The 247599-nt window shown below is 27.5% G+C and overlaps 6 protein-coding genes and 1 long non-coding RNA gene across 24 annotated transcripts; 2 read left to right on the top strand and 5 right to left on the bottom strand.

Moving 5' to 3' along the window:
• Positions 1-20616: 20616 nt before the first annotated feature.
• LOC114127018 (afadin) lies at positions 20617-86679 on the bottom strand. Of its 7 annotated transcripts, none has more exons than XM_050202211.1 (32): positions 85921-86678; positions 72375-72500; positions 65423-65621; positions 65202-65311; positions 64919-65084; positions 62075-62358; positions 61843-61996; positions 36285-36452; positions 35285-35523; positions 34581-34699; positions 34237-34398; positions 33789-34077; positions 33546-33691; positions 33360-33459; positions 32937-33212; positions 32701-32850; positions 32325-32564; positions 32108-32236; positions 31972-32037; positions 31806-31879; positions 31632-31750; positions 29375-31060; positions 26203-26334; positions 25980-26112; positions 25582-25896; positions 25379-25523; positions 24620-25306; positions 24393-24541; positions 24221-24323; positions 22031-22459; positions 21807-21913; positions 20617-21730 (listed from the first exon to the last, which is right to left on the bottom strand). In XM_050202211.1, the coding sequence occupies exons 2-32, from the start codon at positions 72492-72494 to the stop codon at positions 21514-21516; spliced, it is 7413 nt and encodes a 2470-aa protein (XP_050058168.1). In that variant the 5' UTR covers positions 72495-72500; positions 85921-86678; the 3' UTR covers positions 20617-21513. The 7 variants fall into 7 exon arrangements, with proteins under 7 accessions (XP_050058168.1, XP_027846895.2, XP_050058169.1 ...); XM_027991094.2 differs by lacking the exon at positions 29375-31060 and adding an exon at positions 31083-31232 and having other exon boundaries at positions 85921-86638; XM_050202212.1 differs by lacking the exon at positions 34237-34398 and having other exon boundaries at positions 85921-86679.
• A 7139-nt stretch (positions 86680-93818) lies between these two features.
• Positions 93819-98339, bottom strand: LOC114127021 (mitochondrial ribonuclease P catalytic subunit). Its single transcript, XM_027991102.2, has 6 exons — positions 97571-98339; positions 97137-97509; positions 96817-97060; positions 94445-94581; positions 94171-94363; positions 93819-94042 (listed from the first exon to the last, which is right to left on the bottom strand). Exons 1-6 carry the CDS (start codon positions 98067-98069, stop codon positions 93905-93907), a joined length of 1584 nt encoding a protein of 527 aa, XP_027846903.2. The 5' UTR covers positions 98070-98339; the 3' UTR covers positions 93819-93904.
• A 4380-nt stretch (positions 98340-102719) lies between these two features.
• Positions 102720-141025, bottom strand: LOC114121056 (COP9 signalosome complex subunit 7b-like). 4 transcript variants are annotated; one of them, XM_050202232.1, is made up of 6 exons: positions 140807-141023; positions 140273-140738; positions 126054-126142; positions 122923-123067; positions 109006-109209; positions 107594-108476 (listed from the first exon to the last, which is right to left on the bottom strand). In XM_050202232.1, the coding sequence occupies exon 6, from the start codon at positions 108447-108449 to the stop codon at positions 107736-107738; it is 714 nt and encodes a 237-aa protein (XP_050058189.1). In that variant the 5' UTR covers positions 108450-108476; positions 109006-109209; positions 122923-123067; positions 126054-126142; positions 140273-140738; positions 140807-141023; the 3' UTR covers positions 107594-107735. The 4 variants fall into 4 exon arrangements, with proteins under 4 accessions (XP_027846902.1, XP_050058190.1, XP_050058189.1 ...); XM_050202234.1 differs by lacking the exon at positions 109006-109209 and having other exon boundaries at positions 140807-141025; XM_027991101.2 differs by lacking the exons at positions 122923-123067; positions 126054-126142; positions 140273-140738; positions 140807-141023 and adding an exon at positions 102720-102992 and having other exon boundaries at positions 107700-108476; positions 109006-110566.
• LOC114121055 (uncharacterized) lies at positions 131365-162803 on the top strand. Of its 5 annotated transcripts, none has more exons than XM_027983203.2 (24): positions 131365-132447; positions 145987-146244; positions 149996-150114; positions 150192-150250; positions 150352-150416; positions 150501-150872; positions 152388-152484; positions 153144-153217; positions 153280-153330; positions 153414-153753; positions 153813-153966; positions 154021-154248; positions 154307-154480; positions 156083-156259; positions 156320-156483; positions 158169-158227; positions 158291-158401; positions 158475-158687; positions 158762-158859; positions 159074-159171; positions 159260-159345; positions 159402-159627; positions 159681-160261; positions 161998-162803. In XM_027983203.2, exons 2-24 carry the CDS (start codon positions 146030-146032, stop codon positions 162347-162349), a joined length of 4113 nt encoding a protein of 1370 aa, XP_027839004.2. In that variant the 5' UTR covers positions 131365-132447; positions 145987-146029; the 3' UTR covers positions 162350-162803. The 5 variants fall into 5 exon arrangements, with proteins under 5 accessions (XP_027839004.2, XP_050058176.1, XP_050058175.1 ...); XM_050202219.1 differs by lacking the exon at positions 131365-132447 and adding an exon at positions 141468-141490; XM_050202218.1 differs by lacking the exon at positions 131365-132447 and adding an exon at positions 141675-141791.
• Positions 162804-166367: 3564 nt separating this feature from the next.
• Positions 166368-174448, bottom strand: LOC114121069 (probable ATP-dependent RNA helicase DDX4). The gene is made up of 6 exons (XM_027983222.2): positions 173567-174448; positions 170992-171087; positions 170505-170833; positions 169924-170142; positions 169670-169846; positions 166368-166560 (listed from the first exon to the last, which is right to left on the bottom strand). The coding sequence occupies exons 2-6, from the start codon at positions 171074-171076 to the stop codon at positions 166420-166422; spliced, it is 951 nt and encodes a 316-aa protein (XP_027839023.2). The 5' UTR covers positions 171077-171087; positions 173567-174448; the 3' UTR covers positions 166368-166419.
• An 18970-nt stretch (positions 174449-193418) lies between these two features.
• LOC114121061 (BTB/POZ domain-containing protein 9) lies at positions 193419-201810 on the top strand. Of its 5 annotated transcripts, none has more exons than XM_050202226.1 (13): positions 193419-193556; positions 193928-194149; positions 194585-194792; positions 195238-195321; positions 197346-197475; positions 197552-197782; positions 197847-198123; positions 198204-198420; positions 198485-198723; positions 199378-199567; positions 199778-199964; positions 200042-200146; positions 201318-201810. In XM_050202226.1, the coding sequence occupies exons 3-13, from the start codon at positions 194623-194625 to the stop codon at positions 201405-201407; spliced, it is 1920 nt and encodes a 639-aa protein (XP_050058183.1). In that variant the 5' UTR covers positions 193419-193556; positions 193928-194149; positions 194585-194622; the 3' UTR covers positions 201408-201810. The 5 variants fall into 5 exon arrangements, 4 of the variants coding, with proteins under 4 accessions (XP_050058183.1, XP_027839012.1, XP_027839013.1 ...); XM_027983211.2 differs by having other exon boundaries at positions 193431-193816; XR_007604623.1 differs by lacking the exons at positions 193419-193556; positions 193928-194149 and adding exons at positions 194203-194393; positions 200763-200888.
• Positions 201811-222195: 20385 nt separating this feature from the next.
• On the bottom strand, positions 222196-223044 carry LOC126550118 (uncharacterized). The gene is made up of 3 exons (XR_007604166.1): positions 222796-223044; positions 222568-222643; positions 222196-222489 (listed from the first exon to the last, which is right to left on the bottom strand). It is a non-coding gene; the product is annotated as an uncharacterized LOC126550118 (long non-coding RNA).
• Between the last annotated feature and the right edge of the window lie 24555 nt (positions 223045-247599).

Here is a 247599-nt window from a genome sequence, read left to right as displayed (position 1 = left end):
ATGTTAACACAATGGAAACATAAATTATTTGCTATGCATTAGTGTTATACTATTACAAAGCAAATTACTATACCTGCAATGGAATTAAAATTAATGTCTAATGAATACTTTTTGTGATGAGTGATTAGGTTTTAATAATTTAATGTTAAAGTTAAAGTCTAGTACCTAAATATTAATATCTTCACGCTTTTAAATAATATTATAAATGATATATTACAATCAAATGATTTTAAATACTAGATATTTAGATTTTATCGTTATTGCACGATATTTTAAATCTATTTTAATATCAATAATTTATTATAATATTATGCTATTTTATACAAAACCGATAAAACACCTCAATATATGTAACAGTCTCATATATTTGTAGTTAAAAAAAAAATATAAATAATAATAATAATAATATTTAAAGATTATTAAAAATTATCAGATTAGTGAAAAAACTATCTCTTATTTAAAAAAAAAACTAATAAACTACAGTTATACCTAATAATAATTTTAAAAACTAAATAATTAAGTTAATCTGATTTAAAACCATTTATATAAAATTATTTTACTCACCAAATTTGACAATATTTTAAGTGTTCAACATAAATATTGTTGAAAAAACAAACGATCGGCTCATTAAAAAAACAAAAATTAAATAACTGATCTTATGTCAAAATAAATCAAGTATGGTAAATTGTGTGACAAAACGGCTTTTACGAGCGATAATATTCTTTTTACACATTCATAAACATTTCTTTTTCGTTCATTATTTATTCCTTAATTATTATACTTTTTTTTAATCTGGCAGCACTCGAGCAAAATAATTATTATTGATTCACGTGAAATTATGTTTATGAATTTTAATCGTAGTTACATACTATGTTAACGTCTAATTACATTTATAAATAATATAATATAATGGTCATTATAATTTTAAATGATAATATACGTAATGTTTATTCATTATACTTTGATCATAATTATTGTTTCATCGAAAGTTTTATCTTTTTACTCTTATGAAAATGATTTTAGTTTTATTTTTGAATAAATATTGAACTACAATAAATACAAGCCCACATTAACATCAAAATAAATTTATTTTAGATTCTGAGCAGATAAATAAATTGATTTTATTATGATGTGTTATGTGTGTGTGTGTGTGTGAGTAGTATTCATGGAGTATATAATAAGTTGCCGATAAAAATATAAAATGCTTCGATTTTCAAAAACGAGAGAGGTTTTAAATATAAAATTAGATCTAGTTTGTACTTAGAGAAGGAACAATTTAAAATTCTCAGTACCTACTTATTTCTGTAATTTGAAATTACCAAAAATTTAACAAAAAAAACGGGAATTCTATTTTTGACAAAATCGATTTTAGTTTTTTTAATCTAACCCAAAAACCAATAACCGCCGATACTTGGAATTTTTACCAAGTATATAAATTATTATTTCCTACTTACAGTAAAAATATTTCAACTTTTTTTAAGTTATTTATAGACTATACTTATAATTTTTTTTTATATAAATGTAGTTTAAAAGTTGTTTGCTGAGTAAAAAAAAAATTCTTGAAAATTTAATACAATACTGCTTATTGATTAATCATTTTATTTCATAATTAAAAAATATCAAATTTCTGTACACTTTGTTTTTAATACGGTGTTTTAAATTAAAAATTTGAGAAAAAAATAAAAATTAGTACCTAAAGAATTATTTTATAATTAGAAATTTGTGTATAAGATTTAAAAATTTAATAAAAGATTCTTTATTATTTTTTCAACCTATTTGAGGAAAAAAATTTATCATTAAGAAAAATTAATTTTTATGAGCATTTTAATTTCAAATATTTACAGCATTCGATATTCATCTGTAAAATAACTATTTCTCCTCAACAATTTTTGGTACAATAAGTACCTATTTAAAAAAAAAAACAAAACAATAGATGTTTAAAAATTTTCCTCAACTGTTTGTATTATCGTTTTTTTTAAACGATAAAATTTTCAAAATTGTTTATTTTATTTGTCCTATAAATATCAATAAAGTATTATTCGCTAAGACAAAATTCTTGAAAAAGTAATACTAGACCTCACAACATATATTTTTATATCTGTATAAAATATTAAAAACACATATTTTTGTTATATGCAATTGAAATTAGAATTTTGAGAAATTTCGTTAAAATTGCCAAAAATTGAAAGCTATTTTTTATTAAAAAATGCATACAAACATTTCTTTTTGTATCCTAAATTAACCTACTGTAATACTAAAATGAAAATAAATGACATATCACTTACTAAAAACTAAAAAATTGTTTTCGTTTAAAATCGTTTTTGCTATACAATGATAAACCGTTGAATTCTAATTTAATAGATCTATAATAGTGACTCAGTTGGCACATAATTTTCAGCTGAGACTTATTCTACTTACCTACCTTTTTTCTTTCGCTTTGAATCAATTAATTAGTATGGATAATGGATATTCATTGATAGAGTTTTTGCAAAAACTTCTTCAAATAAAACGACTTTCAGATATTTTGAACAATAACTAGTCCAAAACAATTATAATGGCAGATGTAAATACTATTATTAATATTATTTTGAACGATGTAAAAATTTAACACTTGTAAATAACAATTTTTAAAATAATTTTCAATTTGTAGGTTATTAAGGTAATTATTCGTTTTTATAATTTTTATTTGTCATTATCTTGACAACAATTTTTAATTTATGTAATTCATGTAAATGTTTTTTTGTATTTGGTTACCTTTTTGTTATGGAAAAACACTTTTTATTTCATTCTATTGTAGTATTGTCTGTTGATGATTTTATTTATATTTTCTATTGTAATAGCTCTCATAAAAACTAATGAATTAAAAAAGTTTAACCTTTTTATTAATTTTGTTGGTACACCGACACAAAGATTGAACATTTTTCTTACTTTTTATGTACACAACTTTTAATTATTATACGGTAATAATTGCAGGCGAGCGAAACAAGACATATTATATTAATAGTCATTCTGGACGCAAACGAGTACATGCACGTTTTAAAAATACTTACGAACATTTATCTGTGAAAAATGAATTTTTAACTATAAAATTTTTAGGCAATATTACTTTATGAAATTAAGGGTACAAACTCAATATTGTTGAAATACTAAAGCTAATTATATTATGTCGATACTTCATATAGTTTATAATATCGACGTTAAGATAATATAGTGTCAATAATATATATATATGTTTCTTTAAATAATCAAATAAGATAATATTATGTCCATTAGTAAATTAGTTGTCTTGGACAACCACTAAATGAAGAAAATGTCTGTAAATAATTTGTTGAGGAGTAATAATAATATTATTAAACCTATCAATATTGAGTACAAATCCCGACAGGATTCAATTATCGCGTATTGGACATTAATCTTACTCGAGAACTCCACTCGATACAAAAGAGTGATTCATCATAATATTCGTATAATATGGTTGTATTATAATATACTCAATAATACAATGAAGTATCATACATAAGTTATGTAACGCAAGTCAAGTGATACAACCAACTGTAAAAAAATCGAAAAAATCGATACACATAAAAATGTAGAATATTTATTATTTAATAACGATTGCTATTTTTTAGTAAACGTGCGTAGGTATACATTTAAAAATTGTTGAAATATTTCAAGCCTATTAAACACTATGATACTTTGCATATGTCTGCAATAATATAAGGTATGCCGACTGTTATTAATATTATTTTTGTATTATTTTCACAGACACCGTTTGTCTAAAATATAAAACGAAAACTAATTATAATTGTAACGCTACCTAATTCTCTTTATTTAAAAATAAAAGAACGATTTATCGGTATCGACATAATCAGCAGCTCTCTTAGCGTATTTCACGATTTCTTATAAAACGTAGAATATAATATTAATATGTCGTGTATCGTTTCACAGTTTTCGCTCGATTTAAGAAAACGGAAAACCGCGATGACCTCCCCCGATCCAGAATACTATACTACGTAGTACATGATATATTGTAATATTAGGTTGTTCATACCCGTATTTTACGAATGTTTTATTCTGTCAATGACACGCATAATTCAATAGCGAGGTACGCATAAAAATAATATAATATAGGCACTCAATCGTATTATGATTTTGATACGCGAAATGATGACGGTCGTCGTTTTCTTTTACTATATAGTACGTTTAATAGTCATATTATAACGATTTATTTTCGGTCATCGCAGTCGTTCATTCGACTATTTCAACTGTATACTGCACTGTTCGGAAACGAATTGGGCACCATTACAATCAATACGACGAGTACAGAGTGCTATAATGTATATATATATATATTAACGATATGAGAATGGTTTATTATGTGGTGTTAAATTGAACAAATATTTCCGAAGACCGAATATCCACAATGATGTGGGTGTCAAGTGTCGCCGCTATCGATACGAAACAGACGAACGACGACGGCGATTATATGGTTGCGGGTCATCGCGATCGTCTGAACACTGCCGCCGAACTCGAAAACTTTCATGACAGAACAAAATTCCGGACAGTCCTTTAAAATTATTTCAAGTATCAAATCACTGCAGAAATACGAGCGCGCAGAAGGCGTACCTATCTCGTGCGAGCGGTCGTCAACTTTTCGGACCGAATTCGTAACTTTAAATCTCACGAATCATATTTTATAATAATAATAACGAAATTTGTATTAGTCGTTGTTTAATAATAATATTATGATTAATAACATACCTATTAACACCATTATACCTACCTACTGTAAAACAATGATTTTCCGATTTTCGGTCTATCAAATGAAAATGTTTTTTTATTAAACGGAAATTCAAATGTTAAATAAAAGTAGGTACCTATTAAAAGAAATACAGATTTATTATCGTCATATTTTGTACAGATCGATTGAAAGAAGTTTGTGAATTTTTAGCTCCGATGACGATAGTCTTGAATGAATAACAACTTATTTCAAGCAATTTTTTAATGGCCGTGACTTGTAAAAATATTTCGCACAAGTTTATTGTTGAAAATTGCATTGGAATTCGTATTATATTTTTTCACTTAGCGATGAGGATATATGTAAATATTTAGATGCAAAAAATATGATTTTTCAATAAAAATGATTTAAATTTATCTAAAAACCCATGATTTTTGGATGATGATAGATCGACAAGATTTTCTTTTTCATGTATACTAAATCACAAAACGAGGGCTAAAAACCAAAATGTGTGATCTCGAATTATCAAACTGTTATAGAGAACAATACTTTTTAATGATAATCAATTATAAAAATTGAAAAAATTATTCTGTATCAAGTTTTGTAGTTTGGGTTTGTTCAAATAAAACCTTGACATAAAAAAAAATAAACGATAACTAATGTAAACAATTTCAGTCAAGTACCAAAAAGTTCTGCAGATAGAACCTTTTAGATGTGAATATATTTTTTTTCTCTTAGTTAAAACTTTTTTTGTTCTGAATCAAATGTGTGTTTCCGGGGAAACAAAATTATATCGGTAAAGCACGATTGCGTACCTACCTACATTTTTTTTAACAAACAATGGACTGTCAAAATGACCCTAAAAACCACACGATTGCGTACAATTTTCTATGCAATTCTGCCGTTAATTAACACTATATTATTATGTTTATCACAAATAGGCAAATTATAATTAAACAATTATTAACTTGAGTTAACTTTCAGTTTTTCTAAATAATTACTTAACATTTTAAATTCTGAGAGGAGTATTGATTTTACATCGATGTGTGTGTTTTTTTTTTAGTGACCATCATCAACTTTCGAGGCAGTAAAATCTAAAAATGCTTTGATTTTCAACTTCGAAAATTTAGTTTCTGATAACAAATTAAATCTAGTTAGTATTTTCATGGAAGTCAAAAGTAAAAATTTTCTAATATATTTTCAATTTCGAAATATATTAAAAACAAAAACAAAAAATAAACTAAGAAAAATCATGAATTTCGTACAATATTAAATATATTTAGTAATATAGGCTGACAGTGTTCGTTCAAAATAGTTTTTCGTGTGGAATAATTTATCTTTGAATTCATATCCAACACGTCATACATTATAGTAACTAACTTAATGACGAAGTACACTTGACATTTAATGTACATCTAAACTATCAGATACCTATTTACCCCATTTTTGTTTTTGATACATTGTGCTGGAAGGAATTGAAATCTAAAAAAAAGACTTAACTATTTTCCTAACTTATCTTTGACCGATTTGCTAACCGGAATTATTTATTGCTTTACAAATTTTTAACTGTGTATTGTATTAGGTATATAATTAAATATTTTAAATAATGTGTTTTTATACAATCAATAATAATAATATGTATATATTTTTTAATGAAATCAATATTCATATAGAGAGAAATTATTATCAATATATTTAACATAGTTTCATTACAACACCCAAGTTTTATACTATTTTAAATTCTATCGTTTTGATTGAATTATAATTCAATATTATATTTTTATATTATATATTATAATTTATAATTATAATATTTATATAATATTTCAATTTTTATAACACTTCTTTGCATGCTTCATGTGCGCTTATCTCAAAATTTAAATGTAACTTTTGAATAATATATATATATATATATTATAATGTACGGTTCATTTAATTATTGAAGAAATAACTATAAGTCAATAAGTATTTTTTTGAATTTATCAAGAAATAAACCGCTGATGCACAACATCAATTATTTAATGAACCAGTTTTACAGAACTGAATACAGTATTTCGTTGTATGGTTAAAAGTATCCTAAGAAATCGGATGAATCGGTAAAAAATTTAACACATTGTTTTGCTGTTAGTTGTTACTATATAGTAACACAAATATACAACGATTTGTAATCAGATACATAAAACAAGTTTTTCACCTTTAAATATTTTATACACAGTTTTGATTTGTTCAATCAAGTAAATTACAGCTTTTGAAAGTTTTGAGTACATTTTTATCGTAGTTCATTATAAATGACTCATCTAATTGACCCACAGAATTGAATTTTTAATTATTCTAATGGATTTTATTTTAACTATTTTTTTAGAATCATCTTCTCGAGTATCAATATTTTTGGTGTGCATAGAAAGTTGATTTTGTTTTTCTGAAAAAATTAACTCTACCTATTCCATTTTTCATATTTTCAGTTTAACAATAGGTATAATACTTAATATATAATACTTACTTGCTGAAACTGAATTTTATAACGCATTGAATTGATCGTAGTTCACACTAAACGACATATAACGACTATAGGTAATGTTTATGACGTACAATTCGTACAACGATAACAATTTATGATGTACATTGTACATCAACATCAACAACCGTTTTATACAAAAAAAAAAAAAAAACTTACGCTATATGATAAATATTGAAAATTCCACTCCCTACATTTATTGGTTATGTACACAATATAAGAACCTATATATAATAAAGTCAAACATTTAATGTTACAGAAATCCGGAAAAATCGCGCGAAAGTGTGCGTTATTGCAGATTTCGGATAAATTTCGTTCGATTTATAGCGTATTAATGGTGACAATTTTACCGTAAAAAATAATATTCACTTAAACTTTTTTAACAGACAATAGCGTGTAATAATGTGGTTTAATAAATTAATGTATTATGAAATCAATAACATTTTTATCACTATTGTGCCAACTATTGTACCATTCCTTACCCTAAGGGCTAACTAATATAGATACGTTTAAATGTTTGTATGAATATGATTTGTAAATCATGTTAACTTGGAATACTTTAGCTAAGGTATAAATAACATAAGTTAATTTTTTTTACTTACATTAAATAAAATATAATTTTACTAATTATCTATTTAAAATGTGATTCATAAAATTCGTCACCACTTAAAATAATATAATGTTCATCTGATAATTCGTCATCTTCGTTTACAATCACATAAACATTTCCCATATTGTTGTCTGTCGACAACTTTCTTGCTAACTGGATATAGATTTTTGACACTAAATTGGTAAAACTGGCAGAAGTTGATGGTGCTATTTTATTGTTACTTTTATCTGATCTCAAAAAATCAATATTATTCGTATTCGGTTGAATAAATAGTGGTTTTGAGACATTTATTGTGAATGTGGAAATGAACACTAGAGGATCTTTTAGTTTCAGCTAAATTATATCCTATGTCAATATTATTAGGTATACGGTTTACGTATACGGTAGTCGGTATGTACCTAGGTAAACATTATTTCGCGGTTTCGTCAAACACGGACGATGTTAATTATCGCAATAAAAATGAAATCCCGGTTTTAACAATATATTCGTAATATCGACATATCTATTTCGTAAACATTGTAGTGTAAGTAGAACGGATGTACTCAAAAATATTAACACACATACTCATGTATCGCCTGTTTTACTTTACCTTTATAATATTAAGTTACAAGACAAAATTATAAATCGCCTCAAAATAGGCCACCTATCGACATCTAACCACAAAAGAGAAGTCGACCAAATTAAATACCTATGGTGTTCAAATGAAACCCAAGTACCTATATATTTTCACTGAATACCGTTATCATCAAAGATATCGCGAGAAAATTTTCTGTTCCGTAAAATTATAAGAAATTCTTAGTTCGGATCCAAATATAATTCATAATTTAATTAAAAATAAAAAAATAAAGCTAAGTAAAAAAAATAAAAGCGGTGGCACGACAGTGTATATTATCTCGAAGCAGGGTTTCCCATTAAAACCGTGTAAATTTCGGTGTTTTTTGTCAGATGATTATAAATTATGCCATAGGTTATACAATTTATTGTAATATTTACCTATCCAATATTATAATATAAGTTATTGTCAGACCAATTGCCACAAATTCTGAGATTTTTATTTCTTTAATAAAAAAATATTAATTTACACTTCTAAAATTACTTGTGAACCAAATATTATTAAAATATCGTTAGAGTGCACATGAAAATAATTTAAGTGATGGGGTTCCTCGATTTTATGAATAGTAAAAACATTTTATCAAGCTCCCATTTATATGAATGTTGTACTAATAATATGATTTTATAAATTTTTTTTTTTTATTTTATTAATAAATATGTATATTGTATATAATTGTATTTGGTCCTTAGATTTTAAGCTTACAATTCTTTTCGTTTCAAAACAATATTCGTCTTTTGTGAACCAAAAAATACCTGGGTGAGTTCTTTTACAATACAAAATTTAAAAAAATTAACTCTGAGATGAATTTCCTCGAATTTGAGATTATCTATATTTACCTAATTTCAGAACTGTGAATGCTATAGATTTGGATGTAGATCGCTTATTAATTATTATACGGGGAAAAAAACAATTTTGTTAAAGTTCTTCCACAGTTCTTCCATCAGTGTTAGTATATTGGAAATAAACATATTAAGGCGGTTTATAGTTTCATGGAGCTCATAAGATTAACAAATCGAAAATGAAATAGAATTTATTTTAGTTGAACGGGTAATCCAAAATTGAATGATAAAATTAAGTTTGGAAATTATTAGAGACATAATGTAATAACATTTATTATGTTGTGAAAATGTCCTTAAGTATACTGTTATGAGCATGTGATGAAGTTAAGCGAGGTGTCAAATGGTGGTTACGAATAATATTGTGGTATGTTATAAACCTATACTTCCATACTGAAATATATTAAACGTGACGTGCTTTATTGATCTCAAGATACCTTAAATAAGATCAATCGGCTAATAGTTATAAAGGATTTAAAATATTGTTTTTAAAAGTTGATAATAAAATATTGTTCGTTTACGAATGTTTTGAAGATTTTCTCGAATCAGATTAACAATATGGACAGCGTCAATAAATACAAATTGTATCCGTTAGGAATGTACCTACAAAATAAAACAAAGTTATATGCGGATTAAGATAGTACTAATAATATTTGTGGAAGGTTGAACGATAAATTTAAAACAGAAGTCAAAAAAAGACATCCTAATAATATTTATGTTTTCATAGAAGCATTGCAAATGAGTAATGCAAAGGTAACCTAACAAAAGTGAAACAATAAATAAGCTGAGTAAATTAAAAATTTAAAAATTAACTAGCCTCGTATAAAATAATTTTATTTTGCGCTACCTATAGATTTATTTAATGGAAAAATTCGAATGTTTTAAAAGCCGTTATAGTTAAATAAATAATAACGATGAGGTTAAAATATTTATCTGAAGAAAGTGCATTTTTTAAATTATTAGCTATGATATAATTAAGGCATAATGAGTGGTTGAAAGTATTGGATAGCGTCAAAACATAAACATTTCAAAAAGGTCATGTGTTTTATAAAACATGTATGGACGTAATCCTACACAGTTTTTAAATAAACCCTTTTCATTATTCTTTAAATTTTAAATATGAATGCGATAATAAATACGAACACAATATTTTTCCGGTTCGAGTTTAATGTCTGAATATTTAAAGAAAAAGGAAATTTTTTTCAGAAGTATATCTTACCTAACAATTCCCGAAAGTAATTTATAGTATATTATATGTTGGTTCTGTACTGTACACTCTACAGGTTTGATTTCAAATGCAAAACAAAATAAAAATACGATCTTCGTTGAATATATAGAGCAGAAGCGCAATTCAGCCATCGCCCATCATTTATATCTAAACCGTTCAAAATGTTTCATATTAAAAACAACTTAATATAAACAAGATATTAAATTTCCAGATTTTAGTGCATCTTATATAAAGGCATTCCATCGGACTGGCAAGTAGCGTAAACAAACGAAAGAGACCAAACATTTCTGGTGTAGGGATACATACTATAAAGTAATAATATACGTCTATAATATCGATAACATATTATGTACACACATGTCACAGAGTGATTCACCTAGCATGCTCACTCTTATTTCTTTCTTTTTTATCACTAATGAATCTGTTGAAATTCGGATTTTTAAAATTAAACTGGTATATTTTACATAAAGACCATATTTCCAAATTAATTTTATATTTTGTACTACTTTTAAGGAGTATTCTGTAGCAATATTAACTTATATTTTTCAAATAAAAATCCTCCTTTTCGCATTTTGAAAACAGGAGTCTGTATCTCTACAAAAAACAACTTCTTAAATAGTATACAAAAAAAATTTTAAATAATTGCATTATTGATGGAAAAAAGCCTAAGCTAACCTTGGAGCATGATGAACCATAATAAATATTATATTTTTTGAAATAATTATAGAATTCCTGTATTATATGGTGTAAAACAAAATAAGTGTAAGACTATTTTAATATAAAGTATTAACAAATGGGTGTTTGGCCGTCTTTATCCTCGTGCATACACTATTATCAGAGTCAGGTGCAAAAGTGGCCATGAAAGCTAAACCCTCTACCCCTTAGATACCATTTCAAAGATTCTTTCTCGTTTATATACAAAAATGACGTAACATTTTATTATAGACTATTTTCCTTCCCTGCCTACGTAATGTGTATATTAAAATATGTATACTCGCTATATACTCCTTTACTCACATTTTGCAGTCGCATTTGATATTACGTTACCAGAATAGTTAATATAATTATTGTAATCCTTAACGAAAATAAAAAAATAAACTTTTAAAATATTCCCAAAAGATAGCTGTACAAATCTTTTAATAAAATATAAAATCAAAAAAAAATTCTATAAAAATAACAACAACGGTACTGTGACTTTTCAAAATAGCTTAAATATACTTTATTAAAAAAAAAAATTATAAAAGTTTTGTTGACACAATCAAAGTTCATAACATTCAACCTTTCATTAATTATAATACACGGTGATATTTATACACCCATAATTTAGACTTTATTTATTAATATTAGAAGCAATAATTTATCAAAAATATTATTATTTATTATTATTATTATTATTATTTGAGTATACTAGACACTAGACATTAGTGAAGTTAGATTAGTGCTCTTGGATTGAGAAGACCAACATTCATCATAAAATTAATGATGGTAAGATGAAATCTTATATAGCATTTATGTATAACCATTAGTTACTAGGCATGAATAAATTATAGGAATTTAAGGAACGAGCTATCGAGAGAAATTAAAGGACAAGGTAGACGTCTAAACAATTATAATTGTTATATGAGTACCTAATACCTATGTAATATGAAGACAAGATATACACGATTTTAGGGAGAGGTGAAACTTGTAATTGGTATATTTCATATTATACTATTATAAAGGGTCGTTAATCGATTGTGTGTCCCAGACAAAGGCGGGGGTAGGAAGCGGAACTAAATGATTTCGGAGGGAGATCGAGACAACGGAAACGGTAAAAAATAGGAATAAAGAAGGAAACAAATAAACATACGACGAGTAAAAAAGTCAAAACAGTAAGAAGACAATAATTATTATATTAATTTTATTAAAAACTTATCATTCTCTGCCACGCTCTAAAGTCTATACACTAAATCACCGAAGATATCAACAACGAATGAAAATAAGTAATTATAAAAACTTTACGATATTTCATTAGTAATTAATGTTAATATATATAATATATATATATATATTAAATCACAGTTACCGAAAATACTGAAAATAAAAATTTAAAGCTACATTTTATTAAAATACTGAAAATTTATGAATAATATTATTCAAATTTCAAATGCTATTTATTGAAAATTGTGATCATTATAGAAAGGAACAAAAATATGTTTTTTGTGTATACCATATAGATTACAGTCGTTTTTACAACGGTTGGTTACAATTTCGCTTCTTCAGAAATTTAACAATTTATTGTGAAAAAACTGTCGAGTTATTATTAAACTTTAAGAATTCTAAGTTATAAGTTAATAGCCAAAACACAATATACTTGATTCAAAAAGTTTAAAGTTAATATATAGGGAAAAATATTAATTTAATTCAGTTAGAATGTGTTAATAAATTAACTTTTTCATTTGAGTCACGCATAACACGTGTAGTAATCTGACATTTTTCGTAAATAATAACTAACATTTTATTAAAAATAAATCTTACTTCCTGTTGAGCACTAGCTATTTGGATTTAGGAAATTACATATTAGTGACGTATTCATTAATGTTAATTAAATTGTTTAGTTTATACATACTTATATTTACTTATTTTTCAAATTAATATATAACTATATGAAGAACGACCGAACAAAAAATTATAAATTAATACATTTGCTTTAACTAAAACTACAAAACAATTATATATATATATATATAAGTATGTGTATGTGTGTAAACTTAACTTTAACTTCATGCATTACTTTTAAATCAAATGAAAAAGCGAAGATATTCTAATTAATAATTTAAAATGATGTAAAGTCAGCATACCTATTATGTGGTCTCCGAAGTTTGTCTTATAAAGTACAAATAGTACAATAATATAAAAGATTTTACGTTCACATAATAATCTATTTTAATCTGTTATTTTTTAAAATAATGATAGTGAATCAACAACCTTTTATGAAATGTAATTATAACATTATCTAGGACATCTCGAATACTTATATTAATATTTTAATTTGAAAGCAACTTATGAGCATTTTAAAGCTATTCGGTTATATAAATTTTAATATGATCATTGTAACTTGTTTCAAATCAAAAATATCAATAAAAAAAGGCTACGAAAGAGTCTAAATCTTACCTTTAAATTGTGTAAAAGATTAATCATTCACTTTAATTTTGAAAAACATCAGGGTAAAATATATTTTAGTGAATGTAAAATTTGCTACTTTGTAGCTGTAGCACACTCGTCCTCCTTTATAATAATAACAATAATAATATGTTTATAACGAATTACAAAACAAAACTATTTCGCTTGAATGAGTAGCGCCATCGTTGTATTATTTTAGTAGTCGGTCGTCGTTTACCGGGAACAAGAAACGGCTGCCATTGATGACAGATAGCGACACAACTCACAAGAGCAGTATTTTTTAAGTTCTAACTGATCCAAAATGTGGTAAACATTTGTATTGGGCCTATATTATGGTACTATGTATCTATTCGTATGTACCTAACTGCGACCTACCCACTTTTTACTTAGCCTATAATATGTGGCTATGGCTATTTATCTGCTATTGTTGTGGGGTTGACTGAATTTTGATGTAATTATAATATTATGTATTAATTTATATATATGTTATTATTCTATAGTTATATCAAACGGTGCTTACTGTGCTGAGTGTTTCGTGCATTAGATTAAAGTATACATAAATCTTTTTTTTTGTATAGTATAATAAAAAATAGTCATATTAAACGTATAATATTTTTTTTATATTAATACATTTATCATCGGAGAGCTGTATTTAAATGTGTAGAGACTTATTCAATAACGTACCGTGAAACTTGAGTGATACTATAGGGGATTAGCCTGGGGGGAGGCTCTCTTAAACACGAAAATTAAATTAATAAATAGTAATGCTAGAAGTGAATATAAAAAAAAAACATAATAAATAATATGATTGTTATCTTATTCTTAAGAATTTATTTAAAATAATAACATATATAATATATATATATATATAGTACATACAGTGTATATTAAAAATAAACTTTTTAAGCCTTTGTGTGATTAAAATAAAAATGATTTCTCTGTGGTTTTTTTATTCAATGTTATAATGAAAGTACTGCGATCGCCAAACTTAGACATACACCTCGGGGGCCCCGGCATAAATATTCCGCTGGGTATATAAGTTGTAATGAAAAAAAAAATTAAGAAAATTTTTGGAAATCTTAGCCATGATTGTTCTCGAGTGTACTGGTTAACTAGCCACTGGCCAAATGCTTAAATAATGCACCTAACAGACTAGTAATACAGGGTGCTCCAAATTTCACTTGACAGCAGATTTCAACATGACGTGCTTAAATTATAAAAAAAATGACCTATGTGAAAACCTTTTTAAATCACATAATCAATATTATACTTTGATGTTAATTTTTTTTTTTTAATTGGAATGGGGAAGTTCGACGGATAACTTAATATTTCAAACGAGATCCTATATTTTTGAAATATGATTCATATATGATTTATTTTTTAATAAATGTTGTTGTCTCACTCATAATTGTGCATCAATAACTTAAAAAGTTATTTACATTTGAATTTTGAATTTAATTTGTAAAATGCCATCGATTAATAATAATGATATATTTTTGTGCTTTTTGTTATACGCCGACGCATTGTTGTACAACCTTTATAATCTGTACAGATAATAAATTAAGGTTGTAACTATCAATTTATAATAGTAATAAAACGTGTGTTTGGTATCTTAATTTAATTTTATATAACATGGGTTAAATCACATGTTTGTATAAATTGATAAAAAAAAAAAACACCAATATATACTCCAATAAGTAAAATACGTATGTAGTTGCATTCTTACATACAAAATGTCAAGTTTTATATTATTATAAATACTATGGTTAGAGATTTTAAATTTGACTATAAAAACATCAAAGTCCTAATGAAGACATCAAACATAATTAGTAAGTATTTTAAATACGTTCAATTCCATCAGTAAAAAATTATCATAGTGACATAGTACGTTCTGAGTATATTAAATTAAGTGAGCTATCAATATATTATGTATGGTACCTAAACTAAATTTAAAATCAAATTCATTGTTTTAGAAAGACTATCCATTTTCATAACTTAATTTTCATAAATGTCAAGATATTTGAAATATGTTCAGTTTTAAATTCAAAAGCAAATTAATTAGCTTTAGTTATCAATTTTATATGTTTTAAATACAAATCGGTTTATTCACAAAACGCTTCTTATGTATGTATGGCTATGTGTAAGTATGTTAACTATATTTTTTTAGTTTTCACAACTCACTGGATGAAAGTTTTTATGTATAATGTACGAATAATGAGAATCGTAGCGTGGTATTCAGGTGATTAAAACAAATAAAACATGAACCATCTTTTTCACCACCCGCCGGAAAATATATCCTAGCAGGCAGACAAATCATCTCCGGTCAGAATCGTTTTTCGTATACAATGATACCTATCGTTGGAATACAATTTAACACATCGTTTACACCACACCTACCAATACTCTATGACAGAGGTCCGCTCGACACCTGCAGCAGTACAGCGTTACCCACTTGAAAGCGTTTTTTTTTTTCATTTTTATCGAGCACAAAATAAACTCCATTATACATATACTCAATATTGATTACAATATCATATCATAGGATTTATTTAGCCACACTCGAATTATTAATTGAGTACTATAATAGTCCAGTGTTAGATAGGTAGGTATCATATTATGATATGTCTATGGCAATAGCATTTTTTTTTCAAATATAATTATTTATATTACAGTATAATATATAGATCCTTTTTCTGATTTCGAACATCATACTACCTCGAACCATATAATATACAATTACCGAATTAAATACCACAACAAACACTCGATAGCGTTTTATACTCTCGACACAAGTAACTCGATATACACAATAGTAATCGTTTTTCGTTATCTCGAGTACGTTTACTGCGCAAATAACATTTTTACCGCGATAAGAACAGACAAATTGTGCAGTATGCATATTTTAATACATAGGTAGTGATTGTGCTCGCGCGTTATTCGTGTATTTACCTATACGCAGTACAAACCGCACGATAGAAAAAAACGTAAATTTAACGCGCTTACGATTTCCGACAAAGTCCGTTTGATATGCGTTCAGTTGAAAAGGGCGACCGTAAAAAAAGGGAAAATCGCTGAAGAATTCGACATTCCGCCAAAGAAGCACCCTATCGTCGATCGTAAGACGCGAAAAGATAAAATTCTGGCGTACAATAACAACGGAAACGTGAAAAAAGAAATGACGACGTATCCTTATGCGGACGTCGACAGTGCCGTATTCCAATGGTATAAGCGTGTATTCCTAACTACAAAGAAACCGGCGAGTTGGACGGCCGTACGGCAAAGGTCGATCACAAGTGCGCGAATCCTGGGATACACCGATTTTAAGGATAGCGACGATTGGCTCATGAATTGGAAGAGAAGATACGGCTTCTACGAAACGACGGACTGCAGGACACGTCCTTCGGAGGACACGCGAAACGATTCGAATCGGATTGAAAATCAGTGTGCACCGCCGCGGCGGACTTCGGCGGCGGTAGACAGTGACTACGCCTTATCGAAAACCGTCAAAAACGACGGTGAAGACGGACCTGCGCGGACGACTGCAGAGAAGGAAATCACTGCGATTCCAATCAAACGAGTCAAAGACGCTTTAAAAACGTTGAGACGTTTTTTTGAGACTACTGCTGCGGTGGCGGCGGCGGCGGCGGCGGCGGCGGTACGGATGACGATGGCGCTTTTTCGGCATTATCCAATTTAGAGCACATCGTCGAAGACAGAATCAATAACGATAAACAAACTCTGATCACGGATTTCTTCAAGAAGAAAACGACTCGTTAAACACCTACCGCGGTAGTTCATATCCCGCACCTGTAACATGTGTATTTAAAACGATTAAAATATATAAGACGTATTATTATATTCATATTACTCTTAGTGAGACTTGCAATTATTATTGTTCACAGTTAATATTACGATGTGTTCACCTCGACAGATTGTTCGGCGCGACGAGAGTTTACTGTCGTACGCCTACCGCCTATACATGTAATAATATTAATATTATATTTTTAATAAATTCCTTATTTTTCGTTTACTTCGCTCGGGCAGTATTAAAAATTAATTTACCGATAATTTTCAAACTCGTATTTTCCTCTGTATACTTCTGCACGACGACTGTAGCACACCCGTTTTCTTTTAATAGCGATTTACAGAACGATATTGGTCGTATTCAGGCACGGTGCCAAGGGGGGCAAGGTGGGGCTCTAACCCCCCCAGAAAACAGATCAGCCCCTTCGCCAGCCCCCCCATTAAAAAATATGTACGATAGATATTGTGTAAAATATCAATATTTAGCTTATATATAATATATTTGTCACAACTAAAAAAATTGAGGAATAAATTAAATTTATTATTTGTCTAATAAGGAAAAAATTTACTACAATTTCAATAAAATGTGTTTTGAAATTTGTAAAATAAGAAAAAATCTTTTATTTATTTTTTATTACCTTTATTGAGTACTAATTACTAGATGAAAATGAACAAATAAACGTATCCCAAATCATTGCATTAAAGATGATTGAACCAAATTGTTCATTACTAAACACAATTACTTTAATTTATATTTATGAAATGTAGGTAAGTAAAAGAAACATAATTATTCATTCACAAAGGTATGTAATATTAAAGTCATAAAGAACTTATCATTTTTGTATTGTATCATATCATCATTATGAATATAGTTGTTGAAGGTCTGTGATTAGACATTTATTACATAAGGTACAAAAAAAAAATATTTGACATTATTTTTAAAACATTTTTAACTATTCAAAAGTTTGTATATATTATCTGTTTAGACTCTCAGAGCATACAATATAAAACGTATGTACTATATAGATATAATAGCTATATTATGTTATATGATACGAAAATATTTATATTTCATTAAAATAACCTCAATATTTGTTGAAAAATTTTAGCTCACGTAAAAAAAATATTTGCCCCACTCTGCCTCCCCTGGAAAAAAATTCTAGTGCCGTGCCTGGTCGTATTGAAAGCCAGACGATCCTGCCCGAACGAAATCATACAACGCTTGTGCTTCTATAATGTATAGGCTTTCGGCAGGATGATTTCACTGGCGCAGGTGTCATGAAGATGTTATGATTGCCGTTTATCACATTGCGTTTTTTATAATTCACTCGCACAGTATTTAACTGTACACTGGAGTTTAATGTAAAAATTACGGTCGTTATCGATCTGATAAAGGCGAACAGGACGTGCGTATATCGCTTTGCTGCAGTGTACGCGATTATAGCCCGAGAGTGACACACCTATATAATATAAGTTAAGTACGTATATTTCATATTTTCGTGATATGTTTTATATTATATATTATATAATAACATTAAATCTTTCTTACATTTGAGAATTTTTTTTTTTTTACTCCCCTCCCTAAAATTTTACCTATATAGGCGCTCATGCATCCAGACCTACAATTTTTTCCGTGTAAATAACATAACTGACAATCGACAATTTTTATTCAGTATACAGGTAGGTGTTCACCCGCCACAGTTCACAAAAAATAATGTATGTTGTACGTCTCTGTGCAATAATTATAGTGTTGTGCTGTTATAAATGTTAATGTAACGTTGGTTTTTTTTATTAATGTCATGTATAGTACCTACTTGATTAAGATCAAAAGAGATAAAATAAGTCAATTAAGTTTTGCACTGGCTAAAAACATCAAACATTTCAGGTATGAAAAACTGAATTCGATTTAGTTGGTAAGATTTTGAAAAATGACTGAAGCATTTTATTTATCAAGCCAATTATCATACTCCCTTATAAAATATAAATTATTGATATTAATACCTTATATCTATTTTTCGTCATTGAACTTGAATTTATTTATTTTATTATCTGGATAATAAAGTTTTATATTTATCCTTATTATCTGTATCTAGAAAATAATTGTCGTGTTATTTGGACTCTACACTGGTCAATAGGTTCATGGTATAAATAAGTAATATCTTAAAATTAATCAACATCTTTTGTAAATGTCATTGAGTAAAGTAAAATGCATAATATAATTAACATTTTAATTAATCGTTTAAATATTTAATTTTTACCATATTTGTATTTTAAATGCATGTAAAAATAATAAATTTGATATTTGTGTACAGACATATTACACATTACGTTATGTAAGATCTTATAATAAATTGTTAAGCTTTATAGGCCAGCGTAATTTTTTCTTTACATTTAAAAAAAACTAAAAACATTAAAAAATCACAATTTTTTTGTTTTACCCGATTATTAAGAAAAATACTAAGAATTTTTACCTTTGACAGACCTAAGTATACCAACTAAATTTAATTTTAACCCTTAAACCCTCCGCAAAAAAATATAATAAGAAAATCAAAGCCTTTTTACTTCCCAAAAGGTAATAACATACACACAAAAACTCATCATTGTAAAATATATGCATTCATAGCTCCACTCAGAACTTAAAATTACAATTTTTAAAACTTAATAATAAAAAAATATATAGGTATATTAATATTTAAATTTAATTATTTAGTGAACAATTTTGTTATTAAAGATACTAAGGATGAGTTGCTTAAACAGTAACTAAAAATGTAATGAATCAATAGTAAATTAATGGTCTTTTAAATATGATCAATGGTCAACGTTTAGTTCATTACATTTTAGTAAATTATTTTTATCTAGCATAAGCATAATATAGTTATGTATAATAAAACTTAATAATATTATAATAAAACATATCAACATGGTAATTTACATACTGATATAGTGACTTCAAAATGCAGTATTTTATGATCTGATATACTTCAATATGAATATAATCTGATATTTGTATTGCTAATTAGTACTTAATTAAAGTATTTAATCAATACTTTATCAAAAGTATTGATTAGTTTTTATCTAATGCAGGAACAAGATTCACAAAATCAACAATAAACACTAAAAATTTATATATTTTAAAAAAAAGATACGATATTAACTATATTATGTAAATATATTTATATATATGTATATATAATTTTGTTGTATTTTTACATTTAATAATAATAATTACAATAGTATTGATAAAAATGAATAATAAATATTATAATGTAGTAATAATACAGTAATATTATAAAATACTTTTAGAAATCGAAATTATATTCGTTTTACACAAAAATGTACAAACAACATTTTATAATTAAATAATATAACTTTTTTTATTTAAATTTCTTTACTATTCTTTTCAACTCAAATAAATTTATTAAAACAAAATAAAAAAATTTAACTAAGAGTTTACAATAAGTTAAATGTATATATTTATAAAAAAAAATAGTAATAATAAAAATGATCATAATAATAATAATAATAATATGAAATGTTTGATTGTTTAGACAACAATATTGATCCTTAAATATATTGTATACAATGTATTGCTCTAAGTAGATCTTGAATAATTTGTGAACCAATTTAGTGATTGAAATTGTTCGAAACTCATGATCGAAAAAATATAGTGTGATACTTTATATAAAGTAGCAAAAATTAAATATAAAACACGATGGTACAACTATTCAACGATAATAATTTAAACGCTATTACTTTCAACAATATAACAATACAATATAATAGAAAATAAACTATAGTTTAATATTCAACTATAATAAATCACAAATTTAAGAATTGTACTTATTAAATATAATATGATGATGATTAAGAAAAAAAAATGAAATACTTAAATATAATTAATAATTAAGATTTCAGGAAATCTTTATGTAAAAAAAAAAAAATTTACTAAACTTTAATGGGATGTTGAAGTGCATTTCTAAAAAATATTGTTTAAATAATGATATTATTTAGTTAGTCAAAGGTGTACTTGATGCTCCTAAGTTATCAATCTCTCGTTGAGCTTTAGATATTTTTACTTTATCTTTAGGCGTACCGTCTTCTCCAGTTTCCATGGCAAACATTTTCATTTTCTCTTTAAAACTTAATTTTTCTGGTACAGTACTACCTGCTTTGTTAGACATTTGTTGTTTTTGTTGCTCAGCTAGTAAACGCTGTCTTGGATCTCTAAAATGCAATAAAATAATTTTTATTTTTCTGACTTAAACTTGAATATAATATATTTATTAATAGTCTTATTTACCTGTATACTTCTTGTGATCCGATCACGCCTGGCGTATTACCACTTGTAAACTGAATGTCTGGACTTCGCGGTGATGCTAACATTGTTTCTGCCTGATCAATGAAATTCTATAGAATATAATATAAAATGTTAATCAAATATACATTATTTGAATATAGTAAAATATAATGTATATTTTATAATATGTATACATATTATAATAGTAATAAATAATAAATTCTTACATCAGGATCTTCAATAATTTTCTCCAATGTTGGAGAAGGTGGTGAGGGTGGCATTGATGTTGGATCTTGGAATGATACACGTTTAGGTGTGGTGTTTGCATTTGGTGTAGTTACTACTCCATTTGGTGTTGATGTAAGAACTTGCGCTCTAGGTGGGGTTGCTTTAGTTTCCACTTGGCTCATGATAGCATATGAAGATCCACGCTCGGGTGGCTGTGGCGGATCATTGTTGTTGGGACCCCCCAGTAAATTGTCCAATCGTTGAGATGGCAAACTTCCTTGTGAAGTCAAACTATAACCATAACCAGAATTATCCAATGATAAGTTGTTAGGTGGATTCACAGAACGGTTAAGTCTATTAGGTGTATTGTTATTATATGATTGATTCATTAGCTGTTGCTGTTGTTGTTGATACTTGAGTTCTTCCTCCTGAAATATAAAAACCAAAAATGTGAAACCAGGTTAGTGTAACTGTCATGATATCAGCATTTAATATTTATTCTATGCTTGTACAATTATTATTAACATAATTTATGTTTAGTACTTGTCAATGTAAATGCTATATACCAAATTTTATTATATTTGTACATTTTTCAATTAAAACTTAATTGTTTTACAAGATAAGTCTGTAAGTAGTGTTTGTAATAGTAACATGTCATCAAATCTACATGGTTATACTGTGGTTTAAGTTAAACAACTATTTATGTTATTATATTATTATTATATATTTTTTTGATTATTAACATGAATGTTTGGACTATGAGTTATTTGTATCAACATATTATTATTCAAAATGAAGAAATGTGATTTATTGCCTAATAAATAACCATGTACTAATATTAAAAACCAAACAATTTTTGGTGTTAAATTAAAAGAATTTCTTGAAAATAACCTAGAAAGTAAAAATTCTGCATTTTTAAGGCTAGGCTATTTTCATTTATAGATAGCATATTAAACTAATATATAATTACAGTAAATCCCACAACAGGTGAGTATCTTATGTTCTATGTATAACTTATTTTAACCTCAAGGTATGGTTTTCAAGCTGCAATTAGTCATATATTTTAATTTATAATTCATCAAAAATGACTACTTCACTGTAGCAAAACTTTTTAGATTGGATAGTCTCCACGGTGACTATATTACTTGTGGGGCCGTAAAATTTTTATTTTATTTATGTGCTTATGGAAAAAAATCATAATTATTTTTGACTCAAAATTAAATAATTAATCATTATCAATTAAGTCTAACGTTAGATAACCATTAGTCAATAATAATACAATTTTTATTGTATCAGACAAGTTTATCATTAGATTAGAGTATTAGAGTATTAGATCGACGACAACAATGACAACATTAATGATATAAACCCATAACTTTTATAATGGAATACAGTCATGTTTCTTTGCTAGATATTGTGCATAAATTTATACATATGTATTTAACGTTTAATAATATTATAAAACTTTTTTAAAAAATATATTTAATTTTCAATACATTTTAATAATTTATCTTTGTGAAATTAGTATATATTGTTTTAGTATATAATTAAGAAAAAACAATTAATAATTTTTATTAAGGGGGCCTAGACAGTTTACATTAAACTTAGATTAAACTTATGAGGCCTCATAACAAAAAAGTATGAGAAACACTATGAAACAGCCTTTTTTTTTAATTTATGTTTCTAACAGTTGTACTGGACTAGTGCAACAAAAAAAAAAAAAAAACAACAACAAGAACTTTACTTCTATTTTTGGTTAGTTTTAAATTTAAAAAAAATATAATTATTATTATTGAATTAAAAATTATAATTATTGAGAAGCCGTTACATCCTCCTGAAATGTAAGCTGAAAACACATTCATTGCTAAACAATATAATAATCATTAATCATTTAAAACTCGTTTAAATCATGGTTTTACACCATTTAAGAGATCAGAACTTTTCCTTTTTTTACATTGATTATTTTCAAAAATTGATTATAGCTATTAAATATTTTATATTGAAAAATATAATATTAATTACTAGCAAACCCGACAACACTATTACACTATTTTTGTACCTAAATATTATTATTATTTTGAAATTTTAAATAATTAACCTATGATGTTTATCAAATAATATTAATAAATAATAAAATAATGATGTTATTAATATTATTATTATTAAATTATCTTAAGTTCTTAACAAACCTTTCTTTTAATTTTCAATTCTGCTTCTCTCATGGCTTCCATCTCCACTTGTTTTGTTTTCATTTCTTTTAGTCTTCTTAACCGTTCTTTTTCATCACTAATTCTTTTAACAATAATAAAAATTATGTTATTACTCAGCACTAATTAAAATTCACAGTAAATATAAACATACCCATTAGAAGGTACAGGTTGTGGACCTCTTTGTGAACCATTCATGTAACTAAAATTATTGTTTGGAGTCCGAACTATATTTGCAGGCGGTCTCCTATCACTTTGTTGTTGAGCACTTCGCATCAATTGTTGAACTCTTTCATTTGCCTCCTAAATCAAGATTTAATTGATTTTAATAAATTTATAAACCATCAAATTATATTATAAAATAAAAATTATTAATTTTACTTGATCATCATCATCATCATCTTCTCCTTCTTCTTGAGCCCTACGTTCAAATTCTTTCTCTAACCTTAAAGCCCGCAATTGTTCTTCTTGACTAACAGATCTGTTTTGTCCAAGTGCAACAAGTTCACTCATTTGTTGATCACGCCACATTCTAGCAGCTTCTCTCCTACGTTCTGCTTCTTTTTCTTTTTCTTCTCTTTGCCAAGGATTAGTTCCCTGATATGGATATTGCTTGGATGGCTCTGTTGGTGTCTGATAGAAACCACCTCTAGGAGGTTCACCACCACTGGCCATATATCGGTTAGGCTCATTACGTGGAGGACTTGTCTGGTACAGTGGGTGAGTTGAGGTTGGTGGTGGAGGAGGTGGTGGTGGTGATTCTCTGTATGCTGGTGGCATGGGCTCAGGAATAGTAGCTCTCATTGGCTGATTAAATTGTTGAGAACGAACAATATCTTGTTGTGATTTTATTTGATCTCCAAGATATGGGGTAGTAGGTTTGGCTTCCTGGTAACCGTGATAAGGCTGAGCACGATTATGTGGTGGTCTCTGTTGTGTAGCATATTGGTGAGGGGACATGACTCCACTAGACCTCATTTCACGTCTACGAACTTCTTCAGTCATCTCTTGCAATTTTGCATCCTGTCTCAACATATCCCGCGATGATTGAGAACGCATTGTCATTCCCTGTAACAACAAATATTAATTATATTTTTACCAGATACTGGTGAAACAAAATCACAAGAACACAATTCTTACTTGATTCTGTAAATTATAAGTGTCCTTATTAGATATATATGCCGATGTTGGTCTGTCTTTTAAATGTTGTGTAGTGTCTGAGCTTTGTCTGCTTTGCAACGATGATTGTGAACCTCTAAAACTCTTTTGCAATTGATTTGGAGTTCTAAAAATATTAACACATTAATTTTAATTTATAAATTTGTATCTTCAAACAAATATACCTTTCATCAGGTGGACTTGGCAATTTTCCAGGTGGTCCATATCCATTTTGATCTTGGTTTCTGTATATTTGATTAACGTTTTGATAAAAACGTTCACTAGTCGCTTCTGGAGTAGGACTATTATACTGTTGTTGCATCAACAGCTGTTGCTGTACATGCTGTTGGTATGCAGGATGCTGTTGTGGTTGATATACACTCGGGTGTACAGATGGTGATCTTTCTGGTTGATAGTTTCCGTTTAAGAGATTTGGATTAGATGGTTGACGGTTAGCCATTTGGGAGTGTGGACGAGGATCATTTAGATTATGGCTAGACCTAAAAACAAAATGATTTTTTATTAAAATTAAGTAGACAAGTTATTTCGTCATGCAATTAGATAAAATGGTACTTTTTTTTACCGAGATCTAAGTGTATTTTGTTGATGAAGATTATATGTAGTTGAAGTGCGATTATATCCAGGATTAAATACTTCGTGTTGAGTTGGTGGTCTACCGACTACGGGAGGTATGGATGTGCTGGCCCCTTCAACGCCTATAATGAGAATAGATATATTTAAAATATATCAACAACTTTTCAAGTATAAAACATAATATTTAAATTTAGATTAGAAAAAAAACTTACTGTGGAGAGAAGGGACGGATTTCGAACTTTGAATTTGTGACAGATGGTGAGGTGGTGGACCTCTGGAGTTGATGTTTTGTTGTTCGCTCAACACCCGAGACGGTAGGTCCCGTTCGCTCATACGACGAGGACCTAATTAAAAAATTATATAAATTATCATTGCATACTTACCATTAAAAGTATCATTTGACTAAGCATTCAACTAAATAAAATAAACATTCAATAAACAATAACAAATAACAATCCAGTCAAGACTACGATACATGCATTCAGCTTTTCTAATTTTATCAAATAAAAGCAAATCAATAATTGCACATATTATTTAAACACAAATGTTTAATAAATTAAAGTCAATTCTAAAGATTTCTAAACGTAAAAAATTAGAACCATCAAATAAAATTAAAATAGAAACTTGGTAATAGTTGTTAAAAATAATTATTATATTTAAAAAAAAAAAATCAAACATCATAAAATGCAATATAATTGGCGGTTTAATGTTATAACTTATAATTATTTTGATTTTTGAGTATAAGAATATTCAATTTGTATCACTGTAAAATACCTACCTAACATTAAATGAAATTAAATATTTTAATGTCAAACCTAATTGCAAATTTTCCATACCCAAAGATCATAACGATTAACGACTGATACATATTAGTCGTAAATATAAACCTAAAAAACAAGAAAAACTCAAAACTATTATTTAACCATAATACTTTGTAAAATATTTCATTCTTTGAAAATTAAAAAATTAACATATCAAAACTATGAATAAATTAATTTATAAGTTTATAATGTATTATATGATAAATAAATAAACATACAAGTCACGTAAAACTTTTATTAACATAACAGCCATCAAAAAATAATACGATGATAAAAAAATACATAATATAATTAACAAAAAGTGTACTGTGCGACATAAAATTGTGATTTGTGTTTTAATCATTCGACAAAACAATTATTTAAATGCAAAATGATGGAATTTTCTCTCCGTATAACAAAAAACAACGGCATACAATGCCCAGAATATTATTTTACATCGTGTAAATTTTAAATTCATTAAGATATTTTTTATTTTTGAAAATATCTATTGCATGTATAGATAGGTAGTATTAGATACTTAAAATATTTCGATTTATGTTTCAAACATTTTAAATAAATATATTTATTTTATTTAAATCATTTAATCAAACAAAATCATAATTAGGAAAATGTTGCATCGAGATTTTGAATGAACCTACTGTTCGATTAATTTTATTAATACCACTTATTAGTAGAGAATCACATTAAACATACAAAAATAATATATATATATTGAAATTGATTATATCTAATTTAATAGTAATTCCCCTGCTGTGTTATATAAACCCAACAACATTATTCACTTTCGCTTAATACAATTATAATAAGAGTAGAAAATGTCCAGTTCCCACAAAGGCGTATTTAAAAAAATGCAAAAAAAGAAGAAAAAATGTGAAGTTTTTAAACTTTTCAACAAAACCTTTTTTGATTTTAAAACTATATAATTACATGCAGGAGGTAAAGCTATTAATTATTATACCCAACAAATGCAATTAAACACGAAACAGTGAAAAAAAACAGTAATGATAAATTGATTAAATTATATACAATTATTCGCATCACCTGTTACATTTAGATTTTTGGCACTAAATGTTACAAATGAGTTTTAACTTTAACCATTCCAATCAAGATTACGAAACATAAAATATCATGTTCTTAAGAATAGTTAAATTGTTTGAGGGGGTTATTGTATGAGTAGAAATGTATTATACTAATATACAATTCACTTAGTTCGTCATAAGTACATACAAATACTAATGTAAAATAATATTATTGATCATTTTTATCTAAATAATCATTCCCGGGTTTAACCTAATTACTATGATTTATTAATTCATTTTCATGGTTTTACCAGGAATAAAAACTCAAGGTGATTATTTCTTCAAGGCAGTCGCAATAGTTTAAGATTCTTCGTTAAAACTTTACGTAACACAGAATTCGCTGTAATTTTTGTTTTTGTTTATAATCATAAATTTATTTATATTTGTCTTCTCCAACTTAAGAATAATTGTTTTTTTAATTACGATTGCGACATTTATAATTTTTTAGTTTTGTTTTGGATGGAAATGTTTTTGGTGCAACCATAATTCAAAATTCATCGTTTAGCGTTAAATATAACAGTAAAAAAAGTTACCCACGCAATAGAAAAACGTGAGACAATAAATATCTAGCAGTGGTTATCGTATTGTGGCGAGAAAAAATGAATACATTTGTTATGTAAACGATTTGAAATTTAAACATTTACAATTATACGGCACCATCGATATTTAACCAAAACATATTATTTTGTTATTATTAAGAAAACCAAATTTTTAAGTGAAAAATATAACATTAAACGCTTAAATATTTATAAACATAAAAATCAACGGATGTAAAAATTTTAATAACTAAAAAAATGCAGAAACGATTTTAACCATTAATTAATTAATAATATTTTCGTAAAATTTGCATCGACAATTTTATCTCGAAATTATTGAAATATAGATAAAGATTATACAGTAAGAACTTTAATATATAGTTTTCTTTTTTCAATTTGACAGTATGCGGAGTTGTACTTACGTTTTGACCTAGAAAGTCAATGAATATATACTAAGTAAATTCTTTCTTCGTATTTTTAATTTAACGACTACCCCTTTCCATGACTAACCCCACGGGAATCCTTTACTGCCTGTACGAAGGTAATTTAACAGTTCTACACTCGTTGTATACCGACTACGGTATTCTAAGACACGACTGCATATAAAACATAAAAATACAACAACGTAATACAAATGCTGCACACCAAACAAAGCTATATAGCCAACGTACTATAACTACAGAATAAGCAAAAGCTAGCGGATTTTTTTTCGTTCGTTCGTTCTTCTATATGTACAGTTTTTCGTTACAAGTGTGTATTTCAGTGCTCACAGCGAATTATTATGATTATCGGGTGGTTCTGCAGACGAACAACAACCTGCAGCACTGTGTCGTGACGATGACGACGACGGCGCCGGTACGTCTGTATTACCGACGACGCGCCAGAGGTCTGCCAACGCGAAGCCGCTACTTCTCGACTCTAACTTTCTTAACCTCCTAATCCGCCTGCCTTTTAATCCGGTGCGGAGGACTCGCCGTAGACCATCCTTGGGCGGCGGTGACGACGATGAAGATTCGGACGATCCGCCGTCCGAATCGTGCGACTGTGGCGGTTCCTCTTCATCCAAGAGCGTATCCTGATGCTCCTGGTTCCAACGCAGCACACCACCCACACTAGCCGACTTCATCTTCATCAGCAGTAGCTCCTTGTTGGCCATGTAATCTCGGATGGCTTCCCGGCGCCGGTTTTTTTCGGCTAACAGCCCGTCTCGAAACTCTTTTTCCGTTTTCTCCACGTCCAGGAACACATTTTTCACTTGGTCGTACACGTCTACGCTTGAGTATCGCCTATGAGACCGACAAAAGTTCGACACGGACACTGTGTCCGAGCTTTTGCTGTAATTGACGGTGGCGGCTCGGTGATCAGTCGCTGCCGGCTGCCAGTTAAGAGTTGTCTGGGGTTGCTGGCATCCGCCCTTCAGCTGATGGTAACGAGTCACTGTCGCATCGTCACCGCTTGCACAGTCGACACCGACACCGACACCATCATCGACTGAACTCAGGGAACTATCGAATGCAACGCTCTTCCTGAAAGACTGTCGCCTGTTTTGCGTCGCGTTCGATAAAGTTCGCTGCTGTTGCTGATGCACGTCAGCCTCGCCGTCGCTCGTCACTTCGGTCAAAACGACACCACCGCTCCTGTTGTTCAGTCGATCGTCACTAACGCTCATAGGCCGTATAAACACCATTCGAATGGGTTGACGGACCACTTCGTAATCATCACCACTGCTCGTAACATCAACACCACCAACACTATTTCCACCATCGAACGACGAGGACGAGGACAACGAAAAATCGTTTTCGCGGTGGTGATGATGATGGCGAAAATGATGATCAGAAGTCGCAGAGATGCCGAAGAAATCGGGTTCGGACCTGTAGTGTCGGGGCGTAATAACGCCGATCTCGCCCAACCTGGAGAACCTCTGGGTCAGCTCTGCCACTTTACCATAGTTGACGATCTCATCCGTATCCAATGAACTGGATCGTTTGCCACGTAGCCTAGACGTGGCTGCGGCGGAGGTTAGCTGTAAATGACTGGCACCACCAAAGCGATGGTCGTCATCAGCAGAAGAGTCTGAATGAACGTCTTGACTAAATCGCCGAACTTTGGTCAGAAAATTTCCTGTTACGATATCTTCAAGTTCACGGAGCACTTTGTTCCGTTCTTCAGCCGTAAGTTTGTTATTCTGGCTACTCGCGATTTCTTCCACGGCGCTATTATTACGGTCGTCTTTAGCACTTATGACAGAAGACAACGATGACGAAGATGACTTGAGCGATTTGCCTTCGTCGCAGTTATCGCCACCACTGCCGCCTTCACCACAACAACACTCATTATTGACCATACCGTCAAACACATTTTCATTGGAATCGAAGTCTGGGTCTTTGTATGACTCAACAGCGCTAGCGTCCTCCACGTCACAGTTGATCAGCTTGGCTTGGTGCTGTTGGAAGATGTCCTCACACAAGCACAGCTCATTTTCCGGTGGTATTTTATAGCATTTCTTACGGACGTCCGGCACTGACAGATAATCGGATGGGGGTTTGTAAGAAGGCATGTGCCCAAAGCGGGGTTGCGTAGGATCCCTGCAGCACGCTACGTTTGTTCTACCTGCAATACCACCACCACCAACACCTATAACCCACACACAATTCACCTGATAAAGATAGCACGTCCGTCATCCAAGTGGTTATCACCTCTTCATCGCTACATTCGTGTATGTCATGCATTGATAAACTGCCTTGCGGGATTTTTGCTTTCACGCGGGGCTGATAATCAGATATTGGCCTTTCCCTACGGACGGAATCTAACAACGGGTGATTTTTAGTTGTAAATATATATTACATGGTCGGCCTTTTAATGGTGTTTCAATATTTCGATCAAATAGAGGCTTTTCAGTTGAAAGATATGCGAGCCGAGTCATTTGCTTTTGCTGGACGCTTCACGAGAATGATTTATAGAAAGCGATCGACTCACGTTACCATGCGTCGATTTATATTAAGCGAGTTAGTCATAAATATGAAAAATAAATCATTAGTAGAAGTAAAATTAGTGGTTTTAATCGATTAAATCGTCTCGGCGGGTTTGTTCACAAATCACCAACAAAAGCACTTTTATCAACATCCCGGTTATACAACAACATTCTCGTGTTATACACAATATTATTAATGAAATTATATATATATAAGATCGTTTTATATCTTACCTCTAGTCATGACAGGAGATGGCTGAGAAAGTAACGTAGCCAGACCATGGTGTATAGCACCTTGTTTAGCTACTTCTAATGACACAATCGGTCCCGTACGTACCAAATATTCCGCTGCCCTAAATTAATAATTTAAAATAAAATAGAGAACTTTAGAAAAATTATGTGACTTACTTTTCTTGAGTGATGCCAACAAGACTTTGTCCGTCAACTTTTAACAGTTGATCGCCAGCTTGAAGTCTTCCGTCCTAATAAAAAAAAATAACATAATTTAATTAATTTAATTATTAATATTATCGATGAATCATTGTAATTCAATCAAAATAATTTTATTACTTACCGCGTCCGCAGCGCCTCCTTTCACTACAGATTTTATGTAAATACCTAGTCGTTCTTGGCCAGCACCCTGGAAAAAACGGATAATAAAAAATACTTAATATTATAAATCACTTAAAATCATACACACGGTAGCTTACCTTTGCCGCCACAATGCTCAAACCCATTCCGTTGTTGGACTTGTGCAACCGTATTGTTTGTACGTCCGGTTCAGGTGCTTGCATAGCACAACCACCACTCCTATTACTTAACGCGCTCGGACTTCGGGCCTGTTCAAAATTTAAAAAATCAATTAGGCTGCATTTAATATATATTATTATTGTTATTATTATAATTAACAAATAAATTAAAAATTACGTTAGGCAAAAAGTAGACGGTCCACAATCCAGACGCGTTTGAGTGAAGTGTCAAACGACACATACCAGCTTGTTGGAGAGGTTGAATAAATTCAATGAGACCCGGAGGTACGCCTCTAGCCACCTCGTAGCTGAACCCTTCTTCAGGTTGTACAAATGTGATCATGAGTTCGTCTTCTTCCTCCAGCCGTATCTCACGGCCATCTGACCGAGCAAGTTCATCCGCCAAATTTTCAGCAACCTAAAAATAAACGAAAACTGATTAATCGATAACGTTATAACTGTTTTATTTGATTACGATATTCGCTTTCAAAATTTGCGGAAAAATAGTAAATCGTTAAAATATAATTAAATATTTTATAATATTTAACCGTTACCCGAACAACGTTGTCTATGAGTTCATGAGGTAGTCTCGGTTCATCGGGCGCTGGTTGATATTTAACTAACAGGGCTTTGAGCTGCAGCGAATTAAGCTTGAAACACGTGGAAGTGATGCTTGCCAAATCTTCGCCGGTATATTTTGGAGCCTAAACAGTAACGACAAGTAGAAGAATATTATTAAATAAGCACGGGGTAATCACATGGCTTATTCAGCAAGTATGTTATCACTTACGTGCAGCAAGTCCGCAGCTTGAGAAATCAACGCCAACTGACAGTCGGCGGAAACTTCTAAGCCCTGTCTTTCGGCCCACGCCTGCAAACGACCAATACGTGACTTCAAACGCGCACCCCAAGCGCGCGTGTAGTAACTCGTATCAGCGGTGATTAGACGGTTAAACGCCCAAGCATTGATGAATCTAAATACTTGATTGTATACTTGAATTGTCAGAGACGCGTTCACGCGGCCTTCACGAAGTGTGGTCATCATTGTACCAAGCTTACTGACGATCTGTGCAAACGGAAAAACATCAAATTACTATATTGCACATTATACTTGTATAGATTGTATAGGTTAATTACAAATTTTAAGTTAAAAAACAAATACTGCGTCAGGCATCAAACGTCGAAATATGAATAAAAAATAAATATAACAAACCGAATTAGCGGGTAAGTGTTCGTTATCAGCATCCGTGTTATCTGCAAAAAGGTCAGGCAACACCGACATCAGTTCTTCCAGTATACACTCAACAATAAATCTGACAAACATTAAAACAATAAATAAATAATGAATACCAAAATGAAATTATATTACGGAATTAAATAAAAAAAAAATAATAAATACCGCATAGCCGCTTGCTGGGTGTCGTGGAGCATTTCAATGGTCTCCGTTAAAAAATTAGACAAATGGCGATCACTATGTAAAAATTGTCGTAATTCAGTGACGATTGCGAGCCAAAATGATAGTAAAGTCAAATCATTTTGTTTTCCCTAAAAAATAAAATTGACCCCATTATAATATTTAAACAATATTCTAACAATAAAAACCTAAAATAATAATATTTCGTACATAAGTATGGACACTTACCTGTATCATAGTATATAGTATAGTGGCGACTTTAGCAAAAGTTAATGATAAACGATTGGCTCGTTCCATCGGTGTGACGTCGGGTCGATACGAAGTCGATGCCCTATACCTAGCCAATAGGTACAGACAATAAGCGGGAGCATGTTTAAACGTTAGCGTCGACGGATCAACATCCATGGTAACCGCATGAATCCACGCTTCTTCAGTCTCTTCCCGTACTTCTAGGACGCAAGGTAAAATGTTGTCTGCAACCGGGGCAGTGCTGGTGCGACCATATACAGCAGACAATCTAAAATAATGTCAATAATAAAGACTTTATATACGTAGATGTTGGACGTCGCTGAACGCGGAAAATAATGTATAAGGTATACACGCATGGTATTATCAGCCAACATCGCTTCGGTTAATAATAATAAGTATAAATAGTGTGATTTAATAATTATAATACCGATTGCCATCACGGCTGCTTGTGATCGATCTCTGCGATCTAGTGTCATCCTTATTCCCTTGGCTAGAAGTGGAGCGCGTTTCAATATTACCGTCCACGTCAAAAGTTGTCTCAAAGTTTTGTTGCATAACGGCTGAGTGCTGGGTGTTGTCTACCGACCCACTAATTAAGTGTTAGAAAAAACAAAAACAAAAAAAAAAAAACAAATAATAACGACAAACTAAAAACCAAAAGCACGTGCAAAAATAAATATCAAGCAATTAAAGTAAATATAATAGTGAAGTATAATCGCAGTGTATCTGGCGATTGTGTCTGTGGATAAAATAATAAAAAGTATTATTTACCTGTCGTAGTAGTCTTGAACGTTTCTCAGGGAATTGTTACGAGGTCGCGGTCGTTCGTCGTAACATGGATCCAAGAACCTAAGATTGTTCAGTCGACCGAATTTCACTATTGAGCCGTTCTATACCCAACACACACACACAAACAATCATTTTTATTTACTTTAAACAACTTCAACAACTTCTCAAGTATATGTATCCATTGGTGGTAGTCAACGTATGGTTCGAAATCTTAGTATTTACGACTCGTAATCTCAATTCATAGAACAAAATTACCAATGTTCTATAGCATTATTGTTATACTATTATTATACCATTCCAAGTTAAAGAACATATTATCTCTAAATAGTTGTAGCCAGCTCTGTACTCTCATAATACCTTTCATAATAAATATAATTCGTTTTAATGTCTTTAATAACTATAATATTTTATTATGGTGCAAGACCATAGGACTAACTAAAGCTAAAACAAAATATTATAAAAAATTATGTTTATACTTTTTATTACTTTTATAGTTAAGTAAGTATAGTTACAGTTATATAGGAAGTGTTATATCATAGTAAATATATACGATAAGTTTTCTTTGTTTGGCTCCTGATACTCGCATTTAACATACGGTGATGTTCACTAAAATTATCTCCATGTCGCTGACCACCACTGCAAAGATATAGTATATACATTATAGGCAAATTATGCACGAAACTCACCTGAAGTATAGTGGTCTCGAATATCCGTTGCCCGCCGACATAAGTCTCCGCATCTCTGCTACAGGGCGTCACAGTGACAATGCCCTCTGTGTGCGCGATTACGCAATGTCGGGGTTGGATGTTGGGACCGTTGAGTTGAAGACATTGAGCATTACTTGGTTGATTCTGTCTCTCGCAACCCACTTCAGTCACATTGGGATGAATTCGGTACCGTTTGGGGTTCACCATTTCCATACCATCTGCGAGAAGATGAATATACGGTAAATACAAATAATTGAACCATAAACAAGATGATAAGTAAACACGATATTATTTTACCGCTAACTCTATTTACTGCACGATAATAATTTATTTTTTTAATTGTTCAAACAAATCATAAGCACTCGAAAATATATACTATTTACCGTTACAATAATTAGTACCATATATACCAATTCAACAACCATACATACGGTTACTAATATTAAATGATTACAAAAACATAAATTACATTACTAAATAAAGATAATATATGTATACTAATACGATTTTTAAATGGCAAACACAACATATACGATATTATTATTGATTAAAATTGTACAATGTACAAAACGATAATATTATTATAATAACAAAAATGGACACAAATACACGGAATTCGTTAAAAAAAATACAAAACTCGCCAATAATCAAATAACATTTCTCGTAAACAATATATTTAAAGCACTAAAATCCCATTCTCATTCAACTTCATGTAATACGCATTTCATTTTAGGCAAATGTTAAATTACCAATATTAATTTCAGTTAAAGTGACGGACGAGGTCACTTTTATAATAAACCGAAGTGTTTCATCCAGTTGACAGGTTCAGTTAACGAAGCAATTCATGGTAAAGCTTTCGCGATCGATGCGGAGAAAAAAATAATTTGAAAGGTTTTCTTTTTTTGTTAAATTTTATTTCTTAGAATTACAAAAATAAAATAACTATAACTATACATATTAAAATATACTGAATACTGACCAGCATTGAGCTCTAAAAAGAACGGCAATCTATCCAGACCGTCCTCGTATCGGTATTCCAACATTTCGCTAGTGCTGTTTTGCTGGTTCCACTTGTGTGTCGGTTTCTTTTTCCGTTTTCTAGGATGATAATCGGCCGGCCTCCGTCGCACATGGAACATGATCGAACCTATAACATATAAACGTTTTCATTTACCGATTTTATCTGAAAAATATGTTGATCTTTCTACGTAAATATTAGTTGAGACTATGCGAATAATAAATAATACTACGTTGTAAAAAACTAAAATTATTTTTTTTAATTCGGGTACCTACTTCATTATTAACAACTATAAAAATAATTAAGGGTTAAAAAAAATACCCTAGTAACCGTTGTTACTTTTATTTATTTTATACGTGTCTTAGTCTCTAAATAAAACCATTTTCTTATAAGTTATAATTTATTATCGATCTGAACGTGTGCTACTGTTAGAATATTACACCATGTTTTATGTTTGACGTAAATATCTTGGCAACAAATTTTATATTGAATATCAAATAACTTAAGTTAATGAAATATAAAAAGACTTAAGCATTTCGACGATTAAATAAGTATAATATTAATAAGAAGTTTAAAAAAAAAAGTCGGCACAAATACTGTGTCGGAGGGGATGATTATTAGTATAATATAATATGAAATCATTATCAATAAGATATGAAGTACTCATTAAATTAGGTTGATAATAATGACTTATAATTATGTATTATTCAGTTTATTAACTTATAATTTTCATATAATCTGTTAGTTATTACTACTAGTACCTACATATAGTCAAAATCCAAAAAAAAAAAATATGTTTATATATGAAATATTAAATTAAAATTAAAACTAATATTCTTAGCATCAAGACCTAATTTATATTTTTAGCAATATACTATTATTTATATGTCACTTAAAAAATTATAAACGAACAACAAAATGCGAACTTACAATTACTTTCAAATTTTCAATAATGACTATTATTATTATTAAATATTATTAGTAAATAGAAAATATGTCAGTAAAACGGTTATAGGTGGTAAAACCTAGTTATTTTATGATATAATAAAATTACAAAGATAATCAAGCACATGTGCACACGTGCATAATAGATATACTTTCGATGACACTACACAAAGGTCTCATTTTGGTAGTTAACATATACTCATATTAATTTTCGTTCGATAGATCACATACTAAACGAACTACTAGAAATGAACAAAACTGGCAAGTAGTAGTACATAATAAAATTATAATATAAAGTCCAAAACTCCAAATAATAATTTACGGTACCGAGTAACATAACTTGGAAAACAATAATTAACTAACCATAACCATATAAAACACACACTGTTTTATACAACACATTATAAATCATGCATTAAAATAGAGCTAACAATAATGCAATTTATACGATCCGTCTTTAGTATTGAACTAGCCAGGCGTGCATGACAATCGTCACACGTCGAGAGTCGAGCGATTGAATTAATACACAGGTTAGGATAAGATATATTATAAGAGATACGAGTAAAAAAAAAATTACTGTCAATGATTCAGGTAGACTCAAATAAAACTGCGCGGATTTACTTAACCTAAGACAGCGGTGATCGTTCACAAAGATAAACCACAACCATAAATTCGCACTGAGATATAAGTAAAAAAAAATGCTTCCGGACATACAAAGCCATATATATGGAATATACACCATTACATACCACGTAGAATTACGCAGTTTGTACACGTAACCCAATTTTAGACGAAAAAGCGAATTGTATTGTATGTGTGTGTGTGTGTGTGTGTGTGTGTGTGTGTGTGTGTGTGTGTGTGTGTGTGTGTGTGTGTGTGTGTGTGTGTGTGTGTGTGTGTGTGTGTGTGTGTGACAATGACGTCGAACCGACAAACCAAAAATAAAATATACAAAAACACTAGATATGTTCAAATGCCTGAAGCTAGGGGTCGACAGAGATCATAACACAACAACGATATTATAGTCGTTATCTCCTCCCTTCGGCCAGCAGCGCCAGCCGACCAGCAACACCCCTGACTAGAAACTATATATACATAATATATTCACCGTGCTACTACCACCACCGTTTATATAACAGTAAACAAAAAAATCGACTTGGCACATCGCAGACGTAAACTTCCGAAAAAAAAACTGTCGTAAACAGGACACGTATATATATAATAGCAGCCAAACAGCCAAAATACAATATAACCCCTACCACGTCAGTCGGGCAGTTAAACGACAGACATGGGTGGCGGAAGCAAAATACACATACATTTTTTGACCTATATAATATAACATTATTATTGTACTTTTATTTTCCATTTCAGAACATTGGAGGAATAAACGTACTACACAACCAAATATTACAACAAGACGTCACATCGAAAATACGAAACGTCTCATCGTCCGTCGACGTCACTACACATTGCATGGAAAGAAGATCTGAACTACGTACTCGGAAAATGATCACGGCGAACGACAAACATATAAATTATAATAATGTGTAATAATAACTATAACATCGTTAACATTTAAATGTGAATCATTTAAAATTCCACTAGCTCATAAAAATAAATAAGATATCAACTGATCAGTAAATATATTTATTTATTATAATTATTATATACATAATAATATATTATATAAACATGCAGCTTTAAAAATAATATAATATTTTTATAAAAACTTTAACTGTATATAAAATTAAGCGATTTGGATCATTTTGCTATAGACAAATTTGTGTTTTTTCTTATCTGTCTGCATTGTTATCATAGTATTAAACTCTATACTCATATGCGTTTATTATATTAACTAATAAGAAAAAATGTTTTGCCCGACATCATATTTTTGGATATTTAACCTACAATTATATTCTATTATGTCTAAGTGTGAATATTGTATTTATATAGGTACTTTTTAAAGTTTGCAACAGTTAATATATAAATATTATGAAGACTATAATAAGTGTATAGTCAAAACCTCTGTCTTAGAAATCACGAAGTTTACATATAGGTACTTATAAACGAAACGCGGAAGTTTTATTGCCGTGACTTGTTTTTTATTTAGTTTTATCACACCGAACAACTAAAACAACGATATATCCATCCACATATAAGTACTTTTTATTTAAGAACTTTTCGACGATAACAATGAAGAACTCACGGGACCAAAACAGATGGTGAAACGACTAGACATTTTGCGTTTGCAGTAAAATTATATGTACAACGATATGAATATATACATTATATAAATGTACACAATGATAAGTTATTACTTATTACGTTCGAGTGTGGTACCCTCGAGTAACTTTTGAAGAATAAATTCATAACGTAGGTACCACTAAAAGTATAATTTATCACCAAGGGACCAAGATGAGGACGAACAAAAAAAAAAAAAAAAAAAAAACAGAATTACCTACACACAGTTGTTGTAGTACAGACGGCCGATATGATACGACATTATATTCACGTATTATCTGTATCAAAAAATACCAGAACCAACAATACACCATACTTTATAATAAATATAATAATATACACAGAAAATATAAGCTCTAAGAGAAATATGTAAATGGGTGGAAAACTAAAATGACCATCGCACAAATTGAATTCGACCAAAATGTAATTAAACGTGTCATCAACGCGTCATATTAACGAACCTATTATTATTATTATTATTTAACACCGAAGGTTTTGAACGGATCTATGCCTTTAACCATACATATATAATATTAATACATCATAATAAATCCCAAAGTGTACACCACGGACTAAATAATTATGGCCGTTAATTGGGCAAAAAGGTCGGAAAGCATTTACATAACATTTGTTTCACGCTTCTGAGAGAGTGTTTCGTTATTAATTAATCGAATTTTTACGCGAGACGAATATTTACATTGTATACAGTATTCAAACTTTAAGTCGTTGAATAATTCATAAATCAAATCCATAACTATAATGTCTAAAATGTTTTCTGCCAAGAAAAATAACCGTGTTTTTAGATTACTTTTTAATTCCGTTTAAAAAATAAGAACCAATATAAAAAATTTGAATAATTAACTTATCTACCAATAAATATAGCCTATCGTCGTGTACTTGTATAAATCAAATAAATCGAGCGAATCATTAAAAAGTGTAAATACCTAAGTACGCAATTTATTTATATTTACAATACATTTTTGGAAATTAAATATTCAGAAATATTTCAGTCGAAAACCCTCAGTAGCCTTGACTATATACATTAAAATCAAAATGTACAACAGCAACGTAACTTAAGAACTACCATAGACAAGATGAATGTATTTTTATATTAAAAACACGAGTATAACAACATTTCATATATTATTTCATTGAAAACGCCATCCTTGGAAAAACTATATAATAGAGAACATAACAATGCTTTCAAATCTGACAGGAGACTATTTTTAAAAAGTATTCTAATGCTAATATATTAGTATTTTTTTTTTTTAACTAATAAACTTTGATAAATTTGATCAATAGATGATCGCTAATCAAATAATACATTTTTATTTAGCATATTTTCGTATTGAGTTCATAATGATTAATGACATATTATAAACTTATAATTAGATATTATAAAAATAGTATACTGTAAATTAACGAATTTAGTTTTGTGTAATTGTACATGAACGGGTTACTCAAACCCACTTGAGAATAGACATTAATTACATTTTAAAATATATTGTTATAGTACGATTTGTATAAAAGTAAATGTTTTGTTTCATCATTTTATCGATAAAATCCCAACAGTTTTATATTACAAAGATCGTGTATTTTCTATAAAATATAAATGTATAATATATTTAAAATCAAACAAACTTGATATACTACTTAATACAGATAAAAGAAAAACATAAACAAACTTTAATACACTTTTACGCTACTACCTTGATTATCAATATTATAGAAATATAATATACAAAAGTATTCATCATATAATATACAAACAACGTAACTGTACAAACACGACTGTCAAAACTAAAAACATATTTCCGGGACGCCTACTGCAAATCAATATCCATTTCATTTTTAGTTGAAAGAATATGTATAGAATACGGATATAATTTATATTATATAAACCACAGCGAAGTGAACGATGTACATTGTACACACATTATAATGTACACACGCACACATAAGTAGGTACTTTGTTCATTAAACCAACTGTACCTAAAGTAAGTATAACGCAACAGTGATGGTATACACAGCGCAACAGTGAAGTTTCCTGCCATGACAATGGGTGAACACACACGAGCACACATTTATCGAGAATAATATGTAAATTGTTAACACATTAGACTTGCCCATATACTCAACAAATGCATACACAAAATACTAACACAAAACGGATACGCGATTTTGCATTACGCGCAATATTACCAACGATGCGGAATGCGAAAAAAGTTTCACGTTATGGTTCCGTTCAAAATTTCCCTTTGCCACTGACACACCCTAAATATTATAGACACGCAATTCTCATATAGACCAATAACGAAATTATAATGTCGATTCTAATTATATTGCATAGTATATTGTATTGATATAATTACGAATGCGGTATAAGTATACAGGTATATTAATATATGGGGTAATTTGTTAGTTTTGTCGTGACTCACACTTCTCTGAGTGACATATTTAATAAAAAAAACAATGTTAGTCACATTATTTTTTTTTTTTTTGTATGTATATAATATATAAACATAGATGAATTAATAATAATTAAAAACGTAAAACACCGAGAGTAATAAAATTCAAAAACGATACACGTTATAAAATAGTGATCGTACGAGTTTGGGTAGATACTACAAAATAATAATATTATGTTCATCCTTCAACACCATCATATTTTTTTTAACATGTAAAACGAGTTCAATGATTTATGATGTAGAATTATATAGTTGTATGAAAGTACTTAGGTTACGTTTTTTTTTTCAGAACCATTACTTCACAGCGTGAACATACATGAAAGTTGGAACGGCTGATATATAGGTATATATATATTAAAAAACGAAGTTTTATAAGGAAACTTTGCCAACATGGTGGATATAAATTCTACGTGACGAGACATTGAAAATGGAAACAGTCTGGAAACAAAAACATGATAATCGACTTAAAACCTTGGTTGTTTTCAGACTGGTAGTAATAAAAACGAATCTTATTATAATAAAAGATTAGATGTAAAAAACAAAATAGAATTAATTGTTACCCTTACCCTACTGAAATATGTTTTAAATTAACTAAAGCTAGCTATCAATTTTATAATAATTCATTACATACCTAAGTTTAATTATTTTGAACATAAATATTGAACCACTTAAATAATTGATTTTTATAACAAATATTTAATATAATTAAAGTAATATTTAAAATTTTCATATATAAATTAAAAAACTTTTTTTTAAATCCCTAACTTTTAGTTCTTAATTATTCATCAGTTTTTTGCTTGATTTTAAATTTAGTTTTTTATAGTATCAAAATACATTAAAACATTACTTTTAATTGCTTATGTAATCTGGAAAATATCATTAAAAAATATTTATATATAAAAAATAATATAATAATATAACATCTTCGTTGATCATGTGCAGATATTAAATTTATTGAATATGGTTAGAGGCTAAAAGAAGAATAACATAAATTGAATCAAAAGTTAAAAGAAAAAACTTCTACCACATATAGTACATTTATAGGTACATTTACCTACAATCCCATGCGATTTTTCCATTGCCTTATACCTATCATATCACAAAGATTCCCCCTAATATATAGCCATTATTAGATTTCGTTTGTACTGCAACATTATATGTATTTTATTCGATTAATCGAACAATAGGACTCCAAAAAGCTATTTTGATTGCAAGCCAAAAAATAGAAACTCAATAGAAACGAAAATGCCATTAACGATATAATGTTACGCGGGTCTCATGACTTTACGCAATATTCTTGTTATCAAATATTGAAATATACATTTGGTAACATTACTCACCATTAAAATATATCTTTTAAAAACAGTACTATACATTATATATATATTTATAATCATAATTATATTTTCAGTACATCAATAGTTATTTACATAGTGTTCGTGTGAAAACACTCCAAAAATGTTATAGTTCATTACTGCACAATTTTCACCAATGTAATAGTAAGTAAATAAATATACTTAGCAATACTATATTCTACAAGGTGATATTATTTATATAAAATGCTCATACCTCCAAACAATTATTTTGTTCCTAATTCATCGATGATAAACAAATTTCTATAGGCACACTCGTTTTTTCTGATATTTACTCAAATCTTTGAATTCATATTCTTAGAAAAAAATACTAATACTCAATAATAACGTATAATGAACAATATTTAAAATATTTTATTATTTTATTAAAGATATTTAAAGTTTAATGGAGCGATATAATCCTATTATCCCTTCCTACCACCCCATTTCCTTCCCACATGAACAATTAGTTATAATTTAAAAATAAAAGCAACATTGATTCAACGTTCTAAACTGATATAATATATATAATACATAGCCTGGGTTCATGGGTTTCTTGTAAATGTTTTTATTTAGTTTAAATGATATTTAAGATTTAGGTTTCCGGTTAAAATCATCATTAAAAATTTATAATAAATATTACAAAAACAAATAGTAAAAGTTTAATATTTGTTATGATCTTTGCACTTCAAACTAAATTCAAATAAATTCAAAATTAACTAAGAAACCGAACGTCCTACTTTTAATAGTGTATTATACACCTAATGTAAATTATAATCTATAATTATATAAAAACATACAGGATTTGTATTCTTCATCAAACAATATAAATCTTGAGTCACAAAATAAATGTATTATGATATTTTAATGACATTAGAAACTAAAAAAATGTAAAACTAAATGTTTTACTTTCAGCAGATAGGTATACTAAATACAGGTAGGTAGATATAATAATGTTAATATCATGTAAAACATATTATTTATCATTTTTTCACCCTACACTAATTACGAAATTTTATTATGTTACATCAAGTTTATAAGTATAAAATGATGTATCATATAATTTTGTCTAAAACGTGAAAGTTTGGGCTAACACGTAAATAATATTATGAACATTCTAGTAAATAATATAACTAAAAAATTTAAATTAAAATAGTGTTAATATAAAATATTGGTTCTAACGTGATTCAATTTACAAAAATAATTTCTTTTAAAAATATATTTGAAATAATTAAATAAATTGATTATTTCAGAATTCCTTTATTAGCAATAGGTACATCATTCGAAAAACCAATTTTTCCGCTTTTGATTTATTAGTCAACCATTATATTGTATAACTAATACAATAGCTTACAATAGTTTTTTCTACCTTTTCGTATCATGTCTACATGCGATACCTCAATAAGTTTTAAATTGCAATAAATGTGTTTACCGTTACATGATGTTTTCATATCTTATGAACAATATTGGAATACTGAATTACACGAACACTCAAACTTTAAGCTTATTAGTGACAAATAAGTAGATATTAAAATGCTTTATAATTAAGCTGATTCTAAATTAATTAAATAATCCATATTCTTCACACTGAAATAAACTGTTTTTATAAAATACGATTAAATAATTTGGAGATATTGCATAAATAATAAATATTATTATAAATTGATACATAATTCCTGGATTTAAAAATAAATACATTATATGAATAAAACGTCTATCTAAGTTACCTAAAAGAATCGCAATTTATTGTATAACTTTAAAATATACTATATCATCAAGTGTAAGTAAATTGAAAACACGATTATCGTACATTTATAAAAAATAATTTTAATTTATTATGTCTTAAGAAATAAATAACAACAATTCTGATAAAAGTATTAACTTTTTGAGATAAGGATTTATTCATACAGTATTTTCTTTATTACTTTACAATATCCAGATTTAACAAAAATTTAAATTTAAAATACTACAGCTATGCATTTTTAGACCCTCAAACAAGTACATTGAAGTTAATGAAATCGTCATGATAAAAATAATGGTTAAAAACAAATTCAACGTTCCTCGGAATTTAACCTGATGGTAATTTTAGCGCATAATTTACTACTTCTTGCAAGTCCGAATAGAACACATATTTTTTCGATTTTAAATAACACACAACGAATTATTGAATCGAACGATGATTAAATTGAATATAATATTTTATTTTATCATTTAAATAAATTATATATTGTATTAAGATTTAAAGACATTTAAAAGAAATATTATGTAAAATGACTACGTTTTATTATTTTTTTTTATACATATTTATAGTAAAGACAAAAATATATCAATACTATTTTCACGGACATATACTCAACTTAAATCCCGTAGTTCTCAAAAAAATAAAATGAAATTCAATAACAGGAAAAAAATTCCACTCGTCTTCTTAAGGCAAAACAGTACTTAGGTTTTTAAAGTCTCTTTACAGAGATGAATTGTTTTTGTAAAATACAATTTAAAAAATAAAAATAAAAATATAGAGAATTGTTTTCTCTTTAAATTTGTTTCATACACAGTTCACGTTTATTTTCCATATTACACAAACTCTATCTGTAGTAGACCCTCGAGTCTAAACGAGTTAAACCTAGTACATGCTCAGTCCCGAAGTTTCATTGTAGAATAATATACTACTCGGGTTTCGTCAATTAAATTACAATTAAAGCTACGACGTGATCAATCTAAATTGCGAGACATTTGCAACGGTAAATTAAAATACACCGAGAAAATGATATTTAAGATAGCATGATATAGATTTCAATGAAAATCATATTACACAAATAGTTACACTTACTTCATTAACGCAAATGAGTTTAACATATGAATCGTAAAGATATTACATAGTTATGAATTATGATAGTAAAAAATAAACAACTCGAATAGTCAAAAAAATATTTCGGAAAAATAAGTATTTGTAAGTATACAAAACACATATACATGGATTTGGCGAGATAATTCTCAAGATTGTAATACCTACGTGAATAAAAATCAAAAGGATGAATAGAGGATTTCCTTCTAACATATATTATCGTCACTACAAACCCCTAGAGCGACCCATATTTTTATTTAACACGTAATACAATTTCTATAAGCCCTTTTGTGAACAATGTTGAGTGCACAGACAACAACTCCTTTAAACCACCTTCGTTTGGTTATTTCGGCTTTTGTAAGACAACAAATAAATGGAATTCTACTCAAGAAACACAAATGTGTATTCAACTAAATCAGTTATGGTCATATACTCCTATATTAGTTATAAACATTTAAGTAAATAGCATGCATGATAAACAACAAGGTATTCAATTAAAAACAATAAAATGAATAAAAACGAAATTATTAGAAATTATTACAATCAATTAAAATAAACGAAAATGAATACAATTACCTATCAATTAACAATAATTCAGTGTAATGAAAATACTTATATAGTTTTTATAATTATTACTCATTTATTAGCAACTAATTTCCAATCACTGAATAGAAAATGACTGGCCTTTTAAGATTTAAAAGTATTAAACTTTGCATAACTTAACAAAAAACGCTGTCAGTGCATTAGTGTTTTACCTTACGTAACTATCCTGATTACTCTTTTTAATAAGATCGATGAAAATTAATCAATTGATAATGAGAAAATACCTAAATAAATTATTTCATAATTTAATATAAAGTTACATTTAAAGTATTTATAACTTAACTTATTATATATTTATTACAACAAATGTATTTCTTTTAAAAGTTAAGTTTTATTGACAAACGATACACAATTCTATAAATTAAATGCCATACCACTAGCATGTTTATTTTTTCTTAACAATAATAGTTATATTATGCATATATATGATTTAAATGTTATAATGATACGAATACCATTTTCTTTTAATTCTTTTGAATTGAAAATAGAAAATTAAGTATAAAAATATACATACATAATCACGATTCAATAAAACTATTAAGCTTTTAAAATTTAAAAAAATACTATACCACCTAAGAGCACTTCACATTCCTTATTTCGTAGGCGGAAATTTGTATATGACCAAAGACCAATCATATTTAAAATAAAAAATTAATTAATTATTTTAATAAAAACTAAATAAAATTTATAAAACACGATTTAAAGTTAACACACGGGTAGCGTTATGCTGGAACGCCCAATATATTAAGTATGACTGGTGGATTGGCGAGTTGCCCATCAAAATTGTATACGAGAGACCCTTAAAAGCGGTGGCGCTATCTTCACAAAAAAAAATAACACTATGAGATCTAACCAAAATGGAATTTAAATGTGGTCCAATTATTAAAATGGAAATAATTTAAACATTTTACATTTTAAATACATTATTTCTGTAATAAATAAATTAAATATCAATATTAAATTTGTATGTTTTAATACGCTACATGGTTAAATCAATATCTTACTTAAACAACAATAAAATAATTTTTTTAAATAAATTATGTATAAAACTATTAACGCTCAAATAAACGATCATATTTAACATAAGTAGGTATATTGTATAAGAATGTAGAATTGAAATCATAAGTAACAATAATTGTAATATAGGAATTACGAAATTAACACGAAAATAAATATAAATATGATCATTTATCACAAATTCAAAATATACATTTTGTTTTTATTATTATTTCTTATAAATATTTGTTGAAAAATCATTTGAAATGTAAACATAAATCAATATTAATTAGTACTAAAGCTAGAATTTAATTCCTTTAGTTCAAATACATTAGTTGATGGATGACGTCGATGATTTAACTCATACTAAATTTAATTAATTGAATAGAACAATTTTTATTTGAATATTTTTAAATATGCTATACATGTATTCATGTACATTTCTATGTATTTGAAATACATACATAATTTCATACTTAAGTTTTTAAGTGTTAACATGAAAACTAATATGAGATCGTATTTATTTTATGAAGTTCTGTAATTATTATTTTATTTATCGTACACAATACAATTTATAGACTAATATGGCTGGCTGTTTCGAGTGAACAACTATCCAACTATGGTTCTTAAAAAATTAATTTACTAATCCTTATTACGACCAGTGTTCGCCGTGTAGACAATAATATTTTAAAATTAATGGGTGACAATTATTAGTTTAACATTTATAATAGTATAAAAACAAAAAATGAAGGTTTTTAAAAATAAAATGCATAGACTACCATTTTATTGCATATAAAACCTACCCTTGCTCGTCATATTAATGTTTCGCTAAGTATATTGTAATTTATAATAAGTAAATAAATCAATCAAATTCTAAAAATTATATTAAATTAATGGCTCAGTAGATAGCTATAACATTTACCTATATATAATCTTCATAGAAATATAACATAATTAAACTTAGAACATTAGATGAATTCGTCATTAAATGATTCCATTATATTGACACTATAATTATATCCTAAAAACTTCAAAACAATGTCACTTTTATGTTTTATCGATTTCAGCGTTTTGAACCTCGTAAATAAATTATATGGACTACTTCGAATAATTCAAACGGGCGATTTTTAATTTGATTATCAATTTTCAAACGGCCTTCGCGTGTCGACCACACTATCTTGGCTAAGTATCATTGTAATCTGCTTTTGTAACTAAATTACGAGTATAATACATGTGCCATTCAAATATATATAATACATAAATACTGTATTTAATATTTATGTTATTGTTTTTTTACGTATCTAATGAAAAAAGGCAACCCCTTAATTTATTTTGAATCAATAAAAGAATCTGCCAAACATCATCGTAAAAACCAAAGTATTCTTATATAAGTGTGTATTATGTTAATATAAATTTGTATGTAACTAAACAAAAAAGTAAAAATAAGAATAGGAATTAAAAATTAAAAATTAAAAACTATTAACTTTAAAAATATATAAGTACCTGATAAATCATGTTTTTTAATGATGCAATCAATTTAATGGACACTTATAACAACACGTCTGATGTTAGATTCAGAGCCGTATTATATAAGAGAAACCACATCATGAAATGATTTCACATTTGAGTCATTAGGTTTACACGGAAATTAGTTAAGTTAAAAAATACATTAGATTGTATTAGTACTTTATTCATTCACTGAAAATCATTATATATTTTTACTATACCAAAAAAAAAAAAAAATTAATGTGTACATATTATTATAATCTATATAGAATCTGCTTATATTTTTTTCAGTCAATTTATAATAATATACCTACAAAAATAAATAATTTAAGTTAAAAGAGTATATAAAAATTTTATATTTCTCTTTTATATCTACATAATAAATGTATTAAGTTTTAACCTTGTATTAAGTTATTATTGACAATTCAACACAGATGGTACGTAATATAATTAATTTCCCAGAAAACAAAACCCCTATACCCTTACAATATTAGGAAGATGTTGGAGGTTCAATTTACATTTTAAATTAAATTATCAAAACTACCTATTCATTAGCCAAAAAAAAATATATTACATTGAAATGTATAAGGCACGTTTGTAAATAATATTTTATATAATTATAAATAAAAATAAACGATATTAATTGAATACATAAGTAGTTAATGCATATAGGTATAACTATAATAACTAATTATTCTCAATTACAGTAAATTAATATTATCCATTTTTATTCCACAAACATTTAAATATTTATATAACTTTTAACTAGCATATATAGAACTCAAACATATTTTCGATAAATCTATATAACATTTGGTAGGTACTAATATACAATTTTACGTGAAATAACGTAATTTTGTTCATCTCTAAGCTATAGTTATATATTTTATATGTTTTATCTCTAAGCCATACAGCAATAAAATAATATATTGAAAAAGCGAGTGAATAAGTGGCTCCACTAAAAAAAATATAAGATTTAGGTCATCAGAAACCTATATAAGGCTTCATAGAAAAATACATTAATTATTGGGATGCCAACTCTTCAATACCAAATGTAAAAATTTTATATTTTTGTATAAATAATAATTTATATAAATGTATAAATAATTAGACCAATAAGGTCTTCATTTTGATTAAAAAGCTTATCTCTACAAGATTAGAAATTTAAATTTTTATGTGAACACAAATACGTTTTAAAAATATTCTTAATCAACTTTTATATAACGACGGTCCATTTCTATAACTACATATTTAAGTCCCTCCAATATGAAAAAAACTACATCTTAATTAACATTATAATTTATTTTAATTGTGATTTTATTTATTGGTTATTTTTTTCAGATAAAATTATTATAATTATATTACCTATCTCAAAAACAATTCATTTTTGAAAAAAATTGTAATTTATCCATGTATTTAATTTTCATATTTTAAAACACTGTTGACAATAGACAACAATTACTGCGTTTAAAAAAGTACTATTCATCAACATCAAGAGACAATACATAGTATATACAGTATACACATTGGGATATTCATAACTGTCATCAATCCCCATTAATCATAAGCCGGAAAATTACGTAGGTAGTATATTATTATACATTGCATTGTTTATAATCAACATAACTAAAAAACAAACTGTTATACATTATATCATTTACATAGCATAAAACTATACATTTAGCCAATTGATTTCGTCATACATATTATAATAATACGATAAATGATTATGAAATAATACGATATGGAAGTTTTAAACACGCAACTACGCCAACACTGAAACGTACCAATAATGCCTATACAACACGCCGTGTTCATACTGGTAATAAAAATTATGTGACTCAGGTGATTTGAAGTTTATACCTAAGCTAGAAATTTTAATTTTAGTTAAAAATAATTAAAAACTACAGTTTTTACAAATAAAATTTTTTATAATGAATCTCTTGTATAATTTAATTAAGCGATAACCGTAAAAATATTATTCATCAAAATTATTTATTTTAGCCTCTTAAGTAATAAAAAATATGATAAATAATTTAATATGGATCTCAATTAATATATGATACCTATAGGATCTAACAAATAATCAAAAATTAAACGATACTGTTATGTAGATGTACTAGTATATTAATAAATAATAACCAATCATCGAAGAAAACAATGTCATATTTGTAAATAAATTACAAAATCTTACTCAATTTTTTATTTTTATCATTTAGCGAATTGGTTACCTTCTGCAAAAAAAAAAATTGTATTTTTATTATTTGATATTAATATACTTGATGTTTTTTATTTATATATATATATTTAATTAAAAGTAATTAAAATATTATAACAAATAATACGGCTGATTTACAAAAATTACGAAATTTAAACATAATTAGATACCTTGGATAATTTGGATTTTTAATCATACAAATTTAAAATAAAGTTTCAAATTACACTCAATCAATAATTTTAATCGGTATATTAAATTAGTTATTAAATACTACAAAAAAAAAAAAAAATTGAAAATTAAATAAGTATTTAATAGAAAAAATATGCACCTTTAGCTTTCAAAAAATATTTTAGAATTAGAGAACTCACAGGTGAATGTAAAACAATTAGATCGTAAAATATATTTTATTTAAACCATTTTAGAAAAAAAATTTTACCCGAAAAATGGATTTTTTGATAGTAAATGTGTATTACTAAGTAGTTGTTTTATAACTTGGTATGCTATCTAACGGTTAAAAAATAAACTACCTACATTTATTTAGTAATAATAACTATCACAAGACGGCACTGCAATTATTATCATATATCTCAGTTAAAAGCATTTTATACTTTATTAAATTATAGGTGTTTGCAGTAGGTGGGAATTTAAAAATTTATGTGATAAAAAAACAACTTAATATATAATTAAATACTTCTAAATCAATCTTATTTATATAATTTATTCAAATTTATTTTCAATCATATAATAATTCTCGTGAAAATTTTAATTAATATAAGTGTGTAAATAAAATCTTATTATCAAAGATAATAAGATATTATCTTATCTTATTTGATTCTTTTTGTCTTTATACCATGATTATTAAACCTTAATCAACCTTTATACGTGCATACACTATAAATATTGCAATAACAATACCTACAAAATAGTATTTTTACTTAATTACCATTAAACCTTAACCAGACTATTACTATTAATATTTAATTTTTAAAACTTAATATTGATGACCTACATTTTTTTGTATGCACTTGGTATAAAAGTATTCAACATTAAAAATCCATTATTAAATTTATAATAACAAAATCAATGGTGAGTTATAAGTAATAATCACTAATTTTAATCTACTTAATCTACCTACTCAGAATTTATAAACCCTTAACATTAGTCGTCTAATAACATCATAATCATAAACATATAAAACCGAAACAAAATAAATTACTTAACGTAACTGAATATAAATACGTGAATAAAAACTGAAGATATTAATCTACTTTAGGGATTACCTCTTTGACCAGCAAAAAAATGTAGGAACACATTTTTACTCTCATTAATATAAAGCTGTTTCTCCTTCATGACCTTAAAATGACCCAAGTGACGTGCGCATTATAAATCCATTAAAGTAACAGGAAATATACATGAAAAAATATTATCTTTAATAATATAAGTACATAAATAAGTCAAATCAAATGATTGTTAATATAAGAAAACATTTTAAATCAGATAAGCATTAAAAGAATCACAATAAATCCATTTAATAAAGAGCGTAAAATACCAAACTGATTGCAAAAAAATAGAATATTACAAATTTCGTAGAGTAAAATATCGAAACATAAACAAACATGCGGCACATAATTCATTCATCTATAAAGGTCCAAACTCTATAAGGATAAGAAAATGTACATACACCGTCCATTGAAATTTCACAAAAAATTAATGAAAAAATATAGCTCCGTTGACATTTTTTAACTAAAGAACTGTTGAATCTATTACTGTACTGAACCAATGGTAAAAAAAAAATATACATGTTGATTTTATTAAAAGAAGATTTCCATTAAATAAGTGATTTAGGCTTATATAAAAGAACAAAAAAAATTTGGAATAATATGAACCATTTTAATTTTTATTACTTATCCTATGGTACTAAAATTTAATAGTAACTAATAAAATTAAAGTTTATAACAAATAATAATGATTGTGTTATAACTCACAAACGTCCAAATATTTAAGTTGTACTTACCTATATATTTACATAGAAAACTTAAAGTGTGAGAGCCGAAACTATTACACTTCATTAACCATTTGTATATAAATGGTTTTAAGTAAATATTAAAACGTCAATAGAATAGATAGAAAATAGACAGGTATTAGAAGCTACTAGAACAATATTAATATCATTAACTTCTTCTAATTCAAAATAAATAATATCTTTATTAATCAAATTTAATATATGTGTAGTACTATAAATAATATATTAATATAAGTAAAGAAAAAATAATCATTCTAATTTTGTCAAATGTGAAATAGATTGTCTAATTAAAAGTGCGTTTAAAGAATTTCTTTTTTATCATAGATAATAGCTTACATGTTTATATAATTCGATTAACTTTAAAATAGGTTTCTACGCCGTTAAATAATTGAGTACTTTAACCACCAATTACAGAGGTCTAAAAAAGAATCTAAATGTACATAGTAGAACTAATACACCGAAGAAAAATATCTATGCACCTTTTAAAGTAAACACTCTAAATTATATTATAAAATTCAAAATGTTATGAAGTAGGTATCATATAGTTCAATTATTATATGTTTTTATAATATCTACCTTATATACGTTTTAAACAAAAGTCATACTTTTCGATTAATTTAGTTTAATTAAAATGAAAATCAATTATATAATATTATCATTTAAAGAATAATAATATTTTGTAGACTAGTCGTTTATACTGTTTAATGGTACAACAATAAAAAACAACCAGATTACAGTGGTTTGCAAATAAAGTATTATTTCAATCTGAAGGAGTGTTTTTTGGTTAATTGGTTATTTTTATTGTTGAACATTAAATTTTGTGATCTAACCAATGTGTTTAGTCTTAAGTTGTGCTTTGTGTATCAAAAAAAATACAATTTACGTATCAAATAACGATCAATTTGAGTGATAAAAATCACATACAAAAATCTAAAAAAAAAAAGAATTCAGAAGGAAATTTAATAGTAAATATAGATATATCTACATAAATAATAAACCGAAAATATAATAGACAGCAAATGCCGATTATGCTAACACTCGCGTTTTTCTATACAACAGAGGCACGCGGTTAATATCGGCCGTTGGCCGTTTATACAACAAAACCACAATCGTATCTATAAAAAAAAACAAGCCATGTGTACGGAAAAAAAATCGGAAGACGTAAAACAAAAATAAGTAACATACACACTACTTTATCGACGTCTTGAACATTTGTGTATACTTTTCAAGCTACGCGACGACTCACAAACGAACAGCGACCCAAAAACTATACACTGTACCTATAGTATTAGTAAGAAAACAACATGAAAACTAAGGCGTGTGTAAATAAACGTAAAATATACTTTTCTAAATATAACCCTAGCATACATATTATAATATTCTAGAGACAAATTGATTTGGAAAATGAACTAAAACGCAACAGTGCCATAACTCATAATATTATTATATATTATTTATATGACATATTAAACTTAAATGTACATTGTATACGGAGTGATCTATTTAAATGAATACGTTAATTTTCAGTTAATTATTACTATTAAAAAGAAATAATTTTATATGGTTTTAAATATTTAAAATTACATTACATTTTTACAAAAAAATCTTATTTTATACTATATTATTTTAATAATTGCTTATAAGTTTCAATTTATATTTCATAATGAGAAGCTGCAGAATATCATTTACACATGTTCATGTATCAGTATAAAATATCAAACCGTTTTTTAACAACGTAGTGAACCTGCACTGCCACGATACGATTTACCATTTTACTCCATTCGTCTGAACTATAAATGTTTATTAATAAAACCCCGTTTTCAAAATTTGATATTTGTAAATCAAACAATATATTTAAATAAAATGTTAAAATAAAAATGTTGTTTAAATAAAATTAAAAAAGTGAAAATTATTTTTTTTTTTTTGTAAAAATATAGAGATAAACATTGGATCAAAAAAATATAAATTTTACTTAGAAAAATCAATGTAACCATTTAAATAGATTACCCTGTATATTTGTATCATAAACGTATGACGACAAAACGGAAGCACGCGCAAACGTGGCTGTCTTGTCGACGCATTGCAGTCATTTTCCTTACGTCGTATACCCCAATCCATCATGTTTGAAGTGTTGTCGTCGTCGTCAGGGTACAAACACGGGCCGAAAGTCGTGTGATCGTTACGTACATATACAAAATGCGGCGGCGACAACAATAACAACAACCTTGACCGTACTACACTTAATAATAATATAAATAAAAATAATTATTATAATACGATTTACGGCGATGACACACAAATCCGGTGCGAATCGGAATTCCGAATTGACAGCGCGAACACTTCGTATGCATACGATGATTATACTATGTATATATTAATATTTTACAATACGAAAGGGTGTACTTGATACGCGATGAGACGACCCCATAGTAAAACACGACAAGGAAAAAAATCATCTCTTCTCGCACCACCCAACATACCTACGCGATATTGTATAATTATTGTTATCGGTTCTATACGATACCCAGTGACGGTAGTTCATGATTGAAGAGGATGGAATATATACCTACTTAGTGAGCTAACACAATATTATATGATTTTGTCGGTCATACGAGTCAAGACTATTGTTTGCGAAAATTGATTAGATAAAAACACGGTGATATCGGCTGAGTGAGGCTACCGCATATGATATTCATAGTTATTGGCACGTTTTATTATATTTTGTTCGTATTGTTATTACTTATTAATTATAACGGAAAAATCAGAATTCCACGAGACGAGCGCGTCATGCGAACCGATAGGATACGACAGCGTGACTGAGATCTTCAGCAATCGGCGCGCTCGTCGAGGACAAGGACTTTCCCACTGCGCGCTCTAAACTCTGTAAACATGCTAACCACTATAATATACAACCACCGCCGTTGACACACACACCACCGCATTACTATCCCTTTGACGTATATGTATAATACATATTAACATAAAAAAAATCGACACGAGGACAACACTATACGGCTTCTGATTGGCCGATTTATAAAACCCGTACCCTTAATATCTTTGATCGTTTATATACAAATACGTAACACAATTCAGAAAAAACTTTGTCGGCCATACCGCGATCTACAATTTGCTACACTCGGCATAGTAAAGATTTTTCTCTGACAATGATGATTGGAGATTAAGAATTTACAACTTATCCATCAATTTATATAAATTAGATATAATTTTATATTACATTAAACAGAAATATCAAAATAGATAGGTAACTACTAGAATTATTTTCTGTTTGACCTCTCTACCTTTCTAAAACAAGTAGGTACACAATATATGTAATTTGTTACAAAAGACTATATCCTAAATATTGAAGCATTTTTTCAACAAACAAAAAAAATATTGTAAAATCAATACATCTATTGCTACGTTAAGAATCTTAAGTGTTTTTTTTTTTTTAGTGTCAAATAAACGAATAAAGTATATTAGCTTCTAAAGTATAAATAGTTTAATTACAGAAAATTAAATCACATATAACGTGATCTTTTCTAAGAAAAAAAATATACACACATATACTCGTACATGGTAATTGTAGCCGAAATTTGAATTCCGCAAAAACTATCATAATTACTACCGTAACGACCAAATATTTGGTTACAGTTACATTTTTATTATTGATGGCTGAATACAATAATAAAATAGTAAAATATAATATTATGTTGTGTATTAAAATGTAATGAAACATTTTTAAATATAAAAAATATGAACTTGAAATTTTTAATTTAAAAAAGAGTCAAGTGGGTTACCGTTCTGCTGTACATTATGTATAGAGTGGGTCACTATTATGGGTGTATTAGATTTGAATTCAATGATATATCTGATATATTATTATATCATTTGTAAATAAAAAATGATTTTGAGGAAAAACGGTTGGTCGTTGGTCTATATTTTCAAATATATTTCATATATTTTTTTGATATGATAGCTATTAAAATTATTATTTTTTTTTTTTGTTTAGCATTAGAGTAGAAAGGTTTATAAAATATTTTTCGAAAATTTTACATTTATTATACTACTAGTATTTATTTATTATAATAATACCTATATATTTATAAAATATTACATCAAATAAACAACTCAAAATTGAATAACACCTTTTTGTAAGTACCTTAAGAGAGTAAAAGTAGATTCATTGTATAAATAGATAATATCTTAAAATGAATCAAAATATCACTGCGTATATTGTAAAATTCATAATAATTTAATGTACGTAAAAGTTTTAAGTTCTAACAAATATATTTAAATTATAAAAATATAATTAACGATATTTATTGTTTAAATAAGGAATGTCTATATTTAAAATTAAATGTCTATAAAAATAATATTTTATGCATTCATTTTAGATTTTTTGATTCCAATATGAACTATACTCACAAGAAATGTTATATATTAAATTTTCAAATCTTAAAAGTAAAATGATACATTTTTATGAACTTTTAACTACAAAATAGTTTACAATTTAAAGCAATATTAATGAATTAGTCTAAATTCCAACTTAAAATGCGTTTAAAAAGATATTGTAACTAAAATTGTTCAATATTTTTTATTTTGGAAATGAACTACTTATATTAGAAAAAACCTTGCATTTAATTTTCTAACATTATTTACCTATTCATAAATATTATATTGAAATTTATAAAAAAATCAATAGAAATACTTCACAAAAAGTCTTAATATTTTGAAAATTATACCATACATAGATAATACAAATACTTGGTGAGAATATAGTTTCTATAGTTATTCGTTAAATTATACCTAACAAAATAAAGGAATCAATTAATTCATAATCTAGTTTAGCACAAAAATTTGTGATTTTTCTTAATTTTTGTTTGTTTTTCTTGGTTTAAAAGAAATACTGAGATTTTCAATTTTAATCTATTTAAAATACAAACTAGATTTATATTCAAAACTATCCTTAAAGTTGAAAATCGAAGCATTTTATCGAAAACTTATTATGTACACCTACATAAAAAAAATAGATTATTGTAAAATCAATATTATATTCATACTCAGAATCAAAATACTAAAAGTATTTATATATACGACACTTATTTGTCTTAAGCATAATTCTATTTAGTTTAACACAGTTGATTATTTTTTTTATCAAATATCCTTTTTTAACACGCCCAAGCACTGTATCCTATAAATAGTGTTATGAAATATTTTTCAAACATTAAAACAATTCCAAACAAAATATATTAGGTGACAATTTACTATAATAATTATTGGTTATTTTGTCATTATACGAGTATAATGGCTTCCAAACATTTTAAATTAATTATAATGCTGAATATATTATGCTTATCTAGATTTTATTAATACTGACACATATATTAGATAAACCTTTTAGGGATTATTTTCATTATGCACGACTCTAGACATGAATATTGTAAAATTAGCATATATATGTTTTTTTTTTTGCTTCTCAGTTATTTTATTTCTTAGTAAGCTACGTTTGTTTCATTTTAAATTCAAGTGAATTATTTAATCTAAACACTTTTTATGCAATTTGATCAATTTTTACGTTTATAATGCAGTTTTACAGCTATTATAATAAACTCGTAATTACAATAATTGGTCTAACGTTAAATTTTTAATAAACATAAAATAATTTAATATCCACTAGTCTAAATGCATTGCTGTCAAATTAACTTTAAATTTACCACACATCAATAACTACTAACTATAGGTACATACATAGATTATTGTTTATAGAATGGGGGTAGGAATTTAACCTCCCTCCTAAAGTAAAACATGTATAATGATTTCTTTTATGGAATATTACATTAAAACATTTTATATACCTATAAATAAAAATAACAAAAGTAACATGGGTTGAATAAGAAAATCGATCTAATTATTTTGGAATTATCTTCTCTTCGATAAATTAAAAATTATAATTAATTTAGTCTATTGACTATTTTATCAAAATTTAACAAAATGTATTGTTTATTTTATTATTTTATCGTTATTGCATACAGACTAAGACATAACCGCAAGACAAAAAAATGAAATATCAAAATCCAAGAAAATTAAATTAATTACGTACAAATAATAAAAAATAACCCGAGAAAGTCAACTGTATATAGTACAGTTTCGAGTGTAACATGGTCATCGAGGAAGTTACAAGCAATGATTCTGAGCAGAGACGATGTGTCAGTCTCTGTACGTATTTTCTAAGGATAGTTTATAATTTATGTATACTAAGTACTGTAGTACCGATTTGTATAATTAATCACTAAATATTTAATGAATTTATAGTGAGTTAATGATCCTTTAAATGTGATTTAGTTGCCCATAATTTGTCCATTAAATTAATCAATTTTTATGCAACCTGGTATTAAAACAGATGTCTGAAAATATTTTTCACAAGTTCCAATTATTTGTACGATAATTTGTTATAATAATATACAAAATATTATCGTTATTAACTTAAATCAATACTATAACGTATAGAAAAACTGTATAAATAAGTCCGTGATATAAATAATATAAAATTAGTCTAAATATTTTGAAAATGTCATTGTACATAGAAAATAAAGACATTAAGTCAAAAAAATGTCTAGACCCTGAAATAAATATTTTTTTAATTATAATAAAATTAACTTAAACTGTTAAAGAAAAAATGTTTAAATACAAACAATTTAAAAAAATGAATCCAATTAATTGATATTTAAAACGATTTTAAAAGTTGCATTAAAACTTTAATTCAGTTTTCCAAAAACAAAATGTTCTCTGTAAGAAAACTATACAATGTAAATTATTACGTGGTTTCATACTTTCATACATGAAGAAACAGAAAAAACCATATAGTGAAGAGTCTTTTACATGAACAAAAAAAAAACCGTTCACTGGAGATACACTTAACAAGTATATCATTATTTTTTCTCAGTACTGTTTTTATATGAAATTGTTGTTAAAAAAAAAGTAATAGAAATACCTAACTAGAAAAAATTTAATTTACTTGAAATAAAACACAATATTTTTAATTACAGTGGAATCTTTAAATATATAAAAAAAATTACGACAGTAAAAACTAATAAACATAAGCTCATAAAAAAAAACTGATACATTCTCCGCAATATAGAAAAACATTGAATCACATAATATGTTTTTGGTGGTTGAAACTGTAACGCGAAATAGTTAATAAAAATTATCGATAAAATCGAATAACGATTAATTGAAATAACTAAATACCGATGTTGTTGTTTGATTGCTATGCCAACTGTGACGGTTAGATAAAATATATCCAGCTAAATAACATTTATGCTGGTATAATAAAAGAATTTCCTGTTATAAAATACTAGTCTCAATCTACTCAAGATAGAACAAATTAAAAATTTTAAAAACCTCACATAAATTTATCAATTTTTTGACACACTTTTTTCAGATGGTATGGATAACTACCATGCAAATTTATGAAAAAGTGAATAAAAATAACAAATACATTCGATTTCTAACCTATAGTTAAGAATACTTTTATTTTTCTAGCTCTAATTAATGTCCAAAAAAAAAGATAAAAATAATATTGATAAATCAACTATTATTTTAAAACCACTAATTTCTTGATTAGTTAAAATACTAAAATCTTATTATGTAAAAATGATGAAGTATTGCACTTTAAAATTTACATGATGTAATTATAAAATTCATAAGCACATATTACATTCAAGCTTGTTAAATTTCCATTCCTAAATGTATACAAAATTTAAAACTAATTCTATTTAATTTTTAATTACTTAAAAATTATTTTAAAAAGTTTCACTGTATTGCCATTAAAATTATAAAACCAACTCTGTGAGTAAGAAAATGTAAACAGTTATATTCCTAATTACTTTAATGATGAGTTTTCATACCTTTAGGTTCGATAATAGATCAATTCACTCTAAAATTTAAGATAACAACACAAAATGTATTCTGATGAACTCAAATTTAATGTTTGTAATATAAAGACAACACAAACAGATGTGACATACTCTTAAATATATACACGTTTGTACTTATTTTATTCAGTTAAGTAACAACCTAAGTCCTAAATAATTAAGTGATCACAGCTTATGTAAAAATGGGATAAATATGCATATAAATGAATTTGTATTATATAATATTATATAATATAATTAAATATTGTATTACCTATTTAAACTTATTGAGGATGAATTTATGAGAACATTATTTTTTATACATTCTAAGACTAATAATTGATAGCCCAAATTATTTTAAACTTAGTATTTAATAAAAAAAATAAATAAATAATAGTGATTTAATTACCTCTAGTTTGTGGATGATTCATTAAAATAGCTAATGGACACTCGTCATCATCAAGTATATATTCCCTATTATTATTGTTGAGTATTTCTTTATTTTCTGAAACTCCGTTGTTCAATCCAGAATTATTTTCATTCAATGTGATTGCATTGTTTACCTAAGTTAGATTATAATTAAACATTAGTTAAATAATTTTTATATATAATTGAAACATTTTATAAAAATATAATTATACCTGAACAAGACAAAAATTATGAGGATCCACTTTATCTAGACCATATTTAGCTAACATTTCTTTAACAACTTGTTGGGCAGTATCTCTAATAGATAATAATAGAGTTTTATATGGCACATCTCTACAGAGGGATTCACCATAAATTTTGAGAGTACCACCTGTATCAGGGCCACCATCTTTACTTCTAAATGCTTGTAATTTTCTTTCTAATTTTTGTTGACGTCGGCGTCGCATAACTGCTTCTGGATTAGAGATTGATCGAGTGAAACTTGTTTCTGGTAACTCTAAAATAAATTAATAATACATTAATTTTGGACTAAGAATTAATATAATAAATCAAAAATGTATAACTATGTTACAAATTATTATCTAACACACATTTACATTAAATAATTATTATGAAATAATTTTCAGAACCCTTTTTACACAATAAAATACTTTTTCTTTTATTCACTCAAAAAATCATCGCTTGATTACATACTAAACCAGAGAAATCACATAGGTACCGCTCAATTTGAAAAATCATCATTGAAAGTTAATTAAAAAATTAAAGATTGTTTATTAATATGAATGTTATTTACATGAACTTAAATGTACAACCTACAATGAAAATATAGAACGAAGACTATATTTGAAAATTATACAAGTGTAACAATGTTTATTATAAATAATAATAAATCCACAATAATAACAATAATTTAATTGTTATATATGTATTCCGGTTAAAATATTGTAATTTATCTTGCATGGTGTTTAAAAAGTCCATCACAGCTTATTATTTAGTCAAAAAAAGAATTAAGTTAAAAACCATTTCTAACGAAATCTACAACAATCCTAATTCTAATTTAAAAGGAAAAATTCTGAATTAATGACCAATTCTTGAATAAATGTAAGGAAAATATTATGAATATGACCAATTTTGAAATTAAATACCTATAATTTATATATTTGTGAAATAAAGAATGTATATAATGTTGAACATGCTATTTTATTTTATGCACTAATGCATAATCAGGTAATACTGTTATTTGATAAAATGGGATCATTGGCAATAAGACTGAACAGTTTTTGTACAGGTAACTTAAATATATAGGTATTTATTATTTAAGATATGCATAATATTAACCACATCAGATTAATAAGATATTAAATACCAATGTAACATATATTTATGTATTACTTATAAAAATAATTTAAAATATAATAATATTGTTTTAATTATTGTTAATTATATTATTTACATTATATAGTTATAATAGTTATATATATTTGAAAACTGTAGATTTTAATCATAAAATAAGCATGAATATAAGTAAAAAATAATATATTCTTTATAAAAAATAAAAATGTTTAAGTATTTTATAAATAGAATAAAATAACAACTCAAATGAAATATTTATATATATATATATATATAGATAACAAACTATTTAAACCAATACAAAACATTGAATAATATTAAATATTATAAATTTATAGATAACTTTTCTTAAACATATCTAAAAAAAAAATGGAAAGTCCACAAACATAAAAAAACTTATCAGTCTTTTAAAAACCATACTGCCTACAAGGAACCCCTTAAATATCATTACTATTGTCAGGTTCAACATTAATTATAAAAAAGTAGGTCAGCACATTTCGGTGGTGGATTGTTTGTCCATCGTCCTTTCGGTCCTCGGACAGGATAGTGTAATTTTACTGTAGGTATTCGATTTGAATGCAATATGATTGCATTCGATAAAAAACCGATTCCGAGCGGACAAAGGGGATCTTTTTTATTTTATTTTTATTCATTTCTACGGTGATAAACAAAGCCGTAATTATTTTACACCACATAATCGTGAAATTGTACGTTTTTTCTCCTTTAACCGCTTTTATTTCGAGTATCATTCCGAAAATCGAAAAATGACCTCTCTAAAGTACCAGCTCAAGAACATTACCTTACAGAAAATATGCTACACTTGTACTTTTGAGCAAGTTTAGGGGGAGAAAAAGTGTTAACAGAATAAAAAAGAAATAAAAATCATTGTAAAACCAATACATTCCTCGCTCCGCTCAGGATCTAAAATATATAATATACATATTTATTTATTTAAAAAAAGACTTGATTGATTATTGATTATTTTAATTAAAAAAATTATATCAGTTTCACAATTAATATTTTATTATGATAAGAAATTTAGAAATATTATGGACAACAGGCCCAGGCCCGGATAGACCCGGCGAGTTACCGAGTTAAACTCGGTGGGTCGCTTAAAATTTAGACCGACTTAGTAATATATAATCGAAAATATTTGAATACCCCAAACTTTGTTACTCATAACAGCTCAAAAATGTATATAAATATGAATTAATGACTTTATATTATTGAAAAATGGGTAGCTAACATTTTTAGGGCTGGTTAAAATTCTAAAACTCGGTGAGCTGATACCTTCTCTATCCGGCGCTGAGTCAACAGCATGCGTGTAAGGTATAATGTTTAATTATTGTTGTACTTTAATTTAATAGTAAGATTAAAATATTATTATTGTTAGTTATTTAAAATATGTGGATAAGACTACATTAAAAATGTAAGCAATTAAAAATTACTTATGTTTTCATTGGAAATATCAATTAACCTTTAATATTCTAGATATTTTGACTTAAAATCAATAGTCACAGTATTACAGATTCTAAGAAAAGAAAATTTCGTATTCTATATGAAAACGCTTCTAATAAAAATTAATTTAATTTTTATCGAAGTTGAATAATTAAAAAAAAAAATGAATAATATTGCATAAAAATAATTTTATTTTACTTTAAATACCTAATGGCTAATATGATTAAATCGTACGATTATTATACCTGTGTATAGTTTTTCAGCAACGCCAGCATCATTTTCATCATTTGTGCTCAAACCATGACTTTTCGCGCGATTTAGTTTTTCTTGCTTTTTCAACTGTTTTTTTTCTCGTTTTGATAGCTTTCGCTTAAAACTTGATCCCGCTTCTTGAAACGTCCCGGCAGGCATCTTTTTTTAAAAAAAAAAACAATAATTCATTAAATATATTGTGCATATAATTATAAATTTTTATTGACCAATAAGTAGGTATAATACCAATATTAAAATAAATAAATAAATATTTACATTTGTTTTTTCATCTATTCGACGTAATAAAAATCTGCCTTCGCGGTCGTCTTTGTGCCAGTTCAATTGTACTAATAATGGTTTTTCATCAACGCCAAGTTTTCTTTCATCTATACAAACAAAAAAAATGCAGATATGAACGGTTAAAAAATAAATGTTTAATTTTAATTTAGTAATAAGTAATAAGAATATTATAGTAACATATAAAACAAATAAATTACCTCCATTCTCGTGTATTTCGTATAAAGCGTATTCTGGAACGGATAACATCCTCATATCAGGTCGAAATTTTTCAATAAGGGTTTCAATAACTGCCTGTGACGTTGCATCAGATGCAACACGAATGCATTTGGTAGCAACTTTTTGGCCCGTACCAGGTTCTTGGAAGTAAAATCTCATTACACCGTGGAAAAGTAATTCCTAAAATTCAAAAGTAAAATAGTTATTTGATGGGAATTGTTAACATTTAATGTAAGAAGTTTTATGTCATTATATACCTATAATAGGTATGTGAGTAAATGTTACGAACACTTTAAAATGCGTCATCGCGGAATGCAGTGGTTCCCAATATCAAACAATGAATCATTACCGTGTAACATTACTCATATTATTATCATTACTAAGTTTAAAATGATATTTTAATAAACCACAATTATATTTACTCATTAATATTTTATTTTATTTTTTAAATCGTAGAAATTTGTAAAATTATAAAATTACATACATAAATACTTTTTCAACGCTATTTTAACTGGTGGGAGAATATGACACCATACCTATTGGCTATTGTTTCAATGAATGCTACATTATTTTATGTACCTATACCTACTAAACCACCTGCCTATAGTTCCCACGGACAAACTTAAAGCGACAAAATACATTACTACCACACATAACACGCTACTATACTGACTATACTAATAAGACTACAATATTAGTAGTGTGTAGTACAAAAAATTGCCATATTATACACAACTGTTATTAGAACATGAATTCAAATAAATGTGTACATGTTTATTGTTTAATATCATAATAAGTACAACAATTTTTTTAATATTAAAATTATATTGTAAGTTACACGTTCATTATTTAGTCATATTTATAAAAACTTATTAATAACAACCATATCTTATTTAAATATTTTCAAAAAACATTTTTATACATAATAAATAATAATATATTGACTTAAGAATCTTATAACAAATGACCTCGTTAAAAATTAAACACTATATTATGTATAATATAAAACAATCATAAGTTATACTAAAACGAATAACAAAAATTGTATTTTATACTTTTACATATAATTATTATACTTGATAAGAATTATAAAGTCAAGTGCTTGCCTTTATTAATGAACAAAAAATATTAATAAAAATCTTATTCATCAGCAAATTCCAGTGATTATGAAATATAATTTAGGTGGGTGTATTTAGTGGACAAACTTTACTCTAACACAATGCTATGGGTTCAGTTCCCAATACAACGATAAGTATTTATCAATGATTACTTACAATGAAATGTTTAACTGTGCAATTTTTTTTAATATTATTGAGATCGGATAAGTAATAATTAAATACAATGCTGAGTCACTATATTTCTAAGATATATTATTTTTAAGAATATATAATATGACTCGATTGACAATATAATAATTAATAAGAAGAAGCTTTAACCATCAAACATGTTCTTTTATATTGTCGAAATTATGCAGTCACTAGAACCTTACTAAATATGCCATAACACCTGTATGAAGCACTAGTACCCGATTATGAAAACTCCAACAAAATTTTAACTTTCTAAAAATAACCAAACTTTATAACCGCATTTAGTTTATGTCTTTTTTTCTTTTCTTTTTTCTTATCTTTTGCTGTATTTATTTTTCTACCCTGTATACATACTAGGATTAATCTTATTGTAATATTGTAAAATTCTACAAATGTAAGCTTATAACCCTAGTTGTAGAGGCTTTAATAATAATAAATAAACAAAACACATTTAAAAAAATAAAGTAAAAGTAATAATTTAAAAAAATAAAATAATTATTTTGAATTAATTAATTAATAAGTTAAGTTTAAATTACTTAGTAACATATTTATGATAATAAGATATTTGTAAATTAATATTATTATTTATTCATACAAATTATTACTAACAAAACTACATCTTTTTTATTTTTTTCATACAGTAAAGTTGTTCGAAAAAAACAATTTAGAATATGTATATTCTAACATTTTAGATTTCTTTGTACTATTTATAACCCAGATAAGCCATTTTACATTATACGATACACTGCACAAAATACAGTAACACTTAGTATCTCGCACTTGTTAACACGTACCTTATTATTTTGCTTTCAAGTATTAAAGTATAGATATTTCATACGCCATATTAAGCTATCGACAAACAATCTAACCAAGTAACCAAGTATAGATATTACATTATTTATAACAATTACGCAACCTTGCTAAACTTCGACGTAGAAGAATGCGACAAGGTTAAGGTGTACACAAATATGACATCAAGAATACGTTTCATAGTAGGTATTATGAATTATATTTCATTTCTCTTTACTGTGTCTTCTACTACTATGCAATGTGACACATCATTGGAAATCAGAACATTGTACACAATGAATGTGTTCAATGAAATTTATATACATATTATGAGTGCGAGTGTGTGTGTGTGTGTGTACACACCATACACATACACACACAACCATGTTAAATCGGATGAATGACCTGAAACGTGAATAATATATAGAATGTCTCTTTCACCGTTGTATTTATCCATTGAAACTTCTCCGATAATAATTAACCGTGGACGTTCCGCGAGCAAATCCCGGTCATCTTCATGCCAACGTGGAATATAGTAAAACATAAAAATAACTGGTTGACCAATGCGGTAGCGAATTAAAATCTTGTTAATATTATATTTAAGTCTAACTATCTTCAATAATTCAATAAAAATAATAATGTATATGAATAATTCTCGAAATTAAAATATAATTTAATTAAATTGATTATTTAAAATGTAAATATATTATATTTATGCAAATTGTACAAGCATAATTTAAATGTAACAGATGTCCAACAAAAATTTAATATACAGAAGTTGATACATAATAATAACATAACTCCATTGGCCCAATAATTTAAAATAGTATCTATAAATACATGTTTTTAATGCGGCTTTATTTACTTTTTGGAAAAAAAATTAATTTAAGCATTACATGCCATGATAATCAATACGTTTTATAATAAATATAAATATTTGTATTTTTAGATAACAAAAAGTTCAAAATAATAGTCTAAAATAATTAATAGGTATTAATTGTTTTACTTCTATACGTCCACAAAAATAAATATTAATAAATCAAGTGATAATATCCCAAAGATATCCTCGGATCTCGGAAAGTTCACTTTAAGTCGAGATCAATCTTACTATAGATATTCCCGAGAACCTATCAGACAATTAGTAATCTATTTTGAAATTTTGAATGTATAAGTAATGTAGTTTTTATGAATAAAACCAAGTGGAAAAAAATTAATTTTATGTTTTGTAAATCACATAATTTCTTACATTGCAAGTGGAAATTTAAGATTAATGTACCTATACCTAGCTAAAAAAATAATAAGTATTATATTATATTATGCTATTAAATATAGCTTTAAAAACATACGAACGTGTTCAGTTTCTACCAGTAGCGTAGCCATGAGAGGGTTAAAGGAACTATAGCCCCCCACCCCAAATTGGTCGTGTTTTTTATATTTAAATTAAAATAGGTATAGAAATAGTCTAACAAATTTTAAATATTTAATTCATATATTTCTTGTTATTAGTGGTATAATAGAATATTTAAGCTAAAAAAGGGTATTATTAAAAGTGTTAGTTAATTTTTTTGTTGTTTTTGATTTTCAATAAATCAAGTTACCAAAGTGTTTAGCCCTCCCCATCAAAAGATTCTGGCAACGACTCTGGATTTTACTAATAGCATTCTAAGTATTCTACATAATTAAATGCTTTATTGCTTTAATAATTGAATAATACAAACTTAAAACGTTATAAACTGATCTGTGTAAAAAATTTTCAAAATTGTTATTAAATTAAACATAATTTAAGATATATTTTTGTAATATCTCTTACATTTTATATTTATTGATGATAATCAGTCCTTTCATGGCGAAAATTCAATAGCGTATTTGAGAAGGGGGCTATAAAAACATTTACCTGCAGATAGTAAACAGCAACAAAATTACACTTTTCCTAAAAGTCTAAGTATACTGCGGCAAAAAAAAACCGATAAGATACAGGTTAGGTGCAAACTGCAGCCAGAGACTTTTTTTTACTATGTTCGGGAGCTATGATTATAAATTTAATTCTATTATTATGACAACTCACCTATTACGTGTTCCCACCAAATATGTTATACTTAATTTTATAATTTGAATTGATAAATCATAGTAATAATTTACTTATACCAATCTGCTATAACTGGTCAATTTTATAACTATGTCAAAATAATGAATTGCTTATGGCTTACGCTTGATAATTTTATTATTTTGTAATGCTTTGATTTTTCAACTTAGGTTAAAAACTCTGTCGAACTTAGGGCACGATTGCTTAAATAGATTGACTTTGCTTAACATTCATAGGTACAGGGATATTCAAATATATGAGGTGATGATTGATATGTTTATTGTTGCCAGAAAAACAAAAAATATAGCCTTTATATTATAATTATTTTATTTTTATATGACTATACAAATATATATATATATATTTACAATATATTAAATATTTTTTTAGATTATAACTGAACAAGTTTGAGCCAGTGCCTAAAAACTCTAAACAAATAAGAAAAATGAAAATAAACTATTGCATTTGAATTTCCTTTACAGTGTAACAGTACAGAGAGACTTTTGTATTTCCTCACCCCTTTGAAAAATTATCACAGTTATAAAATTCTGACATATTAGTGTATCACTATTATCATTGTACTATTATTAAAGACAAATGTAGTAAAAAAAAAAAAAATGTCACGAGAAATTTGCATTTGCCAATGTGATTTTAATTTTAATAAAAAAAAACCTAAAATTTCGCAATTTACACATAAATACTGTAAAAAAAAATAAAAATTGAATCAAAAATTGAAAATATATTCACACATTTCAAATTATTGAACTCTGAAGTTAAAAATAGAACAAATATTATTTTTTTAATTATCTTTAAGAAAATATAAATGGATATTCTGATGTATTTACATCATAAAATTGTTTAATATGATGTTAGTTAAGTTTAATCATATATGTATTCGTATATAAATACCTATGTATTAATTTATGTTTATTCATATTAATTTACCTCATATAAATTATAAAATATTAAACGAAAAATCTACCTACCTACAACAGTTAAAATTATATTTTATAATTAATTTGTCCACTTCAAATTTTTGAAGATTTCAGAATAAAAATGTTTAAAATAATTCAAAAACTGAAGTTATTGAACAAAAATGTAGAATGTAGATACCAAGATATTAGATAGATAAAGGGAGTAGATAATCCTTTTACAATGACATCGTATGTTAGCACAATTATTTTTAAATGATTGAATAAACAAACGTATTCAATAGAGGTTACGCACGAACTATTCACTATACTCTTCTAAATCGTAAATGTATAATATGATAAATAATATGATAGGTATATTGGTAGTTAAATAATTCTTAGACTAATTCTTCTAATTCTTATTAATTATTCTGCATAAAGCGCTGATTGTATATATATATTATAATATATAGGCTTTGATTTAGAGTATACATACTACTACTATTACATTACTATATTAAGATGTAATTTTTTTTTTTATTATTAGAAATAAAAAAAAGCTTGTAAAGCACGTGCTATTCAAGAGGCCAGATGTCTGGTTTAAATAAGAACTCTCGTTGTACTACAATAAAAATAATTTACTTGAAAATAACTACTTATAAAATTAAATTCTGCTTTACTGATCTTAAAACAAATAAACGTACAAACATATATTTTTAGCCACATATTTTTCTTAATATACAATACCTCGAAACGCCAATAAATTTATACTGATCTACTTATATATATTTATATAACTTTTTTAATTTCTAATTAAAAAAAAAAAATAATAATAAATAGTATATCTTTCACCATTACCTAAATATTATTATATAAAATATAATTATATACATATTTTATAACCAAATTAAAACCATCAGTGGCACAACCAGGGGAGTGGACCTCGGGTCTGGACCCCCCCCCCCTTGGATCATGCCATAGTATTTATTTTAATTTTATATTTTTAAAGTTACCCAAGTTTTCATCAAAATGTATTGATTATAATTATTATTAGAGTTGGTATAATAATATAATTGTATTTATCAATCAATGCAATGTATTTATAATGTATACTCAGGAAGAGAACAGAAAAACAATATAGAATAAATAAAAAAATTTCCTGGACCCCCCCCCCCTTTGAACAAATCCTGGTTGCGCCACTGAAAACCATAACCATATAGGTTAACGACCGGATATATTATGGACAAAAAATTATTTTATTTTTCAAGTATAATAACTAGTATTAGTTCATTAACCGAAATTCATAAGTACTACCATCGATTATAAAATATAAATACAATGTATTACAATCTACGCATTAATAATTTTAAAAATATATATTTTTAATCTAAACATTACATTTTCATGTTCAGATATATATTACAAGTAAGATTTGTAAACTAAATTTTTTTAAGTTAATTTTTGGATACCTGTAATAAATTAAAAATACATAATGAAGGGTGTTCTGCACCTTTGCACACCCTACTCTATCTGTTATTGTGGGTACTTATTCTCATGCATTAGACCGTAAAATTTATAAAATATACAACATAACAAAACTTCAGCATACAATACAAAATACAAACATAACTTTTGAGTTTTGACTATATATTGTTTTTAAATACGTTTAACTAAAATAACAACAATTATTCTCGTCAACGATCTACTCTCACCATGACCTCTCACCTAAGTAAGATTCAAAGTGTTAACATTGAAAGAAGATTAACTATTTTAGCCTTAATAATACCTTGATTATTGTAAATATAACTATGAAATTTGTATGTGAGTAATTAATTTAATTTACCTCATTTGGTTCAGAAAGTTCAAATAGATCCAGTCGATTAGCATTCCATTGTTGAATGACGCTCCTCAGAGCCTCCCGTTCTTCGTGCCTTTTCATGGCCATAGTCATTTCAGGATTCATGGTAACCTAAAAAATTGTTAAAGCTATTATATTTCACAGATAAAACAAAGGTGGGTACAGGGTACTATTTTGTATGAAACAAGGCATACGTATAATATGATCTTCATTATAAGGGCTTAAATCTCTTTTTTTTTTTTAGAATACATAACGTATACGTAGGCTATTGTGTAATAACATAAAGTATAAACCTATTACACGAGAATAATAATAATAAATATGTACGTATATTAAACAAAATACAAGCATTATATATTTATAATTATGCAGGATGATATATAAATTAATATTTTAGTTATAGTTATAGTTATGACTCATGAATTATAATTTATTTTTTCAAAATAATATCCACCAACAACTTTAACAAACAAAAAAACCGATATAATATCAACTTAACCAACGTATACAAATGTAATAAAGAGTCTAATTAAAAAACAAAGTTGTATAAAATCGTTACTATTTTTTATTATACAAATAACAGGAGGTCTTTAACTCCCTTACAACTTATGCTATACACGGGATTTGTATACACTATACATATCCCATTCAAGAATAATCAATATTTAGAAAGTCAAGTTTCGATCAAAAACAAAGCAATTGTTGATTTAACAACAAAATAAACAATAAATAAAATACCAGAAATACCAGAAATATGTAAATGCAGAAATAGTACTTACAAGTTACATTATATAGGTTAGGTTAGTAATATATAAATACTAGATTAATATTTGCATTTATTTTTTAACGATAATGTAAAATTAAAATTTGAAAATTACTTCATAAACTATACCTCTTAAGCTTGAAAACATTTCTTATTATCTACATAATGATATTATTATTATGCTATGAAATACAAAACAATAAAAAATAATTCAATATCGATAATTACTTCAGATATTTTATAACACATTAAAAAATTAATGTCAGTTAAAAATTTAAAGTAGATAGTTTTTCAAGAACCTAGCAATGTAAAAAAATCATACTATATGTATACATAGCCTTAAAAAATCTTAACGGTTCTTTATTGGTGTGGCTATAGAAACAAAACCCAGAACTCGAGGTATGCTATTATTGTCACGTCGTATTATAACTTATTGAAGTGTTGAAAACCTGATCATACTTTGTTACCAAATTCCGGTACATTACTTATGTGCGGTGTGCACACATTATTGTGTTATGGTAGCGTGTGACAAGAATCCCAATTGTTAAGAATTAAGAAACATCACAAAAAACCTAAATAGGTGTACATACAGATATTATATTATACCTAATATCAATATTATGCTCAATCATGTATAATATTATATATATTAAATATTATATTATGTAATATTTTAATAATAAAAAATATTATAGTTATAAGTCTTATAAGTCTTATAAAATATAGCTTCACCAAAAATATTTTCTTTGGTTATGTAGAAGGTAGTCAATTAATTATTTCAATACATTGAATATTTTTTATATATTATGTAAGCTGTACTTTACGAAATGTAAAAAATAATCTTAATCACAACATTTTTTAGGTAACTATAATAAACCATTATCCGTTGTTGTATATTAAAATTACCAATAAAAAACCTTGCTAAAAATAACAACTATTAGTAGGTATAGTATTTAAAATCAATGATAAAAGTATAAAAAAATATTAAATTCAAAATTGTACATTGGTAAGGGACTGTTCAAAAATGTATTAAGTAGGTATGTATTGATGGTCGTTTATACATATCAGGTTTGTATTTTTAATATGTTAAAACTATTTGCCACACCCGCATTTATTGTCTTCGTCTTACAAATGCGAAACATTACAAAATGTACGCGCATTCGGTTGTTAAATTCAACTTTAGTCTTAGTATTAGAATGAGTTGGCCTATTAACTTAATTAATTAATTAACTTAATGACTTAAATTTAACATCATAGCATGTGTTTTTTTATATTATAAAATTTAAATTTGAAACATCAAAAAACATTAAGCGATGGTTTTAAAATAATAGTACAATATTAAGTATCATAATACTATAATAAGCAACTCTTTAAGCACGCTAATTAACATACAATAACTCAACAACCAACTGATATTGCAAGAAATATTCACATCAACTGTTTATAAATCAATCAAATAACAAACACATTTCTTTTATGTGAATTCCAGGGCACAAAAATATCGTCGACAACAACAAAGCTGACTAATCAGCAAAACGCCCTAACAACTATCCGTATACCAACTAAGCTTTTCGATCCTGGATATTCTAAATTTCTAAATGTATAAAAACTCACATTTTTGAAACCAGGCAAAATGATTTAAAAAATGATCTACCTACCTATAAACTTGATTAAATAAAAAAAACAATCAGTTCCTGTGAATTACAACGATTTTTTCACAAGAATTAATTATCAACTGACTAAGAATAGAATATTCATTACTAAGCTATTGATATTTTAATATTTTATATAGAGGGAGGATCCTATAAATTATGAAGTATGCAACACCCGTGGCATACTACTCACTTCACTTATCGAATATCGTAATTTCTAATATGAAAGATCTTCTCATCTACTCACCATAAAATAACCCTCAGCTCGGACATTACTATTACAATTATTATACTACTTATTACTTAAATACATCAAAATTGCCAATATCTACTAAGGAATGTAAAACAATAATGTATTATGTAAATGTATTTTCTAGAATTTCGAATAGCCGTTACTCTTACAAGGACGTATACTTTAATAATAATAAAAATTGCAAAAAAATTATAGTAACGATTTTGGTTGATGATATACAACTCGATACACATGTTGTATCTCATCATGATTAAATTTTAATAATTCGGTCTTGAATTTTAAAATACCTTATTTTAACAAGTAAGCTATAGTTTGATATAATATACTACGAAATTATAGTAACCTCATCATCGGAGGACTATGGTTAATTGGTTTTTGTTATAAATAAAATAAATTATCTTTTCGTGATTTACTAAACGACAGTTTTTTTAAGTATGAAAAATAAACCTACAAATTTTTAAAAAAAAAGTATTCAAGTAAATAATAAAAGTATATAAAAATATATTAACTCCAAAATCAATTTAATAAACATGAATATACAAACGAAAAGTAAAATATATTATAGTCATAACTTGGTAGAGACATAAATACGTGACGATTAACAACAAAATATTTGTGGCAATAACGCATAATATAATATTAAAATAAATAAAGTTTAATTTCAAAAACTATTCAAATTTAACACCAACGTTTTCTTCGTGTTCTAACATAATCTACTTTTACGACAAAATATTGTTATATTTTATCAATAAAACACAGTTGTATACTGCCTTTTAAAAAATCTTTGAATTTGAATGATCAACAAGAATTTTCAACACATTAATAAATGCTGATGTCAACGTGTAAGTTCTAGCCATAATTGATAAATAAGGCCAAATCAATTCACAAAACTTGGATACCAATTTATATTGCAAAATATTAATTATCATATTATTATACATGTATGATATATTGAGAACATACTAAATAAAAACTATTGGTAATTAAAAATAAAATAATTTGCAGATATTAACACGATAATATCACGCCCACATTCTAATAAAATATCAACTATGCAAGTATCGGTGAATATTTTATTACACTATTCTGATAAATATACTTCCTGTAAAATAATAAATATAATTATTAATGGACAATGATACTCAATAAAATAGAATAAAATATACGTTTAATATTATTAACAGCTAAATACATGTTAATAACAATGCACACGTCAAATAGTTGTGTACCTCGTTGTGTACATAATTATTATAATATAAGTATTAATTTAAACTCATATTTATACAGATATAAACGAAACATTAAACCATTTTATAAAGGACAATTATTATAGGTATATAATTTTTGTATGTATTTTTATATGTAACATATGTACATTTTATAAAAATGTACTAATACTTGTATTAAATGGTACTCAAAGTATTGTTCTTAGAAATTATAATATTATAATTTTTATGTTCACGCATGATACCCTTAATATAATATATATTATATCCTATCACGATCGTCCGGAGCTAACAGCTGTTATCGCGCAGAACAATTTTATTATAATATATACGAAATATATAGAGCGTCGAAGACCGGACAAGCGTATAGTAGCAATACATAATAATATACGCATATATGTATAATAATCAGCAATAACCCATTACCGTTATTATATGCGAAGTTTCCGACACACCGAATTGAATACCGTACTATATCAACAAAATATAACAATATTATACTAATACTGTAACACTATGTTGTTCCTTGTTAAGACGGGAAGGGAATGAAAAAAATAATAACACTAGCGTATCATCGCGTATATAAATTTACGAATGAAAATATGTTACGGAACACCGACACCGCGCGGTGTGTCTGGTCTACCGTGGAGACCGGACTACGAAGACTCATCATGTATCCAGATCCTACATAATATTATTATTATTATTATTATAACAATCGCTATACCTACTTACATAATATTAAAATATTATCATAAGCGGTGATTAGGGGTCTTACAAGGTTAATAATAAGAAAATGTACAATATTCCTCAACTACTAAAAAAAAAAACACAAATATTATTTTTTTATTGAATGTACCTATGTTATGTTTACAATGTTTAAAGAAGTAGCTAATTTTTGTATTTTTTTTTTTTAACCAATAACTTAACAAAACCTTAGGTCGGATATCAACTTTAAAATAAAAAACTATTTTGATTTACATTTTTATAATTAATTTTAATAATAATTAGTATTTGATAAGCTTTTATGAATTAATTGTTTAACACACAAAAATACTTAAAACTTTTATTAAAGAATAAAAGAATGTAATTATGATAGTTATTAATTTGCTTGTTTGAATATATTTTTTTTTTTTAATTGAACCCTAAAATTCTACTAATTCTCCAACAATTATTAAAATGATTGTAATCTTTATACTAGTTTAGGCAAGTATCTTCCGAGTATTTTATTTATATTTAAACTTTATACCTCATAATTGTACGTTATAATTAGGGCACAAATTTGTATGTAAATACATAATTTTATTGAATACAAATTTCTCAATTCTGATTTAAAATAAGCACATTTCATTACACCCTGAATAAAATGTGACTTTTTTATATTATATATTTTATAAATATTTCGCTTTTTCATACCTAGGTATACAATTTTTATTTGTATTAAAATTATTAGGTACCTATACTGGAATTTGGAAATGTTGATTTATCTGCTTCTATTGATATACGGAGTTGTTATAAATAAGAAATAACTGATAAAGTTGTTAGCCAAAGATTACAATTTGTAAAGTAACTATAATCTCCAAATGTATGTTGTATCTAATTATTTAAAAAAATACAACAATGAAGATGATTAGATGAATTAAATTAATTAAATTAATGTAAAATACCGATTTTTTTTAAAAATTTGTAATTTTTTTTTTTTTTTAATATTTCACGTTTTTTAATACATATATTGCCAAAATTAAGAACATAAATATTTACATATTTTGACTTTTATGACATAAAAATCCGCACCCTAGTTATAATATAAAACTTACCGGTCCTGAAGTAAAACTCAATACAACGAGAACGAATTAATTGCGATTTTGACGATTCACATGAACACATTGTTCTCAGGCACCGGAGTGCGTCGTTAACGTAAGTCAACAGTGCAGCCATTATATTATTGTAACGCGTCGTTTGTTTTAACTTTTAGACATGCGGGGATGGTGTATTCACAAGACCAATTTCGCGGAGCCAAGTTATCCGAAACAAATATTTTTACAATATATTAAGTATATAAATCAAAACAAGATTTTAAATGTTTTGTTTTGTGACGATCGTATAATATAACGCAGTATAATATATTTTCATATGAAGCAAGTGGCACAATGAGGATGAATATCATAGAAATACATAATATTATTGTAAAACCAGTAGCGACGCGACTAGCAGTCGATCGCTGGCAGTTCAGCGAGCAGCTCGTGACGATTACAATTATTTACATACACGTAGCACAGCGTGCCGCCGGACTCACTATGCAAGGCAACACGTCACAATTGTATGTTGAAGAACACACCCACGAAATTAAATAATAAATAAACTCCGCATCTCCGAAACGGTTGTCGTATAAAAAACGAAAAGAAATATAACAGCAGTACTTATAGTAATACTGCAGTAATAATAATGGTATAAAACACAACCCAACACCGTGATATCATGTTTATTGTTATAATATGCTATTATTAATTGATCTCTTGAGGTAAAATCGCAGCAATTTTGATTTTGATTTTTTTTTTCATACCACGCCTGGTACATAAAAAATAATTTTTCTATTGATAAAATAATTAAAATTTCTTTAAATTTAAATTGCAAAATAATTTAACTTTTTAACCAACTTTCAAAGCAATAACATACCATTTTATTTTATAAATCGTAGATATTTATTATTATTCGACAGACAACACAAAAATACAAAGTAATATAGTATCAAACTGTTGTTTTCAAGGTTGTAAAACGGCATTAATCTATCAATGTACTTTTTATAAACTAGCACAACTGCTACCTTAATACTTTTACCAAAACGATATCAAGGTTTTTTGACATTTTTCTCAGCTGTAGGATACTCAGATTAAGTAGGTAGGTACCTAAGTAGATTATACGATTATCTATTATGACTACACATTTTATACTATAATCACACAACTTAAAAGTTAATTATTAAATACAACTATTAATTTGTATACTTATAAATATATAATAATATTATAATTATTTATTATCTTATAAATAATTGATAAAATGAAAAAATAAATATACTAAATAATTATGATTATATTTTTTTCTAAAAAACACTATATAATATTTACCTGTATAGTATTATAACTATTTTTAATAGCTTGAAACGAGTGAATTTATTGTACTTGTTTCTTGTCATAAATAAAGTAGTTAACGAATATTTTCCTTATCATTCTTTACCGTAACCTCATTTTATAATATTATTTTAATTTTAATACGAATTCATAAAATAAACCTACTTAAATAATAATATTTATGAGTAGTTTTAGATAATTTTAACAAGATACATTCAATATTCAAATACTAAAATCTAACACCAATTATAAAACTTAAATATAACTGAAAACTGAAAACTGTTTTTAATATTATATTTTATTGCATGCTGTTAGATGATACATCGAAACCAAATTTAAAAAAAAAAATACATTTTATAAAAATATATTCGTACCTAATATTATTTGATTATAAAATTTTATTCAGTTAAAATAAAGTAATCCGGTAAGATTTTGAAATTTAAAGTTTTGTAATAGATACATTATACTTTTAAAATAATAATATAAGAACAAATTTAGCGAATAAAATGTAACTCGGTCACGGTGTAGTACATTTTATTAGCTAACCTTGTAAACAAATAATTTAGGAGATTTACGAAAAATAATAACAGTAGACAGGGACGAGCCTAGTCATTTCCTGTTAAACTGAGGATGGGCGGTTTTGCCGGTTTTATCCACATCACCCAGTACTCAGTAGTTATAACCTACTTGGAAGTGGGACAAAAAATAAACAAATAAATAAATCTAAACACAGAGGAATGACTATAATATACATGTGTTCTCAGTACAAGTATACAATGAACTTTCGTGATTTCCTGCAATTATAAAACTTGGTTTCCGTTCAAACGCTACAGATAACAATAATAATAAAAAGTAAAAACCATTATAAAACATTCAAATGGCATCTTTAGTGCAAATGCGTAAAAATTTATGAAAAGTCAATAAACAATTCAATAATATATACCTTACTACGAAGCCATTTAAATACTTGTATTAAGGTTAATTACTAATCTCTTTTAATCTATGGCTTGCCTTTTTTAAGTGTTATACATTCTTGACGAATACAACTGACTATAATATGTTTAGTTTTTACTATTTAATTTTTGTTGATTTAATAAATACTATTTATTAAACCAACAAAAATTACACAAAATAAAAATTATTTTTATTTTTGTGTACAAATATATTAGTTTATAAATATATTCAAAATTTAATCACTACCAAAATCCAGATTTACTCAACCGTTATTTACTGTTAAAATTCTAGATATTATTAATAAAAAGCTACCTAAAACATTCAAGCATATCCAATGAAAAACGACGGTCAGAATACATAATATGCGATTTTTGATTTAAAAATATTGTCGGGTGTACCTACCTAATAAAATAATTCAATTTTCATTATAACTAAAACAGATGAAAACGTAACTTCCCCAAGTTATACGTAAGCTAAACCCCTAAGCTTATTAATATATAGCTTTAACTAAAAATTAAAATTATTTCCGTTATATACATAGGAATTAGTTTAAATTAGTTATTGATTTAATGATTCATTAAGTTTTCTTAATAAAAATATCATACGGTTAGGCATTATAATATTTTATAATTAATTTTAATAATTACGTATCTAAGTCATAGTCAGGATAAAAAGTTAACTAAAATAGAACATGATTATTATTAATATTATACAATTCCCAAAATCACCAAGGGAATAAATGTTCGATTTCCAAATTAAAAAACAAAATGCAAGTTTAGTAATTATTATAAATAATATATACATAATATTATACATAGAATACCTTAAAATATCTGTAATTTTTTTTTTTTACGGAAGCTCGATTAAACATATCATTTAAAAATGTATTTTTTAGCTGTTATTGTATGATAAGTGATAGTTGATAAGTATTATCGGTAGTACCTATTATATTATTTATATTATAAGCTTATTTATTTTCTTAGTTCAAATAGGATTTAAACGAGGATTTATATTATTTTAAAAATAAATAATCTATAAATAACCATGACTACTAAAAATCACTGAATTAATTATTCAAATTTCAGAGTAAATATACTATTAAAATATTATGGTAGGATTATATTTGTTTACACTAGGTATTTGGATAGATATAATTCATACCAATTATGATAATGTACACGACCTATGAATTAAGAGATTATGACCTATAACATTTAAACAGCTAATTACTTATATACACACACGCATACCATATATTATAATATATACAATGAAAATATGATTATCAATAATATTAAAATTTAAAATCTCACACCAAAAATGTTAATTACGAACGAGATTATTTTATTATTTTATAATTAAAATGAACATCTACAAATCTACAAAATATTACATATTTATTATTTACCTACATATTTTAAACATCCTGTATTGCAGTTTTATATCAATGAAGTATCATTAAATAGTGCAATAGAATTATGAAACAGGCAGAGAATAAACGAACAACACTTTATTACGTACAGAGTAATAATTATTACACCGAAAAGAATGTGCCCCAATAAACTATCACCTACCACACACTCGAGTGCATTCCACGCGCAATATTTATATACCCATCTGTTTCTCTAACACTCTTGTAATACACATGATATCTGGCACTGGAAATTAACTGGATTTTAAAACTAAACATATTTGCTATTAATATATAATGGTAAACAGAAATCACTCAAAATCTATATTGAAAGAACAGGGGAAAACTATACCATAGGTTTACTTTTTATTTTTATTGATATACTATATATTTGATAAGTTAACATTAACGAAAATAAAACGAACTCTTGAAGAATGTACTTTAGAATGACAAATAGGAACATCATCATTGATTACATATTTAAAACTGAATAAACTAACCGTTGAATCAAAAATATAATAATAGTATAACTTAATAAACTAATTAAATATACCTAGTATGAAAGAACACAATGAAAAACCTCGACAACAACTGTTGATTTACCTGATTATTATATCAAATATTTAAATGTTATCAGTAAGATATCAACAAAATTGATTTTCTTTTAGTTAAATGAGAATAAAAAAAAATGATTTATCATAGAAATTAATTAATAAATAACTATTAGTTATAAATAATTAAGTCTATCATTAGAAAATACATTTATAACATACATTATGATTTTCAGCAAATCTTTAAAAAGGGAATCTTACATTCTTACTGCACACTTTTCCTGAAATTATTTATTAATTAGATAACATAATATTAGTTAAGCTTGTAATATGCGAAGGAAAAATTGTTGGCACATTTTAACGCATAATACATTGATTGCTATACATTATACAATTGCATTTTTTATATTGCTTATTATCAGGGGTCGGCAACCCGCGGCCCACGGGACGCATGTGGCCCATGAAGCGATTTTATGCGACCCGCGATTACAATTTTTATAATTAGTATAAAAATATGAAATACCACATTATGTATTTATGTTAGTTGATAAATTGTAAATAAAATAAAGTGTATGGCCCGTGAAATTTTTCTTTTTAATTTTTAGCCCCTGACACCAAAAAGGTTGCCGATCCTGGGCCTTATTTGATCACTAAAATGTAGAACGCGTACTTAACACAAAAATATTGAAAAGCAAAAATAATAAACCATAATATATTATATATATTATATACTGTAACTCAAACTGAGATCTTTTGAATTATTTATTCAAAACAATTCAATATTTTATATCAAATCGAATGTTATAGATCAGAATAAGAACAAAAAAAAGAATGAAATTATTCTATAAAACCCTCGATAAAAGCGAAGCTAGTTTCTCATGAATCGGTTATATTTTGACCAACCTCCTTTAATATAGGTACTATTACGATATTAGTAAAACTCCTAACACTCAACTGGCATTGTTGGCCGACAACTCGACTGCACAACCATCATCATCACTAAATACAAAAATTCCAATCAACGTCTTTAAATATTACCACCTTGTTAAAAATGGAAACTAAATAATGATCCAAGCAATTATGAAACAAAAAATGTTACAATTAAAAGATACAATAATTTTCAGCGAATTTGTGTAGAAAATCAAGCTATAAAATCTCGTATAGAATGGAATAAAAAAAATATGTTCAGAAAGATGATTCTATAAAGTACATCGATGTTTTTCACGACGAAAAACTTTTTTAGAAAATCAACAAAAACACTTGTGCAAAGCTATACAGCTTTATTATTTCTTAATTAACAACAAATGAATACACCGAGTCTACAAATCAAATTAGACATACTTATATCGAACCTGTTGGATGACACTGATAACGATTACAATAACGAGTAACACTTATACGAACAAATTTTATGTTATATTATACTGAGACACTAAGTACATTATTGTATATTATTAATTATTATTTTAAGTAGGTATATTTTAATCTAATATATCATTTGACATTATATTTAACACGCCATTTCTCAAATTATTAATAACGTATGTGTATTATTAAACTTATAGTAGCATAATGTAATAAATAGAAACATTTTAAGAAGTCTTAAAAATAATAAAATATAAAATAATACTAGTAATTGATTTAATTACACATAGGTACATAATAGGTATATTATAAATATTTATCGACATAGCAAGTACAAAAAAGTGCAAAACATAATCGATTACTCAAGTACATAAATTCTAGACGTATTAATAATAGCGTACCTATAAGATTTAAATGTAGTCCAATGTAAAATAATGTCAAGCTTACGTTTTAAGTTTCATTAAATGTAAAAACAAATCATATTTTATCACATTATTTAAATTCTGATTTAAATTATAAGTATGTTATTTATTTCATACATGCAGTACCTATATAGTAAATTCCATCACTAAAAAATGTAGCTACTATTTGTTCTGAATGTTTTGTTTTTTTTCTAACATCAAAACGTTACATTATTTCTAAATATAGGTATGTAGATAATGAAATAGTTTTTATTTATCGGCAAATAAAATGTAGTTTATCGAACCGTGATATATGGTTAATGTATATTAATATAAAAATCAGGTGTGAGAACAATAAATTGGCACGATACGGAAATCGAACGACAATGTCAATTTAATGGTTTTAAAATGTTCCGTGTAAAATTTGATATAATTTATTATACCTAATATTTATAACATAATATTATTAATATGATGATTTGAACATCAAATCAATCATTATAACACTGTTTTGTCGCGATTCTGGTATTACATTATATTTTTATTGTTATCAATTGTACATTCTTGTTAATATTTATTATACACAGACGAAAATAGGAACCTTTTGTTGACACGTCCGATATACCCGCCACAAAACAACTCTACCTTTACGACAATAACTACCCATATAGATATTTAATGCAAACGAATACGCTGGCACTGCTAACATGTTATGTATGACTGGGAAACAATTTTATGTTTCCCGAGAAAAGCTGTGCTCTTACTGCACTAAAACATTGAACTGATGATAAAACCACAAGTGCATATATATATATATATATATATATATATAATATATGTATTTATATTTGTATTTGTATTCGCATACAATAAATTATACCTAAAATAATGGTTTAATCATCATCAGTGTGTCTCCCCCGTGTCAGATTTATTACCATTTCAAAAATTAAGTAAAAGAACAAAAACCGAACACATTGTCACGATATTACTACATCAATTCATTAATATTTAATTATCATCGACATTATTTTATGAAATATGACACCGGAGGACGACGACAAGACGACGTACCGTGCACGTATTGGCTGTTGTCCATAATATTATATATTTTATTTTCCGCGTTGATCGATGGCACGACTATTTCGCACTATGGAATGAAGTGCGGAAAAAATGAAAACAATAATAATAATGATAAATTAACGATAAATAGATACTACGTTTCGACATAAAATTATAAATAATAATAATATACTATAGGTAGGTATAATATTATTATGTATCGTTCCCGATATCGTGTTTCTTATCTCTGCCCCCTCCAAAAAACGCACCTATCGGTGGAAACTATGAAGTCCTCCAACAAGCGAGGCCTTGGGAATGTTTGCGCAGGACAAGACTGTTCACAGACCGAAGAGTCGAGTATCCGCACATGTCATAATAATATGTGCTAAAAATTATCGTACAGATTGGGAATCGCGCAAACAGTGGTCGATCGTGATCGGCCAGCAGATACGGACGAAAAATAAAGGAGAAAAAGTAATAGAGGTTACCTGGTCACCGTCCGGCAGCCATCTTTGCACGCAATCTATACGTGAACTCGGCGGCGGCGGCGGCGCGCAGGTAGCATACACACAACACGGAGACCGCCGCCGCCGCCGCCGACAATTCAAATGCGCGAAACCTAACCGCCTTTTTTCGTACAGTGTTGATGGTTTCTTTTTCGGAGACAAATAAGGGCATAGTAAACACGGAGTGGGGGAACAGAAATATGCGTACGATGACAGGTTATCACAAGTATGTGGGTAAGGTGTGTGTAGAGGTACTCACTTTTTATCGCAGGACGTCTGACGATCAACAGCGTTTGCAGGCGGTAGAGGCAGGATTTCGGTCGACGGTCATCATCTCGATCGCACACTTGCACGCCCGCGGCTACGACAACACGACGGGTAGTGCGGCCCCCGGGGCCATGATCCGGAGGAAAGTAAACAGCGTCACCGACACAGAAACAGAAAACACGGTCACTCGCGAGACACCGGATCGGAACTGTCGGGTTTATATTATTACTTCGCCGTTGACAGTGATAACCAATAACAATATGTTGCACACACTCGCGACGGACGGGCGATACGGTCGCGGACACTGTCGTTTAACCGCACATCGCCGGGACAGCGGCCGATTTTAACGTATTCGTCGTGTTTCGCGCGAACCACACGATATATATTATAATATTTTACAACGCTCGGAAAATACGCACGGACGAACCAAACACACGGATTATCGTTAATAACACGGCAGACGCGCACTGCGTATACGACTCTACTGCTTCAATTTCAATACGACGCGACACGCACACGGGCGGCGACAGTGGATTTCGAACGAAATTACAAACGGAGGGGAACGGCGGCGGCGGCGGCGGAGACGAAGAAAAAAATAATAATAAAAATACGGTACAACGGCGGTCACACGTACGGAACGTCACGCACCAGTCGACGGCGGTACCCGTAACGATAAAACCGGCCGTCGGGCGCATGCGCGCGCCAGGTGAAACCAGATTTGCGATGGTGGCGCGGCGTTGCGGCCAGGCACGGTGACCGGGTGGGGATTGCCGTGTAACTTGTAATACACACTGTATACGCGTACTCTTACGCTGGTGTTACACTGTGATATTATAATAATATATATATATATATAAGTGTGTATGTGCACCCGTATAGGTATAATGTTAAATATATAATATATATATATGTATACAAATAAAATTATAATATAATATTATGTAGGTATATAGACACAAAAGAGACCTGCTGGCTGCTGCTGTTAGTTTGCCGACGGCGAGCGGCTTCTTATATTCGTCTTCGCCGCTAGATAATAATATTATTTATGTATACATATAATATTTTAATATTATTCATTTCTTTTTTCTTAACACTTCCCCCCCTCCCCCCGTTCACAACAACCTTCCTCAAATCCTATCAACCTCCCCGCGCCACACACATGCTCTGACACTCGATACTCACCGTAATTATAATACACAAATTGCGTAGCGTATAATATAATATATAACATATATTAACGGACTACGGACATAATACCTACATAATATTATATGTATGTACATACCTCTCTCTATATAATAATAATATATCAATCCGAACGGATCGTCGTAAGAAAAAAGTTTATTTTGAAATTTTATTCGCGATAAAACCAAAAAAAAAAGTTCGAAATACTATATAGGTAGGTAGTACTGGTAGTAGGTACCACACACTATTTTAACTATTTTACTAATACGGTCTATGAGTTATAGAATTATATCTATAATAATATATTGTGTGTGTATTTGATGTAGGTACTAATGTACTATTACTATACCAATCAGCACAGTCGTCATAAGCTGGATGAACTATGATTGGTAAAGTATATAATACACCTTTTATATATATGAGTATATTATATGCGACTTGTACATTGACTATAATAATATACATAATATGTGTTTAAGGTTTAATATTATTACCTTAGAAACATACTAGACTGTTATTATTATTGATTTAATCATATCATACAGAAGACATAGTTTTTATTACTAGAAATATATAAATACTAGGTATACCTACACAATATGTACCGACATAAAAAATAACAATATGAGTAATACACTCCTATAGTCGGGTGTATAAATTATCCGTATTATAAAAAAACTGTAAGTAAGAGAAACTTTTCTGTATTAATTTAGGTATTGTTTTTTCCTACTAAGTACTAACTTGACAATAAGGTTAAAACTGGTTGAATACCGATACGGCTACCTATTATAGGTACGGTTTTAACTTAAACTGATTTTCAATTTCTCTATGTATGTGTTAAAATGCATGAGATTTCACAGTACATAGCTTGTAAGTTGTGAGTATTTATCTATAAAAAACTATTTACACTAATACGTAAGAATAAAAATAGTACCTATTGGCTATTATTACTCTTCATTTGATAATGTAGATTTGACGTATTGTAACAAAATTAATTCTTTATTCACAACATTATTTTGTTTTGAAAATAATTTATACACAGTATAAATTAACACTTACAATTTTGTGTATGCTAACTGTGCAAAGTACCTAACCTATGTAATATAACCAATATATAGGTCAATGGCAGCACACAGACTTACCATAAAGACATAAAACATCTTTGTCCTATGGTTGGCATACTGCCCTACTCTGTTATTTTGTATACTTAAAAAGTATAAATTATTAAAAATATAAAGAAGATAGGCAAGTGGGTACTGCTCTGCTGTACAATAGGTGCCGAGTGGCAAATTTGAATTCAATGATTTATTTAAATGTACACGAAAAAAGATTTTAAGCGTAGATTGTCTGACAGCCTTTATCACTTAGGTACCTATATTTTTTTTATATTGATATAAAGTAATTTATAATTTAAATCACTATTAGTATTACAAGAGATTTATTTAATTTTTACAGAAAATGTTGTGTTCATTATATATATATACAACTATAAAATAGTTTATTTTATTTTTTGTTAAAAAAGAAAAATTGAAAATTTAGAATTTTTTTTCTGATACCAAAAAATACATGTTTTTTATTAAATAATTTCTTAATGTGTAGTAATAAAATAAAATAACAATTAGGTAATAATAATAAGTTATAACTTTAATAGTAATAATTTTAATTGTACAAAAAAATCAACTATGTTTTTATAAATATTTTTAAATTTTATATTTAAATTTTAAATTATTTTAACTATTAATGACAATTAATTTCAACACCTAAAATTAGCCACAATACATTTGAATTTGTTAATATTTATTTTAATTTGTCGATATTTCGTTCTTTTTTATGTATTCACAATCGATAGATTGTACTTTTCAATATTTGGACTGTCGTGTCTTCCCCTACTTTTAACTCATTAAACCAATTAAAATATATTGAAAAAAATACTATTCGAACACTTTAAATTCTCCTATATACCTAATAATTTGATAATACATATACATTTGTTTTAATATTAACCATTTAAATCATTTTACTCCGTAGTAAGAATCCAGTACATATATAATATATATAAATATATTTGATATCTAGCTATATCTTGCGTAGTTGCGTGTAGTATGTGTAAGATAAAGACGACGTGACGTATAATGCGAGTACGACATACTTTTTATGTTGTTTTCTACGAATTTAACATTAAGATAAACAACATTTTACTTCCCCAACTGCATTCGAATTATTAGTGATAAGTCTGAATAAAGAGGGAAGAAAATTTGTTTTAATATTTGTTTTAAATGTTATCATTTTTTTATTTTTCCATTATGATTATAATTTATATTTTATAATATGTATGTTGAATTATATAACTGTATATCAGTACGACTATAATATACTTGGAGTACCTACAGTTTTAATTATTAATTATTCAATTTTTTACCTAATTTTTCCCAAATTTAACACATTTTTTAATAAAATAACCATCTTACCCCATATGGGCGTATATAATTTAATAATTAAATATAATAAGTAAGTTGTAAAATATTAAATAAAATGTATACATTAGATGTCAAATGGGAATGGTTCACTATTATGTGTGTGTTAAAATTAAATTCAATGAAATATTATTGTATAAGAAAAACGATTTTAAGTAGAATCGGCTTATCCAGAGGTTAATCAGCCTATATAAATTAGTCTATTATATAACCAAGTATACTCGTATTTCTTCATTCTTGATATATTTTTTTTTGTATAGGTACCAATTTAACTAATTTAATTAATTTATTTTACATTTAGTTTTACGATAGGCTGATATAATTTTTTCAGTACAAATTATTTATGAGTAATGTTGTATTTTTAAAATTGAAGTTCTTATGAAGTTAGTTTATTTTATTAGTTTTCAATTTTTACAATTTTTAATATTTTCTTAAAAATTCTAACTTCAAATGCATACAAAAATATGTGGTTTTATATTTTTAATATTTTTATACAGGTATAAAAACAAGTTAAATGGGATCTTGTATTATATGTTCAAGAATTTTGATCAAGTGAATAATTTTTTATCGACATTTAAAATAAAAAAACAGAATAAAAACCAAAAACATTCAATTATCTATAGTTAGCTTAAAAAAATCAAAATATTTTGAAAATTATAACTTGAACAATAACAAATAAATAATAATAATATAAACTTCTATCAAAAAACGAATACCTAACCTAGCAGATCCCGCACAGCGTTGTCCTTGACAAATTAAATATCTGGGCTTCGCCCGTGTATAGTTTTTTGTTTAACGTATAAATATTTGTTTTTATCAGTTTTTATACTACTGATTGCTTTTTGATGTCTCGGAGAAATGTTGAAATAAATACCTATAGCCTATTAAATTATAATTTACAATATAGATTTTTAATTTAAGCAAATGTTTTTTAGTCGTTTTATGTATTACTAACGATTTAAATCATTTTTTTATTATAAAAAACTATTTTTTGTGACTTGAATATAAAAGTTAGACATGTGCTGTATTGCTGTCGCTGTCTTTTCTGTAAATTGTAGGTATTATCAAACTCAACAACTTTTCTTTAAAACTCAACATATATCTTTCATCGTTAAGCTTAAGACAAACGTAATAAACGTTATACCTAATTCGACCGTTTTTTTTCCAACTTACTGTGAAAATCCGACTACCGCTAAAAACTCTTTATATTTTTCGAGTTAATATATTATATCCTATTACACACAAATAATGTGGCTTTCTATTAGTAAAATAATTTTCACAACAAATTTTACGTAAAAATCTCCATTTTTCCTTTGTATTTTGTTTTTTTTTCAATTATTTTTAAAAAATACTGGTAATTTTTTTCTCAGACGTATGAACTAGATCTAATTTGATGTCAAAAACCACCCAAAAAATTGAAAATGGAATAATTTTTTACCTACGTATCGTGTATAAACAGAAATAATCAAATAAAAATCCTATATTAAAACGCTGATAATATACTATATACGTCTATAGAATAAATAATAATTATATGCTTGTATTATAGATACAAATGGTACCATACTACCACGATCACAAAATATAACTAAATAATATACTAAAATACAAACAACAGGTAGGTACAAGAAATCTTGCCAGTTGCCGTATAGACCGAGAAGAGTGAGATGACTTATGTTGTTGTCTGCAGCATATTCGGTGAAAATAGGACAGGTGTTATATTTTGATTTGTAACTTTGTAAGAATAAAACATTAACACCAAATAATACAAAATTGAATGTACAGTATACATTAGACTATTATTATAGTACGAATTACTAATATGATTTACACCCAGAATAGATGTTGGCATGTTGGCTGCGTGCCCGCATCTACAACAAAAGCAATGAACAAACACTTTATTAATGAAACAGAACTCTGTCAGCTGATAATGTGACATGTACACATTTGTACACAAATTTAACTGTAAACAATTTTATAATTGTATCAGCTAATCACTCGGTTGTTGTTGCCAAAAATATGTACCTATGTAATATAATATATAAAAAAACAAATGTTTAAATATATGTTATAATTTGTAACGCTAACACAGTAACATAGTAACATTATAGTAACGTCATTCTATAATTATATCATAATTAACCCAATTGTAGGGAGGGCTAAAATCGTCTCAACGATATTTAGTCGTATTTAATCAATATAACCGATGTTTTTTGAATCAAAATAAAAAAATAATAAAGATGGAAAAACGTGGATGTAAATTATAAATATTGTATTGTTCAGAGTACCAAACAATTGCGGATCTATGAATCATGGTTAAAAACTTAAAAATAATTTTATTTCTTATAAATTAAAGGGAGAAAAGTATATAAATAAAAATATAAAATAAAACAGGCAATGACACTAAATTATGACCTATACCTACGTATATTTTTAAATGATTGCAGTGTTTTTACACTATATCCTTGTATATTCAATCTGTAGGTACTAACCTAACTAGGTAGTTATTTATCAATTTAGTAAGCAATTAAGCACATATTGTGTGCAAAACACGGAATTAATTTGACTCTACTAAATGTCAAATATGTAAACTGCTACTTTCTTTAATAATTTAATATTAGCACCTATAAACAACACAAATTATAGATTGAAAATTAATTAATTTTATTGACCATTATTAATCACTATTGCAAATTGCAATAATCTGGTTTTTGTAAATTCTTATTCTACATTTTTTACTTATATTTTCTAGCATGTGTCTTTTTAAGTTCATACACACTAAATGTGCATACTGCATACATATTAATACAGGGCCGTATTTTACCGTTAAGGCTGTTTAGGCTAAAGCCTAGGGCGGCAAATTTTAACATTCGAAACGAAATAGCAAATTTTACCTATGTAAATTAGGTGGTAAATTTATTTTAGCCTATGGGCGGCAGAAATCTTAATCTGGCCTGTATTAACACATACCTACTTAAAAAAGAAATTATAACATTATTATTAAAATTAAAATTAAATACCTGACACAAATTAATTGCCTTTTAAAAAATTAATTGTGACACCAAGAATTAAGATAACTTTTTGTTTGAAACAGATTGTACTATATCAGAGTTTCTCAGCCTGGGGGTCGCGATCAAGTAAGTCAAAAATAATAAAATTCCAATTTACAAAATAAACCTTTTTATTTAAAATTGTTTATTGAATAAAAAAAATACTTATACCTGTAACAAGTTTAAATTAGGTAATACACTGGTATTTATAAATTGATATTCAAAATGGTACCTATACTTCGTTGGATTAAATGGTTAATGATATATTTTTATTGTTCAAATTTGTACTTAATATAGATAGGGGAGTCGCGAAGTGATTGACCATATTTTATACCTATTCAAAAATAATGTTTGAAATCTAATACTTAATGAATATAATTTTATAACTTAAAAAATAAGTAATTACTTACATAATGATTATAAAGTTATTATTTTTAGTAATGAATCATATACACATTATTAATATCTATTAAAAATAACTTTAATTTTTTAGGTTCAATCAATTTTCAATTATAACACACAATAAGATTTCTAGTAGTCAATGTTTGTTATGTCTTAATATGATGTTTAACTTATTTTTAAAATTATTCAATTCACTTTTACACTGATATTTTATTAAATTTTAACTATGTTAAATTATTTTTACTATAGAAATCTTCATATCAATAATTACTTTATCATAATCATTTATTACTATTTACATAATTGACAGTTTATTATTTTTAAATATTATTTGAAAAAATAAATAAAAGATTATCAATAAAAATTAAATGTTTCAATTATCAATAATATTTTAATCTTTCATTAAAAACAATATCATGGTATAAGTTTAATAGTCTAAATCAGTAGCTGCCAGTTCCCAAACTTTTTTCCATCGCAGCACATTATTATTAGTTATTATAAGTCATGGTACACTTGGGATAAATATTATATTATGCGTTTTTATAAAAAAAGTTCAAATTTCACGGCACACTCTTTGGGAAACACTGGCCTAAATTATTAAAAAGTTTTATACATTTAAAAATATTGTTAAATCTATAAGATTGAGTTTTAAAATGAGCTATTCTATTAATCCTTTATTTTCAACTATACATGCTAAGCTTAGAAAAAATACTAAGTACTAAATAATAAATATCTATAAATATTTGTAAAAATAGGTAATTTTTAAAAATCAACAGTAGTTAACTTAAAATGTATATATTTTTTTCAATTATAACGGTATATTATACAAAAAAAAAAACACAATTTAAATATAATATAGTTCAGTCTAAATTTGTATACACATCCATTTATCAGGTGATGAATCAGGTTTAGACCAGGAACCACGTTCTTTGATTTCCTGGTAAGGCATGTGCCATATGCCATTTTCAGATTCTTGAGTTGCTTGTAAATGCTTTATAGGCTCCTAAGAAATTAAATTAAATTTAGTTTAACATTTTATTACTTCCATCTTCAAACAATTAAATTTAATATATTTGGTATGTATTATAAGAGTTTACACAAAAATAATTATGTCATAGTATATGTTCTTACTTTAATCATAACTTCATCACCTGGACGTATTTTTAATCCTAATCGATGTATTTGTAACCATTTTTGAAATATGCTTTTCATGTGAACATCTTCTAACAAAAATTTATGACTACGCATAAGATCTCTGGTAAGAATTTGTGTATTAATACCACTATACATTGCAGCATATAAAACAAATGGATCATCTTTAGATCTAAGCAAAATAAATAAAATATAATAAATAAACATTTTTATTTGATTAAGATTAATTTGTATAACAAAATTATTTTCTTACAGATCATTAGTAAAAAATATATGAGCATTTTTTTTTATAAAATCAAATTCTTTTCCCAGCATCTTAACTAGATGTTTTCTGCCAATTAATAACACTTTTAATTTCTTTGCAATAAAATTCTTCATAATAACCTTGGTCTATAACAAAATTTTTACAATACCTAATTAATAATAATTACTAAATCAACTACAAATATAGTTTGTCTCAAAAGCCTTGTATCATCTCAAGTATTTCTAAATAACAATAATTTTATTATTTAAATACTATTTTTTCAACAAAAATTTATATCAAAATTTTAAGTTTAATCCCATATATCTAAAAGAGAAACCAAACACATATTTTTTGTACAACTGAAATTTTTATAATATCCAATTTTTTAATCTATATTTTTTTAAACTGTTTTAAAAAATTATAATAATTGATTAAAAATGCTTGATACTTATAAAAAGAAAAGTTATGTTACCAAACACAAAATTAGATCACATTTATCTAAATAAACCTCAATTCATTGTAATGCAATTTTTTTTTGTAACTATCTATAAAAATGTCAATGCTTTTTAAAATTAATTAGAATAGTAAAAACTTGTATATTGTCTATCATAATTTCATATTAGTTATAGGTTATAACCATATAAATTAAAAAAAACTTTTTAACAATTTAATGCCCACCACTGTACTTTAGTGACATATGATAATACAAATACTACTTAATATATAATATATTACTAAAATAATACTTATTATAACTTAATAATACATTTTAAGAATATTTTAAAACAAAATCAATAATTTTTCTTTTAGCTATCAAAATCTATTTATTTGAAATAACATATTTTATTATCCATTATTATACCTAGCCCACCTAATTGTCAAAGAATTATTAGTTTTTTTTTTGTCGAAAATCTAAACACTTCAAAGTTATATGAATAAAAATTATTTTTAATACAAGAAAAGCAAAATATTGTTTATACTATTTTAAATTAATATGAAATATTTATATTCATTAGACATAATATTCTTTTTATTAAAAATTATTCAATACAAAAATACTTATTAATTGACATATTGTTATTTATTCAGTTTTAAATGTTACCCATTTTTAAATATTAGTATTTTAAGAAAACAGTGACATTACTAGCAGATAAAAAATGTCTAGGTACCTCACTTTTCGATAAATAAATTTAAAAAATAAGTTAACAAACATAATATAATAGTTGGTATAAGCATGAAAGGATACAACTCTGGTTGCAGAGTATTTGGACAATAAAATGTGCTACCCAAAAATATAAATAGTCTTACCAATGCCTTAAAAATATTTATTATTGTTACTATACTCCTTTCACCTTTAGAAACGACTCAGATTTAGACTTGCATGCAAGGCATCATTCTATATAATTTATTAACTCTTGGTTAATTATGTAGGGGAAAGTTATGTATTGTCGGCTAACAGGCAAACAACCATATCCACCCCTAACACTATTTTTCAGGAGAGTTAAAAAACAATTTTTTTCTTATTTTATATTATTTTCAATAGTTAAACTTAAGATACGACTATGTATACGTCCATTCATATTATTTTGAAGAAAGCTAATACATTCGTACTAGTGCATACGTCTAATTTTTTTATATACCTGCTAATTAAATTGTCAAAAATGGCGGATAAGTTTACTAGTAAAATTCAAATAATATAATGATAGTTGTAACTAGAACCACTAGAGTGACCCCATTCAATGTATTTTCTATTGCTATAATCAATTACTATCGGATATAGATACAGTCTTTTGCCTGTTAGCTATCAATATGATCTGTCTATTGCCGATAAAAACTGGTTGTCGCCCATGTCGCTTCAAAACTTGAATGGAGTATACTTTTTATGAGAAAATAATAGGTTTTTCAGCATATTATTGTTAGGCTGAAAATTAAAAATTTTAATTTTATAAAAATGATTTATTAAAAATTACATAATAATTTTATATTTTTTTTCATATAATAAATTTATGAAAATCAATCATACATATGACTTTGTTTTTTATTATTAAAGCGTTATTTGTTGACTTTGTTTAAATGCCCAAAAAAAAAAAAGGGTCTGTACAAGTATATTCCAGTATATTATATTCTCCATACACCATTTGCAAGTATATGCTACTAAAATTATATAATAACTTTTGAATGCTAATTCTTACTATTCAAGTTCTTATACGCAAATCAATTCTAGTGAAGGTACTGAGGGCTGTGTGTTAACTAAAAAGTACTAAAGAACAATATTTTTTATGTCTTTTGGCACACATTTTAAATATAAATTTATATTATACATTTTTTTGTTTGATTAATATACTAATCAATACTATACTATTATACTCGAGTACACTTACTATAGAATGATTACCAACTTTTCCTCGATATGCATATGCCAAGTTTAATCCATCGACTACCACGTCATATGGTGCAGTTATTTCAATGAAATCTTTAAAATCGTTCAACTCTTGAGGAGAAGAGTTATTAAATATATTTTTTCCAACCATTACATTTGATAAAAAACATTCTTGAAGCATCTTAAACTCTGAATCTGTGATATCCACATTTTTTAATACTTGATTACAATTTTTACATTTTCCACTAGATAAGAAAATACATTATTCATTAAATATATTTTTTTATCTTTAAAGCTAAGTATGTTGTAAATAATATTTACTTATGATGATAAACCATAGTAGTAGTAGCCTTAATGCCAGATTGTTTAATTTTATTTCGAATTAGTTCTGCTAAATCTTCTCTGATAATATACTCATTATCTCTTAAAAATTCTAATACTCTACGATAGCTACAATTTACATTTTTTTCACATAGACTAAACCATGCTGCAACTATTTCTAATGGTAGTATCCTATGTCGATTAAAAAGATTATGTATTAAAGTCCATCCCAAATCCATTTCTGATTCTTCAAATGCTCTTAAAATTATACAAGTTAATGTATTTACTGTAATATCATTTTCAATTTTTGATGCTTTTATGAATTCCAAGGAATCACGCCATAAAGGTGTACAACAAAGTCCCATTACTATAGCTATATAACAAATTAAGAAAATTAATAAAAAAAAAAAATAGACATTAGCATATTGTCATACCTTCAAGAAGAACAGGGTTCATTAAATGTAGATTATTTTTAAACAGAGACTGACAACTTGTCTGAATTTCATATTGGTCATCATCTGTCAATTCCTCTCGTGACTTGTACCATGAACGAATATATAATAGCTCTAATGCTAAATTAGGTTTACCATTACTACATTCTTTCACATACTTCATAAATGACTTGACTAGGTCCGAACGTTTTTGTTGTGAGCATGCCTCTAATATGCATCCATTAATATTTTTTTCATTTATATACCCACGATTAATGGACAAAACAGACGATTTCAATTCATTCCAATCAATAAATGTGGAACTTGATTTGGTAACAAATTCTGCAATAATACGTTTTTGTTCTTCACTGGCAAATCTACCTTTTACTTTGCGTGGTTCAATTATATCTGGAGTAACAACTGACAGTAACCTTTGAGTCTGTCTTGGACTTACCACCTTTAGTAAATTCCAAGGTAGATGTTTCCTTATTAATGAACACATTGCAAAATAAAATAATTGTAAACAAATAATGAAATAACTAATAAAATGTAATGTATAAATGTATAATTTAGTATGTATTAGATATATGACATTAACATAGTCACATTTCAAATTAAAATTGTATTAGATATTTAATATTAATATTATTTAGGTACATGATAAAGTAAATAATTTTATGATAATTATTACTAATAACTAATTAGTAGTTATAAGTAAATTTACTAGTTTAGTCAAATTAATCATTGATATTGTAAATTTGTAACACGAATTTTTAAAAAAAACGTGTTTTGATCTTAGATAATACACATTATCTAAGGTTTTGATTTTATAACAGTGATAAGTGAATAGTGATAAGGATAACAATAATTGATAATATTAGGATTTGTATTTTGTACGTGATTTTAAATTAAATTCCGTAAATTATAGTTACGGTTAAATGTTTTAGCTATTTTTCATATAGTTTTTAAAGATATAATAATTAATAATTTTTATATATCGAATATAAGCGCTATTAGGATTATTCCCTTTTAGGATTGGTGGTGCCTCCATTGAACCATATGTTATCATAATATGTTCAATTGGTGCCTTTTGCAAGTTATCTACCATCACTGAGACCGATAGATTGTATACAAGCTAACAAGTCTACCACGAGCACGATTTAAGATAATAAAGGAAGAAAAATATCTTAAATCGTAACCACGAGTGATGAGTCCATACTCCATTGGTATACCATTAATCGTGAAATCTACAAAACCTAGACTGGAGTAAAAACTATATTATAAAGAGTTATTTAAATAATTTCAATCTCGTCAGTTGTAATAAACAACACAATATTTGCCATTTGAAAAATTATTAACATAATAATTGTGTTGAGTAGTTAAAACGCATATAACAACTGACAAGAATGACATTATCTGTAATAGGACTGATTGGAGATATAATAGTAGGAAAAAAATAAAAGTTCGATTAAATATTTATGCCTTTCTTAAGAAAAATGAAGTATTCCTAAACTCTTAAAGCAAATATAGGTCAAAATATAATATAAAGATCTTTTTTTTTATTTTAAAATAAAATACATTTTTCCTTATTTAATTTAATTTAAAGAATTGAAAAGGTAAAATTATTAGGTATTATAAATATGATACATAAATATTTTTTTATTAATTAATATACGATATACCTATGATATAATATATTCAACTGGACATTAACAATAGATCAGGGTATAATAAAATGTCTCTAGACGAAAATATTTAGAAAATTGTTAGTTCTCAATACAATTGATATTATTTAACATAAAAAAGAAACTAAATTAAATGTCTTGCATACTTTTATTTTTTTTTATGGTTTTGAATCGACGACGCTGTGGGAACCGCTAGCGCATTACTTCCACGGCGAAATTAAATGTCTTAAATACTATTTTGTTGTAAACTCACCCATGGAGTAAAATAACAGTAGAAAGTAGAAACCACAAAAATTGTTTTTTTTTTAAGTTTTTTTACTACTTCAGAAATTCAAGAAAACCATTACGTATACTCGAACTTTAAAAATGTTGTAAAAAAATAGAAATAGATACTGAGGAATCGAGGTAGCTACTACAACAGTAATATTATTAAAAGTAATAATATAGTAAGTAAAACATCCAAAACAAGATTTATTAATTTTCTGGAAAAACAATAATTTAATTTACTTTAAATAAATTTGAAATTGTAATTGAAAAAAGTGGCCTTATTGTTATTGTGATTGCCCAATCATTAATATGCCTTTTATTTATTATTATTGTACCTATATTAATTATATAAATTTAGACGGCGGCTTCATGGGTAGTAGTTTTTAAAAATTTTACATTATTAGTAAACAAAATTTACTAACCCAGTAATTTCATTTAAAACTTATATCAAATAATTTCATAATTTCATAATTTTTAGTATAACAAAAACACGCTTTAGTGTGTGTATACAATTATGGAGATTTATGAAATTACTGAGTTTTAAAGGCATTATAATACAATTTACCAACGTTATATTATTTTCTTTACTTGCGTGGCATTACATAGCTGATAAACGAATCGTGAGTCATAAAATAAGATGAAAATATTTTTTTATAATGATTAATCCATTTTTGTGCTTGTAATAATAATTATTCTGATACCTATAAAAAGAGACAAATGGGGAAAAAAGAACCTTCAAAGTGTTAAAGTATAGTTTTCAGTGGAAGAAGGATTATAAATTTTATAATCATATGCTAAATAAAAATCAAACTGAAAAATTTGTTTGGTAACATCGGATTTGATGAATAAAGCCTTTTATTAAATAATAATAATAGAAAAATAATTTTTTTATACAAATTTGTTTCATTTAATACCTATCTAAGAAGATAAATGTATTTTTTTTCTTACTTTTTATTTATGAGATCTGATAGTTTTATACACAACACATACGTACTAATTATACGAATCGATAACTTCTTGTGAAAGCGATCACAAGAAATGTTGTCAAAATGTGTAACTTGGAATGTTGGGATTTGTCCCGGCGCAGATTCAATCTGGTGAATTATGTCTTATAATTGCCTCTCGAAATTGTTTAAGTAGTTGCCTATTTTACTCCTTGAAATTTTCTTGAAAACAAAATATTAATTGTAACACCAAATACTCTATTACGGTTATAGTTTTAGATTCTATGTGAAGCGAGCAATGATGTATTGTTTTACAATGATATTTATTTCTTTTTTTATTCTAGAAACACTTTTTCTCCTCCTAAACTTGCTCAAAAATATCAAGTGTAGCATCTTTTCTAAAAGGTAATGTTCTTGAGCTGGTACTTTAGAGAGATTATTTTTCAATTTTCGAAACGGTACTTGAAATAAAAAACAGTTAAATGAGAAAAAGTACGATTTCACAATATTAAATAATTACTGACCACGTTTTCTACCAGAAAACACCGGCGAGCTTCACTCAGAATCGTTTTTGATGGCTTTCAATGGTGTACTGTTGCTCACAGATAAGTCTTCATAAGTTATTCTTGTAGTGATTAAAAATTATAAGAATACAATACAGGCACAATTTTTTTTTATTAGTATTTGAAGTTCAAATATTGACAAATATTCAACAAAATCATGAATATTTGCAAATTATTTTGTAGGTATAATTCATAAAAACCTGAGTACAGTAACTGGAGAAGTCGGGAAGGTGGAATACATAAGGATTAAGGTTATTTTATTTTTATCTGTGAGCAACAGTTGGTATACTATTGCTAACAAAAACGATTCTGAGTGAAGCTCGGTGGATAGTATTATATTATTAACAACCTATAATTTGTTATATATAGGTAGTAAAATCTTATATATAAAAATGAATCGCAAAATTTGGTAAGCGCATAACTCAACAACGCCTGGACCGATTTCGCTCATTCTTTTTGTTTGGGTCGTAATGTCAGGAGAAGGTTCTTACGGACGAAAAATTTGAGAAAGTTATCGGGTTAGAGAAATATGACGAGGTGGTGATGAAATTACAGAGGCGCCATCTATCCAGCAAATAGTCAACTAAATTATTTTTGGTAGTCAATGGCAACCATTAAATAAAATAAATCATTATTTAAAATGTTTTTAAAAATGCATGCAAATAGACATACAAACAACGCAAATGTTCGCAAATGTTCGTTGAACTTGTTATATATAGGTAGTAAAATAAACAAATAGATACATCTAAAATAATAAGTAGTTAAAAAATATTATGCTATTATACAATATCATTTTTTTTTGTTCTAACAATTAATATTTGTTTTGTATTGTATTTTACATAGCTATAACAGCCAAATTTGTTACAAATAATTTTAAAATGTTTAATGTACATAAGAATGTACTAAGTATATTTGATTACCTAGGTAATATACGATTTATGAAATAAATGAATTTAACTTGTGAAATCGTACTTTTTTTCTCATTTAACCGTTTTCATTTCTAGTACCTAGGTACCCATAGGGGTATCTTGGCGTGGGCAAATAATATTATGTTCATTTGCTACAAAAATTATTTTTTCCCCCATGTGAAAAGAGTTCAAGTTATGCCAAAGTACCTACCGTTTCGAAAATCGCAAAATGACCTCTCTAAAGTATCAACTCAAGAACATTACCTTTCAGAAAAGATGCTACACTTAATACTTTTGAGCAAATTTAGGAGGAGAAAAAGTGTTTCCAGAATAAAAAAGAAATAAACATCATTGTAAAACCAAAACATTCCTCGCTTCACTCAGAATCTAAAATTTTTATATAAGTCGCTTAGAGCTGAAAATTTAATATAAGATTTTCCTTAAGTTTAACTTACAATAATTATAAAAGAACTTAAATTTTGGTGTATTCAGGCCGTTAAAACATAGGTAAATCACCTTTTACACCAACCATTGAAAACTATAGTGTCAGTTAAAATCGCGAAAACTAAATAGCAAAAAATTCAAGTATTTTTACTATTTAGTTTAATATTATGGATATCAATCATCATCATAATAATAATTATATAATATAAAATTACAATTAAAAATTGCTATGCACGTGGCATATTATGAATATAATATTATATATATATATTAATATTATACATAGGTGTATAATTTATTATAGCGTATGCTTGGCTAAAAATAATTAACAAAAAAAAAAATCAAGATCAGGATTAGTTTTATATTTGTTAAAAATACGACTTGAGTACTATCATATTATAAACGGACAAAAAAATAAAAAAGAATATAAAAAGAGAAAAACATTTCGATTTTTCTTTAACTTTTATACATCCGCAGATTGTATATAAATGATTAAGAAAACTATAACTCTTAAAAATTGAAAGTGATTAATACTTATTTATGATCTATAGGACAACTCTTCTATTGAGAGTTGATATTTCGAGCATTTTTAATGACATTTTACATATTCCTTTCTGAAACAAATATAATAATAATTTTTATTAGTTTCATAGGCGTTGTGATATGAATTAGGTATAAATTAGGTATATACTATCAATGATAAACACTATACATAGGTGATAGGTAACATATTTAATACATTTATTTAATAAAAGTTACTAAAAAAAAGATTTCATAATTTAGTTCATATAAATTATCATTTCACTGTCAGCTTGAATTATTTTTATTATAAATAGCTTATAATAATTAACCTGATCTAATCTACTACACAAATAAATTTATTTCATAATATTAATTATAATCAAGAAACAAATAAATCATTTCACTTTCCGCATCAAAGTAGATATATTTATAAAAATATAAAATCATTAATAAATTGAAAAGTGTAGACTAAATCAAGAATAAAATACATTTGAAGTCCCAAAATAATACACCCAGATGGCCAGATATATATCCAACACACATTAATTTATGAACAGTGTTTTTATTTTATTCAGAATAAATTATATGTAGGTAATTTAGTAATTAATAATAATAAGTCGTTTAAGGTCCTTTTTCAATTTACATTTTTTTTTTTTAGAATAAGGTTTTTAACGGGTGCATGAAAACATGCAAAAACATGTTTAGTGAACTCTAATATTTTGACAAGAGGATAAAGTAAGTTATATTCTTCATATTCTTTTATACCAATGTGTGTATTTACCAAAATCAAATTTTGGATTAGTATCCTTATTTTTTTGTGGCCAGTTTTTCAATACATTGTTTATGATCTAATTGACTATAAACCTAACCTGTTTCATAAGCTACACTATTTGTAGCTTCATCGTTCATTACAATATACTTAATATTCATTAAACTATAAATTATAATAATCAATATAAAATTATAAAATGTAAAATAGGCTATAAGTAACTATTATACAAATCCCGGGGAGAAATGATAACAATTTGTTCAATTTTAGTATAGACTACAGAGTGTATTATTATAATATTTAGTATTTACTAATAGGTCAAGTATGGCCTAAGGAATATAATAAGCTCCTTAATAAGGCATTAAGCAATGGACCAATGTATATTTGAGTAAACATCCAAACACTCTGTACACAATTATCCATTTGGAGAGTCGTTTTATGCAATTTTTTAGAGGTCAATCATTCCTAGTGTGTTATATTTCTTATTAAAAACAATAGTAGTTTAAATATTACATTGATGTGATTCTAAAACTTATTTTAATACTTTGTAAATATGTTATTTACCTACTCTGTAATGATATTTCTTATAATATAATTTAATGTTTAATAAGATTGTTTGTATAACATTTTAAATATAAAAATGTAAATAAGTAATTATAATTAATAGGTACAAAGGAGGATTCATATAATTATTATAAAAGATTATTTTAATGTAAATAGTACATCAGTGTGAAAATAATTTTATTGTAGTAGGTACTTAGTACTTTTTACATAGGTATGAAAAAAATCCCAAATTGTAAAATACCCATGTTTATGTTTGAAGATAATGCTGGTGATGTTGATGTATCTTAAGCTATAATTGTTGAGCAATTGTTAACCATAAGTCCAGGGCCTGTTGAAAATATACCCATGGTAGAAGATAATGGTGATCAATAATTATGGGAAAATCTTGGCTTGAAAAAAAGTATTGGGAAGATTGCTTCACAAATAATTAAATATTATTTATAGTTAAGACATAATATAAGTATTAAGTATTAATTAAATAATTTATTTTAATTATAAAATATGTTTATAACTTAAATTTTTAAAATTGTGATGTTTTGATTTTCTGTATTGTACGCTGCTCATGCTGCATTAGGCAATTAGGCTTGTATGAAGTGATTAAAAAATGTGCAGATCTAAGCACTGATTTAATTAGTTGGAATGAACAAAGGTAAGATTGAAATTCAATATTTATATTATATAGGACTTTAATCTTAGACTTTAGGTTCTTAAACTTATAAAGAACATAATAATAATAATAATAATGATACCAGATACAAAATAAATGACTTATAAAATAAATAATAAATGTTCAAAACATGACCACTGATGAAAGATTTAGAAATTTCAGACCCCTAACCAATACACCTTGAATTTCCTCTTCAAAAATATTTGAAATTCATCAATAGATTAAAATGTTTAGTCCGAGATAATTCTCCCCATCTGAAAGTGTTTTCAATCACATTAGAAACAAAGTTATAAAAGTTATTAATTCAAAATATAAAAACAATTTAAATAAATTTTCCTCCAAAAATAATTGAATATTTTTAAAATCGATCAAAATCATTTTATTTGAAAATTTATAAAAAATAGTTTAAATTTGTAGTACTTAGTAAAAATATTATAGTACCTAGAAAATAAAATTAAGATCCATTATAAAATAAAAATGATCTTGTAACAAATGTCATTAAAAAAATCATTAATAATAACTAATAAACCTAAAAGTGCTAATTGTTTCTTGGAAATACATTAAGATGATATACGTTATAGACTTCTATGAAACCTTTAGTATTCGTATGAAACTTAATAAAAAATAAAAAAATACAGGCAAAAAATTTAAGCAACCTAACTATATGTTTTTCAGTAAGCCTAAAATATTTTTCCATATTATCCCTTATTTGTTATGTTATTATATTTGAAATATATACATATATATATGTATATAAATTATGTTTATTACATCAAACAAATAGTAATTATTCCCACCATGCCACTGCGCTTTTTTTAGTAGATTATGGCAATTTCATAAAAAAGTTAATAATTAACCTATAACTATGGTCAGTGATGATCTCATGTAGGCTAACGTATTAGACGTGTTAATATTAATAATGATCACTAAGATTTAGATTTGTTTTCAAAAGTCAAAAAATTTTTGTTAAAGCAAACAACACTTATCAACTTATTAGAGTGTGTTTAGAGGGTAAAATACACAAGATTCCATTTTTCTGTGTACATGACATAAGTCTGACTGAAGCGGAACCCAATTCGTTCACTGCATTGCCATTGTTTTTTGGATCTGATCAAGAACTCAAGCCTGTAACCAGAAAACTTAGACTACTAAAATAAATAGCTTTTAATTGTTTTAGAGAACATTTTACTATCCACCCTTTTTTATATAATAACAAGCTAATATTATAAAAACTCCAATGAAAAAACTAACATAAAAGCATTACCAAAAGACTAAAGACAACTGAAGTTTGATTTTGCTTATAATTTTTTTTGGAAAAAATTTATTTCATAGTGATTTCTAATGTGAATAATAAAATATCATATTGCCCAGGGATGAATGAATACAAGTCCTAGGAATAAATATTAAATGCCTGTATTCTCATTTTAATTTTACAACAGGTTTTCAGTAAAATATTAAGATGGTATTAAAGAATTAGTGAACTTTGTAGCACTTTAAAATTCTCAAGTTTCATTTATATCAATAAAACCAATAATTTTGACTATTATAACTACTCTAAGTTCATCACCAATTTATGCTTTTGTTAAATATTAGTTTGAAATTAAGTAATAAGCATCTACACACAAATTATTATTACTTTTTATTTTTTTCACATTATACAATGTAAAATATATTAGATAAATTTATATTATATTTTTAATGATTTAAGTATTATGTTGGTAGTTACTTGATTATTTTCATACTTTATTTATTTTTAAGTTTTTATAATTCCATTTTACATATTATACATAAATCATTTTGTTTTTAGGTTTAGTTTTTATTTGCTTTATCATTAGGCATAAATGCCATTCATAGTGGATGTAATTGGCTATTATGGATGAAATATTTATTTGTCTTTTACATTATTACAATGTTGGTTTAATTTGAATATTTTTATAAAATAATTATATTAAAAAAGAGTGGTCAAGTGAGTAACACTCTGCTGTATAGTAGGTCACTATAATTTATATATTAAATTTGAATCCAAAGATAGGTATCATTGTATACAAAAAACAATTCTGAATTCTCCAAACTTTAAGTTCTTTTATAATTATTGTTAGCAACATTTATGGAAAATCTTGTTATAAAAGAAATATTATTATTTGGTGTTCCATGATCTCAAAGAGTTTATAAAGCATTGGTGTAGAGCATTTGTGCCTCTGACCTAGTCAGCTAAAGGATACAATACTCAACTAAAATAAAGCAGTTAAATATAAATATAAAGAAAATGTTATAAAATGAGGTATTATAATTTAAAATACCTATTTTGATTAATTAAACTTATAGAATGAGATACTGTTATTAAAATAATTAGGCCTAGAGATCTACTCAAATACCTACTAATTTTTTAGTTGAGTGGTGCCGTAGAATGATTTTTCATAATGTGAATCTTCATATTATTTATTAATAGGTAATTTAATAAAGTATATCATCACTCATAAGTGACACTTATTGATATATATTTTGTATAAATTTTTAATAAGAATAATAAACACTATTTATATAAAAAAAATCTTTATTAATAAAAATACTGCAATGAAAAGTAATTAGGTGTATCATACATCAAAAATTAATTTTTATATCCAGTACCTATGCCTACCATATAATTAAGTTAAAAGGATTATTAGGAAAAACATTATATATAATGTCTCAAGTTCCCTAATTATATATATATTATAACTATTACATAAATAAAATAATAATAATAACCATAATAAATTAATGCAATGTGTGAAGAATAATTATTGTGCAGTTATTTACTTGTTCCAAAATTTAGCTTCGCTAGGTTTTGTTTCTTTATACGTTTTTTGTATGACCACTAGTATCCATTGGCATTTCTTCACCTTGTATTTGAGTTATAATTATTTTTTTCAATCTAGCAAACTCATTCTCATCAGAAGCACTGCGTTTTAGTACACTTTGTTTAGTATCAACAGTACAAGCTTGCACTGTGGAAAGAACATTTTCACTGGAATCACTAAATTGCTGTAATGTGTCTATCATGTTGCCAACATCATTAGCTCCAACATCCTTACTAACTGTCCAATTTACTTCAAGACAATTATCTTTTTGATTAAGTTCACCAGAAATCAAATTTAAATGGATTGCTTCAATGATTAAGTTTTCCAAGTCTTTGACATTATCAATGTTCAACTCTTTCAAAAGAACATCATAAGATATTATTTTCATTTTATTGGCTAATTTAACAATTGTCAAGTATTGCAGTTTTTTTATCTGGGGCTCACTAAGTTCTGGCAAATATTCTTTGTTCTCCAAATAATCCAAATAAGTACCTCGTGAAAACAAGCGTAAAAGAAGAAGGTATGGTGCATGATGTGTAGTCTCCAGTGCAATAACATTAGGGCATTCTAAGAGTTTTGCAAACACAGATGTATCAACACAATTCAAAGCTTTTTTAATTACCATCACTAAACTGTCATCTTCCATTTTTTTTAAAGCTTCAATGACGAACTCCTTCAGAGGTTTATCAATTACTTTTTTTTGAAACATTGTGAACAAGACTCAGAAATTCAAAACCTATAAATTTAGTACATGTATATAATATTAATTATTAACAGTTAAGAGGATGTCAGCACACTATTTGTTTTCTCTCTCTGGCCCACATGCAACATAGACAAAACACATTTACGCAGAATCATTTTTTCTATGTTTTAAAGTAATCTTAGAGTAAAATCACCCATTACAAAAAAGATAGATAATAATATTTTTGGGGGAATGACACATCGATTTTATATTTTATTGTTATTTGACTTTGTATTTGACTTTCAAAATAAACAAAATAATGTTGTAAATTTAAACGATGTTTAAATTGTTTTGAGACCACATTTTGACCAATTGATATGTCATTCCCTCAAAAATATTATTCTCTATCTTTTTTGTAATGAGTGTTTTTACTCTAAGATTACTTAAAATCATAGAAAAAATTATTTTGCGTAAATGCGTTTTGTCTATGTTGTTGCGTGTGGGTCAGAGAGAGAAAAAAACAGTGCGCTGACATCCTCTTAATAAAAATTTAACTTAAAAGTTCAAATTGTTATATACTCACGCTTAAATATAAAATGTTAATGGCGTATTCGGGATTTGAATTATTTCAAAATTAAAAGGTTCCTTTGTCTGTACTCTGTATTTAGTGTATTCTGTGATCATACATACGGTTTATGACGGCCAGTCACTAGTCAGTAGTGGTGCGATGGCGCCATGCTGAACATCACTGTAGCGTGGGTGACGTATCATCTAGATCCCCGTCCTACTATATCCCCGTGAGTCGATTAGTTCCCCTGTCAGCTAAATCCCCCGTGGTATTTATATTTATATTTACATTACGTATAACGAAAAGATTCCATTTTTCGGGGGGGGGGGGGAATCATATTATTTGATCAGTGATGCCCAAATTGTCATTCGCTCGACTTCGCGCTGTGCTCGGTTAAAAAAAACCAAAATATCCCTCTACTTGTTGTGTAAAACCACTTTTAATAGACAAGGGACAATTGAAGGGTGGTTCATATTATTATTATGACATTTTAACGTAAATAGTACATTAGTGTGAAAATAATTTTATCGTAGTACTTGGCACTTTTTACATATTATGTCGGTAGGTATTTATTTGTCGATGGTATTTTTAATATCAAACAAGAGATAAATGATTGACCTTTAACTTTTAGAATACTAGTGTTAATATTTTAGTTAGGTTAACTCCTGACCAGCCGGAGTCCTCGAGGACATCGGTCAGGTGTTCGTAGGTGTTCGTGGCTTGTAATAATTAATCGTTGATGTCTGGATGGTCGGGACTGGGTAGAAGCGGACGAAGTTGAGAGCTGATTAGTCGTTACTACCCATGGACACATAAAACAACTTAACGGACTGCACGATAAAATATTGAAGTCAGCAGCCATATAATATGCTAACGGGGCAATGTTTGAAAATTTTTATTATGAAAATTAATTCGTCATATTTTGTATTATTATTAATATAGCTATCTTATCTATTGAGTTATTTTGTAAACATTGGCCTCACGACTTCGACGTTCCTGTGGGAATGTAATACCACACATATATAATGTATTATAATATATCTGTGTGTAATATGCAGTCCGCTATCTAGTTGTTTTATATGTCTATATGTTACTATCCAAGTCGGTCGAGGCGAATACCCAGAGCGCGCTCTATTTCTAGATATAAATGTTTGAAGTTAAAAATGTTCATATCTCCAATATATTGTTATAATTAAATATATACTTATATACAAATTTAAAATAATTGTATTATGCACCTAAAAAGATTCGCCTGTGTGTACGCCTTATGGTTATTTGAATTATTAACATATTATTATAATAAATACCGTAAAACAGTGTGGATAGGTTCATAGTATAATATTTTAAAATAAAACAAATGTTTTAATCCTCGCGAATAATATATTTAGCTTATAACAAAACAATTAACATCGTTAATCACATGAAAATACGTAATTTTGTTCAAGTTTGAACTTTTCACGTGTCTTTAAAAAATAATAGTGTATGTATACGTTTTAGTTATATAATATTATAATAGCTACTTATATAGAACATTGTATTACATCTGTTTAATTAGCTGTAAAAATTGAAGATTTTATAATTTTTTTACTACAAAAGCATTAGCTTCAGATAAGCTTGTAATTTTCATGATTTTGTAAAAATTTGAACTTCAAATTCATATAAAAAAATTGTTACTATTTACATTTTTAATAATTTTATACACGTATAAGAACAATTTATTTGGGATTATGTGTTAAGTTTTTTAAGGATTTTTGACCTAGAGAATAATTTTTTACCGACATTTATAGAAAAAAAAATATTAAAAATCTTATAAATTATACTATGTCTACAAAACGATATTATGTGAAATTTTTAATTCTCTACGTTTATTTGTTTTTTAATTAAAACAAAAATAAAAATATGGTTTTATGAAACACTGTCCATTTTTGTTTATGTGTACCATTGCGTTTATTTTTTGTATTTTATGAGAACACAAGAGTTTTAAGGAATGTAAAAATGGTAGAACGATAATAATATATTATTTGTTACTGTGTAACTGTGTAAGTATATATTATATGAATTTAAAACATGTGAATATTCTGCTGTGAAATATTCACATATTACAAACTGTCCATTGTAACGTTGCTATGTTAACGAATTTACGACGGCCATAGTTTAAAGTATGTAAAAATAAAAAGTATATTCATATTATATATATTATGATGTATATTCGTATATATACTTATTATTTTTTTTTATATATTATATTTATTTATTATAATTAATATTAGGTTTACTTATTTGTTTAATTTAATTTTAATAATTATTTAAATACTTTTTCGTGTTACATGATCAATCGAATCTTTTGTTTGAGTAAATAAATAAATATAAACTACCCAACACATATCTTTGAATCTTATAGAACAATCCGACTTGGATATTCGGGTCTACATAATTTTATTATTTGTGCCGAGGGTTGAATTTTGGTCGCCTTCAAACCCTAGTAGGTATATAACAAAGTGAAAAGGAGGGTTATTCTTGGAACTATGGCGGGGACAGGCGGGGTTCTTTTGAAATACACAAAGGACTATAATATGTGGCCGTCGGTCGTAAACCAGTCTGCGATTCCAAACGAATTCCAACCGCTGCCCGTTTGACAAACAATAGTGCTTGCAGCTGCACGCTACCACCACCAACCCTCGGACCCCCACCACCACCCACCCGTTAACAACCCTCGTAGCACACGAAATTCCACACGTATATACTATACTGCAGGGGTCTCCAAACTACGGCCTTCGAAGTTCGAATAAATTTTAAACGGTCGGCAATATCTAACATTTAAAAATAAAAATCGCATGTGTTATAATTTATGTACTAACTTTTGGCCCGCTAGAAGGGATGATAATACTTTTTGTGGCCATCTAAGCATTTTAATTTAACTTTAGTGTTCAGTTTATTTTTTTACAAATCCTAATAAAAAAAACTGATAATAATACATCGTAACAATTTGCTCAGGTACCTACAATTTGAATGCATATTCATACAACGCCTTACTCATAATTAATAATGTATACATATTTTTTGTTATGTATAAAAAGATTGAAATCATTAAAATTATATAATATATTACTATAGAATATTATAATACGAGAATCCCGAAAAAAAACTTCGGAAAAATAACGTAGGTTAGGTTATACGAGATTACTCATGAAAAACATTATAAAATAATCTGTCTCTAAAAAGTGGTTCTTTATCTCCATGGCCGATCGATAGCTGCAGTCCTCATTTAAAAATCGCCCCTAATAACAAACAGCGTACTGCTGTTGGTTGATGAGACGTGTAGAGCAAAATCGGCAAACTAGTTTATAACACGGGCTCGTGTGCGTTTTTATTTCAAAAGAAATAAAATTACCTCTGTATCACTGTATTCTATTCTTGTATAATATATTATTAATTATTAAATTATTGAGATCTGACCATCTTTTATTAAAGTAATTATTTAATATTTCAGCCTTCCAGTTTCTCTCCAATTTTATATAGGTCACAAACTAATATTATCACTCGCATAAGAAAATGGGCGCGGCGCTATTGATTTCAATTGTTGCCAGCAGTATTTTTGATATACGCCGACGCAACTATACATATAATACTTACAGTGGAACCTTTATACAATTCGAAATTCGAATCGGTAGGAGACAAAAAATTTTTTTTATTTTTTTCAAAATCACAAGGTAAACTGAAAATTTGCTGTGTCAGCATTATATTAAATATCGCGACGTATACATTTCGTAGTTCATCGACGTATAATTTTACCAATAATAAATGTACAATAATGTAGTAGATTAACGTAACTTATTGGAGATATAGACATTATATCGTATTATATCGTTACATTATGACTGTACCTTTTAAGCATTAGGTAGAGATTAGATAGATAATATTAATCGTTTTTCGATTACGATTATCGTTATTTATAATAATACACTTGGTTATTGACCTTTGAGTTATCAAGGTATGTACGTGTAATATATATTAATATTTACTTATATTATTCTATAAATTCGAGTTATAAGCCAAAATTCGACTAAAAATATTTCGACTTATAGAAGAATTCGAATAAGCGAAATTCGAATTATCGAGAAAATTCATCACATATCATATACTGTATGGCTGGGGGGCTAAGGCATGCCTTCGAATCATCGACAATTCGACTTATATAGATGTTCGAGTTACGAGGTTCCACTGTATTAAAATAATATGGCTGTAGAAAACGAATTAATGCTGAGGTGCGGACGAGTTACATTACTACAAATCTATTATTTTTAAATTTTAAACTCATTTATCCATACACAATATACTATGTAGATTACAAAGAAAAAAAAATTATAAACAAATTACCAATGTTCATGTAGTTTTATTAAGTATATTAAAATAGATGTTGAGAGGGTATAGACAGTTTCAAAAGAAATTATACTTCTTTTACTAATAAAATCTACTCGCGTTTATAAATTACTTTTTTTTTAAAAAAAACTTGAAAGACTACTCGTAAAAAAATAAAAATAAATATTTTATGTTATAAAATCTAATTAAGATATAAATCATTTGATAGACTTTATATTATTAGAGTGCGCTCTAGATATTGGTAATTTTATTTTTATTGTCTAACTAATAGGACGTTAAATACCTGCTATTAAGATTTAATACAACAACATTACATTTAATATCATACATTTATGTTACAAAACTCAAGTGAAGTTTTATACATTGGTACAGTGTGTATATTATATACAAATACATATATACATTATTATATTCTGTGATAATATATACAATTAAAAACACAAACTTTATTAATTTTATTATTATTATTATATTTTAAATGTCTCAACATATTACATGTTTTAAAATTTATATTAATATTATGTATTGGAAATAATAGATTACTAAATGATATTAAAGTGGAAAACAAATTAACAGCATAAAATAATTAAATAATAGTTATGAGATTTCCGGTGACCTTTGTAACTTGTTATATGTTCATGCATACCACCAGTGATCGTATGAATATGTATATGTGGGTATGAGTCACAATTTCAATAAAAATCGTCATTTCAATACCGACATATAATAAAATTAAAAAACCATAAATTCTAAATAACTTATTTGTAATTTGATAATTTTGTATCTTTGTATGGAATATTAATATATAGTCACATAGATAATAACTAATAGTAAAAAAATAGTAATGATTAATGATTTCGATTTCTATTTTAAATTCTATTGAAGTTTATAATCATAAAGTTGCTTTACGTTAAAGTATTTTAACCTAACCTATTCAGGACATAGGTATAGTTACAACATAATTGTGGAAAAAATTCCTAGTTTAAAACATAATCAATTTTTATACTTGCCTAATGATAATTAGGATTCGAATTTAAATGTTTTAAATACTGCCCGAATATGTTTGTGTAATATTTATATCTGTGGATGTTATATTTATAAGATTCTCTTCTAATATGAATATAATATGGTTTGAAATAAAGAAATAGAAATTGCAACTTTAATGTTGACTGCAAAATTTATACATAGGTAAAAAACGGAATACTTAGATAATTGGTTGTCTACAGTTGAATTATAATCAAAGTAACGAACTTCAATATAATATATTCATTAAAAACTTAAAACATTAATTATGTTGCTCATTGTTATTTCGCGGTAAATAGGTTATTTTTGGTAAATCTGCTTCTACAGCTGGAACACATTTTTAATTTTAATTAAACAAATACAGAAATAAATAAAACTTTGAAGAGTTCTCTCTGAATAGGTATTCTATGTAGAAATAGGTATGTATTGTACTCGGCCGGTAAAAATATGTCTTTAGGAGAAATCTAATAAATAATTTAATTATATGAACATTAAGCTATCCGTCAATTAATTATCTATTAAATATCGATTGCTAATTAATAGCTATTAATTAATTGACGGGCTATCGTTATCCTCACAGTGGTACAAGTGTAACACGATTCTTTTACTTTTCACTTAAGAAAAACATAATACAATTTAGCTCTAATTCATAATTCTAAATAATTAATTAATCATTAATTTTGTTCCTTTTTTAATTGAATAAAGTGATTAAATGAAACACGATTTCAAAACTAAAAAACCAAAGGGAAGGAAAAATGTATTATTTTACTATGGTAATAATATATAACATAGAGGACATATTGATATGTCTCTTATTTTATTGAACAGCCAGCAATACTGAAGTATAATTTTGAACTTATAACACTTGGTCAAGTATTTCTTTTTTATTTTTTATTTGTAAGTAAACAAGATAGAATGCCGGGAACAAAATCTGCGTCAATAAAATTATATGAAAAAACATAATTATGCGTAATTATTATTTTTATTTGTAAACATATTAGATACCAAATTAATATTTATATTTTACGGGTGTATAGTACTTATAGTGCATAGCACAGGTTCCAAATGTGGTCTATTATATTGACCCCCTGAGGTCGATTCTGACCTGTAAGGGGTCTATATCAACGAAAATTAAAATTGGGGGTGCGTCATTGCAAATAGGGGTACACGAGAGTTATATGTTGAAAGGTTAGATGTACTGTATAGTATATAGTGTATACCTAGAAGAGAAAATAAAGATATTATTTATATAATTAATGATTATTTATCTATAACCTAGTTGTATAGGTATATTGGTAAAAATGTGATATATAAAAATGTTTAATAGGCATTTCAATTAATATTATACCATGTCGTACATTTATGTCAAATATAGGACATATTATAAGGATGAAATCTTGTAAAATAAACTTGTAAAAAATAATTATATATTTGTAGGCTGTATAAGGCTGTAACATATAAATATTAAATAATATTTTTATATCAAAAATAATAATAATTACGTAGAATTATGTTTTTCATATAACTTGATTAACGGGGACGTTTTTTCTATTTTCCACAAAAAGATCGTCGTAGTTTATATTTACTCAGTTTTAAATATCAATTGGTATTCAAATTTTCTGAAAGTTAAAATAAATCCGTTGATTATTTGCATATATTATAAACATGCATTCATTTTATATGCGTAATTAGACACCGATATAATTGTGAGACCTAACCTAACCTAACCTTTCAAGTGTTATAAGAGATATGTATTAGTATAACCAAATCACTTATTAACAATAGTTAACCTTTGGCAATAAATATTTATTTAATCATTAACTAAATTTATTGATTGTAATAATATTAAGATTAAAATTGTTTAAAATATACTATTAGGTACGTATCTATGTATAATATATATTATAAGATGTTTGAGGAATATTTATAATGTAATTCGATAATAGCTATAATTATTGATTATAAGTACGAATGCCCAATATTATAATATTTACTATTGAGCGAGATTTAGACGTATTTTCGACGGATGTTGTTTTAATGTTGTGTTTTGTTACCTTAAATACATTTATACGGATAGTTAATATTGCTTCTCTAAGAATTGTTATCAAGCTAACTAAACGAAATTTTACGATATTCTACATGTTTTACGTACGCACTATTATGCAGTACATGCCTATACAAATATAATAAGAATACAGGACGAAATCATATTTCATGATTCATGATACAAAAACAATATGTACTACATAATATGTAATTTAGGTATACTTCTAATAAACTATCTGTATGAAATACGATTCAAAATTCAAGTGCATCAATCATTGTACATACCTATTAAGGATTTATGACTTCGTCGACAACTACCACAGTACCACGGATATTCATTATGTCAAATTTTATACAATAAATTACATTACTGTAATAATTTTGCGCTTTGATCGTAATAATATATAGTTTATAAAATTTTTTTACAGTATCAAAAATGAGAGAAATTCAACTATGCTTTTGGCCATGTTGTATTGTTTAATTCTATAAACGTATTGAATAACCTATCTGAACTTAGAAAATGATAAAAATTCAAAATATTTAAATACTCAACAAAAAAATAAAACACCATATATGAAAAAGCGGGCAAGTGGGTACTGTTCTGCTGTACATTAGGGGTGGGGTGGACCTCGGACTAAGGTAGGTTAAATTTGAATGCAATGATAGGTATCATTGTATACGAAAAACGATTCTGAACGGAGATGATTTGTCAGTCTAGAATATTTAACGTTAGGTATAAATACAAACAATTTTATGAATTTTGAAGTACAAAAATAATTTGCAAATATTCATGATTTTGACGAATTTTTGTCAAAATTTGAACTTCAAATGCTAATAAAAAAAAAATTGTGCCTATGTATTCTTATAATTTTTTAATCACTATAAGAATAACATATGAGGAACTTTGTATAAAATTTTCAAGTATTTTGATACTTCAAAAAACTATACTTCAAAAAAAATTTTTCAGAAAAATTGAAAATTTCAGTTGTCTATAAATAGCTCAAAAAAACTCAAAATATTTTGAAAATTAAATCATGTAAAGAAAATGCCAATCTAAATAACTGGTACAATTTTCAAGTATCTACGACTTATACTTTTTGAATAATAACAAATATTTAAAATCGTTTGAGGATAAATCGTTATCGTTACGCGATTTCGTAAAAATTTTAAATTCAAACGCACTTAAAATTTTTCCTATAATGATGCTCGAGTTTTCTCTATAGCTACTTGAAGAAAAACCAATGGAAAACTTAGTGTTGTATTTTTAATCCTTAGTTATAAACACAAAAAATTTTATAATTTTTCAACTTCAAAATTACTGGCAAATTTTCGCGTTTTCGACAGATTTCGTAAAAATTTGAGCTATAAACGCTTATAAAAAAAACTGTGACTAACAATTTTTAATTTTTTTTTATCTACAATAAGAACAACTCATAAGGAACCTTGTATTAAATTTTAAAGTTTTTTTGGTCATCCAAAATTTTTACCGACACTTCAAAAAAAAAAATTCGCATAAAAATCGAAAATTTCAGTGGTCTATAAATAACTCAAAAAAGTCAAACATTTTTGAAAATTTAACTGTATATAGATAACACTAACATAAACATTTCGTGAAAATTTCAAGTAATTACAGTGATTAGCTTTTGAATTACAACCATATAAAATGTTTTTCTACACACACACACAAAAAAAACATAGGTACATCATTGTAAAATTAATACATTCATCACTCCGTTCAGAATCTAAAATATTACCTACTACCTAAATACATATTCTGATCTTTCATAAATAATTCAAATAATAACTATAGTAAATGAGTATGTCTAGAGTGCTTAGACGCACAACAGTGATAAATTAATCACAAAATAAATTAAACCAAGTAAAATATCATAAAAAAATTAATAAATACATGTAAATAATTATAATAACGTGCAATGTAATTTTATTTTTTAATAATAATATTATGTCTCTGTAGATATAGTATGAGTGAACGATTCCCTGTAGGCTGTAATATACCTATTAGCTAATAGGTACTTGACATCGTTTTCCTACACACAATAGCGTTGTAGCTTTCAAATTAATGTTTATAATTTATATAATTACATGAGATCGTGTTTAGTAGTAAAAATAATTTTCTTCTAGTATTAACTATCAAACAGAAAAAATATACCTGCTTGCATTTATTTATTCCACATTCAACAACACCTAGCTGTATTGTCTGTCTGCCTACCTGGTTGGCGGCGCCGGCCGTGCAAGACTTAATTTTTAAACGGAAAATATTCTTTTCAATTAAGTCATACACGGCCGGCGTCGCCAACCAGGTAGGCAGACAGACAATACAGCTAAGTGTTATTGGAATAAATAAATACAAGCAGGTATGTTTATTCTGTTTAATACTAGAAGAAATGTATTATTACCGCTAAACACGATCTCATGTTTTTATTTAAATTAGAATCTTTTACGTTTAAAAATTTTAAACGATCTAAAATAAAATGTAGAAAAAGGTAATGTTGTTTCCATTTTATAAAGCCACATAATTTATAGTCGATCTCTCATATATAAAGACCATTTTTAAATATAATTTATACTGTACATCTTTCCTGATTTGACTTTACGTGCTGCATATAACCCATTGCATCATATTTATCATAATCCTTCGTCAAAATTAAAAATGACATTTTAAAATATGTATACTGAACATAATTTGGTGGCTGGGAATTGGGTAATTATTAAAAAAAATAGTATGATAATATTTAAAGGTAAAAAACGAACTTTAATTTAAAAAAAAATTATATTTTTAAAGAAATTCAAAACGAGAAAACCTAGAATTGAATTTGTAAAATGTGTATTGCATTATTTAAAAATAATAATAATTAATAATTACCTAGGTATTTAACTAATTTATATACCTAATGATCCAATTTACGGGTAATAAATTGTAGACTAATACCGTATACGAAACACTCGAAACAGGTAGATCAAATGCAGCCCGTCCATATTATTGTGTTTAGGTCTACTCTCTTAATAGGTAAATATAATATTACTTATTAGGTCCGTAATTACCATTTTTTGTTTAAAACTGGGCCCAGAAATTTTAGGTAATAAAATAGATAGATTTACATTAGGTACAAAAATTCGAGATGATAAAAATAGTCTGTTATAAACCCGGCCCATAATTTTGAGTTAAAATAAAGAAATACCGATAAGTGAATATGTTTAACACACAGACAAGTAACAACAAAAGTAAATAGTTAGATTTTTCAATGCATTTTTCGCATATTTTACAACTTTTTATTGCATATATATCCTATTCCTAGCCCTGATGATAACAAATAACAATAACCGGAATAACTGAATTGAGTAGACAAGTCCAACGAAATTAATAAACATTTCATATAATCAAAATAGATTTAAAAAATATACTATATTTGACTAAAATCATTTGTTTACATAAAAATAGACAATAGAATAGAATAACTCTCACATGGAACCGAAAATCAAATTAGGGGAAAAAATTTTGTCATTTTAAAACATACCTTCATATTATCCGGAGTAAAATTATTGTACATTTAACAATATATACATATTTTTAATACATTAAGTAGATTAAAATCAATCAATTAAAAAAAAATCAAAATTAGGAATCGAATACGTGAATTAAAATTTTGATTCTCTGAAAAAGGATGATATGAGGCGCTTTGGTTATAGCACCGCCGTCTGGTTTTTTTTAATTTTTTGCATTTTTTTCACGTAATCCTTGATTTGATTATTAAAAATTAAAGCTATTACTTTCTCTTATACCATATATAGGTAGTAGGTACATACGCCTAAGATTTTTTTTTAACAACACATCATTACGATTATTATATAAATATATACATATACATATAAAGTGTTTGCAGTACTGTATAGCGCCGTAAGGGAGAAGGTACATTGAGAATAACTTTGAACATTTTTCTGATGTTATAATATATTAAGTAATGAATTATTACAGTTTAAAATTTAAAATTTATTAAAAGTACGATTGCGTTATTTTATATTGTATATTGAATAAATATAAAATTTCAAATATCTATCGTGATGTATCGCAATACGCGTTTAGTTGCGTGTAGATTGATTTTCATGGGTGATTACTATAGGTACTTAAAACTACCATCATCTACAGAATGTAAAAAAAAAAACGTTTTTTCAACTATTAATTACGGTATCTACCTGTCTGTATCTTTTTTTCCTTATGCATAAGACGTTTTTTATACTAAAATAGTACTATGAACGTGTTGCAGGTCTCAATATAGAGTGGTGATGTCTGTTTCGAAACACATTATTCATTTACCAATGTACAATAGGTACTCTGTCGATTCAATGCATTACATTACATTGTTGTATTTTTTTTTTATATACAATATACATGTCTTCGACCACGGTCTATCGCCGGGTAGCCGGGTGGGACAGACCGACACTGCCTATAGCCTATATAATAAGTATTGGATAGTTATGCTAATGATTGGTGCATATGTCGCGGGCTGTATATAGTGAAATCAGGCATTTTACTAAATGCCTAGACATATATAATTAAAAAATTTGATTTTTATGCAACTTCACTCTCCGCCTATAGACATTTAGTTAAATGCCTTATTGACGTTTAACTAAATGCATTTTTAAAGTTAATCAAATAATATAATTGAAAAATTTTGTATTATTTTAAAAATTTAACAATATTTTCTTATAATAATTGAATGTACACAAACACGACAATTGACTTTAGTACTTTTCCCTACTTTTTTAGTCAATGATTTCTTTTCTAAACGCCCAATATTAAAAAATTCCGACCGAATTTCCGGTGAAACAATTTTCACTCAACCACCTAGTGGCGGCTTCCAAACATCTGAAATCGAATTTCACCGGCCCCTTCCAAATATTATAAAATATTATTTATACAGATAACTACTCCAAGGTATTAATAATTTGGCCGTACAAAGTTAAATGGACCATTTGAAATTGTTATAACGAAATATGTGAAGGCAGTTGCCATCGTTGAACACGTGTAAGACGTTTCTTTGAATAGAGACAGTCGTCCCTTTTATAAAGGTATACGTACAGCCGATACACAATAGATAGGTACCTACTCTGTTTTCGATTCAATATGTTACATTATATTATTGTATTTTTTTTTTATATACCACAGGTCGTGTTAAAGAGCACAAAAGTGTTCAAGAGTGTTTGCACTGCACTATATTCGTTTTCTCGGGTGTATATCATTAAAATAGGTATATTTTAATTGAATTAGTGATTAAATATTTGACAACTATGGATTGTACTTTCGGATATCGATATATATGTTAACATAACTGATAGCTAGACACTCAACTATAGGTATCATTTTCTGAAAATATTTATTTTTTAACCCGTAGGTACAAAAAGGCACCGGACATGCGACTGGACAATCTTTTAATACAAATCCTTGTGTTAAAATAGCTCGCCATTAATTCATTTAATTCATATTCACTATGTTCTTGTACGTCTATACAGTATTCTCTCTATATATAATTTATGTTATATTACTTCAGATTGTCAATATAGCCCATTATTTATTTTTTATATTTAATTAAAATTAAAAAAGTTTAAAAGAACCGGGAAAGCGTTGAGACAAATTTTTACATTCCTTTACATTTACACCGAATGATAATATGTTTTATAGAATAGAATAAAATAAAAAAAATAATAATTGAATGTACACATACACAACAATCGACTTTAGTACTTTTCCCTACTTTTTTAGTCAATGATTTATTTTCTAGACACCCGATTACCATTTCCGACCTAATTTCTGGTGAAATAATTTTCACTCGACCACAAAAGAAGGTTAAGAGGAAAAGAAGAAATGAGAAATGAACACGTACAAGACGTTTCTTTGAATAGAGACAGTCCCTTTTATATGATATACAATATACATATATGTACAGCATTTACCTGTGTAGGTCACTATTATTCTCAAAATTGAACGTGAAACGAACAAACAAAAAATAGCAACCTCTATAAACAGTATACACTAAATACTATACTCAATACACTACAATAATTCTTACAAAGCGTGAGTAATAGTAATGTTTAATTTTGACCTCTCTACAGTACAAATTAGATCCTATTTGTTATCCAAAATTTATCTTAGTTAGGTTTAAAATCGAAGAATTTCGTACGAATTAATTATTAATATCACAACTTCCTTTTAAAATATATTATTGATAAGAGTCTATAAAATATGTCACCATAATAAACATTAGTCCCTACGACTAACTGAACTAAGTTTCTTAAAGCTCCCCCTCCAAAAAAAAAAGTAAATAAATTAAACAAAACAAAAAATGTATTTTGCATTGTAAAGATGTATCGAAATATTCGAAACATTTAAATACCACAATAAAACATTATAGCAGTTTGAAAACTAAAAATGCCGCTGGTTCCGCGCTTTCGTTCGTCGATTAATACCTTATATTCCATATAGACCAATCCTTGCAAAACAGCTTTATCCGTTTCGGCTTTCACCATCCATGCCCAACAGCATCGGCGAGAAAATTTTTGTAAAAATCTATCTGCTATAACTTGACACAGTCTAAAGGAACGACGAATATACCTAAAAATAAATATTTAATTATATAATTTTTAATTGTCAAATTAGTGGCGATTTGGGTTATATTTTTTTAGTGAGGCAACTTTTGTATTACTTCCCCTCCCTTCATAACAAAAATTAAACTAATATTGAAATCGGTTTCATTAGGCTCTGTGACAATAGTAACAGTTTATGATTATCTATATCTATGTAAATATGTAATATTTATTGTTGTTGATCGTGTTGCAATTACAGCTGCGGCTGACCATAAACCTACTCATCTATTTTTAGTACTCAGAAACGATGAAAAACGAGCCTCACGATGATCATTGCGCATGCGCACTTTTGCTTATTTAATAGCCACGTGCATTTGCATACTTACGTGTGTGTGTGTGTGTGTGTGTGTATGTGTGTGTGTGTGTGTAATTCATGTAAACAAGTAACAATTCAGAGGCGACGTTAAACGGTGCCTCTCCGACGTCATCGGAATATTGCCGCCGGCTGAAACATGAGGGTTTGTTTACGTAATAATTATTTCGTACATTTCTTATCGATTTATCACTATTTTTGGTAATAAACACGGAATAATATTATACAATAGTGAAATAAATGATAATTCATATTATTAAACTTTGTAAAGAAGATTTTTTTCAAATAAAACCTTATAAATACGTCAAAAATTGTTAGCGAAATGTGTGCTATCGGTGAGCTAAGAATTATACTTTTAGAGTATTATTTACTGCAAAATTTTAGGTGAGGCGCCGCCTCACTTGCCTCACCCTCAAAACCGCCACTTGACTCAATCAAATGTGTGCAGTTTAGTCCACCTCTAGATGATTTTACTTTAAAACTATTAAAATTCATAAAAACGATTTTACACGAATGTGTTTTATTTATATGTTATACATGAATTTGAAATAGAAAACAAGTATGGCATTTACATTTCATAAAATTATAACTAACATATTGCATAATATTACAGTTCACTAGCTGACATTTACCTGTCTTCGACCGTATGTATTTTTGTGTTTTTCATACTTAGGAGTTTGGGTACGCGCGATGCATGAGATTATTTTTATCGATAAAGTTCTCAGAACAAATTCTTATCTACTCGACGAACAAAAATGATAGATCAAAGGTATAGCTGTATATAGCTATAAGTATATGGCTGGAAACCCGCGGGCCACCGCGCCGTGCGCACGTGCCGTGCAGCACAATTAATACGTGGTATTGGCGACGAATAATTATAATTGTTAATTACTCCACTTAAACGAAACATTTTGAAAATCTTTTTTTAATGCACGGTGAAAATATGAGAAGAACCTCTATTCCAAATTTCAAGTTTGTACGTTGCGTAGTTTTTGAGTTACAGCGATCAGTGACTAAGTGGTTTTTTACCCTTTTAAGTTTTAACCTATTTTTTGAAAAATAAAATAAAAATAAATAAATTTTGAAAAATCCTTTCTTAATGGGTTTCTACATCACAAAACAAAACTACTGACCAAATTTCAAACTCATAGCTTCAGTGGTTCCGGCTAGGCGATGACGAATTACCCAGGACAAATCATTTTATATTTTTATATAATATATATATATATATATAATTATGTATATTATACAGATAAGGATTAAGATAATGATAATTTTTATTGTTAAAAGTGTTTATATACTGTTAATAATACCGTTTCAACTTTGGCGCGTAATTGTACAATGGGCGATATTTTTATCATTTTCATTTATCAATTTGAAATAATTATTATTAAAAATAAAATAATTGTTGATAAGAAAAAATAAAATTAAGAAAAAATTATACTTAAACTTCTAACACTATGACAAAAAACGAAAACGCAAAGATGTAGAGTATAAAAACTTGTTAGTTTAATTGTTTAATATTAAGGTTTGCAGTGATGAAATCGTCTTCGGATAAGGCACAAAATGTTGACAGTAAGTACCTATTGAATATTATTTACTTTAATACGGCTTTATATTATATAAATAACAATATTACCAAAATACAAAATTTTAATATCATAATTTAGACTAATATAATATATTTTTATTAACAACTTTACTATAGTATAAGTGTGTACTAGGTATATTTAAATAACTATTAGGTATAAAAATAGTTAAATTATCATGAAGTAGGTACCTATTTTTAAAATAATGTTAAATTAGGTACCTAAGATAATTGTTGGTTAATTTAAGTAACTTCAAATGTTAGCCGATTTACTATTGTCTATTTCTATATTGGCTATTAATACATAGTAACTAGAACTATATTAAAATTATTCAATATTTTGTTCTACAGACTAAATATTTGAGGTTCTTAGTACTGTATCTAGTATATACAATATTGACTATAGATTCTATAATTGATACTATAATGGACATATTCCACATGGTTGAATAAAAAATTGCGATCTAAATTTTGCAGTTAGCTCGATGCATATTATTGATTACTATTTACTTGATAACAAGTTTTAATTATTACTTTAACGTTATTATTAGTTTATTTGAAGTTTAATTGTCTAGTATTCAGACATGGGTAATCAACATAGTAGGTAGATAATCCTATAATACAGCTATTCCTCGAATTTTTAGATTAAAATATTATATAGACAATGAACAATATAACAATATATTTCCCGGACCATATTATGATTCACTAGATTTATTAAAATAAATATTAATGAATTCGCGAAAATTATTAATAAAAATGTTGCGGTCCCGACGACTTTATACGGTTCTGCAAATCGGTCTAGTCTGGCCCTGATAACGCGTTTTGTTTTTAAACCTATTTTACTTTGAGTGTTGCGGTTCGGCTCCTGCTGGTCGGCACTCGGCAACCGACAAAACGCTTAGTGTGATTGTGTGATAGTGTGTATTAGTGTATTACTTATCATTTATAGGCAACAAGCAAAATAAGTATTGTTTATTTTTAATTACTATAATAAATTATACCTAATGCGATATTGTAAACTATTATCTTTTCAACTAGGTAGGTACTTACCTAATTGCTTTTGAGAAAAAATTAGATTCAACGCTATTTTTTTGCCAAACTTAGGACACCAATCCAAATTTCACCGTTCTTTGATAAAACTGAAAAAAAAATATAAATTAAAGAATTATTATCCATACAATATCTATAACTAAATCTATAGAGAGAATATATAGTAGGTACTATCTTTTCTCAACGCTTAAACTAAAAAAAAAATAAGTACCTATATATATTATATAATATATATACTTGCTAGTTGTTATCCTATGAAAAATAATACTTGGTAGGTAACTAAATTAATTATAATTAACTTACTTAAAGTTAGTTCAATAATTTAATAATGTTTTAAGTATAAGTTGTTTTAATATAAACCTATAATTTTAAAACCTTTTTTCTATAAGAATCAATTGACTAAAGTTTGTAACCACATCTTCTACTAAAATGATATTACTAGTTATATAATAATAATTATACTTATAATAAATATAATATATATATAATCAATTTAGCTTTATAATTTTTCTAACAGTCATGTTAAAATTTTCAAAATTTAATTAAAATGCATACATTTTGTTATATAATAGTCTAATACTCTCTACAATTATTTTTATTAGTATTTTTTTTATAATGATTAGATATTTCCTTATTTTTAAGTATATTTCATATAGTTGGCTTTTTTTTAATAAAAGTATTAACAGTTACTATAAAAATACAGTTAGAAGATGTTTTGATGATTTTATATTTTAAATATAATATAATTAAGATTTTTTTTTATTAAATATATAAAGAAAAATAATTTGTTATTCCAAAAATCATGTTTTTTAAAATTTAATGTATATTTTGAAAACTGTAACTTTATTTGAAACTTCTTAATTTTCAAACAGTGGAAAATACTCTGTAAGAAAGACAATATTAAAGAATTTCATAAATCAATTAAATTTTAGATATAATATAGCATTAAATACCTACATTTAAAGATAGATATTAATAGTTCTAAAAATAAACTTACTACAATATTTAACTCATTTTTACACTAATTGTATAATTTAAATATGAACAAGTACAATTTGTATTTGATCACAGATATGACACTCAACAATAATATTATTTTTTTTCAATTAAAGCATTTTGGCATCATAAACATCTTTTGCAGTTAAGATTATTTAGATATAATATTTAACTTGGATTTTATTATTGTTGATAATTTAAGAATTTTAAACACAATTATAAATAAATAATTATAAAATATCAATATTATAATTTATAAATAATATTCATATTATGCTCTCTAAAAAGTGTTTTTTTTACCAGGCCACAGAGTATATAATCATAGCGGCATAGGTAAATATCAAGTAATCATACTGGTCTATATCACCACTAATAGACTTTTCAAAAAAAACATGTGTATTTTGCACTATATTATTAAAACAAACACACTAAATTATAATTTATAAGCATAGACCTTATAAATTCAACCTTATTATACATATTACTAACATTACGTGGCGTGAGCCGTGACAGAGGGCGCGATTAAGTGACTGAGTGACCGATGCACGCACGCAATTAAATAATCGTAAATCGTAATAATATATAAATCGTACACTCGTATTATACATAGATCTTTTAGTGTATGAGCAATAATTCTTATATCGTGCACCGATTATCATAACACCGCCAGCGCATAAGGTTTATGCTTATAAGTGCAAAATGTATTTAACCTCTGTCATAAGATAGTCACCAATTATTTTAATTGTTTTTTGTGAGCAGATGGTTAACTTACAAGTATAAATGATTTTTACATAAATTTCCGTTTAATATTTATCTAATAAGTAAATGGATAAAAATACATAACTTTAAGACACACCTATACCGGAAATAACAATTTATATCATCCGTGCTTATATCGCACCTATCTGCTATTGTAAAAATACTATGAAAAAATAATATATACTTAGTAGATACTTAATTAATAATGCTCCCAAAAATTCCTTATTTATGCCAATACCTACAGATTAGAGTGGAGTGATACAACCCGTCACCTCTTTTATATTTTTACAATAAAATAACATATTATATTAAAATATAAATTTATTATTATCGATTTGAATTAGTAATCCGTCCTCCGTTCGTTCACTAAAAATTCCGTTTAAGACAATATTTATTATATATTATATACACTATATTATTATCCGGTTAGCTATATAATACGCATATATCATTAGTTTATTAAAAAATAAATATATATATTAACTTTCTTATAATAATGATAGATGTCAATATTATATTTATCAGGTTTTAATTTTTTTTTTTTTTGAATACCTACTAAACATATAAGAAGTTATTTGTATTTTATCAAGATTGTGAAGCATTATGATGTTTAATCGCATAATATTCTTTTTCATTTATAATAAGTACACGAATTATCAAATTATATTTATGTATATTCTAATCCAGACAGTAAAATTCAATTGAATAGATGCTAGGAAAATATAGGAAATTAGGAACTAATAGATATTCTATCTCGATTTATGAGTATAGAATGATTAAATCCGTCCGTTCTTTAACTATCTTATATTTATCGGATGCCGATAAACAGTTTTTAACTGTAGCACATAATACGATTAAACAGCTAGGGTGCAATTAAACAGGGTGCGTTTTGCACGATTTACGTTTTGCCGTATCGGTATCGTACACTATACGTATACACGAATGCGCGAAGTCACTTTCGCGTCGCCAATATTCACAGCGGTCGGATCAATAAAGCTACTCTCTACAAAATATCTAACGTTGCCACGGCAAACCATTTAGTCAAAAATTTTCACTCTACAACAAAATAGAAGTACAAAAATAATACTTACCATGGACTAATGGAATATTTATTCTATCCAACTATGTTTTTGACAATAAGTCAACAATTAATAACGAAAATCTGTTAACTGATTTATTTTCCTATTACATTTCCCTATAATAATATATACAGGGTGGTGTACCAGTAATATTTAACAAATATATAATAACATTTGTAATGGAAGTTTGTCAATTATCTTGTTACACCTTATATTATATTCATATACAGAGGCGTATTTACAGGAAACAATGGATCCGTATTTCCACCCATTCACCTATTTTATACTTTTTTAATTTTATTGTTACTGAAAACATTAACTTCTTAAGTTCTTTAAATACTGGAGTAAGGTTAGAGTAATTTGAATTTTTTGTTTGTGCCCCCTCCCACTATAAAATATTTCTAAATACGCTCCTGCCCGGATAGTAATAATAGTCCGTGATATTATGATATTTTTTTATTATAATATAGTCTTTTCACCACTGGTTTTTTAAAAATCGTTCAAGTGTTGCTGCGAATGCAATAATGAACTGGACGCAAATATATTAAAATATATTATATTAATTTAATAAACACAACTTTTTCAATAATTAAATTTTTTCGAAATTGTTGTTCTCTTTTCCGCTACATTATTTTCTTTTAAACCTTTTTTTTACCGTTTATGCTCATAGTTTTAACTTATACGTACTTATATACTATTTATAATAGTTCATAGATAAATCAGTTAAATAATAAATAATGATAATTTGAATCATATATTATAATATTAAGCATATTATTCAATATTCATATTACTGCGCCTATTAAATATATATAATAGTATGATCTGTATATAAAACTATATATTAATAGTACCTACATAGTAAGATATAAACGCCGTCTACCGATATATTATTATTATTATTATTGAGGTGGACCATGAATCCGCCACTGGATCGATCTGAGGTAACTATAGTAACATTTTGAAACCCTTCGCGAATGCGAATAAAATCGAAAAAATAACGAAGCCAAGAAGGGTGTGGCTATGACGTGTTATGGCAACGCTGCATGACGTACATAATGAAATTGCTTGGCTTGGTCTGAAGGGGAGAGTACATCATGACGGAGATCGTAAAAAAAGGTTCACTATATCTTTGTCTCTATCCGGAAATTGTTATTGTTATTTGGCATGTATGGAATATTCGGAGAAATCCGAAAACGTGTTAGGCCACAATACACTACATAGAGGGTTGTTTTTTAATAATACAGATATTTTCTTATGCGCACATTTATATAAAATAATTTACATTATGTAGTGAACAGAGTGCTAAATTATAGACTAGATGATAAAATAAATAACACTATGATGTAATAATATTTCATATTGTGTTGCTATAAATATGGACTATTAAAAATACCATTGATTTAATTTGTCGTAGTTTAAAAAAAAATAGATTTGAATTAAAAATGTAGAATAATGTATTATTGTCCGTGGAAATTATTTTAGAGTTATCATTTATCAATAAGGATAGACGATATTGAATCATTTAATAATTAATATGACACTTTAAAAGTATTGTATATTTATAGTGGTTGGCTATTTTATATACTTATTAATTATTGTATCTATAGAAACAAAAGTTTTCTGTTTCGATTCTTTATTTTTTAATATTACTTGTAGCAACCAATAGATATTTCTTATTAAAAGTAAATACGCGCCATATCGGCGAGCAAAACGCACGACCCTCGAAATGGCGCGTATGAATTTAATCAATGTAAACTAAAAACGCGCGCGAACGATACGTCGCGTATGATACGCGGTCCATGTGAAACGGGCCTAATAAACTCTTATTAGATATTATAACTAAATTACTATTAATTTTTTTTTTTTAAATTGGTCGAGCTTATCTCTTGGAGCAAAAAAAACGAAACATTAGGACACAGTGCGTCGGTTCCACACACGATGTATGTATTTCGAATAAAATCGTTAGGTATAAATATTATACCTACAGGCTACAGGTTCATAACACACGATTTTTTCGGATCCAATAGCTACAACTAGCAGGTAGCGCCAAAGGTAGGCATGCGTCGCCGCAGCGCCGCGCCGGGTCGGCCATTTTATCTCCGCTGGCCCGACTACGGTGTGGACGGTGCGGTAGAAAATATATCGTACAATTTATAACGCACACATATATGACTACAGAGTTTGTTAGTATAGCACGACACGATGTTTTTAGATTTAGATAAATTATCGTAAACTAAAAATCAATAATATGTATTCGAGATCCGGACGAAGCCTTTGGTGCCGGATTATGACGTAACGATTATACGTTTTTTTTTTCGACACCGACCCGGTGTACAGCCTGTAACCTTCCTCCCTCCACTACACCGGTTCCGTAAACTATACCGCGCACGTGCGTGTTCGTGCGTTCGTCCGTCCGGGCGCGTCTCTACGGCGCGGCAGTACGGTGGTCGATGAATTTGTCTCGTGCAAGCCGTTGTCCAGGTAAGACGTCACTCTTCAGCCACTTTCTGTTTTATCGTTCTGCCGCATCGTTCCACGCGAGTTTAAGTCAGCAACAGTTTTCTCACCTGTTACTCGTTTGCCGCCGCGTTCTTACATCGGTTTAATAACATAAACAGTAGTTTTTTAATTTTTCCGCTCCGATAAAGCTAGCGATTTACAATCGACTTAAAATATTTGTTACGGGAAACGTTTTTCGTGTTCGCGTGTGTACTTTGGTCCGCGCCCTTCGATCACTACTATCTAAGTCTAGGTCGACCCGGTGTGACACTACATAATTGAACTGCCTAACTTAAACCGAACCGTTTTGCGTTGTCTAAATTCTTCTGTACGGGCAAGTCCACGCACTTGCGCAAGGTAAGGTCGACCCGACGCGACGTTTCATTATCGAACTAATTTAAACCGAACAATTTTTGTGTTACTAAATTCTTGTCTACAAGCGAGTCCCGCGCATTTACGTGCTTCCGTACACTACACTTGCGTAAGGTAAGGTCGACACGACGCGACGTTTCATTATCGAACTAATTTAAACCGAACCATTTTGCGTTGCTAAATTCTTGTCTAGTGTAACCTAACCTATCTCTGTCGTTCGTTATCATTTTCTTCAGTAGTGTCTGCTAATCGGTACAACAGGTGTTGCGAAACGAGTGAAAAGTTCGAACATTAATCTACTCATTCAAACTATCGATTGTCATTGATCTTCGTGGCATAAGCAACTACTGTCAATCGTCATCCGTCTGCGATCACCAGCTGTCCGATTAATCTCCATCTCTATTAATTTATTGTTCTTAATGCCCATTGTTTCTTATCTTAATTTGTCAATAATTCCACTTTTTCCCGTTTTTGTTCACCTACTCGTATTTTCTTTTTTCTTTTTTCTGTTATAATTTTTATTTCCACGTTATAATATCCTCTTAAGTTTGGTGTTTACTGCTACAACTACACCGGTTACAGTAATTCAACCAATCGGACGCCTCATTGAATCGTGGAAGAGCGGTATTACGTAAAACCACATGGCATAAAGCCTACCGTACTGCCGTCATTTATTCAAACATTTGGTAACTATAATATTTTAATATTACTTAAGTACTTTTTTATAAGTTTTGGTTTTGGATGCGCTTTAAATAAAAACAATAACAACCAAAAAATGTTAAAAAATGTCTCTTGTATTTTGCTATCGTGTTAAACTTGATTATGATCTTATCAATATTACTACCGTATGTCCGCGTGATCGTGTTACAAATAAATATATACTATCTATCATATTTACAGCTGCTGGTTGCTACTATAAAATATTATAATTATAATTATGTATACAATATACATATATACTTATCAGTGATGTATAGATTTAATCCTACCTATCTATTATCTAATCACGTCTCCGAACTGTTCGGTAGTTAGCGCTAAATTCTGCATCCAGATATTGTAGGGAAGACTAACCTTTAAATAATATTAATATACCTACTGCGCTTTAGTTACATTGAATAATGATTAAATTTTTGCCGAGGTAATAATATGCATCAAAGTAAAAGAAGTTGAATATGTTATAGATACAGAGGACTAATGATAGTAATCATTAAGACATTATATACTGACAACTATTTGCATATCCATTTTGTTAGGTTCACTTTTGAATTATTCGTTTTCAATAGTTTTCTGCCTGTCTTGTTGGTTAGGAATTAAGATATTAAATTATTACTTTTTCTAAATTTAAATGACAGAATACAATTTCAAAACAGTAACACATGGCAGTATATCACTTACATTTAAACGGTCAAAGTGAAGACTAAATGTACATAAAAATCTATTTGAAATATTAAATTTAAAATTGTTATGCAAGTACATGGAATTTGAATAATGGATATACTAATGTCAATGTATGCAATTGGTGAATGCTGATAGTCATCGGTTAATGTCGTCGTATACCAAAGTCATTGGTGAATGTTGACATTTATATAACGATTTTGGTGAATATTGGTAATGTCGATATTATATTTTAATTTGGTTTAGGAATAACAGAAGTATCACAATTATAATACATTATCATTTATCATATACTGTCTAGTACCTATGCAGCATAAGATGTTTCCTTAAGAGAAGCTTCTGCATCAAATTCATCACTTTGTGGGTAATGGTATAGGCGTGCACAAACTTAAAATTCAGGATGTGCTCTAGAAAAATTTATTAAGTTACATTTATACACACAGAGACAGAGCATAATATAATTATTATAAAAAAAAATAGAGCAAGCACAAGTCATATTTGTACTCGTATTTGTATGATATAATGTATTTATTAATTATAATTCATAAGTATATATTTTAAAGGATCATTAATCTATTTTTTGATGTATTAAATTCAACGATGACAGAATCCATTTTAAAACCACTAAAAAACTCTTGTTCAGTAAATAGTAAAAGTGAAGAATCTAAGTGTTCCTGTTTTTTACTGTTTGTACTTCTAAGTTTAGTTTTTACAATAGTCATTTTTGAAAAATCTCTTTCACATGTATACCTTGTAACTGGAATAATGGTAAATAATTGCAAGGTTTTATAAAAATAACTGTATGTAGATCTACTATTGTAAGTTTTCAGCCAATCAAGCCACAAATAAATAGATTCAGGTGAGATACCATCAAGTTCATCAGATTTAAGCAAATGTTTTAAAAGGTTTATTTCAGTTTTTAGATCAGTACCAAGTATTTAAAAATTTAGCTAAAACATCAATCATTTCAGGTTTTATTTCCATATACATATCAGACTAGCAATAGCTTCAATTAAGCTTAAAGTTTCTTGATTGAATCTTGAATCCATTGCCGACAATAAATCATTAAGTAGTTCATAATAAACAGATATCTTCATTTCATCCAATTTATTTTCAAAACAAATTGAGATTTTGATTGTTTATTGATTTGAGTTGATACTTTTCTGTGAATAACATCTAGAACAATTATTTCATGTTTTTTTACATCAAGCAACTGCTTAATAAAAAATATTTCCAAATTCTTTATTTTCATTTCTCATATTTTTAAGATTTAATGTTAAAGACCGTACATTATCAATTGCTAACAAAAGATTTTGTTTTGGTGATGATTGAAGTACTGAACTAATTTTTAAAATAAGATTTAGTATTGTATGCATCATAAACATGCCAAAAATGAACTCAAATCTTTTTATTTGGTATAAAAGACCTTTGTTATTTGCACTTATTTAAACACAATTTTAGCATTTCAGTATTTTATAATTGTGTAAATCTTTTATAATATCTTCGATGTATTTCAATGAAATAGCATACAAAAAGTCTGTTAAAATCTTAAAAAAATTTTCGGGTAGTGCACGCCTATGGGTAAGGGTATAATTGATGGAATTATAAAACAAAGTGCACCATAAAAAAGTAGAGCTGTAGACATTTTAGCATTTTATGCAGTACATAACTACATAATGTCATGACAGTTTATCATGTCGTAACAATTAAAATAATTTTCCTCATTTTTTAAAAAATTAATAATTTTTTGTACAGTAAAATAATCATAATTTAAATAATAATAATATAAATATACTATAACATAATATTGTTTGATAATTGTGTAGTATTTGTCAACAATCAACATAGACAAAAATCCTAATGTTAGTGTTTATATTATTTTAATTTTTCAATTTATTAGATTTAAGTGTATGTAGACGACATTCACCAATTGCAGACATTCACAATAACAGATAAACTATAATTTTCAATTCATCATCTAAATGGTTGATGGGATACCTGATTAGACTATAAAACGAATTACCTATACTAATTAAGTAATAAGTTACCAAATAGTTATATGGGGCCAAGATTTAAAATATGTTGACAAAGTGTTAATGACAATTTGTTAATTGTCAGTAGATATTAAAAATAGACATTATTAACCCTAGAGTACACGCATCATGGTCTAAAAGACCGGGCTTTTAGAATTTTGTTCATTGCTTCAAAAATATGAAATATTAATCTAATCCAACTTCTAAATAGGTGATTAACTAAAATTAGATACAACTCCTAATTGAATACAATTTGATGTCTGTACTATAGAAAGGTTCAAAGATCATTATAAAAGACTGAAAGTTTAATTTGTTTATATTAAATATCAATAAAAGCATTTGACAATTTTTATTTATTTAAGAGTAATAAATTAATGATTATTTCAATTTATCGAGTTTTAATTGATATGTTTCAATACACATTCAAAAAGACCATGTGCGTAGAATCTCGTGAATACTTTTAATCCTTAAATTTTTCTTAAGCTAATGTTGACTTAAATGTAGTAATAAACTAGATGAATGTAATAAAATAGGTACATTAAATAGCAGAAATTCAAATTTTGTATAATAAATCTAAGGTTAATGATCATTAAAATATGAACTAGTTTATGGATATATTGTCTAGGTATTGATCATTAGTATAATTATATTGATCTTTGTGGTACCTATAGTGGTGATAATTTTATTTTAATGAATTATAACATCAACATTTTTTTGTGATGAACAGTAAATTATTATAGAAAAATATAAACAAGTTGGAATCTCTACACAACACACTTTTTTCCTTAAATGATTGCTTCTGTCTTCTATACTCTTTTTTAACTTCCAACCACACAAAATTAAAAATTAAGCTATTAATCTATAAGTTTTTCATCGAGCCAATTTTTTATGTAATATAATAGGACAATTAATATTTAATTATATGACAGTAAAAGTTTCTAATGTCATTCATATTCAATATTTTTTTTATCAAAGATTATATTTTTAATTAATAGATAGTTAAATAGATAGGTACTTAAATCAAACAAAGTTTTAAATTGCACGTATTTAATAATATATTATATATATATATAAAAAATCATGCGTAGGTACCTAATGTTAACTGAACACGCACTCCTATACCTATTAAATTTAGTTAAGGTTAACAAGATGATGATGTTGTGACTGACTTAATAAATAGTAACAATATCTATACATTAAATTATAATAAATACTACTATATCACATATCACCAATTTTTAATTAACAAAATTGTTATACTGACTACTGTCATAGTTTCTACATTAATGGGAGGAGTATTTATTCAATAAATCATATTTTATTTCTATTATATCACATTTTAATTTATTATTTTTGCAATTGTTGATAGGCCATCATTAATATACCTGTATTGATTTGTATATTTTAATTTTTGTTATCTAAATAGTAATATTTAGTAAATCAATTAGGTATAATTTATTATAAGTAATTTATGTAACAAAATTTAATGTAACCAGGTTGGTAACTGAACATGATGTCATATATTTACATAATGAAGAAAAAATTAAATAAATTTTAAAATTATTTTTTATTTATTATATTTGTTAAATCTGTAATGTGTAAAAATTAGGAACATTAAGTTAGTATTTAAATAAATAATATATGACATAAGTATATGATCCAAGTTGTGTCATGTAACAACAAGGTCGTAGCCAGGGGGAGGGTTTTAGGGTTCAGACCCCCCCCCCCCAAAAAAAAAAAAAATAAATAAATAAATATTTTTCTGGCTACGGCCTTGTGCAACAATACAACAAAAATTGATCAAATTATAATAATTATTATTGTAAGAATTGTTCATGTTGATATGTATAACTTTATGATAACTACATTTTGTATTACAAAATTAGTTAGAAATAAGTACTCATTAATCCCTTAAATTTATTATACAAAATTTTAATTGCTGTTATTAAAATATGTACCTATTTTATTACATTCATCTAATTTATTACTACATACATGTCAACATTGGCTTAAGAAAAATTTAATTAAAAAATGCATTGTATTATTTAAAATTCAAACAAATTAAATGTATTTTCCAAGTATTATTATTTAACTAATTTATAATATCCATTAGCATTGAGCAGCACTATATCTAAACAACTACAAAGCTATAATAACTTCATCATATAATAATATATACAAAGTGTAATTGAAAAAACCAACTATGTAATGACGAATTTAATATTAATATGGATTTATAGATTTTTTTGTCTATCTATTAATAATTATATTTATAAAAAATAATTTAATATTGATAAGAAGAGAAGTAATACAATAGTTATTAACCTTTTTGCATTGAATAGTAGTATTGGTAGTTAATCCTGGACCTCCCTCACAACTTATTTCAGTGGGGTTATAAAGGCATTTTTAAAAATATAGTCTTTTGCACAATACCAAATTTTGACAAAACTTACTTTTGTTTTTTGTTTAAGAAGATATTATACTATACTACTCACACGTGTTGTTTCCGTCTTACGAAAAATACGAACGTAAAACAACAAATTTGCGTTCAGCGGACTCGGTTTTATTTTATTAGCTTTTTTAATATTAGAGTTAATTTATCTATTTTCAAACTTAAAAGTATTGCCTAAGACAGGGGTCTTCAACCCCCTTTATTTCTTTTATTTTTTCCAACTTTATTTCGATAAAATTGGTTACCTACCTAGATATAAATGTTGGCTGTTGCCTGTTAGTTCGTAATCGTTTGTAGATTAAGCATAATATAGTTTAAAATATAATAATAACTTGTAATTTAAAATGTTATCATAAAAATTGTAATTATTAAACTGAATTTTTGTGTAAAATACATGTTTCTACTATGAATGCGGCCCGTAAGATTTTTGAAAAATAATACGTGGCCCGCTGCAAAAAAAGGTTGAAGACCCTTGGCCTAGGGAATCTCATAGTTTTATTTGTACTTTAATTTTTGTGTTGCGAGTTTTTTTTAAAGTTTTACTATTTTACATAACTATAACTCACTTAAAAATTAGAATATTAATAAAAGCCTAAGAAAATATTAATTGCAAATTTTATGTTTTACGTCTGAAAAACGGGACAACGCGTGCAGGTATAATGTCCTCTTCAACTTAAAAATTATTAAATATAAATACTTGAAATATTAACTAATCATAAAATAATTTTCAAAATGTTCGAGGTTTGTTTTATGTTGAATGGAGAAAATTATTATTACTAATTAGGTAAACCGATTTCAAATTGTATACAATACACTAAGAATTTTTGTTTTTTTTTTAAAAAAAATGTATAAATAAAAATCTTCCAAGTATAAAATTTAAATATTTTAAAATAAATGTAGGTATTATTAACTTTTATTCTTTTGTTTGTATAGGACGCTTAAAATATATATTAGAAAATTAAATAAAAATTTATAAATAGTATATAAAAAAAATAAAACTTTTATAGTTATCAAAAAACAAATATAAAAACATGACCCAAACAATCAAAAATTTCAAAAAATGTTAGTACTTGCAAAATAAGATTTAAAATTGAATACATTGGTATCTAATTCATATATTGTGATATTTTTAATAGGTATCTACTATCTATTTTAATAATCACCTATTGTTACAGTTATATAGCTTATTCATTATCTCAATATCTGAATAAAACACCAATGTATTAGGAGTCAGTAATTTGCGTCCCACAAAAAAGGTTATAACCATATACTATGTAAATTGCGTCCCAGGTATATTTAAATGTACGTAAATTTCGGCCTGGGATATTCTGATTTCCGGTCGGCTGTACAATAATTTAAAGATAAGTATTAATATTGATCAATGTCGTGTGTTGCACAGTTAAAACGTATGTCTTCTGAAATTTAATGATAATAATATTTGTATAGATAGTTTTAAAGATCACAACCATTTACAAATTTCGGAACCAATAATAAATCTACAGAAACTTAACAATTCAAATAGATAAGCCTTAGAACTTAGAAGTAATTTATGTATGAATATACAAAAATATACTCAGGCCGCAATTTACATAAACAATTTGAAATAGGACACAATTTACAGTGACCTTTTTTTACATACATTTTATGAATTATTTTTATTTAATTTAAAAAAAAAGTATTTTACTCGTCCTATACGTACGTTATACTAAGTTTAATACATTTACCTATTTAAAAATATTAAATTTGATACTTGAATGATTTTTATAAAATTAAAATTCTTAAATAGGTATAATACCTACTTAGTACTTAGTGTATTTTTTATTTTATTTTTTGGGAGTATTTTGAATTAAATTAAGATTTAACGCGTTTTTCAGGTTTATTGAGCATTTTACTATGGATTTTGTCGAGGTTTTGATGGTTTTTTAGTGCGTTTAACTCTTAGTCTAAATTATTGCTAACAATTTGTATGAATACTGTTGGTACAGAATTTGCATGATTACGTTACGATGTTAGTTGTTAAAAAGTACAATTATTTAAATAGTACTGCAGTTCTGCCAATATAAATAATACAGATAGTTATAATTTGGTTTTTGTATAAGACTATTATACGATACATCGACAATTACTGATATTTTTACCGATAAGGTTTCTCAAAAAAAAAAAAAAATTATTTTCTAGATTAGTATGCATGACACATTGACATATTATGAGATCGATTTTTTTTATTTTAAGATTTAAAAAATTCAGAAATTTTAAATATTCAATATAAAGAAATTGAACAGAAAAAAATAATGTCAATTTATGTTGATTTTTAGAAGTTTTATCCGATAAATAGATCCATCAGTACGATAAATACTACGATGGACAAAAAATGCATACTATTAGCGAAAAAAAACGTTCTCTGGCACGGCATTGTTTTTACATGAGAAAGTCTCTTTAATGATCGGTACACCTAATGAATAATGATAATTTTCTCCATTCACCATATAATACGGCTCGTACTTGTCCAAGTCTTATAAAATATCTACATTTATAGTTATATAATAATTCAACGTTCTGAAAAGTACAACTTTATGCTATATTTTAATAAATGTATAGGTAATAATCATGCAACTATTCTGTCTTGCCTACCTTTTTAGTCGTTTGTAATTCGATGTTCTTGGACATCTAATTCCACAAGGTATACTTTTGATTGTTGAGCTGATGAGTGTTGATGTATTCATACAATATAGTTACCGATTTACTTAATTTAATTTACTCCGTTATTGTTAAGCGCACGACAATAATGTAGGTTTTTCGAAGATAGGTATATAATACATGATATTTTAAATCAAAATTATAATTAAACTTTGGTATCTAATCTAACCGAACATACTGGTTTTTAATATTCTTATGACAAAACCCTGATGGTGAAATTGCTGGTCTGTGACGTGTAGTTCGTAATGTTCGCTTGTTATTCATTGTTGTGGCCTGTAGGTAACCGTGTTGCAAGTTGGCAAAATAACATATTTAATGAGTTGCGATGGTCCCGCATTCTAACGGTCATTTATGCAAAAGCCAGTGGTTCACCTTCAATGGTGTTCTAGCCGTAGATATACTTTAAAATAATTATAATATTAAAAATTGAATTGTGCATTTGTTATTATTATATTTACAAAAACCAACCGTATAAATATAACGCGTATCCATAATGGCTCGCTGTCTGCTTTAACTCTCAGAACAATAATAATAAAACAAAAAAAAAAACAACACTAAAATACCTATTTAAACTGTTCTTTATATTTTATATGATGTACATTATTCGGATGTTCTATCCGTAGTCGTATTCGATAGCAGCACTTATAGCATGAACCGTGCGACCGGATATAGCTCGTAGACCGTAATATTGTTTAAAATGCATTCCATATTTCCATTCTCGCGTTGACAGTCGTATTGTGTTTTGGGAATCCATTAAATGTAGAATGCAGGACCATCGCAGCTCGTTTATAACATCTTTGGTTTTTTCTCTCGGAACTTACAATTCGTTACAGTGTAGATACATTCTATTTGCAATATATATTCAACATTGTAGAATTTGTCATTCTGATACTTAGTTTGGTGCGGCGCACAGATTTCTATGTAGAACAATAATAGTATAGAATAATAATTAGTCTGTGGTACAGGCAGTCTTCATGCCCCACAATTTCACCATTTAATATTTTATTATATATATATAAAAACTCAGAAACGTATTCGTCATAATACTGATGAGATATGTATTGTGGAATAAATCACCTAGCTACCTGCCAGTGGCGAAACATTGGTTATAGTTTAAGCCGGGGAGAAGAGTTTGAAAATAAAAATAGTCAGGTATAATTAGAATATTAATGATACTTGTATTTAGAAATATCGCACCAAAAATAATAAATAAACTATACTCGTAAATTAAAGATTAACAATGATAACGAGTTAGCAACGTCAATAACTACTACGAATATTAATAACGATTTCAATAAATAAAATAAAACATAGGTAAATATGAATCGCGGCATACGTGTCTCTTAATAAGTCATACACTCATAAGCAGTCATAACTTATAACGAAAATAAATATACAATGATAACCCCAGTTCACCGCTCCTGGTAAAGAGATGATTCGTTATTGTCTTAAGGTACGTTTACAGATGCATTGTTATATTTTATTACTGTATAGATACATATTTTATATGTTATCGTTTTTCCGTAGCGCGACCGGACGTACCACTAGTCAAGTCGGGACTAGTGCTGTGTTTGGACGCTGCTGGAATAACGTACCTTTATATTTATTTTAATATCATATTTGGTTGTTTCTGGATTGGAAACAAATCTAGTTTAGCACCCCCTCGAAATTTTATTTTTTTTTTTTTTGGAAACTTATGTATTTTAACGCTATAAAAATGATGGTGCAAAAAGTTTTTTTTGGAAGTCATTAATTATTAAGTTATAGCCACGTTAAGTTTACGATTTTCGGTGTTCTACCCATGCGCAAAACACGATTTTCGATGTTTAGTATATGTTTTAAAATTGTTGTATACTATTGATTATAAAAATTAAAACTTCAAATAAATTCCCAGTAGAATATATTTTTATTAAATCACTGGTTTGATATTTGCATTGAATGCTTTAATATTTTTTTAAATCAATTAGTTTTTTTCTATGAATATTGATAGCAATTTTTATGCATGCTCAAAAAGTTCGAAAATTCGTAAAAAGATATTTTATCAATTTTATTATTGAGTATAAATTATGTATATTGTAAATTTGTAACGATTTTCAGATTACTAACTCGTCATTTATGTATCATTCAGTAAATTTAATTAGGTATCGGAACTCAGGAATATTGAATACGAGCGTTTGAAAAACAACTTAAACGTATTAATCAGTTAACTACAATACTTTTACCGACGATATAAAAGCGCCTATATAACATTGAATATTTTATTATACTATTTTGCATATCACTTATATTTATTACGGATCAGTTACATACATTTATATCATAGTGATAAAGCAGTTATAAATTACATCAGTAAGTAATTTATTTAAGTATCTGATTAAAATGTATCCAAAATATTATAAAATTACCATAACTAATAATTCCAAGTGATTTATGTTAATAATTAATTACACTATTATAGGCTTATGGCTTAAATACTAATTGCATTTTTTGTTTTGTGATGAAATCAATAAGTAAAATAGTTTTCAAAAAGTATACAATAATAATTAGATCTGCCACAAAAATTAATAAATATAAAAACAACTTTATTTTCTGTATTATCATATGATAGAATTGTAGCCACAGTTTACAAATAACAATAATATTATTCTTATAGATCAGTATACTAACTAGTAACTACCTAGCCATCTGGCTATTTGTATTACTATCATCAAGTCACTCATCTGTCATCACATATTACAATTTAGGAACCTTTGTTGTAGCCTGTAAAGAGAAAAATAAAAATAAAAATGCCATTTTTTGTTATATTTTAATAGGCCTAAGTTTTAACTATTAATTTAGATAAACAATAATCATTAATTATAATTAAAATTATATTTTTTTCAGTTGAATTTAAAATTATAAAATAAATAGGTACCTAAAAACTGTTCTATTTTTATTGACATTTTTATTTTTTTGTTATTTTATACTTTTATTTGGAATAGTATTTCTATTGTCTGTGTTGGGAAAGTTTAGTTTATGTTTTGTTGGTTTGTGCATATAGTTAATAGTTAAAGTTAGTTTAAAATATGTAAAAATGATTGACATTACCTAATTAAAGTTATTTAATAATAAAATTAATTATACATGGCATTGTGGCATTGACAAATTTTTAATGAATAATTAATCATGGATAAATAATATAATCATATAATATATTATTTATGTTTTTCACCCAGTGTTATTAGTTTGTTTTTATTTTTAATTGATTTTTATTTAATTATTAAGCAAAGAAGACTAATAATGTAATATCAATAATTATTATTAATCTGAAAGATCTGAGTTGCTTTTCTTAACAAAATATTGTAAATAGATAACTTACTAAGAGTTTATTTTTTTATAGAGTTTTCTTGTTGATTTTAGTAGTTTGATGAAGAATAAAGTCTCATAATTTTCTTTTAATAATATTTATGTTTGTTAAAAAGAAACAGATTTATGAAAATGAGTATAGAAATAAATTCAAATGTGGCATGTGTAATATTGTTATGATGAAATTATTAAAAATGTATTTTTTTTTGCACTAAGTTCAGAACACTCATTTTATCATATGATAAAAATATTATAATCATAAAAACATATCTCAATTATTAATAATAGTTTAATTGTATACTACAAATTGAAACCAGTACAATCAAGTTAATATTTATTAAAAGAATCAGATTAAAGTGAGTGACACATTTTCAATGAGCCTGCCTAACCCACTTGACATTGCATATAATAAATGTTTTTCAAAATATTGAGTGACCTAACCCACATTAAAACTTAACCAATGTTAAGTGGGTTAACGCTTTATAGATGGTTTTAAAGACAAGGATTTATATATTATACAGTGAGTTTATTATATTTCTATAAGTGGATTTTATAAGAAAAAAAAATTTTGAAAGATAGTCAAATCTTTAATTGCCCGTATTGTATAAAAGCACTTTTGTGGGTTAAGCTGTTGTGGTTCTATGCGCCTCATATTATATCTATATAATGTGTTTTCTATACAATTTATTCCAATCCTAATAAAATTTATATTTAAATGTTGAATTAGAAAATTAGAACTTATATCTAATAAAATATGATATAATAGTAAAGTATACAAATTTTGTTTTTATCTTATAGTTGTTTCTATGATTTGGATAGTGTAGTATATAAATTATATTTTAATTGATTTGTATAAAATAAAATTTAAATTTAGTGTCATGGATAGTATTAAATAATTATTAATTATTGATATTGTGTCACTGTTGATGATTAAAATAATAAAAGTTTTTGCTGGATTTTAAGTTAAATAATGTATAATTTATTGTATTTACAACAAGTTTTAAGTTTGGACATTGAAAAATAACAATTTTTATGTATTTTATACTCCTATTACCTACTGTCAATGAGAAAATAATGTTTAATAAATGTTACCAGGGGCAGCTTGTTATAAGTATACTAGGAGCGGCTGCTTCTGCCCTAAAATTAGAAAAACAATGTTTTAAATTGAACAGGTTAGGTTACATTTTTAGGTTTTCAATCCCCGATATTTTTATAGTGATTTTTTTTCCATAGAAACACGTTTGACACTCACAGTGAAATAAACAATCTTTCACGGTTTAACATTGCTAGATTGTATTGAGCAGTTGAAAAATGGGAGAAAAAATAATAGCCCTACGGGCAGACATTCGTTTTTCAGTAATTAATAATTAATAACTAATAAGTAATAAAATAACTTAAATACAATCGGTAATTGAAACCAAATAATAGGTAGTATAGGTAGTAATGATAAAATAATGTTCCCTCGGCTTCTCGATAATATTGGCGGTACTGTGGATTCCTGACGCCGGCACGATGACTGATAAATCGAACCGTGTTTCTTGTCCTGCGTCGCCACTTCCTCCAACGTACGCGCGGCATCCTCCCGTGGTCTGATAACGGTTAACACTCGGCTAGCGAGCGCGCTCGTTTTACCTCCACGCGGTACTCGCGACCGCCCCCCTAACCAAAAAAAAAAAAACAGATTCGGCGCCGTTCGCGTTTGCCGTCAGTCGACACTGGCGCAGAAACACACTGTTGTCGGCTTGTCGCTGTGTCTGTTGTCGGTTTTCGGTTAACATTCGTCCACCATTGTACGCCCCTGCGCCGCCGCTGCTGCCATAATAATAATAACAATAATAATAATAGTAATAGATATTATTATTATTTCGTCGCATTGTTGACTGTTGTATTTTATGAGCGTTCCGCCGGTAGACGCGTGCACCCGTTACCTCGGCATTTTCGAACCACTTCGTGGACCGTGGATCCCTGATCGCCGTTGTTGTCGTCGAAGACTCGCACGTTTCAGCTGTAGCCTACGCTGATGATTGCCGTCTCGTCCGCTTAGTCTCCTCTTTCTCGACTCGCTGTCGCGTGTGTGACCCCATCGCGTAGGATGCACCCTTAAATATGTGAATCGTCCGTTGTGTCGGACATGCGTCAAACCGTAATATGAGCAATACCAGACTAAATCTTAAAGGTAAACGAAGCTATGCTAATGCAAACATATTTGTAATTGTGTACATGTTGTTATTGTTTTTACTGCTATTCTTATTGTTGTTCTTGTGTTACGACGACTCATGCGATTTCGTTTTGCTCGTTTTCAGTTGAAAGAAGTGCTATCATCAAATTTGGTAATATCTTTTTACCATGTTCACGGTGAGAGAGCGAGGCAGTGGCAGTCCATGGGAAGATTTCAATCTAACTCAATTGATTGACTTATTCCCTCAAGCAGTTGTAAAATCACCCGACGAATTTTTCAGAGATCTGAGGGAATCATCATCAGAATTACCACCAGATAGTGTTATTCGTGAAAAATACGTAGAAGTTGACTTTTATAACTATTTTGATCCGGTCACTGAAGAGTAAGTGCCTGTAGTGTTAAGTACCTATTACCTGTTACTTACCTATAGTTTTTATGATACTTATATATATTTTTTCCTGTGATTTGAGTTTCATCTTGATATTTTGCGATGAACAACAATTATTAAACTTAATTTTATTAAGTAAACATATAGCTAGGTATTGCTATAGTTATCTATTAAATAGCAATTATAATTTATCTATTATATTTTACAGTTGTATACTTATATCATTTTTAATATTTTATCTGTATACCTAGCTAGTTACTACAGGTCTTTTAATAATTACTTACAAAGTATCTTTAATTTTTATTTAATGATAATGGTAATAATGATTGATAAAAAATGCTAAGTATGTTATCGATCTTTTATGATTAAAGAAATTTAAAATACAATCTTTGTACAATGTACAGGGTAATCTTAATATCCATACATGACAATTTAGGTATAGTCATTATTGATAATTGGGACCTGTTTTTAAGAAACATGTAAATGTTTAAAATATCAATTATTATATTATATGCAATGAAAAATTACTAAACCCACACAAAAAAAGGTTACTTTTATTATTTGTGTATGGGATGATTCATTTAACGTAAAATATTTATAATTTCAGAAAACACTAAAATTTTTAAGATTTATAATTAAGAATTTTAATTATAATGACAGTGTACATTTTTATTTTGTATTCTGATACAGTATATTATTTAGAACATGGGTTCTCAACCTTTTGAGCTTTACGCCCCCTTTCAAACTATTGTATGAGTTCACGCCCCCCTACCCCCTCACTACTATCACTACTACAAAATAGATATATGAATAATATTTATTTGTAAATATATATTAATATATGGATTTATAATATATACGTCATAACTTACTTTAATGTTTGCTATTGGATCAATATGAATATAACTTCAATTAAGTTTTTTATCATATTATTTCATTTTTCGTGTATTTTTTTAAAATTTTCACGCCCCCTGAAATTTTGTTATGTCTCTCTAAGGGGGCGCAAGTATTCCCCAAGTTGAAAACCCTTGATTTAGAATAATTAGATGTATCAAAATCAAATTTGATTTTAGTGTATTGTAAGTATTTCAAAATATTTCTATCAATAGTTTTTGAATTAATGAGTGTCTTACATTAAATGAATCATCTGGATTAGGTTAAAAGGAAAGGTTAAATTTTTTTTGATAAAGTTGTCCTGAGAATATATTTTTCTTTTGAGAAACTATTTTATACATATAACTATTATTGACTGAAAGCAGCTATTTCAAAAAGTTGTACAGGTGTTCACTTAAAAGATCTACTATAGATAAATATATATGTTACGGGCAATGTAGAAATTATTACCACTTTTGACCTGGGCACTCTATACAATGACCTTAATCTAACATGCAATATTTTGTATAAAGGTAGTTACGGAGATAGTTATAAACTAGTAAAACAAAATGATTATACAAATTAAAAATATAATTATTAGGTAGGTAGGTAATTAAACATTTAAAAAAAAAAATAGATTTTATAATTAATTATTATTTATTGCAACATGGATTACTGACATGGCATTTTTGATCATATTCCTGACCACCTAAGTTTGATTATTTCCTTGCCACTTCTCTTAAAGTAATATTTAATTGTAGCACGTCGTCAACTTTAATAAAAGACTCCTTATATATTGTTAATTGATTACGGCCATATAAGTTGAGAAGCCTTCTGATGTTCCAATTTCATATATATTATTGACTATCAAAATAAATCCATAACAAATTAATCATTAAAACAAGCATACTTAAATAATAACAATGAATAATAAATTCTCGGCCATTATCACTTTGAAAAATTGAAGGCGCATTTAAGTTGTATAGACGTTCAATAATACATACGCCACTTCTTCAGCGCATTTGTGTATTGATGGTCTGAGTAAAACTAATTTTGTACAATGATCTTGGTACACTAAAATGAATTTATATTCACTGTCAGGTTGTGCCTGCATATTTATTAAATCAATCTGGCAACAAGAATTCATTTCCGATGATATAATTGGTTTTACTACTAACCCTTTTTTAGCTGTACTAAATGTATTCTCTATGTAAATTTTTGAATTTCATATTAATTTCATGCTCCATTCTATTCCTACCACCATTTCCAATTGATAAATGCACCTCGTGTAATGTTAAACAATTGTTCATTATGTACATAATATTTTATAATATTACCTTCAGTTACGGGAACATTTAGTTTTTCTTCTAAATATTTGAATCACGTCATATTTTTTTAAAAGTATAATCATTTGGTTTAAATCAAATTGTCATATTTTGATTTATTTAAGTAAGTAGTATTTGAACCACTTTTTATTAACAATTTGTTAAATTTTAAATTAAAATTTTCCATATTCAACAAATTAAATGGCGAAACAAATTAAAATAAATCACTGATTGTATTAATAAACGCACTATACTCAGTGATACTAAATACGTGACTATATATGAGTACACAACGAAATGCCATACATGTGTAAAGTATATAATATCAATGTAACTTACTGACTGATTAGGTAGGTATCTAAAATCTAGTCTAAAGTTTGATAATAATGTAGTGAATTCACTATCTTTATTATTACCTTCATAAATTATAGTTGACGGTGATTCAAAAATATGAGAATTGTTGTCGAAGGAATTAGGATCTTTATTATACTTTCAGGCAGCTATATTGGAAATTTTGTTTCATGTTGGTTATTTTAGTAAACACAAAATATGACAATATTTTTTTTTAAGTTCATATTGCCCTTGATAAATTGGCCACTCTATATAATGCCCGGGCATTCTATTAAAATACCCGGATAATATAGAAAATTCTTGAATAATTTTCAAATTGCCCAAAAATGCAGGTCATTCTATATAATGCTCGGGTAATGTTTATAATGCCCCGATTATCTACATTTCCCGTAACATAAATATTATATATATATTCCTTACAAAGTTATGTCTTAAAAATTGATTCATACATGGGAGTGTACTTTTTGTAATGCCATTTTCATTTTAGACAGGAGTGGGTGAAACACCAATGTAGAGATGTGAGTGAAGCTTATACTTTAACCAATATTAGTTGATGATAGGTTGTATAAGCGATCGTAATTTAAACTTTATAGGTACCTACTATTATTTTATTTTATTTAAAGTTTTAGTATATTTGAGAATTATATTAAACAGCATTTTAATTGTATTATGCATTTTATTAAAACTAATTTTGGTATTCACAAATTTGTCTTACTGAGAAATGAACTATTATTGTGTTTATCTACCTAATGTCTTGCACTACCGTAGTATAAATTTTTTGTCATTAATAATGTTACATTCATGACGAAAAATTAAATGAAAACAAAGTAAATTTATTGTTTTGTATTTTGTTTTCATAAAACTTAGTTAATTAAAATTAAGTATATTTTAAATAGGTAGGTACCTACTTTTATATTTATTAGTAATCAAATATATATAATTTATATTCTATACCAGTGGTTTTCAATTTTTTTAATAATGTTGCACATTTAATCCTACAAAATTTTTGTGGCTCACCAATTCAATGAATATCGATAATAATATTAGTAATTATTTATAATAAATTATATGTATTATTATTTCAAGTTTGATATTTAAATATATTTTCTACTCAATTTAGGTATTAGTTTAATTTTTTATTCATTTAACTTTGTCTTTCTTACTGTTACTGATTTAATAATGGTTTTTTCAACTAGGAATACAGTGATTTCAACCATGCATCATAATATTTTCAATAATCCAAATATATCAATTACTCCTAGTTCACCGTCACCAAAACAACCTCCAATAGCTTCTACCAGCCGACCACCATGGAGTATGATAATATTTTACTATAATAATTATTTAAAAAATATATAAAATTAAAAATTGTTAAATGTTTCTTTAATTTAGTTGCGCCAGTATCACCACCAATTTCAATTGTACCTGTATCTTGTGAGCCAGATAAATCAGTGAGATTTTTTATTACGTTTACAAAATTTTAATAAAAAACATAAAATTATTATATTTTTAAATGTTTGACTAAGTGTTTATTTTATTTAATTTCTTTTAGGTTTCAAATAATAAAGAAACTCAAAAACATTCTAAAAGAACTGCTCCGTATCAGATTTCTAATCGGTAATTTTTAAAATAAAACTAAAATTAATACATTTAATTAATCAATAATATTTTTGAATTGAAATTCATGTTAATTTTTTTTAGGACAATTAAACACGCTAGACTCTCCATTACTAAACCTCCCAATGCTCGTAAAGATAACAAGGCAATTACAAAAGGTGTTAAAGTAAACCAAATAAAGAAAAATGATTCAGTAGTTTCTAATACCAATCTAACTAAATCTATTCCTTCAACATCAAATGCTGTAATCCAATCTACACAAGAAGTTGCTTCTGCACAATCTACAAATGAAGAATTACAACCATTAAATTCAGAATTGAATTGTAAGGACAATTCTTCGCATTTAGATAATGATAAGAAAGAGAATGGATTCCACAGAAAGTATTGCTTATACAATAATGAATACCTGTTGCATCATTTAAACATTGATAATGATGACACTACTGAAAAATCCCAGTAATTTTTTTAAATTTATATTGCATGCCGTAAAAGTTAAGAAATCTGTTTATTAATTCACACTATAATGTATGTTGCTGGATTGCATAGAAAATTTAATAATTAACTATAATTTAAAGGTGGGCACTTTTTATGTACCACTAAATCATGTTTAATCAACATTGATCTATTAAATGTTTTGTGACTATTCTGTAATCCAGCATAAGTATGTTTTAGTGAAAAGGATGTATCCTTATTTATTGTATCTGTCTTACTAATACACATAATAAGAATTTATTTATGATAACATTTGAAGGTAATAATATTATTTAGGGCTCCAGTGAGTTTTATATTGATATTTAAAAATTTAAATATCAAAATAGCCTATTTTGGTTACTTTTTAATATTATTACTTTTAAATTTAATATCTGATCTAAATACCTTAAACAGCAAAATGAAATGGATTATTCTGAATTTAGAATTTGCTATAATTCATTAGTTAGACAAAAATTACATATACGGATATGTCCTCTTAAGGGTTCATTCAATATCTTAGATATTAAATATCTATCTATTTTATTGTGTATGAAATAGAGTGTAAGATTCCTAAATATTAATAATTTTAACAATTACCTACCCTAAAAATACTGTTTATGATGGAAATAGGTACCATTAGAAAATAAAATCATATTAAGGTTTTTATTTGTATTGGATTATTTAATTCAAATGAAATGAATGTTTAGTATTTCTCATATAGAAAGTAATTTAAATACTATTTATCATCGTATTTACCTAAGTTCACATTTATTTTTAAAGGCTATGTTTATTATATTAACTTATGATGCATTCCTTGAGAACAGTTCTAATCTAGTTTATCTTCAACAATACTCATACCTATAAATATTAATTAATTATCTATCATAAATAAATTTAAATTTAAACTATGTTTAATCTAATGACAAATAGATTATTATTACAATTAATTAGTATTATACACCTTAAATAGTTGTAACTAAGTGATTTTGAAATTGAATAGTTAGTCCAAGTATAAATACAGTTATAAAATTGATTATAGAGTGTAGTAGGAATACTATCTTATTTTAAAAATGAATAGCATAAATAATAGAAGATAATTAGTTTAATTATTTTACCACGTTAAAGAGATATTTAAAGTTTTTATGTATGTTTTAGAAATAATATAATTAATGTGGCCTCTGTTTTGATTAATGTGTTGAGACCATCAAGTTTTGGATTTTATTTTCTCTTCCAGCATATTGACAGTTCAATTGCGATTTGAATTTAATTTGATCTTCAGTTGTTAGAAACTAGAAATTTCAAACAGCCAACAAAAAAATCACAGGGTTAAATTTGATAAAGATATATTTGTATTTCCTTTTTTATTTACTATAATTATATTTGAAGTCTATTCAAAACTTAAGTAGATATTGAATGTTTCCTAATTATATGAATATATTACAGTGAAATGCATGTTTATAATTTAATTATTTTTATATTATCTTTAATTTAATTTTACAGAGACATGGTTGAACTACGAACTATTAATGAAAAATTTTGGTTCAAACAATCTCTTTCGGATGAACTTCTTCAAAATGTCCGTTTATTGATACAAAATGTTAGTATTATTATTTTATGTAATACATGACTGTACATACATTATTTATATTAAAGGAATTGCAAATAATTTCTTTTTTTTTTAAATAATAACAATAAATGGTAAAATAATAATTAGAATTTAAATATGTTATATTATACAATTTTTTTTTTTTTTTTATTATGATACTAAACTTAAATTTACCTTATACTTGACATGTTGACACACTTCATTAGTTTTGTTTAGTATATTGTATTGTTAAAACTAGGGTGACCAGGTGACTCGTTTAAAACAATTTACTCTTGTGGTCATTATGTTTTGTTTTCCCAACAAACTCCGAACTAGATGCTTTTTATATCGTTTTTAAAATATGGTTATATCCTAATTCCGTTTTCAATATTATTATATTGTATCTTTAAAAGAAATTAATGTATGAAACAAATATAAAACAGTTTATATAAAGTTATAAATAATAAAAAACAGTTTTTGAGGGCCGATGAGCATGAAACATGTTATGTGACATGTGCACTACTAACTAAAGTATAAACATATTATATAATATTATTTATAAATGTATAATGAATGATTGATAATTGAGTATTGCGTTTTGGCATTCAGTATTTTTTATCAGTAGATGATGATATTTTGAAGTAATTTTTGTTTATTTTTTATTTTTATAGAAAACTGCTGACGAAGAAGAATTTGAAAGTATAATAAAATCTTCACCTTGCTTACAACTCCCTAAAGTTGATTGGTAACATACATTATTTTCTTTCAAATATTACCAGTTATTTTTAATTATTTTTTATTGTTTAGTTCAAGTTCCACTTCAACTAATTCTAAAAGCCCAGCTAGTCAAAATAATATGTAAGTTACAATATTTATAATTAAAAATAAAATTTTGTTGATAATCAAGTTAAATGTTTGATATAATTAATTTTTTGTATCAGTAATTCAATAAACCCACCTAATCAAGTCGGTATAAATAAATCACAGAAACAAACAACCATCCAACAACAGCCATCTAAACAAACTATTAAATCATCTAATATCATCAAACAACAATCTACTTCAACAAATATATCTTCAAAAATGCAACATTCTACAATTAATCAAACTGACCCAAAACATCATGTACCAAATAACCAACACATTAATACTCCTCTTAAAAAACATACTAAAGCTACAGCAACACATATTCAAACATCAAATAAAAAGATAACCAACAATAAGCAACTTCCCACATCTTCAAAACTAGTATCAACTACTAAAAAAGTAGTTAATATACATGTAAGTCTATTTTTTCAAATATCTTATTAAATGTTTAATAATAATTAATTGGATAATAGCAGAATGTGAAAAAACCAGCAATACATCAGCCGTCAATTAATGATGTAAAAAAATGTATTAAGTGTAAAGCTTTATCAAAGGATGAGACATGTGCAGCATGTCATATGTCTTCACATTTAAAAAATGTTACGGTCACAAGGATTGGAACTCCTAGTAAGATTATTTAGACTTGCGATTTAAAACTATTAAATAATTAATTATTATTAGGTACTTCAACTGTTGTACATCCTGAGAGTCCTACTATGCGGCCCTCAAAGCTCATTGATGTTCCTTCGTGTTCTAAAAATTCTGTCTCATGTGAGGCACCACTTGTGCTTTTGTTGTCATCCGGAGATGAAGATGAAGAAGAAGAAGAAGAAGAAGACTCTCTGGAACCCAACATTACTAAAATGGAGACCAAAGAAGCATTAAAGAAACATACTGACAAATTATGTTGTATGGGTTATATATGTTTATATATGGATACACAATAATAAATCAATTTTTTTTTTAGTGAACCCTAAACTTTTGGAAGATAGGTTATGGCAGAAAGACTTGAGTGTTAAAGATTATTATAAAATTGAGGAATGCCATTCTGTACATATTGGTAGTTTTAAAACTGTACCAGCACCTTCTGGAGATATGTTAGTTTGTTTGCATGGAATACGTATGACTATAAAAGGTCTTGGTAAGTTTATATTAATAATTATTAATTGCTTTATAAATTTTTGGCCACTTTTTGAATTATTGTATCCCAGGAAAAAATAAACTTTAGAATTACCTTATTTATTACTTATTTGGCGTTACTATGAACACATCAAGCTGGTAGTCAGGGGGAGGGGTTTACTGGTGTAGTAACAGTTTCCTTGGACCATACTATACTTATGTCTTTTAAAGGTAAAAATTAAAAATTGGATTGCGATAAGTCTTCTTTTTAAAATTAAATTTATAAATTTATATAAGGTAAAAAAATAATTTCAAAGCTTATATGGGTTGCGAAAAATGTAGGCCTAAAAAGTGGGTCGCGTGTCCAAAAAGGTTGAAAACCACTGATATAGCTTATATCATTTAGGCATGGACTAAAGTGTCCATCTTTGAAAATTCAGGGGGGGCACTGTATTTTTTACTTGATAAAATCATCGACATATTTTTCTGATATTACTTATGTAATATTATCAATAGATAAAATTAATTTCTGTGATTTTCTTGTATAGAACAAAAAGTTAGTAATAAACATTAATGATCATGAGTTTTCTTTATTCAATGGTTGAATAATTTCAATGCTTCAATTATAATATATTAAATATTAATGTATAATAGACACAGAAATCATAAATCATTACCTGTTGACTATTCTCTCTTTATGTGTTCATACGATTGTACAAAGTTTACTTACATTAAGTTAGAGTTTTTATAAACTTAAACTTATTAAGATAGTATGTATTAATATTACATAATATTATTGTTATTAGTTTTAGTATTGATAACTGAATTATTTTAGAAGAGTGTTAATAGGTTTGTGGTATAAATAGTCAATAGCTTAAATTTAATTGTAAGTATTTTTAACATATCAATAACAAAAATTGAACTTCAAATGCATATAACTAAAATGTATTACTCTATTTCTATTTTTCTATTGCTTAAAAACAACTATGTGGAATATCAATTTAATTTTTAAGCTTTTTGACAAAGCTTTAACATTTTTATCAACACATTATGTATTTATAAAAAATCATTTTATAAACATTTAATATTCAAGTACTTAGGCTTATTTTATTATAAAAAAATATCAAAATTGATTTTGGGTAAAAATTCTGTATTTTTATTTTGTATTTTTCCAATTATTAAGAAAACTTACTGTGGATTTTTACTTTTAACCCTGTTAAAGTACCAACTAGATCCATGTTACTACAAGAAAAAATATTGAAACTGTTTTCAGGCACAAAAAAAAAAAAAAAAACGTGAAATCTCAATACATTCATTGCTTGCTTAGAATCTAATATACATCTTAGTTTTTAGAAAAAATTATTAATTCAAATTTGTTTATTCTATACAATAGTTTAATTATTTTAAATAATTGTTAAGATTTCAGTAAGGGTTAAATAGTAATTTCTAAATCAATTTGCCTATAATTAATAGGTTAACTATAAATCATTAATATTTTATAAAAAAAATGTATTATGTAATTATGTATTTGATCTTGTCAAGTAATTTTGCTACTTAATTTAAATATTTAAAAATTTGAAATAAAATTATAGTGTAGAAATAAATATTTTATGTGTTTTATTAGAATCGGAGCCAGTGACTATTGATTTACAAATGGACAATGTTGTGAAAATTTTGGGTTATCATGGAGAAAATCCTTTAATTATAATTTACACTAACCATTTAGCTGCAGCTGGCATTCAGTTTTTATTAAATATGAATGAAGACAACAAAAATCATTTCTATGATCCACTTAGTAAAGGCAAGAAAGAGGTTTTTTATTTTTTTATCTAATATTAATAATTTGCTAATTTTGTTTTAGATATCACTCTAAATAAAATTGTTTGGTTTTTTAATTTAAAAAGACCTGAGATACAGCACTTGGAAAAATTACTATTAAAATTACCTAAAAGGAAGTATGCTCCTTTGACGATAAATCAAGTAAATACAATTCTTGGCTCGACGATACTACAGGACGAAGAAGATGTATGTTTATAAAGTTGTTTGCATTATAAATCAAAATCACTTGTATTATAATTTTTTTTTTAATAGTTAAGAGTTAGTTTTTTTTTACTCATACTTTAAAATTAACAACTAATAATCAAATAAATTTTAAAGCTAGCATCTTTTAATTTTATTTTACTTAATAAGTAGTATTATTCCTTAAACTGATCGTGTTGAATAATAATACCAACACATTTTTTACTATTATACAAGCACATAATTAGTTAAAATTTATATTTTAATTTCAAAGCTAGTGATAAGATGATATAAAAATGTGATAATTTAGTAATTTTTTCTGTCTAATATGAAAAGTAAATTATGCTTGAACTTAAATTAAGGGAACTGATGTTACCAAAATTGTCTATGTTTTTGTGTATGAACACTTAGAAACTCCAATAATATTAACATGAGCTAATTAAAACTAAATTATGTATTTTAGTCATTATAAATTAGTTTTTGAGTAAGATAAAAAATATTTGATTTTGGCGCTCAAAAGTCTGATAACTATACTCTGTTCATAGGCGTGCGCAGACTTTTTGCGCAGGGGATGTCTATATCTATAAAAATAACTCAAATTTTAGTTCTTGTTCTACAAATATCAACATTATTGCATCCAATCTTTCTTGCAACATGCGGTTTCTTAATTTTGTTTTTACCAAACTTGTTTGGAAAAAGCTCTTTCACAAGAGCAACTTGTGATAGGAATGGTAGTAAAAAGTTTCAACGCTTTATTTACATAAACAAAATTTTTACTAGTTTATAATTTTTTTAATCACTGATAAATTGTTTCGTTTGATGCTTCTGCTACAAAATAGGGCAAAGAACGTAGAAGTCTCAATTCACCTTCTAAATCGTCACTATTAAGTACAAACTTCCGTGAAAGTAATTCTATGTCAAATTCTTCAGTTTTTAGTTTAAATTAAACGACCAATTGCACTAATTAAATTTAATGTTTCCTGATTAAATCGATTTTCAAGACCATTATACAAATCATCTAACAAATCTTCTAAATAAATAAAATACGTAGCCTGAACTTTCGAAATTTCTAAACTGATTTCTGTTTATAAAAATGTTTATAAACTCCTAACTAAAAAGTAAAAAAAAAAAAACAATTTGGCTCCGCAGACTAGTAGGGGATGCTATGGCACACCCGACATCTCCCCTGCGCACGCCTATGACTAAAATTATGTAATTGTGTATAAATCAAAATGTATTGTACCTTGCTGCAAAACTACCCTAAGTAGACTGATCTCCCCACTTCCCACTTGCAGTTGTGTATGTTAAGTAACCATATTTTCTTGGTAAATGGAGTAAATATTATTTTACTTTTCAAATTTATTATAAATTAGAAAAAATAAATTAAAATCAAATGTTTAGACATTCATATACTCTCATTTTTTGAAGTAATTTATAGATATCTGATCATTGTACCAGAATCTTAAATAATGGTTCTGCTCAATGTAAATTTTCTATGCCTATGTTATACTTATAAGACAGATGGGTGAGTGTTACCCAGTGATAATATTACCTTACTTGTTTTATTAGGAATATTTAAATATAATCATGTTTATTTATTTTTTTATATCATTTAAAAATAATATTTAATTCTAAATCTTCTTAACTATCGATAATATATTTATTAGAAACATTTAAAAATCAATTTTTAGATCAGAAGACTGGAAAAACAACGAGCTGACGAAGAAGAGGCACGAATAAATGCCATTACGTAAGTTTGAAATCTGCTTGACTTATCAAATTTTATTTTTTAATTTATTATATTCTTTTATAGAATACTTCAAGATCGGTTAGGTGAGAGGTCTTCAGTCATCAAAATAAATGATTATAAGATGTTGAATTCAAATGAATTCATTAATGATATTCTTATAGAATTTTATTTAAAGTAAGTGATTTCAATTCAAAATTATAATAAATAGTTATGCATTATATCATGAAAAATGTTTTTTGCACTATAGTTATTGGTATACTCAAAAATTAAGTGAGGAAGATAGAAAACGAACGTATGTATTTAGTACATACTTTTATACTACTCTGGCGAAATCATTTAATGCCTCTGATTATCCAGCACACTACACAGCATCACAGATAAGACATCAAAAAGTAAAAAAATGGACTAAAAATGTAGACATATTCAAAAAAGATTTTGTTTTTATACCTATAAATGAAAAGTAAGAATTGATATAACTAATTTTCTATTTAGAATAAAACTTAAAATTATTATAAAATTAATTATTATTTTTAGTTTCCATTGGTTTATGGCGGTCGTGTGTTTTCCTTACCTTTCAGGTAAAGTTAATATGAAAGATGGAACTCCAGTAAAAGCATCTGATGATAATACTGGTAAATATTTATAATGTTTAATATTTAATTTTTACAATAATCTTATTTATAATTATGAAATTAAATAAATGCTCTTAAAATGTACAAAAACTCTTAGTTTTATAGTCATTTTGTTTAAAATATTTATATGTTAATTTTATTATGAGCTTATACTTCTATTACAATATTTTTATCCAAAGTGGTTGATAAATAATATATACTAAATAAATTATAGATCGATATCCAGTGCCACCAGTCGATTCTTATGCTCATGATCGTATTGAAGCTGACCCTAATGTTGAAGATCTTTGGTTGTTTGATATGGCATCATCTGTAAGAATTTTTTTCTATAAATCATTTATATCATTCGATATCTTTCAAAAAATTTTTGTAATTTAATTTGGATGTAAATATTTTTTAGTTCAATCTAACATATAATAAACAAGGAGTTAATTATGAAATTGATTCTGCGGTTACAAAAAGAAGCAGACAAATACAAATTAAACGGTAAAATATCATTCATTAATCTAAGTTAATGTTATTAAAGCTTACTTATTTTTTAGGCCTTGCATTTTATTATTTGATTCTTTATCTGGTGGTGTTCACCGTGCCAGAATCACAGCTACATTGCGTGATTGGTTAGAACAAGAATATATGGCCAAGTATAAGGGGAAAAAAAAAGACTTTAGCCCTAAAGCTATAAAAGGAGCTTTGATTAGAGTACCTCAACAACCTAATTATACAGATTGCGGCCTTTTTGCGATTCATTTTTTTAAAAGATTTTTTGAAGTAAGTTAACTTATTGTATTTTAATGCACATGCTAAATCTTATCATATTTTAGAGGCCGATTGTAGATTATACTTTGCCGATTCGTCATTTAGAAAATTGGTTTTCTATTGATGAAGTTGCTAAGAACTGCCAAAAAAGAAAAGAATTACAAAGTATTATATTTGCTAGGATGAAAGAGCGAGGGTCTGTTTTGCCCGATGATGTACAATTGCCAATTCTTAATTTTACTGACCCTCCCATTAAAATACCACAAAACCCTCATCAAAAAAATACAAATCCAGCCGATGTACCAAACTCGACAAATCGTGTCAATTCACCAAGTTTAAGACCTTCAACTTCTAATTATCAATCAAATCCTAATCCTACAAATGAATTACAACATCAAGTTATTCAAAACAACAGCGGGTATAATCATCCTTATTTTGAAACCCCTGTTTATGACGATTCAGATGATATTGACAGTTATGATGATGATGAAGTAGAAAGACAATTTGATGAAAATGATCATTATGATGAAGGATCTCCTGAAAACTATCAAGAAGATTACAATGTAGAACAATATGCAGATCTTCAGAATCATAGAGAATATTTTCCTGAAAATACACAGCAAGTAGATGACGACGTAGATCCAATGTGAGTATAATAGATATTTACTTAGTATATATTTTATATATTATCATATTAAAAAATAAAAATTGTGCATATATTACAAATAAAAGGTAATCAAATAATTAAATAAGTTTTGTTAAAAAATGCCCAATATTTATAATGGATTTAAATTAGAATTAAAAATCTTAAAATTATTCAACATATTTTGTAAATGTTGTCGTTTATAGAAAATGCTAATTTAAATAATTGTTTTATGTTTAAGTTTATAATATTTATTATTATTTTTTTAATAATAACGAAATAATAATGCTTAATGATATAGTGTTATTTCATGTTTAAATATCCATTGCTGTCTAAATATTAATTTAAAATGCTCTAGAAAAAAGTCTTATTAAATAACTTTTTTTAAATAAATAATATTTTTTGTTATAATTGTTAATACCTAATAGGTTTTAATCAGAGTTTTAATTATATAAGAAAAAGAAAAAAAAATTACTTGTGATACTTAAGAGAATACCATACTCAAATGTGTTGTTACTTATTTGTTATTAACTTTTTTATTAAAGTGAATTTACTCTTTACTTATCATCAAAGTTAAGATTAGAATATTAATATTATATTAATTCAGTTATTTAGCGTGGAATTTTTCATTAATTTAATTTTTATGTGAGTATTCATTACATATTTAATGCTCATGTCTAGCTAAAAAAATTTTAAAATATCAAAAAATATTTTAATGTTACATATTAATGCTCTAATTTGTAGCTTAAATAATAGTCAAATTCACTTTTATATTAAAGCTATCAACACAGGTTCTACTGAACTTAAATTATGTATGTAAGGCAGGCATAGTCGTATGCAGATGTGACTTCAACTTATTATTATTATTAAATTTTATTAATATAAGGTAATATATTTTGTTTCTAAACTAGTTTAATGTTTGTTGTAACTAACGTTCTTCACACCCTATGTATATTTTATATTTCTCGTTACTCCTGAAAATAACATTTATTTTACTGAAACTTCGTAAGTAATAATTTAGGAGTAAAATTTATATCCTTGTCTTAAATTAAAACTTCTAAAGACAATTTAAAGACCATTTTCGAGTGTAAGCGATTGGTGAGTTTTTCCATTTTTTTTTTTTTTTAAAGAAGTTTTTGTGTTATAAGTATTTAAAATTTTAAGTGAAGAAGTGAAGTAGTGTGGATATATCTTGCAAAATGTTGGTCTATACTCAGCTTACTTAAGCTTTAAATATTTATAATTCATAAACTACTCATTTGAATTGCAATGTTTATTTATTGAAATATTCTGTTTTAAAATATGAAATTAAAAATATATTATGTTATTCAAAAACATTAAAAACTTAAAAAATGTTATTAAAAGAATGTATTCAAATTTGTTAATAGATTTTGAAATAATGAGAGCTGCTTGATAAAAGAATCATTTTATATACCAGGGGTAGCCAAACAACGGCTTGTAACTTATCGTAGCATTTTTTAAAAAAAATTCGTTTAATATGAATTAATGTATTTTATAATAATAAGACCTTTTTTTTTTACATTTTGGCTCTTCCATATTTATTAATATATTTGGTGGCTCGGGAATCTCTTCTCGCTGGCTACCCCTGTTATATACATTTATAATTTTGAGATAACAAAATATATTGGTGTATAATATAAGGAATATTGATGATGTACATAGATAATAACTGTTTAATATAATGATTAAACAATAATATTCTTTAATAATATTTTTAGACCGAACTCTGATGATGAACAGTTAATTGAATATCATCAACAATCTTCTAACAATGGAAATTTAGTAGTTAATGATCTTCACTATGGATTGAGCAATCGCAGAAATCTAATTAACATTCAAAATATTTCTAACGAAAACCGCCAATCCTTTAGACCAAACATCCATGACTATGATGACTATGAAATGGAAGGTGATGATGACTATGAAATTGAAGGTGATGATGATGGTGATGATGATGGTGATGAAGAAATAGATGAAGAAGAAGAAGAAAGAAATTACAATGAGTCCAACTCTACAACAAATCATAATAGACGTAAAATTCATTTTAATCATAGTAGACTATCAAATTAAATTTAATTAAAATAAATCGATTAAAAACATGTTATAAATAATCTCATTAAAATGTTAAGACCCGTTTGACGTTATTTAAAATTGTAAATATTATGATATACTTGTAAGTAAAAAAATTACTTATTAACAAAGAAAAGTAAAAAATACTAAGATTTATTATTTAAAAATAGATGTTTGATTTATTAATGTTCATTCCAATTGATCTGCTTTTAAAAGCAGTTTTTAAAATATATTTTATTTGGGTCATTTTAATTTGATATCCTTATTTGGTTAGAATTTGTTTTGACATTTATGTTATGTATATAAAAATCCATGTGTATTAAAAGTTTAAAGTTTATATTTCAATATGTTGTTATCATTGTTGTAATGTATAATACATATGGTTTTTATGGTTTATAACAATGTAATTAATTTTGATAATATAAATTATACACGTATAAATATTTTTTTTAAATTTGTTTTCATATAATTTTATATTTTGAAAAGAATGAATATGTGTTCTTATTCAAGGTCAATTCCAATGTTGGACAGCTTAGTCTACAAGAAATATTTATTAGCCCTATCAAAAATAAACACTTCAACAATATTTTTAAATTTTCTATAATATACTAGGTATTTATCACCCTGTAAATACAATAATTAAGTATATTAATATACCTTTAAATTATAGAAATTTACAGTTTTATTTCAATTTCACAATAATTTTAATGTAATAATTCAAATTGTTATGCGTATTGCATACTCTTTAGGATGTACAATAAATAGTTATATTATATTGGTACAAAGGCAGCTTACACTTTCCGTTACCTATAATAAATTCATAAAAAAAAGGTAAATCTGATGCTGCATATAGTATATCAACAGAGTGAATCATGACTCTTATGTTAATTTTAAACAAAAGAAATGTGTATAAATATATTTATATATTTTTAATGATAAACGAACTTTTTTTTTATGGTTGATTGTAAAAACCTAAAAATCTTAGAAGAGGTTGATCAAGAGTCCATTAAAGTTGGCCACCCCTACAGTATATTATAATATAATATTACATATGCCAGAAGTTAAGTATAAATTAATATTATATGTCATATTCGACTCTTATACTTATAGGGTAACGGCATACAATCATAACATAATATACATAATATAATATAACATAATACAACAAATGCAGTCGCTCATAATTCAGACAAAAGGATTTAGCCATGGGACATAATATATTTGAGTGTGATAGATATAATATGATCATTGTATGTAACCACGAATCTTGGAAATACGGTAATGTGTGTTAGAGATTTTTACCATAATGGGGACAGACCTATATGAGCTATAGGAGAACACAAGTTACACCATATTCTCGAATAAAATTTGTGCGCACACTCGCATAATACCAGTCAGAATCAGAAACGTATAGAACGTTATATTATTAGTCTTTCATTGACCTTTTATCATACTTATTTAAAAATGAAAATGTAATATTTATTATTTAGATATTTATACTATTGAAATTTTACAAAAAAAAAAAATATTTATGGAAACTACACTTCAAGTTTCAAGTTAGACATTCTAAAAAATATATCCAAAAAAGTGTAGATTTATCATTATTATTTTTTCCTTAAGACCTTAAAAACACAATATTCATAGTAATATATTAGATAGGTATAAAAATGGTATTGTGAATCGATTTTATTTCACAATCAGATTCAATAGAGCAGCAAGTTTCTTATTAATAGTGGACAATACTCAATTCCCAAAACAAAATTCACGATAAAAGAACAAAGAAATCATAAAACATTTGCATTTTGTCAATTTTCTTGCAACAAGTATAAAATACTCAACTAAAATAGATAACTTACAACTATTTTCTGGAGTAAATATTTATATACATCATTAAAAAAAAAAAAAAAATTAAATTCAACATAATATAGTAGGTAGGTACCTACCATGTTTCATCAATTTAAAATTGTTGCTATTTTTTACGTTCAAAGGTGATTGTTGATAATTATTATTATGATTTCTCATTTATATCGGGAAGTGCTTAAACAGACATTTTGAGATTTACGATGGGAATTTTTGTTTATAGATGGTAGCTACCTATTAGTTTCAATTATAATAATAATAATAATTACTTAGTGCGAAAAAAATTACTATTAAAATAATTATAATAATATTTATTGGTATGGGAACAAATAATAAAAAACAGCGGTGGATTGTATTTCTTGGATGCACCGGCAGGCACAGGCAAAACTTTTTTCATTTCAATAATTTTGGCAACCACACGATCACGAAATGATACTGGTTGTTTCCGGTGCGACTCGCCTTGTAATGACCATCAACAAAGCACAATGACAATCGCTACAAGTAACAAGTGTGAGGACTGAATTTTGAAAATCCATACTTCTCATATTAATAATATATTAAAGACAGCTGGCATGCTCACGCGTCAGAAAACCTTCTGATTTATTTTTATAAGCAACAGAAGAAATAACAGAAAATATTGTGTAACCAAATCCACTTCAATAAATATCATTCAATAGAACATCTACTTGAGTTATTAGATTTTTCTCGACAAAACGAATAAAATTACATAATGATAAACTATAAATTGAATATCGTAGTAAGATACTATTTACTTAGTATATTTTTACCGTTTTGTCTATATATATGTATAAAAATATACTGCTAGCATAAATACATAATCACAGGTAACGGATTTAATACACAATTTGAGATACATAAGAGGTAGGGTTTTGAACAGGCTACGAAGTGTACGAGTTCAGCTAGTAATAGATATAATAATAGGTAAAAATATTTCGAGCATACTGCTTTGATCGGTCAATATTGAATATAATATATACATAATATTTTTCATGGCACTCTCGAAAAAAAAAATATTCAAAAGGTTTGCCATCCCTGCCTTACTGCACTATATGGTCTACGGATCCGGACTTAAGAGTATTAATCATGAACACATAATAGATAGTAAGTAAACAGCGGTTTTGATTATGGAAACTGTAAAATCGATAAGGTTTGTTCGATGTTTTCATTTATTAATTCAAAATTATTCATCAAATTGGTTTGTAGAATAAATGCATTCCCTTAAGCGTATACCCGCGGATCATGTGTTATTCCATAAGTATACGCGTTTACAGAAAAACAGAGAAGTGAGTATACGCCGGCCGTTAATTTGTTAATTAGTTTTGGATCAATAGCTCACTGTTGATTCATTATAAATGTTAAATAAAAGTTCGTGCAACCCGGCATACGTTTTAAAATAAATAAATATTAAAATATTATGGTACCTTAGTCAGTATTCTATATAGGTGTACTACAATAGTGCAATAAATATTATTTTATTTACACTTTTAGATTCTGAGCGGAGCGATGAATGTATTACTTTTACAATGATGTTTATTTCTTTTTTATTCTGTAAACACTTCCCCCCCCCATAAACTTGCTCAAAAATACAAGTGTAGCATATTTTCTGAAAGGTAATGTTCTTGAGCTGGTACTTTAGAGAGGTCATTTTTCGATTTTCGAAATGATACTCGAAATAAAAGTGGTTAAAGGAGGAAAAATGTACAACTACACGATTATGTAATATAGGTAAAATAATTACGGCTTTGTTTATCACCATAGAAACGAATAAAATTAAATAAAAAAGATCCCCTGGTCCGCTCGGAATCGTTTTTTATCGAATGCAATCCTATTGCATTCAAATCGAATACCTACCTACAGTAAAATTACACTATCCTGTCCGAGGACCGAAGGGACGTTGGACAAACATCCACCACCGAAATGCGCTGACTTACTTTTTTTCTTTTTTATAATGATTTTATTTTCTTTTAAAAACATAATATTTGTATCATCAACTATGTATAGGTACTTAGGTAATTGTGTTAAGCATATCAGTATAGATCATTCTATTTTTATATAGGATTTAAATTTTGTGGTCTTAGTAATAAAAACACCCAATGAATTAATTTAACAAACCAATTTATTTTGAAAAATACAATAAAGTATATATTTTTATTTTCTCAAATTTCAATAAATACTTACTTATCCACTTCTTAAATTGTTTGCGTAATATCTGCTGCTTCTTTGATCTCTTTAATATCTACTGATACATAATTCGGTTTTAGATAAGTCATTGCTAATTGCTCAACTGCATCAATCATGCTGGTCGAAAACAAAACTGTTGTTCTTTTGTCCTAAAATAAATTTATATTTTTACCAAAATGTATAATAGTCAGTTAGTAATTTTTGATCAAATTAAATTTGGTTGCCACGCGTTGTTTTTTCTTTTTTGAAACATCGGTATTTTAATGAGTTAAGTTTGATAGTGCCAAAAATAAAAACGATGGAAATCATTAGCTTTTAAATTACAACTTTCTGAAATACATATGCGATTTTCCGGTTTGCGTATGCTTTAGGTACAACTAAATAAGTCGTAATGAATTTATTATTATTATGTACCTATATTCAATATTTTTTATGCTACAATAATGATTTTTGGCTTTTACAATTACATTTTTGCATTGAAAATCACAAACTTTTTTTAAATTTTAATATAAATCGTTAAATTTAATGTTTTAAATCGGCGATTCCCAAACTTTTTATCTTTACCGCCCACTTGCAAAAAATAGACAGACGACCCACTAATATAAAAAAAAATGTATTGGTACATAAGTACGCAATCAAAAATTAATAACGCTTGTAACTTTCATCGCCCTCCTGAATAGCCCTATCCCCCCGAGGAGGCGATATTGCCTACTTTGGGAAACGCTGTTTTAAATAATAAAAAATTAAATTAACGAATTCTTATTATTCATTATGATTAAACGTAACGACATGCACCATTATAACATTGAACAAAATAAAATGAAAGTACTAATAAGTAATAATATTGAACTTATGAGTTCAGAATTGACTTTGGAAAGACCGAAATTAGTAAAAAGAAATATAACTCAGCAGTCATGTTACCTATTTGAATTGTAATTAATAAACAATTAAAACAGATTATAAATGAGTTTTCTATATAAAAGACATGAGAATAGGTACACAATTTTTAAGTATAGTTTATTATAATATACGCGCATTAGTAGTAAGTACAAACATTTAATAATTACTAATTCGGTAAGTACATTGCTATGAAATGTGAAATGTACAAAATAATAATAATGACAAATTTTTCATTAAATTCCGAGAAGAGCGATGAATGTATTTATTTTACAATGATGTTTAGTTTTTTCTGGCTATATAATATCATATCTTTTGGGGCAATAAAAATGTTTAGATTTTCAAATTTGGAGGCGGTTTTTGGTAGATAATTCTAAGTAAAAAATCTAGTTAGTTATTTTAACTATAAAATAGTTTACAAAATGTCAAAGTATTGATAAATTTTATAAAATTATAATATTAATCTACTGCAGGTAATAAAAAAATCGTGCCGATGTATCTTTAATATCTTTTAATTTGTATATAATATACATGAACTAGAAATAAATTAATACATTAGTATATTATATTATTATTTTATTATTAGTTGAAAATGTATGTAGGTACGCAATAAACCCTGTGTAAAACTAAATAAAAATTAATTTGACTTTCCGATAGAAAGTTAGGATATTTTATTATTCAATGAAAACCTTATGTTATAAAATTTGTATTAAATTTTCAAATAATTTGCTAATTTTTGTGATTTGATAAAATTCTAACTTCAAACAGTTATAATAATTGTTTGTGGATTTAGGCTCAACTTTTAAATTCTGAACGAAGTAATGAATGTATTGATTTTACAATGATGTGTGTTTTTTTTTTGTCTGTGAACAGCATAACATGTCGAAATAGTGCTTCAATTTCAAACTTCAGGGGTGGTTCCCGATGCAAAGTGAATATCCTTGGTGCACTATAGAGGTCAAAAGTAAACATTTTCCACAGTTTTCAAAAAAATCGAGAAAAACAAAAAAAAAAGTGACGGAAAAACGGGAATTTTTACGCAAAACCAGTTTTCGACTAAATCGATTTTTTTATATAGTTATAACTCTAAAAAACAAATCTAAGTACTTACTAAGTATATAAGCACTTACTTGAAATTTTCATAAAATGTTTATATTGGTGCTCTCTATATATACGCAGTTAAATTTTCAAAATATTTTGAAATTTTTTGAGCTATTTATAGGCAACTACTGAAATTTTCGATTTCTCTGAGAATTTTTTTCGAAGTGTCAATAAAAAAATTTGAAAATTTAATATAAGGTTCCTTATGAGTTGTTCTTATTGTAGTTAAAAAAAAATCAAAAATCATAAAATTTTTTGTGTTTATATCTAAAATTAAAAATTCAACACTAAGTTTTACATATATTAACCTTCAAATAGCTTAGGGAAAATTCGAAACATCATAATAGGAAAAATTTTATAAGCGTTTAAATTTTAAATGTTTACAAAATCGCGTAACTATAACGATTTATCTGCAAACGAAATTAAATATTTGTTATAAATTATAATATTCAATAAGTATAAGTCGTAGATACTTGAGAATTTCACCAGCTATTTAAATTGGCATTTTCTTTACATGGTTTAATTTTAAAAATATTTCGTTTATTTTAATGCTACTTATAAGCATTTGAAATATTCGTTTTTGTTTATATATTTTTTTATTTTTTTATAAATATCGATAAAAAAAAAAAAAATATCAATAATAAAAGTCTAGAATTGAAGTAGTGTTGTTTGGACACCCCCTTCCATCAAGCCTTGTAAATTATTAACCATATTAGTATATTACTTATTGTATAGTACACCTAATACAGATTGTATATATTTTCTTTTAATAAAAAAAAAAAAAAAATATATCGATAAAAATTGTTTGGCTGAGTCAAAATACTTGAAAATTTAACACAAAGTTCTTCATAAGTTATTCTTATAGTAATTAAAAAATTATAAGAATACATAAGCACAATTTTTTTTATTGGTATTTGAAGTTCAATTATTGACAAAAGTTCGTAAAAATCATGAATATTTGCAAATTTTTTTGTAGGTACCTATAATTCATAAAAATGTTCATGTAAGTAACTAAGAGTTGAAAATTTAATGCAAGATTTTCTATAAGTTTGGCTTACAATAATTATAGAAGAACTTAAATTACAGGGTAATAATTAAATATTTTTAATTATTTGGTATATTACAGTAGTAACGGGTTAACCACACGTTCTACAAGGATTACGGAGACAATATTGTAGGTAGCGACACCTACTATTAACCTATAAGAGGTTATACTTAAGTATATATTTAAAAAAATTAATAAATAAGAATTATATTTACCGTCGATACCATAGTTTTATTATTTAATATAAATTCAATTTCGGGTTTAAAACCCGCGGTTAACAGGACATCTGCTTCGTCAAATACGATTATTCGCAAAGCAGTAAAAGTAATCAAATCTTGACTTACAAAACCAACTAAGTTTTCTGGAGTTGCAATAATTATATGAACACCTTTCTATAAGAGATACGAGATTAATGTATTAGATATTCAAAAAAAAAAAAAATAAATAATAAAATTATTATAAGTTTTACCTGAATTTTATTTTTTTGGTCGGAGAGTGATTTATTAAACAAGGGTCCACATTCTATTGATGTATTTTCACTTAATCGATGTATAACATTATATATATGTTGAACACGTTGTTTCGTGGGTACAACGATTATAGCAAGTGGGTCAGAACGATGACTGTCGACATTTATTTCGGAGAAATTTTTAAGTAAGACGTCCAATATTGATATAGCAATTGCTGTCTGATAAATAAGATAAATACATGTTTTATTAATTATTATAAAAAACACAATTACATAATTAAACTGAGTAACCGAAGTTTGTGGTTTGTAATTGATCACAGGCACCTCTTCAAAAGTACAAAAAAAAAAAAATCTCAAGAATTTGAAAACACGGTTTCTAAGTAGGTATATATTTAATAATTTCATGAATTAATCATCAATTCAATTAATCATTTGAATAAATTTATTATATTAATCGAAAACGTGGAAGGTAGGCAATAGGCATGATTGGTGATACCAGTGTAATACCACGTATAACGAAAATAGATTTTATGGTCAATTTCAAATTTGTTTATAACAATATATTGTAGGTAAGTACTTACAGTTTTCCCCGATCCATTTTGTGTTCTGGCTATTATATCTTTTCCATTCATAATAATTGGCATTGCATATTCTTGTATTATAGTTGACCTTTCATAATTAAGCTTGTACACATTTTTATACAGACTTGCATGGATACCGTTACATAGCATTGATTGTTGCATTTCATTAAATACCCTATTATTGATTCCATGTACTGTCACTTTCCAGTTCTTCTTGTTATTCGAAGAAATATAGATTTTTTGAAAATTTGAAGGGATGCAAGCCGATTTACTTGTCTCCTGCTCAAGTCTACTTTCAGTATCACGACTACTGCCGGGTCTACAATAGTCTATAACAAAAATTAATTTGATAATAATTTGGTTTTTTTTTTATTCACCGAGATACCGTAAGCTTCGTTGGTTATCGGCCTGTTCAATTTATTACTGTAATTTATAACCATTTTCGTGACAGTCATTTATTATAAATTGCTTAGTATTTTATAATTACCGGTATTAGAAATTTGTCGACCAAAATCAATTTCCACAACTGTAGCATTTTTACTTATTTCTGCAATGCTATGAATGTTGGCCATATTGATTTTTTCTTAAACATATAATATAATATAGTTTATAATTATAAGTCCTGAAAATGTAAAAGATCATTACAAGGCATATATGCATTTTATACATAATTTCTTACGAGTACCTATGTATAGAAATTCATTTATAGTTAAATAATCTTTTAAATTGTTTGTTGACTAAGATTAAAAAAATGTAGTCGAAATTGATAAAAATTCCATAATATGGCTAAATTATTAATAGTTTTTATTTAATTTAATATGATGTGGAATTTTGAGTATAGTTATGACCTACTAATTTTTAATTTAGTAGGTACTTATGAGGTTTTAATGCCGGGCTGGCAAATTATATTATAATAGACAAATAGGTAATTAATAAATGATTAAAACATAATATTAATGTGAAATAATTATGTACATATTAATACCTATCCTAACCATTATACTGTAACTTTAGGAATTCAATAAATATACTTAATAACAATTCTTGAACAAATATAAAAGGTTTTTTTTTGACGATTTCTAGATTTTGTCTATAATGTAAAAATAGTACTTATAAATTATAAAATTTGACTTAAAATATTGATAAATATTTATTGGTTGAAATATAATAAACAAATATAAACCATGTGTGCCTATACTTAAATACTTTAAGCACAGTAGTACAGTATCATAGTTTTGCCATTTGGGAGATGTTTTAGGGGTTTTATTGGCATGTCATACAATTCACAATTTTCTTTTATTGTTAATTGTTGATGTTGATGATCATTAGAATTTATTACATTGAATTTGAAAATTATTGTGAATAAGTGTTATGTTTTAGATTACCTAAGGAAATTTTAAATAATTTGATTACATTTAAAACGTTATATTAAAATACTTGTATTTTATAAATATGTATCGGAGAGAACTACTCATACGGATGATACATAAAGTGGAGAGCAGGACGTAGAGGATATTATAGAGAATATTTTCAGCTTAATTTGGTCTGCTGGTTTAAATCCTATGCTACTCCAATTACATTTTAACTTGTATTTTGTTAATATCATTTTATAGCATTAACTTTTAATGTGTACTATTAATAGATATTCTTTATTAAATAAATGAAGGTTTACAATTCTGTATGTTAATTAATAAAATATATTATAAGTATTTTATACAGAATATATAAATAAATTAGTGGTTAAATACTCAAATATATCTAATAAATATTAATATGTATATAAAAAGGTGAAACAATTTTGTCTGAAGTTCTAATTAGACTTAATAAAATGCGAGCTGGGTCTTTAACCCCATACTTAAGCTTTTGAATGAAATATATGTAAGTAATCAACTATTTACTATAACAGTAGTTCTCAATCGGGATGACATGTTACCTAAGGGTGACTGAACCCAGCTTAGGGGTGACACGAAAAATCAACAAGAAAAGAAAAAAAAATTTAAATAAATACATTTTTGCGAAAAAAATCATATTAATATTAACGTTTTAAAAGTTTTTTTTGTGTAGTGTATTTTTTTTTTTTAATAATAAAATATTTCTTAATATAAAGTTAAGTTTATTATTATTTTGATGTTAGGGTGGCGCAGTGTTTGATTCTAGTGGTTAAAGGTGACATAAGTAAAAAAAGGTTGAGAACTACTGTAGGTACTATAATGGTGAAGAAAAAGTTCTTAAATCTTAATGATGAAAATCAATTATAGCCAGCTTAAATATTAGTACTTCTATTACTCAAATGGCGCCACTATGCAGTACTGCATACTAAGCATAAATATACGTTATTCGTTTACTTTTACACATACGCTCCAAATTTTAATAATTCAAATTTGTTTGTCTTTTGAAAGCTGAAGGAGTATTTAAAATAGTTTAAATAGTATTTAACTTATATTTTATTATATATTACATGACTTAAACAGTTGAAAATACATGAATTAAATTCACTTTTATCCTTTTCGAAACTCAAATTATCATTTATTGAGACTCGCGATTGTATCTGTATATGTGCACTGTGCAAGTTCTCTTAAATATGAATTATAAAAAAATTTCTATCATAAGTCTCGACTTTCCAAACATGTGAGTATCCACTTACAAAACGTCACTATTCACTAAATTAATAAAAACGATAATTTACAAAAATACTCTTATCACTAATCAGTAAGCCTCTCGTCTTCAGCTTACGACTATGCAAACCTAATGCAATATTCTCCGGGACGTTGCACGATAATATATATATATATATAATGTTAATATGTGAATACTATAATCATATCGTTAGACAGGAATGGTAATTAGGTATTTTTATTTATAAATGATAAATCATCATTTCTGTAGCAAAATAATACATAGGTATTGGTACTTTAGGTGCTGAAGCGGCTTATTTACATAATAGTTACTGAAAGTTACAGCTCACCGATGGTAATTTTTATGCGATACGAATAATAATTTACTAATCAAAATATATATATATTAATTTAAAGTATAATAATAAATAATAGTTATATTCTTACAAGCAGCATCCAAGACGACGAAGGAGTTGAAAAATTCGTATAAATCAACCTTATACGAGCGATGTTTGAAGGCGGTGATCTCCGGGGACAACAAGAATCACAGGTACGCAGCAACGTGCGTCACACACTACATGCAACTCTGATATTCGTATGTAAGTAGTGACTGTATAATATACAGTGTATAGGCTGGACGAATGTGTATTTTTTTAAATGATAATTTATGCGATCGATGGACCGCAGATTTGTACAGTGATTGGGCAGAGATGACGCAGAGGAAAACGACAGCGACAATCGTCGTGCGAAAGAGCGACGGGAACAAAACCATTAACGACTGACGAACATAAACGAAATGAAACGCATCATCGGACAACACGTTTATACCCGTGTACGATGTGATGGCTATTGTCAGGGATGGTGTCACTGCAGGAGCGCTGTTTGTTCTTTGCGTATTGAGAGGGGACGTATTGACCACGTGAGTGAGAGTGGTGAAAAATTCAAAAATTCCAAGAGCGTTATATATTGATGACATTGTAGGGGACTGGTTTTTTCTTTTTGTTCTTTTGATATTCTTCACGTGCATACTCACCATCAGATTTATAACAATACAAAAACAATCATATAGCGAAGTAAAATATACGGCTTCTGGCGATGGACGCGTTTAACCTGCAGAATTCATCCCCTCCGGAACGCCCTTAAACTGGTTTTTGCGTATTGGTCGTATACCTGCGTGACCACCGTAAGTCTCCACGGGGGGTGTTAAATGATTGACCTAGTGACAATAGTGAAATACCCACAAACCAGTTTTCTAATAATTATCCGGAGTTTCGTGCTGGCTACTTAGATAGCTATTAGTACCTAGGTACTTACGTTTTACCATTTTCGTAACATGGTATATTGTGGTTTATTGAAACAGACAACCCAATACTCATCATAACTTCATAAACGTATTTTATATCTAGCAGTGGCGGTTTTGATCTAACCTCTAGGGGGGGATTGTCAAAATGTCAACCCCCCACTCATCAATAAAAATTATTATCTAGGTTTTAAGATACGAGTTACATTAATGCATAATATAAAAAAATTCCCCAAGGGGGGGCGATGGGGGTCATCGCCCTCCCAACAACCACCACTAATTTTTTTTCTGAATACATCTAACTTTTCTCATATTATATTAGTACTTTAGTTTATTTAAAACTTATTATTTTTATGTTTTGCTTCATAAAGTGAAAAGTCTTGTCAATATCAAAAATGTATGAGTATTCTAATATCACTTGTTGGTATAGAGATTTAACAATAAAATTGTGGAAAAAAATATTATATATAATTTGGGTAATAATTCTATACCTACATATAAACTAAAAATTAAAACAGTGCATATTATTTATTATTATATGCCTACACATATTATGTTATATTACAAAACGAAATTACTATTTATTTTTATTGTATTAGTACAATTTTAAGATCAAAGTTATTTTATTTTTTTTGACGGATATTGAATTGAAATAAAAGATAATTTGAGAAAGGCAGCTATATATAGGTATACTCTATACATTTGGCACTTGTGTAAGGTCATGCTTTCCTTCGCATTTGTGTGTACAATATTACAACCTACTATTTATTGGTCGGTTATTTTTTTCCTTTTTTTTTTGTCAACAATATTATATCGTAGTTTTGTGAAATATTTTTATTTGGTCATTTATACATCAGCATTTCTAAAGGCAAGTGCCAGGTGGTACTAGGATATAAAAATGTTGAGAACCACTAATCTAAATAATAGCCACCACAGTCAGCAAGTGTTTTTATTTTTCTTAACATGTACGATTTATATTGAACATAGAATATTTTTCTGACCAGCTAACGATGTTTGTATCGTGTATAATGTATATCTAAAAAATTATTGCTTGTAAAAAACGACAAAACTATATAGATAATTAGATTTCTATCTTTTTCTATGAAATCGGTGTGTATAACCTCTGTTATCAACTTCGTGCAGTGTAGGTGTCAACACCCCCCAGCGACGTATAGATAACTACTTAAAATACTTTTTTTAGGAAAATAATTTATTGCTATTATTATAGGAGGGGTAAGCTGATAATCAAAATATATCCTGCCTCCGTTAAAATTTTAACTATAACAAAAATCTAAAATTATTTGATAGCAAATCGTTATTTTACGAGAGAATAAAAATTGCAGTTGTTTAAAAATATTTAAAAATAGCTAAAAAAAAGCAAAAATACTTTCAAAATTTAATCATACATAGATAACACTAATATAAATATTTTATGAAAATTTAATTATTTACAGTGATTAGTTTTTGAGTTACATCTATATAAAAAATCAATTTGGTCAAAAACTGGTTTTGCGTAAAAATTTCCCCTTTCCATTATTATTTTTTTTTTTTTTGTTGTTTTTCTCGATTTTTTTGAAAATTGTTGGAATTTCTTCTCACCTCTATAATACACCAAGGATTTTCAATTTGATATCGTAGACCACCCCCGAAGTTTGCAATTGAAGTATTATTTGACAAGTTACGCTGTAGACACACACACACACACAAAATTTATCAGCCGTACCCATTTTCCTTCAAAAATGGTATTTCGTTTTTGGAGGAAAATGGACGCGCCCAATTTTTCAACTAGATAACTCAAAATAAATTTGGTTATCTAACCTTTCCATAAATACATTGGTCATTAACCTGCGATAAACCGTTTCCGAACTATATCAGTTCGTTATCGGATAAAGACTTTTGAAACATTCTGTATAATGTCAAGGAAAATCCATCGGTGTGAAATTACAAACTACGGTATTGAATACTGGAGTGTATTTAGGACCCTACGGTTGTATTATTATTGTTATTTCGCCAACCAAAGAGGGTAGAACGTTTTAAAAAACAGTTCAACATCTCCACCGCTATTACGGCCATTATTGTGTGACGGTGCACTATATACTATTGTGTTAAGACGACCGACGGCCACGCGCGCGGTGGAGTCGGACCGCGTGTTGAGTGCCAGAGAAGAAGCGCACGATAATTTCGTCGTTTTTCGACCGATACGTCAATATAAAATAGTCGATGTTATTAAAATGTAATATTTTAGTAGTATAAAGTCGCTTTGAAATAGTATTCGACGCAATGGTGTAAATACGATATTATTCCACCATAGACGAGGGGTTTTATATTTTATAATTGATTTGTCTATAACTCTCATGTGCAATGATTGTGTAAATTAACATAATAATATTATCTACCATAATCGATAATAATCTTATTATTCATGATAACATGTGTATAGGTATTTTACTTGAGTTAAGAATAAAAATACAATTTTTATTGTTTTATTTATATATTTATCAATTTTTTTTTTATTTTTTTTATTTATTTTATAAAATAATCTACACTCCGCTTTTAATATTTGATCATTCTACCGGGTTGTGTTTTACAATCAATCGACAACATAATTTTGTAATTAATTAGTATTGAATATAATATTAAAATATCTTTTGTAATTATTTGTTACCGTGTCACATGCTTAAATACATTTATTGAACTGAAAGGAAATGCTTATGATAAATACAATTTTTTTTTTGAGGGGGAGGTTATAGATAAAATGTAAAAACATTTCATCCTCCTCTAACAAACATGATCGAATTATGCCTCTGTGCCTAGATTATAATTTATACTATATCTTCCTTGTCAATTCCAACATGAACCTACTGTAATGATGTGCGTTTAAGCCATAATATCTTTTAAATGTAAAGTATATAAGAAAATAATTATAATAATTATTAGCCATTAAGATTAAGCACACACACATACACACACACATTAAGATATCATATTATAAGAACTCCAGTCTGCCGTTCAGGCGGCCAATTGCGTGATCTGTGTCTCATCGTACGAACGGCAAGAGACTACGCAGACCGTCTGGACAGTAAGACACAGTGAATTAATTATAAACGTTTTTAATAATAATTTAATATATATATATATTAATGTGTGTAAAAAGAAGGTGTTAAGTAAAATTAATAAATAGTGATTAAAAGAAAAAGGTTTTTTATTCTGGAATATAAATCGGTCACCTCATTCCACATATCAGACGAAAGCCACGATTTCAACGAACAAGTCGACACGGAAATCAGAGAGGTAATATAAGTTATGGTTATTTAATAAATAATGAATTTAGAATCTCCCCCGATTAACTAAGTTATCCTCTTTTTCAAATCACTACACTACCTATAATCTTTCGATAAATAGACTTTAAAAACCGCATGTAGCTTATTATAAGTAAAGGAACAATCGTTAAGAAGAAATAAGTTTATATTGTTTGTAATTTGTTGCATGTATTATGTATTTAATCTAAAAAGTATGTATTTGTTGCTGATAACGCAATAATTTATTCTATATACCCCGCTTAACCTTGAGCAATAGTTTCAACTCTGATATAATAGACAATGTATATGGTTATTGGATAAGGTATATTTGCATCGTTTTGGAGAATATACTATTACTCCATATTATATAACAATAGATAATTAATATTAGTAATAACTAGTAATAGTATCGATTAATTATATTTAATTTGTTACGTACACTTATTAATAATAATAATACCTGCCATAAAAATAGGTTATCAGGAAGTTCAATGATGCAGTGAAAAGTCAAAAAACCTAGTTTAATGCTAATAAAAATCAGTTGTATTGTTTTCACTGAGCAGCAGAAGTCACGCCTTTAAAGAATATAATACATTTTATCATTTAAATATTAATCCAAATTAATGGGTTTACGTAGATGTAAGTAGTAGGTACCTATAGTATTTAAAATCACAATTTAAAGTAGTTATATGTACTGAATGCGCAATATAGGTACCTAAACGCTATATAAGAATATCAAAAATGATCTATTACTAGTAAAAATAATATTAGTCCTACCTAAAACCATGGACCCGATCAATTTTCCTCGATTAATCTTTAAAATTATTGACGTGAACCGATTCTTTATTTTGATACTATATATAAAATATGGATAGGTAGATCTGATTGATTTGAGAAATCTTATTATGTCATATAATAAGAGAGTAACAAATATAATTTGCCAATAATTTTTCACCTCATAAATACAAGTCTATTTTGAGTGTTAGCTTTTTTTGTAATGTAAAATGTAGATAATTCGTTTCTTATGTCCATTATGTTATAATAATATAATATATAAATAATACAAACAATAAAGAAAACTAAAAAGTCACATTGCCGATGAAGACATCAGTTTACAGCGCTGGCTACGTATATTTTTGGACTTTTACATTTTTATCTAAATCAATAAATTATTATTTAATATTAGTCGTCTTATTTTTCGCTTTTAAATATGAAATACAATATTTTTAAAAATCCAACATTTTTCTATACACCTATCACATCTTTAACGCGGGAGGCGGTCCTTGTGATCTATACTTATTACTTATATAATACATAGTAAAGTTGTGAATATTGTATTGCTGCTATTAGAAAATGTTTTCTATACTAGTAAAACCATACGATGTTATAAGTCACATTTTTGTAAACATTCAATATTTAATGAACAAAAATAAAAATTGAATATTCTTTTAATTCTCACTTTGAATAGTTCCAAGTTCATTCGTAATACATAATATTATGAAACATCGAAAAATTATATTATATAATAAATAGTATTATCGTTATTTTTATTATCGATCTTACTTATTATATTATTATAGTTCTTTTAGTCCTTTCATGAGCGTATTTATTTGTGTCCAAACTCAAGAAAGAGGAGTTTTTTTTAGAGATTCCGGTTCCATACGATTACTGCAACTATTATGTATTATTATATCATATCTAAATCATTTTTTTCACAACAGTTCATAGATAGCGCTGCTATTAATGATTTTTATATTTTTAGATAACATGCACTTACGGACTGTATCGGTATTTCATTACCAACTGTTTAGAAAAGTGTTCCAAGTTGATTTAGATTTTTGTTTGAGAATCAAGTCAGGGTTATGTTTTTATTTCGATTGCTCGGAATTGTACCTTGAGTACAAAATTTCAATGAAAATGCAAAAAGAAATTCAACACTCAAAACCAATAAAAATGTATAACTGAAATGTGTTTTTCTTAAAAATACACCCGGTGTTAACAAAAATCTAAATAATTTTTATTTTGAAACTTTCGTGTTATGTCTGTTTTATATGTGGTTATTGTTTAGTATTTTAATTACCTAGTTGTTTAAAAATAATAGTTATTGACAGGAATGAATTTACAATCAATAGGTAAAGTACTCGTGTCTCGTATTGATAATTATTATAGGTATTAAATAATATGTCAACATATTATTGTACAACAAATTTTAAAATGTATACATAATACTTCGTTTCATCCATTTAATAGTATCATCCGTCGATACATTATGACTTGTAGTTCTGAAACATATCCTATAATAATATACATTTTATACTTTTGTACAATTATCAAAGTATAATTTATATTTTAGCGCTTGATCAACACGAGAAACCCGAAACCTGAAAATCAATGATTCTGGCACACTATCCGACTACTTTGTAAAATTATGAACCCAGTTAGTGGGACTACAAACTACGACTTTTGCATTAAAATGTTATCAAAAACGCGTATGAATATTATAATATTATTATTCGTGGACCAAAACAGCAGTGCTATGCAGTCCTGCCTATCGAGTATCGACAACGTCGAACAATTGTAATTTTTACGATTAAATGTTTTCAAAATAATTGTATAGTACCACCTAAATTAGGAAAAAATCGTATGTACTGTTTGTAACTCGGTCAGTTATTTCATCAAATGCTATAGTTAATTAATCTGATTATATATTATAATTTGAAATAATTAATTATAAATCATAAGAATGTGTATATACATAACATATTTAGGCATCAAATAGTATATTTTATTATAATTTGTATTCAGTAATATTCAGTATTATTATCTATAGAAATATTATTTAGTGTTTTTTTTCTTTAAAAAATATTAAAATTTAGCTGTTATACATTTATACACGATATCACTGAATGTTAATCGAGTTTGCTATATCATTCAAGATTTATTTTTATGAATTTGATTTTGATTTTTGGACGATTTTAACTAAATTCGATTATGATCTAAAAATATTTTTTTAGTTTATTTTAATTCAACATAAAAAAGGGTAACTGTTCTGCTGTACAGTAGGAGTCAAGTACCTATACAGCTATACCTCGTCGTTGAATAGGATCTGTTAAATTTGATCTCTATATTAGAAATCATTGAATATACCGCCCTAACGTTTCTAAACAGTGATACAGTTTGTAGTCTTCACTCTTCACTAGTCTTCAGACTATATTATTAAGAAAAAGATATTATAAAATAATGAAATATAATTTAAAATATATCATATTTTATATTGCTATTAATTATTAAAGATATTTATTTTACCATTATAATAATTTTATGGTATAAACTACTAATAGTTTAAAATGAACTTAAATATTTTGAAATTATTATTGAGTTTAGTAAAATATAATACTATTTGTAAACATTTCCACAAATATTTTCTAATCACCACAAAACAACAAAAACCTTTAGGCTTTAATGCGTTATATCCGATTTCGTCAAAATTTGAACTTGAAATTGTTGTAAACAGAAATTGTAGATTTAAACATTCATTTTTTTTTTTTAAAAATTTAATTAACAATATTATGACAAACTTTGTATTATATTTTCAAACCATTTAACCGAGTGAAACATTTTTTATGTGTCAATATTAAAAAAAAAAATTCAAAGGTCTATACTTAATTGAAAAAAATGATCACATATAGAAAATTGATATATAAGCATTAAGTGAAAATTTCAAAGTATCTGCTGTTTCTAAATTACAACAAAATAAGAATTTTTTTTATCGATTTTCTCAAATTTTTCTTACTTTTTCCAATTATTAATAAATTTACATACTGAAATCTTTTTAATTTTTACTCCCTAAAATTGGAATTTGTAAGTGCATATAAATTTTTTCTTTTTCCTTATAACAAGTCAGTATAGATATTAAAGTTAAAAATCTATTTATATTTTCACTATTTCCAAGTGTGGTGATATAGACTAAAGAGTATAGACACACACAAAATAAATACAATTAGGTACCTACTGCGCTCAGGATCTTAAATAAATTTTTTTTTGTTTTATTTTAAAATAAATTAAAGTTCTGAATTTTAAACCAAAATTTCTCAAGATTATCTCATCATTATATATGTAACAAAATGAAACTACGACAACTTTTTTAACTTACATAAGGAACTTCAGAATCCAAACTTTAATTCCGGGTGGGGAAGCGTGACCTTAAAACCCATATATTTTACAGAAAATTTTATTTTATTATTCATACAGCAGAATAGTTTGATTAAAAAATATATTATAATTTTAAACTTGAAAAGTCATAATATATCTTCAACCAAATGCTATTTGCATTGATCCTAACTTATTCTGTATAGTATTTTTTATGCGTGGTTTTAAACATAATGTGTTTAATATAAAATAATGTTTATATTATCGTTGAGATGAGATAAAAAACAGGCTTTTATTTTTGCCTCAGATGGCTATCAAAGATCAATTATGTAGAAGTATTTCTATATGTTAAGAAATGTATAGGTATGTGGTAAGTGAAAAAAAAATTAAAAAATCCTGTTTGTTAACAAAAAAAAAAAAAATAAAATAAATTTACTGAAATAATATCGTTATAGAGGTGTTCATATAGGTTGTTTCACTCGTTTCTCATTTTTAGATTATTATTCCTTGGTATTATTTGATATTCCTTATGATTTACAAGAATGAAAAAAAACTGAATTGATAATATATAAAAATAATAATAAATGGACCACACCTGCATACTATTAGACAACCAGTGTGAAATGATTATTTATATTTTTATTGTTATTTAATATTAACATTAATATTATTATTGATTTATTAAGCAGACATTAAGAAATCAAAAAAAAAAAAACTAATTGTAACTAAAAATTATTAGAAACATACGTCATATTATTATACACTGTTGGTAGCTTATATAAATTATCCATATAATCGCATACATACCTATTAAGTTAAATGTTTGTTGTTATTGATAAATAATAATATTATTATAAGAGAATTTGGTCTGCGCTCAGAATTCTATACAGATACCAGTAATTCGACGAATATTCTCAGAGGAATTATTCTCAAAATATAGTTACATAATACTCAATTAAATTGGAACGATTAAAAAATAAATGTTTGCACACCATAAGCACCTAAAAACATAGCTGAATAGAATATTAATGTATTGACCTTGAGTATTATATTATAATACATACAACTAATAACTGCAACCTACGGATGAAGAAATATCTTTAAACGACAGGCAGACGAAAAGGCGAACCATTAAGTTGCCACCCCGCTTCTTCTTCCGACAACAAAATTATAATTTAACACGTTCGTATTCGAGTCAAACAACAATAAATTAATCAAACATTTTATGATGACTTGTAGTTTATACGGTGTAATGTGTATTGTCACTTTTTATAAATAATAATAAATTATAATACATTCAACCAACCTACCCGTGCACGGCGTAGGATAATGCATTACATTAATTACCACTTACCATTGCAATAACAATTTATTTCAAATATTTATATGCATAAATGAATTAAATCTATTTAAACTGTTTATAAGTTAAATATTCGAAGATTGTAATATATTATAAGTAAAATACCTAAGCCTATTTTTCAAATTAATCTTCTCGACTCAATAAAAAAAATAAAAACGGCAAGATAATCCAAATATACTTAGTAAAACCTTTTAAATATTCCTGTTGTATATTTACTATATGCATACATTTCGAAAAATGTATTATTTGGTTTGATTACACTAAAAAAATACTATAAAAAATAACATTTTGGTAAATATGTATTGTGTGTTAGTATGTTACCAGCTACATCTTATATTATTAAAATAAAAATTAATTATTCGAATTCAAACATGCTTTCCTTGTAAATACGCATTATTTATGTTTGAGAGGCCCATTTTTGGCATCCCAAGTATTAAATTTGATTACATTGACTGGCTGGATCTTGATCCGAATTATTATTAAAAGTTTAATTTAGTATGGAGTACAGATATTTTAATTAAATTTAAATTTATCACAAATTTTATCATTAAAAAGGATTCATTTAATTATGTTATTCAACTAAATTGCTCTTTGAAAAAAATATATATAAATTCACTCAGTATAAAATACGCACGCGTACCTATGTCAAACACTAAACATATAAATTGCTAATTAAAAATACAATCATAACCAGGGCTAGGATTTGTATGTAACAGCTTGTTTTTTTTACTGCGTTCAAATGGAATTTTAGTTCCGCAATTTATCTTATTCTGATGAAAATGGTACTATTTTTATTTTGCATGTTTTTGCATATATTGAGCTTAATGCATATTTTTGCATATTTAGTATCATCGTATTTATTGTATTTAAGCTGGTAATAATTTAACTGATCAATGATCAAAGTATATAACTTTGGGGGATTATTGAACGTACCAGCTTATCGCAGGACAGGATTACTGAGTCTTCTATATAATTTTTTTTGTTTACAATTCTGTCATTATTTATTGTCTTTAATTTATGTTTATTTTTCGATAATAATAATTCTACCCGGCTTTTCAAATTTCTATATTTATCATTTTGCATCTGTTTTTTTTAATTTTACGGGGAACCAATGTATCTTACGTTCTAAATTGTCATGGTATTAAAAATGTATGGACAAATGTGTAGATTACTTAATTGTTAATTTAATGCCACATAAATCGTTAATGCCACATAAATCGGCAGTAGATATTTTACGACATTTTATACTCGTATACTTATCACATTTTTAGCTAAGTAGATACTAATAAAGTTTAAGGTTTGGTAAATTTTACTAAAACTATATATTTATTGTAAATAGCAAGAATTTTAATTTTTAATTTTTTGTTTTCACTATATTAAACATACTTAACTAAGTTCACTATTGTAATGTTGCAACTTAAGTGTTTGATACGTCTTATCGTAACTAGAAATTTTATTCTGTATGCCATATGCAATAATATTTTACAGTTGAACTAACCAATAAGCTTGTTTTATCGTACATCGCCACATTAAATATTTAGTGTAATGCATAGTTGGTATATTTTTGTTTCAGTTTACCTATTTATGTTTTTTTTTATCCACCAAATATGTTAGCCAATAAACTACAATTACTATTGTGGTTATGATTACATTCAATTTATCAATGATAGAGTACAACGTGGGTTTGAATAGCGTTTTACTGTGCCACTCAATGAAACGTATAGTTCAACAACTTAATATGCATATGTCATTATGTACAATCTGCCAAATCCCCGCATTTCAATGACCCATCAACAGTAATCAGTTATTATAACTAATCCTGTATTATAATTTATAGTTCGCGTTGTTTAGTAAATTCGTATGAAAATGCTAACGCATTGTTAGCAAATATTTGCTCATGAAAATAAAATTGATTTTTTATTCATTAACTAAATGTAGACTTAAACAACATAAAATATGATTTTTAAGAAACCTGCACAGGGCCTTTAACCCGACCTAAATATTATACTGGACTGTAAAATGTTCATTTATCTAAAAATTAAAAAATGTGTTACTTATGTAACCCCTTACATATTGTATGACTTATTCCTTTTTACTATATCGTTTAAATCGTTAAAAATTTAAATTATTATTGATTAAATTTTAATATTTTATAAGTATTTAATACAAAACAGATAGTATACTATTTATATTTCTAACTTATAAATATTATATTACAATGTATATTTAATATAATATTATATTATGTAAACCCAAAAAATTAACATTAAAAATGGTGCAAAAGAGCGAAAGTGTACGGCAAAAAGAAAATGTAATAAGACACCATGCTAATAACATGCTTGTTAGTTTTTTAGTAGTAAAATGTGTTAGTTTCTCTAAGAGAGAAATATGAGACAATTATTTATTTATTGGATGAGCATTGAGCACATACTAGTTAGATATATTATAATAATAACTGAATATCGTGAATTTGTATTGGTAACTTGTAGTATTTACAGTTACATATATTATACAGTTTAACTATATTTTCATTTTATTTTTTTATGATAATTTTGTCAAGTAGATATTAATACTTATAGTCTCTCTCTAATTACATATATATATTTTACACACACACACACAGATACATACTTTAATATAAAGTCTAGCACCGGGAATTAATGAGATGTTTCTTTAATTTAATGATAATATTACTAATTGGAATTCGTTTTATTATTATAGGAACTTTATTCATTTAAATTATATAAAATTTTTTATGCAATATATTATGTAATAATAAAATTATATATTACAATTTTATTTTCTACTAGGTGGATCACCTTTAAAATCATATGATTATTGATTTGAATGTACTTAATTAATAATAAATTATAATAATATACAACAGTCAACAAATATACAGACGATAACAAATTTTATTATAATACATAAGCAATGTATATCATAAAATATGGTTGAAACGTGTAAAATACATTTTGTTGATAAAATATGATGTGATTTTAATTCATTCCCGCTATAGACAGTCAGGTGTATATCTTGTCGTTTCTACCTCCGATAGTCAATTAAAATCCTTAAAACAGTATATTATACTTATATTTTTATTTTAGTAAAATATGTTATATCATAGTGATAGTATAAACGAATTATATATATCTTTTGTACACTATAAATATAATGAATTTAACACATAACATTTTAATTTCATTGTTGTGTGTGTATATAAAATAATAATATACCTTTATGTAATACCGAACAATTTCAAGTCGCTATGATTAATACATTTTTAGTAATAATAAAAATAGCAAAAATTGTTTGAAGATGAATCATAATTATAAAAATAATCAATGTTGTAAAATGTTTCAATTTTCAATGCGCTCATAAAATATTTATACCACACTTGACGTCTAATTTTTTTATAACTGAAAAAAAAAATCTCGCGAAGAAAAATTAATTAATCAGACAAAAAAGTCTGATTATGCATTTTTTATCATTATTCAAAAAAAAAAAAAAAAATGAAAAAAATTCGAAAATATAACATTTTTGAAAAAGGTGAAAAAGATTAAAATATTTTTAAAAATTATACCACATCTTAAAAATCCTCTGTAATATATTAAATATATTATATATTTATAATGATTTTCGTTTTTCCAAATTATTTAGAAAATTACGAGCAATATTTTACTTTGGATCCTCTAAAGTATCAATTAGATCTAATAATTTGCTACCAGACACTATTCTAAATGTTAAATATCAAAGAATTTTTTTACTATGAGAAAATTAAAAAGTATCATCAGATAAAAAATAATCACACATTGTAAACACAATACTAAATTTTAATAATCTAAAATACTAAATAATCAAAAAAGCTGTTTAGTGTACCTATAGTAGTATAATATATAGTTTGTAGCTATTATGGCTAGTGATGGTTGTATAATTAAATTAAGATCTTTTTTTTTAATAATGAACTATCAGAAATCAGAACTAAATCATAATTATTTATCAAGAGAATACTTGTTTTAATGCTATAGAAAAAATACAATGATTATAATACTATAATAATTAATAGTTGTTGATAACAACTTATCGACAAATAATTAAATGCTTTATATTTGCTTATAATGACGCTTTCGGTGTATGTTCAAGTTTGAGTTATAAATATTTGTTATGTTTTTTATTTAAAAAATAACGAATCCGCTATATTATCTGCTCACATCTAAACCATCAGAGTTCATTAGTACTTTTTAAGAAATAATTTAGTATTACAAAGTTTATCGAAATGCAAAGGTAAGGTACACCGATACTCGTATATTTTTGCAGTATGCCAGTATGCGTAGTTATAAAATTATTATGATTGACTTGATAATTTAATAAATTATAATTGTATTGTGCAAATTATTGAGTATCTACCTACATCGTACCCAGTGGCGAAGTGAAGGGGTGAACATTTTTCATTCATGAGACTATTGAGACCCAAAAATAATTTTAAGGACCACCCACTGACAAAATTGTTGAATAAAATTCTTAATATTAAAAATGTACATATTGTGTACTGACATGGCATCGATCACCCATCAACCTAAAAACAGCCATGAGCCCGGATCTCATAGAACCTTATCTCACCGCCACTGATCGTACCTATACTTATTTTGTACCCTTTAAAAATATTATATTACTTTATACCTACTTAAAGAGTATGTGTAAATTAATATATATACTATATATAATATATACTTTTATAGGTACCTATTTATAATTAACTATTTTAAATTTATTCAATAATTTTGTAGAATTTATTCTTGTCATTGTTTTAATTGTATACTGTTTCCTGTTTACCGTTAATCTTATAAATAAAAAAGATTCTTAAATGTTAATTGTAACAACATATTATTATGTTAGTGATTAGGTACTCAAAAGTATTATTCGATACGTATAAGTAGTGTGGTAGTTCCTATAGACAGTTTTAAACTCATAAATATAGCCGAAATAGTGAAATACATTTATTATTAATAAAATTATTACCATTCTTTGATTATCTACAATGGTTAATTTAAAAATGATTTTTTCGATGGAAGGTGTTATAGATAATATTTAGTAATTAGATATATCTGTAAGATATAACAAATTGTAATGTTTATCATTGCTACGTATCTTATAGGTATACTATTATTAATATTCATTGGTATTTGGAGTAACATTTCTATGACAAGCCAACACACGTATCTAGATACACATATATTTATTGTATTTTGCTAATCAAACAATAATTAAATTACGTGTTTAGTTTTTCATATATTGGATAAGTCAACTAATTTTAGATTCTGAGTGAAGCTGTAAAGCTATGAATGTATTGATTTTGTTTTGACGTGTACACGATTTATAGAATATTAAGCGCTTTGATTTTCAATTTAAATATTTTTACTGATTGTAAATTGAATCTAGTTGGTATTAACGAGAGGTAAAAGTTTAAAACTTTTAATAATTTTCTTAATTATTCGAAAAAATCGCAATTTATCGCAATTCAAAAACAAATAATTATATAATATACATACTTAACATTTCACCAAATATTTATAATAGAATTTTACTATGGTGTAATTTTCATTTTTTAAATCTTTTTGAGCTATATATCTATATGAAATTTACAATTTATTTAAGTTTAATTCAATAATTATTGATAAACATTTTGGCTTTGTTATAGCTTATAATAAAAGGTAGGCACTTCATATTAAGTTATGTTATTGCTGAAATTAAAAAGAAAAACAGATTGAGTGAATAATTTCACAAATATTTTCAAGTATTTAAAGCTTTAAATTCAACGATTGAATATAGGTACAGTGCTGAGTGCAGGCGAACTTTGGCGCATCGTAAATTATACGAAATGTTGGTGCGCAACCGCGACCCCGTAGTATTATGATATTTTTATTCTCCCACGATGACATTTTGTGTGTTGTATATTATTACAAAAAAAAAGTACACGAAATGGTTGTGTGAAATTTGTTGGCATTTTGAAGTTCAACAGATGATAATATGGTTAATTGATTTAGAATAGATAAACAGCAGTGTTTTAATATTTAAGAAGGATTTGACCTTAACGAGAATTATTATTATATTATTATACTATATAGCTATCCCTCGTGCACTTCGTTACCTATTAAAACATTAACAATGCCAACTTTATATGGATAATATGTTTTATTTTATAATAGCTGAACCGGCCTGAACCACAATTAAATAAAAATAAATAACTATCAAAGACGTTTTTCTGTTCATTCATTGAACAATTATTATTATTACATAATAATATTAATTTCTTTCGCTCTAATTTTTATTACAACTAATTATTGTTATTATTATATAATAATCAACAGCAACCATTTGTAAAAAAAAATTTCCATCGTAAATCTCAAAATCCTTGTCTTCCCTGTCTTCTCTCCAGAGGTCTAATCTATCTCTGTACTAAATTAAATCGGAATTGGTTGAACGATTTAGGAATACATAAAGGCAGACAGAATTCTTATATATATAAATATATAATATAGGTATAGATTTTACTGTTGTATTCTATTGGTACAGTTTTCAAATAGTGGGACGAAGAAAAATATAATCGAGAAATATTTAAAACAACTACAGCGTTCATAATATGTAAGGTGAATAAACTAGAAATCGCCAGTAATTTTTTCGAAATCGTAAAACGTTGTTTATAAAACAACAAACAACAACAACAATGTCTAAACGTACTCGTCGCCTTGTTATTTACGTATTATTAAGCAATTAAGCCGGAACAGCCATCACAATATACTAATTAGTCTATAACATAAATATAATATTCAATAAGCCGATATTATATAGGATTTATTACAACTTACAGTCGTATTGTTATAGTATCTGCATAACAATATAATATATTTTATTATTTACATTACAGATATTGTTTGTACAATATTTATATGCATTGATTGTTTACGTAATGCATTATGGATTATGATAGTATTGGTAATTGGTATTACCTACTTAGGGTGTTCCGTGTTCGTATAATAATTTATACTTTAAAGTTTAAATGTTTAATGCTTAAGCACTAATATCATCATATCAAAGTCGCTATATTAAGTCACATATTAACCCCACCCCCTCCCCAATGCTAGAAAACATTTATGATGTCCCGTATGGGCTCGCCTTTGAAGATATCCAATGGAGAGAACCGAAGTACTCTGGAAAGCCGATAGCTGCAGTTGGATTATAATTGATTTAACCAATTTTAACGTTTCTTTTTCAAGTCGACCGGAACATACACACACCGGAGAAATCTACAGAGAGTATATCAGGACCGCAGTGCGAGCCGCTGTCTCTTTTTTTCGTCCTGCAACAATCCCTTGGTCACTGCTGTCCGTTGCAATAGATTAGTATATTTTCATTACCGTCGACGTGCACGACGTTGCGCACTAGCCGCTCGCCGTCAATCGTCGTACCCGCGGCCGAAGCTGTCGGGAACTACCTGGCGTCAAGGTATATAGTGAAAGCGACACTCGTTCGCGAGAAAGTTGTGAAAAGGAAGGTAACCTGTAGTGGTCTATACTCGCTGTATATAATATGCACCCATCATTTAGCCATCTCGTGTTGTCCTGTTGTTTGTCTGATGTACTTTTTTAATCTTTTCTTTTCTGTTTTTTTTTTTTTTTGATTTTCGATCGTTGAGACCATACCACAAAAAAAATTTTCTCTATCCATCTCTATCTATTGCCTCTACTCTTCTGCTTTTTTAAAAGCCTTATTTTTTTTTCTATTTATACGTTGTTTTAATTTTTTTTTTTTTGTTATCATAATTCATAATTGTTGTGTTTAACATTGAGCAATTCTCCAAAAAAAATTTTTTTTTTATTATTATAAAATTTAAAATGTTATGTAAACCATCCTCCTAGCCATGTTTGATTTTTTATGTTGTTAAAAAAAAATAATAATAATGTAATTAGGTAATAGTAATACATTTAATAATTGTTCATAGTTCATACAAAACATTTTTTTTTCGGTGTAAATGTCGAATATATAAATATTATAAATCAATAATTAAATAATTCATAATAATAAATAAAATACAAATCAATTAAGTAACATAACAAAACCATTTATTGTGTAAATCATTAAATCAATATTATTTTCATAATAAATTAATAACCATTATAATATTATATTAAGTTATAAATTGAAAAAGTTGAAGTGAAGAAATTGTTTTTCATTTTAATTAACGTGGAGATATTATATGTTAGGAAATTATAAATTATATTTTAATTCCTACTAGGTATGTCAAGCACAACAAAACATACGACGGACAATTTTTTTCGTTCGTTTCCACAACGAACGGCGGCGGGGTCTTTTGTCGACCGTGGTTGTCGTGAGCTCATCAGCGACAGTACCGAGGTCGGAAATCGGATCTAATGTCGGTTTTACTGATCCATTTTCGGCGTGGGTTAAAACTTGCATCATCGGAATGCATTTAGATGTAGTCGCATTGTTTGCACCAAACTCCAAGTGAATGTTCGGCATCGAACACCACATTTTTTTCGGCGGACCGACGAATTCCTCCTTCGCCATTTCCGGTACTACTGGTCCCCCGGAAATTTTCTGCATAGGTGCAGAAGTCAAGGATTGTACTTCCGATACTTCGTTCGCACCAGATATCACTGCCGTAAGCTCATCAGCGACAGTACCGAGGTCGGTTATCGGATCATCTAATGGTGGTTTTATTGATCCATTTTCAGTGTTGGTCAAAACTTGCATCATCGGAATATATTTAGATGTAGTCGCATTGTTTGCATTCAACTCCAAGTGAATGTTCGGCATCGAACACCACATTTTTTTCGGCGGACCGGCGAATTCTTCCTTCGCCACTTCCGGTACTACCGGTCCATCGGGAGTTTGCTGGATCGATGCAGAAGTCAATGGTCGTATTTCCGACACATCATTCGCACCAGATATCACTGCAATGTTAGGCATTGAACTGGCCGCAAAAGACGGTGATTCGATTTTGATAGACATAATAATAATTTGCGTGATTTATGTGTAGTATAATAGACGTCAATACGCGTATACGGTAGGTAGGTTAATGAACGTTTAATATTTTTAGAGCAGAATATGTTATTCTTTATTCGAAGAATTTTTCGTAACTATGACACTGTAATAAATAACAGTATTACAGAAACGAATTTTATTTATTTAAACATTATACGTATATAGTTATATTAGTTGGCTGCAATAGCAGCAATTAATAAATGTTTATAGTTTTCGTATCGAAATAACAGCTGAAATAATTTAATTCAAATAATAAAAATAATTATGTAAATGAATTCAATAAGTTAGGAAATCTCACTCTCTGTAATAGTGTTTTAAATTCCCAGTTTCTAAACGTATTTCAATAAAACAGAGTGTACTTTAATTATTCCATTTAAATTTTAAAAAGAATTTACAGATAAACTTTTATACTTTGATAACTATTTTTTAATATTGGCTAGTATGAAATATGAATTTATAATAAATACTCATATGTAATATGTTGACGTCTTTAGTGCTGACACAATAACGGGAGTAGGTATATTAAAGTGTCTAAAACTCAAATTTATGTTTAGAAATCTAAAATGAGTAGTAGATCGTATGACATAGAAATCGAAAGATTAAAAAAAAATTAAAAATAAAAGATTTTGTAGATGTAGGTATTTGCAAGATCCAAATTTCGATGTAAACCAATCGTGTAATTAAATTAAATTTTATTTTTGTTATAAACAAAAACGGTATTTTCTGTGACAATTCAATCATTTGCGTTAAATTTTAGTTATTTAGGGTGACAATATTTCACAGGTTTATATATATGGTAAACATGACGTGATTAATACGCCCCTGCATGTACCGCAATGATGACTATAATAAGAATAATAAGACGTATAACAATGTAACATTTATCTACAATGATGAAATTTTAGCAAAAAGCTGTAACAATTTGTATCATTGTACCTAAATAAACTTAAATCGCATTTTATATTATTGTCGACGTTAACAGTCATCGCGGAAGGGACTACAGACCAAGGTTACCGCGGTTAGTGTACATTTCGCGTCGCGTAAATACCTAGGTAGGTACACGTCCTACCGAATGTGACAAAAAGGCTCGGCATCAGCGCCACACGGTCGGCCGCCGAGAACGGAAAGGCTGGTGCGCAGTAAACGAGTAAACGGGCTACACTCCTACAGCAGCTGCTGTCGCGCATGTAGCATAATATGCGATAACTATATTATTATACGCGTCTCGTCGAGACTATTGTTAGATTCGTTCATCGTTTTGGTTGCGTACGTATTTTATCAATATTGTCGTTCTACATCGTTTACTATCAGTGTGTGCGCTTAATTTATATCGGACATTAGGGCAAAACATAATAATATTTTTTGTCTTTTGCCCTTCGACCGGGTCTGACGCAGCTATATAGTACAGTTTTTCTCTTTTGTTCTGACGAATAAATTAATTACTCACAACACGCCCGCTGCGTTATCACCACTAATATTATTTCGTGATATCGAGACACCCCGACACACGGCGCTTTCATAACATCGTAATAATTACTAATTATTATATTCACATAGACGCGCATCAGTAAACAACAGTTTACTCACGGTTACTACACTAAAACACGCCTATTGTTAATAATTGTCGTGTATTATAGGTAGCGATTTATTATTACTATTACGTCGTACCCGTGTACCCAAGACCCAGCAGTTATCTATAAAAGATAGTAGACGTACACATTACACGTTACGCAGTAACGCACACAAATCCGAACGTTTTTGCGCCATTCGACGTCGCCGGCGGTTTTATAACGCATACTATATTAATTTTTATCTAATCTACGAAACGAATATTACATTCTGCCCACTGGAATTCGAAGGTATGTAATAACAATGCCTAGTTGTATTATAATATTATTTTAATTATGCGTATCGATTACTGCAATTGCGGTTAATATAAAATGTCGGTGGCGCGGGCTCGTCTGGTCGTGCCGGCTCCATCTCGCAGACACTCTATGTGTTCAGCACAGTGCACATTCGTAGTCCGGTCGTTGATCAGACAACAACAAAAAAATATTCTTCACCATCGCCGACGCATCTTGAAACTGAACTCGAAAGAGATGAGTACGTCTGCGGTGTTCGGTCTACTGCGTTCTTTGACCGTTGCCCAGTACTGACCGACTACAATGTGTCGTTATACCCATCTAATAATAATGATAATAATAAAGATATTCTATATAGATTGTCTTTTTATTATTCTGTTCACTCTTGCTCTCATCATTTAAATGTATGCTAATATATATTTATTTCTGCAGCATACGGCCCTGTGTTCTACACTCATCGCAGTGGTGCGATGAGCGGTCAACATTTAGCAGATGGTACGGTTGACACTGGAAATGGTGGAAATCGTAGTCCAGTTGATACTAAATCACCTACGTCTATTGAAAAACAACACAGTTACGAACAAATAGACCATGCTCATTTTTTGGCCAATGACATCGGCACTCTCTATCTTAATGACAGGTAAATGCATTTTATTATCATTCAGATACCTATTATTTCCGTCTCAAATGAATCAATTATAAAAATTAATCTTGGATTATGTTTAAATACAACTTGCTAGTACATTTTTTAATATATTTGGCATTATTGTGTATTTGCTGAAAATATAATAATTTTATAAATATTTAATTATTCATTTAAATTTTACAATTTTAAAAAACACTTGGGTAATAAAAAAATAATGAGATTGTTAATTTTAATAAAATCTTCATTTAATTTATAGCTGGTGAGTAATAGGTAATGTCAGTTGCATTTTACATTTTAATTAATATAGTATTTTCAATTACCTATGTTTGTTTGGTTAAAATTAATGTTAATTATTTTATAAATTACATATTTATTAAGGAATAAAAAATAATTTATGTTCAACTTTGTAGATTTTTAACTATAATTTTTTGATTTATAGGTTTTCTGATGTTGTGTTGGTAGTAAATGGTGAACGTTTCCATGCTCACAGAGTAGTGTTGGCTTCAAGAAGCGATTATTTTAGGTATATAAACTTAGTATATTAAATATAATACTATTAATACATTTCACTATTTATGCATTGAAAGTAAATGGAACTAAAATATTTTTAAAAATTATCCATGTCATTTTTAAATAGTTGTTTACCTTGTATTCATATTGTGGAAAACAACAATATTTATTCAAATTACATTTTTATACAAAAATCATAAAATTAAACAATAATACAAATATTTAGTTTAAAAATAATGAGTTGAAGTCTTTATTGTATTTAAAGCATTTTTTTAATGGATTTGTGTACTAAATTTCTCAATTATTGTCATTTGTGTACTTATCATTATTATTTTTTTAGATTAAAGTATAATTTTATGATGATTGATAATTTTTTCAGTATTTAAACAATATTTTATAATATCATTAATTTATGTTATTAACATTTACTGTGATTCGTGAAGACTTTATACTATTTATTAATTACGATAATCGATCAAATATTTTTGACTTTTTAGATACTTAATACCTATGCAATTTTATAGACTTTGAACTCAATTATTATATTTGTATAATAATTAATTTAAACTAATAATGTTTAGTCTTTATAAAATTTTTATTAATGCTTTGTTTCATTAGTTTTCTTTATATAATCCTATTCGAGATATTATTTTATCAAATGTAAATATTGAAGTAAGAGAATTTTACTTTCTAAAATTGTTGTTTTTAAAGTTTTAATTAGCACTATATATTGTTTATCTGATTCCTAGTTTAAAATTTTTTTAGATTCGGCGCTGAGTGTTGAATGTAATAAATTTACTATGATGTGGTTTTTTTTCATGTTTGTCAAAAGTAGGAAATTCCCATTAATTTTTAAAAACTAAAAGTTACAAATAAGTCAAATATTTATGCAATAACAGTTATCGATATAATAATTTTTGTTTGAAAATGAATAAATGTAGACAATCCAATTTTCATTTTTTACAATTTAGTATTATATTAGTTTAAGTAATTTAATAAAAAATTTTAGTAGGCATTGGTTATTTTACTAAGCTAAATTTAATTAAAAAAATATTTTATTATTAGAATTATTATTTTTATATTTTCAACAATGAGTTTTCATTTATTAAAATTTGACAGTTACACTGGTAAATAGTTTGAGGTTGATAATCATATACTTTTAAGCATAATGAGTTTTCTTTGTTAAAATAATTATTCATAAAATTATGGTAAGAATTGCATACAGTTTTTTTAAACTTCATTAACTTTGTTTCTTGGATTTGCAATAATCCAAATTAACTTTAAATTTCAGATAAGCTCTAAGGAAACAAATAATAATGGTTATTAGACTTATGACTTACAAATATCAAATGTACCTTGAAATTTTGACTTTTAGCCAAATATCTATTGGATCTTCTTCAAAATGTTAACTTTTAATCGCCAAATGTAACTAATTATAAGCTGTACACAATAAGATATCATTGAGTATATATTTTTTTTAAGTCTGTCGAAAGAAACAATATAATAATACTATATTATACCTTATTTGTTATTGTTTTAAATCGTTTCATAAATGTATTAAACATGAATGGAAATAATTAGTACTTATTATCTGTGGGCATATATTTAAAGATTATCAAATTTTATTGGATAATTGTTTATTAAACATTTATGTTGCCTAATAATTAAATTAAAAACAATAATAACAATAATTAAATAATTTATAATGTTCCGCAGTTAACTGTGATGTAGGTATTCAATAAAGATATTTTTAATTCATGATGTGGTGCTTATAAATGTATCATATTGCATAATATATTATAATATTTCATAGTAAATATATTTTCTTAATATTATATTTATTTAACGAACTGTTATAATAGTTAGAATACCATTAAATTATTACAATATTATTGTATTATATATATTTTTATAAATAATTTTTTTTTTTTATTATTTTTATTTAAGTACCTATTTGAATTTTATTAAAAAATATTTTAAGCCAAAATTATAAATCTTGTTTTGTATACTTTAACTGATTATTTGTTCAATTTATAGAGCATTGTTGTATGGTGGTTTAAAAGAATCTCATCAATCAGAAGTGGAAATCACTGAAGCTTCGATAAATTCATTTAAAAAACTTCTCGAGTATATTTATTCGGGGCGTATGAACTTAAGTATATTAAAGGTGAATTTTTGGTATTCAAAATTGTATACACAATTTATAAATAGTAATTAATTATTGTTTTATTGTTATTTTTTAGGATGAAGTAATTTTAGAAATATTTAGTCTTTCAAATTTATTTGGTTTTACAAATTTGGAACTTTCTTTGTGCAAATATTTACGCAGTAATATCAATGTTTATAATGCATGCTCCATGTTTGGTGCAGCACGTTTATATCAGCAAGAAGACTTAGTTATTGAAGCGTTGAATTTTATAGACTCTCACGCATTGGATGTACTTCAATCTGAATCTTTTTTATCTCTTTCACCCGTAAGTTATTAAAGATAATTTAGATTTTGTTGTACGATAGGTATAATTGGTTTATTGTCTTTAGGAAGCACTTCAAGAAGTACTTAATAGAGATTCATTGTATGCTTATGAATTGGATATATTTCGTGCGGTTTGTCGTTGGATTAAAGCAAATCAAGATGATGAAGATCCTGAAGCGAAAATTAAAGTTTTATCTACCGTCAGATATCCCTTGATGAGTTTGGATGAATTACTTTCAGTTGTGAGAGAATCACAACTTGTTAGTTCTGACAACATTTTGGATGCCATACAGTTACGAAATACATTACCTTCACACAAACTCAAATTTAGAGGACAGCTAAGTATGCAAATATTGATTAGTTTTTAAAATAATACTTTGTTTTATTAATTGATAATTTTAAATAATTTTATTTTATTTTAGAACCTAACCTAAATATTGCCCATCCTTCACAAGGTGCTCAGGTTATGCAGGGAGAAATGCGTTCAGCATTATTAGAATCTGATTCTAATGGGCATGATCATGAACGAGGCTGTACTAGACATTTAATAAATGAAAGCGACAGTGGTATTATGATAAAGCTTGGTCATCCTTCAATTATAAATTATATAAAAATGCATCTATGGGATAAGGATCTTAGGTAAAGTAATAAATAATATTTTCAAATTAAAAATACATGATTTATTTACTTGTTTGTAATGAAGGTCCTATTCTTATTATATCGAAGTATCAATGGATCAACATGATTGGGTGCGTGTCATTGATCATTCAAATTATTACTGTCGATCAACACAGCGTTTGTGGATACATCCTCGGGTAGTGCAATACATTCGTATCGTTGGTACCAATAATACCGTTAATAAATCTTTCCATACAGTTTCAATGGAAATAATGTATAATTCTGAAGAAATGGATTTAGTAAACATTGAAAAAGGATTAGTAGGTATGTGTATTTTAATGAATAGAATATATATAGTTTGCACCATATAATTGTTAATTATCATAAGATTTTTACAGAATATTACTAAGTATATACAATCTACCTATATTAATTTAATTAATAAAGTGAAAACATTTTTTTAAAGTAATATGATATATGATAAAAAAATCAAAAAAAAATCTAGCCAATAGGTATTACAAGTTAATAATCTCATCATAAAGTAGGCAAACACTAGTAAATAACTTGAACTTAAACATAAGCCAGTCTTTCAAGTTCTGACATTAGAGTTATAATAGTTAAAAATGTTTAAATATATTAGAGATCGCTATAGACTTAATAGATTGTATGTTGAAAAATAACTGTTTTTTTTTTTTTTTATGTTTACATTTTAACATTGTTATTTATAATTATAAACAATAAATATATGAATTACATTATCGTTTTTACTATTTTTCTCATATCTATAATTGATTTACTTATTAAGCCATTTTAAAACAATAATTCTCAATTAAATATTAATTAAAAATTTATTTCAATTATATACTAAACATTTTTAAAATATAAACTTAAAAATCCTAAAAATATGATAAATATATTATACCTTGTAAAGTAGTTTGGAATAGTGTACATATTCTAAATAGGTTTATTGAATTCTAGTACCAAAATTTAATGTTGCTACAATGGATAAGAATGCCATTGTGATTGATGGAGTTAGTCGTTGTCGAAATTCCCTATTGGATGGCAATTGTAAAGATTATGACTGGGATTGCGGTTACACATGCCATCAGTTGGGTTCTGGATGTATACTCGTTCAACTTGGTCAACCCTATATGCTTAGTTCAATGAGGTAGTTATTAATTATTCTACAGTTAAATGCTACAACTATTCTTTGAGTTAAGCTTTAAGTGATTGCTAACTTACTTATAGTTAAGAGCTAAATTAAATCCATTAGGCGTATCAGCAACATACACTAAAAGTTTTGGTTGTTGATGTTTCCAAAGGAACATTATTAAGTTTTTAAAATATTTATAAAACTAATGATTTAATGATTTTACAGAATGCTACTTTGGGATTGTGACGATCGTTATTATAGTTATTATGTTGAAGTGTCAGTTAACATGTGGGATTGGGAATTGATAATTGATAAATCAAAAGAGCTTGTTCGATCTTGGCAACTTTTGCAGTTCAACCCTCGACCTATTGTATTTATTCGTATTACTGGTACTTATAATTCAGCTAATGAGGTAAGACCCAATCTAGAATTTACTAAAAATAATACTCTTATTACATAATATTTTAATGGTCAATTTTTTCTTCAAAGGTTTTTCACTGTGTTCATCTGGAGGCACCAGCTCAAGTTCCTATAGACTCTAATACAGTTGAAGTTGAACAGGAAATTTCTAACTTACAAGTAGCAAATAGATTAGTAAGTTAAAGTACTGCTAATATTATTATTTGAAATGCAATATTATCTATTTATTATAATAAAAACTTAGTTTGGTATTATATTCTTGAGAAAAATTGGTTATTTATGAGTATGGCATAGCTGCTCGTAGATCTTTATAAAATATAACAGTTTTAAAATGATGATAAACATACAAAAATAATATATTAATATATTGATAATGAAAAGTGTACAGTATGTATGCTTAATGAAAACAAGCAGCTATGCGTAACATATACATTTTATTATGTTTATACCAAGGGTCATAAAACTTTTTCAAACAAGTGAGCTACATTAAAATGTTTAAGTCTCTGCTGATCGACATCTAGATGAATTTATGTCTTTAGGAAGAGATTTGTTCGATGAGAAAAAAAAAGGTCTTAACTCTGAACAATAATTATTTATTGTTCCTTCTTAGTAATAATTCAATATATTAATAATACGTGAGAAAAAGTTAAAAAAAAATATATATATATTTCTTAATGTAATATTTGGCTTATCTTTGATTTTCTGTAAGTTTTGAGAATTCTGGTATAAGTTGCTCGTAAACTTGAATCCAAATTACTGTTTGTAATTCTTAACTAATATTTGTTCTTAGGTATTTTAGTATTTCATACTCAAAAATGTTGATTTACATGATCAAGTTGAAAAAAAATGAAGTTATACGAAAGGCAATTGTAGATTTGGTTATTTTTAAGTACTTGCATGTTTCAAAAACTCTAAGGTAATCTTAAATATTGAACTATTCTGTAACCTTTATTTCCATTTTCAAAATTGTTTATCAAGATTAAAAAACTCCCAATTTCATTCTCTCTGGTCTCAATATCTTCAGATTATGGATTTGATATAAATTGTGCATCTGGCTCAAGTATTTAAAGTCGTAGAATCTTAAATTATTCGGATCGTAAAATAAGTTGAACTGTATTTATGTATTGTTTTATGCATAATATTATATATTGAAATAAATCCAATTGTCAACAAATGTTAACCTTTTACTGATCATAATGTACTATAAATACAGTATTTAGGTTATAATATTCTTTGATGTTTTTGAATAATATTTAAAAATTTTACATATAAATACTTATACATTATCTATTGTTAGTTATTTATGTTTGAAAAATATAAATATTTTTATTATTTTGTTTTTTAGAACATTAATGAATCGGAAGAGCCTGAGTCAGTGGTTAGTACCTCTGCAGCAGAAACTTCAACAACAGTAGTAGGCAGCCAGACTGCTTAAATAATATATTTTACTGCATCATTTGCTAATGTTCCTCGCGTATTTTCCATAATAGACTGAATGTTATATCAAATTGTTATTTAATTTATTTTTTTCATATCAATTATACAGTTATTAATTTTTCATTATTTATATTTTTAAATTTTCCATTTATATAAATGGTTATTTTTTTTTTAAATATTTTTACAATTTGTTGTAAGTAAACAAGTATCTTTTATTCTATATATTTATTGAAAATAATTATTTTATACTCTTGCACTATACTTAATATTATAATTTGTAAAAAACATATATTGTATATTTTTAAATTAAATAATTATTTGTATTGATTTTAACTTCAAATACCTTTTTAGTTTTTACTGTTCAGTGTTCATATAAAAATATATATTTTCGAAAATCATAATTGTGTTTTAAAGATACCTCATGATAAGTTGGATAAAATAATGATTTATAATTTACTAAATTTTAAAAATATTTTTGTAGTAGAAGTGAAAATGGTTTTGAATTTAATAATGAGTATGAGTTTAATTATATACATTATACTTACAAAAAATAATTCTGAGCATTTGATACAGATAATTTGAACACTTTTCAAAAAAAACTGGATATATATTTGTGATATTTTTAAATTACACGAACAAATTTTGAGTAACATTGTATTGCTTTTTAAATTTTTGATCAGGAAAAAAAAATAATTAAGGAAATTTTAAAATTGTATTGCTAGGTTACTTTAGAGTATCCTTGAATATTTTTCCTATTTTCCAAATTTATTACTAGTTATTACCTACCTATTGAATAAGTATATGTTGTAGACATAGGCGCCCGCAGAAATTTTTCTAGGAGGGGGCAATGTTTGATTTGTTATATAATAAATAGTAATTTACCTATCTTATAACGTTCAATTTAAAACATATTTTTGAAAAGCCGGGGGGGGGAACAAATGCCCCAGCTTGCCTCTCCCTTCTGGGCGCCTATGGTTGTAGATAGAGAGGCTTTATAGGCTCTCTAGTTGTAAATACTTGAAAATTTCACCAGTTATTTTGATTGGTTTTTTTTATATGATTTAATTTTCAAAATATTTCACTTATTTTAAGGCTATTTATAGGCATTGGAAATATTCGTTTTTGTTTAGTTTTTTTTTTTTTTTTATAAATATTGATAAAGTTTTTTTGGATGAGTCAAATACTCAAATACTTGAAAATTTAATACAAAGTTCCTCAAAGTTAGTCTTATAGTGATTCATTGGATTCAAATTTAATACTCTTATAAATTATAATATATAATAGTGGTATACACGGCACCTAATGTACAGCAGAGCGATACCCACTTTGACCACGCTTTTTTTTGGAACTTACAATTCTATACAATTATTACGTATTATGTTATTTAACTTCAATTGTAAAACTATCACTATGAACACACTTAATTATTGATTCGGTATCTTATTGACCATACTACTGTGGATCTGTTTATATTACATTTAATAATTTTATGAGAATAGCTTATTATACATCAAAGTATACGTTAAATATATAATATAAGTTAATAAATTTGTATTAGTACCTACCTAATTTTTTCATTATTGATCACTAACATTTTTATGTTTTAAATATAACATATATAAATGGTTGCTGTTGGTTTTTAATAATAATTAGTTATATAATAATAAAGCGGTTAACACATAAGTCAGATTGTTATTCCAATTTCCAACCATATAAAAAACCACGAGACCACGATCTAATCCATCGTAGTAAAAAAATTGATATACCTACTCGTAACTTTGAAACTTTAGGGTTAGAAATTATAAAATTACGCACACATTTCGCGGAGTTCACAATCCACAACCGGTGGATTGCCTACCTGATAATAAAATACTGCTCGCATAATTGTAAAAAAATCGTCTCATCCCAAGCTAATGGCTATAATATAATCTGACTAACTGACTCATACACGTAAAGACTGGACAATGATAGGTAGAGGCTTGTATTTACACGGTATATTTGTACCATAGATGTGCAATAAGAAAGCATTTTAAAGTGGTGCTAAGTTTTTTGAGGTTAAAAATAGTCAATGAATATATGTATTTAAGTTTTGAACATCGTTAAACTGAATACTAAAAAAAAATTAAACAAAGTTTAAATCATATTACATAATTGGAATTTTTAACGGGCAACGAAGTGCACGGGGTTAGCTATTTACGTGTAAATATATTCTCGCCATAAAAACAATAGAAATGTTGTCGTCAAGGAAATGATTTTTCGGTGTTAAAATATATTTATTTATCTTTGCTAGACAAATATTTCGTCAGTTCTATTTTGAACGTTAGAGATCTCATCTGGAGTATAAAATCAATTTAACATGTCTAAAATCGTACAAACCTTGTCTTGTCCAAATCTGACATTGAAGAAACACGAATGCACGATTCTAGAATTGAATCATATTAAAAAAACAAAATCATTGCCAAATATGGCAGTGACATATCATGAATTGGAAAAAAAGACAAAAAACACGGGTGTAAGTAATACATTTGAACATAGCAAAAAATTTAGGGTGTCTTGTCCAAATTTGACGCTGAAACACGAAGGCACGATTCAAAAATTGAACCATATTAAAAAAACGAAATCATTGCCGAATATGGCGCACTAAACCACGAATTAACAATTGAAAACTCAAAGACTAATATAAAAGCAAAGTCAATGCCGAGTATGATATTAACGTATAACGAATCGGAACTAATAAAAACACCGGAAAATTCGGAAATTGTAGCGGAGAAAGAATGCTCACAAGAAAATTTGGGAGTTCCGAACAAGAAACGGCAAACGCCGTACAAGCGGTTTTAACGATTTTTCAAGCGCATGATGTGTTGTTGCTGTGTGCAAAATTAAAACTATTTGTGTTAGGTTAATAGTAGATAATATATTATAGGTTAATACTAAATAATAGCTATAGTTTAATTAGTGGGTTTTTGTTTTATGTATCAGAGGGTTTATTGTAATATAGAACAGGTAATTTTTTTTACATGGTATGCCTGGTATATTATAATAATCTTTATACTTCTGATGCACAAAACAAAGTTCACTAATTATACTAGCTGATTATTATTAAAATGTTGTATTAATTTATGCATAGTCGCTAGAGCATTTTATAAAATATAAATGAAAAAAAAAAAAATAACACAAATAGTTTTAATTTTGCACCAGCAACAACACATCATGCGCTTGAAAAATCGTTTAAATCGCTTGTACGGCGTTTGCCGTTTCTTGTTCGGAACTCCCAAAATTTTCTTGTGAGCATTCTTTCTCCGCTACAATTTCCGAATTCTCCGGTGTTTTTATTAATTCCGATTCGTTATATGTTAATTCCATATTCGTCATTGATTTTGATTTTATAATAGTCTTTGAGTTTTCAATGGTCGATTCATGGTTTAGTGCAGGCATGTCAAACACGCGGCCCTTAGCTCATTTTTCGCAGCTCACGGCTTCCAATTTTAATTGGTAAAAAAAAAAAAAATAAAAATAAAATTAACACAATAAAATATTGAAATTTAAAATGATTTAAATTTAAAAAACAAATTTAATGAGGGGGTGTACCTGATTTTTACAAATTTGTGCCAGTACGATATGTAGAAACTTTTAAATTCACAAGTAAAATTATTTTTATGTTTAGTAGTACTTACCAATGTGTGATTGTGAGCAACTATTTTCATTTGAGATACATCTAAATTCAGTATTAAAAGTGACTCTGTCTCATAATATTTCTCTTGAAATTGAAAAGTTGATGGGAGAAAAGAAATGTCAAATAAAGTCACCTTACTCTTAATTAAATAAAATGGTTTTTTTTTTTAATGTTAGTGTAAATTTTTTTGAAGGTAGTTGTTTCTTCGTATTTTTTGTTTTCTTTTTGTACCTCCTGTTTTTGTAAACGTAAAGAATAAAATAGAAAAATGTTGTATAAAATATTCTTTTTTCGTTAATTTTTATGTGCAGCCTTTGTAGTAAACTATCCAATATATTTGGCCCAATTGATACTTTGAGTTTGACATGCCTGGCTTAGTGTTATGTTTACATATCTCTGCAGTATAGTAAAGTAATAAGTATAGAAATTGGTATTCTGTGTATTTTAACGACAGTTTCCAAGTCATGGCTAAATATAATGTGTGATAAAGGCAATAGGTACATAGTTTTCATAGTTTATATAAATTATTTAATTATGCATAAACTGTGAACCCCCTCCAGAAAAATGTTGAAAATACGCCACTGCCATATTTGGCAAAGATTTCGTTTTGCGAATTGAAATCGACTTTTGAACATTAAATTCGTGTTTCTGTATTATCAGATTTGGATACGACGAACTGTATGTGATTTGAGACTTAATAATATATATTAGATATATTATGAGATGTCTACTCTAGAACGTTCAAAATAGTACTGACGAAATTTTTACTTGTCTAACCTTAACCTAACCTATTATATAGGTAACTATTTTTTTATGTACTTCTTGGGCCTTATCTTGAGTGTCATATAACACAAAAGATATTGCCCTAAACAGGTAAGCTCCGTCACCAATAATTTGTATGATTGATTAGAAATTTTTTTTATATATTCGACATAAATAAAAATCGTTACAACGGACAACATTCTGCCGAATAATACATCGAACGATAATACAAATGGAATAGGTTATACTAGAGAGCCAATATAATAAATTATTATCTAGGCTCTCTAGGTTATACTGCAGAAGAACTGGTTACCGAAATGTTAAACTAAACAATTTGTCCAGAGGAGCGGTCATTAACGATGGCGTCTTTCACAGAACCGATGACAACGGAAACGTATTGTGACTCCGATGATACGGAGGCAGAAGAAAAGGCAGCCGAGCCCCGGTACGATAACGAAGAGGTATTCTTATTTTTATCTTGGGTACGGACGAAACTGTGCGACCACGACAGAAAAAACGTCGGTTACTGTCGGTCTTTCGGAGTGCTCTCGGGAGGCCTTAAGGGCCATATGTTATGGTTGCGCGAAGTCGGACTTACAAGACCTATTAATTAGAGGACACGCAAGCATTTAATTGCTATAATAATAATAAAGAGTTTTATTAAAATTTAAGATAAAATGATTAAAAAATTTGCAGCAAAAATTTGCTGTTTCCGGTTTAAAAAAATCGTTTAAAACTTTTAAAACGTTTTATATCTCTTTGTTTGTAACCGTCTTGGTTATCTATATATATAAGAGAAAGTATACTTTACCAATAATCAACGTACAGCCAAAACTACCGTACGGATTTATTTGAAATTTTCAGGATATGTACTTATTACTATGTATAGGCGCACTAAGAAAGGATTTTTCGAAATTCTCATTTTAAAGGGTTGCTCAAACGGGGATTTTGAGATTTACGATGGAAATTTTGTTTATAATTTTTGTTTATAAATGGTTGCTATAACAACCTGATTTATGTGTTAACACATTTATCACTTTATTATTACAGCTAATTATTATTATTATGTATAAAAACATGATAACATGAAGTCGTAAAATACCCTACTAAACTTTGAGTGGGAATTGTATTCTTTTTAATTCAAAGGGATAATCAGTTGAAATCAACGTTATTCTCGGGATTAAAAAGAATACAATTCCCACTCAAAGTTTGCTTTGTTATGACTATTAATAAGTCTCAAGGACAATCATTGAGCATGACAAGGATAGACTTGAGAGAAGAATGTTTTTCACATGGACAGTTCTATATCATATGTTCTAGAGTTAGCTCTGCCAGTAGTTTGGTTATTTTAGCCCTAAAAGGCAGTACCAAAAATACTGTTAATAAAGAGTTATTGAGATGAATAAAATATTTCAATATAAATATTTTTTTGTTTTTGGTTTTTATAACACCATAATGTAAAGTAATTTTTTGTCAACAAATTACAATATTACAATACATGGGCAACCAAGGATAAACATAACATCTAAAAGCAGACTGTAATAAATATAAACCGATAAAATAAAAGTTATAGTAGGTAACACAAAAAAATGTACACGGTCAAAGCCGGGTTATTCAAGATTTTCGAGAATCAAAACCTAGGTTAGGATTATGTATTAATTGATTATATTAATCTACCGTATTATGTAAAACTTAGTATAACTTTGATACTTTATTAGAGTTAAATCATACATTTACGTACAAACAGCACTAGGTCCGCGATCTACCGCAGGTAGATTGCCTACCTGATAATATACTGCTGCGAATCAGAATTTTTATTCCGGGCAACAGAAAACTTAAGATAAATCTAGAACATCATCCATCGAATATTAAAATCCGTATTGAACAAAGTCTGAGTCATATAGAATTGGCATTTTTAACGGGCAACGAAGTGCAAAACGAAGTACGCAATACGAATAGTCTGCCGGGTCAGCTATTATTAATAGGCCGCCTATTATTATTATTAATATAAAATAAAAAAAATCTTGGTTTTCACCTGAGGTGACTTTTGCGCGGGCAACGCCGGGTGGGACAGCTAGTATAGGTATAAAAGCCTTGTAAATATTTATTTTACTGTGAAACTTAATATTAATAAATGTAAATACTTTAATTTTATGTATCATATCTTTTTATTTAACACAAATTAAAATATTCAATTAAAATAGTTTACGTTTTGGTATAAAACGCATTTCCGATACGGCCGCGGCGGAATTGAAATCACCCGTTTTCAATAATGACTGCATATTGAAAGATGTCAGTCCATCGTTTGATCGACCGCTCTGCTCTGCGTTTGTATCGTAAAACTCGGCGATGGTGGTGGTTCTGACAGTGGTGTAAGTGACGAAATTGGTAAAATGACTCTCGTTTTATTAAAAAACTGAAAAAAAATGAAAATGGATTTAATGGATTATATTTAACAACAATTTTATAGTTTTTGTCGTTCGACTCGACTAAATGTCTATAATTCATTTAAAAATATCTTCACAAATAACTCTATTTATACCCGTTATCTCGCGAGGAAATAATATTATGCAGACGTAATGCACGTTTTTAGGTCAGTGCCTTCCCCGCGAACACACATAGGAGCTTATTACCGTTCCCCGCGGGGACGCTATACGTCTATATTATATCAATTTAGTATTGGCAAGTAATACTACATAATATTGTTATATGTTTCACGGCTGCGCGTGCAATTCATAAATAATATAATGTTTAATGATTTTTTTTTAAACAAAATATTTATGCTTATATATAGCTTCTACAAATACCTTAAATATTAGCAGTAGCCAGTAGGTACATTATATGGTATGTAGCTTAAAATCTTTACAATATTAATATTATAATAGGTAGGTACCTAATAATAGATATGTACCGATAGAGATTTTGGCGCGTCTCCTTCAATTGCGTTTTCTGCTGTTTTATGTTTGGAAAATTTTGAGCTGTGTACAGAATATAATAAATGTAAATTTTCGTTGTAATTTTTCGAACGAGAAAACATCTTATATTTTCGTATAAAAATTACATTTTTAAAATAAGGGGCACCAGAAATAATTTCGGCATGGGCAGCTGCCCACCCTATGCTATAGAATCGCCACTGATGACGTGTGCGCGGATCTATAAACATAATAATATAACGCATAGACCGACACACACTCGCCGAGCGCTTATTATAAAATTACAACGTGATAATAACGATATGCTCTGCCATATTATATATTGTAAGTTTGCGGCCTCGGAGCAAATGCCGGATTTAATGGAAACGTGTGCGGCACTTGAGCGGAAATTATTGCTTCTTTATCCTCTGGGGAATTTTTCGAGTACAAAAGAGCAGTATAGTCGCGTTGTTCGCGTAAACGGTACGTTGCAGAATAATGCGTAAAATTGTTATGTTTGTATAGACACGCGTTTAATGTTGCAGTGTATAATATTATAACACTGCTGCTGCAATCGTAGGCCGTGATTGTGGCTGCAGGGGTACGGCGGGGAGGCTGTGAAGCGCGACGATAATATAATAATAATAATATTTATTTATTTAAATAAAATATATCTTAACGCCCCAAAGGGTAATAGTACACTGCAGTGAGTGTAAACTAAAAATATCGCTAAACTAACGATTGAGATGAAAATCGAATACGATTAAATCAAATTAAACATCAACATTCGATTTATGTTTTTCTTTAACTCGGTATAGGAGTCGAAAAAAAAAATTCGAAATCATGAATAGTTAAATTACGCATCACGTGTTGGTAGGCGGAACGACGGACTGTTAGTAAAGTAATATTACTTTTAAAACTAGGAACAGCAAAATACGGTGGGTTAAATCTTGAAATAAAAGAGGCTACTTTAAGACCGATTTTTTGCAATGACTCCCGACAATCGATAACACCATTCGGGTAACCTTTCTCGATCAAAAAGTTTTGATTTCGTTTTGAAAGACATTGGAGCATTACCTGCAAATTTTAATTTAATACGCTTTATAATATACAACTATACAATATTATATAATTATATATTCCAACATAACGACTTTGTCAAATCATCTCGAACACGAATTTTGATTTCGATTTATTTATTAGAGCGCTCCCTGATTTTCTATTGGAGTTAATTTTGGCGAGTAAACTTTTTTTGAATTCTCGTGCTGTGCTCCCGCAACTGCCTAACTTTTTACTTGTATATATTTTGATGTATAACGTTAATGACAATGCGAACAAATTTCGTTTAACGCAACTCACCGTAAAATAATTTTATACAATTCACTTTACATATAGGTAATAATGATATTATATAAAGTTATATTCTCATATGTATCGTACATCGGTGGTATTCGGCGTTACTCCCCCCAGTTTTTAGGTAGGAACAATATAAAATGAAAAACACACATAAATAATTAAAATAATATTATAACACCTATATGTAAATCGTAGTAGTCTATATATATAGGTATTTTTTACTGTTCAAAACATATTATATAACATAAACCTATATATATAATATATAGACCACTCATAGAAATATAATATAATATATATCGACGCACGCATGCGCGAATATATTATATAATATATTATATATATCGTTCTTACACATACATATTATAGGTACTACGCAGTTGTGGTACCGACGGAAAGTACTACGGCCTGCGGGGTCGGCGGGAGGACGGAGAATAGAGATAAAGTTTTGCTCGACCGCGTCCTGCGGGATTACCGCCACCCCCAACGACGTCGCTCGCGCGCAAAGACCTCATATGGAAACCATCGTGCAAGGAAGACGCAGGTCGGGGGTTGTGGGTGGCGGGACGGGGTACATCTCGGAGCGCTTTATACACACACACATACACACACTCACACACATATATATATATATGAATACACGCCAAAGTCCCTTATCTAAGCCCTATACCCAGTTTCCTTTTCTTATATATATATACTATATATACACACGTCCAAAAATCCTTTGCTCTCTCCTGCACCCTGCACCGCGCCCCCGCTCGCGCAGCGGCAGACGCCGCCGGGCCCGGACCAGGACCGACGGTCGACGTTGAATGATGATTTTAACCCTCTTATCAGCTACTCATCCATTTCCTCTGTCGAGGCACACCACTACCGTATATATATATATGTAATATGTATATTTACTACCCGCCGCCCGTCGTAAACCCCTCTAACGCTTTTCCGCTGCCGTCGACTATAGGTTTCTCCTCCTTTCTATAGCCGCATCGCTCCCCCGCGGCTTTTTAGATTTAATGTATCCATAATGCGATACCCCCCGTCCCCGCGCGCCAACAACAACCGCCGCCGCCGCCGCCGCCGGGTTTCCGATGATCCTATATCCTTTGCGACCGCACACTGCACACACGCAGTTGCCTCCTGCACACCGCCACCACTACCCCGGTACCGGTACTGCACCAGATATCGTCTTGTCCGCCAGCATCGCGCTGTATATAAAAACCCACACACCCACATACACTGTTCATCACGACGGGCCCGCGTGTCGTGGCTTTTATATGGAAATTTCTAATCTGTCTTTTCATTAGTCGCAGCTATCTCTCCGAGAGAGTCGCACCCCGCACTATACACGTATATATTATATATTATAATATATAATATGTGTAATATATATATATATTATAATATATACGCAGCCTGCTACCGACACAGTCTGTTGTGTGCGTAAACCACAAAAACCGCATTGGGTTTTCGCCTCGTCCCTTATTATATTTATACACACACACACACACACACATAATATGAACTCTACTCTCGGTAAATATCATCCAACACCGCCGCCGGGTTAATTAATATTAATTTCCTGATGCGCATATATAACGCATATTATAACGATCACACACGCTATGGCGCCGTTATAAACTGTAATAATACATAGAGACGAGGAATAGAAGCAGCGCATATTATTCCGGCGTTACGGTGTGCATGTTCTTGGCCGTTGAAAGCTCGCCCGGTGATAAGCGCGTGTAAGAAGAAAAAGGGTTTTTTTCCCTCCCATGTTATTATGTATATATATATACATAATATGCTGCTAGACGACTGCTCGCGGGTCTTGTACGTAGTTCTATATAATATTATTACCATTATGTGTATATGTGCTCACATTGTAATATCGTCGATGCAAAGAACCACCGGAGGCTGTTCCGGAAGTCCGTGATGGATTCCAAACGCGCTGCTCACAATAATAATAATGTATTAATACATATATATATATGCTGCAGAAGTAGCATCGGCAACGTCAGCTTTGCGGGCTGTACACATATATATTTTGTCTTTCTCGTACTTATATTATACTTCTGCCATTAAAATATCACCAACGCGTGTGTACACTCTATATAGGTGTGTACACACACATACACCCACTCCGTGCGGTATAATATGTATATTATATTCGTATATAATACGGCGAATGTTATATTATGCATAATAACATTTATCTGCTGCAGTCGCGGTGCGCGGTGATGTCGGGGATCTCGAATCTCAACGATTTTTTATGTGTTTCGTTTGGTCGGAAGAGTAATAATAGTAATAATAAAAAAACACCGACATTCCGTTTACGGTTAGGCGATTTATGAAAAATCGAAGTCGGAATTACTATACATACGTAGGTAGATATGATTAGGTTATTTGATGTATTCACAGGTGCCCATATAGTTCCAATATTGCTTTTACATCGCTTGCCGCGAAATACATAATCCGAGGAATTTGAATACCACACCCGTCTTTTTTTATGATCATAACTTAAACCACGCGATGTGCAATTATACAGTATCATGTGATTATTTATAACCTTATAATTTATTTGTTATCTCCAATTGGCATTATACGACTCGATTAAAACCGTGATAAATATAACTATATAGTTTAATAGTTTGATGATAGTTAATTAACCCATAACGGCTTTTAATAGTTACACATTTTAACCTAAGTTCATTAGAACTTAAGGTGTTAAGATAATTATATAACTTTAGGCAATTATGTTTTTTTATATAATTTTGCAGTTCTCCAGTTCAAACACAAAATAACTGGTGTAAACCAAACTATTATAGTATTATGCGATAATATGATGAACGTCTACCTGGTACTTACAAATACCAACTTCCATTGGGAATTTGAGAATAATATGTTTTTTACAAACAATTTTATACTACACAACTTATGCAATATTTTACCTTTAATGTTACACTTACATTTTTATTCGTTTAAGTAGATACAACATAACATCGTGATTTAAGATCCCATTGTTTTGAAACAGTTTCAGAGCGTCTTTTTCCATTACAGGCAAGCTCCATAAACCCAAAATCGTTTACGGTACAAAAAATAATATCAAAATATAAAAAAATTAAAAAATAACCGATAATTGACAATTTATTATGTATAATATGAGTACTTCACCAAATACACGACGATGATCGATAAATATCAACGATAATCTGAACGAAAATAGAAAATATATTCCGCATGAGTTATAATAAAACTGTAATGGGTATAGTCCCCGAAGGGAACCGCAATGACGGGTTTCCAATTTTCAACCAATTTTTTTAGACTGCACTTCAATGTTGTCACTTGTCATATTATATTACCGTAGTGTGTCACTGTGTCAGAGCTCGTTATATATCCTATTTTCTGGTTAAAAATAATTCTATACTGCATTTTGAATTGTTATATTTTCGTCAAAATACGAATATAATATATTTGTGAGTGAAAAAATGTGGAATCATTACATTTTATTCATTTAACAATGAAGACTATATTAAAAGCATATGCCATATTACATTATATTGTATATATTATATTATAAAAATAGTTATTATGTATATAAAGTCTTAACTATAAGAGGATTGCTACATAGAGCTAAAATTACATACATTACTCGCGAAGACTTCAGTATCATGCGAACCATCTTCTATCACTATTACATGACGTATTAGAGAATTCTACAGTTTCAGATTAATATAAAACAACTCTATCAGGTTAGCAGTAAATTCCAAGTAACAAATTAGTAACAAGTAAGAATTCTTATGTTCAATTTAAGTATAGACTTAAATAATTATATCTAATTAACTACTCGTCTGAATTTCCATTTTTATTCATAAAAACTTTAAAATATATTTTTATCAGAAATATAAAATTAAGAATGTTTAAAAAAAAAAAAAATTAAAAAAAAAAAAAAATAAATAAAATAATACAAATATAAAAATAATTTTTAGTTCTTTGTAATAATAATTAAAATTATGTAAAAAACTATTTTAAAAACTATAATGCGTGTTTATTCATTTATTGATAAAAGAATCCTCAAATATTCTATAGTTAATTATATAACCCGTAGAATATACGTTTGTGGACTTAGTATTAGTGATGATATCTAAATCTGTTATAGTAAATAATTATAAGTTATAACTACTTTTATACAAATATAACATAATTAAATGTTTAGTATGTGCATTAAAATAGACACTATTCAATACATCAACGAATACAATGATATTATGAAAAAAGGTAATGAATACATTACGATCACACGGCATTATGAATAGGCAATTTGAGTACAACGCTGTTGTGAGTTAGTTTTATTCGTAAATAAATTATTATTATATTCTTATTGTGACGGGACTATCAAAACATAATCAAACCTTCGGGGCATCAAAAACTTACAATATTCACAAAAATAATGGATATATTAATGTTAATGATTTGCGTAGAATATTACATTGCAGCCGATAATGGCAAACTAAATATTATTATAATATAACTTAACTATTGTACGCAGGGTAGGCGTCAAACTATTATTTTAACTATTGCTTACATAGTATGTATTATAACGTTATATTATATATATATTTAATTGTAAAGATACTTTTGGCGGCAGAACAATCACTTTTGTGTTCAAGTTTGAAGTATATTTTCTTCGAAAAGCGACGTAGACAATTATTTCAGTTTTCTAAGTTTGTTGCGCAACGTGTGACACGGCGTAGTTAATGTATTTTAATTTACTAAATTCAGTTTCTAATGTTCATGGAAATTGTCTTCGAATAGTTCGCAAACTTAAGGCTGCAAAGCATTTTATGGGACCAGCGAGTGATCATTATTTTTAATTAAAGAAACGAACTCTTGCAAGTTTTAAGGCATAATATTATTTATCTTAATGATTAAGATAGTAATTATAATCATAATATTATTACTTGTTGAAATCAAACTTATTATATATGACTATAGTTGTAAATAATTTATATTGTATTTGATAGGTTGGTATATTTTTTGTTTATAACGTAGACGTAATATCATTTATTTAAAGCAATGTTTCCGCGTTTCAATAACTTCATGATAAGTGATAATTTAATGTGACTTTATGCAAGTACTAATTTTTTTAAGGTAGTTTTGTAGTGTTCTGGAAATGAAAAGTTTTGAGTTGATACAATTTATATTTATCCTGCAATTCAAATGTTTTAAAAAACGCCGTATACCCGATACAAAGAAATCTTCCAATCAAAACAAATTTTGAATATCTGAATTAACAAATAATTAATAGTGCAATTAATAATACCTACTTATCAAAGTACTATAATACTTAACAATGAACAATTTAAAATAATTTTGATTATTTTATTATATATTTTAAACATCATATTTATATAATTAATAATAAACATAATAAATTTATACGTGGGTATTAGATAAATTCATGTTCACGTCTGTTTTAATACTTATAAGTTATAATTTTATTTTTAAACCTTTAACTTGTTTATACATAATGATTTTATACCATAATATACTTAAAACATAATTATAAAAATAACCATTCGAAACTTTAATAAGCGGTTGTCGAGTTTTGCACATTTTTATTTTTTACGTAGGCAATTATTAACATGCGTATATAATAAGATTATTTTTCAAAGGGAAAAATTTGCTATATACAAGGGTTTTACGAGGAAAACTGTTTATGTGTGATATTTAAATAAAAAAAACCTTTCTTTAAAATAACACACGTGCATGTGTAATAATTGTATAAAAAGCCGTTTTTGCATGTATATAGTGTTTGTAAAACACATTTTTCACAATAATAATAACTCAGAAAGACAAAATGAAGACCCTTACAGTAAAAAAACTTTGTTACGCAAAATTTGAAATGAAAACATGTTCTCTCGGCAAGTATTATAAGTCTATGCGGATGTATGACATACTTTCTCATTACTTTATTAGTTTTAAAGTTCTAATATATTAGATTCTGAACGAATTGATGAATGTATTGATTTTACAAAGATGGGTGTTTTTTTCTGTTTTTGTTTTTTTTTGTGTCCGTGTACAGCATAACTTGTCGAAATAATGCTTAAATTTCAAACTTTGGGGGTGGTTTCTGACAGCAAAGTGAATATCTTTGGTTCATTAAAGAGGTCAAAAGTAAACATTTTCCTACAGTTTTCAAAAAAATCGAGAAAAACAAAAAAAAAAGGTGACGGAGAAACGGGATTTTTTACACAAAAGCAGTTTTTGACTAAATCGATTTTTTTATATGGCTGTAATTTAAAAACGAATCACTGAAAATACTTGATATTTTCACTAAATGTTTATACTAGTGTTATCTATATATAGTTAAATTTTTAGGTATAATTCACAAACATTTTTTCATGAGTAGTTTAAAGTCAAAAATGTAATACAAGATTTTCTATAAGTTTTACTTACAATAATTATAAAAGCACTTGAATTTCAGTGTATTTAGGTCATTAAAACATTTAAACATAAACCAACTTTTTCACTAACCACTGGAAATTATATCCTAGGCTGACAATCGTTTTCGTTTCGTTTTTTGTTTACATCGATACCTATCATTGGATTCAAATTTAATACATCCATTAAAATGACCTACTATACAGCAGAGCGTTACTCATTTGATCGCTTTTTTTTATTGTTAATAAAATTATGATTTTTCAATAACAATATTTAAGCATCACGTACGCACCACTTTACAAAATATACAATAATTATCAATGATGAATTGGATGTATTGAGTATCGACTTGACTTTTTTTTTTATTGATAATTTTCATTTCGTCGTCTTGAATTTACAACTCTGATATTATTATTCTTTCATATATTTACAAATATATCGTTTACAAATTGTAAGCAAGAAAGAAAAAGAAAAAAAAGGGTACCTATAATATTTAATATTATTTCAAGCTAACTGAAGACCAGCTTTTCTATAGTAATTTGAATGACGTTAGTAAAGACAACTTCAATTTAAGTTGTGTGAGAAAAAATACAATAAAAATGGATAAAAAATATGTCCCAGGAGGGGATTTACGCAACAAATGCAAATCTTCTGTGTGTTAAGGCCCACGATTCGTATTTACGGTTATGTACAAATGTCGAGACACTGATTGGTCGAATGTGCAGATTTCCAATGGATATAATTATTAGCTTATGAAAATAAATAACTATGTAAAAATCTAACGTGATCAAAGAAGATCCATATATTTTTTACCGTATATCAGTGTGAGTTTCCGTGCATATAATTCGTGCTCAAGTATTATAATAAATTATATTTTATATAAATAATATCTGTCTGATTTGGATTTTTTACTTTCTGTTTGATCAGGTCGTCGTGCAGAAATATTTCTGTAGATATCACAAAAATAAGTAACCCTTCAACCTCTTGAAATTATATTAACAAATTGAAAATAATATAAGAATATAACCTTCATAAAGTATAGTGATTAATGATGTTTTCACAGTTCAGTTCTTCAACATTCTCTCCGCTATTTTCCTTTTGGTTTGGTTCTTTTGGACTCCTGCGGCAAATGTTTGTCCATTCCATCTGTAGTGATTTGAAAATAAGTCTTACTTAATTAATTGGGGGAGATTGTATATTTCTAAATTTATTATTTATTAAATAACCATAACTTATATTACCTCTCTGATTCCAGTGTCGACTTGTTTGTTGAAATCGTGGCTTTCGTCTGAGATATAGAATTAGGTGACCGATTTATATTTTAAGTAAAAAATCTTTTTCTTTGAATCACTATACTTGTTAATTGTATTAATTTTTTTGATACACATTAATATATATATATTTAATTATTATACAAACATTTATAACTATTTAACTATATCTTCCTGTCCAGACGATCTGCGTAGTCTTTTAAACTCGCCTTTGGCCGTCTGTACAAGAAGACAATAATAACGCGAATGCCCGCCTGAACGGCAGACTGGAATTCTTATAATATGCTATCTTAATGTGTGTGTGTATATGTGTGTGTGCTTAATCTTAATTGCTAATAATTATTATAATTATTTTCTAAAATACTTAACATTTAAAAGATATGATGGCTTAAACGCACATCATTACATCCACCCTAGCCTTTTTGTGATGCGTCCTCGCATCAAAAGTTAAGGATAACATACAATTCCAAACCATAAAAAGCATGAAAGTTAAACAATGAAAAGTATAGAATTAGATAAATAATGTTTTTTTTTTTTTTTTTTTTTTTTTTTTTTTTTTTTTTTTTAAACATATTTGGGGAAAAAAAATATATATAAATTAAAATGAAATAATTCTAAAAATTACAATAAAAGTTATATAATTAAATATTTATATATATGTAATATAAAAAAAAAAAGGTATAATAATATTACAAATGTGTATATGTTTTCAAAATGATAATGAATATGCAACATTACTAGAAATTTATTACATTTTTTTTTTTTTTTTTTTTTTATTAAAAGGTTCATTCGGTTGAGACTTGAGTTGATTATATTTCTTGGCATTTATATGGATTATGCATATGACTGTGTAATTGGATTTCAAACTTTTTAACTTGTTAACTATATCTTCCTGTCCAGACGATCTGCGTAGTCTTTTAAACTCGCCTTTGGCCGTCTGTACAAGAAGACAATAATAACGCGAATGCCCGCCTGAACGGCAGACTGGAATTCTTATAATATGCTATCTTAATGTGTGTGTGTATATGTGTGTGTGCTTAATCTTAATTGCTAATAATTATTATAATTATTTTCTAAAATACTTAACATTTAAAAGATATGATGGCTTAAACGCACATCATTACACATCTCATATATACTTATGTATGTATTATTATTACATAGCCGTCAAGTCATGTTATACATTTATACCTTTCAAATACATAGTGAAATTGGATTATTCGAACTATATACGTGTGTAATATGCATTATGCACATTGAACGTATATTACACACAAAAGTGGACCGGTGGCATTCAATTATTAACCCTATGATTTTCGAGCCGTTTTGAGTATATACTGCTTTTATATACTATTTAATATATATATAAACGGTATGGGTAGAGACGTAGAGTAGGACCGTAAACAATTTCGCCAAATATAATCTCGAATGCAAACATGTTTAATGCGAAAACTTGGAGCCATAACGGATTTTTGCACAAGAATGAAAAACTAAATAACGACCTTCCGGCGCACAATAATAATTTATTATACATTTCACTAGTCTCTCTCGTATAAGTGTTCTTTACGTAATAAACAAGTAGGTGAAAAAACTAAGAAAGAAAAGAACACTTGTTTTATTATACTCGTTTAATTATGCACGAGAGAAGGTTAGGCGTATAACTAATATACCTATTTTATTTATTTGTCGAGTTTTTCGTATTTAAACAGTCTCGGAAAACAAAACAAAATCATATTATGCGTATTATTATTAATTTTAATGTGCATTTTATACCTCATATTAAAAGTTAAATCGATATAATTATTAATAAAACATTATGTTGTATAAATGTATAGCGTATGCCACTAGTGTTTTTATGGTTTAGGCTCGATTATTGGTATCCTTCATATGATTTATAATAATAACAGTAATGCCTAATGGCAATCGTGTTATTGTTCCGAACATTACTGTTTTATTTAAATTTTTTCGTACAGCACAAAAACCTTTAAATATTTATATTATTTACAATAACTTTGTATTTTAGCCAGAAAGTTTATTTTTAAACAAATTTCATAAATACATTTAGGTTTTATGGAGTATTTATAGAATAAAGTCCGATTTTCGGAACTTGAAAGTTTTTTTTTATAAGACATTCTGTGTAAATTAATCTTGACACCTATATTTTACGTGAATATAATATGACAGAAATGAAACTTTAACACGGGATTAACCCTTAGTCATATTTTACGTTTTAAAATCGTGTCGTGTACAAATTATGTGTAATTTATAACTACGCAAGTGTATTTTAAGCATTCAAATACAGTTGTACCTATACGAGAATAGCTCTTTTACAAATTGTTTTCGGTCAATTCACGTACCTCATGCTTAAATAAATTTAAATAATTTTGTTTTCGATTGATTATTATGAATAAAATTATAATATGACAATAATATGTATTGTGTTATTGAACATTTTATTATGTCAACTTTTAAGATTGTACAATATCACTTGACATCCCGAATTGAACGATTTAAGTTTTAATGTTTATTAATTAAACGTTGAAAATCTTAATATATTTTTCACTGCCATTGTTCAATATCGATTTAATTGATCAATAAATGACTATTATAGTGTATTGTAATTTTAATTGCTTATGTTTTTATATTTAATTAAAACTTACCAGGAAAATTAAAACTTTTCAAAATTATTACAAAGCGAACATTATCAATTCAAAAATATTAATGTCTAGGGAGTACTGAAATATAATGGTCTAAAATAACGTCTACTATTGTATATTATTTTATATAATAAAAATATTAAATTTTCAGTCTATATATTATTATTATACAACCTAACCTAACGAAAAATATATTATTTATTATACTACTCATTATGTGTTTGATACTATATATTGAATTTGTAAATATTACATTCTGATAATAATGATAAAAAAATAAAAAAAATAAATAATTTATAATAAGATTATGCATTGGCATTGGGTTGTAAACCATAAAAAATAATGTATATTTTAACATCTTAATTTTAAAAATAATTTTTTTTATACTTTAATTCTTAGTATTTACATATAATACATAGTCGATATTATATTTGTTTTTTATAATAATTATTAAATGTGTAATGATTATTATTATTATTTTTTTATTGATATTGGATGTTTTTAAATTGTAAACAGTGCGCTGAAAGCATTGGTTTTAAAACGGTGCATGTTTTTTGTGCCTATCATTATTTTTATAAGGTTCAGTAAAAATGTATCAAACTTTAACTTAGAAATTATTGGTACTTTTAGGAGTAAAAAGTATAAAATTTATACTAATTTTCAAAATGATCGGAGAAAAAAATATAGATTTTGTTTTCTTCTTATTATCAAAAAATTATTACCGTAGATAAGAAAGTTTCACCAAATATTTATATTAGGATTATCTAATATTTATATTATATGATATAATTTTCAATATAATAATAACCATGTGGATAAAAACTTTTTATCAATAATACTGAAACCTTAGTTTTGAATTCTTCGAATCTATTTTGAAATAGAAACATTCATTTTTATGTTCATTAACTGAAACTTTCGAATCATTAAGATTTAAAACTCTAATTTGAACTTAATTTTTCGAAGTATCGATGTTGTAATTATTTGATTAAATTAATTATAGTTAAGTTAATACTGTGGACATCATTTCGTATACAATTTTAAATAATATTGACGATGTATCAATTAACTCGAACACTTTAAGCGTATAAATCATACCTATAATATTATAGTTTGGTTTACGGTTAACTTTGAATATGGTTTCAAATAGTATAGTGAATAATTCTTTTATTATACAAGTTTTAAACAAGCGAGACGGAAATCATAAATACTTTGTACGACCGTCGACCTAAATGTTGAATGGAATTAATTATTTTTTAATATTTATACAGCATAATATTCATTTAAAAACGTAATATCCAAAATTAAAACCATTTGATTTGATATCATTATATATTTTTATTGTTACACTTTCCGGTTATACGAAAGATGTTAATATTTGAACTATACATAAACATTACATTACAAACTTACAGTGTATTCGTGTGTGTGTGTTTTTTTTAAATCTGATTAAAATGTAATAACTAATGATTATTTGTATGTATTACTCAGTTGATTTTTAAGTTACTCAATATTGTTAAAAGTTTTTAGTAACACATTTGAATTAAACGGTCCATTAATTGTGTTGTTACGATAATATAAAAAGTTTATTGAAACGATTAAGATAAAAAAGAATCCCTAGTCGTTTAATTAAATTCGTGCCGAAAAATAAAATAGTAAAAAGAAATGAACAGTTTTATTTAAGTGTTAATATTCACTAATATTTAAGAGATTGAGTACAAAATAAAAGTTTAAACTGTTATAAAGCAAATACACCAAAGAAAATAAAATGAAAGTAATACCACGAATAAATCAAAATTAATACTTTTTAAATACTTAATTTCACTGTTATTTATTACAAAACACAAACAAGTTTCTTTGTTCAAATTAGCGATGTTTATTCGTTCGCTTTCGTTTCATAATTTTAGACTCATTTACAAATAATTACGATAATATTTTGGAATACACATTTTAGGATATCACGTTGTAATAAGAGAATATTGTGCTGGCCTATTTTTTCTCTTTCTCTTACCTAAGTGTAACATGGTAAATTAGAGTTCAGCAATACCAATATTATGTTATTAGTTTTGATTATTTTTATACTATTTACTATTGATTTGTTCATTTGTTGATTTTTAATTTTTATGTGAGTTATAAACACATTTTTAAAATGCTCATAAGTCTCTCTAAAATTAAAATAATAATATGCTCTAAATAAAATTCTTACATTTAAGTTTGATCATAGGTCAGTCACTCTTAAAGTAAAGTTTATAACGCACATTTAAAACATAGTATGTATTTACATACATGCAAAGTTTATAATAATAATGTTGTTTACTTCATAGCACTCAGATTCTAGATTGCATTCTTAGAGAGAGAAAACAAATAGTGCGCTGACATCATTTTAAAATATTTTATATGTATTTCTCGGGAAAGACGTTTCCGTATTATTCTAAGAAATTTTCCTTATTTGCCAAGTAGGATGTCGATCTCTCTGTGTTGGCTGTGAAAGAGCTAAGTATTGGTAATTTTTAAATTCAATAATTTGTTTTATTTTTTATTTTTACTATTAGTTTATAGTATAAACTATGACACTTCAAAAATTAAAATATATAAATATTATTGACACAATATATTATATACAGTATATAAATATAAAATAGTATAGCCAGTATAGGTTCATAGTATTATATACAATAAAGATAATTAAGATGAGAATAAAATATTATGAATTTAATACAATTTATGTATATTTTATAGATACTATATTAATTATATTGATTATATTTGTTATTCAATCGTATTTTTCCTACTGTCAATTTAAATTCTACTAGTCGTTTGAATATGTTGAATATGGAATAATACCTGAGTGACTACTGCTAGTGACGCTGAAAATGCTGTAAAGTAGAAACTGTATGTTTAGGGTAAAAGAGAGGGTGACCCTCCCCAGAAAACGTAATACACACACACACACACATAGAGATCTACGACTAACACGCAGTCACATACACTTCACAAGCCATAACACACAACACACACACACACACATACACACATACACATACATAATCAATGAAAGGGTCTCTGGTTTTGCGCATACGCTGTCGGACCCCCGAAAAGTAAGTTTGACCCACGCGCGTCGGGGCATCGGAGACGTCGTGTTTGTAGAAGGGAGTAGGGAGGAAAGAGAGAGAAAATGGATAAGATCGAAAGAGAAAGAGGGACAGAACTTTTGTCCACGACACGCGTGCAGATATCCCACTTCCATCCCTGCTTCCTCCAAACCATCCCTCTACTCGCCCACTACTCCTGGTCCGCCCATCGCTAGGACGCGGGCCACCGCTGCTGCTGCCGTCGGACACCCTTGCATGCCACGCGGGCAAAATCGATCGAGGATGCCACCGCACGGTCGTACGTTCCTATATATAGTATAGAGCCCGCCCCCCCAGTCGCGATCGTATCCTTACTTCGACGATCGTTATGTATAATATATAAGACATAATAACAGTATATAATTTGTAAAATGTATTATCGTTTATAGTATGTGGTGTATAATATAGCTTAGCCGCTTATAGGTTAAGCGCGTCCGCCGGTGTTCACGATAAATTAATATGCACTTAAATATTAATTGCAATATAAAGTATATATGTATATATATGACATACAACTATCTATATAGTATGCCATTATCGTGTATTCGTGTACATTATTATTAACTGGATACCTGGTTCGAGAATCGTACACACGAGTGTGGTGTGGATCCACCCCTTAAGAGTTTTTTTTTTTTTTGTGAATTTGCAGTTGCAAGTAAACAACAACATTCACAACAGTCTGGTAAAAAAAATATTTAAATACAAAAACTAACGATTGAACCAATCAAAGTTTTTCCTAGTAGTTTTAATGTTCTATATAGTATTTGCCAAATTGTTTCACTGGTATACGCTACATTATTTTTCTAAATTATATTAATTTAATCAAACTATTTGTTTTTATATGCGTTATATAATATATATATATAAATAAATCAAAAACCAAAAGAGTTTCAGTTCAAATTTGATATTTCTGGTATCTTGGGCTCTATAGATTTTTATACCGACTTAATATGGCTACTGGAATGGAATAATTTCATAACCATTGTGTTAAAATCATGAGCGTAGGCGTAGGTTAGGATATATTTTTTGAAGGGGTTTTGGTCTAGATATACATTGAGTTTAATTCACAATATTTATTTTAAAATTGTTTTATCTTTAATTTCGTGGAGTGTTTGGATACCCCCCCCCCCCTACCTACGCCAATGATTAAAATATATGATGTCAACAAATAAATTTTCGAATTATAACAAAAAATAACTTAATTATAATTAAATTTTTGTAAAAAATGTAGAGAACTTAAAGGCATCAGAATTATGATATGTATAAAATATTTTTATAAATTGAATAATTAATTAAAGGAAAGCCCATAATAGGTTATATAATATAGTTTATATCAGAACTTAAATAGTCTTTGTATCTACGTATATACTATGTATATTATTTATTTTTGTTTCTCATCATTAAATTTATTTCATTTATTATGTTTAAAATTATGTTAGTAAAAGTAAATGATGTTTAAAACTATTTCTGTATTCATATTTGAATAAATTCTACAATCAACAGTTTGAAACAGCATTTTTAAACGAATAAATACGTACAAATGTTTTCAGATTACAGTCTACAGAATACAGATGATATATTATAGGCACTTTAGCTTAAAATTATATTAAAATGAGTCCAAGAAACAACATTATAATATTATAATGTATAGCCATTAATTCTGACGCAAAGAATTTTTCATACAGAGTTTAAAAGTTTTTTTTTTTTGATTTGTGTCATTGCATACAAAGTTTTGAAAAGGATTTTCGTAAATCTATGTACATTGACTGGTGTTTAAGTGAAAATTATTAAAAATATCATAACAAGTATTATTATTTAAAATGTTTTTTTTATTAACTGATGGATATCTACATTTGATAAAACCATTCATATTATATCTCATATTATTATACTACATTTATGATGACAAATAATTTAAAAAAAAATTTATTCGTTCTGGAAATACGTTTTTTTAGATTGTTAAAATATAAATTAAGCTAAGTTGTGCAATGGTATTTAAGTGTTAATTAATTTAGTATCATGTAGTATAATATATAGATTATATTATTATACCGTTTAAAAAAGTTTGAAAATGGACTCATTAATACAGAATTAAATATATCATTTTTTCATTTTAAAATATATATTAAAATAATTAATGGTGAAAATGTGTTAATTAATTTTTAAAATCTTGTAATACTATATACAACTTTTTCTTCAAGATTAAAATTTTATTTATTATTGGGATTGTTAATTTAGTCTCATACATATTTTTTTATGTACATAACAAAGATTTTTTACAATAAAGATGTATATTATAATTTATAACATTTTTAATAGTCTATTATGTATGCACTAATTTATTATCTAAAAAGGATTGTACATTATTAAAAATTTAATTTAAATATTTACTATATATTTTGAAGTATACACAAATAATAACAATAATATGTATTATGAAACTAAATTTAAAAAACATTTTTCTGGACGAAATGAGAGATTTATTGATTATATAATGATATGTATTTTTTAGTATGTCTATATTTTTTTTTTTTTTTTAGTTAAGGACTCCTCTAAAATATTACACACATCATTCTAATATACCAGTGATTTGATGCTAATTGTACTTACTTTAAAACTTTAAAACTTTAAAATCTCATAAGTTTATTCTTGATTATCTGGTTATGATGTCTAATTTCAACGTCAGGATGTGTTTAAAATACGGGAAACTATAAATCATAACTATACAGATACAGTTACATATATATTTATAAAATGAATTAAAAACTAAACATGGAGATCATTACAGCGAATTAATTTTATATGGCACTAGGGTTAATTTATAATATAATTGTAATAACAGGATAATATTATTATCCTAAAAATCATGAATATTATAGGTATCTAATTTTTTAATTTCATTATCGTAGGTATACATAAAGTTAAACATCGTTAATTTTTTACTTCATCGTTTTTTTATGACAGTTATGTTAAGAGTAGTAAATTTTGATGAAATGCATATTTGTAATATACGAAAAAGAGGCTGCAGTTATTCAAATTCCATTTCATAATTCAGATACTTATTAATATATCTATTAGTAATTTATTTTCTATTAAAAATACATTATGTTGGACTAATCTTTGTCAAAAAGTTACATTGTTTATGATAAGTAGATAAATATAAGTACACAGTTTCATTAGAAGAAAAATCATTATTTTTCATTAAAATAACCGATTTTGTGAAATTATAACATCAAATATTTTTAATATGTATTTAAGATTGCATTAAGAACAACTTATGAAGAACTTCATAATATATTTTCAAGCTTTTTGCCCAAAAAAAAAAAAAAAAAAATGTATTAACTTAAGTCGAAAATATTGAAATACTATAATTGAATATCGATTGTACGTTGTAATTTATAAGATTACTATAATAGATTGATGGTTAATGCATGTGTGAAATTTAAATTCAATAAAATATGATTAACTTAAATTTTTCTGAACTAAAACAGTTGGTTTACTTAATATCATTAATATAGTATATACCTATAGTATGGTATAGGTTGTATAAATATTATGGAAATATCATTTTGCGACTTTTTTATAAATTGTGAAATATTTAATGTGCACTTGAATAAAAAAAAATAACTGAACTTTTAATTTATTTAGTTGAGTTAAAGAATTCAATACACAGGCTGAAATTTAGAACGAAATATAATTTTAAAATAAAACGAAAAAAAAGTTTTAATTATTGAAATTTAAGTTTAAAAAATCGAGAAACTTGTTTTCTGTGACCATTTTATTGTAAAATATTTTTTAATCGAGCCAATTTAGTTTTTAAATGGTGATATATTTCAATGCTTTTTACTTTTTCAAATTTTTCCTCATATTTTTAATACCAAACTTTAAAGCAAAACATTCCTTATGCAAATTTAAATGTACAAACACGAATATCAAATTAATAATGGTAAAGTTTTCTTTATAATTTTATAAACATTGAAAGTTTTGACGACCACTTCACACCTCTTAAGTAAACTTTACATTTTTTAAAAAAATAAAGAAGTAACTATTACTTAAAGATTCATTCATGATTTTTATAAAATACATCTGCATTTTTTATACGTATTTCCTATATTTTTATGGATATTTTGCGGTATAATACCTGTAATATTACTATTACTAATTATTTATTTATTTTTTGGTTAGATTTAACTTATAATCTTATAATATTTCAACCTACTTTATAAATTATAAGGTAAGTTGAAATAATTTTTTTTGAAAACTAATCGCATAATATTATACCTATAGCAATCATCATAATATTATTTCATATATCTATTAGTACCTGTTATTAACTTAAAAATCAATATTAATATACAATAGAATGGTGTGATTAAGTTTATGTTATAAATAGAAAGTTGCAATGTGCTTAGCGAACAATAACAAACGTAATAATAAAAAATTTTAGTCTCTATGAATAATATATAATTGTTTTTTTGAATTACAGCAAAACAACTAAGATTGGTTTTTTTTAATATTTGAACTTTAAACGCTCATTAAGTATTTATGTTTATTTACTTTATTAAGTTTTTGAAACCAGAAAGAATGATTCATGTGGAACATTGTATTAAATTATCATACTATTTTGTCGAATTTACAATTTTTTTATCATAAAATATAAAAAAACTTCACTAAAAAAGTCTAGTGGACAGTTTAAAATAAAATAGTTAAAAAAGAGCTAAAATATTTTGAAAATTATATTATATCTACAATATTCTACTATTATAAATATTTGTTGAAATTTTCGAGTATTCACAGGAGTTTTTTCCTGATTATTTTTATACTCACATTTTAGTTTGTTTTTTACTTTTGACACTTTAAATACCAACTATATCTAATTTGCTACCAAAAATTAATCTCAAAGTTGAAGATTAAAACATTTTAAAATATGGTTTCGAAAGGTGATAAGCGATCTTTAACAAAAATACACCCACATAAACCATTATTTAAATAAATAAATTCGTTGCTTTTGCTTAAAATCCAAAAATAATAATATATATATTCTGAGTTAAGTTTTCCTTAAAAAACTTAATTTTTTGAACTTTGAAAGTATTATGAAACTCTTAAACATATTAGAAATATAAGATCATCCTATTTCTGTTTTTTTTTTATGACGATTGTGTACCTAATGGCTAATATTTAACTGAGTTTTTTGTTTATGTAAATGTTTATTTATTTATTTTTTTAATATTTAATATGAAACGTATTTCAATGCATAAAATATATTTATATTTTTTCTTTATAACTTTAAATACAATATTCTAAATTTATTTGTGTACAAATTAATTTTAAAATATTTGAGCAGTATTGTAATATTGGTTTTTCGATTGCGATGAATGTACAATAGTATAGAGCGCACGGTTTATCAAACAATGTTTAAAAGTATACAATAAACATGGATTTAAATATTTTATAAAATTAAAAATAAAACCTACGTATGGTATAATATTAAAATATAAGTATTTTATGATAAAATAAATAAAAATGAATAAGCACATAACACAATTAGTTTAAATTAAAAATTAAAATATATAAAATAAAAAGACATTTTTTTTCTCGAAAATTCGTGGTGCGGATTATCGACGATCCGGATATTCGACGCTTCATTTACAATTTTAATGTTAATCATTTATAAGCATAATAGGATGCATGAAATGCTTTAATATTTACAACATTAATAACACAACCTCAATAACAGCAGCGTATTATATTAGCTACAGGATATGCAATTCAAGTGTTTATTAAAACCAAATACCTGAACATAATATCCGTATTATTATTATTATTATTATTATTATTATAGTGATTATTATGGTTGCCGTTTGATAATACGAGTGTATAGGTATGCTCGGAATATACACATACCGAAATATCGCAAGAATATACCAAGAGCCTCATCATGTTGTTATAACATTTAACTGACACGTATAATATATATATATTATAATATATTATATTTGCTTTATCGTCATTGAGAACCCTCACACCCCCTTTGAGACACTTGTAATTCAACCTTCGGTTTAAAATATATCATCCTCGAATATTCTATATATTTATACAGTGCCAAACGCGCATCGGGACATCAACGGGATGAAACACATCTGAAATGACAGAAGCCGCAACGGAACAAAGAAGACACCGCGGTGCACACAGTAATTCGTAATCAAGTTACCTTATGAAGATCTACGCCTTCGCCGAACTATATTATACGAATGTAATTTAATATAATATAGGTACATATTAATATAATATAATATACTGTGTGGTTTACAAAATGTAGTACAAAATATACAACTGAGTGTATAGCGTATTAGCGAGCTAAACAAGTTTAACTTATTATGTATAAGACGGTATAGTTGAAATGTCGAGAAAAGAACAATAACAGAAATATATTGAAATAAGCAACGATAATGTATGATATTAAAATAAACGAATGTTTGTTAAGTTATTATTTCAAAAAATGTATGTATTACAATACATAAATATCTAAAAAAAAAAAAAATAATCATGTATGACAAGACACAATAAATTATTCTACACATTATATCCCGTTTGTTTGTATATTATATCTGTTCAATACGATAATACTATACTATTGCAGTTGTTGTACCATCAAAATACTTCAGAGTCACTTGTAAATTATAATAATCAATTTAAAATATCACCAACCACATATTAACATAATATATGAATATTAAATCATTAATTCATCAGAATAACTGAACCATACGCGATTTTAATCACTATAATAATTTTCAAAAGAAACCTTATCCATTTCTCGGACGCAAAGTTTATAGTACATTTATGAGCCGTATATAATATGCCGTTGGTATATATACTTCATATATTTGACATTACTCAATTTATGTGTAGGTGTATTTGACGAATAATTCTAATAGGAATAATGAGACCGTCAAGTAGTCTGGGCATGAGTTAACTACTAACAAGCGTCAAAATCCTTATCGCGTCGAGAAGTGATTTTAAGTGCTCTTCAAACAGACAAAACGGCCGAAATGGAACTGAGTACCGGGGAGTAGGCACATAGATAACATCAGTGATTTCGATGGGGATCCTGCAGTGTAGTGCTTCAGTCGGAAGTCAAATATGCTATTAGTCCTGGCACCCCTGTTGAGTTAATAATAATAATAATAACAAAAAAAAAAAAAAATGTATTCAAGTAAATTATATTATTTTCTATTTTCAATGATTGTTAACACCTAAACGATTGAGGGAGAGTTCTAATATAAAATATACAATTACAAAACGATTGATTTTATGAGAAAATAAATTGCATTTGCTCAATCTCATTGAGATATTATATTTGCATTTAAATCTATCTACTTATTTTTAGATGTTGAGGCAACAATTTTTACACCCGGTTTAGCAGCTATAAATTAAAAAATAAAAAACCAATTTTACCTATAATCATGAACGAAATTATTTCTTTGTTATTTTGTTTCTTATACGTATTCATATTTGGGACTTTACAGTTTTTCATTTGCAATAGTTTATGTTTTCTGAGATCAAAGCGCATGTAGGTAATTTTAAAGTTAAATAAGAAACTTGACGGTTCTAACTAAACGGTGTATAAGATAAAGTAACATATTTAGTAAAATTGGTGGAAATAGTGGCTTTGAAGAAGACAATAGAACGAGTGTAAGTCATCAAAGCAACCAGACGAGAAATTTCTAAATGAATAGTTTAGACTTTATTACCTGGAGGCTCAAAAGTTCGTGTTGAGTTTTAAGTTTTGAATTTTTATGCCTGAACTTTTTCTGTTAAACAACGAAGACAGAAATTATTTAAATTTAACTCAGTATTTAATAATAATTAAATAAAAACTATCGTAGTTATAGATTTATATATTATAGTATAAATTATAATTTTTGTAACTAAAAATTGTATTTTTTAAGTAATGGTCAAACTAATTATTTTGACTTGAAAATATGTCAACAGATTTACCAATTTCAAAAGTATAATGAATTTAATACCATTGATTTTATAATTATAAGTATTAATAACATTACCTATCAAGTATATAATAAATAAATATTAAAGCGATTAATGCATTTTGTTTTTTATTAGTCATAAGTTATGACGCATAACTAATAACGTCATAAGCAATAGTAAAATAATCTCTTATAAACTATAGTAGATAAACATCAATATTTGTGTTTTATATATTTTGTGAAATTGAGTTTTGATAATTTCAGTTTATTTTTAATTGTATTGTCAATTTCAGTGTTAATTTCATCAAGTTAATAATAAATGAGCAACGAATTTTTTTTTTTTTTTTAACACGATTGTAAACGAATGTTTGACATATTTTACGGAAATTCTTACTAATTAATTTTTTGAGCTGATTATTACCGGCTGGAAAAACTATTTGCTTTGTCTTATAAGCCGTTTGAATGCGTGATAACAAGGAATTTAATTATTATTCTGTTAAGAGTTTGTCAAACAAATGGTAACTTAGTGGCAGACAAACAATAAAGTTTTAATAAGCTGTTACAATTAATATTAAATTCGTTGACATCGTTAAAAAAAAAAAAAAACTTCACTTGTTCAATTCGATGAAAATTGCGAAATTTATTTAACTGACTACTGTGATATTATGATAAACATTTGAACATTTAATATTATTCCTCACTTAATTGAGAATTTATGTTAAAAAAAATATCTGCATTTCTAACATTTACAAAGAGAGGTCTGCGAAATCTGGGCTTTACCGGTAAAAGTCCAAATACTGTAACTTTTTTTGCTATATAATTCATTAACATTTGCTTATGTATTATAAAATAATAACTTTTTTACAAGTAAATTAATTTAAAATGCCTCAATATGTTATACAAATGATTTAATTACTAATGTTACACAATATGAGTTCACGACGAATGACTGGTTAATGTAACTTATTAAATAGAAAAATGTCTAGAATGTCTAGTGCTTGAAAATTGGGGATCGATTGTGGCTGTAAATCATTGGAAGGGGGCGCTCTTGCTTACGTTCGTATGACGACGAAGATATCGGGTATACCTCGGGGGACTCGCCGAGTATTGGTTTGCGCCAAGTTTTCCTGCACTTAAAGTCAAAACTTAACAAAATGATGGACGGTGCGTGGCGGACTAGACGGGAAGGTGTGGCCGAAGAGACGAGTAGTAAGAATAACAGTACATCGGGAATAAATTAGTGTTTCGCATAGCAGCTGCACACACGTTAGGGGCGGTCGGAGGTGACGGACTTTCGTGGCTAGGCGGTGGATGTGTCGAGAGAAAGAGGATATATAAGGATATAGTCGGAGATTGTGTGTGGGTGATAGAGAGAGAGAGAGAAAATCGGTAGAGAAGAGAACACAGAGAAAACTGATAAAGACAGAAATGAGAATTCGGGCGTTGGAGAGCGAGAGGGAAAACTTTGAGTTATTAGAATTCCCTTGACAGGTGTAAGGCAAGCGAGGGTTGTACGTGAAGAGTGTTCTGCTAGGGGCGAGCGTGTTGTATGCGTATGCAGATCAAAGGGAGGAGGGAGATGGAGCCACGGACTGTTGAGCAGGGACGGTGGGTGAGGGTGAGGGCGAGAATGAAAGACTCGGTTCGTTTTAGGCAAAAGTGACGTGCTGGAATTTCCAGAGAGGGGGTGGTTTCTGCTGGCCCGTAGACAAACACCAACCGACGTATACGCGGCGGCGTGCATGTATATAGGAATAGTAGCGGTAGAAATAAGAGGAAAAGAGCGAAATACGGTTTTGCAGGGCCGGGTGAGCGTTCGGTCGAGGAGGATGTGTAAGCCTACATGACGCACACGCACACACACACACACATAAACGCACACACACGCCGTTAATGACGTGGGTATTTCCTCTAAAAGGATACGGGCGGGCAGCAGCAACAGCCTGCACCGCGCGCGCATATACACATACACACACTCGCGCGGGATTCCGGGCGGGTGGAGGTGCCGCGGGTCGTTGCGAGGTCGGTGGCATAATGGGCGAAAGTGAGGGTCGAGGGCGGGATGCTTCGTCGGGGAGGCGACGGGGCGATGGCGCGGGTGCGGCGGACCGTTCGCGGAGAGTGAAGTAAAGACTTCAGCCCGTTCAGCCCGCGGTTCTCTCGTTTCCGCAGCATCCAGCCGCAGCCGACGCGCTGTCAGCTTTCGCAGTGTTATACGCGCGTTTCGCCGAGACACGTTCGCTGCAGAAGCGGTTATACATATATATCGTATATAATGTATAATAATAATGCTCTGCCGCAGAGTCGTTTGCACCCTCTCTCCGGGGCGGCGGCGAGCGGCGTGTGTAGTGTGACGAGTCCGTCCGCCAGGAAATTTCGCGTTCGGAAAAACATTTGTTGGAATTCCTGAACCGAATAACCGTAGTTGCGGTACTCACACACACACACGCGCATAACCTATCTTATATATTACGCGCGCATGTGTGCGTGTACGAACGTCGTCGTCGTCGTCGTCGTCGTGTCTAGGGAGAGTAATATATGTTGTCGCGGCTATCAATCACACACACTCACACACACACACACACGAGCGCCCTCGCTAAAACGTTCCCATGACAACTGCCCCCGGCCGCGTGTCCCCGAAAAACCACCCGTGCGTTTTGTGGGTTTTCCCGGGAAATCCGTCATTGCTCTCGACCGTGGTGGTATTTCCACTCACTCGGTACTTTGTAAAGCATAATATATATACGTACACACGAGCACACATGTACATAACGAATAAGTATACGAGCGACGTGTGTGAGTATTGCGTTGTATAACCAACCAGCGCGCCGTTGTGGCGTTCGTCGAATGCGAAATTAATCGGCGAACGGGCTACGCGCCGCCGAGTAGTTTTATGTGTGATATCGCGTCACGGGGACCGGAACACTATTATGTAGTGCGCACAATGCGATTTCATAGGTTTCGGTTCGTCGTGACGAACGTCTATAATATAAGGTTTCGCGGCTGTAATCGAAATCAATCGCGGAACGTTTCCGGATTCGTTTTCAACACTGTTACCGCTGTGCGATTTCATTCATTAATTTTCCCAAGATCAAAACGCAATTTATAGGTACATCCCACAACGCGTACACGCGGTATTAAATTATGGTCGTAAGACTAAAAATATGATGTATAAATATTGCGCGCGCCATCGTGAGTCGACTTTATGACGAAAATATGCGTGACCGATAAAACAAAAAACATACTATTTATCTGTTTATGATGATTTATTTAAAATATAATACGAAACGGCGTTTTGTAAAAACGTCTTAGCGAATATATTTTAAACGTAGACGCACGATGATTTTAATTTTTAAATCGTCTCCCGACGTTAGGTATATAAATAGTTATTATGCTCTAGCGGTTTACTGGCGTGAAATTCGACTTAAACTATTTTCATTATTTCACTTATTTTACCGAATCGAGATTTTTCAAACTCTATAAACGATTTTCTAACCAATATCACTTCTCGAATAATACGTTGATATTATTTTTAAATTACACTCCGAGCAGTAGTATATCACGTGCAGTGTTATAGGTAAATCAAGATTATTGTATTATCTTTTTTATACATCTAGATGGTTCTTTTTTTTTTTTGTTGTTCTCACTCATACATGACGTGTATAGGTACGGTTACAAAAAGGGTCAAAAATCGGTCTCCACACTGTCGTACGTATAGTGCACGTTGGCACGTTGCTCAACCGTAAACTGGTCGACGGTTTATTTCAACGACACCCGTGGAATATTGTTTTGTGAATATAAGTAGGTTATAGGATGTACTATATATGCAAAAGGTCTCCGGAACCGGATTGACCACGCCTCCGGGTTCACAAAGGGCTTGGGGGGCAACCCGTGCCTGGCGACCTATTCCCTCGTGTTGTTTGTCTTGTTCGACAGGAATATGGTACAAATAAAATATATACGTGACACTTAACAGTTGACGAATCAATAGAGTATACGACTGTCGTACATTTTTTATTATTTGCTGCCGCCGTGACATGCATACTTGACGTGTACTGGCTTTGAATAATAATAACTTATTATATATAAAAAAAAACCTTTTGACACTTTTGATTGGATAATCAAAAAAATTGTTTGCCTATTTTATATACTGCAGTTTTCTGATATAAGAAACAGCAGCTGATGTCTACTCGTAGACAATTACAATATTAGAATTTATAGACCCTCCCCCCGAGAAATGGCGAGTAATGCATATATATATATATATATGCATGATAACTGCAACTATAAAATTGCTGTCGCTTTATACAAAGTAATAAAAAATTATATTGGTACCTACTAATCGTTTTTGGCTCTTTTAAATCGAACAAGATAGATAATTTTTATATTATTGTATTCGTTGACTGGATTATAAAGCAACTGATATTCGTGTGATTTATCACTAGTGTAAATTAAATTACAATAAAATCGAAATCAGTAAATATTTTAATGGCTATATTTATATTAAATCAACTAGGTATATAAAAAAAATATATTCTATGACATTACTGTAACAACGGATCACAGACAACAAAAAATTGTCATTATTTTATACTTAAATATTAAATATATGGTTAGAAAAACATCTGTGAAATTAAAACAAAAAATTGTCAACAATGACGGTGTTGTCTGATTTAAGTTAAATGTACCTAATCATTAAAAAATCGTCTGATAAAGAACAATCGAAGTGATTATCAAAAAAAAAAAAAAAAATAAAATACGGTCGTGATTGTATTACTTGGAACGTTCGCACGAGTGAAGTCGAATATAATATTACGATATGTGGGTGAACCACAGTGTATTATATATTATTATTTAATTGCGAACAAGACGCGTCTATAATATATTACGTTTTAATATAAATAATAAATATTATTTATCCCGGCAGACGGCTAGTTAAATAATGTAAAACATTATCAATCGTCTGAGGTCCCGCGGGAGACTTTGCACGGTTTATTCGCGCGTTATCGGTGTTAAATATTTACACTGAACCTCTGCTCGCGCAGTAACTACGGCAAAAGCCATTATTACATAGGAGTAACTTACGACGTCATAGGTCGGCACATCAAACTCTGCGACCATATTATTACTATGATAGTGTACGCTGTGTGCATAATATACCTACGACGTCGTACGCATTGCATTCACTCGACTTGCCGTTAGTTAGGCGGCGCGAAGTTACTTAAGTACGCGATAACGTTTACAATAATATGGACCATATTATACGGTTAACATACGGTAGGCATACGTACGAGTATGATATCCGTATAATAGTCGTCGTCCCCGCGGGTAGTATACACAATGTTATGGTCGTATCCGTCGTTAAATCATTAGCCGGCGAGAAAATTATAGCGCTCGAGCGATCCCGAACGAATCAACAAGTGGATTTATCTGCAACAGTTTCGTACGCGACAGACGTTTTACTCATTACTTAAAACGTACATCGTGTCAATACGTAATGTTAAGTCCCCATATATATATCGTGTAGGTACATAATATTCAATAAACTCGCTTAACGCATTAAACATTGTGTAGGTAGGTAGGTAGGTAGGTACAATAATAATTAATAAGACGAAACACAATAATAAATAATAATAATAACCGTCATAATAACAACGGCAGTAATAATAATAATAATAATAATAATTATTATTATTATGTTATTCTCGGGGTTGGCGGCGCGACGGAGGGATGATGTGCGCGTGGCGGGCAGAGGGCTGTAAAAGTTTTACGGGCAAACGTGCTTCGAACGGTACGTCGTTAAAATCATTTGGCGCGTAAAACGAGTAATGATGCCAGAGCGGAGTTGTAGCGGATCGTTGACAGATACATATACTACCTCGCGGTACGGCTAATAGTTATTATATGTGCAGGGGTGGGAAACTAAAAGTTACTAGAGCGCCAATTTTTTAGAAATGTAAAATCCATAGAGTCAGATAGCATAGAAAGAAAAAAAAAGAAAAGTCCTCGAGATAGGTAATATGGTATATTGTTTTTTATTACGGGCGCTGCCGTCGATTATAGTTTGTGTTTTTCTCCGTATTCTCTGGCGAAGGGCGTTCGACGTAAATTCTAGGACGTGTGAAAAAATTCGGTTTCGATTCTGTGATAAAAGAGAGGTTGTTCGATTTATGTATTCAAAGTTAGCTACGAAGGGGTGTACATTCCACCGCTCTTAACAAAGCTTTGAATTCACATTTGAGCGTGGAGGGGGGAGGTTAGGAAGAGGCTTAGTTAAAGTTGAAATTGTACTGCGATTATATTCTTGGAGATAAAATAATATTCATTGAATTTTTATAGACATGGTATAACACACTTAAATTATTTTGAAATTAATTTTTCAGTCTGAAAGAAAACTTGGAGGGTGTGTTTTGCAAATATATAGTTAATAATATGCATTGTATTCATCGTTTACATTGTGTAGTATACACTATACATATATAGTAAGTATTTGAGTACTATAAGCCAAAGGTGTAATTTACGTTTTTATATATTATTTGAATATATTTTAAACGTATAATACGAACAAAAAATTTAGAAATCTTAACTTGAAAGTAATATTTTTTGCTTACGGGTTGTTGGTGTTTCAAGGAATCAACATATTAGACTGACACTTATCGTCTGCAGCATGGCGTGCTATTGCATTTAAAATAGATGTGTGTGTGTATGTCTGAGTTAACATACGGTGGATGATAAATTATTTTTTTGCGACATGAGGAAGTCGAAAAACGTTGCGAGTCGAATAAACTAAAATATTTATAATTCGCGTGTTTATAAAAACACGGTAACCAGAAATAAATTCAGGGTTTTCAAAATAAGTACGATTATACATATTATTATTAAGAGTGCAATTATGGGATGCTTACTGTGACGGGAGGGGGAATATAAATAACGATAAGGAAGTTTAGTTATTTTTAAGGAATACTTTTGTATTCTCGTTATTATTATTATTCGACATATTTGTACGATAAATAATATTTAACTGCAATAAGTTGTGCGGACTTTCCAATCGACTTTGTAATTTTTCTGCAGTCTAAAAATAACATTCGATAGTTAAAAGTTTTTGCGTTTGTCTCGATTATTATAATATTTGAACAAATTGGTTGAAAAAAATATAAAATGTATTTAATAATTTCTACGCCTTGGTTTATAACGACGAGTCTTTTAATACGTTGTTATGGTTATTGTAAAACCGTTAATAAGTAATAATTACATCAACGAGATTTAATTTTTTGTCAATTTGAACGGTTCACGTTTTATGTTTTATCGAATTTTTAAGCACCTAATCAACGTTTTAGTGAAAAGCGTTTGTACAATATTTTTAAACTAAATATAGTAGGTACTTAACTATATATATATATTGTCGTAAATTATTGCGTTTTTTGACGCAATATTGCGGGCTTGCGTGCATAATATAGTTTTATTAGGCGCGTAATAATCTGTTTGTCCGTATTAAATTAATTACACGTGCAAATACACTGCGTCAATTATATTGTTTTTTTATACACACAAAATACATTTTACCAACAATTTCTTATAGGTAATTGTAAAAAATGTGAGCATAAGCTACCGTGAGCATTTGCCGCTCGGCAATCAAACATTTAGTGTGAAAAAAAAACCACCAACCGCGACTTTAAAAATAGCATTATAATTCATACTGTCAATAGGCGTGTATTGTTTAAAATATAATAATCTTGAAAACCTCATCATATATTGAATGTAATATATTGTTGTCCGTACGGAAACTGCACAGTCGTTTTTAACTGTACCACTTGTACTGTACATAATTGTTCGGGTTATCACTTGATTCTCGTCGCGTGAAATTAAAGTTATTACAAAAACCATTGCCCCGTTTCTTAATGGATTATTTAAATTAACGGTCTTTATGTTCGCCAAAACTATATATATGTATATAAAAAACAACAAGTCGAGGGATAATAATTATCACCCTTGCAGTCTTGCACAACACACATAGTAATGAAAAAAACATTTTACTAATTTAATATTCAACTGCCAGACGTTATTTTTCTTTTTTTTTTTCCGAGACAAAAGTTGAATGAGGTCATTGTGTCATTACGTCTTGAAAATTCCCCTTGTTATTTGTACAGACACAGACGACAATAATGTATTCAAATAACGTCAATTAATGCGATCTGATATGTATATACTATAAACACGCACGGATTGATGGTAATTTCACTCCGATAAGAAGTTTTCCAAAGTAAATGAACACTTTGGAAATAAATATTGAATTCGTTCAAACGTCTCGTGTTCTCGTTTAATGTTTGCTAGTCGGTTGACGGTGCGCTTTTATATATATTTACACGGCGCGCTTGTAAATTAATAATATGTATACCCTAAAAATCAACAGAACGATTTATTACACAAAGTTTCTCGATTTATTTACCTATTGAAATATATTATGTACATTTTAATGCACCTTTTCAGTTGTGGGACAGAAATTGTAATTTAGACGTAATTAGTTGTAATTTCTGAAATCGTTTATGTTGTCTATGTAGGTACTAACGGTGGATTGTGGATACTTAAAATCAGTTAATATTAAGGAAAGTTTAGTACTCACTACTTATTTCCAGGAATATTATTTACATATCTCGAGCTTCACAAAATCGATTTATTTTGAATATTAAACGTGCAATTATTAGTTTGAGTTGCCAGACTTTATAGGCTCTTGACTCGCCTGGAAAATCGTTCTCCTTGGAAGGGTGATAATGTAATAGTGATACACATCGAATACCATCACTTACTATTTTTAAAAGGCTGATTATCGTTTTGTGCATAATGTTTGTTTATTATTTTACTTGCTCCAAAATATTGTATGTAGTTGTTAATCGCATGTATTCACATAATATCAAATTATAGATGTCATAATAAATATTGAAAACTTCGTATATTGTACATTGTACTATAAAATAACTGTATATCCCATATCCTAATTCTTGGCTATACTTGAAATTTAAATACATTTTATAATTGACTTAAAATAAATGTATACATAATATTATTATGTATACTGTCATACTGATTCTATGTATTATATATGTATAAAACATAAAAATAATATAGATTATTAATTCGTAATACGAGTATAATATGTATATATCTATTTAACAGAAATATCTATATATTATTTGAAAATTCAATATTAACAGTGTAAAATGTTGAGTTGGTAAAAACATGCGTAATTGGATCCTTCTAATTTCTTCCAGTTTTTGTTTAGTACATTATACCTACGAAAAATTAATTCAAGGTAAACGGCCAATGCCTAAACTAAAGCGAAATGAACAACAACGATGCAAGTAAACGGTCATCTAAAATCATAATTATGTAATATTATGTTTTAGCATTAAAATATAATTATATTCGTGAAAATGCTGCAAGAAGGTACTATATAAAATGGCTAGGTTAAAAAAGGTAAGGTTAAAATATGACTTCTGAATAGTTTTAATTTTTTTGTTTTTGTTTTATGCTTCGAAAACTTTAGTTGTTACGAACCGCATTAAACTAGGTATAAATAAAGATTAAATTTTATAAATGAAAATAACACACGGTACAATTACAAAACAAGTATAGTAAAAAGTACGAAAGCTGGTGGTATTTGCTTATGTATTTAATATTTTTGGGGTAAAGACCATTTCGCTTTTTTTAAAAAGCGGCGAATGTAATTACCCCTTTTTTTGGGAATTAAATTATTAATAACGACATTTGATTCCACAAAACAACAGAAAAACATTGTTTTTTTCTCAAGTAAATGAAATGAGATGGTATTTTATTATTTTTTATTGAAAGTTGTTATTGTAATAATTGTTAATGCTATTTATACGATCTACTACGTTGGGCTCTATACAGGTATATTTGTCGATTATTGCGTTTTTATGCCAAGTGGCTATTACTTGTAGTAGTTTTATATCATGACGTCATCGATGATAACATCATTATACCTACATTGATACATAAAACGAATATTCTATCGTTTGGGACCGTCGCGGACAACTGCAGCAGATTCATTACGAATATCGTATAATTAGGTACGTATATATTATAATATTATGTCGTCTGCGTATCGCGAAACGCGTATAATAGAGTGTGAGAAACGGACGAAAGCCCATTACCGGAGTTGCCGTCTATAACATGTGTATAATATTATGTTCTTATCACAATTCAGATAACGTCACGCTCATCGTCGTGTATACTTATAATATATAATATTATAAATTTCACGTCGTGTAGGTCTGTACCTCATCGATGCCCTCGCTCGTTTTCAAGTGATTGTACACGAATCGTCGTCACTTATATATACAACGCACCGAGCCCGGAACCGGATGTTAAAATTTCCCGCGTCGGGTTTTCTGCACACCGTAATTCGGTGGCGAGTGTATGAAACTCTCGTATATAATATTTTTACAATGCTCGGCGAAGGTGCGGCACACACGCACAAAATATAATATTATACACTTATATAATATATTCATATAATAATAATAATATTATATAACAATGTATACGTATCCGTATATATATGTTTAATATGTATATGCGCGCTGACCCGCAGCTGTTCGGAGAGGGGAAACACCGTTTTGCGCGTAACAATGGGGACAAATGAGAGGCCCGCGGCACACACCCTCCGACCACCCCTTTTCGGGCTGCGCCCGGCTCCTTCGAGTGTCCCTTCCACCCCTACACGACGTGTCCGTCAAACGTATAATATGTATTTATCCAGTCGGACTCTGTTCGAATTATAATATATACAACAAGGAAATAAACACGACACACACACACGCACAGACATAGGACGTGCGTGTGTAAGGGGGACCCCCGAGGGTTCGCCCATTGGTCAGCGAGCACCCGTGACCCTCGGTCATAAATCACACCAGCCGGACTGCGCACGCTTACTACTATTTTGACCACTGGCGGTGAAATTTTCATTCACTTCCGTCGTACATCACAATATATATTATAATAATATTATAATGTATATATTATATTATGAACGTTCGTATGGATCGGTCATCGCGGGGGTAGTAACAACAACACTAATAATAATAATAATATGATAGTAAGCACGCGGACACGATACGTATTATAATAATTATTTTTTCGATCGTGAGACGAGAACACCTATACAATATCCATTAAAGAATTTTTAAATTCCTATATGTAGAGGTAGGTTAAACTTATATCGTTTTGGTTTTTTCGTTGAATTTGTTTCTTTTGGTACGCCACACTTCTTTATAACCGTCTAAATAATACAATATGGTGCTCAGTACTCGCGGGTAAGCTAAGTTCGGGGGGGGGAGGGGGTCATTGTAAACGATCTCGATTTTAATTACCCCTAAACTCTGTCAGATATATATTTCAGCACTATATATAGGTACCTAAGGGTATACTTAAACTCTCCAGAGTCTCAAAAGAATGCATTTTGCATTTTCATCGACCTAAAAAATAATATTACAATACAATTTATTCATAATACAAATCAATTTATTTGGCTATAATAACTTTGATTGTACATTATACAATTTTCGAGTTATAAAGTAAAAATATTAATAAAAAAATTGATTCAATTTAAATTTGATGTTTATAATAATTTAAATATACATTTTTTTTTTTTAAAGTTATAATGTTTATTGTTTGGTTTGTATAATCTATAGTAGATAGGTTTTGAATTATTTATATTGTTTGCTTCTATTGAATTGGCATATTAATTTTTATATTTTCAGAATTGTACGTAAAGTTTTAATTTAAGTTACCAAGTATAGCAGTATGTCATAGAATTTTCATGTATAAATAATTGGAACTCGGAAGTCATCTTTTATGTATTCGCGTGGGGTTTATTGATGAGGTGGTTTATTGATGAGTCGTTTATAATAATTGTGTAAATAACAAAAACTAATAGTATTTGGACTAATTATCTATGAAAACATTTGAATATTTAATAAACGTTGTATTAGTATCGTTAGGTAACGGTAAAATTAAAATTTGTGCGTGCGGTTAGGTTCTATTTGCGTTTTCGATCATATGTACGGTATAATGTAGACGACGTCCAAGTCCACCACCGAATAAATAGATATATTATTGTTATACTCTGCAGAAAGTAAATAAAACTATTTTACACCCTAATACATTACTACAAGTTTACTGCCGAATCAAAATTTCGTGGTTTAACCTTCTCACTATAATATAAACGAATACGATCGATGCGTATTTTGATCGAATCGCAGTGCACGAAACACCATAAACGAATCGGTTATAATATATCTACCGCAGCGGTGTACGCGATGTTTATTGAGGAAAAAAAATGTCTTAAACAACCCCAGGCCCGTTTCACATTTTTATACAGCAGCGAAAATACCTGTCGTCGCTATTACCTACTCATGTATTACGCTATAATATGACGACCTATACAAATAAACGGGTGGATAGATAAAAAAGAAAAATATATCGTAAGTCGTTCGCGTCACCCCATAAATGGCAAAGATATAAAATGTGTGTCTCTGTGCCGCGAATGACGGTAAACGACGACGAGACGACGTATACGACTCGATAGATCATCGTTGCTGAATAACGGTCTAAGATAATGATGTTATTATCATAATATCATATACGATTTAATACGCCCGCATAACTTTCCGGACTTCCTTAACTTCCCCGGCTAATACTTAAGTATTATATCATATACTGTGATAATATGTATAGGGCCCGTACTTAAGTGTAGTGAAACATTGCGCAGAACATTTCTTTTTTGGATGAGACCTAAAAATTGTTTATGCCTACCACCACCATCAGAAAATTATTATGATCAAATCGGTACTTATTTTAGTTTTTTTGTTTGTACTAAAATTTACCATTACCACAGTGGCGTAGCTAGATAATTTTTCTTATTTAGGTCCGATATTTTGATGTAATAAGGATTGTCAATGAATATTTTTATTAAATAAAAAAATAATACGATATAAAACATTCATTTTTGGAGAAAAGTGGGTAGACCCAGACCTAACCCGGTCTACCCGCTGGCTACGCCACTGCATTGCCATTACATTATATTATTATATACAATAGTAATTGAATATTTTTGAATAGTTTGAAACGTTCATCTTTCAATGTAGCTAGTTGTACACTAATAATACAAACAATGTTTTTTGTTATTTGTTTTGCTACTCCATTGCATTCAATCCCTCCCATTCAGACTACAGAATTTGCATACAAACCAAAATATAATAAATATGTCAACATTTTAATTCTTTCAAAAATAATAAAGAATGCCGTAGAACTTTTCGAATTTTGAGTTGATAGACAACTACCGTAGATACTAAATGAAGTCAATGAATCATACAATATAGGTTAGATTTTAGAAAGATATAATATTACATCGGTCAGTCGTAAGAAAGACTTGATAGTCCTATAACCCACAGATCTTAATTTCTACCCTCAAATTTTATCAACTAATTGTAAGGCACATTTGACACTTGGATCCGTAAAGCGAATGTCGTTCGACTTTAAACTCTGCCGCTAAAGGCTTTCTTTTAGTGCGACTCCTCTGCTTGAATACGGTTCAGTGTTGTCGGATTTCCACACTGCTTCCGACTCTGCAATCGTCGAGCCAATTTTAATGGTATTTTCTATCCCAACCGGCCATATTTTGAATACTCCTCATCCGTTGCACAACCGCTGTCCAGTTCTAAATGAGTTTGGTTTACTACAATGCCGACCGATAGAAGAGTTGACTTTAACTTGAAATTCCTTTGTAATCTCATCGACGGTTCTATCGATGCACCGTCATTCCTTAATTTCATTAATTTTCGAGTCTATTTACGTACGATCCGCTCTACCACATTATTGCTTGCATATATTTTATACTTACATAATACTGTATTTTGTACCTAGCCAGTATTTTTTAAAATGAAATAAAATATACATAACTCAATGTTTGTTAGTTATATCACGGTCATTAGATTTATAGAATTACGCCTAGTATACAGTATACATCATTTTAACCAATATTTTTTTTTTTATAGATTGTACCTCATGTTGAACATAGTACATTAGCTGTTGGTATATTACCTCAAACTAGCTATTTTATAGTCATTACGAGCCCGACCGACCCGGACCCACTCGCCGATTTTGGCTGAAGCTCAGTCCTCAAAAAACTGGAGTCTTAATCACGCCACCACGACCATACGAGGGTATTAAAATATCCGAATATCGTATTGTATTTCACGTGTACGATGTGTGCAGTTTATAATGTTACAGAGAGAAGAACCCGGAAGAACCTGATGGGTCCCCTGGTCGAAACACCTGCGCTCGCGGCTCATATTGACCGAAGGTATAAACCGGCGCGCGGCTTCACCCTTTCTCGCTGCAATTGACCCGAATGTAACCCTCGCGCCCTTCCTGTTCCCTCAGACGTATATTATTGTCAATCGTTTTTCCATTTTTTTTTTTACAGTTCCTGACCGGTCTTCACCGACTGTATCCGCAATGTATGACGAAATACCATGTTCAACGCGAACGGGGTAACTCGCGTTATAGTTATCTATATAAATAAAACGAAATGTTTGTGTGTGCATGCAATCCACAGACTAGTAATATATAAGTGATCTTACACCAGAGGATGAGTTTCTGGAATTCGTTTATTTTTTTTTTTTAATTTTAAATTCCAAAGAGACGCTCAAACAGGGTTATCATTGATAAGAGAAAATAAAATAGTTTGGAACATAAAAATTTATAGACTTGTACATATTTTATATTTGGTCAAAACTATTCATAATATGAATGTGTGAAAAATATGTTAAGTTTAAATTTTTTTTAAGATAGGGTAATTGAAATTATTTAATCTATCAAGGGAAACGTCAAGAAGGGTCAGCTAAGATTTGATACATTAATTTACTATATAAATTCAAAGTTCTAAACCCGCAATGACCCGCAGTTTTTGAATGATTTTCGTATTGTTTGTTAATAGATTCAGCCACATGGGTGGATAAATATGTATAGATTTTCATTATTTACTTTTTACTTTTGAACCCAGAATTGTTGAATAGATACGACTCGCGAAAAACTATCATTTTTTTAGTTTATACAATATTGTCGTCATTGATTACAGGAAATAAATAATAATTATAACGATAGGATATATAATTTTAGATCTATATTTCATATATTTGGTCAAAACAACTCAAACAACAAACCGTGTGTAATTTGTAAACACGGAGTTTAATAACGCGTAAATCCGCGAGCATTTAATTTATCGTGGACAACGCCGTTTGCGATCAACTGGTATTATATTATGAATTGTATTTCAATAGTAATTCATACGCGAGCTTAACAACACCGTATAGCGTATAGGGATGTAGGTACCGCAAATGAACGATCGGTTTTCGACTGCAGTCATAAGCAACTATATGTACTACATAATATCGTAAATCGTATAATGTAGGATGTAGGTATAGTGCGCTGTCCGAATTCGGAAGTAAATCAATAATTAATACCGGTCGCTTTTAACGGCGTTTCCCCATACACGTACTCGTGCGCGCGCGCTCTCTCCAATCGCTCTGTCGGGACTCTAAGTCCCCCGTATCCACTCCGTCCACCGGCATTATAATATAATATATAAATACGAGTTTCGGCGGCGATTAAATCGGCCGCCACCGCCACTCGACGGAGCGACGGAAACATTGTAAAGTTCGGTCTTTATCAGTGTCACGGGCGGAATAATTGAACGCACTCGCGGAGTTAATCCGCTCACTGCAGCGGCCCCGCGTAATGGTCGCAATATATTTCTTTCGTCTCGAGGCCTATACGATGGTATATCCATCCGCATAATACATCATAATGCCACTGCTCCGAAAATAGCTGCATGCAATCGCATAATATAATCATCGACGTAACTACCACTGTAAGGGGGCTTGGGCTCTTGGCTAACCCGCCGCTAAGACGTTTATACTATTT

Source organism: Aphis gossypii, chromosome 2 (genome assembly GCF_020184175.1).
Source record: "Aphis gossypii isolate Hap1 chromosome 2, ASM2018417v2, whole genome shotgun sequence".
NCBI lineage: Eukaryota > Metazoa > Arthropoda > Insecta > Hemiptera > Aphididae > Aphis > Aphis gossypii.
Note: the sequence above shows the minus strand (reverse complement) of the source record. Positions and strands in the feature narration are given on the sequence as shown.

Excerpts from the sequence above, each read along its gene's own strand:
- LOC114127018 (XM_050202211.1), bottom strand. The coding sequence starts at position 72,494 with ATGAATCCTGAAATGACTATGGCCATGAAAAGGCACGAAGAACGGGAG. Across the intron at positions 32,237-32,324 it reads CCGTCTACTTTTTGCCTAAC|GCCCGAAGTCCGAGCGCGTT; the intron begins GTAATTTTTAAT and ends AATTTTGAACAG. Across the intron at positions 21,914-22,030 it reads AAATTATTGAAGATCCTGAT|AATTTCATTGATCAGGCAGA; the intron begins GTAAGAATTTAT and ends TATATTCTATAG.
- LOC114127021 (XM_027991102.2), bottom strand. The coding sequence starts at position 98,069 with ATGTGTTCATTAATAAGGAAACATCTACCTTGGAATTTACTAAAGGTG. Across the intron at positions 97,510-97,570 it reads GAACCCTGTTCTTCTTGAAG|CTATAGTAATGGGACTTTGT; the intron begins GTATGACAATAT and ends TTTGTTATATAG. Across the intron at positions 97,061-97,136 it reads ACTATGGTTTATCATCATAA|TGGAAAATGTAAAAATTGTA; the intron begins GTAAATATTATT and ends TTTCTTATCTAG.
- LOC114121056 (XM_050202234.1), bottom strand. The coding sequence starts at position 108,449 with ATGTTTCAAAAAAAAGTAATTGATAAACCTCTGAAGGAGTTCGTCATT.
- LOC114121055 (XM_027983203.2), top strand. The coding sequence starts at position 146,030 with ATGTTCACGGTGAGAGAGCGAGGCAGTGGCAGTCCATGGGAAGATTTC. Across the intron at positions 154,249-154,306 it reads ACATACTGACAAATTATGTT|TGAACCCTAAACTTTTGGAA; the intron begins GTATGGGTTATA and ends TTTTTTTTTTAG. Across the intron at positions 160,262-161,997 it reads GATGACGACGTAGATCCAAT|ACCGAACTCTGATGATGAAC; the intron begins GTGAGTATAATA and ends TAATATTTTTAG.
- LOC114121069 (XM_027983222.2), bottom strand. The coding sequence starts at position 171,076 with ATGGCCAACATTCATAGCATTGCAGAAATAAGTAAAAATGCTACAGTT. Across the intron at positions 170,834-170,991 it reads TCGACAAATTTCTAATACCG|ACTATTGTAGACCCGGCAGT; the intron begins GTAATTATAAAA and ends TTTTTGTTATAG. Across the intron at positions 169,847-169,923 it reads ACCAAAAAAATAAAATTCAG|AAAGGTGTTCATATAATTAT; the intron begins GTAAAACTTATA and ends TATCTCTTATAG.
- LOC114121061 (XM_027983210.2), top strand. The coding sequence starts at position 194,231 with ATGTCGGTGGCGCGGGCTCGTCTGGTCGTGCCGGCTCCATCTCGCAGA. Across the intron at positions 194,793-195,237 it reads ACTCTCTATCTTAATGACAG|GTTTTCTGATGTTGTGTTGG; the intron begins GTAAATGCATTT and ends TTTGATTTATAG. Across the intron at positions 198,421-198,484 it reads CTATGGGATAAGGATCTTAG|GTCCTATTCTTATTATATCG; the intron begins GTAAAGTAATAA and ends TTTGTAATGAAG.